Here is a 288,358-nt window from a genome sequence, read left to right on the forward strand (position 1 = left end):
ACTAAATAAATAAATAAATAAACATCACAACGGACTATGTTTTACCTTTTACTGGTGAATATTTAGCATTTATATTGTAGCTACAATTATAGTCCTATTGATAAATCTGCCCTAAGTCTTAAGATGAAGAGGAGGGGGTTACTTAAGTTACAGGACAACTCCTGCTGCGTGTCTCTGCTTGGAGGAGCCGTCGTACGTTCATCATACACGATTATTGAGCTGCACTTTGCAAACGCAATTACGCAATTTCTATTTCTTCACCCACTTTTACCAACACAAATGACATCCATTTGCACCAATTGTAACTTAATTAACGTGTAACTCCAACTTTAAGCATTACTTTGTTTTTAAGTCCATAATTTTGTGCTGGTTCATTTTGTAATTTATCTTTAGAAGGGTCGGGGCCCCATATTTTGTATACCTAAATTACATGATAACATTTCTGATCGCCAGCCACCACTAGAGGGAGCTACCCGAAGACCCTTTTTTAAAGCTCCCTTTGAGCTCACTACTAAATCTGTATTGAGTAAGCACCTAAGCTCCCGCTAGTGGTGGCTGCAGGCAGCCACAATTTCATCATGTAACTCTATGACTATACATGGGAAATGAACCAACATCCTTAAAGATGTATTATAAAATTAGGTATGTATACAAGATCTCTATTATCCAATTATGTATGTTTTCAGTTTTGTGCTTTATTTCAGCCCGTTCCAGTGTGGACCACTTTCCGTGTTGGGATGTTCTCAGGACTTATTATTGCCTTTTGTTTGCTAATCATCATTGCAGGTATAGAACTCAAGGCTAGATTATAGGGAAGGAACAAGAAGCAATTGTCCACCTCCCAGTTTCTTCAAGACGTAAGAGTTGCAATTTATTGCCTGAGGAAGATAAGAGGCTGCTATACACTTCCGGCTCTGTCACCAGATTATAAGTGCCCTATTTCTTGCGAGATCACGCTGTGCTGTGTAAGTCACACAAAAACTTTACTGAAGTGTCGGGAGTGTGAATAGACATTGCGTCCTGGCTCGAGGTGATGTCTATTCACTCTCAAGACACTTCAGTATGTGGGAATGTGACAGCACAGCGTGATCACACTGTGCTGAGCACAAATGGACATGAATGTGGAGAAGTGTATGGTGCTGATTGGTCACTGATTGGTCAGCGTCATACACTCCTCTGTACAACGCCCACTTGGTCTAAAGTTTAAAAAAACACCCAGTTGGGCATTAAGAAACTAATTAGCATAAGTCTAAAATTGCTCATAACTTGCTAAAAAAATTATTGTTTTTCAAATTAAAAACCACTGTTATCTACATTACAGCGCCGATCAGATTATGTAGGAGATAGGCACTTATCTGATGACAGAGCCTCTTTAAGCTTCGTTGACATCTGCGTCAGGGTCCCATTCTGATGTTCCGTTGGAGCTTCCAGTCAGAAGGGGACCCTGACTGAAACCATAGGTTTCCATTTGCATCACCATTGATTTCAACGGTGACGGATCCGGTGCAAATGGTTTCCGTTTGTCTCAGTTGTGCAAGGGTTCCGTCATTTTGACAGAATGAATAGCATAGTAAACTACGGTATTAATTTAGTCAAAACAACAGAACCCTTGCACAACTGAGACAAACTAAGCCATTGGCACCGGATCCGTCACCATTGAAATCAATCGTGATGCAAACAGAAACCTATGGTTTCCGTTTGTCTCAGTCAGAATTCCGTTCTGACGGGAAACTCTGACGGAACGTTAGAATGGAACCCTGATGCAGATGTGAATGAAGCCTAATATCCAGGGGAACAAAGGATCAGGCATGTTAAAGGAGTTGTATGAGATAGGAAAAACTTGACTGCTTGCTTCCAGAAATGGCGCCAATCTTGTCCATGGGCAGTGTGTGGTACTGCAGTACTAGATACAGCCTATGGACAAAAATGGTGTTGGAGTGGGAGAGTTGGATTGACAGATTCTGTTGCCACATGTTATGACACTACTACAGGGGATGGAGCCCCACCAATTTTTTTGTCATGGGGCATCCACTTATTTTGAGCTGGCCCTGACATGACTCGATCGATCTATCTAAATGTATTGTTCTGTATTTTAGTCTTTCATTCACCCAGGGTAATCACTATTTGGCCACTACTACGGTTCTACAGAGGAGGATTTTTGATTGTTGAATTTTTCTTGTTTTTGGGGATAAATAACTATGGCTGGAGAAAAGCTGGAGTGAACCATATCCTAATATTTGAGCTGGACCCAAGAGACAATCTCTCCTTCCTTCAGTTATTTGAGGTAAAAGCCCCTATATAATTGTTTGTATGGATGACAGTTTTATCATCTACTACTAAGTTAGATAGGGCCTCCTTATGTGAACACCTATAACGGTCACCTATAACTACGGCACACTGGGACACAGGGCTTCAGGATAATTAATTGAAGGCAATACTGAGGGTACTATGGTATCTAAAAGTGATCGGTCACAGAGCATTGGCATACTGAAACTTGGGAGTCCTAGAACAAAAAGACACACCAAAAACAAGTAGAAGTCCCATGAGGGTATGTTCACACACGGAGTCAAAAACATCTGAAAATACGGAGCGGTTTTCAAGGGAAAACAGCTCCTGATTTTCAGATGTTTTTGAAGACACTCGCGATTTTCGCTGCGTTTTTCACGGACGTTTTTGGAGCTGTTTTCTATAGAGTCAATGAAAAACAGCTCCAAAAACGTCCCAAGAAGTGACCTGCACTTCTTTTTCACGGCCGTTTTTTTACGCAGCCGTTTTGAAAAACAGCCGCGGAAAAAAAAACGGCCCGTCGGAACAGAATGCCGTTTTTCTCATTGTTTACACTTTACTGATCCGAGACAATTCTAGTACTACTGAGAGTCCAATGGCATCTAAAAACACTGGGTCACAGACCAATGGCATACTGATACTTGGGAGTCCTAGAACAATGACACACCGACAACATGTAGAAGTCCCATAACAATGGTGCACTCATTCTAGAACAATTGGTGAATTGAGGGATCCTAGAACAACTCTGACAATTAAGTCCTGCAACAATGGCACCATAACAATTGGCAGATCTAGAACAATCAGTAAGGCCTCATTTACACGAGCGTAATATACGCGCGTGCTTTTCACGCGTGTCGTACGCACCTATATTAGTCTATGGGGCAGTGTAGACGATGCGTGAATTTTGCGCAGCGCAAGTGTGTTGCGTAAAACTCACGACATGTTCTATAATCGTGCTTTTTTCGCGCATCACGCACCCATTGAAGTCAATGGGTGCGTGAAAGCCACGCATGCCGCACGGAAGCACTTCCGTGCGAACTGCGTGATTCGCACAAGAGCTGTCAAAAGGATGAATGTAAACAGAAAAGCACCACGTGCTTTTCTGTTTACAAACATCCAAACGGAGTGTCAAATTAGAGATGAGCGCACCGAACTTCACCGGGTTCGGCCGAACTCGTTTTGACCGAACCCGGCAAAAAATGTTCGGGTACGCGACGGCAGGAGACAGTCACTGTCCACGGTGCTGAAAGAGTTAAACTGGTTCAGCACCATGGACAGTGACTTCCGATCACAATATACATATACGTGTAAAAAAAACAAGAGGTTCTGACTTACCGATAACTCCCGGGTTCTTCCTCCAGTCCAACCTCCCGGGATGACAATTCAGTCCAAGTGACAGCTGCAGCCAATCACAGGCCAAGCACAGCCTGCAGCCAATCACAGGCTGCAGCGGTCTCATGGACTGCCGCGTCATCCTGGGAGGTGGGGCCGGATGACAAGAGAGGGACGCGTCACCAAGGCAACGGCCGGGAGACCGGACTGGAGGAAGCAGGAAGTATGAACGTCTTTTTTTGATTCACAGGTTGGTGTATATTGTGCTCGGAACTCACTGTCGAGGGTGCTGAAAGAGTTACTGCCGATCAGTTAGCTCTTTCAGCACCTTGGACAGTGACGGGCGTCGACTAGCCTCATCTCTATGATGGCGGCTGCGCGAAAATCACGCAGCCACGCATCATACACGGATGACACACGGAGCTGTCAAATGCCTTTTGCGCGCGCAAAACGCAGCGTTTTTTGCGCGCGCAAAACGCACACGTTCGTGTAAATCAGGCCTAACTGTTAGAGGTGGAAGTCCCAGCACAATGATAATTATACTTGAGAGCTCTAGAACAATGGTAAACTAAGACAACTGGGATTCTTCAAACAAAGATACACTTTAGAGACCTAGAATAATAAGGAACTCATGCTTGGCACTCTAGAACAGTTAACACTTTACTGCCCCTAGACAATTTATTGAAAGGTACTACTCAGCTTCCTATGGTATCTAAAAACCATGGGTCACAGAAAAACAGCATACGGAAACTTGGTAGTCCTTGAACAATGATACATCGATAACAACTAGAAGTCCTGTCACAATGGGGAACTGATATTTAGCATTCTAGAACAATTGGTCAATTGAGAAGTCCTAGAACAATGGTAAAATTAGGCCTTGAGACTGACACTTTGGAGTAATAGAACAATGACACCATGACAATTGAGAGATCTAGAACAATCAGTAACTGGTAGAGGTGGAAGTCCCAACACAATAATAATTATACTTGAAAGCTCTAGAACAATGGTAAACTAAGACACTTGGGATTCTTCGAACAAAGATACACTTTAGAGACCTAGAACAATAAGGAACTCATGCTTGGCACTCTAGAACAGTTAACACTTTACTTTTGTAATTTTGTTTAGGCATCATTTACACGAGCGTAATATACGCGCGTGCATTTCACGCGTGTCGTACGCACCTATATTACTCTATGGGGCAGTGCAGACAGTCCGTGGGTTTTGCGCAGCGTGAGTCCGCTGCGTAAAACTGACGACATGTTCTATATTTCTGCGTTTCTCCACGCATCACGCACCCATTGAAGTCAATGGGTGCGTGAAAAGCACACAGGTCGCACGGAAGCACTTCCGTGCGAACTGCGTGGTTCGCGCAACAGCTGTCAAACTCTGAATGTAAACAGAAAAGCACCACGTGCTTTTCTGTTTACAAACATCCAAAACGGAGTGTCATAATGATGGCGGCTGCGCGAAAAGCACGCAGCCGCGCATCATACACGGATGACACACGCAGCTGTTAAGTGCATTTTGCGCGCGCAATACGCCGCGTTTTTTGCATGCGCAAAACGCACACGCTCGTGTAAATCAGGCCTTAGTGCTATTTTTGGAGTGGCACCATATTTAGATTCATGATCTCCTGTAGCTTATTTTGTTCTTCCACTCTTCATTGTCTTGGTTTAGATTGCAGGAGTTCTTGGAGTAACCTGGTGTGTAAGTGTCTTGAGCTGCCTATACAGCCAGCCATTCCCAATTCCTCTCCAGATCAATCCACTGGCTTTCTACAGCTTTCTCCTCTTTCTTCTTCTCAATCCCACCAAAACCTTCTACTACAAATCCAGGATGTGGCTGCTGAAATTAATGGTGAGGCCTAATCTGGAAGCTTGTCCAGTCTTAATAGTACAATGCAAATGAATGCTTCACCCTGTTGCCTCTGATTTCCTAAATGGCTTTGCTAATTATATTATAAGAACGCAAGGCCTAATGCCTAATTACAGAATTAATGGAGCATGTTAGATACAAAGTACATAGTTTAGAAAGAACTTTTACCTTTCCGGCTATCTTTATTGGCTCTTCCTTTGCAGTCACCAACTGAGGAAAAAGACAAAGTTAAATCGCACATTTCCAAAGTTCTCCTGTATTTCCGTTCCTATAATTAACCCAACACCCAGTCATGGAGAATATCATTGGCAGCCTAATGAGTTGTGCCAAAATTCTCATGTCATTTGGGCCATCTTGATAAATTTGGGGCAAATTGTGCCATTTATGTTGACTGTTTCCGTATTTGACGGCAACAGGATGCAAGATGGCAATGTAAAGTGATAAGGTTCGTTTAGCCCAGCGCAGGACAATCTATATATCTTTATTGTCGCTCCAATCAATCATCGTCCCTAAATAAATTTTAATAGGGATAATCTAAAATTTAGAGAATCCAGAGATGGAACCAGGCCAAGTAAAGCAGCAGGAAGCTATAAATGAATGTGGATCTGTCAGGGAGAGGGGCTGAGCTCGGGGATATATAGTCTTCTATGATTTTATTTTAGCGGTTTCATGTAAAAAGCTTTTTAACTGCTGTCAGGACTAGTAGAGAAAGCCTGTGAGCCTCACAGGCTTTCTCAAGTAGTCCTGGCAGTAGTTAAACACCTTTTTATATGAAAATTCAAAATCCTATAATAAAAAACGATATCTCCCCAAGCTCAGGGTCTCCCCCTCTATCATATGCTGCCCTCAGATAGCAGACAAACAGATCCACTTTAAGGGCTGTCAGGAAGGAGTGAGTAAACATACTGGCTCCATATAAGTTCACTTGGGCTAGACTCCTAGATTTGGTGATAGTACTGTGGGTTACAATCCCAGAAAAAATAATAATTATATATATGAATGAATATATATATATATATATATATATATATATATATATATACACACACACACACACACACACACACACACACACACATACATACATACACATATATTATTTATTATGCATTATGCATGATGCGGACAGGAATGATAATTAGTTAATATTAAATTAAAGGGGGTGTCTGGTTTAGTCCTGTTCTAACTGTACTCTGATGACATCTGGTCATTAAACTGGCTACTCTCCTTTGTTGAACAGTATAAAGTAGCCACAGCTCCTCTGCATAAGGTGGGCTTTGCAGATTTCTGGCTGGCGGACCAGTTGAACAGTCTAACCCCGGTATTTGTGGACTTCTGGGCATTGTGCTGCTTTTATATATTTGATGTGAACTGGAAGAGCCCAAATACAATGACTCTGAACCATACAGGTAACAACATTAAAAAAAAAATATTACCATCTTTTTGGAGTTTGTAGGTTCTCCTTGGGTTCACACTGAATGAGCATCTTATAACTTCATTTACGGACACCAAATACGTGACATCAACGTACCTTCTCCTGATGGTGCAGACAATCCCCCAGAGCAGGAGCCTCTCTCTAGTGGTTCTCCCTTCATCAAAGAAAACTGATCAAACTAAAATAAATTTATCAACTTTTCATGAATCCAGTGTATTCAGTTATCACATAACATTCATATTGCAATTTGTTTTTGGCTGCTTTCACACAGCAGTATTTTGGTCAGTATTTTGTATCAGTATTTGGAAGCCAAAACCAGAAATGGGTCCAAATAACGGAAAAGGTGCAAATCTTTTCATTATACATTTACTATGGGTAGGTTCCATTCCTAGTTTTGGCTTCCAAATACTGAGGCAAAATACTGATCGAAACACTTGCCATGTGAAAGACACCTAAATCACAGATAAGTTGAGAAGTTACTTGGAAATAGAAAATATTGACCGTCCAGGATTCTCACTGTGAATAAGCAACTTTTTGACCATCCAAAAAATCTAGACCAGCATGGAAACCAATGGATACCGATGACAACAAAGATACAAATGAAACTTAAATTTAATTTTTTAATTTTAATAATTTTTAAATCATTTAGAAAATATTTTGTTTAGCTAAAGAAGAAAAAAAAAATTCTGAATGAAAACATAAAATAAAATAAATGAAACCGGTTAGAAACGTTTTTACAAGTTAAAAAATATTTTTCGAAATTAAATTTGATTTCTAATTTAAAAAAATAAATAGAATTAAAAAAACAAAAACGTACCCATTCTAAACAAGCCCTAAGTTGAATTAAAGTTTACTTTACTCCATCCAGTCCGTACAAAATATTTCATTTCTAATCCAATGTGGACTGGATAAGAATTAGGGTATGTGCACACACACTAATTACGTCCGTAATTGACGGACGTATTTCAGCCGCAAGTCCCGGACCGAACACAGTGCAGGGAGCCGGGCTCCTAGCATCATACTTATGTACGATGCTAGGAGAACCTGCCTCGCTGCAGGACAACTGTCCCGTACTGTAATCGTGTTTTCAGTACGGGACAGTAGTTCCACGGAGAGGCAGGGACTCCTAGCATCGTACATAAGTATGATGCTAGGAGCCCGGCTCCCTGCACTGAGTTCGGTCCACTACTTGCGGCCAAAATACGTCCCTCAATTACGGACGTAATTAGCGTGTGTGCACATACCCTTATATATATATATTGCAGCGAGGGGGTCGGAAAATGGATGATCGTAATTACTCTCCCCTGTATTTTAGATTTTTTTTACATGTTGCAGATTATCTAGTTTTTCTTTGTAGGCTTCCAGTGCACTAACAATTCTTCAGGAGTGAGAAGATTCATTCAGTGCTTTCCTACCTGGATCCGATTTGCACAATGTCTTAGACGCTATTGGGACAGCAACTCTCTATTCCCTCACATGCTGAATGCTGGGAAATACTCAACCGTTTTTATTATGGTGACATTTGCTGCCATGTTCTCCACTGAAAAAGGTACGAATAAAAGGGGGTAGAAAAAAAGTTTAAAAAAAAATCTTATTTTCTGCTTGGGAGCATCGAGCCGTCTTGGAACGCGTATGAATTATGTATGAAATTGTCAGTTAATTCTGTCTTATTGGTGGCTTTCAAAACACACGTTAATTAGAGAACTAAACACACTTGTCAGGATGTTGTCTTAAAGATATTTTAATTTTCACGGAAGAGAAAACATAATTTCAATTTGCAAATTTTTTTTTTTACAAATGTTTCGGTCTTCCTGATATCTACTGCTGTGTGCATTACACTTTTCGGAGAGTATTTCATTAACAATAGAGATTTCCTTATTGTAAATGGAGATGATCTCAAATTTGGGGCAGATTTATTAATACGGTCTTAAATTCAGACAGCTTAGAATTAGACCAGAGGCGCCAAATTTATCACAGTGACTCATGCTGGGTGATAAGTTTGGCGCATCTTCAGACACTGCTGTCTAACTTTATACCACCTCAGGTTACGTTTAGACCTCTTTTTTCCACCAAAATCCGAATCTTAAGCGAGGCCCCTTTTTATACAACCACGCCCCTTTTCCACTAAACCACGCCCGCTTGTCGCAAAAAGTGTCGAACACTTTAGAAATGTAAAGCATGGCATGTGTTCAATTTCAGACAGAATTCTGGCCCATTGTATTTGCAGATAGAACAAGCTTAATTCATTATAAGCATCAATTTCGGTGACAAGAAAACAAAATCCAAACACATTTATTTACCTTAAAAATAATCCTGTGGGATATTGATACTGCCTAAAATTATACTAAAGAAAACCTCTCCCGGTTCAACCACTGCTCCGATCTTCACCTCCTAGCCCGACGACATAATGATGTGACGTGACCATGGTGGCTATAGTAGCAGCGAACGTCTGCTGGGGTCAAGTGATGTGTTCACCATTGTGCCAGGAAGTGGAATTTGGAGAGTAGAGACCAGTGGAGGCCAGCAGCGGGGGACTAGAGCAGAATTTTTAAATCATAATAATTTTTTATTTTGGGGATCTTAGGCTATGTTCACACGGAGTATTTTGGGGGAGGAATATCTGCCTCAAAGCTCCAAACTGAATTTTGAGGCAGATATTCCTCCCCCAAAATACTCCGTGTGAATAGCAATTATCGCGCCGTTTTTCGCCCGCGGCCATTGAGCGCCGCGGGCATAAAACACGCTTTCTCCTGCCTCCCATTGAAGTCAATGGGAGGTCGGAGGCGGAAGCGCCCGAAGATAGGGCATGTCGCTTCTTTTTCCCGCGAGGCAGTTTTACTGCTCGCGGGAAAAAGACGCCGACGCCTCCCATTGAAATCAATGGGAGGCGTTCTCGGGCCGTTTCTGCCGAGTTTTGCGACGTGGTTTCCGCGTAAAAAAACTCGGCAAAAGACCCCGTGTGAACATAGCCTAAGGCTATGTTCACACGGAGTATTTTGGGGGAGGAATATCTGCCTCAAAGCTCCAAACGGAATTTTGAGGCAGATATTCCTCCCCCAAAATACTCCGTGTGAATAGCAATTATCGCGCCGTTTTTCGCCCGCGGCCATTGAGCGCCGCGGGCATAAAACACGCTTTCTCCTGCCTCCCATTGAAGTCAATGGGAGGTCGGAGGCGGAAGCGCCCGAAGATAGGGCATGTCGCTTCTTTTTCCCGCGAGGCAGTTTTACTGCTCGCGGGAAAAAGACGCCGACGCCTCCCATTGTTATCAATGGGAGGCGTTCTCGGGCCGTTTCTGCCGAGTTTTGCGACGCGGTTTCCGCGTCAAAAAACTCGGCAAAAGACCCCGTGTGAACATAGCCTTAAAGAGATTTGCAGTCTGTGGGAAACCCCATTAAAAGATTAGAAGGATCCCTGACAAACTAATCCCAGAATGTCGTGTCGCTGGGATCCACAACAATCAAGTCTAATCTGTAGGGGAATGCGGCAGTAAGTGTTCAGTTTCCCTTCAGCACGACTACAGGGCAAATAAAGTATTACACAGTTCTAATTGAAGTCAATTAACTGCCTGTGTAATGCATAGACATACGGGGTCCTCAAAAGAGAGACAGCTTTTTAGCTACTATATGCTCGGGGAAAATAGATGTGTCCTGAATGGGGGACGCCCTTTCCTTATTATCTCAGAGTACTCTAATGGATTTTCTAAACCAGACAGCCCCCTTATCTTTTAATCATCTTTTGTATTGTTGGTAAAAAGTTTTGTTTGTTATATCTGTTTCTGGGAAAGCTGGGTGACCACAAAATAAAACCATTTCCCATAGGGGCTGCAGCGGGCACCACTGTCCTATGTATATATGTTGCAGGTGACGTAGAGCCCTGGTCTAGCTCTTGCACAGGGCCCAGGAGCTTGACTGTGTCTTTGTATCAGGTATGCACACAACGAAACTTGCACAAATACATAAATATACTTAATAATATATTACATTGTTCTCCACGTCTGGCTCTTGCAGCAAAATAGGTTCCTAGCAATATGTGGAAATAAATAAAAAGATTCATGAAGTGTATTTGCCTCAGGAATAATCAATAGCGCCAACGTCTGATTTACTCCGCAGTCCCATAAATCTAACACTGAGCTGGTCTTGGCGTGAAGGGAAATGCAACACATCAAACTCTCTGGTTGTATGTTGCAGTGTGGCCCCGGGTGAGTTCCGGAGAGAGGTTTTATTTCTATGGGTGGCTGGTGGCAGCCTGCGTGGGCACTGTATTCACCACGGTGTGGGACCTCAAGATGGACTGGGGTTTCCTGGAAGCTAATGCACAGAACAAGTTCCTCCGAGATGAGATGGTCTATATGAAAAAAGTAAGAGTCTATGCATAAATATTACAGATACTAATGATGATGTTTGTAGTGCATCAATGAAATTAAAGAGTATTTCCCTTTTAAGTGAACGTCCACCATTCTATTTTTTTTACTCTACTTTGGTCTAATGTTCTGTGCTGAATAATTTCATAATATAGCTTTATTATGGTTAGGGCTTTGTTCTTCTAAAACAGAGCTCCAAATCCCCTGCATAGGTCATAGAGTTAAAAGATAACATTCTGGCTGCCTGTAGTCACCACTAGGGGAGCTTAAGAGTTTACTGAATACTGTCTATACACTGAACTAAATAATAAAAAAAAACAACTATGCAGTAAGCTCCCCCTAGTGGCTGCTTCCAGCAGCCAAGATTAGATCATTTAACTTTCTCTCTATACAGGGGCTCTGTACTAGAACATTTTAGATCAACCACTAGTAAGATATATTAATAAATTAGTCAACCCAGAAATGTAGACCTAAGAACAACATAGTGTTAAAAGGCAGAAATGTATTTTAAACTAAAACAAAAATCCCCATTAAATCGAAGTCCTAGTCTGTAAATTTGGTAAATATTTTATTGAGCCATATTAAGTTATAGGTGTTCCTGGAAAAGCTGGATGACAATTAACCATTACAACGTGCACAAAGGTTGTCACTCTGCTGTCACAGATTCCTGAATGGCAGATCTGCCTAGTTAAGCGGTGATATTTTGCCCACACCTGTGACAGTCTATATTGTATTGTGTTTCAGGTCTACTACTACTGTGCTATCATTGGTGATGTCATCCTGAGGATATCATGGGCAGTCAATATCTTTTATGGACAAGACAGATACTCGGAGGAGTCGGAGTTCGTGACTTGCGTTCTGGGTCCTCTCGAGGTGTTTAGGTATATGGGGCAGTGTTTTCTTATATTGGTGGAAATACTGAGCAATACTCTAAAAGCTCCTCATGTACTCTAGATGCCCAGCAGCAGATCCTGCCACGCTTAAGCAGCCCCACTTTAGGGGCCCATAGCCCACCCAACTGCATAAGAACAGGATTATCAGAGTGTGATGTAGTGATGCAACAGAGATCTTTCTATACAAAAGAGTAGATTTTATAATGTATATAGTCCTATATAACTTGGCATTATTGAATGCGATCGTATGTGAAGTAGTCTCATTTTTTGCACTGGGGCATCCGGTTTCTTGTGGGGGGGGTTTAAACAGAGGCCTGAGCTATTCAATGACTCTTTCCATCAATTCAGTCCATCATGGCCCATGCATTGACATAAGATACCTATAGCATGACCACAATGTCATAGCTGGGACAACCCAAATCTACAGGTGACCCATGTGGTAAATCCAACTACCATTGTTAATGTAGTAGGGCTCCTGCCTCCTGTGTGATCGGCCTTAGTGGCCAAACACTAGATAAAGTTAAGGATAGTGGGTGCCCGAACATGGACTGTCAAGAATACTTTTTTTCTGTGCAGTGACCAATAGTCTGGAAATACCTCTGGTTTTATAAAACTTCACTTAGACACGACAAAAGTGTTAATTGGTGGAAATCTATGAACTGTACCCCCACAATCACTAGAACAATGCTTTCCTAATGTTTTTCTGAGATCTGGGAACCTTTGAAGATCTTCAAGCTCAAGGACTATGGCTTTCCGATAGACTTGAAGATGGTTGCATTGCACATGGGATTGGCAAATGGGAGGGTCATGTGGAGTCTCGTTCTTCTAGTGATTGGTGATGGGCCCAGTTTATGGATCTCCACTGATGATAAAAACCTTCTGACCTTTACAGTGTTAAAATCTGCAAGACACAATGATATGGAGTAATGTGAAAATATCTTTGTCTTTCTAGGCGTCTTATATGGAATTTCTTCCGGCTAGAGAATGAACATTTAAATAACTGCGGCCAATTCCGGGCAGTCAGGGACATCTCTATAGCCCCCGTTCATGTCTACAGTCAGGCTGCCCTGGAGCATTTAATGGATCAAGAGAATGGAAGCAAACACCCCAGGAGAGTGAGAGGTGGCGGGAGGAAAAATAAGATTTTTCTAAGAAGAGCCAAGTGTGCATTGAATCCTTATTAACCTGCTCAGGGACTGGAAAGTGATACCAGGGAATGTGCCAGGGAAGGGAGATGTCAAACAAGATTATAGGAGAGTGAGATCATTGTTACTTACCAAAGTGCGACAAACCTCCTGTAACTGAACCCCAAATAAATGCACTTTATGGCTGAGGGATAAAAAAATAAATACAAAACTAGTATTTTCAAAAGGCAATGAAAGGCATACATGGCACTCCAAAATGCAATCCTGGTGTTTAAGATACCACCCCCTCATCACAGGAGAGGGTTGCCCAGTACTTATTCCCAATGCCAGCCCCACCAGCCCCATTCTTTGTAGGAAAAGAGGCTGGCATGACACTTGACGCTGTTGCCATCACCAATGAGGAAGGTTTATTGGGCCAACATGAGCTAGGAGTGCCCCAAAGTCCATAGGGTTATAATAGGACAGGCTGTATAGGTTTCAGATATGTTTGCAGAATTCTCCTGAACCCTTCAAAGTCTTTATAATTTTGTAGACTGAGAACAAAGTGTGTTCTGACAACTTTTTTCCCCACAATTGTTCTGCTTGAGAGCGCAGAACAAAAAAGCTTGCTGTAATTCCAGATGGAAAATTGTCATGGTTAGGAAAGTCCGCTATCAGAACGGTGTCCAATTTTATTGAAGAAAATTGTTTATTTTTGTTGGTTTTTTTTAAAATTAATTTTAGAAAATAGAGTGTGAAATATCTTATCTTACTTATAGTTAAGCTTTGGACAGTTGTCAATCTCTTGAAAGAACTTCCAAGCTACTTCCATACCACCTCCGTAAATTCCCTTCAGGCTACTTACTGAATGTGATTATTGCTCTTTTAGCATTTTAGAAGTACAGTATAACTCTTTCATAATTGTTTATATATAAAGCCAATGAAATGTGAAACGGAAAAATGTGATTACCATATTGGGGCCAGCAGCCATTGTCCTGTCTTTGGTGCCGAGTCCAGAAGTGCATATTATACACAGGGCTGGATCTATATCTGTAAAGCCCCTTGGCCAAAAGAAAATTGTACTGGGCCCCCCTCACAATAGTATTTGAAAAAATGCCATACAATGCTAAAATAATTACCATAAATCTATTCATTGTCAAAATAATACCACCATACATTGCTCAAATACCACCATACATTGCTCAAATAATACCATCATACAGTGCTCAAATAATAACACCGTACAGCGCTCAAATAATACCATCATACAGTGCTCAAATAATATAAATAATACCATTATACAGTGCTTAAATAACATTACCATATAGTGCTGAAATACAACCATACAGTGCTCAAATAATATCAATACCATTATACAGTGCTCAAATAATACAACCATAAATAATACCACCATACAGAGCACAAATATTATCATAAAGTGCTCAAATACCATCATACAGAGCACAAATAATACTATACAGTGCTCAAATAATAATTGTCCTGAGGAGGATGAAGGCCCAAGGGAATTTGGTCCTTTTTTTCTCCCTATAATCCAGTCCTGCTTATATGGCACTAGTCCCACTTGTGAGTGGCCATTCTCAACAGGATGGTCTATGTTCCTAAAGGCCCTTTTACACCTGCCGGTGCAGCGAGCGCCGATCAACGAGACATCGTTGATTGGCGCTCTTATGCCCCTGTCAGGCGGAGCTATGGATGAGGACGAGTGGTCGTTACTCCGATCGCTCGTCCCCAACCATTATCATGTCTGCAGTGCGTCTCCCTGTTTACACAGCGTGATGTGCTGCCGACAACGATAATATTTCACTTTTTTAAAACGATACAAATCAGCAGATGATCGAGTTTGCTCGTTCATCTGCTGATCGTTCCCCTGTTTACACAGGACAATTATCGGCAACAAGCGTTATATGAACGCTTGTCTGCCCGATAATCGTCCTCTGTAAAACCCTCTTAAGGAACAGCCCTTATTTTGACATTGGCATTTCAAATGGCACCCTCAAACATGTATTCATTTGGCAGTCTGAAGAACATTCCTATATCTTGGAGAAGGGATAAAGGGACAGTATTATGCGCTGTGGTGAATTTAAGATACACAGTACCCCCATATCCGCGCCGGCCAGTGTCCCTATTAGACAGGTGGCATAAACCAGGACTAGCAAAACTGGAAGCACAGTTTAGGGAAGCGATCTCTTACTTTTTCAGATTATGTGCAGAGCATAAACATTCCGGAATAGAAGATTTTACTCACTTATAACGAGAAGCAGGAACATTCTGACGGCAATGTAAGAATGTACCGCGCTGAACATGACTTAATGCCTACACTAAAACAGCACAATCACTTCTAATATGTGGGCAATGGGATTTACATTTGTGTAATCCGTCAGGTTTACTCTGTGCCAGGAAAGCGACAAGGTTCTAATTTAGATTTTACCAGTAGAAACATGGATTCTTTTTTCTTGCAAAAATGTAATATCTGCTCCCTGCGGGTGTAAATCATCGGTCCCCCATCTACAGCCAAGCCTCCACGCCGAAGTCATTTACAGTGACAGGTACTACAGGCCGTGATTCAGTATAAAACCAGAAGTACATAGAAAAGGTAGGACGGGGAGCACAGCGGCCTAGCACCAAAATAGCAAACATGGAGGAGCTGTCATTCTACATCTCAGGAAAATAAGGTGTAAGGGGGTAACTAGCATGTTCCCTCCCTCTGTGTAACATTATGTCCATATGCCTTTAAATCTGTGTATATTGCTTTTAGTGTTTTAAGTTGCTATGTCATGTACATAATGTAATGTTAGAGTATATACTGCGCACCGTGTTTGCCATTACTGCAGAAAGAGGGGCTGGGAGTCAGTGCAGACCCATGCGGAATCGGACACTGACGTAATGGCAAGCGTTTGTGCACCAGGATGCTAGTTAGGAGGGGCCAGTGGGAGATAGCAAATATATATAAGGGGGAGTGTTGGCACCACTTCGAGAGTGTGCGGCTATACCGCGTATAGTGCAATGGGAAAGGGTAGCGATGGGAAGCGGAGAGGTGCAGAGTGGATCTGAGGATCCAGAGTATTGGAAATCGGCAGCAGAGACCCAAAGTCGTGTTGTGTAAGAAAGAACTGCAATTGTTTCATCTACTGCGATCATCTCAACCCCCATTACAAAGGACATATAGAAGGCTCAGGGTACACAATTGTGCTCTTCTGGAAAGTTGGGTGACCAACCACCATAATGGCTGCTATTACAGCGAACAGAGTGTTATTTCTACCTTCATTGGTGACATTGCTTGAACACCGCGTTATATACACAGTGACACAGAAACAAGCCTAGGATGGACCCCTCTGGACTCCGGAGGGCCCTTAGACAGTGCCAGATAGTGTCATACAAGACCCACACAGTACCATATTTATGTAGATTCCTGCATAGAATCAGATTGTGCCCGCATAGTAGCAATCAGTGTCCAGAGAGTGTCATACTTTACCCATACAGTGATCACAATGTACCAAAGAGTGCTGAGCCAAACAGTACCCAGTGAATGCCAACTAAGTTGAGTGTCAAGCTTTGTCTACATCGTGCCATATTGCCATATTGTGCCCACAGAGTAAAATAATACTCAATGAGTGTCATACTTTGCCCTGATAAATAGTACATCTTAGTGCTTGTTAATGGGTATATCCAGTTTTTAAAACCCATATTCATATTCCTAGTAGGGAATTCTGAGTAAAAAAAAAAAAAGGGGGTTACTCATCTCTTGGTCAGAGTGGAGAGAGATTACAAAGAGTGTCTCCCGCAGTGGAGGACCCGTTCTATACTGTTTTATACAGATGACCCATTGATATGAATGGGCACTGTGTAATGCTCCATTTCCCCTTTGGTGGCACTGCAGGGAAATTAAAACAGTTGTAATCTGGTTTCCCCACAGATTACAACTGAACTCTGGCGGTCCCAGCAGGGGGACACTTCGTGATCAGTTTATGGTCAATGGACCCTTCTAACAAGCAGGGATTGTCCAAAAGTAGACATCCATTTTAGGGTTTCTTCAGTACCCAAATAGCGATTATGCTCCTCCCAGATGTCAGGACCACTTGGGACTCAAGGGAAAGAGGGAAGGGTATCGAAACACAATAAATCTAACTCCAGGTTACTTAGAAGGGATATAGCGCCAGTGAGTAAAGAAGGATGAGGTCAACCTGGTTTAGTGCCACAATGTCCCAGGGATATACATACAGTATATCAGTACAAAATCTGTTTCCAGGCTTGCAAGACGAGGTATGACTTACGATCGAAAACCTTAACTTTTTGACACATCTATTTCATCAAGACATTTCATCTGGAAAGTTTGAGGATTTCAGCCATCTCGGTTTCATCTCCGTCACTTTCCCATTGTAAATCTTCTCAGGGCTATAATGAGGAGCTCATGTGAAATCTACTTTCTTATTCGGATTTGAGAAGTCTTTGTTCTCACACAAACATCTTCAAAATGTCACGTTTCCATCTCCCAATCTCCGGGCTCAAGATTTTACTCAATTACACAAATCTCTGGGGACGGCTGGGTGGAAATGAAACCTCATCTTGATACAACCTCATCATCTATCTGATCCTGTCATCTGAGTAGGAAAGGTCCGTCCATGATCGTATGTTATGTGTTCAAAAGTGACGGTACAGAGAATATATAATCATCGGAGAAATAATAGATTATAGCAAATTTATGTTCACGTGTTGCCCATGGAAAATCCGACATGTATTTACTAGAGGCAGAAATCAGATGCGGACACTCAGATGTCTGCCGTTAATGTACAGTTTGATGTGCCACGGATCCGCATTCATGCATTGGATCCGGAATGTTAGCAGACTTAACGCAGATTTCGGCATAGATCTATGACAAAATCTGTGTCCAAGTCTGGAGGTGTGAACAGGGCCTGAGAGTGGCTCTTACCTAAATAAAGGTGTAAACAGAATGATTATGGATTCCGCCCCTCAGTGGATGAACTGGCCACAGGAATTCACTTTCGTACCACAAGCTGGAACAGAGCACTACATATCTCCCAACTGTCCCATTTCTTGCAGGTCTGTACCGAAAACAGGACCACAAAGGGGTGGGGCTTATGCAGTTCATGGACAGAATATGAGTGGGCTTAAATTTCCAGCAATTTGGGATTTAAATATTTGAAGTTTTGGCAGCGAAATAGAAAATATTACAGACTTAAGTATTTATTCAATAGGCATATGAAACAGTCCCTCTCCATGTACCCTATTAGGGCATATAGATTTAGTAAAGGGCTCGGGCGATGCCAGATGTCCCCAGCTCGGGACCCTCTATAAGCCAAAATGGAGAACTGCTTTATAAGAAGAGCTACTGCTCTGGTGGAATATTTCTGAATGGCTGCCATGTAATTCTACGTTACAAATGTCTGGCTGGTCGCGGCTCCCCTCAGCAAAACCGCGGGTGCCGGACCGAATCTGAAAGGGGTTGTTTCTGATGAAGAAATGCCTTTAAAAAGGCATATAATAAGTTTAGCTTATCAATTCTACTGAGCCATATCCTACTTTATATCTGTTTATAGGAAAGTGGGGTGACAACCAATATGGCTGCTATTACAACTCCCATCGGACTTGTCAGACAGCATCCCAGACTCGTCAATGACAAATTTTCTGGTTAAGGGCGAGGGGTCGACGCTAATGTTGCACAAGGGCCCTTTACGGTCTATGTCTGCTCCTGATGAAGACAACCCCTTCTCTATAAACAGCGGCCGCTGCAGGGGAAATTTAGTATTATACTGGCTATTCAAAGGAGTGGTCAACCATGTAATACATGGACAAGTTGGGTCTGCCAGAGCAGGAGCTGCTGTTACTTACTGGTTTTCATCACTTTAGTGGGGGACCTACCTCAGATAGAGTGAAGTAAACGCTATAGCAAAGTCTTTGTCTTGGAAAGATGGATGAGAAGCAATTTGGACGCCATGACAGGTCCCACATGGATTGCGACTCCGCTTTACAGAGTTCCTAAACTACAACAAAAGAAACAACAACAATAACTAGATATTGAACGGCCAAAAAAGTTGAAACAAAAAGTTGTTGTAGTACCGCTTACATCCAGTGGGTGACTTAATCTCCTCCCAGTATTTATTTATTATTACTCTTTATGGATCTCAAAGATTTGCAAAAAAATGATGGTTTAGATAAAGGGGAATTTCTGCCATTCATATGTTTATAGTATGTTTGGTGCATGGTAAACAAAATCTACTACCCGGGTTCAATCCCATAAAAGGAAGAACTGGTGGTGACCGGAGGGCAGGGCTGTGTTTACTATATACAAAAAGGCGAATGCTTAGAATTTATAAAAACGCACATTTCTTGTTTCCTTATTAGAGAAGGATAGTCAAGCGACCCTTGATACACTTACAACTACTGGGCGGCACTTAAACGACATAAAGATATTAAAATTCACATGTTTTCACATGTTTAAACGGACGTGACTGCTATTTCAGTTCAAGCTCCATGTTGACAACACCACTAGGGGCACCGTTACGTTGAGACCTTTACTAAACTGGGCGGATTGACCCACAAATTTTACTATTATTCTAGAAAATACACTTCCAATAAAAGGTTAAACTTCCTACCACCATTAAATTGTACGATTATGAGTGGTTTTCTCCTACAGTTACTTATGCACAGTTAGTAAGTACATGTAAGCATCTATGATAAATTCCATTAGATATGGAAATTCTCTTACCTGTATAATTCCAGATTCTTCTTCATAGGGGGCAGTATTGTAGTGAGTAGTGATCGGGTAAAGAAGATGGTAGGCCAACGACTGAATAGGCTTGAAATGGGATGACCTCTTCTCTCTGCCACCAATATGGTCACAGTCCACTTCCCTCCACTCCTGGCATATAATACAAAGTGCATCCCTTAGACAATGGGGCCAGCCTTAGGGTTGCAGAGTGCCCATCACCAGTCACTATTGAAGGGATGCCACTGACCATAATTACCTCGGCCCCTGGAAATTGCACCCCAAATCCCACACTGTGCTGAAGCAATGAAAATAAAGCTATGTTCACTAGTTTATTGGTTGGACGGTGTTACTTTGGTAACTATCTGGCAATGTTATTTGGGTAATGTAGGATTGTATTATTTGGGGATTGATATGGGCATGGACAATGACATTACTGCCAGCTACGAAATGTATTGGAAGTAAATGGATATAGAATATACGGTGCTTTTTATATATTTAGAAAGTGGCCTCCTAATTTTGCTCTGTAAGGGCATATTCCACTCTAGTGCCCCATCTTTGGACAGACTATTAATTACAGCCCAGCTGGAGGGCTGATGCGCCAACTTCTTCCACATTGTTGTGCCAGATGGCTGTGTACAGTAACGATCAGTGCTCTCCAGGGAAGAGTTCAGATGGTCTTGCCCCTATAAAGCACAGACCCAGCTACCAGTAAACCAGCCATAGCTACACAGATTTCTCGGGTGATGGCAAGTGCTGATAATTTACCCATCTACGGTGACAAAATTATTGCGGCTGGTAGCATTTAAAGGGGTATTCCCACCAGTAAGTGATTGCATACTGTATAGCTAGGATAGGCCAAAAAATGGCTTACAAAAAGTGGGGGGGGGGCCGCATATCAAAGATTAGAGTCGGTCCCCATTATGGTGCCAGGATTTGCCACCCACCCAGGACAGAAGTACCTGGTATTTGTTTCCCCTCCACACCAATTACATGAACGGGGGGCCTACTCCCCAATATTTGTGCACATTTGTAGATTAGCCATACGAGGGGGCCCCATGAACCCCAGTCACAGATGCAACCCGACTTACTAATTATAATCATGTTTTAAAATAATTGTTTTAAGTTCTACCACAAGAGGGAATTCTACCAGTGTTCATCCAGGGCTTCCTGGTTCATAAATAAAATGTAAAAAATATAGTGCAGACTGATACAGTCAGAGCAGAATGGTTGCTGATGGAGCTCTCGATAACAATCATCAACTTAAAAAGAAAGGTATTTAAAGAGGACATTTGAGCTCTCCTGACATGTCTGCCTGTCTTACAACTTTGCATTGTGCCGTTGCTCTGTTATTACTCCTGGAAATATATGACACATTGACAACAAGGTGTTACCATTCCCCAAGAGGGTGTGTCCCCACACATCCTGACACTTTCTGCAGGGATTGGACAGTGACAGACTGTTTAGGGACACGCCCCTTTGACATGAGGAATACTAACACCCAGTTGTCAATTTATTCATTAATTTCCAGGAGGAATAACAAAAGGGGCGGTCCTCTTTAAAGAAGAAATGTATTAATAATAGCCAAATCTTTACATCTAGGGCCAACGTAAGAAGTCGTGCAGAGCATCAGGCACAGCTCAGACGCATAACAGTTAAAATCTCCTTTTTCGGTTGGAGTAACAAGGCTTAGTAATGTGCAGGTCTGCGAGAGATAACAACTCAGTTCAGACAGCCAGTGAAAAGGAACACCGAGGACATTTGGAGTTTTCTGCTGATTCAATTACTTCTATGTGCAAGAAGGCAAACAAAAGACTGCAGAATGCAAATGCCAGGAAGTCCACAATTGATGTTGACAGGCCGCGCGGCTCTGAAAGCTGCAAACGTTTCATGATTTACTTCTCTTGCTTAAAAACCCATTGGGTCTGAGCTCCATCCGTTTTCCTGATGGCAAAAAAAAAAGACCTCGTATAAAAGCCACCAGGCTTCCTATAGGAGCCGAGCGCTCGTCCAGGGCTCCGCTAACAAATCTATGCAGCAAAATAAATGTGTAAAAATCCTAATAGCTTTACATTATAATGAAACATAATACAGCTATTAAAAGGAGGTTGTTTTCACCCGCCGCATTATAGCGCAATAGCTCTACCTCCTTAAATAAGCCATTTATCTTCCCACTCCACTCCACGGCTCGTAATACCCCCACACGTACAACAAAGCACTAATTTTGGAAATGCTGTTTATAAGTAATCATGTTGAAATAGTGAAAAGCTTTAGCGTCGTTTGCAAGAAAATACTGAGTCTGCAAGAAACGCGTCGCTACGGCGGCAAAGTCTGATTATTATAACAAGCCATTTAGTATAAATCAGACCGGAATATTCGCCATAGTTGTATACGTTGGCATTTTGCATTCAGTCCTGGCTTTTATTGAGTCGAGAGTAAATGAGGCCCGGAATGATTTTAGTAATGCGAAGGAAGAAACGCCACGCATTTTATGGAAAGTCAAAGAAAGCAACAGATTAAGAAAGAGAAGAAATGTGGAAATGACATGCTTCCCTCAGAATTATCACCGCTTCCTCTCACCCTGCCAGGCCTAGAAATAGAGCGTTTAGCTAAGAAAAGACAAATTCAGACGCAGAGCAGATAAATTATACTATGGCCATATATAAAGCACTGAACAAATGTAATGACGTGCCGAGTACAGGCGACGTGACGCCGCTGGCACCAGATGTGGTTATTAATGAATAAGAGTTAATGGGATAAAATTGTCCGCGGCAAAAGGAGCTGCGAACAGGTGAAGAATAAAATCTGTAGGAGCAGATGAGGGACAGCGAGTATTGATTCCCAATATTGTATTTGAGAATTCTGAGTAAATTGGGGGGTTGGGGTTGCCTATTCAGGACCTTCATCTTAACCAAGCAGAAAGTGGCTACAAAGAGAGTCTCTCACTCTGGAGGTCCTGATATGTCCAGGCAATTGACTTCAATGGGCATAGTGTAATGCTTTGTTTTGCCTGTGGTGGTGCTGTAGGAAATATAACACCTGCAACCAATTCCCCCACAGATTACAGATGAACACCCAGTGATCAGTTTATATTCAGGACCCTTTTAACAAACAGGGATTGTTGAAAGGAGACAACCCCTTTAAACATGTAAAATATGAAGCCTTCAGATAATTGCGTGGAGACTGAAGATCTTCTAACAGTGGACCTATAGTTATTCATAACCTGGAAGTGGAACAAGACAGAGGAACATATACCAGAAAAAAATAATTCAGTAATGCAGACTATTCACCAAGGTTACGACACCAAGAGCTAGGAACTTTCCTTATTGTAAGAACACTGAAGATCTATCAGCAAGAACCACCGCTGAGCATCCTATCCTCCAAGATGCCCTCTAGATCTAGGTCTGGTATATCTGGCTAGTCAAGTCCCAACACTATTGGTCTCACCAATGCCAATCTACTCATCAGGATCAGCCAATTCCACTCATTCTACCTGCACGGTTACAAACCCCTCAATCATTTAGGTGGCTTCAGGTCTTGTATTGATGTTCTTCTCGAGGGATGACCAGGTAAGGACGCACATTCCTTCCTCTGTATCTTCCAGTTTTTCTTTGCTGTTGGCATCTCTCAAATCCCACCATAATGGGCGATCAACAACATCCCTGAAACCTCCACTACTACAGCAATAAGTTATTTTGAAAAGAGCAGGAAAACTTGAGAACACTCCTAGATCGTATAGAGGACACCAAAAACAAGCTCCTTAATCTGCCCACTTTGATGGTATGTCTTTTTTTTGGCAAGGGAAAATTGGTTACAGTTCTTCCTTCTCTTCTACCCCGGCCACCTGCTTGGTTGGCGCATGAAGCAGATGCCCCACTGCTATGCCCTCTGTATTCATAATGTGGGTGGTCGGCTGCTACCACTACACTTTACACATGCATTCCTGTACACATGCCAAGCTGTGCCCTCTGCAGACAAAACTACAGGAACCAGATAAGGCTAGGCAGGTTTATAAACTACCTTGCCCACAAAATCATGATTTTAAAAGGTCACCTACATCTTTTACATAGTCATCGATCAGTGACTCACACACTGTATATCTTTCTTTCAGGAAACAGTAGCTTGCAATGAAAAACACGGCAGCACTGTATACCAACAGTGTGCTGTATATGCCAGCAGTGGGTACAGCTGAATAGTCAAAATGATTCATGGAAACGCTTGAAGCTGCTGACAGAATAAAATGGAACTTTGGTAAGAGAAGCCAACTTGGCGCCCGTAATACGCTTATCCCACACATCTATATTACTTTCATGTCACAAACCAGACGCAACACAACACTTTGCCAGGTACGTATCAAGTGTTGCTAATGGCCAGTATGCTATTAGGTTAATTAAGATTTAGTTTCATGCTGAGCCTCTTTGTACTGGCAACTGATGTGGAGACAAGGAAATGAGAGGAACCCGTGAGTGCACAAAAATATTATCCTCCTGACTACAGAATCCTGCCGGGGAAAAACATCTAATAGAGAATCTATATAAAGACGACTATATACGAACAATGGTATGGGCAATGCCAACCAATCTGGCGGCAAAACAGAAGATCAGATCTGATTGGATGCTTTGGGAAATACCATCGATCTTACCCGCACTACTTACACCTACAATTGTATTTTAGGACATATCATGTAAGATCTGATAAGTCCTTTCCTAAGGGAAAGGAAGCCACAAGGAATTTAATTTCCCTGGCACTGCCCTCCACTGCTTAGTCCAATAATAGAGCCAATCCAATAAAAGAAGGGTATGAGGAAATTCAACTGTACGTTTAAGGTCAACCTTCACTTCAACCTGAACCACTTTTCAGCGATGTACAAGAAGGAATAAGGACGCCATGGCAACATTAAAACATGATATCCCCAACATAGTTGATCATCCACCCATATCCACCTCACCCCTACCTCCTACATTGGCAGTGCTCTGCAGTGGGCAGTGTTGGACAATGCCTCAATTGTTGCAGGTCCAGCACCGTTTCTGAAATCAGCTCTCAGAAAGTATTGGTGTTGCCCCCCCTCCATCCTCTCTCATTGCTCCATAGCATGGACCGGTGGGCATGTCCAGAGGTGTAGCTAGGCTCGGGCCAAGCAGGGCGGCTTGTTGGCACCCCATCATCTCAGGCACCTGTCACTTTCCTAGTTATGCCAAAGGGCATGCTACTTAGGGTCTTTTACTTTGGTCTATTTTTCTGCCATGTCATACAATCATGTTTAGTCACCTAAGCAAACAAAACCATAAACTGTGACTGTATTTAAAGAATGTCGTTTTACGTGAGGTCCTACCACGATACGAGTTTTATCACTGTGTGAAATCCAGCTCGTGTGAGTTTCAGTGACACATTAACTAGAGCAGAAGGTTGTTTTTTTTACCATACATTTGATAGCACAAGCATATAATACAACCCATAACAGAGAGTGAAATACACAGGAGGCCTCTCGTTATTGGTGGGAATTGGTCTATACCAGAAATGATCAGGAACTGGAGTAGATGAACCTCATGCCCTGGTATGCTCTGTAAGCCGCTGATTCCATGTTATATCCATATTTCATGGAGAATGAGAAGCTTTTCAGTAGGAGAAAGTGAATATAGGTTGGAGCTTTTACGATAAAGAGGAGAGAACCAAGAGGACCACATGGTGAAAAATAAGACCCCAGGCTTGGTGCTGGTGTGTGCACTTGGGACGTTCTCCTTGGTGGGGCTTGGCCTTGCTGGGGGGGGGGGTGGTTTTGTATTATTGCTACTAATTCAGTATCTCCGTGAGAGTGGGAGGAGAGGAGGACAAGATGTAGGGACTTGACATAGGACAAAAGATAGAAGAGACTCAAAAAATGGTGAAGCAGCAGAGTTTTTTTGGATTGGATTCTCTCTCTAGGAAAAGACTCCATGGCATGGTGGGCCTCCTCCATGGTAGCCATAGCTACCAACATATGAATCCCAAATCACGGGACATTTTTATATGCAAATTTGCACAAGTGAAAGGTCTCTTTGTGGTCCCGTTCACTGGACAGTCCCATTTTGGGACTGTTGAGAGACATGATAGTAGATCACTATTGACTATAATCATCGAGTTACTGGTGTAGCTCGTGCCAGATCTCTATCAGGAAATTAAGTTGATGAGCATCTTTGCAGAACTGTAAGGCCAATGACTTGTGTGGTGTAATGCCTGGAGGAAGATGCTCAACTCCAGTGACACAAAGTGAGTTTTGCATGATTTGTGTCACACTACTTTTTCCCTACAAATCAATGTAAAGATGCAAAAAAGTTGCAGTCAAGAGTAACCTTTGGCAGCAGTCACATCTCAGTTGTATTTAGTTGAACAGAAGACTCAATGTAATCCTATGCACTGCAATTTACTAATGCACACCCTAACATTCAATCCCCAAAATGCTGTTCTCGGGATCACAACTGTATGGGGGCGCTTTTGCTTTACATCCACGCTCTATAGAACTGATTAGCCATGTCTCCTCTGTATGGATGGAACAGGTCCATAGATACTCCTATAGGTGTCCAGTGCATATACAGAAGTGTATGTAAAGCAATAAGGCCTCCCTGCAGCCATGACTCCCAAGGACCGCAGTTAGGGACCGAAATGTAATGGGGTCATATATTAGTTGATCGTATCTTAAGAGTTTATACCTGTATTTGAACATCATTGTAGAATATATAGAATTCAACTACATTCGAGTCACTTTGTAAATACATTACGTTACTTATTTTGTACTGAGTTACTTCCTGTATTCCAGAGCTGCATTCACAATTCTGCACGCTTCAGAGATTAGATCTCCCAGCATTCCCTGTTGGCTCAATGTTGTACAGAATGGACTAGAGATTTGCTTTCTGGGAAGTGTTATCTTTACACCAGGCTCTGTACGGTCATCTGTCTTCCGTTACATTATAGGAGCTCAGCTAAACTATTAGGGGAGTGTCGGTCAACAAACTTGTCGACCGTTTCTAATGACAACCAGCAGAAATGTAAATGCAGCTCCAATATAGTCTGTAATTTAGTAATAAAAGTTACTCCACTTTTTATGTGAATTATATCTATACATAAATTGAAAAACAGTGTACAATGAAGAACATTCACCAGAACGTGTCTTTGGGCATTTATGGATATGGGAATGATTTTATCCCAAGCATTGTTATTTTGTCAAACCATCGTAGTTAAAAGAGGTTCTGCACCTTTATCTGCTTCGCACATTGCTGAAGGTAGACTACCTCGTGCAGCATCCAGATATATGCAGCTGCACAGAAGAAAATAATGGGGAAGTAAAACAATTCTATGTTCTGTCTGCAGGTGCTGCATCTGGATGTTGCTATCAGAGAGCAGGCAGTTTACTTTCAGGTGAAGGTAGAGATCGCCTTTAAAGAAATAATCCTGGCAAAACATATACACAGTGTCATGCCTAGTGCTAAGTCTGAAGGTGCGGGGCATGATAGAGATTCTCTCTAGTGTTCTTGTGTCATGCCCCACCCCTATAGGCCCTGCACCAGGCATAATACTGTGCATCAGTTTTGCCTAAAGTGTTCCTTGAACTTTAGTATAAAAATGTACCTGGTCTATACAGCGGCAGCCATTTGTATGCTACACTTTGCGAGTAACTGCATTGAACTGTGAGGTACTTGGCAGCTTAGAACTTTGATATCGCTAAATTAAGGCGTTTTACACAGGCAGATATTGAACCCTTTTTTCCACCTGTTAAGTGTTAATTGACATTACAGCTCGTCGATCGTTCGATCCCATACATAAAAGATCCGATCAGTCGATTAACAAATGTATGCTCATTCGTCGACTGATCGCTGCCATATTTACACAGGGCAAAGATCGGGAACGAGTTTTTGTCCGATCATTGGCCCACGTAAAAGGGCCTTTAAAAACTCAACTTAAAAAAAAACACCTTCTTAGTCAGAAACACCAGTAAGAACCAGCCAGAAATTTAATTTTAATCGATTTTATTATTTTGTAAATGTGAATTTTACAAAGCATCTTACAATGAATGGTCATGTTTGATGAAGCAGTTTTTTTTTTTAAAATCTCTCGTCCTTGATATGAAAACCATTATGACCACTTTTTTTCGTTTTCTTTTTTGGAAATGTTGGACTTTTTCCCCTCATTTTGATATATTAGGAAAACCATGGTTACAAAATAACAGTCTTAACTATACATAGTAACAGCACATACGTACCAGTGGATGGAACACAAACATAAAAAAAAAAAAAGAAATCCAGACTGGATAATAATAACTCAGCAGTGGTTCTCTGAAGTCCTTGACAGCACAGACAAAAAAAATCGTCATAGCCTAACAGTCATGAAATACAGTACTAGGCCGAACCTAAACAAACGCTAAAAAAAACACAATGTACTCTGTCTTTCCTCCCTAAACATCATGTCTCGGGGATTAATGTTTTATTTGAATCTGATGCCATCCAAGTGTTGAAGTCAAAATATTTAGACGTCTTTGCGCCATTATTCGCTAAAAATAGTGTAGTGTTAACGTTTAATCGCCCATCGTGTGCAAAACGCTTTGAATTTAACAGATTTATTAAAACGGGAACCAAGAGATCTTCCATCTGTGGCCCTCTAGGCATGCTGGGAGTTGCAGTTTCCCAACAAAGCTGGAGGGCCACAGGTTAAAGCCCATGTAGGTTTTAGGCAACGGACATTGAGATCAGTTAGCTCGAAGGAGTCAAATGATGTCCAAATTAGGGTATTTCCTCATCTGTCCAGTTATTTAAAATTCTGTTTAGCCATTTCTTCAGGGGGTTGTCTCCTATAGACAGCCCGTTTTTAAGTTGAAGACGGCCATACATTTGGACAGGCCAGGTCTGCTAGAGTGAGAACCGTTTTTTGTTAACAGCTTTTCACCCCGGGTAAAAGAAGGGTATCCTACCTGGGACCCTCCTTTATAACGTCCAAACACTCTAATAGGACATATGGAAAGAGGTTGTCTTCATGAGACAGGAGTTGTTTTTTTTAGTAAAGTTGGGTGTCGATCAATATGGCCGCCATTCAGGGTGCGATCACCCTATGTATGCAGTAATCCTAGGCAGATTTGCTATTTAGGATTTGGGAAAAGCGTTGTGACAACCCATGGTCGGAGCTGTAATAGCCACCATATTGGTACAGGCTCAATAAAATGTTTTAATCATTTGACAGTAGGGGGCGCTCAACGGCTTATATTTACAAGTGATTAGGTTTAGGGGAAGGTTAAATTAAGGGGATATTCCCCCCATTATACGGCTAATATTATTTGGCCTGTACATGTCCTTCCGAGCTACATCTTAGGTCTATATTTTCAAGCCAAAACTATTTATTTGGTAACTCAGGGTACACTACGACCCCAGTGGAAAAAATAGAGTTGTCTATAGCAACCAATCAGATTCTATCTTGTAGTGCAGGTGAGAAAAAGAAAGCAGCGACATGATTGGTTGCTGTGGGCAACAGCTCAATTAGTAAATGCTGTAGTGTGGTACAAGCAAACCAATAAATGATAATGAATTATTATTCAAATAGTTACCAAGAGACTGAGAAGGTCACTCACCCTAAAAACACATCACCCTATTAAAGATATAGTGGGAGTGAGGAATTAAAAACCAGACCTAGGGGAAACTGCAGCAGTTGCCCATAGCAACCAATAGGGTTGCTGCGTTCATTAATCAATGTGCTTTAGAAAAAGGAAACCAGTAATCTCATTGTTACCGTGTGGCCTTGTTGCCAATAGCAACCAATCAAAAGTCTGGCCACCTTTATGCAGGCAAGTTTTGGTCTCATCCGCAGTTATAAAACTATGACTCCCATCATGCTATCACTGCCACAGGCTGGCAGGCTATGGTAGGAGTGGTTGTATCACAGCCTATATGTCAGCCTACCAAGCAACATCTCATGCCGAATCAATACCCCTTGTTCTTGATAAACTGTTAAAAGGCGTCAGCATATAAAATGGCAGCAGTCATCCAGTTGTAAACCGTAATATTTCTAAGCAATGATTAACACGAGCCGTGCGGCCATTATATTGTACAGTTTTATTACCTTATTGATCTGATGCTTGACACATTAGCTAAAAAAATAAACCCTCAATAGGAGAGAAGGGCTGTCTCATGAAGATCACCCCTGTCCATATGTCCTATTAGGGCATATGGACGTCATGGAGGGGCCATAGAGAATGCGCTGTCCGGTATACATCCATGTATTACATGCACAACCTTCATCTGAATAGCCGCCATGCAGTACAACACCACCCTTGCTGGCCGCAGCTTAAAAGGGGTTGTCCGGGATTTAACGACTTTGTTTTAATGCTTGTAATTCATAAATGTAAATATATTTGTAATATACTTACATTTTTCCAAAGTGGCCCCGTTTCCAGATCCTGCCGTGGGGAACTTGACAGGTGACGTCACTCTCTACTCTGGCTCTGCCGCTTTGTTGATCTTGAATTCTTTTCCGGGTATACGACACTTCACTTGTGACGTGGAGTATATCAGCTTGTTCTGTTGTAACGCGCATGCGCAGTCCCTGCTGTTATCTCGAGAACAACAGGGACCGCAAGAACAGAAGTAAAAAGCGCATGCGCGTTACGGGCTCTGAAGCAGAACAGGCCATACACGGCACGTCAAAAGTGACGTGTCGTATACCCGGCAAAGAATTCAATATCAACAAAGCGCCCAGAGCCAGTGCAGAGAGTGACGTCACCCGTCAAGTACCCCACGGCAGGATCTGGAAATGGGGCCACTTTGGAAAACCTAAGTATATTACAAATGTATTTACATTTATAAATTGCAAGCATTATCTCGGACAACCCCTTTAAATCAGATGTTTGCCGAGGGTGCCAGAGCCGGGAGCCTCGATCGCCACCGTGGCTTCATAGCGAAAGGGCTCGTCTTTAACAGGGCCATGACTAGCATGACGGATCAGTTTTCAAATGAATCCGAACAATCCTGACCAGAGGTTTAACTTAAAGCTCCTGGGCCCTCATGCAAAATCTGTAACAAGTCCCCCACCTACCATGTACCATTTATAATACCGGTGTCTTCTTTTGTGGCCTTCGGCCCCCCTCAAGCACCAGGGTCCAGGTGCGGTTGCAATCTCTGTACCCCTTTGGCTATGCCCCTGATCCCGGTAGACTTTGGCCAAATTGAAAAATACATTGCAAAATTATGTCTTCCTGGCCATGACCAACGAAAAAAAAACAACTGACAAGGTGGTCAGTCAATGGGGGGGGGAAGAGATAAAAAGCACAATGTGCTCATAAACATCACTTACATTTAGGGTGTCGTATTTTCTATTATACTTAGTCGAAGACCGAAAACTTGCCTGACATACATGAGCCCCATGGTTTTTAAAGGTTGCATACAATTCAATAAAACTGATCAATACAAGTTACTCTATTTTGTCTAGAATTTTTCGTGTTTTTCTTGCATTAATCCACTTTAAAAAAAATGGGATAGTCTTTTGGTCACCGTCTAACATTCTTCACAGACAGTGACCCCTATAGTTTAGAAGGAGAATTACTCTCCGATAAAGAAAACATATAAACTGCGTATTAACAAACTGTTCTGTGATCAAAGCATTCATTTCAGAAATCGGAATAAAATGTCACTTGTGAGAAGTAGCCATACCCGGTCTTGGCACACTGTATTTTGCCTTCTGTAAAGTACAATGGGATCATTGATCCCTTCTGGAGAGAAAGCAATAATAACAATAAAAAAAAAAAGAATAAAACAAGTTTTCCCTGCCTGATCTACAGGATTTAAAATATATAAATTTTGAAAACCATTCATGGCATGAACATCATTTTTTTCAAATACAAAGTAACTGCTGGACAATGAAACACGTTGAAGTGAGACTGGAGGTCACTGTGCCCTTTAATAATGCAGTGTAACCATAAAACAAAAAATAAAGTACAGTGTCATTACATGTGTGTGGAATTCAGAGGAAGAAGACACAGCAAGAATTTCAGGTTCTGCTTCATCCATCAATGTTCGACATTAAAAGGGGAATGAGACCTATTATATAGAGTTCCCCTTTAAAGGGGTTTTCAACCTTCAGATTAGTTTTGGCTTGCACAGACCCTCCTTAAAAAAAAACAAAAAACTTTCAAGGGACTATGTTACCAAAAGCAGGCCCGTTTAAATTAGGTTATCTGTGCCACATATGCTTATGAAGCCCATCCCCTGTGAACCCTCTCAGCCAATCATTAAGGCCAAGGTGGTACTCGCGTAGACTCATTGGATGCATGATGTTTCTAATGAGTCTAAGGGGAGGAAGAGGAAGCCTTCTTAGTGCTTCTGACAAGCAGGCCTCACCGAAGGGTAGATAGCTCCATAAACATTCGTGGTGCAGTTTATTTCAACTCCCTGACCCTTCCTTAGATCAGTACTGCCATAATTTAAAGGGGTCTGTCTTTTGATAGGTTCCCTAGATTAATATTGTTTGGCTATTTTTTTACAGCACCAATGCGATACAACTAAACTATATCTGCTCCAGAGAATTCATATGTCAGGCCAATACAAATCCACAGTTCTAAGGAAATACCAGCTGCATACATAGTAAAAGTTGCAGGAGGCCGCCATGTACAAGTTAAAGTTATCTGAAGGCAACCAACCCCTTTAAGATCCTAAATCTTTATAAGACCTAGGAACAAAAGGTGCTTTATATCATGCAAATACTTTTAATATTGCTAACAAATAAACCCAAAGTAAAACATGCATTGCAATGATAATAAACGTCATTTTAGGCAGACCTTTCTTTGAACACTAGACAGCCCACATCCGGCTATTCGAACAAACTGTTGTAAACAGGAGGGATTTAATACAGTTTATTTAATCCCATTAGGAAGAATTATTTGACCTTCCACCCACAGACATAGAGGAACTCATTTTTTTATTTTTCACATATTTTTAGCAAAAAGAATCCTCTAAGGCACTCAGGAAAGCCTGTACAATCACAATTCTTTGTACATTCGATAACCACTTTTTGTGAAATCTCATCCACTCCGCTTTTCCAATCATTATTAACCCTTGACACACAGAAAACGTTAGTGCAAATTTCTTACGCACGCCGTAGGACGTCCGCAAGTCCTATACCATTCACATTTTTTTTTTTTACATTTTGTTATCCTACATATTCTGCTTTCCTAAAACTAAAAATATATACAGGAAGAAATGAGCTAAATAAAAAAAATATATATACTCTTTTTCTCTCCCATTGTGCAAGGTGCCTGTCAATACCCAATATAAGGTTCTCCTCTCTCTACCTTTTCAGAGTCTGTGCAATAAGTGAACTTTATTCTACATTAGCCCCTAAGGGCCTGAACACTTCTTTATTGTAATAATGAAATCGGGGGTTGAAAGAACATACATAAAACTCAGGTGTTTTACATTCAAGGCCATTCCGTAGAATTCCCATTAATTCACGGATCACGCTCAGTCTGAACACACACGCGTTTCACTCCCAATATAATAAGTGCTTTCTTATTCTTTAGATACTACAGATTAATACCGCTTTGGTTTAACCTTTTTGATCTTTAAAATATACTAATACCTGCACTGCAGATACCACTGCCAAGGTACACCGTGCAAGAAGGTACCTTGTTTCTCATTTTCCCATATACGTATATTAAGATCTGGTTATTTGTGCCTACAATAATCTTAACACTATGCTGCTAGAAGTACCTGTAATAATTGGAAATAACGAGAGAGAGACTCTTATTGGTTTCAGCTTAAAGAACATAACGCGTCTCTCTTTATAACGCCACAGGAGGCGCTTTCTTTCATGACATCTGGTCTGTCTTGGATACATGAAACATTTTGGTCCTTTCTAATTTGTGCACATTTTGTAACAGGGTAGGAAAGATCTTTATAGATAAATATAACAGATCACGGAGTCAAGAAACAGACATCCACAATTTAAGGCTTTATTCACAAGGGTCTATTATGATTTCTTGTGTGAGACGTATATTTAGGGTCAAAAATGGTATCGGAAAACCAGACGTATTTGTCCCTAATTATACATGTAGCTCAGGGTGCCGGATGTAAACCCATGTAAATAAGGCCCAAGACTGTTTGTTGAGTCCTAATCATCTGAAAAGTGTAGGGTTATGGGTCTAGCAAACTTCAGGAACACCATGCAAATACTTTAACAATAACAGTCATCCTGTCTTCTCTTAACTAAGAAAAATAAAAATGCATGTTAGAAATGGACTGGTACAAGTGCTATTATAATACAATAAAATATCTCCAAACCCAGTCCCATATAGTCACCATCATCACTCAATAACCAGTAGGACCCAATGGGCCCTACGCAGTTTGTTAGTGGTGTCAACAAACCATTCTGGTATCATAAATGATGTCATAAGTGCTATCTTGTAAATGTTAACAACATGGTTGACTATGCAAACGTGTCCCTAAGTCTTAAAGTCCTACAAACCCTCATCTCCAATGAATGACATTTGTGTTATGGTCCCTTTCAAAAAACGTCTGTCTCACCTTGAATATGACTAAGAAACCAGATCAGATCAATACGTGAACTTCCCAAAAAATTGTCTTTCCACCTCATCAGCTAGAAGATCCTTAGAGGAATGCATCATCATCATCTCAAGCAAAAACACCCCATTATGTGAGGATCCCGTCATTCTTCTATAATAGTGTTCTAGGGGCAAGAAGCCATACAGACACTATACTTTAAGGATATTTCTATTAAAGTTTTTTTCCGGCAATAAAGTGCTTTACAGTCATTTGCATCTAACTGAAAACAAACCAATACATGTTGCCGAGAGGAAAGCTTGATGGTGTGACCTGATACTACCTCATCTGAAGGGCCCCCATAGGATTCTGGAAAATGCATGCATCAAAAGCAGACTCCATTAATTTGTCGAGGTTTGGGAGGTATCCAAAGGCAGAAAGGAAGGGGGGGTTTTTCTAAAATATACATTAAGACTGATATCAAATCAATAAACTGCTTTTACATGGCAAATTAATGTACTCTTAATCCATTTTGAGGATATCGGGATTTCCCGGCGCGGTGTTAGCAAGGTACAAATGTTAGAACCACTGTAGATTGACACTCTAGGGTAAGATGTAAGATTACCCTATGCAAGACAGAGTAACAAAAAAGGCCATATGTACTAACAGGGTGCAAAGATTAATGATGTAGAATAGTCCAGATCTACCTCTAGTGTAGTCTAATAGACACATTGTTGGGAATCACGGCATGTAAGTCTTATTAAAAATGACCCCAAATTTGATAATACTATCGATATATTACTCAGGATCATTCAAAGGGTTAAATTAAGTAATCGCTAAGCCTGAATTCCTCCAATGCCAAAACCATTGAACCTGTAAGTTCAGGTTATAGTTGATAAATCCAAACCAGCAAGTCCAACGTTCTAAAGAAGTCAACCTAGTGTCGCGCCCTACAACAGTCAAGCCAAGACTTAACTAGAAGTCCAAGGTTATGGGCCTAGAACAATCAAACCACAGTGGGATTCTAGAACCTTCAGCCAAGCCACTAAAACATTGGAACCACCAAATCTGGGGAAACCAAGAATCAAGCCTACAAGACTAGTGGAACCTTTAAGATAAGACCTAGAATTCTCAAACCACTGATGAGCCAAATAATCCAATTGTGCCCTTGGTCTTCTTTCACAGTTATCTTTCCATTTACTACTTTATATTCCAAATATCCTAAGCAGCTTTTTTTCAAAAGAACATTCGAGCCACGTATTAGATATTTTAGTCCTGTGGAAAAAAAAAACATTTAACATTAAAGTTAAAAGTTCTATTACAATATTTCCGAAAAGGCAAATCCAGACCGTCTGTGGCCTATCCTGGTTCTTGAGCAATAGCACCAGCCCAATGCAAGACAAACCACAATTGGTATTTTATCTGGTTTATGACAGCCGTCAGATCTTTATGGTTACTATGGTAACACGTAAGGCCAAAGTTGGGTGGCATCACATGGATTTCAGCCCTATTTTTTGGCTGTCTACCTAGCTTAAAAACAGATTTCAATCCACTGGGACGTGAACATGGCCTGCTGATGCTAGCAATCTATTAAAAGTGCATATTTTATAGAAAAGTTTTCCGGCAATAATTCTCAAACCGCTATGCAATTGATGCATGGATCATCTGCTCCTTCTATGTGCCGGTAACATGGTGTTCTCCTATTTGCTGTAATTGCCCTCCTGACATTGTGATAACCCTCTTATATGCTGCCCTGTTTTCACGAACACCAGTACATTAGTTGTGTCACTGCCTCCTGCAAGATCAACAAACTCTTCTTCTTCTGCTGCTGTCATCACTCCCATCATCTGCCATTTTCTTAGATAGTCTATCCTTGCCCTCTTTAGGGCAGTACTCCGGTTTCATTTAGCCCTGTCCTCCCTAAACAATCATAGGAATGACTGGTCGCTGCCTCTCACAAGATCAACTCACTCATCTCCTGCTGTTTTCATCATTCCCATAATCTGGCCTGGATATATTCTTCTATCCTTCCCCACTTCATGATACCTGCCTTGTCCTCACTTTAGTAAATAATGGGAATGACAGGTCACTGCCTCCCACAAAATGAACACATTCTTCACCTGCTGCCAACATTGTTTACATCATCCAATTGGCTACTGAAGTAAAATGCACCATAAAACAAGCCATATTACATCACCAGTTGTCATAACCACATTAGTCTTAATGCAAAAGAAAAAGTAAACTGAGAAATTAGAAAAACCCAATAATCTCCGTTATGGCACCTAGACTTCTTTTGTAGATTCCAATTCCCATTAGGTCCTCTACCTTGAATGACTGATGTAAGTGACGGTGACATCTGTTTTACCCACGAACAGATGAATGGCGCGGATTATATATATATTTTTTTTACGTGCGTTTGAATGATAGATCGTTCAACCTGGTTGGAAGAGGAAAAAACTAATGTATGCATTCATTTTGTTTAAGTTCTGTTATTTTTAAAAAGGAGCCCGTTTTGTTTTCTTATCTAAGGAGGCCACATTTGACCCGATAATTTACAGTATAACGAATGCGATAATTTTTTCCTTCATATTTTTTTTTTTTGTTTTTTTTTTCGTTTTTGTTTTTTAATACAAGCAGAATAAAAATCACATTTTAGTCAGGCAAAAGTAGCAGTTCTGAGGGTAAGTGGCTGATCACATTTGTTTTGTATTAGTAATTCATGCAAGCAGTGCTAATATTACACATCCCTTATAGGTCACTGTCTGGACACTCAGTCGTCTTCTCTCTTCCATTTTATAAAGTCCCACTGTAAGCAGTTTCTGGTCTTCTCGCCGGGGTTTCCGGTCTGCTAGTAGAGCCGGTGGTTTGTTCAAACGGTGGCGGTGGTGTGCTCTGGTTATCTGATGCCAATGGATCGGTGCCACCTACCTCCTGGATGACGGAGCCGACTGCCCCCTCTGCTTCCTGGGTCTGTTCGAACGGAGGGCTGGAGTTGTTGGTGAGGTCAATGTTTGCGGTGTTAGTTCTCAAAGATACTATGGTGCCAGAATCGCTTCTCCGCTCTGAATAGATTCTTTGCTCAAACGCCTGGGCTGAATTTGGCTGGAAATCAGACTCTAGTGGGACCCCAGCTGCGGTGGCACCCATGACAGAGCGATACATCTCCACGCCCTCTGGCAACATAGATTTTATTTTTGGGAGCCAACGCTTGCGCACTCTGCGGGCGTTGGTGCACATATCAGCGGCTATGACATTCATCTCACTCTCCTTAAAGTTTGGTGCAAAATTCTGACAATATACTAGAGAAACAATACAAAAAAATAAAATAGAGCGTTACAATAGTAAAAAAAAAAAAAAGACAGTAAAACAAAAAAAAAAAAAAAAGGACAAGAAATTAGGAGATCACAAGAATCGGAATCCCTATTAGGGGTAGAAGTTTTAAGGGTGGCCAGGGCAGCCCACAGTCCAAGGATGAGGTCTGCAGAATTGTGCGCTTTTCCCACCTCCTTAAATCCCACTTTGTGCCATCTGGGTTGATTTTAAAGTGAACCAGTGATTTGGCACCTTTCTCCTTGGCACTCCGATACTTCCATTGTCATGCACTGCCCAAACGCCATGAATAAAATATATGCCCCCTGCATTGAGAGGAGTTTAAATCCATGTAAAAGGCTGCGCCATTAACGTTAGGATGTTTTATATCTAAAAGTACAGTACAACATTATCACATCACGTCAGCTTTTCACCTGCAGCAATAAGCAAACTGCGTGTCACTTTTATAGACTTCCAAGAGGTCGGTTCAGGACACCTGTGCAAAAACTAGTAATCTTAAGTGGCTAAGCAAAAAAAATAAAAAATCTACTATACACACAAACACCTAAAGATGACTATACAAAATAAGGGCAGATTCACACGAACGTTGCGTTTTTGCGCGCGCAAACAACGCGGCGTTTTGCACGCGCAAAAAACATTTGACAGCTGAGTGTGTCATCCGTGTATGATGCGCGGCTGCGTGATTTTCGCGCAGCCGCCATCATAGAGATGAGGCTAGTCGACGGCCGTCACTGTCCAAGGTGCTGAAAGAGCTAACTGATCGGCAGTAACTCTTTCAGCACCCTCGACAGTGAATGCCGAACACAATATCGAGAAACCTGTTCAAAAAAAAGAAAAAGTTCGTACTTACCGAGAACTTCCCGGCCGTGTCCTTGGTGACGCGTCCTTGGTGACGCGCCTCTCTTGACATCGGGCCCCACCTCCCTGGATGACGCGGCAGTCCATGTGACCGCTGCAGCCTGTGCTTGGCCTGTGATTGGCTGGAGCTGTCACTTGGACTGAAATGTCATCCCGGGAGGTCAGACTGGAGGAAGAAGCCGGGAGTTATCGGTAAGTCAGAACTTCGTTTTTTTTTACAGGTTCATGTTTTTTGGGATCGGTAGTCACTGTCCATGGTGCTGAAACAGTTTAACTCTTTCAGCACCCTGGACAGTGACTATCTCCTGACGTCGCGTACCGGACATTTTTTTGCCGGGTTCGGCCAAAACGAGTTCGGCCGAACCCGGTGAAGTTCGGTTCGCTTGTCCGGGTTCGCTCATCTCAAAGACACTCCGTTTGGATGTTCGGAAACAGAAAAGCACGTGGTGCTTTTCTGTTTACATTCATCCTTTTGACAGCTGGTGCGCTGTTTGTCGGTTCGCATGGAAGTGCTTCCGTGCAACCTGCGTGGTTTTCACGCACCCATTGACTTCAATGGGTGCGTGATGCGCGAAATACGCAGAGTTATTGAACCTGTCGCGTTTTGTACGCAGCGAACAAACGCTGCGCAAAAAGCACGGACTGTCTGTACTGCCCCATAGACTTGTATTGGTCTATGCGTGGCGCGTGAAAAACACGCGGCCCGCACGGACCGAATACACGCTCGTGTGAATCCCCCCTAAGTCAAGTGTCCCTTTAAATTTGCATACGTTATTTATGGAGGTTTTGGGTCGATCTTTACAACACAATCTCTAGGTGATGTCTATAATGTCAAATATAGGTTTACACCCAGGCTTTAAATTTTGCTATGTGACAGGACGCGTCTTGGTCACAACATGTTCCACTATGGTCTATGGTGAATGATTTGTTGCAATGGCGTCAACTAATCAAATTCTAATTGGCCGCCATTCGGCATCTGCGTCATACATGCGGCTCATTCAGTCAATGCTAAGTTACATTCTCTTGAGGTTTATCCCACAATATTAGTCTTCAATGCAGGAGACCGGACTGAACGCTACCTCTACCCAACAACAAATGCAGCAACTATAATGTATTCTTACACTTAACAGCATTGAGAACCCTGGAGTCCAGAGGTTTCCTGCTCGGGTCGCTGGTCGAGGAGCGTATTCCTGTCCCACAGCTATTAGCGAGGGTATTCCTGAAATGAGAAAATATCGGCAAGTCACAAAACTGTAATAGAAGGCAAAGAATATTTTCTTCGAAAGCACAAATACTGAAAGTTACCTTCATTACCCTTCTGTTTTCACGTTTATTTCTGTTAATTTTTACGAATGACCAGCTTAGAAAAAAACCCAAAAACAATGTTGCTACCTGGAAACCATCAACAAGTAGGCTAGCTTATTATGGTTTGTACAAATACTAAGAGAAGATCAGCTCATTATTATATAAATAGGTCATTATGAACACACGACCATCCAAATAGTCTGATTAACGTGGGAATCAATCAGCCTTGAATTCATATCAAGCACCGAGTAGCTCGGTCAACAGCAGCTTCTTGATGGTTTCCAGGTAGCAAACAGAGTTGAAAACAACAAAGAAAGTAATGAGGATATATTTGTAAGTAGATTTAGCAGTAATGTATATTTATTTATATTTAGTGGTTTAGGTTACATTGGTGCTCGCAGTGTGCTGTCGCCATTCTTTGTCTGCGATAGATTTGATACTAGAATTTATTTCTGGACTATTTAGCGAATGTTTCACCTAAAAGAGGACCTTTCACCTCTCCTGACATGTCTGTTGTAGTAAATACATGTATTCGCCATAAAACAAAAATTCATCAGCACTTTTTCTTAAAGCTCCCTGTTGTGCCGTTCCGCTGTTATTCCTCTTGGAAAAGTAGGATTTAATTGACAACTTACCATTCCCCTTGTCAATGGGATGTGTCTCTACACACTGTAAGCACTGATGGGACAGGGTCAGACTGTATAGGGACATCCAGTTGACGAGGGAAATAGTAACAGCCAGTTGTCAATTTAGTCATACTTTTCCAGGAGGAATAACAGAGGAACAGCACAAAACAGAGTGGCAAGAAAAGGTGCTGCTGAACTGTTATTTCATGGGGAACGCAAAGTTTTACTAAAATAGACATTTCAAGAGAGCGGACCGGTCCTCTTTAATGTAGTAAATCATTCGTCAAAAAAAATAAAAAAATGTTTGGTCTACGCATATTTTTCCTTTTCTCATACTCTTGGTAATTTGCAGAGGTTTCCATTTTATCTCCACCCCTATGCAGTGAAATAGTTTGGTCCACATCTTGAATCAATTACTAGAAGAGTCCAGCTTAGATTATTGCTAATTGTACCGGCAGAGGTTTTCTTCCACAAATATTTAATCATATTGGACACCGTATGAGGCAGCCAGCGGCTCCTAGGGTTTCAGATCATATTAAAGCGCTGCAGCGGAGAGCGGTGTTGTGGGCAGATACAATTAAACCCTTATTCCCGACTGCAAGATAAATAGAATAAAACCACATTTGACGGATTGTCGCCTTTAATTGACCCTATGCTTAAAATTTTTGTTCATGAAAATCTAGACTATAACATTCATTCTGGAGTTAAGAAGTTTGACCAAACATGGATATATACGCTGAATGAGGATTTGTACATGATTATAAAAAATATGGCTGCTTCCTTCCAGAAACAGCACCACACCTGTCAACAGGTTGTGTCTGGTATTGCAGCTCAGCTCCAATGAAACGAATGAGCCTGAGCTGTAGAACCACACACAACCTGCGTACAGGTGTGGCACGGTTTCTGGAAGAAAGCAGCCATTGCTTTTCGAATACTGGATAACCCCTTTAAGGCGAGTGTACATGTTCAGATTCACTTATGGGAGGCTGTGGTTCCTAAGGGCATGTTTCTAGCATTGGGATCTTAAAGATTTCGCCTTAAGGCCAGGTTCCCACGGGAGGGCTATGCTGCATAAAAATCATGCAGCGTGTCTGACCTGGAACCCGCAGGATTTCCGCTGCGTAATTAAGCGCACATACTTACTCACTCCCGCCTCTGATGTCCGCTACGGCCTCCCTGGATGACATTCCAGGCCATGTGACGCTGCAGCCTGTGATTGGCTGCAGCGGTAACATGGGATGCAACTTCATCCCAGGAGGCTGGACAACAGAAAGAAGGGAGGGCGATCTGGGCAATTGTTTTTTTGTTTGTTTTCCTGCATTGCAATTTTTGCAGCGTAAACGCTGCGAATACACAGCAAAAGTAGCAACACTTGGCTTTCTGTTGCCTGTTTTGCATCCCCATTGAAATCAATTTTGGAAAACCCGCATCACAAAAATCTATGAAAACGCAGCACTAAATTCCGCACCGCAGGTCAATTTATTAACGTCTACGCTGCGGTTTTTTTCCGGCAGCGAGGGCATGAGATTTACTAAATCTCATCCACTTTACTGCTACAATAAATCCTGCAGAATTTCCGCACAGAATTCCCTTGCGGAAATTCTGCAGCGTTTAGGCTACGTGGGAACCCGGCCTAAATGTCTGATAGGTGGGGTCCCATCTCCGGGATCCCCATGTAACAGGAGGAGGTGGTTGCATCTAGGAGAAGACTGACTGGAGAGGTGGCACAGATGAGTCGAGTCTAGAGTAAAAAAAAAAAAATCCTGCTCATGGACAGAGTTTCGTTGGCGATCAGGCGGTCTAGGGGGCTACCAGCCATTGCTACGACATCTAATTTTGGGTAACTTCGATCAGTCATGCCTACTTATCAGGGTTGTTCTGTTTTACACATGGTTGTACGATATATTACAATGGGCATGAAACCAATATTCGAGAACCTACCGGTCGAAAAATGTGGCAAGAAGTCTTCTTAATAGGACCTTATGTTTCACTCCTGCACAAAGGTGGCAGTTCATGAGTTGTCCTCGGGTGATATAAACTCCAGACCCTATGGAAACATATGAGTTGTTAAAGATTATTTCCCCTGAAAATAAAAAGAAAGACCATGAGTTGTCCTCTTGTATGAAGTTTCTTCATAGGCTCATCAACTTTTTTTTGAGTTGTCGAATACATGGAGGATTTCTGATACAACCACAGCCAATACTGTGCCCATAAGGGTTGTCAACCAACAACCCGCCACCCACCCCATCTTCTCTTACTACTCTGTCTATGTAGAGTCACAGTATTTATATCCGTTCTATAGTTGCTCTTGCATTAGGTAGAGGAACCAGGAGCCCCGGATGAACTTGTAATCCCACCTAGACCGTTGAATAGAATTAAATATACGATGGTTCGCCAATATGGATATATAATAAATGATATGAGGATTATCATCATTATACAATGGTTGCACCCATGGTTGACATCTCAAGGTGGTTATTGCTCTTCTGAATCCATTGCCATAGACTTCAGTGCATTTTCCTGCCTTTTCACGCTTGCGCAGTACTGAATCCCTGAATGGAACTGAACTGGTTAACCTCATCGTCATGTGAAACTAAGGATGAAAATGATAATTTCTCACTCCATTAAGGAGGAAAAAAAACCAAAAAAGATGCTTCACGACTATGAAGAGGCAGCCGTTAAACCTTTTTACAAATCACAGTCACCGATAAATCGATGGAATCAGAAGAGCAGCGATGGGCTATGGTGAAAGCTCTTTGCCTCCCCCCACCCAGTTCTCATCTTCTTTACCTTGAATGAACTCCCACACATAGACCGGCAGCGCAGAGATCTGCGGGTATTGATTCTAATTATATACTGCTGACTGCAGAGGAGCGGAACTCCATCCCCTCTAGTCAAGTCAATATGCACACTGCGAGATAGGGAGGGTGTCTGCATTATAACACAAGCAGCAAGCCCTACTCTTCACCCTACTCTATAGGCAGGCACAACAGCTGTCTAAATGGCATTCCTGAGCACGGAAAAGGCGGCTTTGGCAAAATGAAACATTTTTATTACCCTTTTCTATGTTAAACCGGAATCTCATAATACCCCGTAGACCTGACCGGTAGGCAAAATGGACTGAATGCACAAGAAATGGAGAAAACACACGCCATGGTCTGTGGGATCACATGCACTGAACCTTTTGTCGGCCATATAGGCGGTCAGTGGTTTTACTGCTCCACTGTGCCTCGTCACTATGCCCCAAAAATGTATATATTCCAATGAATATACCCCAAAGGTTTAAGGATTTGACTCTCTAAACAACAGTACTCTATTTCATAAAGAAAACATTTAGATATACACCATAGTCTGCGTTACTGCTTGACAGGACTAGATCGACTTTATACAGCTGTTGCAGAGCTGAATTTGTCATTAATATGGGTCTTGGGGGGACGACGACGACGATGACATCACTTGTGTATTGTAAAGGTGAATTTCCAGTAATTCATTTTAAAACAGAAGTAAGGAGAGAACAGAGACTCTGCATTTGTATGAAGCCTGGGTGACTATGTGATTAAATCTATAGCTGTTAAATATGGTGCTGTAAGTTCGCTACTTCCTGTACCCATCTTTAAGCGGACGAAGCACAACTGGCTGATACAAGAAGAAAGCACAACACACAGTGATAGAACAAGAGAAGGTTTGATTAATGAACAAGAAGATGGAGGTTTAGTAGAGTTATCTCCGGTCCCATGTAAAGTCACAGATTGTTTCTGGGCACCCTGTCATTCATCCGCTACTGTCAACTTCCCCCGACCATGAAATAGCGGATAGTGAACAAAAGATTATCTGAAACCGCCGGGGAAGGTGTCGTGTTCCTTTAAGTAATGTGTAGAATGGGGCGAAAAACCTTAACACCATGCTATAAGCCATAATATAGGCTTTAGAGGCTCGTGTCCTGTGCCGTTCGCCCTAGCCCAACTTTTTGGATATAGCAGCCAAACGCAAGAGGGTTTTTATAGACCTGGACCGACAATGGTGACAACTCTTGGTGAAGGCCACTGTCTTTCCTTACGGATACGAGAAAAGTAGTAGTTAATATGGCATAATGAAGTCTTACTCTTAAAGTGCGATTATCAGGCACCTCAAAGGTTAATGCGACGGTTCGGAAAGCAAAAAATATGTTGGCTTCTCCAAGAAAGGAGGGGGAATAAAAAGCCCCTAACACCTGCCAATGGTGATATTAATGCAGGGGAGAGGAAATAAAACAGGCGCTACGTGTATTATGAGCTGGAGATATTAATCTGCCTTCCGCAGATTGAAAAATGCAAATTGTCCTCATCCACAGGTGTGCCGAGACACGATTTACAGTTGTGTCTCACTGTGAAAATAACCCATGTCATATTTAATGGCAGAACATAAAACGTAAACTGCAACAAAATGAATATTCTAGCAGTATAACGAGTGTTGGTATTCTGTATGCTAACAACCATTTACAGTGCCCGGGCTATTGTGCTCTGCAAGTAAATTGATTTTGTTGGAAACGTACACAGTGCTTTGGATGTCAGGCTTGCTTAGTGGATGTGACCGTTCAGGAGAGGCCACTTAAAAGGATAAACCTAAAGTCCCCGGATAACGTCTGTGTTTGGAGGCTTCTGCCAAGACCACCCATGGCCATTGTTAAAAACACGTCCTATCTAATTGCTGCTGGCTACCATTATTGCCTGCAGATACCAGGTACACGATGTACCCGGAATAGATGGCATCTGGCACAAAAACAACAATAGACTTAGAATTCTATGTATATCCACGTTAGATTTCTATTGTAGGGGGGCTGTGATGTTCCCTTGAGGGTCTCCTCTAGGTTCTGATTCCCTTCATCCACAACCTCCCCCATCCTCCAAAGAAGTTTGTGCACTCTAATGGAAGAGATTGGGTGGTAAAAAAGGTAACTTTTTCGTGTAGTCCAGTCTGACGAAGAGGCCTATTTGGTCTTGAGACCTGTGGCTACTCAATCAATGGACTTCCAAGTTGGACTCCACTGGCATCAACACCCAGCACCCAACATCGAATTTGTTAGTTCTCCTATTGTTAGAAAATATGGATGGCCATATACAAATTTTTCTAGGGTCAATCGGTGACACAGTCTATTCAGTTTGATGGTTCGAATTGCTTTACACTACTCCAAACATTTTCCTTCGAGGTTTATAGATGGGGAAATATGGCCCTAATACAACCGGCATTCCAATATAGGAAAGTTGTGAGTAAAGGGGTATTTATAGGGTTGTGAGTGAAAATACATCTATTTAGACAGGCCTATAACATTCCCTAATCTGACTCCTTTCCATGGCCCTCCTTTTAGATTAGTCATCAGAATAAGATTCCCTCACACTCCTTCTCTTCATGTCCGTCATACACGGATACTGGCTGGTGACCGGCTCATGCAGCTTTATGTCACCACCGCAGGTGTATAAAAATGGCCGGACCATTGTACAGAACAAACACTGTTACACTTTGTGTCTCCCTTATGTCCTCATAGATTGTAAGCTCTTGCGAGCAAGGTCCTCACTCCCCAGATTTGAATTGTAAATTAACTTTGTCACTATGTAATGTCTGATATTGTTTGTTTCATGTCCCCTCTAAATTGTAAAGTGTTGCGTAATATGTTGGCGCTATATAAATATTATTATTATTATTATTATCTTCCATGTGGGATCGTTCCCACGGTGGTAAATATGCTTTTGGGTACATTGCTCCACATGTAGGTCCTCAATTAGGCTACAATAGTAAAGTTGATCAGCGAGTTGAGGCAAGTCCAGCTGAAGGAATGAGATTTCATCCTTCAAAACCAGTTTATCTAATAGACCATCCAAATGATTTTCAGAAAGTCTATTTATCTAGTCTTTGGTCAAAAATGGTTGTTTTCAACGTATAAAATTCTGACTATAGTTAATCAACATCATGGGCAGTCTGAGACCACCCTAAGCCCCCAGGTCGAGACTTACGATGTCACTGAACCCAACACGTTGATATACTGGTTGAGCAGCAAAAGCCATCAGTGAAATGTAATGTAATGAGCTTCAGGATGGTCTTATGTAGGGCTTGGTCTTCTTCATGGAAAGAAAGGATAGAGGCCTCCGTTACTAGTCAGATTCTTGTACGATGTTCAATTGCCGAACTGTTCAATCAGCCCCCAACCTTTCCATATCAACCTCCTGTCAATATCGAGGTTTTGTGGTTTCCCGAGAAAAACTCTGGAAATCAGGATTGAACTTTTTTTTTTTAACCTAATATAGTACGTTTCTATTATTACAGAAGAGACGATGGAACTCTTCTTCCCCAGAAGGACTACATTGGTCTACCTGCTGTACATAATCTACCGGTAACTCACTGTATATAAAAACACATGTATATCTGAAGGCAGCACATATATACAACTGAAACAGTATCCTGCACATTTAGCACAAATAGAAAAGCTTTTAATATTCTGACACAAACGTAGGAGAAAAATCAATACACAGAAGTGCGGCCGTGAGATCAGCCATTATAATTCAGACCAATAACGACGTTGTGTCCACTGCAGAATACTGGAGTAGAACAGAAGTATTACCTGCAACTAGTTCCAACTTTTCTCCAGGGTCTCCTTCTGAGTAGAGCTTAGGGTGGCAGCGGTATCCGATCTGACTTATCAGGCTGGCAGGAAGTGCCACTAAGTCTCGGCGGATTAGGACGCAGGAGCGGTTCTCTATAGAGTTCTGGATCTGATCAGCTTTCTCCTGTCCCACTGATTGGAAAAGAAGAATGGCTGATAAGAAACATATCAAAGTCATATGTTGCAATTTCAAGTCATACACGTGTGCAATAACATTATATTATAAATATATTAGGTTATACTCATAAAACGCATTATACAATTTCTTTTGCACCAACATATTTTTCTTAGGCACCATGCACACGACCGTAAAAATTTTACGTAATTATGGACCCATTCATTTCTATGGCCGACGGACACCCTTTTTATTTTACGGACCGTGCTCCCATACTTTGTAATGGAAGCACGGCCCGCAAATGCGGACGGCTGTCCGCGGCCGGCCGTGCCCAAAATGATGGACCGTGATTACGGGCACGGTCACGTGCATGGAGCCTTAGCCAGGGCTGGACTGACCATTCTGGCATTCGAATAGTGCCTGAAAGCCCATGGGCATGGGAGCTCACAGCTCCGAGGTCATTAACAAACAATAGACATTTATGGCATATCATTAGCCCAGCAGAAAGGTGGGTGTGGATTGTCAGGGCACGTGTGTGGCACTCTCCATTATCATTTGTGTTGGTAATAGGCCCATGTCCTCTAATGCTGGGGTCTCCGACCACTTTCCGTCCGCCCCAGTCCTTATAATCATAGCAGTAATGTGCATAAAACTTTGTTAAAGTAATATGGACTAAAACATTACTGAATGACAGTGGGAACTGCCTACATAACAAGGTTACAAAGAGAGCTTTCGTTACTGTACAACAATCCCTTGGACAGGTCACCCCCTTCAACAAAATCAACACATTCATATCCTGGAATACTCTGTGCTGCTTGAGCCTTGCTTCTTCTACTAATTATCTATGGTCTCCACTTCTTCTCAACACACCAAGACACTTGCAGCCCTTAACACACTAGTATTATCAACTGAGTGGACAAGTCACTGCCTCCCAAAAGATCAACACTCATCTGCTGCTGTTGTGATCATTCCTAAGGTCTGATTGGTCACAGAGATCCCCAAATGCAGGTCTAAAGGAGCGGCAACAAAGAGCTACAACTAGAGAATGATCGTCCATGTAAAGGCCCTATTACACCGGCTGATTTTGAGGGACCGCTCGTTGATCGGCGCTCATTTGGAGCTATGTATGGGGACGAGCGGTCGTTACTCCGATTACTCGTCCCCATATGTTATGTCGGCAGCGCGTCTCCCTGTTTATAGGGAGATGCGCTGCCAACAAAGATAATATTTTACTTTTTTAAAACGATACGACCAGCAATGATCGAGCGTTTGCAATTAGGGCAGTTATCGGCAACAAGCGATTTATGAACACTTGTCTGTCAGATAATCGACCACTGTAAAACCCCCTTTACTCACCCTGTAAAATCCTTCTGCTCTGGGCAAATTTTAAGATTAGATTATAATCTAGTTTGGCTTTATATATGTGAGTGGATGAGATCTGGCTCTTCATCCGAGCCTCGCCACACGTTATACGATACGGTTATAGCAGCATGACCTCACATAGTGGACACGTAGAAGACATCTGTGAGTATCCTTACATCATCAAGTATCCAGCATGCGATCTACAGGTGAATATGGCTCAAATAAATTCCGTAGGAGTTTCCTTGGAAAGCCAATTTGGACTCCGTAACCAAAAGGAACATAAACTGGACAAGTGGGATCCCTTTCCTGAGAGTTGAGCCCACCAACACATCAGATCCATATCTATTCACACCCCAACGTTTTGCCTCCACTCCCCCCCTTATTAACGATGTGTGCGGAAGAGATTGGAGGAGATCATTCGTGCTTCATTATGGCCAATGGGAAGAAGAATTACAAACAGTAGGAATCTTGCCCCATTAAAACAGCGTATGTGGATGTAGCCAAACCACCTATAGTATACGGAGCTGTTCAGGCCATGGCTTACACAAGGAAGGGGGGGGGGGAGTTTGTCTAATTTCACAGCCTTGGACCCCCTAACCAAAGATCTGAATTGCTGCCGGTGGCTGTGTATTGTTACTGGAATAAGGAGGTGGTATTTGGGCGAAAGGCGCCAGGTCTTCCCTTCTTGGGCCCCATAGCAACAGCATGGCCCGTCTCCATGGCAAGTATACAAAGCGTCCAGGCTAGGAACCAAGACACTTGAAGGTCACAGCTAAGGACCCCAGTCACAATGTGGTTACTGCTGTGGCCCAAATACCTCAATTTTAATAGGTCTACAAAAAACAACCAGAAAGCCTTGAAATAAGGACCATATCAGCTGGTCAGGGACCACAGGCAAATTATTACAGGTCAAAGGAATTTTACATGTGCAAGAAGGCAAACAATTGGGCAGTGCTCTGTGTAAACAGCCCCCGGGGGTCACTCTGCTCAGAACATGCTGAGCGCTTCATTCATCTTAATAAAGACCATGAAAGGGACACACCAATAGCCAGGAACTGCACAAGACGAGTGGAATACTAAAAACGACACCAACAATGACGCTTTCTTCTTTAAACGTCACATAAAAGACAGATCATGTATGCTTCAGCCATTCTTATTGTTCAATCAGAATAGTCTTTAGATTGTCAGCTCTTCAGCCTTGGTGATGTGCATTCAGATCTGTATATACTATACGTTCAACATCTTGAGGTGCTAAAGTAAGTAAAAGGTTTTGACAGAGATTGATGCGATCAAGCAGCTACTTCTCTACTAACACCGTGCTTCTAAGTTTTATAGTAATCTAACCACTAGGTGGCGCTCAATGCATTTAAATATTAATATTTTGTTTATAGTGCTTTCTCCATTAATTGAGCTGTATACGGCCAGGTTCACACAGAGCAGCTGCAGTGCATTTGCCTTATCACAACTAATGCAATATATACTGACAATTTTTTAATTTGCTGTCGCCTTATATAATGGGAAATTAATTCCACCAATTCTTTAATGGGCAGCCGAATTGGGTGGATTGATTTGTCAATTTTTGAAGGTCTAGTGACCTTTCTAAACAGTGATGTACATAGAAGAGGGACCACCATAACAAAGATCAAAATGGGCCCACCATTACGATGCTAGGTTTTCCCACTAGGACCTGGTGCTGGTTTCCCCCTTCAAACGCTTTCCATGACCCTTGGGACAATTCACCACCCTCTTGTTTGCTACCAATGCAGTGCCTCTGGGGAGGGGAGTCCTGCACAGGTTCTTGCCACCCAATAGAAAAGAGGATGGGACCAACAAGGACTGGGTCCCCTCTCTCCAAGGGCCCCATAGTAGCCACATGGGATACCTCTAAGAATGTGAGTCTCCAAACTTTTCTTCTGCACACATTTGTATTTAGTGGACAGGTCCACTTTAAGACCAAGAGGCTGCCCTTGAAACAGGGTATTTATGGGCCAGGCACCACTGCCAATGTTTGCACATATTATACACACATAAACCATCCCAAAGTAAGCACGGGTGATGGTAACTATTGAGCCGGACGCGGCATAAGAGTCTATGAGATGCATTGTTTTACTAAGTGCCAGGGTCTACATTAACAAACATCAATTATATCTGAGAGGATTGTCACACGAGACAGTACAAAGGAAAACTGACCCGTATTCCTGGTAGGAGGTTGGTATCCTTAACAAATCATAGGTCTTCCCAAAGTGACTCACTCTCCTTCAAGAGCAAACTGTTCTTGCCTTTGTTTGGGATAGCGTTGTGTGACATTTAGACCAAGGAACCCACCAACTATATCAGTGACCATGCCGCACTGACATCGAGAGGGCACTGGTATTGCCTTGTGTAACAGCGAGCGAAAATTGGAACAGTGAGGTTGCCCATTGCTAACTTTGTTTTAAATACCTCACGTAGCACACCCACCCATACTGAGCTGCCCAGCAGTGTAAACAATGGGGAAAATATAGAAGTTGGTAAGTATTTATAGAAGTATTTGTTATACGTCAAATAAACAGTTATCTGCAACATTATTTAACGCAGCTTTTCAATCTACTTTGTAAATAGCTTCCAAAGTTTTTGTTTTTTTTTATTATTTTTAATTTACATTGTGGTCGCCTGAACAATATCCGCTCACAGTACGAGCAGCAGGAACCCTAGAGATCATCTTGTTTTTGAGGAACCCCCATTTTAAAAAGGGACCTACTCCATGGGCTGTGTCTCGTATTGCAACTCATTTGTATGAGTCTGAGCTGCAATACCAGAAACCGTCAACGTACAAGAGCGGCGCTGTTTCTAATCTCATACAACTCAACCAGACTGTTAAAGGAGTATGAGTAATCTTGTGAGGAAATTAAAAAAAAATATAATAATTTATTTCTTTTTACGACCACATGTTTGACTACTACACAATACTTAAAAGTGGTTGCAACTTTCTTTGGCCCACAGGACGTAGAAGGGAAGCAAACTTTGAATTTAGCACTTTGCTGCAAAGCATCATCAACTGTAATTTTGGAACCATGAGGCTTTGCAACAAGACATTTGAGGGTTACACCAAATAGAATTACATACATTTCATGAATATCTTAATATATAACATATCAGTAGAGGAACTGCTATAGGAACCGACACGGATACAGGGCCAGGGAGGTAAGATGGTGCCAAACCTCACCCAAGTCACAATGCCCGCAGCCCCAACAGCACCGCTGATCCATGTATGGGGTCAAAAAAGGAGACGATAACATACTCTCAGGGCAGAGCGGTTCCAAAAGCTGCCAAGGACCATTTACCAGGGCCCGCCCGAGGACAATAAATCCAGGAGCAAATTTACACCACCCAGTATTATTTAGCAGTGTATGGCGGTATTATTAGGCAAGTGAATTGCAGTATTATGTAGGAACTATATGGCGGGATTATGTGGGCTCTTTATGGGGGTATTATTTGAATACGACTTATTATTTTGGCACTATATGGTGATATTATATAAACTGTATATGGCAGTATCATCCTGGCACTACAGGACAGTATTGGTGAGTGAAAAAGAGAAAATGGCAAACAGGTGGCCCTACTTTGCTTGTTGCCCAAGGGCCTATTTTCTATAAAACTGGCCCTGTCTAGAAGTTTTTTGGAATGGGGTGCAGACCAAGGACTGTTGCTGCTAAGGGTCGGTCAGTGGTGTTGCAGCCATATATTGATTTTGTTATAGGGTCCTCCCTCCTAAATGTATACCGATGGCATTGGGGACTAACCCTTTCCTCTTAAATAACTACCCGTCCCCCACACGCCTAATAAAACAATATATTCCCCCAAATGGAAGACGTTGTCCAGACTGTACACGACAGGTTGAAAGGAGTTAATCCCTGCGGCATATAACGGATTACAGAACAGGTTACATGATGTTCTCCCAGATGGCAGCTCCTCCCTGGATTATTCATTCCTATAAATTCCAAGAAGGGAGAACTTCTTATTACTGTCTTGTAACCGGCCTGATCTGGCCTTTTTTAGACCTCGCTTCTTGTCACAACTTTCATGGTTTATAAATACTCGTATTTCAGCAGCACTTCAGATCTTGTGGAAAAGTCAAACCATCTGCCAGGCTGCATGTGCAATTAAACATCATCTCTGGAGTTTACCCGTTGTCAGCCAGAGAGGACCACAAAGCGTGTTGGGGTTATGTTAGGATACGCTGGTGGTTTAAATTAACTCTTCCCTTCCTGTATACCTTCAAATAGATAGTTCAACACGTCCACCAGGATATGCGTTTCTTTGAGTGATTATTGCCGCAGGACCAGATGGGTTCAGCCCCGCCAACACATGCCGCGGCACTGTACAAAGATTGTCACCATTCACATCACTCCCTGTCCCCAATGGAGCTCACAATCAGATTTCCGTATCTTGGACATACGGAAATTGGCGCCAATTTCATAGTACATACCTAAAAACAACAAAAGATTATATACACTATTTCAAACTCTCCCCGCCGGCACAATTATACTCCATCTTGGACCTGTGGCCCTGGCAACCAATTTCTTCACATATTGGCATCACCACTGAGGCCATAGATTGGCTGCCGCAGTAACAAGTCCAGGATAGGACACGGTTCAAAGAGACTCGACACGGGAGAGCGGCACCGGAGGAGCGGTGAGGGTTTATCTTTATATGATCTCCTTTATTTTTAGGCGTAACCAGCTGATAGACCGCTATTGTAAAGACTCACAAAACCCCCTTTAAAAATGTATAAATAAATATATTCTAATTTAATTCTATTTTTTCCAAAGCTTCACTGTTGAAACCTACAAAAATATCTTGCTTTTCTGATTTTGGACTAAATTTTAGTTATTTCGTGTTCTTTTCTTCATCCAAAGTTCTGCTTGGTTGCCCTTGGAAACAGACAGAGATTTGTCTCCACCCCATTGTCAGACATGTGACCTAACGTTTTAGTTTGTATTGGTTATCGGAGATCCCACATGCCCTCGGGACATAGAAAACCAGCAGAATTATGAAATTAACTTTAGACATGAATGGAGAAGAAACCAAATAACCCAAAATCAGTACAATGGGCACCAAATTCAACAAGAAGTAAAGGAATGACGTACACGAAGACGGAGGAGCCGCTGCCGCACACAATACCATCAACAAAGAGGTGATCACCCACATCTCTGTGCCTGAAGGGCAGTGCCATGCTAGGACAGGGCACAAATAATGAAAATCAGTCATACAACACCCATATTTGTCTCATCAATGTAAATTTAAAGAGATTGTCAACCCTAAACATGGGGGCAGAGGCATAGCTATAAAGGGCACAGAGGAACAAGTCCCATCATGGTCCTGATGCCTGAGGGGGCCCAAAAGGACCTTCTGCCACATAAAAAGGCACATGGTAGTTAAGGGGCCTGCTACACATTTTATATTGGGTCCTAGGAGCTTACAAGTTACGCCTCTGCATAGAGGGCAGCTTTTTGCAGCGGGACCACCCATTTACGACCTATTTGCTTGGCATAAAAAGTTAAATGTTCCAATTGATAATATATAAAGAACACTGCTATTTTAATAGTGGACCTCCACCCAGCCAATAAGATTACAGCAAAGTGGTAACAACAGTACAGGGGTACAGACTGAAGCTCCTCCCATCACCCCCCACCCCAACAGTTCCATTCAAGCCGTTGGACCCCCTAAGACACCAGGGCCAGAATAGGACTGCAAACCCCCCCCCCCCCCCTTATAGCGAATGAATAGAAGGACTGTATTCTCTATAATATACTCAGCTTAAAATTTCTAGCAGGGTTTGCTAAGAGATGTAGCAGAGCTGAATTTGCCTCCCGAATGGAGATAATGTAGTAGTCGATGTATGTTGCCATACTGCAAACTCAGCTCTGCTATATCTGTAAATTCTGGCAAACACAGTCCAGATAGATTCATCATTAAGCTACAGAATAATTAGGATAGGAACAAAGCTGAAGCATGTAAACAGTGAGCAATAACGGATGTCGCTGGTCCCAGACCATAATTAGAGCCCTTTGCTGCCTGTCTAGACACACACAGAGCCGTTGCTGGTGTTGAATACGGTTGTGTAAAAGCCAGGCCGACTCCAGAGTAAATAGTACCAGTAGCAGGAGGGAAAGCTTAGTGTTTATTGTATAGCAAAGGCGCAGAGATTAAAACCTGCTACTGCGACGTATCACAGCAAACACGCGAGTATTACAGGCAAATCAGCACAATCCCTACCTGTGTTATGTACAAACAACAAACGCTGCTTAGCACTAGGAACAGCAAACACACAAACTCAACAAGTCCGAGGACAACCCACTCATTTACAATAACCGCTTCACTATTCATTTCCCAGACACATATTAAGGACCTGCAAAAACGTGGAAACTTCTGAAGGTAAAATTGACACCATAGACGCCAGAAGAAATTCTTCCGGATCATGGACAACCCTTAGATACCCCCTAGAATTCATAAGCCTTAGGTAGCAACCTACATGGACCAGTTCTCCCGAAAAGCATTGGCCAAATATCAGATGAAAGCCCAAGAACAGATGCTCTCCACCCAAGCCAGTTTTATAGAAAATAGGGCCGTGGGGAGCAGATACGATAAATTAGACACCCATTCACTTGCCACTTCAGTTTTTCTAAAAATTTTAGCCCATATAATAGTCATATAGTGCCAAGACAATACTCCCATACACAACCTCGATAATACCACCATATAGTGCCCAAATAACATGCAGCATTCAATTAATACCCCCTTAAAGAGCCCGCGTTATACTGCCACACAGAGCCTGCATTATACTGCCACACAAAGCCCCCATAACACTGCCACACAAAGCCCCCATAACACTGCCACACAAAGCCCCCATAACACTGCCACACAAAGCCCCCATAACACTGCCACACAAAGCCCCCATAACACTGCCACACAGAGCCTGCATTATACTGCCACACAAAGCCCCCATAACACTGCCACACAAAGCCCCCATAACACTGCCACACAAAGCCCCCATAACACTGCCACACAAAGCCCCCATAACACTGCCACACAAAGCCCCCATAACACTGCCACACAAAGCCCCCATAACACTGCCACACAAAGCCCCCATAACACTGCCACACAGAGCCCATTAAAGCTACCATACATTTTAAAATGATACTGGTGCTTTTTATATTGCTCCTGGTGTCCCTGCCCTTGTGGGACCCCGTAGAAAACAAGAACCTCTGGCTATTGCCCAGTTTGCCACCCCCTAAAACCAGCCCTACTGATGAGTCCTTTTGTGTCAGCTGTTGAGAACAATTGTTTGGACTAGTCTGAGCTGGTGAGACATCTACAGGTTCTCTCTCCCCGCTGGAGAAGAATCACATTTTTGCAAGGAGACTCGCCAACATGGTGGAATATTTTCTTATGTAATATCGAGAGCTTACAACAGTTTTTTCCAACTAGGGTTCACGTGAAACCTGGTCATGTGTTCCCAAAAATACAGCGACCGGAAGTCACCCCCGGGAGTGACATATGTTTAGTGGTTCCCCCACCTTAATAAAGGTTGGAAAGGACTTACTTAGAATCACTTCATAGCAGGCCATGTAGAACTATTCTCAGAATTCTGCTTGCTGTCAGTGAATGGGAGGATTGGGAACTTAATTATATCCAGAAGCTTAAAAATAGTCTAGTTCAGAAGACTGGACAGACCTATTTATGGCAAGTTTAAAGGAAATACCATGTAAAAAAAAAAAAAACACATGCAATTTCATAAAAAGTTGTGAAGATTAGCACCATATCCACCATAAACAAAGTTATTGCTAATGAATCAATAAGGGAATAAAACTCACAATAAGACTGCTGTATCTGCAATTCCACGCTTCTAACCAAATAGGCCCCTAGGTCCTAATACAAGCAACCCAAGAAAAGACAGATGCAGGTATGCTGCCTTCCCTCCTCATGGCGTTCATCAATAATGGATATGGATAGAAGTGATGACATCATTGTGAGAAAAGCCGATATACTGTTATTAGGATGGCAGAATTGAATTGTATTAAACAACACAGCAAATAGATCTAGAAATTAGGGTTACTGTTCCTTTAAAAAAAAAAAAAAAATGTTAAAACTCATTGGAACACTAAGAAGTCCCAAACATTCCTGTGATCAAAAGGTCTCCAGGATCAGAACCGCAACTCGGTGTCGATTTAGCAACATCCACCTGACATTCACTGGTGAGAACATCTGTTTAATGTTATAAAATTGCATTATCATAGGAAGGAAGGAAATGAAAGTCTTACTAATCCCACAGCACAGTCTAATCAGCGGGCAGTGTACTGGGTGTGGGTGAGGGCCACACACCCTCTATTAACCCTTTAAAATCACAAGTACATCTGGGGGCTGTCCCCAGGACCTCAAGGCAAAGCATAATGATTGTTCTTCTCCAGGAGGATCAGTTCTTGCTCCTGTACTCGTCTGCGGAGGTATCAGTGCAGCAGATCTAGGCCTCCTAACATCCCCCATACTTCTCCCTGGTCTGATCATCTACTGCATAAACAAAACGTTCCTGTCCGATAGGTCCTCTTGCCTAGACTTAAACCTAGGAGTAATTTGTTCTACCAAGGAGGAGTGTGAGGAAGCATCTGAGGGTCTGTTGACCACTTTCTTCACGTCAACTTAATAATGGCACTGGCACCTCAGTGATCCTACTCTGTACATCTATCCACCCAGGAGTTCATTAGATAGTAATGGTCCATATAAAAGTCCATCCCGCAAGCTACTCATGGACGTGCTACAAGAATAAGCAAAGGAAATACATCTGGGAGCCCTTTAGACCCAAACGTACGTTGACTCACCATGACCCACTCAATGCACTAACCACTCTTTTTAAAGTGAGTAGCTCAGTCTACTATCCGACTTGGCAGGTGGTAGAGGTAGCCCTACAATGCCATGATCTGAAACCTTTCAGTTCTCAATGTCCAATGCTTCACCTACCACCATGTATCCCTTACATTACTCTCGAAGAGGTCATTCCAGATGTCTCCATCAACAAAGACTTGTGTGACCCTTTAAAACACTACAGCTCCTTCCTTTGATCCACCGTCCAGAGGTTCTAGGTATTGCTGGTGGTCCAACATCCAACAAACATAGCCCTAAATTTTAAGACCGGAGCTGCCCAATGGTTTGCGATTTTTAGGGTCCATATGCAAATTTAAAAGGAACTAAATGCTACTAAGTCGCATCAACTTGAGACCCTCAAAGTAAAATTTTCCAGATTCGTGGTTTTTCATCCCACGGATGCTGCAGATGGCAGAATAATTATTGTAAAACAGTATTTTTATGCATTTGGCCAACAGTGCTTTGGACATTACCATACACCGATATCGGATAAGTTGTGGATATTTGTCCCAGGAAATGTCCCTGTTGCCCTGCAAGCTTCTGTATCTCCCTAAATCATGATGAAAATAGAGTTGTCATAGGGCAAATAGCATGACAGACTGAAAGTTATTTACTTGTACCCAATGAGTACATCATAACCGGAGCTGAGCGCCTATATCCCACTTGCTTAATAGTAGCCAAGTAAAACTTTGCTGTCAAGTACAAAGCTTGTGTATACTCAAATGATCTTAACTAAAAAAAAATGGACTATGCCTATTAAACGTGGCATCGCCATTTCACATCTCGTTGTTTATAGGTTATATTTTATCACTCGGATACAGTGCTGGTCTTTATTATAGACAATATAATCAGTCACACCAAAGATATAATATACGAGTCAGTAAACAGATTTCAGCATCCTTCTCATTCTAACTGGTCACCTGGGACCTTTCAGGCCTTATGGAAAGGACCAGCAGAGAGGGTACCCCTTTAGGGTATGTTCACACGGCCAAATTTCAGACGTATACGAGGCGTATTATGCCTCGTTTTACGTCTGAAAATACGGCTCCAATACGTCGGCAAACATCTGCCCATTCATTTGAATGGGTTTGCCGACGTACTGTGCCGACGACCTGTTATTTACGCGTCGTCGTTTGACAGCTGTCAAAAGACGACGCGTAAAAATACAGCCTCGTCAAAAGAAGTGCAGGACACTTCTTTGGACGTTTTTGGAGCTGTTTTCTCATAGACTCAAATGAAAACAGCTCCAAAAACGGACGTAAAAAACGCCGCGAAAAATGCGAGTTGGTAAAAAAACGTCTGAAAAGCAGGGTCTGTTTTCCCTTGAAAACAGCTCTGGATTTTCAGACGTTTTTGTTGACTACGTGTGAACATACCCTTATTTAGAACAAAAAGTTCTGGAAATCAGTTGTAAGGGCTCTTGCACACAACCGAGTGTCACTCGGGCCATTTTTCCCAGCATCCGAAATGCACCCGATAGTTTTCATCAACCCATTCACTTCAGTGGTTGAATCGGGTCTGTGAAAATGAACCCGACTCTCCGATCCATGGAAAGATAGATCTCCTATCTTTCCACGGATCTCGGACGGGACTCGGGTGGCACACATGGTCGTGTGCAAGAGCCCAAAAAACACCAAAACTTTACAACTCCGTAAGAGAAGAGGGATTGGTCAATTACATGGAGCGAGGAGAAGGAATGGCAATTTATCAGGACAGCTGGGCATTAAACCCACCGCCGTGGATTATATCTCATTTTAAGGCCTCCTGCTTGCAGCCATTCCTTATTCTGTCACATGGAGTTCTACTCTCACTAACAATCTCTAAACAGGTCAATGCCTCCCACAAAATCAACACAGTCCTCTTCTGAAATACACTGCGGTTCTGCGAGACCCTGTTACCTCCAATACAAGTCGTTAATCTCCCATATGCCTCCGCTGCGGTCTTCATACCTTGACACTATCCCTGTTCCCTAACATCACATAAGTGGACAGGTCACTGCCTGCCACAAGATCAGAACACTCCTCTTCTGCTGTTACCATCATTGCCAAGATTTAATACATAACCCACATATGTTCACTATTATTTGAATATTTTGAACTATTCCCACGTGGTCCCCTTTATTTTATATGTTATGGTATTGTTATTCTTGGTCTCATTTTACTTTCTCAGAACTTCAAAGAAAAGTCGATTTTGTAGGAACCCGTCTCATGCCCAATTGATACCACTGGACCCTAGTGGATTAATAGGCTTATTTCTCATGGTTACTGGCAAGCCCAAAACTTGATTGTCCTGTGACTCGTCAATGGAACTCATAGGAGGTTGCCCAACAAGCAGATATTCATGGTAAGTGACCACAATGGTAAACTCTAAGCCAATATAAAATTGCTGTTTTAAGACATCATATAAACACACAAATAGAATTAGATACCAAAAATAAGGGAAATTAAGAAAACTCAAGTACCTGTGTAGCCACCAGTAGATTTAATGTACATCTGTCCATAATGCTCCTCCACCATGGTGTCATAGGCCTCATCATCCTCTTCATCTTCTTCATTGTGGTAGGACGTAGGGCTGTCAGTGGTAGGAATACTGCTTGCACTAGGGCTTGTGCGCTCCCCTTGAGAGTATGGTACTTGCTGTACATTGGGAAAGAGTGCTGCTAAGCTAGACATACCATAGTATGATACTCGGGATAGTTTTGGCTGAGCAGCTGTCATAACGCCCCCACCAGAATGGTCTCTATTTTGGGTCTCTGACGGCCTTTTGCCCGGCAAGTTGGGCATGGCAATTGGTTGAACCTCCAAACTTTCATTTTTCACTCGGGTTAAAAGAGGGATGGGCATGGAAGGTGACATGACGTAGGGCACCGTAGCAGCCTGGGTCTGGTTACAGGGGCTTTGTGGTTCTGAACTGGCATCTTCGATCATAGTAGTCTGAGAGTCACAATGGGGTGAGCTCACCTTGAACATCAAGTCCGTACCTCGCTCTACAATGTGCTGGATCTGAAGAAACCCTGCTGTGTACATGACCACAAGCTGCTCGCTGGCAGCCATAGTTAGCTTTCCAGTGTAGCAAAAAGAGAGGATCTGTTGAAAACATGCCGGGGGCACAGTGGCTGGCAACTCGAAAGCACTTTTGCTGTTCCCGCTGAATAAATCTCGAAAGTACAGACTGCTTGCTGCCAGCACGGCGCGGTGTGCCTTGAACGCTTGACCTTTCACGACTATGGAGACATCGCAGTACAGTCCCATGAGCCTCTGCTCATTCAGGCAACCCAAGACAGTGTTCCCGAAATTGGGTATTTCAATGTGTAACATCTGTGACATGGCTGGGATCTTGCTTACAGAGACATTCAACAAAATCGTGTCTGAGACAGTTCACATCTGTAAAACAAAAATACACAAAAAAAAGTTAGTTATTAAATAAAAAGGAGCAACAAAAATCTATATTAAAGCCTAACTCCACCCAAAACCTTAACCGCAAGAGCAAGCATCAGAACTGGGTACCTTCAGACCACCAGGGAAAATAGTGAGGGCTTTTCCTGCTGGACCCCATGGGTAATTTTGTGACTGTGTCCCATTCTTGGGCGAGAACCTGGCACGCTGGATAGTCCAATTTCTTCCGGTTATACTTACACGGGTACAGGAAGCCGAGATATGAGTTGCTGTTTGACAGGGCTAGAGAATTAGTGGTCACTAGCGATTTTTCTTTTCCTCGGAGGCGCCAATTTAGTAAGGGAAATAACCAGGGACCACCATCTCCAAACGTCAGCTTCTTGGACTACGTGAGTGACATAAAAATGGATTGGTGAATTGCTATACTTTTAGGTTTTGAGTAGAGCTCAGATTTAATCCACAACATATAAAACAGTAGATCGGAAGTAACCAACATTAAAGCTCCTTCCACTGTCGCATTACCACACGCGAATACATTTCTGAGCAGGAGCTGCACGCTCATAGACGTAGAGTTATCAGAGGTGTCAGTACCGCAGTATATATATATATTCCCATGTTCTATTGGTCTCTCTGAATGAATGCCAAAAGATGTTCTGCTCCTGTTCTTCTACAAGACTAGACAGCTTTGCTGTTCAGGACTCTAGAAAAGGTGGGTGGCGGTGAAATTGGTCACGGGAACAGATAAAACTAAGAAACAGTTGTCAATTTGTTAAAAACTACAGTAGAGGATGAACCGTGACTGGTGAACTAACAAGCATTTCCCCTACAATAATAATTGTAAAAAAAAATCATGAAAAACAAAAAATTTATATCTGAATTGAATAGTAAAATAAAAAAATAAAAAATCTATAATTAAATTTAAGAGAAGTCAATCTACACATGAATTTATTTACGACATCCCAGAATCCGAGTGATTACCATCTAATTAAGCAATTAATTTGCTTTAGTAACAGAGTGTTCGGAGATCTACAGAAGTCAGACGACACTACAGATCAAATGGGGACTCTTAACATGAGTGTCAACAGATGCAGTACTACTATAGATCCAACTAGACGCATGCACAGCATCTATACAGATATAGCAGAGCAGAGTTTGTCATTTGGCTCAGAAGAGAATTTGGAAGGTAACCATAAAAAGTAGTCATCTTACGGCTGTCCAACCCTCGTGGATCTACAAGTCTTATCACGTTCCATCTCTTACGGACTCGATATGCTGGGGCTTGTGGTTTTACATCTGGAAAACCATAAATCTCAGCATGCCACACAAGTCTTAAGTATAGTTCCACAACAATTGGACAGCCATACCTATCTTTTCAGTATGCTGGGAGTTGTGGCACTTCATAGACGTTTAAGCCTACCCCGCCAGACTCATGGATATGTTGGGATTAGTAGTTCGACAGCAAAACTGATTGTCTATAAATTCTATAATTGCCCATCAGTCCTGCTGAAAATATATTTTGTGACTTGTAACTCCAAAGAAGAGCATACTCATAGTCTTACCATAGATAAGGCTGTGACTTGTAGTCCTACAGCAGCTAAAGCTAAATTATATGATCAGATATAGCAACAAAAAAAGCATGCACTAATATACGGCCTATGGCAAGGAAAAAGGGCCATGACAAAGCCAAAAAGCCCTGGAAGGGTCAAGGACCCCCCCGCTGAAGTGCATGGAGACCCATCTATTGCCTGGTGTCTTAAACATCTTCCATTGCTCATAAGTCTCGGTTTGGAAGGGGAATCGGAGGGCTGAGAATCTGATGGCCACATTTACCCCGCCAAAAAAAAACAAAAACATCAAGAGAAGCATCCCATAAGAGCACTGCACCCTGAAAAGTCCACATGCAAAGGGAACACACAAGTGACATAAAATAAAAGATCACAGTGGCGTGAAGTGCGACCCGGCCGTCTAACCACAGTTACAAACATTTTGGGATATTCTGCCAAGTTAGAACACCATAGACGGACTTAAGCGTAACTAGTCAGGAGCGCTTTGAAGATGAACTTTTCCCAGTGTCCCCAACTAGAATCTTAAATCCCCAAACTTACGGAGAGCAGATGGAGAATTATTATGTGTGCTGGCATGGAACACAGTCGAAAGCCCAAGTTCACACAAAAAGCCTCTAAATCGTTCCGTCTCGTTATTACGCCTCACACATGCAATATGTTGTGGATTTGCAACTTATGTTAACACTCATCGACTCAGCACTGACTCATTTCATCTTGCCAGCGACGACTAAAAAGGGAGCATGATGGAAAGATCATCTGAAAAAAACATCACCACAACTAATCCCAACGCAGACAGGGAAGTGCCATGCATCACGCTGGCAAAGGGGGTGGCAGACAGTTCTTAAAGAGACAAATATACCTTTAACAATGGCGATTTGACTTTTTGTGTTATATACACCTAAAAGAAGTCCGGTAACCATGGTGATAAAACTTTACCGGTGTTTCTTTTGTAGTTCTTAAAAGGCCAATCAATCCAAAAAAAATAACAGTGAAGCATCAGAAAAGACCATCTAACATCACTCACACATCTGTATGTAGGTTCTGAACAGCGATATAATGTAGTGATCGGGGGGGGGGGGGGGGAGGAGATTTCTGGACTTTGTCATCTTAAGAACACTAACTACGGTCAGCTTCCTCCAATTGAAATGGCTGATAACAGGGAACAATAGAATGCATTCACCTGCACAGCAAATGGAGATTAAACATGTTTAGCGTCCCTTTATGGATTGTCCGAATAGCTTCCCTGCTTGGTATCTCCTCCCAGAACCCTTATAAAAGATTATGTAATTCTCATTTTACAATATATATATATATATATATATATATATATATATGCCCCTGAGCTAAAGAACATAAGATTGTCCACTAGGAGCAGGAACAGATGACCGCACATCTTAGTTTTTGCCGGCAGATCCAAAAATTGTTGCTGCAATAATCTAATGGGTACTAGTAGACCCCACTTGTGTTTATACCTTGGGTCACATCTTCCCAGCCGATCCTATAGAAAGAACATACAAGACAATATAGGATCGGGTGTAATACTTAAACAATATTCGGATAGAAGATGTCTTGTCTACGGCATCTTATTCCATAGGGACCCAGGTAAAGAAACTTAACCCAACTGCCTTCTAAGGCCATCGCCAACATTCATCAGAACTTCAATAAAAAAAAACAATGGACGGCCATATTTGTATAGTCTACTATAAAGAACAATAAACAGAGCCACGGTTTCGTTTTTTTTCACCCCACCGTAAATAGGTGACGTATCCTCGTCTGCAGCAGTTAAAAAGTTAAATTCTGCCGATTCTCCGTCCTGCCTTGACTCCGGTTACGTGAGGGGTCAGCTTGGTGAAGAGACGTAATACCAGCGATACGAACTTATTTCATTGAAATAATACATCCCTTACGTCAGTCGTCATTGGAAAACCCATACATATTCCTGAGCCTTGGGGACAATCGGAAATGTATTCTTGCCTACTGAAAATCGACACCACATCGGGAGGCTCTAATCTGATGCCAGGGCAAACAGACTGGTTAATGTGCCCAATAATTTTGGGTATCAAAGCTGCGGTACAACTTCAATATTCCTATAAAAAACATTGGTCCCTGCAGCACTGGAGTCGAATCTGACCATGGGCAACATCTGCATGAAGTTTGTATGTTCTCCCCATGTTTGTGTGGGTTTCATTCGGGGGCTCTGGTTTCTTCCCACACTCCAAAAACTTCCTATGAATTTGACCTAAGGGTGTTTGAGTTTGTGCTTCAGATAGGAAAATTAGATTATGAGGAACAGAACGGATGTGGTTGCCGTGCGCAGCGCTACCGAATATATCGGTGCTATACTATTAACGGGAAACACAATAATACACGATGTATATACACTGGATATCATATGTAAGAGTGAAGATTGGCAGTAATGAGAATACATTGCAGCCCTAGACATGTATATAACCTACGTGCATTATATATTTATCTATATATACACACCTACAGAATCACACATACACTATACACACACACACTATATATATATTATATTATATATATATATATATATATATATATATATATATAACCCATGTACACACACGCAACCTACATATTTCATACATACCACAGGGACGTAGGTTTGGGACGACTGGCGGGCACTTACGAGCTACTTTGCCATGGGCAGGGTAATGTTAGGCACAGGGCTAGAGCAGTGAACAGAACCCTTGCACCAGGTGAATCGAAGTTTATATAGGACGGCATACATGTTAAAGCCACGTATGTTTAACATATGAACCCATACATAAAGGACAGCGTATACTGGTCACCAGGGCTCTTATGTCAGAATATCGTGATCTCCATCAGAAATGAGGTGTCAAAATCTTACATTCCTCTGGCTGGCATCGCTATAAAACATTTGCATAATGAGTAAACTTTTGATTTATAGACCAGTGCTAGAATGTGCATCCAGCCACTGCAAGCCAGCAGAGATTTTATCCTCTCAAAAGCCATGGAGGAGATGGGAGTTATTCGGTTGTCTGGGTGGAGAAGGGGTTAATGATCTCAAGTAACGTGGAGGAATAAAATGAACAATGGAGATGTCACAGAGAGACAGACACAGGTCTGACGGTTGGCTGTGTTTGCATGCGGTGGTCTTTTACTTACACGCTGCAGATCGTCCCTTGTTAGACCCCCGTCCGGTACGATTTCAGCCCATGGAAGGGATCTCGGAGGTATCCGACAACAGCAAATCAGACCTGATTTTAAGTGTTTGGGATGTAAACATGTCCGGTCTGAGCTTGCAATGACATCCGGAGACGTGCCAGGACAGAGAGGGGTAAACGCCGACAGCCAACCACGCTTCCGTTGAATGTGTCGTGTGGCACTGCTGCCTCCGAAATGATCTGAGTGGGCATTACATCCTATAGAACATGCTGCAGTGCGAACAGAGGAGTCTAAATTTTTAATACCCACTGGGTGGTGGTGGTGGGGGTATAAAATAGGGGGGGGGGTGGAGGCGTGGAGCAACGAGCACCTCTGTACTTCTATCTGGAGACTCGTATGATCTCCGCTCCGTGACGAAGATTTAAAAAAGGAGAGTTGACAAAAGTGCAAGGATGCTTTTTCAAGTCAGACATGAGCCCATTAATGCATCCCCCCCCTTTCTTCTCCTGCCCGCCAGTGTCTGGATCTAAGGCAATGCAGCTCACATCGAGCCTTTAATATCTTACACGGAAAACAACTCCAGCATCCCCAGACTGTGTTATGGTATTGCATCAAATTACCTCACAGCAGGCTAAATCAGGACAATAGCCCGACCACTTGTGCTGTAATAAGATTTGCCGTTTGCTGCATTAAAGAGCAAGAGTGAGCGGTACCCCCACTAATCCCAAAGACTTAGCCAGACTAAAAAAATTCAATGCGAAAAAAGAAAAACCCTTCCTCGTCAAGGGTTGCCGGGCACCTGCATGGGCACCAGTTTCGCCCCTCTTCTCAGAATGAGTGATGAAACGCTGATATATCCATGAAATAGCTCAACATACTCTTTCCAGTGGGGGCAAGAATCAAACTATTGTGTCCGTGAGTAGATGAGCAGCAAATAGACAGTGAGAGAGAATAGAGACACTAGACAGACAGGCGAGAGGAGGAGGTGGTGGTGGGGTATGTCCCATTTTCTTGTGTCTGCAATATAACACATACACCGACACAAAGAACAAACCTTGGGGTAGAACCGGGAACTTCTAGGTGTCCACCAGCCTGAGAACGTACCTTAAATTTCCAAAACTGGTCCCAAGTATTCCGACGTCAGGGGGATGAGAGGTCTTTGCTTGTGTGTCCCGCTTTCAGCCTGTAACTATAAAAGAAAAAAAGCGTCCAGGGAGGGAAAAAAAAAAAAATCAGCTTAAAAAGAAGAAAAAAAAAAAAGAAAAAACACTTTTTTTTTTGTGTGTATCTCAAGGTTTGAGCAAGTCAAAATGTCCACAGCAGTACATAGCATGTAAATGAATTGGCCGGATGCAGATTAACATTCAGCTTGCTCTTTGCAATGAATAGACTCCTTTGATTAGAGACTTCTGGGCTGAAGCTTTAAAAAACAGAGGAAGATCAGTGGCAGAATAATGCTTTCAGTGTTGGTACAAGACAGACTTCTGATGAGTCACTGCAATGCAAACAAAGATGGCAGGATTACTGTACTGTACGCTGATGGAGTGCTTAGTGGTGCCACAGCAACACAGACAGGTTGGAAATTTATAGTGCAGTTTTGCATATGAATTACACTGTAAACTGCCTCTCCTGCCATCCAGTCCAGAGTGTCAAAGCATCTCAACTATTCCAAACAGTCTGCAGAGCTGGCAGCCACCACATTTAACTCCTGCAGGCGCAGGGCGAGGGAGAAGCTGGCTGATCCTGGAGAGAGTCCAGGACTTTATATATTATTACAGGGTGCAGTTGCCATCCCCTGCTCTTCTGGCTACTTTCAGGAGTGGGAGTTTGTGTTAGGAGGTGTCGTCCCTACAGCCTGACATCTGGTCTGCAGCAGGATTCCAGACACAAGGGGAAAGCTGGGAGGTTTATCTGCAATAACAATTTAAGGGAGGGAGGGGAGGCATCAATCCTCACTGTTATTCTTCACATCAGGTCATTACCGTCCAGGTCAGGGAAATACTCCTGGAAGGGGCTGTAGGATACCATTTCTATGGTCATGGTGCTTTCGATTATAAATAGGCAAAGATTTGTTTTGTGTCTGGAGTTTGGAAAATTGCTACAATGTGTTTTTGCCTCTTTTCTTTAAAGATCACGGTTGGGCTTGGCATTTCTGTAGAATTTGCCAACCACCGTCAAAAGTTAGAGAAGGGGATGAAAATGATAGTTACGTTTGGGTTTGTGCTATAAGGTGGTTTCGATAGAACTACAGGGTCACCGATGTCCCTGCGGCAGCCTGCAACCTTGCCACCCTCCTGCAATTTGGGTTGTGCCAACTATGAAGTTGTGATTTAATGCACATGGGACTTTAAGCACCTCTGAAGTTGTCATTTAGTCCTAGACTTAAAGGGGTGTCCGATATAGAAAACCCACTTTTAAATACCCAATTCTGAGCTAGTAGAGTGGGTTACCCATTTACAACCCATATTAGTCGGGGCCGCTACAGAAAGCCCTCTGGAGGACCCTGCTTGTCCGTGGATTGAACAGAAAGCCTATTGATTTCAATGGTAACTGTGTAATGCTTAATTTCCCCTGTGGTGGCGCTGCAGGGAAATTGAACACTTGTTACCGGATTCCTCCACAAATTACAGCTGATCACTAAGGGGTCTAAGAAGCAGGACAGTCTAGGATCATCTTATCATGGGGTAACCTTCTAACAAAAAGGGATTGACCAAGTAAAAAGACTATCTGCCTATACAGAAACGATTTCCCAGCAGGCTGTAGAGGCAGCCCTATTACCTAACAACTACAGGCTGCCATAAACTGCAGCTGGCAGCCTTATATTTGTCAAAATCATAAAAGTGCAACCCTCTACACGGTTATGGCATGGGCATACGTCAATTCTAATTGGCAGAACCATTGAAACTTATTTGGCGCCAAAAGTTGACTAGGTGCCCTCCCTGCAGAGAAGGGATTTGCCCACTTAGGATTCTTCATCTAAATACGATGGTTTGTCATGTCTATGGCCAGGTTATTACCAGCACATGACCAGTCTACCCATAGGTTTTGTGGCACAGTAATGCCTAGGGAATGGTGTGGTGGGTACTTTAGGTGACCAGGGATTACTTAGGTTGTGTTTAGTGAGAGATTGGAGCCTTTTGTTGGAATTTGCCCACCTCTTGCCACCAATATCAATCCCTACCAGAGTCGTCATGGTGGTCATGTTGGCGTTCTCACATAAAATAGATGTAAACGAGAAACAGCGTGAAGGGGTAGTCCCATCAAGACAACCTCTTCCATAAGCTCTTATCCAGGTATACGGACATTATAGAGGTTGAGACCCCCCTCCTAACAAGCAACGGGTCTCATTAATTGCCGCATGTAATACTACATTACCCCTAATGGTCGCTGCAGGGAAAACAAGCAGCCGGCCACATCTTCCTTAGGAAAAATTAGCTGATTGGCGGGCAGCGGATGGCCATGGCAGCTCTCATATTAAGGGGGTTGCCTGTGGTGAGACCACTCATTTTATTAAATTATTAAAAGTTAGGCAGGAGAGGACTATAGGCTTATATAGTAGTAGTAATGCTCTTAAAAAAGGAATGTCCCCTCTCCTGACAGACACGTCTATTTTAGTAAATACTTGTATTCCCCATTGCAATAACAATTCGGAATCTCTACGTGGTGTCGTTCCTCGGTTATTCCTCCTAGAAACGTATTAATTTAATGGTCAACTGGGTGTTACCATTCCGCCTTGTCAAAGGGGCGTGTCCCTACACTCTGAGCTTCTGATTGGACATGGTCAGTCTGCGTCGGGTCACACCCCTAACTGTTAACACCCAGTTGTCAATTCTTTAATTTCTAGGAGGAATAACAGAGGAACGGCACAAGTTCTAAAAAATGATGCTCCAGAATTTTTAATTTAATGGGAAACACAATTATTTATTAAAAAGAGACATGTCAGGAGAGGTGGCAGGTCTTCTCTAACCAAGATATATAATCCTCTATGATTGGCATTCATTACATTGACCTGTGATCCCAACAGTTTTCAGGGGTGACGTTCCATATTAAACCCATTCCATATTCACACTGCATTTAGTAAATGTTACAAATCTTCTATTAGGTACTCAACCGCTGCCTAATCTGTAATCCTCTCATCATCATTCACACAAAGCACAGCTTCACAGGGCAAAGATTATCCCAATAACGTACAAAATGCCCAGTGGCATCCGTGCTTGCAGGCAGGTGGCACATAATCGGTCATTACAAAATACATGGGCATGGCTACAGGTTAACAGCGAATTATATACAATATGCCAGAGCCAATAACAGGCCTATGACTGCCAAGAATATTACAAAAATCTCTGGTAAATACAGTTCCTTGAGTCGTCGTCTTCTGTCAAGATATTACAAATTCTATTCCTTAGATTTCTAAGAAAGGACGATAACCAATATAGCTGCCATTACACCACCATGATCACCCAGCTTTCCCAGGCTCCTAAATGGCAACTGTAGACATAAGCAGAATTGTATTAAATCTAGGAATAGCAGCCATGTTGGTTTTCACCCAGCTTTCCTAGATTGAGATAGAACTGAAAAACATCTGAATCTAATTTTTATCAACTTGACAGTAGAGGATGACGCAAGGATGTACAGGCAATTTAAACTAGCAATGCATAAAGTGTAGCAGAGCTGAGTTTGTCGTTTAGCTCTTTGCACACGGTCATAACTGCGTTCAGCGACTCAGAAGATTAACCACTTTACGAGCTGTATACCGAATAACATTAACCCCGACATGTATACATACACGTACCCCTTCTGTATATATTGCCCTTTTTGTTCTTCCCCACTAGGCCACCAGAGGGCGCTGACCGTAAGGTTGGATCCAGTAGTTATAGCGACCACAACACGATAATCAAGGCAGTCATGAATTATTAACCTGTTATGACCCCCGGGGGTGTAATAAGGGTAGGACTCTTCCTCCTAAAAATAGAAAACTACCAGTAAATATAATGCCAGGACCCTAGGAAAGCTTTGTGGGAGACATATTGGTTGTCACCCAGCTTTCCCGGACACAGATGTAATAAAAAGACTGAATTTTTTTTTTCTAAAAACATGATGGCCGGCCCAATAAAAAAACAAAAAAAACACTACTGTGATCACCTCATAAGGACCACAAGAGCTGACGCTTCATTAGTAGTGTTGGATATCGCAGCAATGTGTCGGCTCCGCCGTGACTGGCACTCTGTGGTCCATTTAGAAAGCGAATAAAAATAAAAATTCAAAATACGTGACAAATAAATTGTGAGGACGACAGGAGTAGGAGATGGTCATAGTATCTGGGATGATGGGATGCAAGGACGTAGAGACAAAACTTAATGGCCACAAAATAATCCGCCTGCCACGGAGACTCTTAACCGGTTACGTCCCCAGCAGTTGGTTTATAGCTTGGGTTACAGTGAAGGACAGAGGACTGATAATAAAGCTAGGGGCAAATAAGCAGCAGACGGGATGGTGGGGGTTGTAGTAACCAAGTGGCTGTGAAATTTTCATGGGCTGGAGCTGGTGATATCACTGAGCCCAGCATGATGACATCACTCAACGCGAGAAGGATAGACGATCAACCAGTTCAGCATCAAAAGTTAGAGCGCCCCCCTCAGTTTTATGGCTTTGGGACATAGTAGTCTGCCCACCTTTGGGGCAAAACCGCACAGGAAAGGGGGGGGGGGGCGATTTGTGCCCTGTGCCTTCGGTCCTCCTCATACATGACTTGTGTGCAAGGACAGGTTATTCTTCAGTTAATCTAATTTATTGTAAATGTTATTTCTTATGCCGGAGCATTGATTTCTACAGCGAGGTTGGTCAGAATTGACGTCAAACTGCACTTTATTTTTCTGCCCCAGTATTTGCTGTAGTGTCGCTATACGTTCGTACAGTAAAGCAGATATGCTGTGAATAGCAGCCAGTGATCCAGAGCAGAAGCCGTGCACGGCACTCGCCCGTATGGTAAATAGCAGACTTTATTAAAGTGCTAACAGCGGGATATTAACACACAAGGATCGGCCATCAATTACACAGACACACAATTTAGTGATTCATAATGAACGGATATGCTGACACTATATGGGGCTCTCTGGCTTGTACGGTGTTATGGGGGCACTGTGGTTTGCACAGATATATGGGCTTTGTTATGAAGGAAGGTTACGGCAGCTAGCCATTTTATGGTGGTTGGTTATGGGGGCGCAGACCATGGCTGCCAATATTATGGTGCCACAGTTTATGGCTGGCAAGGCTATAGGAGGAACAGACCATGGCTGGCAAGGTTATGGGGGCACAGACCATGGCTGGCAAGGTTATGGGGGCACAGACCATGGCTGGCAAGGTTAGGGGGGCACAGACCATGGCTGGCAAGGTTAGGGGGGCACAGACCATGGCTGGCAAGGTTAGGGGGGCACAGACCATGGCTGGCAAGGTTAGGGGGGCACAGACCATGGCTGGCAAGGTTAGGGGGGCACAGACCATGGCTGGCAAGGTTAGGGGGGCACAGACCATGGCTGGCAAGGTTAGGGGGGCACAGACCATGGCTGGCAAGGTTAGGGGGGCACAGACCATGGCTGGCAAGGTTAGGGGGGCACAGACCATGGCTGGCAAGGTTAGGGGGGCACAGACCATGGCTGGCAAGGTTAGGGGGGCACAGACCATGGCTGGCAAGGTTAGGGGGGCACAGACCATGGCTGGCAAGGTTAGGGGGGCACAGACCATGGCTGGCAAGGTTAGGGGGGCACAGACCATGGCTGGCAAGGTTAGGGGGGCACAGACCATGGATGGCAAGGTTAGGGGGCCACAGACCATGGCTGGCAAGGTTAGGGGGGCACAGACCATGGCTGGCAAGGTTAGGGGGGCACAGACCATGGCTGGCAAGGTTATGGGGGCACAGACCATGGCTGGCAAGGTTATGGGGGCACAGACCATAGCTGGCAAGGTTATGGGGGCACAGACCATGGCTGGCAAGGTTATGGGGGCACAGACCATGGCTGGCAAGGTTATGGGGGCACAGACCATGGCTGGCAATGTTAGGGGGGCACAGACCATGGCTGGCAATGTTAGGGGGGCACAGACTATGGCTGGCAATGTTATGGGGGCACAGACCATGGCTGGCAATGTTAGGGGGGCACAGAGTCATAATGCAATTACTTAATACAATTTGATTGCCTTCACTACTATTCACAGTTGTGAAGAGCTCTGGATAAATGTTTTACAAGCCATTATTTGTACTGCAGCACGTTGAGAAGTTTCCAAGTAACCAACACTGCAGTATATAGCAGGGAGATTTAATAGGTGCAGACAGGTACAAAGAGTGCGCCAACCTACACGTCTATAATACACACTTCTTTATGTACCACAAAATGCATTTGGTAAAAACAAAATATATGTAAAGAACAAATGTCTGTCACAAAACGATCACAACAATCCATTCATGTATCATACGAGGTGGTATAAAAGTTTGTTTGTGCCCCAGGATCATGTCCTCTCCTGCAGCAGTCTATTCTGTCTCACAAATGAGGATTCTCATGGTAATTAACTCTAAAAGATGAAGCCTATACATTACATGGACCGCCAGGTTAGTACAGGTAGTAGTGTGTAATATACGGACAGCGCAGGACAGAGCGACACTATATATTATATGCACACATGCTATATATAATGCCACAGTAAAAGAGCACAGTAATATATACAGGAATACATGTAGTACATGGGGTGTCGCAGATATTCACATTTTAATATAGGGTGGCATAAAATAGCATAGTGGCATACACAGAGGCAATGTATCACTGCAGTACATATGGGCACCAGTTTGTATACAAGAATGTAAAGATAATATACCAAAGCATGGCATAGTATAGCACATATATGTGTTCACACTACAATATATGGTGGCTTAGTATATGGGGACAGTATACAGTACATATAGATGTTCACGCTACAGTATATGGTGGTATTGTAAAGTATATGGGGACAGTATATAGTACATATATATGTTGACACTATAGTATATGGTAGTATAGTATAGATGTTCACACTACAGCATATGGTGGTATAGTATCATGTTCGTATATTGGCACACTATATAGCACATATATGTTTACACTACAGTATGTACATTATATGGTAGTATAGTATAATGTTCGTGTATGGGGACACTATAGTACATACATATTTTCACACTATAATATATGGTGGTATAGTATAGCATATGGGGACAATATATAAGAAGTGTGTGTGTGTGTTCGCACTACAGTATATGGTGGCATAGTAGAATGTTAATATATGGGGACAGTATATAGTACATATATATTCACACTATAGCATATGGGGACACTATATAGTACATATATGTATGTTCACACTTCAGTGATACATAATCTGTTTATATGCCAGTATACCATGCCACCATATATTGTAGTGTGAACAGGCTGTGTCATCATATACTGTATATTTTACCAGGACACTATATACAATAGCATACAGGCATATACACTGGCTGGGTGACACCACAGCATATGGCGTCATATCATGGCACACAGACATCTTCACGCTGCAGTATGTGCTGACATAGTAGAACACGTTGGCATCCACACAGACTATGTATCACTGCAGTACATGGGGGACGCTGCAGTCTATACAGAATAGTAGTAATAATGGAGCACATGGCGTATACTAATATGTACCAGACTATGTGACACTGCAGGGATGAGACCGCTTTCCATTCAGACAGCGAGCTGCACCGAGCTCTGTCACACTAACAAGTTCTCGCCCCCTCTCACCCATCTTATCAAACACGGGGGGTGCTGTTTTCACCTAAACTCCAAACGTGCCAGGATCAGCAAGAACAGTGGCAGACTTGCAGTGACTTGGCTGGGAGGCCAATTAATTAGACATCCGGCTATCATTTTCCCTCACGCTTATAGAAAAAGACACTGCCATGCTCCAGTCAGGTCCCAGCTGCTGCAGAACTCTTGGTAAAGTGCAAGTGTCAATCAAAGTTGCCGATTGACAAGTCAGCTCCAGCAGCGCTTGTGTCCTGCGGTACTGATCTCAGCACCAGAAAAGCCTCTTGTCCCTGCTTACAACTCTCACAAGAGCCTCATTATCCACAGTCACCCCCCGTCTACACAGCAGCTGGGTACACAACATGCAGATACCAAACAGACAGCATCAGGCTGGTACAGACACTGGCAGTCAATATACAGAGCCCAACGCCATATTGTAACACTTACAAAAATCATATTGCTGGGTTATTAGGGCCAGTTTAGAATAAAGCTACATGGCACCATATATAAATTGGATGTAAATGGGATATAAATTTGACCATGCCAACCGCCCTGTCCTGCAAAGTGCACGTCTAGGCACCCAAAGAAATTAGTGTTTCTGTAAGACTTTGGCAACACGCAGGTTAACTGCCCATCAATCCAAATAGGAAGCGACTACAGAGTGTTAAAATTCCATCAAAACGGAGCCTGGCATCTAACCGGTTAAACCTCAGTCATTGCCTCAATCAGACGTAAGCAAAGCGGCACAAAAGTATGCCCAACTGCAATAGAATGGCATAGCCTGCCCAACAGCAGAGCTCCCTGCCATGCTGAGCGTTAGAGACTCTGCCTCGACCCAGCAGCAAGAGAAGGCCGGCAGCCAGTCCGAAGACCCCAGAAATCAGCGACCCCCCAATAAAAGTACAAAGGAATAGAGGATCTTATAAGACATGCGGCGCAGTCATTACCTAGTATGGAGGAACAGTCTGCGTGTGTGTTTTCTCCCTCTGTCTTGTGCAAGTTAGTCTGTGAGTCAGCATTAACACACATGAGGAGATCAGGAGCCCTGCCGAGCTTGATGCAACCAACGTAGACTGAGGGAAAAAAAAAAAAGAAAGTGAATTTTGTTGGACTCCAGCCCTGTACTGTAATTCAATTACTGCATAGACTACTGGTAGCCGGAGGCAGGGAATGTGTGAGCATTGCTTACTGCTCCATCACAAGATTATACAGACATGGGGGCCTGGGGTTTATAGGGATCACATCTGGACCATGTCCGAGGGGTGAGGAGATCCCTGCTGGAGGCCTTTATCAAGACACATGTTCTGAAGCAGTGATGAAAATCGGACCCTGAAGCTGCCCCGGGGCTGTCGGAGCGGAGAACAATCAGCACAATGGTTTTTGCTTGGCCAGGCATTGGATAAAATCGATGGCCGCTGTGATCTGTGTAGACTAGACATGTCCAAAATCCTTAATCTGTGTCCATGGGCTCTAAGTGGACCACAATCTCCTGAGCGGTCCTACAGCCTTTTCTTAAAAGTGGTCTTCCAGCTTCTTACATTAGGATCAATCTGAGATCGATGGTGGTCCCAGGTACTGCCCGTGACGGAGCTGTGGTACTCCTACGAGCACGCCCGGGGGGTCCCCAGGGAGGGCAAGACATTAATGCAAGATCCTGGAAACCCCTTTCTGTGAAATTATGTGACTTTCCAAAAAACTGTTTCTATTCCTTGTCATTTTCTAGATCGCTGCTTGCTGTCAGTAAAACAGAAATATTCTTGAGGCAAATTCCATACCCAAAATCCGCTACAATTTACAATCCAATACTTGAGGACGGGGCACTGCAGATTTCATCCTTTGCAATGCAACACATATAGATTTTGTTGCGGATTCATGACGAAATCTGTGCTACATGTGGCCTTATTCACATGAACGTGTTAAACGTCCGTGTGACGGCCGTTGAAACAACGGCCGTCACACGGACATATATAATTAAATGTGGCCGTCCACACGGCCGTTGTTTTAACGGACAGTGTGAAGGGTCCGTGAGAAAATAGAACAAGTCCAATTTTTTCACACTTCACGCATCCCTCCATAGACTCTAGTCTATAAGGGATGCGTGCTATCAAATCACGCAGCGCAGAGCACAGATGCGCAGCGCCTGTGTGATTTAGGGTTTACCCCAACACACACACAACTGAGGGTTTGTTACAATTGCTAAACACATCAACCGCACAAATTTCTCCTGTCCCGATAGTTTGCTACAGTGTATCAGAATGTATAAAATGTATCAACCTGAAGTCCAAATGGTTAAAGGGGTTGCCTGGTGGATAGGTCATCGGTTGTCCGGTAGTGGACAACCCCTTTAAGCTTACTAGAGTGGACTCAACTCCCAGATATGAGAAGAAAAAGGTCTGTAGGGGTTTTCAGGCTTTGCATATAAGCAGGAACATTTCCATTCACTGACATTAAGCAATGGGTTTGAACATTGGAATGAACATAAGAGCAACATATTAAAAATGTGTAGCTTCTGGACATTGTTTTTCTCTTGTTTTTTTCCTCTATTGTTTTTCTGTTCCGTTGTGAAAATATTTGCAATAAACCCATATTGGTGAAAAAAAAATATTGTATTCTTCTCAAGGTAAATGTTTAATCTTTACATAAAACTGGAAAACACCTTTAAAGAAATACTAAACCTAATGTCTATCCCACCTTCACCTTGCAGTTTTATGCTATCTAGTGTTCCCTGTTATCAGCCAATTCAGATTGGGAACAGGTGGACCAGAGTGTTCTACAATGGGATGACAGGAAAAAAAATCTAGACCAGTCGTCTGCAACCAGAGGTTCTCCAGTTGTTGTGAAACTATAACCCGCAGCATGCTTTGACCGTCAAAGGCTGTCAGTGCTTGTTTGGAGTTGTAGTTTTACAACAGCTAGAGAGCTACAGGTTGTAGATCATTGTTCTAGACAGCGATTGAAGAGTTTGAATATGGTTAATATTCGTATCATTATAAGATTATTTCGATTTATACATTGTATAACACAGAGGACACATTGATACAGGTATAGATGTTATATAAAGTACTGATGGGGCTCCTTGCTCCCTTCATGGTTTTTACACATTGCAAAGAATTTAGAAATACATTTACAAAAAAAATGAATCTTTCCCTTAAAAAAAATAGCTGAAATACTCTGTAATGCTGTGAACCCCCCATTAACCTGATGTTCTCTCATGTTACTTTAAAACGAGCGATATAATGGATAATCAGCAGATACAGATTAACCCCAATCCAAATCCCCTCATGAGATTCCCTTGCTGATCTCTGATCCGTATCACGTAGATCCTTCCCCGTAATTATGGAGATTATAAAAAAAAGTTGCAGTTTTTCGCTGCATAACAATAAATACAGATATTTTGATGGCCCTTAACTAAATACAAAGCCAATATAATTTTTTCCTATATACAGATGCAACAGAGATGAGTTTGTCCGATGTACAGTGTCGAGTTTGTCATTTGGCACAGCTCATTGGCCAAGTGTCACAGTCTTATCGATCTTATTTTCCAAAAACAGCGCCACTCTTGTTCGTGTGCTGTCCGGTACTGCAGGTCAATCTCACTCACTTCACTGGGAAATGGGCTGCAATACTAGACATAGCCCATGGACAAGAGTGTTTCTGGAAAATAGCAGACCGGTCTTCTAATCTCATGCAATCCCTTTAAATGACAAAGGCAGCTCTGCTACATGTGTATACAAGCGACAGAGCACATATAGGAGTCGACCTTGGGGCAATATTAATTTTGTGAATAGAAGCAAGGAAGGGATTACGTTTATGCCACCTGTAGCTCAGCTAGTTTAGTGAAAACCCACGCATTATATTCATAATAGGGCATGTGATACATAGAAGGATCACCTAGCATTTCTAGTAAAAGCGTTGGTTAAGTTATCCTATATACCCATAGGGGGTCCACTCGGCCACCAAGTGCTACGCTTCCATCATGGCCCTCCTGGAGCGGAATCCCCGGCCAGAGCATTGCCGAAGCAGTAGTTGGGGATTCCGCTCCTGGAGAAGCCCCTGATGTCATTATCCATATATGGACATTGACGTCAGGGTCTCCTCCAGGACAGGAATTCCCAAATAGAGTCACCAACGTTCTGGCTGGGGATTCCACTCCTACAGGTAGTCCAAATTGTGCCATCTACAGGGATGGGGGTGTGTGTGGCACTATCTACAAAGAGTACTATGGCATGATCTACAGGGTGTGTGTGTGTGTGGCACTATCCACAGAGGGCACTGTGGCATTATCTACAGAGAGCTCCGTATATATGGGGGCACAAACTGGGGGCCTAACTTCTATATGGGATCATAAACAGGGCCTAACTTCTATATGGAGGCACAAGCTGGGGGCCTCAATTCTAAATGAGGGCATAAACTGGGCCTAAATTCTATATGGGGCACAAACTGCCGTTTTACTGCCGCCATCAGTTTCCCTATAAAGGGGCCCACTAAGTCTGTGTTTCCCAAAAGCCCACATAAACCTGGAGCCGGCCCTGAACCCCAGCGTCCCATTTGTCATGCTTCTCCATGTTCTTCAGAAGACCATCAACAATGTTGGGAGGTGTAGTTCCATAGGATATGCATATAAAAACAGCGGTCTTATGCTCCTCTTCCTTCTTGCAGCCACTGCTGGCAAGCCTGTACGGATAAGTGGCCCACAGGACCCCATCTTCCTGATGTGGCCACAGGTGGGACCCTCACTGCTTATACATTTCCAGCAAATCCTATGGATAGGCCATAAATAAGTCTCATTGAAATGGTGACGTCATTAGCCCGTTTGAGAGCCATCTCAGTCCACCACTGCACCATCATACAAATAATAGAAACGTCACCGGAAACTAGCATTGAACATTCAGAATGGGGCTTCAGTTTTTTGCAATTCCTAAATTGATAACGCAGAATCTCATGTCCGTCAGTGTCATGGATGGGGTTAAAGGGCAAACCCAAAAACAAGTTATACAATCCTGAGTTTGAATCGCAGCTTGGCCCTGTGTCACGTAATTCCCATGCCCTAATAATTGGATTATACATTTACCAGGAAGAACTTTCTGTGCTGAGCTAAATATAATTTCACTATTATGACATGTGAGTGCTCAATTATGCAATGAGGAATAAATAAACTATTATTAGAATTTACTCGGAAACGGGGCAGTTATCCTAAATAGTATATTTAGCGGTTTTTTTTCTCCCCAAAACAGAAATGCTCATTGACTGTTGTATGCAGGGTTGAATTCTACGGCGGGCCAAGGCTTTGACACAAAAATGAGCCCATAGTGACTCAAGGCCCCAAAAGGTCTAGCAGAAGACAACCCTATTTGGAGCCAATTTCTTGCCACTGACGGTGTCACACTTAAGGCCCTTTTGCACGGGCCAATGATCTGGCAAATGAGCATTAATATGAACACTCGTTCCTGACCATTGCCCTGTGCAAACAGGGCAACAATCAGCCGGTGAACAAGCAATCATGGGCTGATTGTATAGTTTATGCGGCCAATAAAATGACCGCTAGTTGACAGTACATCCTGCGTAATCAGGGAGCCGCGTTGCCGACATGATGGAAATGTATGGGGACGAGTGATCGTACTAACAAATCGCTCGCCCCATACATAACCGATCCTTGTGACAGGGGCAAACGAATGCCGATCAACAAGCTGACTTGCACTTCAGTGCTTGTTTTCACGGCCGTGTAAGTGGACTTTTAGGTCAGCTCGAAATGGGGGGGGGGGGGTCCTCTGCTGCTCTTTTGGGTTCAAGGGTTATGTCAAAGCCTAGGCTAATGAGGGATACTCTGGTGCGCCACAAATCACCTGCATAGATGAAGGTGGGCCTTCAGAATAGTTTCCTCTGGTGGGCCCCCCAGTCTGATGCTTAGTGTCTGTTGAGAATTCTATGTACATTTTGCGTGGTATCCTATAGATTCCAGAAGTAATGAAAAGGGATATTATGCTATATGTAAACTGGCAATGACATAACTTACAGTCATATAAAACATGGCACAATAGAGATGTAACTTAACCAATGTTCTCAGAGCTGAGGACACCAATGCATCCATGTGTTGTAGATCTGAAGGTCATGGTCGCTGGCCATCACAATGAAAAGACCCTTCATAGACAACAAGTCGGTAGAACTCAATGAGTCATCTGCTTGACGGAATCCATTTTCAAAGATAACGCTTTAGAGTTATCGGAGACAATAGAAAAGTTTCCTCACTATTGTCCATGGAGTGAGTTCATGCTGCCACACACAAAGTGAAGCCTTCAATACAAAAAAAATTACATTTTACTTGTGCAGCCACGAAGGTTTATATTGAGAAATGAAGCAGAGAAATGCCTTTCCATTGCAAAGAAGGGTCAGGGAGAGATGGCAGTGTGTAAAGCATTTTATCGGTGCGAAGACCCGACTGTTCCCGGCACCTCCATACAGTGACAGTTTGGGTTATGACCGCATTGTGTTGTCAACACATCTCCAAGGTAGCAGGGATTGCGGGACCTTGTCTGCCTATCTCCGGCTTTTGTAAGCTACAAGGAACTGTTTGTGATATATTGTACATTAGACTTGTCGAACGCCTCAGCTCTGCTTTGTCCTGGACAAGATTTGTTTCCAAGTCTGTCCTGGCATGTCCCCAAATTACATTTGTGTGTTCATGTCAACAAGATGCCAATCTACAAGTGTGGGATCACAAAGTCGTGTAGGCCAAGATAGCTGGTGAACACAGAGGGGGAAATCATGGTGTAGTATATTTATATATCTTTTATTTATCCGAATCACTGGTGGTGGCTTCAAATATTTCCAACAATTTTTATTTTGCATGAGAACAAAGAATTTGTCACAGCAGCCACATGTAAAATACAGTTCTCATGTGGTCCAATTGGAAACTCAGATCCCAGACACTAGTGATCAATTGTAACATACAACCAGTCAGTGGTGGCAGTACAGTGAAAACGCAAGTTCCTGAAAGCCCAATTGAAATATTGTTACCGTAGCTGTTGGGCCAACGTCCCAGTAGTTGCCCAGTAGGACTGTAGTGCCCAGTCCCTGTTGAGCCAGTATTGAATTTAGTGAGCATTCCCAGTCAGATTAGTGTGACATCTAGCGATTATTCCGCCAGACTTGTGTGATCTAGAGATTATCCCCTGTGGGATCTAGTGATTATCCCCTGTGGGATTAGTGTGGGATCTAGTGATTATCCCCTGTGGGATCTAGTGATTGTCCCCTGTGGGATCTGTGTGAGATCTAGTGATTATCCCCTGTGAGATCTAGCGATTATCCCCTGTGGAATCTAGTGATTATCCCCTGTGGGATCAGTGTGGGGTCTAGTGATTGTCCCCTGTGGGATCTAGTGATTATCCCCTGTGGGATCTAGTGATTATCCCCTGTGGGATCAGTGTGGGATCTAGTGATTATCCCCTGTGGGATTAGTGTGGGATCTAGTGATTATCCCCTGTGGGATCTAGTGATTGTCCCCTGTGGGATCTGTGTGAGATCTAGTGATTATCCCCTGTGGGATCTAGTGATTATCCCCTGTGGGATCAGTGTGGGGTCTAGTGATTGTCCCCTGTGGGATCTAGTGATTATCCCCTGTGGGATCAGTGTGGGATCTAGTGATTGTCCCCTGTGGGATCTAGTGATAATCCCCTGTGGGATCTGTGTGAGATCTAGTGATTATCCCCTGTGGGATCAGTGTGAGATCTAGTGATTATCCCCTGTGGGATCTGTGAAAGATCTAGTGATTAACCCTGTAGGATAAGTTTGAGATCTAGTGATTGTGATGTAGGAGTGGCAGTGTAAAACTACATGACCTGGTGGACCGGTCATTCAAGATTAAACATTTTTTTTTAAAAACTCAGAGAAAAACTTAAAATCTAAAAGTTGTAGTTCCACGACAGTTGGAGAACCGGAGATTGGAGACCCTTGCTTTAAGGAATGGTCAACAAACAGTTAACCAGACTTCTGTTTTTTTTTTATAACCAACTATTACAGGGATTCAGCGACATCTTACAACACATTCTACCGGGTGGGGCCAAAATTCCAAAACTCTCAATCACTTATTCTAAGAGGTGATGGGCACAATGCAAAACATTATCCCACAAATCAGTCACATCTGATCACATGATAGGAAGCGGGAAGGAGCATGACCCACACAATGTGTATTATACATGTCCGTGCCCACACAGTCTTCTGGTTTATTTAGTCTTTTCTGCATTCGTGTAGGTTTCTGATCTCCGGTAACATATGTAGAGCAGAGATAACAATGACCGTATTGTTTAAGCAATGAATATCTACAGTGGATACAAAGGCAGGTCACATGGAACAAAGCGCCTGTCATACAGATTTCCACATAACCACACACTTGTTTAGGGAACAGCACATAAAACAAATGCCACTTTATAATTTTGGTTACTTGCAATGTATAAAAGGAAGTGGGTAACGTAAACTCAGAAAAATGTGGCACCACCATTGCCATGGGTGTTCCAAATTGAGGCAGCCCGTCACATATACCAGGATGTGGACCGTTCATGTCCCAAGTCTGGCGCTGGCTAAACCAGGGAGTGGAGTCAAAAGTTGCCCCGACAAATGTGCGATTTGCCGACAATCCCTATGTGGTCTGGCAGATAGGTTAAAGAGGTTTCACCCTGACTAGCCAAAACTGCAGTCTTCTAGAGGGGTGTACCTTTCAAAAAAAGAGGGCCAATAATGTAATTGAATATCTAGACAGGTTGCCTGGCCTGCCACTCTTCTCTAAGTTGAATTTTGTAGTTATTGGAATACTAGGTCCATGGAGACCTATAGCAAAACTTAGCATGAAGCTCCAATTTGCCACGATCACTATAAGCAAGTTCAGGAAATTACTCAAGAGATTTAGAGATGGTCACCCCCAAATACTGGGCACCATGCTATCCTTGTAAATAATTCAGCTGATATTCTCTCTTATTCGTATGGCCGACTTAAAATAACCACTTGTACTTCTCTATGGATTTTCCCAGATTACAGACCCCACCGCTGTCAAATAAATGTATGAGGAGAAGTACTAAGTTGCTCGAAAAGCTTGGTTGTAGAAGTAGTTGGAACAGGCCAAGAATGTGCGGGTCAATAAACATGCTGGGGTCAGGGATGGTCGATTTAGTAGAGATCGGAAGGAGCAAGGAGCTGGCAGATAATGATACACATGTGCCATCCTACCACTCAGGTCTGGTAGAACTATTCACCCCGCACCACTTGGTTATGGTTGGAGAAGTTCTTTGCCAAGAGATTCCAAATTTTGGGATAAAAATTTGAAGAGCCAGGATATTGTGGAAAATATCTTACGTGATATTGTGAAATACTTTGAGCTCACAGCTCCTACAGGAACATGCCACAATTGACTGCTCTATAATGAAACACTGATGTGGTCACTATAGACGGAGGATAAAGGAAGATGGGAACAGATATTCTTAGGTTTGGGAAAACACAAAAGCTATTGACTGCCTATACACAAATGATTCCATGGTGTCAGAAAGGCATGTTACAGGGCAAACATCAGGCCCAAAGATTACAATAGTAAAGTATGTCACAACTCCTTTAACAACCTCCCTTGTTGTCCCACGGCCAAAAATGACACCATTTATGGGCAATTGTTCCATTTTGCTCACTAGCAATGGTCTCCAAGAAGAACTAACCTTTGCTAGAGATCTATTCCAGGAGGCCGCCATAGTCTGCAGACACAGATGCAGCATTGCTTACTAAGATATGAGTGTTAGCCATCAATGAAAGTAGAATGTTTATGGTTATTAAAGTGACACTATATATTGGTTAACTGGAAGGTTGATTGTCCGAGCTTTCCAAATAAATTAGGTTTCTTGGCCCGGCATGTGAGTTACAATGAAACCTGCTGCATGCTCAACCTTCCCAGTTGGCACTGTAGCATAGTTTCACGCAGTACCCTAACTAGGCATCATCCTGATCATCTTGGTCCAGTGTTTATAAAAACATTCTTTGGAAAGCTTAGCCCTGCGTGCACTGTATTGGCTGCCACCTCAAAACTCAGGAAAGGCTTAATAAAATAAAATTAAAAAAAGGGGTTGTCCACTTTGGATAATCCTTTTCAGGGTTTCCCACTGCTGCGACCCCAAGTGATCAGCTAAAATCAGTAGAGAAACCCAGCAGCAAGTATTCAATTTCCATGCAGCGCCACCACTGGAGAAATAAAGCATTACACAGTGCTCATGAAAATCAATGGTCTGTCCGTGTAACGCTGGGTCCCCCAGTGCAAGAGATCCTCTTTGTACCATTTGTGTGCGCTTTGAATTATAGATGAGGGTCCAGAATGGGGGATCGACCTCCATCAAATAAGTATTTCCTCAAGGGAATTTGACAACTTTATTATAATTATTATTTTTTTTTTAACAACTCAAGGAGTTAGATTTCCTGTTCCTATAGGTTGAATGCATTCATCAACCTCTACTAGATTGAAGGTTTACCGTCGATCATCGGATATCACCAGAGGAACGACATGGTAAAAATCCCTTGACTTTCAGTGACGTTGCAAGATTGCAAATGGTTCACCAGATGGAGAGATGATCAGGGGATCTCCACTACTACATAAAGCAGACAAATCCCTTTACCACAGTATCTCCTAGTCAGGGGTGTAACTCTAGGGGGTGCAGAGGTGGTTTTGTACTTGGGCCCTGGTGCCACATAAGAGGACACCAGTACTAGAGCTGATGTGATCATTGGGGGAGGAGGGGGGGGGGGTCCTGTTACAGATTTTGCCTCTACTCCTAGTGTTTGAAGTTCCCCCTGCATTATTCAGCAGGAACTGTTCTACTAAAGCGGAGGCTCCGTTTTGCCATTATATATTAATGAAATTTATGAAAAGACCCAAGTGAGAGATATCCAATCTGTTTTCACACTGTGCGCAGAAGCCTAAACAGCATTCAGCAGTAATTGGGTTAAGTCCTTGTCCACCCATCCTTGTTAAATCTGTATAAATCAGTAAAATAGGAACGAGCTAATCACCTCTGCTCAGCACAACCCTGAACAAACCCTCAAAATCTACTAACTAATGCACTGTGACGCTTCTCAGGATCAATGAGAGATTTCATGGCTGATCTGTCTCATTCTAGAATCAAAGGGAGATTATGAGTATGTTATCCAAAAATGGCAGATCTCTGGAAATCGTCCAATAATACAAAAAGTTTTTGTCTGTATAGCAGGAAAAACATTATGCAGAAGTTTACTTAGGAGATCTACTCCCGGATTTAGATCCACTGTAAATAATATATTACGGAATTGCACTACAAGCATTTTCCAAGATACAATGAGGATAAGATCACAGGGGACCAAAAATGTCAGGTGCTGCCCTCAGGTATTAGCAGAATACAGGCACGGTTTACGGAATTAGAATAGATGGAAAAGAAAGGGATTCTGTTAATAAGCTATTCGACAATTGCTCGTAACACAATTTCCTAAAATTATATCTAAAGTGGCATCAAGCTAGAGCTTAGAGTCTAGACTTCTACAATCCCATACACATAATAGAAGAAAAATAAAAAGTTTGCAAATAGTCTGGATTAAGGAAATTCTCCTGTTATGAGTATTTAGCTCCAATGCAGACATATGTGTATCCATGGTTACAGACTACAAACAACCTATGTAGTCTGATCCTGTAGTTATATATATATATATATATATATATATATATATTCCCTTCCCCCTACCCCAATCTTGATAATTTATAGACAGTAGAAAAGGGGGTAGATGAAAAATTAATCTAGATGAAGAATCTACTGTTCTAAACCTCCCCCCTTTTCAAAGACCCGATTAGACATTTCTGAGTTAATAGTAGGAGTCCTTTGTTTGGAACCACCATCAATTATCCAGAGTGGAGAGAGCAGTTACAAAGAACCTATCCCTCTTGGAAGACCCAGCGCTTGCATGCATTACATGATTTTAATGGACACCATGTAATGCTGAATTTCCCCAGTGGTAGCACTGCAGGAAAGTTTAATAACTGTGTGATCTGCTTATTTTCAGTGGACAATTCTCACCACAAGGGGCTGTAAAAAGAGGAAAATCCCTTTAAATTATTTCTAACTGTCTGAGATCTTGTCAGACATGCTTGAACTGTATTCTCTGCTATCAACTGTAAAGTCGAAAAATTTTACCAATTCTAGATGTTTCCTAATCATTGAGAATATCGACCCAATTGTTTTAACTGGAAGAATAGGTCTTTGTCTAAGGACATAATTAGACATAAGATGCATACTCTCAAATGACAATGGCATATTTATTATGTTAGTCCACCATGATCACAACAATGCTCTTCTACTCAGGGGCGTGTTCAGAGAAGAGAGGGGCGGGATGTCACTGCCCATGAGGAAGCAGCATAGAACCAACCTGATTTGCAGATCTCCTTGCCAAGAGACTGGGGCTACCTCCATGTGGCTTCTACCAGAAATACCATTTAGGATTCTGATGAACACAAACTTTACAAAGAATAGCAGGTGTGTGCAGCACAGTAACGTACAACTACATTGATTCCTGTTAATACAATCTCAGCATAATGAGAAGTGAAAGTCGATGTTTGTGTATGTTCACATACAGTGTACTCTGGCTTAAAGCCTGGCTCTATTTTTAATAATGTTTACTTGAAATCCTGTGAATTAAAAGGAAATACAGATAAATGTTGTAAGAATCCTGGGAGGCCGCACAGAAGCTTTAGCGTTGCTTTCCTTCTGCATTAGAGGAAGATTACTTAACCACAAACACCAGATCCCCTTGCAGCTTTACGCAGCAGTGATAAAGGGCCGTCTTCATCTCACCATCAAAACGAAGTTCCCAAGACAGACTTTAAAGGACAAATACGACGTTTTATCAATAAGCACCCTCCATCCAACTTACAGAATTACGAAGTGCAACAGGAGAATGAAAAAGTCTGCTGAGGAGAGGCTGCCAGTATATCTGATTAGTTGACTCAACATGAGGGACATAATGAGAAATGACATAGCCACAAAGAGGGGAAAAAAATCCAAGGTCCCCTGTTCTAAAATGTTCCAAAAACAACATCTCATCACAATATTGTAATGACATGTATTGCAGCCATCTTGACTACATACAAACTCAAGACAACACAATTGAAGGGGCTTTTAAAATGTGTTTATCTTTTTGATGGGCCACTGATTCCCCTGGGTGCCATAGCAGTGATCTGCAAATACACCATTGGCACAGTCCCCACGGTTATTGCATATGGGGATCAAATGATTTGTTACGGTCACAGGGTAGCGGAGTCGCAGCTGACCACGTCTCAGTCTATATGAAAGTCTACAGCAATTCGTAACACTCGGGTACCTGAACTAGTCCAGACTGTTGCTGTGGCTTCAGCACGGATGGAGGTCGAAGCAGCAGGTTGCTCCAGACGTGACGGAAGACACTGGACGTGGCAGAAGACACTGGACGTGACAAAAGACAGCAGGTGCAGTGGGACACAACTCCAACACTAGTAGGCACAGGAACAAGAACACAGCACGGGATACAGGAACAGGTAACGGGGCACGGGTAATAACTGGAACGGGAAACACTAAGGGACCATTTTCAAGACAGACTTGGGATAAACTAACAACGCTCAGGCAAGGATCAGAAGGGCTGGGGCCTTCTAATAGACCAGGAAATCATGTGGGTAGGTGACGATGATTATGATTATTTTCATGTGCACGCGCTGGCCCTTTGAGAGCGGGCACGAGCGAGTGTGCGCGCACCATAAGGGACACAGCGGGAGTGAGTGCTGGTGTCTCCTAGGAAGGAGATGGGAACCAGCGCTCACAGATCCATAGCTGCGGGCGTCGGGAGATGAGTGAACCCGACGGCCCGCAGCCATGGACACTACACGATTCTTCTAGGGAAAGCCAAAGACAAGCAGGTGTCTCATCGACAACAAAAGACCCACCTATCCCCTTGGAAACCATCCAACCCTTTTTATAAATGGGTCTGTACAGGCCTTGTTTTATGGTAAGAATGTAGAATTTGTTTCTTGTAAGGCCAGTCAAAGGCCTTGTTCACACGGCCATACTTACTTTTTGGAATTGGATCCCAACAGAGGGAAGAAGGAAAACCTGGGTATTGAGCAATCCCAAAGGAAAGGTTCTCCATGTTTCCTCTGTGTTCCTTCTTCTCTCTGTGATAGGATCAAACTCATTTGTGGAAACACAAATTGTCCCATTCAATACTGAGGAAATATATTTATTTGCACAAGTGAGATGTACATTGGAGCCTTAGTAAACGGTTAGAGGCGTGTCTGTCAGCATGGGGTTGACAGATTCCAACTAGCATGGGGGTAACTATCAGGGTAGCAGGCAAAGTAACTGCTATGGAGCAAAGCACCTGAAGAGGCCCAACACAAATCTTAAAGGAGCCCCTGAAGTAAATTAACTAGAAAGATGAAAGGAAGACCGTATATAGTGGAACGATGAGCACCGAAAGACCAAGGAAGAAAAGAAAAAGGACAGCGCAATGACCATGAAAATCATATCTCTTCCATTTTGTGAACACACTGACTTCTGATGGTGGTCATAGCAGAGTGGAGTCTAATTACAAGTTTTACTATTGGTCACCATTGTGCTTACGTGTCCTTCCCCTATACTAACTAATGGCAATACAAAATGTGTAATCATGGTTTTTCTACATCACGGCTACGGGTCCCTCTACCCAAGAAGGTGAACGCAGGGAGTCTGGCTGCTGACAACACACCAGTCAGCGGTATACAACAGCTGTCCATTGAACTTATTGGATGTTCATGAGGTCTCCCGGTTTGGCACCAGGTTTCAGTAGTAGAGAGGAGCCATGAGTAGGAACCCATCCCTCTAAATCAGTCCCTTGAAGGCCAGCTTAACCCTTTTTCTGCATTAGCTTAAGGCAGCGAGAAAAAAAACAAGCTCCATCCATATAGAAATTTTGTTTGAAAATAATCAGCAACTGCTGCAACAAAACATATACCAAGTGATAATATGTAATCACATACTTATTTCTAGTTCATTACGATTTTATTACACTGGAAAATGGAACTGCTGCCTTTGGGATTTAAATTAAGGGTTTGGTCATGCAATTGATTTCAAACTATTGGCTGAGACGATGATGAAACCTTAACGTTTGGTATAGTGAAAGGGAAAACTAACAATAGCGATAGGATGACGGGGACTTTTTTTTAGGATGGAGAGGTATTAGCTGTGGCGGGACCACTAAATAGAAACGTCACTGTAGTTAGCTCTGATTTATTTAGTACTGTAAGGCCACATCAGGCTCTAGGCCAGGGCAGGCCAAATCTCAAGAGCTTCTAGTACCGAACCCATAAATTTGCCTCTGGTGGCCAACTTTTCGGGTTATTTTCGATTGAGGCTTCTTACTGTTGGGTCACAAAAAGTTGGTTTCTGGAATGGTCTAACAGGCTCCTAGATTCCATGATACTTTATCCATCAATGCAGTGTTTTTGTTTTTCCCCCATTGCAATAGCGTGCATGAAATTCCAGTGGCCATCTCTAGGGACATCCAGCTTTTACGGCAACAGTGATAGAGTTAAGACTGTTCCTTTACGGATTGTTTTGCTTCAAGGCAAGCTGACGCAATGAATATGCAGTCCTATCTGCGGGCAGCATTTTATAGAGCAGGAGGAGCCGAGCAGATTCATATATAGTTTTGTGAGAAAAGATTCAATAGAACTTGTATTTTATTTCTTTGCTTGAAATGGTCGTAGGAGTCCAGTAGGTGGTCTCACTCAATGACGGACAGTAGTCTCTGTATACAGACTTATACAGGAAAGACGGTTAATCATTTAGGGCCGCCCACTGGACTCCTGAGCCCAAAAAAGCTGGGCTATCAATAAATGAAAGGTTATACGGAATCTTCTCCCACTAACCTATATATGAATCTGCTCAGCTCCTCCTGCTCGATAACATGCTGCTTGCAGATTTGACTCTGACATGACAGGTTCCTGTTAAATGTATTTTCTGGGATTTAATATATTTCTGCATTTGAACTCGAAATGGGAAAATAAAAACTTTGCGATATTCTTAACATGCCGAATCCTTACTTGTCCCCCTGTCGTTCCAGCACGTATTCCAATGGGACGTCCATATTGATGAAATTTCAGATGACAAAGGAGGCAAATCAGTCTCATCATTGACTGTACATAGATTTATAAAACCCAGAAAACTATTTTGACAACATTTTTTTTCAAATTGAGCTCCCATCGTGTCTCGGCTCTATTATCCAACTGCCTTTTCTCTGGTGTGATCCCATAAAGACACGCTGCCGAGCCACAGATTTGTAACCCCTAATGTTTTTTTTACTGAAGCCCAAGAAACCATTGCCTCCTTACGTTATTCCAAGACGCAGTAGTGTAAATCAGGACAGGATGCCGGGAGCTGTAGCTCTGCTTGTTCTAGATAGCGAGAACTTCAGACCTCAAGAAAGCAGTGGCGTCTGAAAGACAAGCTGGCAGAGACCATCGCTGCCAATTCCAATGTCCTTGTTGTGTATCGTCTAAGAAATATGCTACCACTGCAATAGTGGATTTCTCTTGTGTGTTCATCCCCTTGTGGAGTGTTCTTACCCTCAGAATCTGCTTTCCCAGTAAAGGTCTCCAAGGTGAGAGAAATATTCTATTGGAAGGTGACCAATACCTTTCCAGAATAAAAACAGACATGGGAATGTGACCTATGAAGTTTGAAAGATAAAACTTAAGATTAAATAAAAAAAATAAAAAAATGGAATAAAAAGATTAAAACGCAGAATAGAACGCAAATAGTGGCTGAGTTTGAGATGCCCATGAAAGCTAGAAATGATTTATGGCGCTATACAGGGCTGGTGTGAACGGTAGGCAAACTTGGGCAGATGCCAGGACCTATTGGGAACCCGTGGCGATTTTGGTGAAGCTGCCCTACACTTGTCAAGCGGACGTTGGAATACACAGTGGTCTCTTTGGGACTCAGTCATACAAAGGCCAGTATATATTTGTAGCCAGACCTGTCCCTATGTTTACTCTACAGTGTATGAAACAAGGAGTTCTGTATCTCCTTCTCTCTGCCTTGGACAATTCAGATTTACTACCAATGTCATGTTACATTTCCAGTCATAAAATATCTGATCATTGGTCATGGATCTGGTGGATCCCAAGACCAGGATTAGGTTTAGAGAAACACTTTGGGCAGGTTTATCATCAAACACGTTGGCACAATAATGTCACAAGATTCGAGGCTATTACTTTAAAATAAGGGTTGGGGCTGTGAAAATATATTGGCCTTTCTTTATGAGAATGGCAGTGCTTGCCACTCTTAAAAGAAATTATACAGAATAATTGGTCGGGAACTTTATGGACTTTATGATCCCATGGTCACAATGTAAAATGATACACGGTTATCCAATAATAAAATTAAAAAAAGATAAGCAGTAAAAGAAAGAACGAATAAGGGACAGAGGCAAAGCAATTAACTTCTAGTTAACTGTAGATTTTTAAACTTTAACTCTGCTTTAAAACACTTTAGTTTTTAATGTAATTTTCTACATTCATATACCGGTACATAGCTGCTTTCAAAATTCCGCTGGTCACCCTTGGAAACAGACAACAGTCTAGCTCCACCCCTGCTGTCAGATATGTAAACCAAAACCTTAGCTTTAACTGTGTAGTTATCGGAGTTCCTACAGTGCACTGCACCCTGGTAGCCAAAAAACTAGAATCCTTTGCTTCTGCTTGGGACCTGATAATTCTATCCATCAATAATTTAATGCGACCCATCCCAAAGTCCTTAAAGCATAGCCCCCCAACAACTTAGTACAATTTCTATTCTACTCAAGTAAGTTTCTTCTGTGCTCCTACATCAATTTTTTTCCCTAAGGCCTCATGCACACGACCGTAGTGGTGTGCACGGGCCGTGACTTGCGGCTCAGACGGCCGCGGAGTGTCACCCGCGGCCGCCCGCAAATCACGGGTCGTGCACAATGCCGTGTGAATTAATTTCAACGAGCTCCTTTGCAATGCACGGACCGTGGAAACCACGGTCGTGCGCATGGGCCCATTAAAATGAATTGCGACCGAAAAAATACGTTCATGTGCATGGGGCCTAACACTGGAAGGAAATCGGCATATACTGACCCTAGATGATAATGTGTGGCTAATCAATGCATAAGTGATACATCTAGGTCCATGTACAAAATTTTTGGGTTGGTTTCTGTTAAAATGCCCCCATAAAAACATACAGCTCAGATATTGGCAGATCATAAACTGTCCCAGGAAATAAAGCCACATGGAAAAGGGCCTTAGAAACAGAAAACACGAAACAATAAATGCGGCTTTTTTGTATAATAAGTCGTCAATTATACCTGATCAGAGCTTTGTAGGTTCAAGAAATACCAGCTGAGAATCAGAGAGGGGCAGAAGAGTTTATATTTAATACTAAGCTATAAAACACGCATGGCTTCATAAACTATTATGGTATTACGACCGACAATAACAGAAGCAATTGAGGGAACTCTCTTTAAGAGAAATGGAGCTTTTCAAATCCTTTGCAAACCATATTAGTTCCAGAAATTGTATCTTGAGCTAGAACTTGTTGCACTAACAAAGTGCTTCTTATTCTCCCATATATTGGTATACAGCTGGTAGCTGTGTGAGAAAGATTGCAGTGTTATCACTTTTAGGCTACCTAAACACGAATACATTTTCAGGACCCTCAAAATACTTGCAAAATCTGTACCACCTTTGATTTAGTAGGAGCATTGGCAAAAGGTGGTGAATTTCTATGCATCAACAGTGATTGGGTTTAGAAGGGCATCCATATGATAATCTTGAATACACGTCACCTTGAAAATGACGTTCAAGGGCACAATAGGGTTAAGCATACTCGCTTACTCTCCCGGATTGTCAGAGAGTCTTCTAAAATAGGGCGGATCGGTTTTGGTCCAAGTTTGGATAGTTTTACAGTGTCTTAAATCAGCAGTCTCTAAATATTTGACAAAGAGTTGTCCACTTTGGACAATCGCTTTTTGTAAGTTCTCCGAAAATAAGCTGATCACAGGATGTCCTGCTGTGGCAACAGGGTAAATGAAACATGACACAATTCCTATTAAAGGGGTTGTCCAGGCATGGGACAGTTTTTCATACAGGTGACCTATCCACAGAATAGGTTATCAGTGTATGATCGGTGGGGGTCCGACACCCGGATCACCACAAATAAGCTGTTCCGGCTGCCTGCGTGCACCGGATGTAATGCAGTGGTCATTGCCAGTAGCAAAAGGCTCCGTTCACAGTATAGTGACCGTGCTGCAGTACTGCACCTCTGGTCCGATTTAAGTAAATAGGAGCTGAGATGCAGTAATCCAGCAGGGCCGCTGCATAACTTCCAATGACCGGAGGCAGCCAGAACAGCTGATCGTTGTGGGGTCCGGGTGTCGGACCCCCACTGACCATATAGTGATGACCTATCCTCTGGATAGGTCATCAGTATAAAAAAAAGCCCCATTTAAGGTCAATTGGCTGTCTGCGTAATGAACAGACGCTTTGGGAGACGCCCCTCGTAGCTGATCTCCACTATGGCTATTAGAGGAGTATCCTTAACCGGGGACCCCCTTCTCTCTATTAACTCAATTTAAAAACAAGGAGATATATATATATATATATATATATACACACACACACACACACACACACACATACACACACACACACACACACACACACACACACACCCCTTAAAGACTGCCCCTACAGTTCTTCCACTCCATGAGCGCTGCAACTTTAGAAAGCAAGCCAGGGGAACAGAAGGGAAGGGTTGGTGAACAAGTGATAGGCCCGACATTCCCAGGATGAGGTATATGTATAAACCAGCACTAGGAAAGCAGTCCTATTTTGTGTCTTTTTGTCTACGTCCCTTATGACAGATGCACTCTGCAACATATAATATCCCCATTCTGCTAGTACAGACCAAACACAAATAAAGATCTTCATTTTCTGCATTTTCAGTCACTAGAGTAGTTCTCCAAGGCACTAAAGGGGTTGTCTGGTTTCGCATTCTGTAGTTAAACAGAGGGGCGTCCCTATTTCAGGATCAACTAGTTGGAGCAGATAGCGTATCTCTTGCCCTGGAGGACCCGACATCTGTGCACTAGATGGATTGCCAATTAAAGGGGTATTCTCATGAAGACTTCGCCTGTCCATAATCCCCCATTAGAGCATATGGACATAATTATGCCCGCTCGAGACCCCCTCTATGAGCCAGAACGAAGAGCTGCTCTGTAATACTGAATGGCCACCATGTAATGCTATCTAATGCTAATGTGGCCGTTGCAGGGGAGATGCCTGGCTGACACCATTTTTCCCTACCAAAATCAGTTATGAAAGCCGGCTCCCATATTAAAAAGGGAGGTCTCTAATGAAAATATCCCTTTAATTTCAATGGGTACCATGTAATAGTTAATTTCCCCTGTGGTGGCGCTGCATGAGAAATGAACACATGCTGCCTTGTTCCTCTACAGAGTACAGCTGGTCACTGGGGGATCCCTGAAGTACAACAACCTGCGATCAGCTTATATTTAGGGATCTCTTCTAACAAAAATAAATTGCAAAAAGTGGGCCACGCCTTTAAATGCTAGGACATAGGAAGCCTATATGTAGTCCATGGGTGGGGTATGTGGAAAAAAAAAAATCACCCATCTGAAACGGAAAATCAAAACAGATCTACAAATTGTTCACCCATGTATACAAATAACTAGCCCTCTCCATTCCAATAAAAATAAAAAAGTTCTAAATGGGAAAATCAGATTGTTCAGACGGTGTTAACAAGTGAACAGTCTAGTATGGCCACCTTCATTAAATACAGAACATCTGTCACTTATTTCATTACAACAGACGTTTCTGCATCTAAATCTTTCCATGGAATGAAAATATGTAATGGCCAAATGATAATGAGATCATCTCTAGGCTCATCATTGGCCCATCTGTCAGGTTAATCTGACCCCTTGTACGGTAGCCAGTCTTCAGATATCAAGACACAATGGGATAACGTCAGAAAAAGATAGAAACTAGAAAATTATCGAAAAAGAATTGTTATTTGATTGCAGGCAGATGTTGCCTTATAGCATTGGATCAGTCATGAGTAAAAACACACACGAAATACAACTACCAATCATAGTCTTCTACAAAATGCAGAAGAGTGATTTCTTGTGGTTTACCCTACGTTAAATGTTAACAGAAGGTTGTGAAAGACAGGAAATCCAGTGGTCCATCCACTGAGAACAAACATAATCATTGGGTTCCTTTCCTAAAACACGAATTCCATGATGAAGCTTCGGGAGTTTGGAAATAGTGCCCGCTGCCCAGCATCATTTGGAGGCAGATGGTCCTAGATGATCATGGGTGACATGTATTCCGCATGGATCGTAGACCAGACGCTTACTCACATGGCACTAAGTCACTCTCAAACTGTACGCTGTAATGCATCATAAAAAATATATCACAGTGGTTGGCAGAGAATAGAATCAGAATTTGCTCAATAAACTATTCAGGTATGTGCGCACACAAAATCTAAAACGACTGAAAATACGGAGCGGTTTTAAAGGGAAAACAGCTCCTGATTTTCAGACTATTTTTTTTAAGCCACTAGTGTTTTTCGCTGCGTTTTCTTACGGCCGTTTTTAGAGCTGTTTTTCTATAGAGTCAATGAAAAACGGCTCCAAAAACGGCTCAAAAAGTGACATGCACTTCTTTTTCGCGGGTGTTTTTTTAACGCGTCCGTTTTTCAAAACGGTCGCGTAAAAAAACACCCCGTTGGAACAGAATGCCGTTTTTCCCATTGAAATCAATGGGCAGATGTTTGGAGGCGTTCTGCTCCCAATCTTTCAGCCGTTTGCGGCGTGAACTTACCCTTAGAACACAAAAATAGGTGAAGCGGACCTGTTATATGTATCTTTATGGGCTATCCTAGTGCTGGATCCCCATCCCATGACATGACATTTCCCTCTTTTCATTTGTTGTAAGAGAAAGGCAGTGTAACCCTTGGTCCAACCCCTGGTATGCTATAGTTCTTGTGCTTGTGGAGAGGCGAAGCGCTTTCTTTGCAAGTTCAAAGTACTCATATGGAATAGGGTGGTGGCGCAACCTTATCTGGCCCCTCATCCTATATGGGTCCCATAGCAGCGCCATGGGCTGTCTCACTGGCCACACACACAGGATGAAATTTGTCCTAAATGGCCTATTTCGGTTTTAAAATAAGATTTGGCAATGGACATCGACCGGTGTCTGCTGAAAAAATTAGCAGTCAATCCATTGGCCAACCAATCAGCTAAAAATATGCATGTATGGCACGATTGGCTAATGGTCAGTCGTTTACCACTTTGTGCAAGCGCATAGGTTTTTTTTTTGTTTTTTTTTAAAAACCTACAAAAAAAAAACAAAAAAAAAAACCACAAAAAAAACTTTGGATTTACCAGTTCTGTCTGGCATGATGATCCTAGTAAAAATTACTTAAGTTCTCCTGACTGGCCCCTTGTAGTACGTACTTGTTTTCCCAGTCAAGTGAATTAATCTCTTTTTCTGTTCATTGCCCTTGTCCAAGGGACGTCTTTCGGACAGTGTCAGACGGTGTAGGGGCACGCCCAACTGGAAACACCTAGTTGTCAATTTATTCATACATTTCTTAGAGAAATAACAGCAGAACGGAACAACACAGAGTTGTTAATTAATGGGGACTACATGTATGTACTAAAATAGACATGTCAGGAGAGGGGACAGGTCCTCTTTAGGTGTATGGCGCATGCCCATGATCCTTCAGAGGTATTGTGGCTCATGAAGAAGATCATCCTCCTGTTAGAAAAGAAAGGATGGATATCATTTACTAAAAATGGATTGTCCAGGATTAGAAAAAAACCAAAACGTGTCCGCTTTCTTCCAGAGACCTGCCCATGGGTTGTGCCTGGCATTGCAGTTTAGCTTCATTGAAATGAATGGGGCAGATCTGCAATACCATACACAACCTGTGGAAAGGTGCAGCGCTGTTTTTTACTTTATAGAGGCTCTGTCACCAGATTATAAGTGCCCTCTCTCCTACATAATGTGATAGGCGCTGTAATTTAGGTGACAGCAGTGTTTTTTATTTAGAAAAATCTATTTTTACCAAGTTATGACCTATCTTAGCTTTATGCTAATGACTTTCTTAATTCCCAACTGGGCGTGTTTTACTTTTAGTAAAGTAAAATAACAGTAGCCGAAAACAAAGTACGGCTCACCTTGCCGACTTTACATAAATAAAACGACATAATTGAATTATTACATCGGTGGTCCCACAATCTATGCTTAATTCGTTAAAGTATCAACCATGCACCACTATGGTCACCACTGGGACCACCGATGTAATGATTCAATTATGTAGTTTTATTTATGTAAAGTCGGCAAGGTGAGCCGTACTTTGTTTTTCGGCTACTGTCATTTTACTTAGCTTTTATTAATATGTGAATCATTATGTCTAATGTGGTGTTAGAACACCATTTTTTCAGCTAGTTTTATTGGTTTTTTTTCTGCTTTGTCATATGCAAATTTTACATTGTGCTTGACCTCTGACCTTTGACCTGCTGTTTTTGGCGGTTTTTCTTTCCTTCCTTGTATGTATATAAATGCATGTTGTATTGCACAGTCTATACTGGCCTGATGAAGACACCAGTACGGTGTTGAAACGCGTAGCCCTTTCCATTAAAACTTTGCCATGATGGTTATCTAAATCTTCCATCTTTTTGTTCATCCGTGCAGCGCCGATGGTCCTATTTTTTATGTTTTCAAATTATTTACTCTCAAGGCACTTCAGTAACGTTGATGTGGGTGTAAGTGATTACATGAATGGAGAGAAGTGTATGACTCGGATTTGTCACTGATTGGTCAGCGTCATACACTTCTCTCCACAACGCCCACTTGGTCAAAAAGTAAAAACACGCCAAGTTGGGCATTAAGAAAGTCATTAGCATAAATCTAAAATAGGTCATAACTTGGTGAAAATTTATCGTTTTTCTAAATAAAAACCACTGCTGTTACCTACGTTACAGCGCCGATCACATTATGTAGGAGATAGGGCACTTATAATGTGGTGACAGAGCCTCTTTAAGAAAGCAGCCATGTTTTTCTAATCCCGTTTAATGAGGAGCTCTTGAAACTAGTCTAACCACTCAATCTACTCACTGCAGTAGCAAATAGTTGGACTGGGACACAAAAGTGGACTATATATGACCTCAGACAATGGCTACATATCGTCCCCTTAAAGGGCATTTTAATAAAGACTGCTTCCATCTACCACTAGATACCTGGGGAAGATCCCTCTATACACAAAACTCTGGAAGCCAACATTGGGCATTGAATGATCACAAGCTACCTAGAGAAATAGAAAGCATACTTTGGAGTAGAAAACTGCTAAAGGTAAAATCCTCAAAAGTGGATCTGAAAATGCAACCAAGCAACCGTAGGCAGGAGATTAGATTATCAATCATAATCTCCATCCATGACCAATTAACATGATAGCAAATGGCTCAACACCCGCAGAGTGTGAAGAAATTCTTCTGTCAATAGCCAATAAAATGTAAGAACGTGAACCTGGTTTTTGAAAATGGTTCTAAACACAGCCGCAAGCCATGTTACATCTTCATAGCGACTGGACTGCTTGAATGACGTCATGGAGCGGCATTTGTAAAACGGAGAATTCGGCTGCTGGACCTTGCCGGTGTATCAAGGTACTTTCTTCCCTATTATGTTGTCCCTGACTGACATTTGCCTTGTAACTGGATTCTGCTGGTCTTGCTCCTTTGGATTTGTCGCCTGGTATCTGTAGGTTTATTCTTAGTTTTGGCCCCAGGCTATATGTAGGAGATAGGGCACTTAAAATGTGGTGACAGAGCCTCTCTAATTCAAAATGTAGTCATATAGTTTAGGGCTCATGCACATGGTCGTATGTATATATCAGAACTCTTGCACCCATACTGTACCTCGTTGTGCTTCTGATATCATAAGCAGGAATAGGGAGGTAACGAACACGTTCCACCACATGCTGCATGACGGAGATATTCCCCCCCCCGATGCATTGCTTGTCAATGAGAACGTGGTTGACGTTCACAGGTACCATATGGTGGCACACACAAGGTCTACATCTCCGTAGTATGGAGTCGTAAGGACTTCATTTGCTGCAGTACAGGCTCCTTCCATGAATGGGCTCCAGATTTAATCCCTTCCCGTCCTGAACCTAAATTCAGGAAATGCAAAGTGTAAGGGCTCTTTTGCACGGGCCAATGATCGGGCAAATGAGCGTTCATATAAAACACTCGTTCCCGATCAGGGCAACAATCAGCAGATGAACGATCAAATGCCGATCATCGGCTGACTATCGTTTATACTGCAAAAAATATTATCGTTGTCGGCAGCATATATACCTGTGTAAACAGGGAGACGTGCTGCCGACATAATAGAAATGTATCGGGACGAGTGATTGTAGTATCAATTGCTCGTCCGCATACATAACCGATCCTTACTCCTTGTGAAAGGTGCGAACGAGCGACGATCAAAGAGCGGTCTCATTGATCGGCACTCGTTTTCACGGCCCATGTCGGGCTGTGTAAGAGGACCTTTAGATGATGGTTTTCCGTAATTTAACCAGATGATTATTTTGATACTTGAAAACCAGATCTAAGACCTCCGATATCAATACGTTGGCCGCTGACTTTCTCCTACCACTGTGTCACCATCAAGATTATCCAAAACCATCATCTGGTACTGGACTGAGAGCTTCAGTACATTAGATAAGCAGAAGCTGTTGCTATTATAGTGGTGTCCTCAAGACACATTAAGTTACTTTCTATTAGTGAGAATGCAGCTTCTATGCAAATCAGTCCTCAGAAGACATCGCAGGAAAATGTGTAATGAGAGGCGGTGTATGAAGACATTTCTGTCTACCCTGTAAACCGCACACACGCCATGCATTTATAAATCAAGTATATATACTCCAAAGTCAGTCCTGTGCAGTCTCTCTATGGTCTCCTGATTGCTGTACTAATTAAATCGGGTTATTTTACCCAGGGAGAATTAAAAAAGATTTTAAAAAAAAAAGAAGATAGAAAATAGACGTTCAGACGGGGAAGGAGCAGAATGTAAAGCCTGGATTCAGCATATGCATGTTTGTCGAGATAAAATATGAAATATCAAAATATAATAGCGTACAGCCAGAATCTCTCAGCTGGGCTCCAGCTTCAATCCCTTCCGTCCTGAACCTAAAGGCGAGAAATGCAAAGTGTAAAATGCTAATCTTCCGTAATTCAAGAAGGAGGAGAGCTGTAGTTTGGGTAAAAATTACATGAAAAAAACATTTCAGCCAACCTTCCGATGGATATAATTTTGCACGGCATTACCTTTCTAATGAGGCCGTACACAGCAATGATCGTACTTCGTATGAAAAGGACCCATGTAAAATAATTATTTTTTTGTTTGCAATTTCATGATATGTTCCCGTTAAATGGTAACTAAGCGTTCGACAAACTTCTGATATGTGGTAGTGACATGTCACATGATGGGTGGTGATCCGAGCACGGGGACCCCCATCAATCGCTAAAACGAAGCGGCAGAAGTGCTCGTGTGAGCCGCTTCGTTTCTGTTCGGCTTTTTCTGGAAAAAAATGTAGCGGAGTACGGGCTCAATAGAAAGTCTATGAGCCCGTACTCCGATACATCAGCTTCCGGAAAAAGCCGGAAAGAAACTAAGCACTTCGTTTTAGAGATAGGTGGGGGGGGGGGTGTCTCAGTACTGGGACCCCCACCAATTAAAACTTGTGACATATCACTAGGACATGTCAGAAGTTTGTTGAACGTTTAGTTATCCTTTAAGCATATCTTGCCGTGAACCGCACAGTATGAACTGTTACTCGAATGCTGCAAGTTCTTAGAAGGGTTAACCGGGGCTTAAACATTGATGGCCTATGCTTTGGATCGGTGAGATTCTGACCACCAGGACCCCTGCTGATCAGCCCAATGAAGGGGGTTTTAGTGAGCGCTGCAGCCACTTCATGGCTTGTATGAGAATGGCTGTGTCTGGTACCGCAATTCAATCTCATTTACTCTGCCTGTATAAATAATGAAGGAACTCATTGGAGCACAACGGCCCCTTCATTATCGTGATCCTAGGGATTGGCCATCATTAAGTCCCGGAAAACCCCTTTAAGAAATCTGCCCCTAATTGGCCAAATTTATCTATTAAAAAATGTTAGGAGGCCATCAAGTACTCAAGGGCTTTTGGGTGCTCATAGAAAGCAATAGACACCATGGCTGCACTAGGTTTCATCCCCACCAAACAGTCAATAGTAGGGGTGCTCCCTAAGGGACTCCCCGCAAAATAGAATAGCCATAAATGACCCGATCCTGATATTTCATCTAAAAGGTGGAGTAACAAGATAAAATGTTTAATCCGGCTATTTACTTGAATTCAAGAACATAAGCCCAAGAGGCAGCCAATGTAACGGCTATGGGACCCATGAGACAAGAGGGTCCTATCAGGGTGGCCCCAGACAAGATCTCGGCCCTCCCTAGAGGCCGGAGACGGTATGAACTACCAACTGGACGGGTCCCATTTGCAACATCCTTTGTTTTATACATGCACCTACTGGGATTCCAAGGACACAAATAAAAAATTTAATCTAGATGCGTAATCCAAGATATAGTAAAGAATGCAGGTAGAAATCTACGGGAAGGAGAAAATATGAAGAGATATTCCAGTGAGAAGAATAGGGATTATTTTTTTGAGAGAGTCCTTTGAATGTGATGTGTCCATATGGTATGATAATCTCCATCTAAATTGCATGTCCCATTCGTAGGACTGTTTTATTGTGAGACTCAATTTCCATGGTGACCACAGGTGCCACTCTTGTCCATGGGCCATGTCTGATATTGCATATCATCTCCATTCAGGTACATTGGGCTGTGCGATACCAGACACAGCCAGTGGACAAGGGTGGTGCTGTTTCTGGGGGGAAAAAAACCCAGAAACCTTTTCCTAATCATGGACAACCCCTTTAATCTGGCACCCGCCTGGTCCCATAGATGCTGGATTATCAGACATTTGTTGTACATATTTTTGCTGATCACTAGTTGATCTTCTATATAACACAACTGTTTTGCTAGATTTAATGGCCCATTACAGAAAACAGAGAATATTATTTTACAGGACATTAAAAAAGTAGTCTCGTAAATTAGATGATAATCCATTAATTTAACGCAACCACTGTGTTTGGCGCGAGGGTACCAGGCCGGGGATTTCCCTCCCGAGCACATGACCTAAACTAATACACATAAATCGCCATAAAGAGACTTCCACGAGGGGTCGATTTCATTAGCTAATTTTATCTTCACTTATGCTGGCGTTTACGACTTGTGAGGTTAAGTCCCGACTTTATAAATCCCGTCAAATTTAAGAGATGCAGAGAGGGAAAAATCTCTGTGTATATTTTATGATCCCTAATAAATTCTGCCGGCTCAGGCGGGTGCTTTGACATACAGCCGTCTCATTGATCCCGTCACCTCAAAACAAAGGAAATTTTACATGAAGAACAACAGAAATGTTTTTTTCCCTTTCCTGGCATGAATAGAAAAGCCGCAGGAGATTTCCATTCATCCAGGAAATAGAGTCATTACCACAATTCTCGGCTAAGAAATGGAAGCCCTCAAATATTCTTCTATTGATTGAGGCAAGCTTCATGGCTTCGGTTGCATTACTTGGGACAGTTTCGTACATGGAGCTAAAAGGGAATACCAGCTTTCCTTGTAACGTCGGTAGGAAAGAGGATGGGGGATTTCTAGTAGAGCCATTATGGCTCCGTGGTCTGGGTGCGACTGCAACCTCCGCGCCCCCTATAGTAATGACCTGGTGACAGCTACAATAACCCCTGTCGATCAGAAGAAGTAGAATGGATACGTGATTCACGCACCAGTTGCTAAAGAAATGCAAACCAAAAAAAATAAAAAATGGCCACCAACACGGACATCAAAAACTAATGCCACACGGAACAGAGACAGAACTGTAACGCAGGAAAAACGCTGCGTTTTCTGCAGACGTAAAACGGACACGTTCGTGTGAATCTAGCCAAACTTTGTATATATATTGCATTACCCATCTTGTATTGATCCGGAGTCACAGCATGTATTGTACTCCAGATCTTCATCCACAATTCTGCTGGTTGCTAATGGAACCGCTCGACAAGCTTGTTGTCAGACACACCCCTTTACAGCTTTAATACAGTGGGACAGTCATTTTTTTTTTCTACAACGCTTCATATTACTGTACAGTGCCTGGTGCAAAAATTCTACTTCCCATAATGCTAACCACCAAGTGCATTGCCCACACTGAGCATGCATGGAATGCTGGGAACTAAATCTGCAAGTCTTTTATTGCGATAAAAGGTTGTTCTTTAACATAGAAATCAGAAACTCTCTTCCCTTTCTCTGGTGCTCTTTTCTGGTCATTTAAAGGGGTTGCTCAACAGGACAACCCATGCTCTTCTACCCTATTAAAGCATACGGACATCGTAGAAGGAAGGCTGGCTATGTACGAAGTGGGCACCCTGGGGGCTATGTAACACTACCTTTTCATGCCCACTATAGGAAATATAGGAGAAAAATGTTGCCAGCTACAACTTCCTACAACATTATGAGCTGATCACCAGGAGGTTTTAGAAGTTGGACCTGCGTCCATCGTGTTGAGACAACCCGTACATGACTCAATAGGGGGCAATAACTAGCACAAAATCTACGTTGGCTACTGGGGTAACTCTCGGGAGAAATCTGGCTTTACCTATGATGTTGCAACGTTTCCACATTTCCTCCTTGGCGCGCCAGTCACATTACTTAATCTGTATACCAAATACTGAGTGCATGGCTGTAAAAAAACAATTTTGTCTGGGTGGTCCGTTGTTCTTATAAGGAATTCAATTTTTCCTTCAAGTGTATTTGTTGCAGAGTTTTTCTGAGCCTCTTCACATTTCATGCATCATCAAAACGGCATTTTTATAAGCCCCCCCAACAAAGCCTGGTGCCTGCCCTCCGCTGCCTGCCATTGTGCCGTGCACAGTTATGCGGAATACACATGAAGCCGGTCCGTGGCTATGAATCACATATTAACAATGCCTTAGAAGGTGCTACATGGGGTAAGCGCTTTCGTTTTATTGCGGCTCCCGTATATCTTGCTAAGTGGCTGTAGCAATTTAGCATTATCGTTTTAGCGTTGCAGCTGAAAACCAGATGCTAATGGCACCGTCCCTGTGACTTCGGAAAAACCCTTGGGCAAAACTGAATTTTAATAGCCATAAAAAGAATTCAATCAGTATATAATTTTACATTTGCACAGAGAGAAAGAGAAATATTTTATCTGTGATGGGTCAGGCTGACTTAAATGTACATATTAGCGCTCCTCTTCTCTATCCCATTTTGTCTCCATCTGACAAGGTTAAAAAGCTAATGTACTTTCAGGCTTCCGCGGAACTGTGTCAATGTCACTAACAGCCACCGATATTAACTCTTTACACCCCCCGTTGCTCCGTACATTTCAGGTCAGGACACCCTACTGACCTCTGCTTGTTATGGCTAGTATGGCACTTACTCATACTTGGCATGTAAAAAAGGCAACTTTTGAAAAATAAGGAAATATTGAAATTACCAAAGACTATTCGAATTGAGGAATTAACGTTATAGTAAAATAAGCCAAGGTCAATAAATAGCAAGAATTCCACCCATATCTTGCCATGTATAACTTGTATCAGAGAAGGCATGATGCCATTCTAGATTTCACACTGCGGTGGCAAGCCTTTCCACTTTCTTCATAGAATACAGATCATCTATAGATCATGATCATCCTCGGCACATTCAAGGACAGGTGGATGCTTCACTATAGTTCTCAATGAGGTCCTGCCCAGGAGGCCATCCGTCCCACAAAAAACAAGCCCTCCTACAGCTCTGTCGAAGGAATGATGGGCCACCAGGGATGGTGACAATGATTTCTGGTCTTCATATGGGAGGGAAGAAGAACCTGAAGATCATGCTAGGCCCCGGCACATTCAAGAATAGGTGGCTACTTCACCATCTATTTTTCTCAGTAAGGTCCTGTCCATGTATGGCCACTCATGATGGTGACAATCCATCAAAAATTAGGGAATAATCATATGAGGATCATGTGAGGCAAATAGAACAATGAAGGAGAGGTAGATGCTTCACCTGAGGATTATGCTAGGCCCAAACATGTTCATGGATATGTGGATGCTTCACCATACATTGTTCTTAGTCATCCACTTCTTAAAGGAGACCGGTCACCCACAAGTGACCAAAAAAAAAAAGTATATAGTCCAAGTGAAAAAAATCACGTACCTCCGATCCCAAATCGTGTATAAAAGAGCACTTGTACATCTCCAATCTGTTCCCAAACTTTTCCTGCACTGTATGTTAATGAGCAGAGATGAGACTGCTGGTTGTTTTCGCAAGTCCATTGCGCTTATGGGGGTCACGGTAAACAGCACCTTTTCTCATTTCATCAAGAGCCGGACAGTCGACCGATGTACAGACAAAATCTTGTGCCTGCACATTCATTGTAATACTGTGAACAGCCGCAGCCCCTTCAAAATAACTGATCGGCGGGATGCCAAGAGTCAGACCCCCACCGATCAAATCTTGTTGAATTATCCTGAGGATAGGACATAAATTTCTTCTCACTGGAAAGCCCCTTAAGCTTAGTTTACATGGGCAGATTTCGGCCTATAACGAGCGTTGTTCGCCGATATAATAAATGAATTGGCACTTGTTTACAGACCCTTTTACCGATGCAAACCGTATGGGGACGAATGATCGTTAGTAGGGCAGATATTAAGAAACTATTAGGCAACATTTATGAATGAAAACAATTACTACAGAAAAATACTACAAAGTAATAAACTGTATATTATTTATCACCATGCTCCTTTAATTGTACTGAAAGGCATCTATAATGCCTATCAGTTTTTGTACAGTCCTCCCCCACATCTCATGAAATCAAACAGAAAGTGCTGACCTGGTTTTTCCCAGTTTTGGCTCGAGCCCCTCAGCTGCCTCGGTTTAACTCACTGCTGTCCTTCTGTAGGGAACGTCACTTGTTTTACTATAAATGAACATGCTTGTACTTGAGGGAAGCAAATTTCCTCTACTCCCCTCACTTCCTGGAGACTTGTCATCTCTTTTCCAGAACATTTTCAAACAATCATGTACCTAGCATTATATGGGCCTATATACTCATCTTAACAGCATTTCCCTAAGGCCTGATTCACACAAGCGCTGCGCATCTCGGACGTGAAAAACTGCAATTTTTCACATCTGAGTTGCATCCGTGCTCAGCGCTGAGGGACGCGATGTCACGCATCCACCATAGTTAAGAGTCTATGGAGGGATGCGTGAAAAGATAGGACATGTCCTATTTTTGCAAGGACCCCTCACACGGTCCGTTGAAACAACGGCTGTGTGAACGGCCACATTGAATTACATAGGTCCGTGGGACGGCTCTCTCTTGGCTTTCCTCCTATCTCTCTGACCGCTCATTCAGTGTGTCATTTGCTGGTTCCACTTCTTCTCCTCTTCCCCTTGATATCGGGGTTCCTCAGGGATCAGTCCTAGGTCCGCTGCTCTTTTCTCTCTACACAGCTTCTATTGGACAAACCATCAGCAGATTTGGCTTCCAGTACCATCTCTACACCCAATTATATACCTCTTCCCGTGACATCACCCCTGCTCTAATACAGAACACCAGTTATTGTCTGTCCGCTGTCTCTAACATCATGTCCTCTCTCTATCTGAAACTGAATCTTTCTAAAACTGAGCTCCTTGTGTTCCCACCATCTACTAACCTCCCTAAACCTGATGTCTCCATCTCTGTGTGTGGCACTATCATAACTCCTAAGCAGAACGCCCGCTGTCTCGGGGTTATTTTTGACTCAGATCTTTCCTTTACTCCTCACATACAATCACTTTCACGCTCCTGTCATTTTCACCTCAAAAACATCTCCAGAATCCGCTCTTTTCTTACGGAGGAAACTGCCAAAACTCTCATTGTTGCTCTGATTCACTCTCGTCTTGACTACTGTAACTCATTACTAGTCGGTCTTCCCCTCACTAAACTCTCCCCGCTCCAATCTATCCTCAATGCAGCAGCCAGGCTCATCTTTATGACCAACCGCTACACCAACGCCTCTAATCTGTGCCAGTCACTGCACTGGTTGCCCATCCCCTTCCGAATAAAATTCAAACTTATTACTCTCACCCACAAAGCTCTCCACAGTGCTGCACCTCCTTACATCTCCTCCCTCATCTCTGTCTACCACCCTACTCGGGCTCTACGTTCTGCCAACGACCTTAGATTAAAATCCTCCATAATCCGAACCTCCCACTACCGTCTCCAGGATTTTTCTCGTGCTGCACCAGTCCTCTGGAATGTGCTACCCCAGACAAATCAGATTAATTCCCAATATCCACAGTTTTAAACGTGCCCTGAAAACACATCTATTTAGACAGGCCTATAACATTCCCTAATCTGACTCCTTTCCATGGCCCTCCATTTAGATTAGTCATCAGAATAAGATTCCCTCACACTCCTTCTCTTCATGTCCGTCATACACGGATACTGGCTGGTGACCGGCTCATGCAGCTTTATGTTACCACCGCATGTGTATAAAAATGGCCGGACCATTGTACAGAACAAACACTGTTACACTTTGTGTCTCCTTTACTTCCTCATAGATTGTAAGCTCTTGCGAGCAGGGTCCTCACTCCCCAGATTTGAATTGTAAATGAACTTTGTCACTATGTAATGTCTGATATTGTTTGTTTCATGTTCCCTCTAAATTGTTAAGTGCTGCGTAATATGTTGGCGCTATATAAATAAAGATTATTATTATTATTATTACATGGGAAACAGGTGCTGTGTGACCACCGATAATGGTGGCCATTACTTCAGCCCTCGAGGTTGTCACCCAACCTTCCACGGACCATATATACATTCCTCCAGATCCTTGTGCCCTACTCCGACATGTGGTTCTAGCAGTGGTGTACATAGAGGACGGGGGAACTGTAGCAAAAATAAAAATTAGGTTCTGTGTGACATTATTACATTCCTAACCACCTTGAACAGGAGGTCCTGGTGCCACCATATCTTTTTTATAACTTGGGTACATTTTTCATTTTCTCGTTTGAGAACATTGTCAAGAGACCACATCACTGTGCAGGTTTTTACCACCCTTAAGCAAGGGACAAGACGAAACTAGAATGGGCCCCTATCTCCAGGGGCCCTATAGCAACCACATGTGCTGCCTCTATGTTACATCCTCGAGTTCTAGCATTCTATTCATGAACCATTTATCAAGAACCTAGCTATAGGGGGTGCTGAGGGGAAGTCGCACCCGGGCAGCTCAGCCATCTCAAGGATTGACATTGCGCTCATTTGATTAACAATGATAGGTGTAGATAAAATACGGTCAAAGCAAATATTGTAAGATATGGCTATTCTGTACCATGTCTTGCAAAACAGAACTAGTGGGCCCAATTGTACCCACTTAATGCCCCCAGGGGGTAATCGGTGGGGCTGAAGAAGCCAGTCATGCCCCCTCAGGTCTTAAGAAATGTGACTTTAGAAGTTGCACAGGATTAGAAAAACTTTCAGCCAGAAACAGTGCCACACCTGCCCATGGGTTGTGTCTGGTATTGCAGTTCAGCTCCATTGAAGTGAGTAGGGCGGATCTGCAATACCACACACAACCTATAGACAGGTGTGGTGCTGTTTTTGGAAGAAAGCAGCCAGGTTTTTTTAATCCTGCACAAGCCTTTTAACTCTGATATATTTGTCCTGTGCAGAATGCCTTCCTGCTATTGCAGGATAAACCATCAATAGAAATTTATAAATCTAAAAATTGTCAAAGTGCGAACGTATTATACAAAGTTTGGGCACCTCCTTTAGTATAGTCATAAAATGTTTGTACTGTTCCCTATCTAATTTTAGGTGTAATAAACTCCCTTTATTTATCGATAAAAATAAAATAGTGCTCTGTAAAAATGAGGCATCTGCATATTCATGGACACAGAGCTTGTGTAACCAATCAATGTCAATTATAACCCTGCCAGATGGAAGAAATTTGCATAAGTAAATGTCCTGTTTAAACCTGTAGACATATCTTAAACTTTCTGAAAGCTGGGAATAAGGTTATATCACTGACAAAATGCTGTAAAAGACTGAAAGGAGTAGTACGAGATTAGAAAAACATTACTTTTTTTTCCGGAAACCGCGCCACTCTGGTCTATGGGCTGGATACGGTATTGCAGCTCAGCCTATTTCACTTAAATGGGACTGTACTGAAATACAAGACACATATCTTTAAGCATGATGGATTACTGACCCAGTTCAAGAATAGACAAACGCCTAACTGATCCCACAGATTTACACTGGAACACCAGAAAACTGGATTATAGTGTGTACCTATATCTTAAAGGGGTTGCCCACTATTTGTTAGAAGGATTCCACAACCATAAGGTGTTCATTACTGGGACCCCCAGTTAAGAGATATAATCTGTAGGGGAACCTAGCAGCAAGTGTTCAGTTTCTCTGCAGTGCCTCCACAGGAGAAATGAAGCATTACACAGTTCCCATTGAAAGCAATAGGCTGTCCATGTAATGCACAGACATGTCAGGTCCTCCAATACTGCAGATGTTTTTTGTAAACATTCCCTACTCTGACTAATAATTTAAGAACCTAAACAGGGACCTCTCCTATTCATGCAGAATTCCCTAGTAGGCTTTATGACCATTTGTTTTTTGTAACCAGACATCTCCTAAAGCCTTTCCCCCATAGCATTAGCTTAATCTTTCTCATTCCTATATCCGTTATACTTGTTGATTATGTATATTTTTATCTTAAATAAACATGATTCCATGGGGCAGAGCTAAATCAAGCCGATGGGGCATCCCATTGTGTAGCAGACGGAACTTCATGAAACTACTTTATTAAATGTAGCTGCATGTACTCAAATGGTGGTCACCCATGCGAAGTCAAGTGGCTGCTAGGCAACAGGAGGTACCACCTTGTATTTGCATGCTCAATAACGTACCATTGAAATTATTTCCATTGAAGTCAGATATTTCAGAAACCTCAGACCAGTACCAAATGAGGTCCAATTTATTTTTTCTTCCCTTATTGTATTTTTTTCCCCATTTACGGAAATTACTCAATAATCTGACTTCTCAGCAGTTTTGTAACTTTTATGATTTATATTGAACTATTGAGTAATTTCTGCTGATTTCTCAATGCGTCCTATTTACAGTTTAAGAGTATATATGTTACATAAATATAAAATCAGACAACGCCCTGTTATATTCCCTATACGTAGAATATGTAGCTAATAGTGTAGCGCCCATCAAGACCCTCTTCTATCTGCTGTGTTCACTTCAAATCTTACAACACTGGAATGGTGCGGTCACCCATTAAAATTATTGGACACCCATTGAAAAAACAACAATTCAGGTGGCACCTTCCTGGCAAATAATAGCGGAAAAGAGCCTTAAAAGGAACACTCCAGGCACAGCGGATACACTATGTGATGCCTAGTGCGGGGCCTGAGGGGGTGGAGCATGACACAGGACTCCTCTCTTTGGGGTTCTTTGATTCATTTCATGCTCCGCCCCCACAGACTCTGCACTAGGAATAAAAGTATATAAGTATTCCCCAGAGTGTCCCTTTAAAAAACAAAAAAAAAAAACACCACCACCTTACACATGTACGTAATTACCCGATAGAAGGAGGAGCCGCAATGTAATTAGGGGTTCTAAAGACCAGACAACCCCTGTAAGATCCCTACTCAGAGGTAGGTTGTCACTGTAAAGTACCATATAAAACATGCTAATGACTATTCGAGTGAAATACTCCTCACAGTATCAGTATAGTAGGCAAAATCCTAACAACGCAGATGGTGCCCTCGTCAGAATGTAACATATGGCCTCACAACCACAAGGCGGACAATACTAACCACTATGCCACCCACCGTGCTGCGTATCTGTCACACATAATTAGTTATCCTCTCTCAGAAGCGTTTTAGCATCTTTGCTTGTAATTTGCCTAAAATGTGAAAAATGACCACTTTTTAGTATGAAAAGGACTCAAGGCTCAACCTATATCTAATTATTGCATGATATTGCCAATTATACCCCTGCCCTGCATTAGACAATCCCTTTACATATACCATGTTGGGCATATTGATGTACTATTGATGTCCCTCAACACTGGACCCCCTGCCCCCATTTGTCAGAGTGGAGAGAAACCGCAGAGGATCCCTCCTTCTGAAGCACCTGTCTTTTTCTTGCACAGTCGGATACCATCAGCACTAATTGAACATTTTCAGACTGTGTAGGGAGAAGTCCCATTAAAAAGGGGAATGGTAACGCCCAGTTGTCTATTTATTCAATCAATCACTACCAGGAGGAATAACAGGAACGACACATTGCAGAGTTCTTAGAAAAGATGGACCAAAATTTTTATTTCATGAGTAAAGTTAACAAACATTAAAAGGGGGCGTTCCCCCAATATAGTAAATGGCATATCGCTATGCCATCATTTCCTAGTCAGTTGGGGTCCAACTGTAAGGACCCCCACCGATCCTCACAATGAAGAAGCAGCAGCGCTACTTAAGTGCTGCGGTTGCTTCGCCGATTTCTCTTACACACCATCGCACCTGGCCACCCATTTAATTGAGTGGAGCGGTGTTGCAGTTTCCTGCACTGTGGGTGGACTGGAGCGCTGCTGTGCAGGAGAACTGCCGAAGGGATATTTTCGTGATTCAAGGAGTCCCCGCAGGTTGGACTGCCATAGATCGTGTAAATAATGGTATTCTATTCATGATCCAGGACAATCAGGATGAAGAGGGTTATAGGTTATTCCTAAAAATCAGAGAGTGCTGCGGTGTAGGGCATTTTGGAAAAGTGCTTTAAATCCACTAAACGATTAACAAGAATAAATAGACAAAAAAAGGGGGTCAAGAAACTAAGGATCAGTTCACACAGCGTTTTTGGTGCTAATTTTGACGCGGAAACAGTGTCGGAATCACTGCCAAAAAAACTACAGAAATTGCCCCTCATTGATTTCAATAGGAGGAAGAGGGCTTTTTCTTTCCCGGGCGGCTTTTGATCACTTGCGGGGGGAAAAAAGCGGCATGTAAAACCGTTTTAGATTAAGAAATGAAATTTTAAGGCCATGTATGAGAATAACGGGTGGCTCACGTCATTCTTGGCAGGTCACGGGGAATGTTATAGGCTAGTAAAACTATTTGAGAAAACTATTTGTATCACATGTCATTCTTGACAGGTCTAGGAGAAGGTTATATGGTAATAGAGAGTTACGTGGTTTAAGTCCATGAGATCATCTCATGTCCTTCTTACCAGATCTTTCATACCATATTAGTACATTGAAAGTTAAAATTGGGACTCACTGTATTCCTATGGACTTCTTTAATATATAAACAGTTCAAAAGCTATGGTGGGGAGAGACGTTGGGAGAAGCTAACAGCTGGTCACTCTCACGGATGACACCTTGGACCGCTATACAGTGTACGGAGCCTTCTGCTTCCGGCACGACCACTGCATAGCTTTCGGCGCTCGGAGGCAACTGATCGGTGCGGGGATCGAGTGTCGGACTCCCACCGATCATATACTGATGACCTATACTTTGGCAAAAAGGTAAAAAAAAAACAAAAAAACGCAGCGAAAAAAAATAATAAAATGGCGCAAAGAAAAGCTTCAAAAAAAATGCTGGCATTTCCAAATCTGCCTGACAAAAGCCTCCGTGTGAACTGATCCAAACGAAACCATGTGAAATAAGGAAAATACAGTAATTCCCTCTTAGCCTCGTCTTCTATGGCTCCATACAGAGACCCCATTGTTTCATTCTCCCGGACTGTTTCTCAGATTAGAACATAGGCTCCGCAAACCTTTACATCAATCTATTTATAATCAACCTAAAAAAAGATTTCTGTGCAGAAGGAGCAGGATTTAGTCGTGTGAAGCGTTCAGGTCAGGAGACTCGTCTCATTCCAATTCACCAGGTAAACACATATGGTACAAGATCACAAGCAGTAGATCAACGTAGAGCACGGAAACATTAGAACTGGGGTAATGCACCCAAATGAGTCAATTATTAAAATATCGTAAGTCACCGAGTTATTCCGGGACTAAAGTCAAAGGACTTCAACAGAGATCTCAAGTTACAGCTACTTTTATTTATTGCTTATATAGAAATTCCCCAATACGTATCTACTACTGGAATGGTTCTCTATGAGGAGAAGCAAACCGAGACAAAGCAGGGACAAAGCAGGGACAAAGCAGGGACAAAGCTGGCAATGGAAATTCTTGGTGTCCCAGTCAGAGAAATAATGGCACCTTTACTTTGCTGATAGATGCGCAGGGTAATAGATGGGAGTTGGATTGCCCTGTTTCCCTGAAAGCTTATTATTGGTCTCCATTATTTATGTACAGGTGCACACTTGTGTAGATGTTAAAATTCCATTAACCCGTGCGTGACTGCCAGTACACCTTTAACGGCGGTCACTAACGGGCGTTAGTCTGATGCAGTAGCCTTTTTACGGCACTGCATCAGAATAATGCAGAGCCGCCGGGAGCAGTTAAAGCCCCCTGCTCTTAGCTACCAGATGCCACCCATTTAACCCCTCAGATGCAGTGGTCAATAGAGACTGCCGCATCTCAGAGGTTTTAGAGGGAGGGGGCTTCCTCTCTCACCCCATTGGCACACCCGCGATGCGATTGTGGGGTGCTGATGTTTTCTATGGCAGCCGGAGGCCTAACAAAGGTTTGCCCCTTAGTGAATGCCTGTTAGTTTTACAGAAGTATTGCAGTGTATTATAAAAGCGATCAAATGTCCCCTAATTAAAAACAAAAAAAAAAAATGTAAAAAACAAAATGAAAAACAACTTTTCCCCATCTAAAATGCCTTATGAAATTTTTTTTTGAAATTACACATATTTGGTATTGCCCCGTCTGTAATATACCCAAACTATAAAATTACTACATTATTTAAGCCGCATGGCGAACACCGTAAAAATTAAAAAGTTTAAAAAAAATTGACAGAAATTGCTGTTTTCTGTTCCTCCTTCCTTCAAAAAAAGTTTGATAAAAAAAAAATAGTGATCAAAAAGTCACATGTACTCCAAATATGGTACCAATAAAAACTACGTCATCCCACAAAAAATAAAACCCTCATACAGCTGCATCGTCAGAAAAATATAAAAGTGATGGTTCTTAAAATATGGCGACAAAAACTTACTGTTTAAAAGTAGTAAAGCATAAGAAAAAGATATATATTTGGTATCTACGCGATCGCAACGACCTGCTGAAGAAAGTTATGTTATTTATACCACATGGTAAACTGCGTAAATTTCAGAAAAACAGTGGTGAGATTGCGGGGTTGTTTTTTTATTTCCCCACAAAAAAGATAAATTATACGCACCCCAAAATGGTGCTATTACAACTTGTCCCAAAAAACAAGTCCTTATACAGCGATGTCAACACAAAAATAAAAAGTTATAGCTCTTTAAATGAGACGATAGAAAAACTTAAAAAATAGCCTGGTCATTAAGGCCTAAAATAGGCTGGTCACTAAGGGGTTAAATTGAAGAGGTTGTCCAGGTTGGGGGCCGTTTTTCATACTGATGACCTATCCACAGGAGTCAGCCGGAGCAGCTGATCAGTGCGGGGTCTGGATGTCAGACCCCCATCGATCATATACTGTTGACCTATCCTATGGATAGGTTATCAGTATGAAAAACGACCCCCATGCATGGACAACCCCTTCAAGTACTGATGGCCTATTATTAGGATAGACCATAAGTGTTTGGTCGGTGGGGGTCTGATCCCCAGTTCCCCTGCCAAACAGCAGAATGAAGGGGCAAGAGCGCCACTTCCCTTTATACGGACACAGCCCCATACTCGCGAATGTGGCTGTGCCGGGTACTGCAGTTTAATCCCGTGTGGTGGTGGTAGGGTCAGTTATATAAACCGATAGCTATGAGACAGAAAGACAGACCGATAGAAAGACTGATCGATATCAGTGTTGTTGCGTCCAGTTGTGTCCCAAAGTTGAGAGGGCTGTTATCGTAACTCTCATAAAGCTTGTATGAGGTGGCATAGTACATGCTCGAATACCGCCCAAAACAATCTCTTCCTTACCAGAGTTGCAGACGTGAGGAAGAACGGGGCACTCAGGACCCCTGTACTAGTGATTGGTAGGGGTCCCAGTGATCGAACAATTATTACCCATCCTGTGGGAAGGTGATAAATGTTAAAGAGGATTTGTCAGTAGTTTATCAATGCCCTATCTCCATATGCCACCAAAACCGCTGTTCTAGGTGGTCCACAGCCGGACGTGTGGATATTTAAAGTGATCCCCCGTCCCTCCAGCCTCAGTCTCTCACACTGTGTGAAGCAGCTTCATGCGGATAGGATGGTGTCAGAGGAGGTGAGGTGGTGCCACCTCAGGAGAATCACTGGTGTTACAACCCACTTCACTAGTATAGCCTCGTTTGCATAATTAGAAAGCTTATAACTTTTAAAATAATAAACGTATTGGGACACCATTTTCACTAGTATCAGAGGGGGCAGGGCATTGCTAAATTAGTGACAGATCCTCTAATTATAAAAAAAAACAAACCCCTCTAATATCTAATTTACAAGCAGAATATTTATAAAATTAATATTTTGGACAAAAAAACAACAACTATCCAAAAGAATAACATATTTCCTAGCTATCCGATCATCTTTCGCTCCTACAGAAGATAATCTTTCAGCTCCATACTGGAAACAAAAGCCGGACTATCAGAATTTCTAAACGCATTCAGACATTGACTCAAGGGGTTAAATAGCAAAAATGTTAGGGACAGACTCCCTGGATCCTCTTTAAACAGTTGAGAGCAGAAGACTGTCCCTTCATTTAATGTGGATTTTCAGGTCATGGTGCCCTGAACCTGATGTACTGTGGATAATTCACCCGCGTTCTCTGCAGATTATCTAGTCACAAGCACTGCAAGTATAATGTCTGCAATGACAATCATATGGAAAGTGCCACACATGCATATATGACGTCTATGCTGCAAAGAAACATTGACAGGCATCGGTGCCAATATGGACCCTTTAGGGTCAAGTTCATACGACGGACTTTGCTTGGCTGGTCCCACCGCAAAACCCCAGCGGAATTATTCCAGGCTGTATCACAGCGCACATTCACTTATTTAATTTTGGTTTTTCATTGTGTGTTTGTCACGTATGTCACCGGATTTTTGGATGCGGTGCCCTTTTGGGACCCTTCCAAGGTCTAGGGGGAAAATGTGTGGCCTTCTGGTTCCTTTTCCCCCTGCAACCCGGCCTTCCTTCTTCGGAAGGGAGGCGCAACCAGATACAGGCTCCAAGGTAGACACTGGGGTGGCAGCCCAGGTAGAAGCCTTGGAGTGTTGTTGGGTCTTCCTGAGCTTCGGCAAGGGGGGGGGGTATCATTGATTCTCTTGGCCTATGGTTTGGAGGGTCGGGGAAGGGTTATGCGGGGCCCCTCTCCTTTAGGAGTAGGGCTGCGATAGACCGCATCCTTTGTACACTTTTTTTGCACTTGGGGTGACAGAAAGCACAACTCGGACTTTCAAGAAAAAAAAATATATAAAAAAAATTCCTGAAATCGGCAGGAAAATTCCTGCTCCCATTCACTACAATGGGAGGTTCTGGCAGGACGCTGCTTTTTCCCGCTAGCTGAAAAAAAAAAACAGCTAGCGGGAAACCGAAGCATCTGGCTCCCATTGAAATGAATAGGAGGCGGGTTCTGACGCAAAAATTCTGCCGTGTGAAGTGGCCCTTACTCTCCAAGCGAATATTTAGCTCAAAAATGGTTTATGGAATAGATGTATCGTTGCAATTCCTGTGCCGCTGCTCTCCAGGTCCCTAAACAGTCCATTTACTGCTGTACACAACGACGTGTCATCCATATTAATCCATATAAAAATCACAGGATGTCAGCCGCTGGGACCAATCGGCTGGATGTGTAATGCATGAACAAGCTGGGTCCTCCAGAGTGAGAGACGCTCTTGCCACTCTGGCAAACGGATGAAGCTCCTGAACAGGCGCCGCCCTCTACTAACTCCCTGACATCCCTTTAATTCTGTTATTGTAGACGGCATCTGGATACTGTATTCTGCCAACAACACGCACAGGACGGCGCTCCTGTAGAAAGTGCAAACAGTTCTACAAATAACATTATACTGGGAAGTGTTAGTCATGCAATTGTCCAATGTACTTATTAAAGTGGCTCCAATCCCAACATTTTGGGATTAATGCGCATTTATAGATTATAATCCATAGCCATATAATTTCGCATTAAGGCCCAGTTCACACAGAGGTTTTTTTTTCACATATTTTTTGACGCGGAAAACACGCCAAAAAATGTCCGAATATGCCTCCCATTGATTTTAATGGGAGGCGGAGGCGTTTTTTTCCCGCGTGCAGAAAAAACGTTTAGCGGGAAAAAGAAGCGACATGCCCTATCTTTGGCCGTTTACGTCTCCAACCTCCCATTGACATCAATGGGAGGCAGAGAAAGCGTATTTCAATGCATTTTTGCCCACCGTCGCTCAATGGCCGCGGGCGAAAAACGCGGCAATCGGCGTGCAGGCAGATCAAAATCGGCCTACAAAAAAACTCAGTGTGAACATACCCTTAGAGTCAAGTCAGTTATGGGTCTGTTCACACCTGTGTACGTGTCGCCTGACGGAACCTATTGACTTTAAAACGGTTGTTAGGTTTCAGTCAGGCTGTCCGTGGTTTTACCTGAAAGAATAGGGCAACATGCTGCGCTATTGTTTCCAGTATTTTCGGCAGGATCTGTGATGGAGGCTCCGAACGCAAATGTGAACAGGCCCTATCAGAGTGCAGAGATGATGTAGGAAAACAAAGCTGCTTCAGGTTACTGAAGGACTATGGAACGAGAGGGATGAATAAGGAGGTGGATTGGATTTCACTGGTCTTTTATCTCGCTGTGAAGGCTGCTTATTTCATGACGAGGGGCGATCTAGAGATCACAGGAAAAAATACACATTGTTCTGGGAAGACGTCTTCACCTCTCACTAGATTTAAGATTCCTGTACAGCAAAGCACTGAGCCAAGGCTGAATCACAGAGGACAGGCCAGCCATTACTACAACCTTCACTGACCAAGCATGCAAAAGCCGAACATCCCAACACAAAGACACAGCCGGCAGGAGGGCATATTAATTCCTTCCACACAATCTGAGCGATCTTGGTCCTCTTCACAAGTTGGCAGTTATCACAGTGCCCATAGGGGATGCCATCCAAATTCCCACAGACCCCCCCCCCTCCTCTTCGGTATTTATTTCTCTCCTACACAGTGATAGAATTCATTGTAACTATGGAATTCTATTTATGAACCGGGAAGATCAGGATGGACACCAACAACCGTTTTGGTCCAGACTACTTAACAGCAACTGTGACCATACCTCCCAACTTTCAAGTAATGCAAAGAGGGAATACCCCATAGCTGCCACCATACAGTATAATGTCCCCACAGCTGCCCATACAGCATAATGCCCTCACAGCTGCCACCATACAGTATAAAGCCCATTTAGCTGCCACTATATAGTATAATGCCCCCTCAGCTGCCCCCATACAGTATAATGTCCCCTTAGTTGCCACCATACACTAATGACCCTATAGCTTCCCCATACAGTATAATGCCCCCCATACAGTATGCCGCCTTAGCTGCCTCTAGTGCCAGAAGCATTGGCAACGCTCTGGCAGGGGATTCCGCTCCAGGAGGAGCTACTGAAGTCACTGTCCATATATGGAAAGTGACATCAAGAGCTTCCCCGGGCTCAGCGCTTAAAGTAGTGATATGCCCAGGGAGTCCTCTGTACTAATGCTGAAGCAGGGAGCAGATGATTCCTTGCTTCAGCATTGGGTTCAACTGTATCTGCGTCCTAAGGAAATCCGGGATTTGTCCTGATGAATCCGGGACGATTGGGATTCATGTGAATTTAACAGGTCTCTTTTCACAGGTGCCCAGAGACAGGCAGAGGCGTAACTTGAAGTGACTGGGCCCCAAGGCAAAACCTGTAATAGGCCCCCCAACTAGCACACATTTATAATCTATATTGTTACCCTTAGTTGCACATTCCACTTACACCCCAATTCTTATTGCTCCGTCAGTGCGAATGTTCCTGTACGTCTGGTTTTCAGTTCTGTGGTTCTCAGATTCTACTCATGAACCAGGAAGCTCAGGATGAACAGTAATTTTAGAATTTGGTGAATTTTTAGTAAGCAACGCTACATCTATGACTGCAGTCATTAACTCTGAGTTGTACAAGCCAATACAAGGTAAGCCTATGGCGCCCATACGATATCATACATTATTATAGATAACTCGTACTCGAAGATTTTAATATGGTAAAAAAAAACGTAATTATTCTTCAACTTAGTCATTTTTTATTTTAAAGTGAAGCACAGAATTGACCGGAAGCCTGAATAATTGTACTTAAGTACATTGTAATAATCTCTAGAGATCTTGTTAATGCTGAAATATTAATTCAGCTTCCAGACCCCTGGGAGTAGTGATAATACTATTTAGGACTTGGGTGCTGGTGCTATTTTATTAGACGAATACAATGAAGTCCTTAGATCTGAAGAGTTCAAGACACAGGAGAAATATTCCTTAAAGGGTAACGCCAACTCGAAGACTGCAGATACCATACAGATTATTACACAGGCATTATACGACATCGCAAGGTTTACCACACACTGCCCATGCAGGAAAAACACATACTATCCCGACAATAACACCATAGTTGAGAAGGAGCATTATATATTAATTAAAAACTCCCCAGTCACTGATTCACCCATGTTTATGTATGCAGCTCCTATGAAGACCTATGTGTACCAAGTTGATGCAGATGCCGTGTCATTACAGACTACAAGTAAATCCTGCGTGAAGTCTCGTCCTGCAGTCATATTTCACCTCGACCCTCTGCTTCTTGTAGTTTCCTCATGAGCACTTTAAAGGTATCTTTGGTCAGTATTATCTATACACAGCATGTTATATATATACATACACACACACACACACAGGCTAGAGGATCGAGAGAAGGGAGGGGAGGGAAAGCAGCTTCATAGGGAACACCCACTGAGCTCTGAACTTGAAGCTCGACAAGCAGGCATTGAAAACTATGTAAAATTTCTAAGAAGCAATGCAACCAAAAACATAGCTCAACATGAACCACTCTAGCTACACAGACACAAAACCATTTTTGTCAATAACAATATAGACTTGAAGTATCACTTTTCACCAGTGGGTGGAAAGCCCACAAGGTTTATAAAGGAGCGCACATGCTACCTCTCCTAGCCCTTTGACCAACCCCCCCCAACAGTAAACACACAACTCATCATTTTTGGCAAAAAAAACAAACATTTTATTAACAACGTACAGTGATAAGGGGAGCCCGACCAATCACAAGACCACTCTCTATGAGTCGGGACATGCCTGCCCCTAGCCCTCCTACTGTAAGACTGACCGCACCCACCTGCCCTCGGTCAGTCCTCCGGGCAGCCGTCAACAGTCCCAGCTACCCAGGCAGTGATCTTACATGGGAACCTGCTTTACGGCTCGTGTTCCCCCACTAGCAAAGTCGCCCTGCCGTATGGCTCATGGCTTGCTCGCTGTGGCCAACCAAACCAATCCGCCCTTCCCAGAGGGTAGTGTCGTGATCCGCCTTACAAAGCATTTCAACAAATAACATAACATTCAACAGGGAGGGAGGGTGGGTATCATTGCTCTCCAACCAAGAACTGACCAGCCACTTACCTGGCCGCCCCTTATATACCCCTACCCCCCTGCCCACTTTACCTGACTAGCTAAACGTTCGGTGGGCTTTTCCTGCCGAAACGCCCCATTTTCACCCCAGTGCGGACGCCGCCATTTTAATCCCTTAAGGATAGCTAAGGGACACGCATACCGTCCCTTATACCTCCTTGCTCGGACTTTGCCCCGAGCTCGTCGCTCTTTAACGCCAATGCAGTAATGTTGTAATGTAAAGTTATCAATGCATAACTTTAAAAGGATATACCTATATTCCAAAACGTCATAACAACCCCTTTACTTTTTCCCTATTTACTATGGCGACTGTGCAGCAGGTATAGACAGAGCGTTTTCACTAAAAAGCAGCGTCCAGGGACTGCAGAGCTGTGAAGGGCATTGTCCGCTCATGAATCACATTTGCCTCTGCCTGAACTATTGTTGCACTTGATATAATGTACAGACCAAGGAGATAAATGGAGGAAATTTTTTACCAATAGAGTCACCGTAGGGCAGTCAATTTACTTTTGTACACACAGCCAGTCAAATATATTATTCAGCGCTGGCCAAAACAAACAGGACTTCTCGTAACATGACAGTCTTACCATACCGAGCCTCAGCCCCGCTCTGAAATATCTCCTTTTGTCTAAGACAATACTGTGCCTTACCCAACACGTTACAGTCAGTTGATGCAATTGAATGAGAATTGAAGTCAGTCAAGATTTTACAACTACATTTTTAGAAAAATCTGATCAAGAGTGCAGGTAGAGATGGGCAATTGCATAGGTTGACTGCTGCCAAGCGGTGTTTGTCCAAACCTTTGACAGGTTGGAGAGGCTCTTTGGTATTCCCATCTTAGACATTTAGGGCATATAATTATCATCCTCATCATTACCACTACCACCATGAATACCAGGGCGCTGTACATATGAAAAAGGGTTCAATGAATGACAGACTGAGACAAAAAGAGAAAGGACCCTTCTCACGAGGGATTACAAAATCGGTGTCTAAAAGGTGGAGAACACAATGGTCACGGAGACCAGAGAAGGGGCAAAAAGACTTGTCAGCTCAAACCATGGTTTACTCAAATGGCCTTATCAGATTTTTTTATTGAAATCTATTTATACAGAGAACCTCTTTATAAGAAAAAATTAACAAAACCATCAGGAGCCGCTTTCATTTTTCTATAAAAGTTCAGAACTCACTATACACAAAGTCCTTTTTTCCTTGCCACCTTCTAACGTGCGGAAGCTAGTGGTTTTGCTGAGCAGTAAAATTACCATAAATAAATGGCAGACTATGTGCCTGGCATTATCAAGCAGTCGATACAGAACATAACACCCCTAGGATGTTAAGAGACGTATATCTTAAATCAGCAGAAAAAGCAGCACAGATTTTTTGATTTCTAAAATATTAGGAGTGCTTTTTTAATTTACATAATTTTTATGTAATCTTTTTATTTCTTAACCAGCTGGCATACAATCTATTATGGGCCCATGTGGTATTTAAAGTTTTTGTTTAGCAAATCGTAGACAGTCTTGAGACAGCGAAGTCCTACATGTTTAGGACCTTTTTCTCGAATACAAACTTACCCTTTAAAAAATTTTTGTTATTTGTATTACAAGAGGCCCATGACAATAAGCTGACCACAGGGGAACCACCAGCTGTTATCGGTGGGGGAACCCGGCATCCAGGGTTAATTTTCCATTTGCAACAGTGAAAATAACTTAGTGGGGACCCATGTTAAGCACAAGCATACCAGGTCTCCCAGAGTGGTTGACAGAGGTGGGTCCAAAACTCTTGACAACCCCTCTAATTTCTATTATGGAAAGTAGCACACCAAATTTGAATGCCATCATGGGACCACCCCATGTAGACCATTAAAGTCTAAACTAAAAGTGGAGTTACTCTTTAATAAATATTAAAGTTTCTCAGAGACCCTAAGGAAAAGGGGCTAAAAATAAATAAATATATGAAGCAAGTCCACATTTAAATTATTCCAGTGCTTCACTCCCAGTACATAACATTTTGTTCTTGCTCAGTTTTCTTGCCTGGGTTAAGCCTGAAGGAGCTTGAGACAGATCTAAAAAGATAATTCATGCAATTTATTGTAATAACAATAGAGCTTCCATATAGTATAGGCAGCGGCATGTAGCAAAATGGTGGGCATCCAGAGAGGAACACAAGTAGTTGCTGGGCAACAAAGTATTAAACCCCTGCTTAATCAACTAAATAAGCATTTAAAGGGGCTTTTTCGAGAGTTTAATATCCTAGATTAGGCCAAAGCTTGATTAGTGGGGGGTCCGCTCTCCCTGCCATTCAGGAGAATGAAGATAATGCACTCGTATGGACCTCCTGGAGCTCCATGGCCGCTTCATCCTAATGGTCAGCAGGAGTCCTCCACCAATCAATGATGGTCAATCCTAAACCTACTTAATCGAACCACTTCTCAACCTCCCTGATGTCATTGCTTAAAAGTAAGACTTCAGGCCCTTTTACACTGGGCAATTATCGGGCAGACAAGCGTTCATAGAACCCTCGTTGCCGATAATTGCCCTGAGTTAACAGGGCAGCGATCAGCAGATGAATGAGCCAACGCTTGTTCATCTGCTGATCGTATAGTTTTAAAAAAAAATTAAATATTTTCGTTGTCGGCAGCACATCCTGGTATATAAAGAGGGATGTGCTCTGGGGACATAACGTATGAGGACGAGCAATCGGACCGCTTGTCCCCATACTAGCTCCTTGTGACTGGAGCAAACGAGCGTGGATCAACGACCAAAATTGGCCAATGCAAAAGGGCCTTTATGACATCAGTGTGTGACATCGATCACAGTACTTAACCCCTTAACGACACAGCCCATTTTTTTCAAATCTGACATGTTTCACTTTATGTGGTAATAACTTCGGAATGCTTTTACCTATCCAAGCGATTCTGAGATTGTTTTCTCGTGACGCATTGGACTTTGTTACTGGCAAAATTTTCTCGATACATTAAGTATTTAATTGTGAAAAACACCAAAATTTAGCAAAAAATTGCAAAAATTAGCATTTTTCTCAATTTATATGTATCGGCTTGTAAGACAGGTAGTAATACCACACAAAATTGTTGCTAATTAACATCACCCATATGTCTACTTTAGATTGGCATCGTTTTTTGAACATCCTGTTATTTTTCTATGACATCACAAGGCTTAGAACTTTAGCAGCACTGTCTCACATTTTCAAGAAAATTTCAAAAGGCTATTTTTACAGGGGCCAGTTCAGTTGTGAAGTGGATTTTAGGGCCTTATATATTAGAAACCCTCGATAAGTCACCCCATTTTAAAAACTTCACCCCTCAAAGTATTCAAAACAGCATTTAGAAAGTTTCTTAACCCTTTAGATGTTTCACAGGAATTAAGGCAACGTAGAAGTGTAATTTTAAAATTTCTTTTTTTTTTTTGTTGCAGAAATTCATTTTTCATCAATTTTTTTTGTAACACAGAGAGTTTTACCAGAGAAACGCAACTCAATATCTATTGCCCAGATTCTGCACTTTTTAGAAATACCCCACATGTGGCCCTAATGCACTTATTGACTGAAGCACAGGCCTCAGAAGCAAAGGAGCACCTAGTGGATTTTGGGGCCTCCTTTTTATTAGAAAATATTTTAGGCTCCATGTCGGGTCTGAAAGGCTCTTGCGGCACCAAAACAGTGGAAATCCCCCAAAAGTGACCCCGTTTTGTAAACTATACCCCTTGAGGAAATTATCTAGGGGTATAGTGAGCATTTTGACCCCGCAGGTTTTTTGCAGAAATTATTGGAAGTAGGCCGTGAAAATGAAAATCTACATTCTTTCAAAGAAAATGTAGGTTTAGCTATTTTTTTCTAATTTCCACAAGGACTAAAAGGAGAAAATGCACCCCTACTTTTGTAAAGCAATTTCTGCCGAGTAAAACAATACCCCGCATGTGGTCATAAACGGCTGTTTGGACACATGGCAGGGCTTAGAAGGGAAAGAGCGCCATTTGGAGCTCAAATTTAGCAGGAACGGTTTGCGGAGACCACGTCGCATTTGCAAAGCCCCTAAGGGACCAAAACAGTGAAAACACCAAAAAAGTGACTCCATTTAGGAAACTACACCCCTTGAAGAATCCATCTAGGGGTGTAGTGAGCATTTTGAATCCACAGGGGTTTCATAGATTTTATTAGAATTGGGCAGTGAAGATAAAAAAAATCTTTTTTCCCAATAAGACGTAGCTTTAGCTCAAAATTTTTCATTTTCTCAACAAATAAAGGAATAAAAGAACCCCAACATTTGTAAAGCAACTCTGGAGTACGGCAATACCCCATTTGTGGTCATAAACTGCTGTTTGGGCATACGGCAAAGATCAGAAGAGAAGGAGCGCCATTTGGCTTTTGGAGCACAGATTTGGCTGGATTGGTTTCTTGACACCATGTCACTTTTGCAAAGCTCCTAAGGTACCAGTACAATGGAAACTCCCAAAAGTGACTCGATTCACAAAATTACACCCCTTGAGGAATTCATCTAGGGGTGTAGTGAGCATTTTGACCCCACAGGTGTTTCATAGATTTTATTAGAATTGGGCAGTGGAAATTTTAAAAAAAAATCCTTTTTCTTCAATAAGATGTAGTTTTAGCTGAAAAGGTTTCATATTCTCAACAAATAAATGAAAAAAAAGCACCCCAACATTTGTAAAGCAACTTCTCCTGTGTACGGCAATACCACATATGTGGTCATAAACTGCTGTTTGGGCACAGAGTAGGGCTCAGAAGGGAAGGAGCGCCATTTGGCTTTTGGAGTACAGATTTTGCTGGATTGGTTTCTGGTCGCTATGTCGCATTTGCAAAGTCCCTGTGGGACCAAAACAGTGGAAACCCCCCAGGAAGTGACCCCATTTTGGAAACTACACCCCTCATAGATATGCCAATATGTGGTGCCCAGCTTGTGCCACTGGAGACACACACCCCAAAAATTGTTAAAAGGGTTCTCCGGGGTATGCCGATGCCATATATGTGGAAGTAAACTGCTGTTTGGGCACACTGTAGGGTTCAGAAGGGAGGTAGCGCCATTTGGCTTTTGGAGCGTGGATTTTGCTTGTAGTAGTTTTGTTTTGAGTCTTACTGTTGTTTCAGTTAATAACGTGGGGGTACATGTAAGGCGGGCGGAGTATATAAGGGGCATAGTCAGGTGGTATAGTGGGGTAAAAAAATAAAATATATAATTCATAGATGTGTGTTATGCTGTGACACAATCCTTTCTGCACAGGCAGGTGTCGCACTAATAAATGGTCTTCACTTATTCCCCTTTTGGTCCACACTCGGCACCTTTGACGTTTGGGGAATTTTGCTGGGAAAGTGTTGTCCTGGTATAATACGGGCGCCCTCACTTCCAGCAGATATGTTTGGGCCCTCCCCTTCCTGGTTGCCTAATTTTAGGGGCCTTGATAATTCGCCACTTGAAAACAGAAGAAACGTTCCCCTCGGGCCGGCACAACTGCATATTTTTATTTCCTGGCTTATTGGTGCCTGGACTAATTTTATTTTTTCATAGACGTAGTGGTATGAGGGCTGTTTTTTTTTGTGGGACGAGCTGTAGTTTTTATTGGTACCATTTTGGGGTACATGCGACTTTTTGATCACTTGTTATCCTTTTTTTTTGGGGAGGCAAGGTGACCAAAAAACAGCAATTCTGAATTTTTTTTAGTTCTTTTTATACAGCGTTCACCACGCATTATAAATTACATGTTAACTTTATTCTGCGGGTCAGTCCGATTCCGGTAATACCTCATTTATAGCACTTTATGTTTTACAACTTTTTGCACAATAAAATAACTTTTGTAAAGAGAATGGATTTTTTCTGTCGCCAAGTTGTGAGAGCCATAACTGTTTTAAATTTTTCGTCGACGGAGCTGTATGAGGGCTTGTTTTTAGCGAGACGAGTTATAGTTTTTATAGGTACCATTTTTAGGTACATGCGACTTTTTGATCACTTTTTATTTCAATTTTTGGAAGACAAAGTGACCAAAAAATAGCAATTATGTCAGTATTTTTTAGATTTTTTTTTTTACGGCGTTCACTGTGCGGAATAAATAACATAATATTTTTATAGTTAAGGTCATTACGGTCGCAGCGATACCAAATATGTATGGCTTTATTATTTTTTTCAATAATAAATTACTTGATAAGGGAAAAAGGGCGATTGTGTTTTGTGTTATTATTTGAAACTTTTATTGTATTTTTTACAACTTTTATTTTTACACTTTTCTTTAGTCCCACTAGGGGACTTGAAGGTCCAACTGTTTGTTTGATGTTATAATACATTGCACTACCTATATTAAAGACAAAAGAAGAGAGTTTGCAGCCAAAGGTATATTAAACATACAAAATTTTATTGGTAACATATAAAAATACATTTAAGTACAAAATATATGTATACAAAAACATATATTGAAGGACAAGACTCTAGACAGAAAGTTTCAGGGAGCAGGTATCGCTGGTAACAGTATGCAAATTTGGGACAGCTGAGTTGTTGTACAGACAACGTCTCTCAAATGTAGTGGGACAAGGTCCCTCTTAATGGGTATAGTCACATTTATAGACAGCTCGGTCAGGATTAAACCAAGCCCAATATTACATGGAGCCCAATACAGGGAGACAAATTTTATAAAGGTCTAAGAGCCATTTATAGCGTCTAGATCAGATGACTTCCTAGATTGGGAAATAAATGAGAGAGTGTTTTGAACAGAGCTTACCCATATTGCCGTGATGGTCCGATAGTGCTCCTAGCACAAAAAACCCCAACGCGCGTTTCGCTCGAATGTTGCTTCCTCAGGGGGAGATGTGTGTCCTATGTAGTGCAATGTATTAGAACTGTCAGTTGTTCACTGACAGCAAGCCCATCAGGCTCTGCCTCCGGGCGGGGTCTAATCGGATAACGCCATTGTTAGGCATCCTGTTGCCATAGTAACAGTCGCCAGCCTTGCCATCGTATGGCAGGGCTGCCGATTGCATACAAACCACTTTGATGCAGCGATTGCATTGAATCACTGCATTGAAGGGGTTAATGGCAGGAATCGGAGCTAGCTCCGGTTCCTGCTGATAGATCGGGGTGTCCGCTGTAACATACAGCGGACACCCACTGCTGATGACGCCGGCTCAGCTTCTGAGCCGGAAGCGGAGCCGGCGCCATCTTGCCGATGGTACCGGAAGCCTCCTGGGCCCCGACGACGGGGCATAGGAGGATTCCGTTACTGGCGTAATTATTAGCCCTCCGATCGCCTTTGCAGCCACCGGCAACCCAGCGATCACGTTGCTGGGGCGCCGGTGGCTATAAACTCCTCACATGCTGCGATCTCTATTGAACGCAGCATGTGAGGGGTTAATCGGTCGGATCGGAGGCTAGCTCCGGTCCTGGCCGATACCTCAGGGTGCCAGCTGTAACATACAGCTGTCACCCGGCGGTGATGTCGCTGGCTCAGCTCCTGAGCCAGCTCCATCTCCTTCACGTACAGTTACGTGGAGATGCGGGAAAAGGCCATCTCCCATGACGTAACTGTACGTGAAATGGCCCGAAGAGGAGTCTCATAATGTCATTACCACAATATCTGTGTCTCTCCAAATCCGATAATGGACAGCCTGACGTTTTAGCTAGAAATAAAAAGGAGTCTACAAATAGGAGAAAGGTGTCAAGTTTATTTTAAGATGTTAAAGTGGGAAAACAGCTACAGTAACACGCTCCTCTAGACTTCTTACTTGCTTACCCATTTTTATTTTAATCACTTAAGATGGGTATTGCAATGTTAACTCTTCAAAGTTCAATTTGTTTCGTTAAATATTGAATCATTTTTGGAGGACCCGATTCTCAAAAGGGCTTGTACTCTGTTTATAGGGTATGTGCACACACAAAATCAAACACGTCTGAAAATACGGAGCGGTTTTCAAGGGAAAACCACTCCTGATTTTCAGAAGTTTTTGTAAGCCACTCGCGATTTGTGAGCGGTTTTTCTATAGAGTCAATGAAAAACGGCTCCAAAAACGTCCAAAGAAGTGACAGGCACTTCTTTTTCGTGGGCGTCTTTTTATGTGCCGTTTTTTGAAAACTAGGCGTAAACAGAACGCCGTATTTCCCATTTAAATCAATGGGCAGATGTTTGGAGACGTTCTGCTTCCGTTTTTTCAGACATTTTTCGAGGCGTAAATACGCATGAAAACACTCCGTGTGAACATACCCTAAGAAGTGTATGTACTGGTTATAGTCCATCAATACACAGTCTATGAAGGTATATTTCGTACAATGCATGGACTCTCGTCGGTCTTAGCTAGGGTAAGAAGTATAATGTCACTGTTGGTTTCAGATAAATGGGACACCCTTCTATGACACAAGCAGTGAACCCCTACTATTAGCTAAGCAAGGCCCTTTTTCAACCAACCTCTTTGAGCACGTGTTACCCAATGGCCTCCTGTAACCCTACTAATAGCTAAAACCTAGAGCCCCATAGTATCACAGTACCCACGTGAAGCAGATTTTGGAGCAAACAACTTGCCACTAGGGTTTATCAATATTTTAGGTTAAAGGGGGTCGTCTCATAAAAACAACGTTTTCTCTACAGTCACCTTTCATTTGGCCATGTATTATTACATGCCAGACATTAAAATGAATGGCCGGCTACGCAATACATGGATGGGCCAGGTCTTTCAGATTGGGAGTCGCTCTTCCTTAGCTCTTAGCAGTGGACCCTAATCTGTGATGGTCCAAATGCCCTCAGAATATTGCTTTAATTCTACTGCTGAATTTCCCATTAGGCACAAAAGGTCGATGTCCAGGAGCAGGCCTTCAGCGAAGAGCCCCATGCACACGACCGCAGTTTTAATCTGTAATTACGGAATATACATTTACGGATGAAGACGTTGCGGACCCATTCATTTCTATAGGCCACGGACACTTTTCCATATATTTACGGATGTGTCTAGGCCGTAGAAATGATCCGCAAAATAAAGAACATGTCCTATTCTTATCCGCAATATCATCACGGACTCGCCCATAGAAGTTTATGGGTGCTATCGCAATAGCGGACGGCTACGCAAGTGCATCCATATTTGCGGACAGTAAAAACCCTTACAGTCGTGTACATGAGGCCTTATTCTATAGTTTAGGACTAGAGTATAGTTTAAGCAGCCCCGAGCTGTGATGCTGATACAGACAGCAAAGTAATCACGTGACTCAGCTTCAGGACAGCCGGCATAGGCACATTGTAATTCTTATCGGTCTTATCAGTAACAATGGTTTATAGTTATGGAAAATTTGCAGCATCCGGCTGCACGGCCACAATACGTACAACTTCACTCTGCATCTAATCCTGAAACTCAGACTATAACATTCTCAGTGGGTTTTCGGTATAAACTGAGCCCCTGCCGTTGTGCTCGGCAGGATAATGATTACAGCTCCTGGAATATGATGCTGAAAAGCAGAACATTGTTCAGTCCTAATTTCTGGATTGTTTCAGTAATGTGTTTTTCCGTTCACCAGAGCAAAATTCTCTACACATAATGATTGTATTTGGCAGAGCAGAGGATGGATTTCTAAAGGACAACTGGCCATGAATGTAAGAAAGTTTTTTTTTTAATTTTATTTTTTAAGGTTGCACCAAAAGGGCGACTATTTTTCTAGTTAAAGAAAGAAATTCACTGGAGACCAACATAAACCTCATTGGCAGCGGCATAGACACAGTGACTGCTAAATCACCTCTCCGGTGTGAGGAACCATCAGAAGAGCACTTTGTAGTTAGACATGGTTCATTTTTTATAAAAATAATGAATCCTCTCTACTCATATTCACAGGGTCCTGAGTCCCACGGTACCAGGTGACGAGCAGTAAGAACTACCCACCTGACCAACCAAAGATCACCGTCGTCTACATAGGTCTTTCGTAGTACCAGTTCTAGAAAGTTTTTACTATTTCTACTTCCCAGTAGCTTGCTCCTGGTTTGTGACTTTTTGAATTCCGATTCTGACCCTGCCTGTAATGACTACTCCTCTGACCATTTATTGCGGACCCTTCCTCTAGATCTCCCTATACCTGTGCTTGATGATTTAGAGCCTTGCTATCCATTGGTGGGGAACCACCACATACCCAAATTCTACAGGTCAGCAGTCAAACCTCTATAATTGTTAAGTAGCATCCAGAATCACTTTTTTTTTTAGCCCCTTAGACAAATACCCCATGGGCACAACTTTACAGTAATTTCCATTTACCTTACGCCTCATGCACACGCCCATTGTGGCACTCGGGCAGGTTTTTGACGGCATCCGATAGTCTTCACGGACCCATTAACTTTAGCGGGTGAATGATAAACATGTCCTATCTTTCCTCGGATCACTGACGGAACTCGGACGGCACACACGGTCGTGTGCATGAGGCATTAGAGTTTTCAGATCCTCCTTGGCCTTTTACATTTTTTGATAACAACCAAAGTTAGACTAATTGGCTGGTGAATTTTAGCATCCACACCTGCAGGTAAACATTTTTGTTACATATCTTCTCTTTCATGTCTGTCAACCGTATTGGCCACTGACCTATGGCCAATGTGTACTCTCCAATCATAATCTCTTGCTTCAGCCTAGTACTTCTCCCGTGCTGCACCTAAAATCTGGAATGCTTGGCCTCAAGCTTTCACGGTAACGTCTAACATGCCCTGGAAATGTAGCTTTTTAAGAATATTTATCATGCCTTCCAGTAACACTGCCTTTCAGCGAGTAGCACAGCCCATGTACATCCTACACTCCTCACGTCATAAGGCACTTAATATTTGCATTGGCACCAAGTTTGGTGGAAGCACCAGATTGAAACTTAAAATGGGAGGTCCCTTTTTATTTTTGAGAAGGAGGAAATTATGACTTTTCCAGCCGTAATACTTTCCAAATAATCGTAGTGTACACTGCCGAAATAAGACCACCAGCCAAAAGAAGTGTAATAAATACAGCGCCATATTACGTCTACATAATAGTGCCATACATCAACCAAGTAATAGTACCCAAATAATGCCACAACTCTTTTCTTCAATTATTTGTTAGATGACCTAGAAGGAGGAACTTAAGAGTAGACTGCATGAGGTGGAGGCCGCAGGGCATTTGCCCCTTTTGCCCACACTTTAATCTAGCCCTTAAACTAAGGAATACGTTGATACTGCTATAGGATTAAAGGCTATTATTATTCTATGAATAGGTTGTTTGCCATTTTCAATATTCATGCATGTTTTTCCTGTGTACTATTTTTATGTATGACCCCCCTCCAAATAATCCAAAATGTTGGCATCACAAAAAGAGTGAGAGAGGCACCAACGTTTATTGACTGAGAAGGCATAAAAGTTGCAACTCAAGTTTCTACCTAACAAGACTTTCTTATTTAGTTTGGTTTACGGATGCTAACTTTCACTGCTGTTTAATATTTTAGCTTTCAAATAGATAAAACAATGTGATAGATCATCAATTACTCAATACACAAGATACCCGCTTGGCAAGCAAACGGGCACATCGCTGCCCACAATACAACATAAATGCCTTTTAAAAGGAAGGAACACACCAGCAGTATGCAGATTAATGAGTCAGCATGTAATGGAGTCTCCATTTAAAGTAATCCGAAGGAGAGCATTTTACACAGAGAACATAAAGTACTTGTCTGAAGACTTTTTTTTTTCCAGGGATAAGCAGGTTTGAATAATGTATATTAAAGAACAGCAAATATGATTTAAAGATGACATGTTGTACTCGGATGTTATCCAGCACGGGCGGCTGGGCCAGGTACTGAATATCCAATCATTTATTTTAAACAGAGGCAGAAAATATAAAGAAATATTGCTTCTTTTTTTTGATGGGAGGGGAGGGGGTTATTAGTCAGTCCTAATAAAGCACCAGCAGTTCATTTCGGAGAACAGTTGCCAGTGGTGGTTAAGATGACCATTAGCCTATGTTCACACTGCGACTCGGACCGGCCCGCAGCAGATATCGGAGGCCGACCCGTTGATTTCTGACGTAACTTTGCAGTAAAAACAGTCGCATTTCTCCACGCAGGTTAGCCCCATTGAATATAATGGGAGGCTTCTTACAAACGTTTATCACGCGGCTATCGAGCCCAAAAAAATAAAATTTTAAAAAAGTGTCGGAATCGGCGTGAAAATTCCGCCTTGTGAACAGGGCCTAAGATTGCAAATCCACAGCATAGACAGGGAGTTAAATGATAAAATTCTGGCTGCCTGCATCAACCATTAGATGGAGCCAAGGTTCTGTTCACATCACGTCTGAGCTTTCAGTCAGACGTATACATATGTTGGGAGTATTGCCTGACGTATACCACTATATAAGCACACGTTGCCCATAGGCTCCCATGTTATTTAAATAAAAATAAATTAAATAATGGGCAGACAGGTGTCTAGAGAACACTCTTTGAGCCTCCATCATGTGAATGGAGCCCTATGGATACATTTGGCATATACGTGATGTGAACAGAGCGATACTGCATACCGTTATATTTTCTAGGTTAAAGTGTATGTCATAGCGACATGTCAGAAGTTCTGATCGGTGGGGGTTCGAGCACCGAGACCCCCACCGATAGCTAAAACTAAGCTGTAGAAGCGCTTGGGCGAGAGTTGTGCCGCTTAGTTTCTGATCGGCTTTCCACAACTTTCCTTGGAGCATTGTACGGTCGCAATAGAAAGTCTATGAGTCCGTACCAAGGAAAGCCAATCAGAAATAAAATAAAAAACAGCACAGCGTTCATTTGAGCGCTTCTGCCGCTTCGTATTAGCAATCGGTGGGGGTCTCAATGCTCAGACCCCCACCGATCAAAACTTCTGACATGTCAAAAGTTTTTTTTAAACTTGAGTTACCTTTTAACGCATATGCTGTAAGCTTCTCCGTTCCCCCTAGTGGTGGCTGAAAACAGAATTTTATCATTTATCTCTATGTCTATGCAGGAGATTTGTATCAGAAAAATGGAGCTCTGACTGCTATAAAGATATATTAATCAGTGAAGAATTTTGGAAAGATTTAGAGTAAAAAGACAAAATGGTTTTCAATAGGTGGACATACACCGGCTCAAGAGTTGGGCAATGGAGTACACAGATAACATCTAATAGAAAAAAAGTGGGGCCCTCATTCGGGTGCGGAGACGAGAGCCCAGAGTGCTTGTATGCCACCTTCCCTTGAATATAAAAAGAGGCATTTTGACCCTTTGCTGCTTCCATTCATCTTTTGCAGTGCTTGTAAAGAGAGGGAGCCCCGCGTAGATCCACACAATTCATGAGGGCATGTATTGGGGGTCCCTCTGTCCATGTGCGCTCCGCTGAACTCCTGGATAGGACTTTCAGCCTCATACCAAAATATAAACCCCAACTTCATTTTTTGCATATTCCCTCCAAAACCGTGGGTGTATATTCTTTTCTTTTACAGCAGAAAGTAAAATCCTTTGTCAGTTTTTTTTGTTTAACCAAGGAAACCACAAACCACCCAAGCATGATTTGGTGTTGCAACCATGAATGCAAAACTCTCCCTGTGGTCAGACTCTCACCTATTTTTTCCTGTATGATTCCTCTCTCAAATATGTAAGTGCCAGCATACAAAAAAAAAGGACATTATGTTCAGCAGCACCAAAGTGTGTATGCTGCCCTGTATGCACCCGCGCAGGGCACCCCATGAACATACCCTACCAGACCCCCCCCCCCAGCTATGACTTTGGGCGTGTGTGACATGTGGAATCTTTCAATAGTGATCTGACTAAGGAAGAAGTCACAGTAAGTCTACTTTAAGGGGTTTTCCAACTAACGTCATTTACAGCATTATCATCTGGGTCGGATATTTATGGCCTAGACATCTCTAGAGAAAAAAAACTGGTCTGCACGCTGCCCAATCTAGGGGTTTTGGTAGGATCAGGCCACAAGATGGGTACACGTTCTTTCAAGTTAGTTAGCAGGTCACTAAAGCTGGCCATGCATATTAGAGAATTGTTTACGGACAATGTAATATGTATAGTAGCAGCCCGATTGTCCCTCAACCTCTGCCGTTGGGTGGAACAAAGATCAGGCGTGTTGGATTCCAACGTTTCCTGAAAGAGAAGCGTCATCATATGTGTCTGCAAGCTAGTCTAAACATGCAGGTTCAGGATCCAAACCTTGTTTCCTCAACTCTACGATCTCTAATAGAAAATGAATTTTTACATTTAGTTTTCTTAACAGGAGTCGTGGTTAAAAATACTAAATACTAAAAGGGGTAGAGGGGATTTTGTTTCTCTGCTCTGGAGTACTTTCTGCCTCCAGTTATATCAATGGATGCTTGCGGATTTTAATGGGTGCAGTTTAAGGCTGCAATACGACTGTATTCTATCATCTATATTATTGCCTCAAGGCCCTGACTCTCTCCCCCCCCCCCCCCCCCCACGGTTATTCTGAATGAAACTTAGTTAATCAGAGAACCCTATGGTGATCTAAGTTCTGCCGAAATGTGAAGGTTCAGGTCTTGTAGGCTGGAATACGGAAACTAAAACGCAGCTGTTTTACGGATACTAAGCAGTGTCCAAGTGTTCCCAGCCAATTAATGGGAGTTTCTTCTCCAGGTATTCCCTATGATCAGCCTTAAAGAGGCTCTGTCACCACATTATAAGTGGCCTATCTTGTAAATGATGTGATCGGCGCTGTAATGTAAAGAATAACAGTGTTATTGATTTAGAAAAACAATTTTTGACGAAGTTATGACCTATATTAGCTTTATGCTAATGACTTTCTTAATGCCCAACTGGGCGTGTTTTATTTTTTGACCAAGTGGGCGTTGTGGAGAGAAGTGTATGACGCTGACCAATCAGTGACCAATCAGCATCATACACTTCTCCCCATTCATTTAGACAGCACATAGTGATCTTATTAGATCACTATGTGCAGCCACATACACACACATTAACGTTACTGAAGTTTCCTGAGAGTTAATAGACATCACTACCAGCCAGGATGTGATGTCTATTCAGAATTCTGACACATCGCTAACGTTTGTGTGAGATTTACAGCAAGGCAAGGGTAATCTCGCGAGATTACGCTGTAAATGACAGCCCAGCGTGATCTCGATATGCTGTGCTGTAAATCCCACACAAACGTTAGCGAAGTGTCAGGATTCTGAATAGACATCACGTCCTGGCTGGTAGTGAGGTCTATTAACTCTAAGGACACTTGAGTAACGTTAATGTGTGTGTATGTGGCTGCACACAGTGATCTAGTTAAGATCACTATCTGCTGTGTAAATGAATGGGGAGAAGTGTATGACGCTGATTGGTCACTGATAGGTCAGCGTCATACACTTCTCTCCACGACGCCCACTTGGTCAAAAAGTAAAACACGCCCAGTTGTCCATTAGCATAAAGCTAAAATAGGTCATAACTGTCAAAAATAATTGTTTTTCTAAATAAAAAACACGGTTGTTATCTACATTACAGCGCCGATCACATTATGGACAAGACATTGCTCATGTCCTTTCATCCAACACAATGACTGCCGACAGTCATGTTTGCATGTGACAGTCCTATAGGTTTGCATGGCTATTGGCCAAGTGCTGGTTTCCATATTATGTCTATGGTCAGCTGTAGGGTCTGAGCACACTACCGTATTACTTATATGGGCACCGTATTACGGCTTTATACAACTCCGAGGTTCTGTGGAACCGTAATATGGTTCCCATAGTAGTCTATGGGGCTCTACTGTACCACTATATGTGTTCAATTTCAATCATGGCATGCTTCATCGGGCGCTGTATTACAGAGGTATTCTCCGCTAGATGCTTTACATCTGGCGGTGGAGGGATATCTCCTAAATTCGGCACCATACGTCAACACACGTAGTGCCTACAGCTGTGTAGTACAGGACCGCAGGGACTCCATGTGCCCCTCTACAGTCTCCACGTACACGGACGACCAACAGTCTGAAAAGGGGTTATCCAAACCAACGATCAGTATTATTACTCCTGCATAAAATAAATCATCTATTCAAATGCTATGAGATTTGGGTTTCATGCAAACCAATTAGCCGCCTCGCGCCCTTATGAGATTCTCCAAGTCCATACATGAGCAAGCCCATCACTATTAAGGCCGTCTCCCTAACCCCTTCACTGCCAATAGAGATAAAAAAAAATAGCGGTCGCTTCTGAACGGACAGATTATTAGCAAACTCTGCCCTGAGACAGAAGGGGTTAATCTGTCTTGCAGTAAGTAGCAGTTCACTCCATGTAACAAGCGACACTGGTGACTGCGCTACAGAATGACAGCTGGCACCTGATGAAACGAGACATTACTGACATACACAGTTATATCCATTGGCCATATACGGGGCAATTTTTGGGCACGTGACAATTGCTCCATATGTTACACGATTAGCGAGCCCGTCTCTAGCGATTGGCTATTTGTTCCAATTGTATAAGCACTGACAGCGTCTGATATTTAATACAACAGATAGCTGCTACTTTTTGTAAGATTTGTCATTAGGAAAGGTGATTAAAGTTTGAATCGGGTTTAAAGGTATTGCAAAAACAAATAGAAAAGTGGACGGATTTAGATTGCAAGCTCTGCAGCACAGTGAGAAACTATCACAACAACTTCACACATTCTTTTAGCAAACTCTTGCAGACTACAGGAAGTCATCTGAGAAAGTGCGGGACTAATAAAGACAGGGACGTACCTGCCAGCATGCCCATTTAGGAGGATCGCAGCCAGGCTTTGGATGGGCAGGGATGGCCAGGCCTCTGCTAGGCACCCAGACAAGCTCTGTCTCACTCCCTGATCTTCAGACTCACAGCTACAGACAGCGGCCGCAGGAAGTGATTCCAACTCACATGGACTTTCTCTGACCTCACCCTCCATGGCAACAGGGAATTTAAAGGGACAGCTTTCCGCGTCCTGTAACGGGACAAGACAAAATGTTATCAACTTTATTTATAATGTTAAAAAAAAAACAACAACATACGTGAATTAATGCATAATACAACATAATATAATACAGTCACAGGAAACGGAAAAGCATTTTATCTCAAATGAAAAATAAATAATAATATGTTCAGTTATTTCTAAGTAATATCTGTTCCTGGGTGATGATAATCAATATGCCCACCATTACCACTCTGGCAAGTTCGCACTCAGCTTTCCCGAAATCCTGAAAAGCAAGTTTGCCAAGCTATGCAGTAACATAGAAGCCAAGGGTTGAGCTGTCTCCCAGCGTTATATTAAAAATCTTAAAGGGGTTCTCCGTTTTGAACAATCTATTTTTCTATTACAAAGGTGTGAAAAGCGTTGAATTTTCCTACAGCGCCACCACAGGCCAAATTAAGAATGACATAGAATTACAATGTGTTTTACAGAGTGAGAGATGCTTTTTGTAGCTTTCTGACTAATGAAGAAGTATCCTGATCTATTAATTTAGAATTTCCTTTTAAAAAAATAATAATAATTTTCCGATTGATGATTGGCTGTTCAGTTCTCTATTCTATGTAATCTATTATTTAAGAGAAAAATAAATCAGATAAATTGTTTGTGTGTAAAGATTATTTTTCGTTTTTCTCAGTCATAGAGATTAAAAATAGAAAGCCATACAGATATATGAATTTTTTTGTACACTACCCATAGTCCTTTGCTGCAAGCTCTACTCCAGGGGTCTGTATGGTGGAGCAATGCTTCTATGGGAGATAATTATAATACAGCATGCAACGGAACATGGCAGAATATTTTCTCACTAATTCATAAAGAGTCATGTAAAAAGACCTCAGTGTACCTCCATATAAAAACAGAGGCACATGAAGGTATAGTATGCAGAGGCGTAACTAGGAAAGACTAGGCCCCATAGCAAACTTTTGACTGGAACTCCCCTCTCCTGGCTGCCACACACTGCCCCCTCCCGTAGATTGTACCATACAGCCCCCCTGTAGATTGTGCCATACAGCCCCCCATAGATAGTCACCCCTTTCCCCTGTAAATAGTGCCCCCTCCCCTCTTGTAGACAGTGCTTATACAGCACCCCCTGCAGATAGTGCCCCCTACCTCCCCCTTGTGGATAGTGCCATACAGCCCCCCTATAGATATTGCCCCCACCTCCCCCTGTGGATAGTGCCATACAGGCCCCCTGTAGATAGTGCTCCCCATCTTTCTCATGTAGCTAGTGCCATACAGCATCCCCTGTAGATAGTGCCATACAGCCCCCTGTAGATAGCGCCTCCACCTTCTTCTTGTAGCTAGTGTCATACAGCCCCCCTGAAGATAGTGCCCCCCACCTTTCCCTTGTAGAGTGCCATACAGCATCCCCTGTAGATAGTGCCATACAGCCCCCCATAGATCGTGACATACACCCCCCCTGTAGATAGCACCCCATCTCCTCCTTGTAGATCGTGCCATACAGCCCCTCTTGTAGATAGCACCCCCACCTCCCCCTTGTAAATATCTCCATACAGCCCCAACCTCCCCCTTGTAGTTAGTGCCATACAGAACCTGAGGTTTGGTTGCCTAGTAACAGACTACGCAGTCATTCAATGACTATAATGAATCTTCATGCTCCTGTGGAGACAAGAGTGGTCATCCACACTACTCCGGAAAAATGCTGGGAGTCCGTAACATCACCAGCACTTTAAAAACTGGGTAAAATACCTTCATACCCATTAGGATTTACAGGAAAGTAATTTGCTTGAATTCTACAGCAAAATGTGACACGAAAAAAGGAAATGTAATGCGAAATGATATTCCCCTCCTATGGTTCTGGGCATTAGGACAGACCATGCTAGGAGGGTACGGCATCCACATCTATGGACTGGTAATAGTACCATCATCCAGTTTGGTATGTGCTATATTTGACAGCAGTGTCAGATGTGTTCTGCTCTAATAGACCAGCTCCCTGCGTCACATGAACACATCATGCATATCATATATCATACAGGCATGTTACAATGACCACACCGCAGAGAAATGTGCTGTCCTAATACAATGGTGGGTTGGGGGGGGGGGGGGGGGGAGTAGGGTGTTCTAGATAGCAGGTTCCAGATTAATGCCTAGATGCCAACAGGGCTTTCTTTATAGAAATAAATGCAATGGAAAGGGTAGATGCTGCTAAAAAAAAAATATATATATATATATATATATATATATACATATACACACACATATACACATACACACACACACACACACACACACACACACACACACAGTGAAGGAAATAAGTATTTGATCCCTTGCTGATTTTGTAAGTTTGCCCACTGTCAAAGACATGAACAGTCTCGAATTTTTAGGCTAGGTTAATTTTACCAGTGAGAGATAGATTATATAAAAAAAAACAACAGAAAATCACATTGTCAAAATGATATATATTTATTTGCATTGTGCACAGAGAAATAAGTATTTGATCCCTTTGGCAAACAAGACTTAATACTTGGTGGCAAAACCCTTGTTGGCAAGCACAGCAGTCAGACATTTTTTGTAGTTGATGATGAGGTTTGCACACATGTTAGATGGAATTTTGGCCCACTCCTCTTTGCAGATCATCTGTAAATCATTAAGATTTCGAGGCTGTCGCTTGGCAACTCGGATCCTCAGCTCCCTCCATAAGTTTTCGATGGGATTAAGGTCTGGAGACTGGCTAGGCCACTGCATGACCTTAATGTGCTTCTTTTTGAGCCACTCCTTTGTTGCCTTTTCTGTATATTTCGGATCATTGTCGTGCTGGAAGACCCAGCCACGAGCCATTTTTAATGCCTTGGTGGAGGGAAGGAGGTTGTCACTGAGGATTTGACGGTACATGGCTCCATCCATTCTCCCATTGATGCAGTGTAGTAGTCCTGTGCCCTTAGCAGAGAAACACCCCCAAAACATAATGTTTCCACCTCCATGCTTGACAGTGGGGACGGTGTTCTTTGGGTCATAGGCAGCATTTCTCTTCCTCCAAACACGGCGAGTTGAGTTAATGCCAAAGAGCTCAATTTTAGTCTCATCTGACCACAGCACCTTCTCCCAATCACTCTCAGAATCATCCAGATGTTCATTTGCAAACTTCAGACGGGCCTGTACATGGACACAGGACACAGGACACTCCCGGCAACAGGACACTGATGGGCGTAGAACATCATTACCGGGCCCCCAGGTCACCGTCGACCCGCCAGAGGGCCAATCGAACTCCCTGTGGATTTAAGAAGGGGGAGGTATGTGGTGGAACGGGAGTGGTGTTCTGGCACCAAGTGTCAGATAATGCCAGTCCTTCCCATCCTAACCGCCTTTAGACAGTTGTTCTTAAATGAAGCCCGGTGATCGGCCCCTGTATCGTCCCTTTATTTCCCCTCCTGGACTCTCCCATTATTCCCCTCTATCTCCCCTCATAGAATTTCCCCTTTTGGACTGTTCCGTGCGCAGGAGGCGGGGCTGGTGTTGCATGACAGTTGGTAAGAAAAAGCAGTTGGAGGGAGCCATTTACAGATGGGGGTCCAGAGTAAAGAAAGCAAGCAGAGTATTTACCATCAACCAATAGACTTTATCACAGCGAGTGGTATGTGTACTCTGCCCCCCTGTGTCTCCCTCAAATAAACACGCTGTTTTAACGGTTAAACTATTTTCTGTGTCCGCCTGGATTATTTCACCCACAACGGCGATACCAAACACCCAGTATCACCACATTTGGTGGCAGCGGTAAGATCTCTGGAAGGTCCCATCCCCTTGGAGGGACTACGGCTGGCTTGGGCCTGAACGAGGGACGATACAGGGGCCGATTACCGGGCTTCATTTAAGAACAACTGTATAAAGGCGGTTAGGGTGGGAAAAAAGGACATGATCTGACACTTGGTGCCAGAACACCACTCCCGTTCCGCAACAGGGGGTTTTCACCGCTGCTTTCTGCAGCGGAAATTCCCTTCCGAAAAACACAGCGTGGTGCGACTTTACAGCCAGAATGTGCTGCGGGTTCCATGTTGGATACGCTGCGTAGTTTTTACGCAGCGTATACAACCAGTGGGAACCCGGCCTTACAAACATTTGATAAAATAAAAAAAAATTAAAAAACGGGACTGGCTGTGTTCACACGGTGTGGTGAAAACACCACAGTCTTGCGGTCGCGGCAAAAAAACAAAAACATTTTGCCACACCGTGTGAACTCAGCCTAAGGCTCGGTTCCCCCCACCATGTTACGTCCGTAATGGACGGAACGTATTTCGGATGCAAGTCCCGGACCGAACATACTCACACTGCACGGAGCCGGGCTCCTAGCATCATAGTTATGTACGATGCTAGGAGTCCCTGCCTCGCTGCAGGACATCTGTCCTGTACTGTAATCATGTTTTCAGTACGGGACAGTAGTTCCACGGAGAGGCAGGGACTCCTAGCGTCGTACATAACTATGATGCTAGGAGCCCGGCTCCCTGCAGTGTATTCGGTCCGGGACTTGCGGCCGAAATACGTTCCGTCCATTACGGACGTAACATGGTCGTGTGAACCCAGCCTAATTCTAAAAAGCTCACTCAATTGGGTGTGCTACTGTAATAGGACGCTACTGTTGCAATAAGACATTTCGTGAAATTTCTTTCCTCTTCCCTCCATGATCAACTAGGAGTGGTATTATTGTAAAGTGGAAGGGAAGGGGGCAGTTACATGAGACGTTTTTTGACCACGCATCAACCACACACTATTTTACCGAGGTTTTCGATGCAGTTTTTGCCTGTGCGGTTTGTACAGGTGAAACTTGTAAAATAAATGTGCTCCACCTGTAAAAACCACACAGGGAAAAACCACATCGCAAACTGCGACAACTTGCGGTAAACCCACAAGCATTTTTAACTGCATGACCAACTAATCTAAATGCACACAAAGAGGGGGGGGGGGGGGGTGACCAACTTTATTTTAATACCTATGGATTTAGAATGGGATGTCAGAAAAGCTGCTATAGGTGTAATGTGTAAGTGCCCCAATACTTTTGTTCAGCGTGTGTGTGTGCGTGTGTGTGTGGATATAGAAGATGATAGAGAAGATAGAAATTTGTAGTTGTGGTAAAATCACGGGTAACAATTTTGGCTGCATCATAGCCCAACAGCGGCCGTTGTGTGTACAGACCTATGGGTAAGGCTACACGCTACGTGTTAGACCATGATGTCTCTCATACGGACCACACAACAGCGGCCATTACATGTGGCATAACCCCAATACTACTCACAACTGATGTTTTCACCCACTGACAGCAAACATAGAGCTTGAGAAATTGAAACACAAAAGTATATTAGAAAGTTACAGAACTTTTCATTGTATATAGTTTCTTCATTTACATAAAACAATATGCACTTATAGGGTTTCTATATATACAATGCTCCTCCATTATTAGAACAGGCAGAGCGGTACTCATAGCAACCAATTAGTTCACTGCTTTCATCTTCTAACCTTCACAGGAAAAACAAAAGCTGGATTGTGATTGGTTGCTATGGGCAACTGCTCTTCGTTGTCTGGATTTGTTGTTTTACATGGGGCCCAACTGGGTCTGTGGGGATTTCGGCCTTGTCCTGGTTCTGTCAGATTCATCCCCTGGACATTGTTGAATATAAATTCAAGGGTGCGGCATACTTCAGTACACCCACGGAAAACACTTCAAAACTCTCTCTAAGGCTATGTTCACAAATGAAATTTTGAGCAAAGTTTTTTGTGGCAAAAATCTTTGGTCAGATGTTAGCTGAAAGTCAAAAGGGATTATTAACCCCTTTACGATGAAGGACGGATATAACCGTGCCATGCAGGAGCTAGTTTCCGCTTAAGGACGGATATATACGTCCTCTGATTGCGTGGGTACTGTCAGTGAACCCATGCGATAAGCGACAGGAGCACGGCTGTTATACACAGCCTGGCTCCTGCCCCAGCTGCCGGAATCGAAGCCAATCGAGTCAATAACTATAATTTATAACGAGAAAATCCATGCCGGAATAGCTGCTTATTTTCAATTCTCTCCTAAAATCGATATATTATATGCATCCAAAAATAGTGCAGTTGAAAAATACAACTCGTCCCACAAAAAAGAAGAGCTTATACGCCCATGAAATAAATAAAAAAAGTTACTACTCTTGGAACGTGCAAATTGGCGTGATCATTGAGGGATTAAAACGCACTATAGTGGGGGTTGTGTTTGTGGTGTTGTTTTTTCCTTTATTCTTGCGTTTTTTGTTTTTGTTTTGTTTTTTATATAGCAAGGGGCTGACGCATAAAAAAAACACAAGCAAAAAAACGCTTGTTAGGGTGCATTTAGATGAGATGTTTCTGGCCATAAGTTAAAAAAAAAACGCATCAGAAATCGTGGCAAAAACACAAAAGGTAGAAAAAAAAACTAAAAATTTGCCATGAAACCGCATGTAGCCAAAAACGTTTCATCTAAATGTACTTTAAAAAAAAAGGTACGGAGAAATTCATGGCCCCACAAGGGTATGTTCACACGCAGTGCTTTCAGATGTAATTCGGGTGGTTTACACCTCGAATTACACCTGTAAAAACGCCTACAAACATCCGCCCAATGAATTCAATGGGAGAAACAGCATTTAGTTCATGCGGGGCGTCTTTTTGCCCCTCGGTTTCAAAAAATGTAGCGTAAAAAGAAGTAACATGTCACTTCTTGAGGCGTTTTTTGGAGCCGATTTTCCATTGAACATTATGAAAAATGCCTCAAAAGCTCCAAATTTCATTTTCAGCTTAGAAAACGCCTGAAAATCAGAGGCTGTTTTCTCTGAAATCAGCTCCGTAATTTCAGACGTATTTTGCCAAGCCATGCAAACATACCCCAAGTGTGTGCAAAGGAAGCTTAATTCACATGTTGAGATTAAGCGCTTTAAAAAAAAAAAAAAAAAAAAAAAAAAAAAAAAAAAGCAGAAAACCGCATGTGTTTTTACCACAATTTGAGGTGTTTCTGCTAAAAAAAAACTCAACTGCATCGAAAAACGCACCAAATGGCAAGATATGGGAGTTCATTTACCAAAGCAAAAAACGCAACAAAAACGCACCATGTGAACCTAGCTTTAAAGCCGGGCAGCTTGACAGACAAAGGCACACCACTTCACCTCACCTCCTGCACTAAAGGGCCCAATACTCAAAAAAAAAATTAATTTTATCTAACTTACCTCATCCTGCAGGCACGATACAAAAAGTTCCTGAGATTTTGGTGTCCACCCAAAATGTAGGTCTTTTGCCCGAACGGTTGGTTGGTGTCTCAACAGACTAAGGTCAATGTTATCAGTTGTAACCAACCACATGTAGCTTCAGTGCCAGTGTACAGACCCAAACATGGAGGTACATCAAGTTTTCCTGTCAGAGGTTTGGGAAACATGGAGTAAAGAGCTTCCCTCCTTCCAGGCCTCCAGCCCCAGCCCCTGCACCTGGTCACACCTGTGGAGGCTTCTCATTAACATTCACCCATGCAGCTGAGATGACATTGAGCAGCTCCTCTACATTCATTAGTAAACTGAATACTGGACGTTAGATCATCTGGGACCCACCAAAGGGCGACTGTTTACAACTAGGAGCTCTCACACCTGGCAGCCTGGCCACCATCTTGGATGGCCAGTATGCGCCAATGAACTGTCTTCAAAAATAGATTTTTCTCTGGTCCTGATACCTTGCTGTATGGAAACGTGGAGCTTCACGGCTGACTGTAGGGTAAGGGTTCCTCAATAGGTTTTTTTTTTTTTGTGCTCCATGTGCTAAAATGGTATGAGAACCGCTGTCGTGTATTCTCTATGTTCCAGACCCAGTAGTGTTATAGTTACTAATATTGAAGTTGCTTCAGCTGTGCTTTGGGCTGTCTGCTTAAGGCTGAGTTCACACTGTGTTTTTATTGCGGTTTTAACATGCGTTGTTTGTTTTGTTTTTAGGTGTGTGTTTTGTTTTTTTTTTAAAGTATACGCATGCAATGTCACGCGACCCTATAGACTTGCATTGCAATTTAGCAGGCTTGTGTAATAATTGACGCATAGGCCTGATTTAGACACACTCCAATGAAAACAGCTCCAAAAACAGCCGTGAAAAACACGAGTTGCTAAAAAAAGTCTGAAAATCAGGGGCTGTTTTCCATTGAAAACAGCTCCGTATTTTCAGACGTTTTTGGTCACTAAGTGTGAACATGCCCTCATTGTCACGTCACTTGCTGATGCGGTTTAGGGCATCGTGCTGTGCAGCGTTTATTATTCTGTATGGTATCGTAGTTTGTACACTATATAGGGAGGGGCGTCCACAGAAAGTACCGCACAGGTCTCCACACAACGTCACGATAGCCCTATATCTGTATCACGATATCCCGTAAAATCACAATCTCATAATATTGCACGCATTTTAATAAAACCCTTTGGGCCAATACTGCAATCTAACAAACACTTCTTTTTTTTTTTTTTTTTTTTGTGATCGCAATGATCGATTGCATTAAATGTACACATGGGATTTTATTTGACACCATAGTAATGTGATAATCGGAACCGTGGCATCGCGCGGAGCCCTGACCTTGTTGATGATCTCATATGTTTTAAGTTTATGGGACCCATGTTCCAACTCACTAATGTATTCACACGGTGTGTTTTTTGCCAAACGGCCGAAAACCCCCCTGCAAAACTGCATGTCTTTTTTTTTTTTTTACCGCAGTTTCTGTGCTAAGCGCACAACCGCGGCAATTCGGAGTTAAAAACTTTAACTAGATTTGCAGGTCGGGTTTTTCGGCTGTGCGGCAAAAAAAACAAAAAAAAACAGCAAAAATGCACAGTGTGAATAGATCCTAAAATTATCTATTATAATAAAACATTTTCAATATTCGGCAGCACGTTTTCCCATGAAAACGGGATGCGTTGCCGACATGATGCAAATGTATGGGGACGAATGTTCTTTTTTTTTAAACTTTTTTTTTTATTGAGTTTTACATATATCTTTAACATACATATAATATAATATTATAGCAGAAATGTACAATACATCACATTATTTATACCCTGAAACTGGTACAGCTATGGTACATAGTCTTTCTTCCGCTGGTAAGTCCAAACTTTTCTAATTTATAGAGCTATTGCAGCTTTGGCAACAGATTACACATACAAAACCAAAAACATTTAACACATTAACTATGGTAGCCTAACCAATAATTCCTCATTTGTCTCTTCTCTTGCTCCTTTTATGTCTTGCTTTCAATGTGTTCCTATCTGACTGTTTGATTCTGCTGTTTTTAGTTTCCCTAATGTCCCTTTAATATCTTCGATGAGATACCATTTAGTTTGTCTAAAACCTTCCATCGTTTTTGCTATATCGGATTCTGTCATTTGTTCTAAAAATGGCCTCCATTTTCTAAAAAATTTCACCGTCCCCCGCTCTTTGTGCCTTAGTGCTTCCATTCTGTCCGAATGTAAATATCCATGTAGTTGCTGGACTAATTGTTCCATCTTTGGGGTGTTAGTTTCCAACCAATTTTTCAGGATGCACCTCTTGGCTATAAGTATTATTATGTGTGCTAACGGCGGTATGCGTTGCAATATTCCCTCTTCTGCAGTGTCCACTAACGCTATTGAATGAAATAATAACAGCGTCGGGCTCAATGGAATAGTTTTACCCCATAGCTTCTTGATATATGTTAATACTTCCGTCCAATATCCCTGAGTAGCCGAACACAACCAGATACCATGATATAAGTCTGTGTGCGGCTGAGCACACTTTGGGCAGGAATGTATCCTATTTGGATTTTCAGCTGTGGGTGGTATATTAAAAGCATAAATGGCTGCATGTATCAGTCTAAATTGTGTCTCCCTCCACACTTCATTAATCACATGCTTTCTCACTGTTTGCCATCCCTCCAGTAATTGTTCATTTATATCTGGGGTTTTGAAAATACGTCTCCAATATGGAAATTGATTTTTATTTTCTAGTTTTACATAAATACCTTTCATTGCCCGGTATAATTCCGACAGGGACTTCCTATGGGAATCTTCTCCCACTAGTGTATCAAAGGGATTGTCTATTATTTCTTTTTCTAAATTCCCCACCAGCTTCGTACAAAAAGCTCTAATTTGCATATATTGTAAAAAATGAGTTTGCTGAATTCCATATTCACTCCCCAGTTCTGTTAGCGTCTTTAACCTTGGTTCCGTCCCATGCAATACATGTTCTACTGTGTCTATCCCTTTGTTTTTCCATGCCTTAAATAGACTGCTAGACTGCCCCGCCGGAAACCGGGCATCATTCCAAAGGGGCAAATACTTAGATAACTGGAAGGAAAGGCCCTGTTTTTTCCTCACTTCCTTCCAACACATTATTGTGTCACGTAATATGACTGAGGACTTGACCTTTTGAGGTAGGTGTCCTAGCTTAGTGTGTAACAAAGCCCGGAGATCATATTCTCCCGCCAGAGCCGACTCCAAGTTTCTATTCGAATAGTGGCTAGTTTTATGTATCCAGTCCAGGACATGGCGGAAAAGGCTAGCTATATTATAACCTCTCAAGTGTGGTATGTTCACCCCCCCTTGCCAATGATATCCCTGTAATTTTAGCAATGACACTCTAGGGCGCTTATTCATCCATATGAATTTCGTTATGGCCGAATTGAAGGCATTTACATCTTTATGTTTTAGCAACAGAGGCAGTGTTTGCAGTGGATATAGTAATCTCGCAAAGGAAATCATTTTGACCAAATGGCATCTCCCAAACATGGACAATGGTAAAGCCATCCATCTTTGTAGTTCCACTTTTATTTTGCTGAAAATGGGTTCGTAATTTAGTTGGTATAGCGTTCCTGTGCTCCGCCCTATATGTATTCCCAGATATTTTATTCGTGTTTTTGCTATTTTAATTCCCAGTCGCTGAAGGTTCTCGTCTGCTGTGTGATTATGATGTGTTAAACCTAAAAGTTCACACTTGCTTGTGTTAATTTTCAGTCCCGCATGTTTTCCATATTCCTGAATCACTTCAAATACTCTAGGCAAGTGCCTGGACGGTTGGGAAAGAAACAACAGAATGTCATCTGCAAAGACCGCTGTCTTAACTTCCATTTCGCCTACTTGGATCCCTGAGTATATCTGCCCTCGCTCCAGAACCCGTATCAGAGGCTCCAAAGCAAGGTCAAATAAAAGTGGTGACAAGGGACACCCCTGCCGTGTGCCTTTTGACAACTTAAACATTTTTGATCTAATGCCCGGAGTGCAAACTGCTGCTGTTGGATTATTGTATAGCGTTTTCAAATATACTCTGAATGCTCCTTGTATATTGAATTTATCCATGACCATATCTAACCACCTCCACTCAACATTGTCAAATGCTTTTTCAGCATCCAATAACACTATCGCTGCCTGGTTGTGTGACTTTACCTCGGCCCTTATCCCGTCCATGACTCCCAGTACCTTTCTTATGTTTGTCACTGCCGACCTGCCTTTTATAAATCCCACTTGTGAAGGACCCACCAATAATGGCATTATCTGAGCCAGTCTGGTCGCCATGATTTTCGAGATTAGCTTAAGATCCTGGTTAATTAACGATATTGGTCTATAGGAGCCCGGCAGTAACAAATCTTTCCCCTCTTTGGGCAACACTTTTATATACGCCATGTTTGCTGCTATAGGAATGCCTTCTCCCATTAACAATGAATTAAAGTATGTTAGTAACGGAGGAGTTACCTGGTCTTGCAATATTTTGTAGAATTCCGCCGGGTAACCATCAGGTCCCGGCGCCTTTCCATTTGCCAATGTCTTAATCGTCTGCTGTAGTTCTTCCTGCGTGATAGATGCATTCAGTTCCCCTAATTGTTCCTGGGTGAGTGTGGGCATGGGGAGATTAGCCAAAAACTGGCTTCCTTGTAAATCCCCAGGTCCCGCTGTGGAAGTATATAGCTGCTGGTAGAATTCCTCTAGTACAGCATTTATTTTCTTAGGGTCCGAATGAATCTGGCCTTCCTTATCCTTCATTTTAGTGATGTGTGTCTGCGGTCGGAACCCTCTAGATAACCCTGCTAGCATCTTTCCAGCTTTGTTACCATACCTAAAAAGCTTGGCTTCATAAAGTGATCTCCCAAACCTTTCTTTGTTTTCCAACCATGTCTCAAAATGTCTTCTGGCCTCTATCCATTTTAGCTTTTTTCCTGTTATAGGGTCAGCCAGAAAGGCAGAGTATGCAGCTCTAAGCTCGTCACCGCATTCTCTAAATTTCTGCTGTGTTTGTTTTTTCCTAAACGCTGCATATGATATGAGCCTCCCTCTTAATACCGCTTTCGCTGTTTCCCAATAAAGTGCCTGGTCAGTGACATGCTCTGCATTATCTATCGAATACTCCATCCACCATCCTTTTAACTTCTGTTGGAAATCTTCCTCCTCCGCCAGATGAGTTGGGAATCTCCACTGCGTGAAATCCCCCCTGGGATGTTTATCTATCAGTACCAGTCTCACTGGCGCGTGGTCCGAAATGATCATGTCAGTGATGTCTATTTGATCCAAGTACTGTAATAGTTGTTGACTCAGATATATGTAATCTATCCTAGACCAGGATTTATGGTATGGTGAATAATAGGTGTATTCCCTATCATCTGGATGACTATATCTCCACCCATCCGTTACTTGTGTAATTTGCGCAAACTTCTCTAGAATACCATCTGTGCCTAATGCCGATGTCTGACTACTTCTCTTCCTATCTTCAGCCACACATTGTACTGAGTTGAAATCCCCTCCCACTAACTTCATTGCACACGTGTCCGCTAGTAATGTCGTCTGCAGGGTTTGGAAATAGGTGCGGTTATTTGTGTTGGGTGCATATATATTATAGACACTGATCTCTCCCAATTGCGTGTCTAATAATAATCTCATCATGCGTCCCTCCGAATCTACCTCCTGTGAGCACATCGTTGCGGCAAGATTTTTATTTATTAAAATCAGGACCCCGTTTTTTTTTTTTATCGCCGGTGAGCCGTATACCTGTCCCACCCAAAATTTTCGCATCCTGAAGAAATCCTTTTCCTCCAGGTGCGTTTCCTGGAGTAAGGCCAAATCTACCTTCATTTTACCGAGATGTCTCAGAACCATTGACCTTTTGTGTGGGGACAAGAGCCCCTTAACGTTCCATGTTACTACTTTCATATAGGATTCTTATGATATGTGCCTGTGTTATCATTTGATGTATCCCCATCCCCTAGGAGGAACCACTTCACAATCTTCCCTTCAATATGGCTACCATTCCACCTTAAACTCCAATTATAAACCAACAATTTAACTTTTTTTGTTGTCTTCTGACAACCTCCCTTCCCCCTGTTTTTATTCCTTTTGACTTCACTTTTTTCTGCCATGTGTTCTTCTTTCACCTACTTTTAAATCTGTCCTATGCAGCTTGACTTTCTTTGTCACATACTACATTAACATTTGTAACATAACATATCTCCCGGATTCACAGATATATATCTATACATCCCACTTTGTCGTCCTTTTTTACCACTTCCCTCCTTAATTATCCCAGAGGTAGATCTCGTCAACAAAATATATCTGGAGCTAAACATCTGTATTACTCACTACTCCCATAAATCGGACAGTCCACCATTTTCTGGCTGTGTGCCCAGGTTATCAGTGCCTCGGCGTCTGCGTCAGCCTTTTTTCTTTTGGCGGTTGTCCTTTCTGGTGCGACGTCTCTTGTTGCGTTCCACTTCTTGCGGGGTTGTTTTCTGCCGCGGTAGATCCCGGACCTTTGAGTATGTCCTTGTATACTGCTTCCGCTTCCCTATGATCCGTATAGACTTGCAATGTGCCACTTGGTGTTGTTACTTTTAAAATCGCCGGGTACTGGAGCTGAAACTTCATGCCTCGATGATGAAATGCTGTGCAGATTTTACTAAACAATTTTCTTTTCTTCGAGACTTCCGCTGAGTAGTCTCCAAATAACAGGACTGTGACCCCGTTTAATTTTACCGGCCCTCTTCTGGTCTTGTACTGACGTAACAGCGCTTCCTTGTCAGAGTAATCCAAGTAACGAACTATGACTTGTCTTGCCCTCTGCATCTGACCTTGCGGCTGCGTCAGCTTTTGTTTGTCTGGGCCCACCCTGTGCGCTCTTTCCACCTTGCACGGTCCATCCATGTTCAGCATCTTCGGGAGGTCATATTCACAAATGTTTTTTAAATGCGTTGCCGGCACTGTTTCTGGTATTCCCACCACCCGGACGTTATTTCGCCTTGATCTGTTCTCCAGATCATCTATTTTGGCCAGCATTTTTTCCTTCTCTGCTACCAGCTCCTGCAGTGTGCCATGAGTCTCTGCTGCCTCATCTTCCAGCATCGAGATTCGCTGCTCCACCTCATCTAGTCGTGTACCATGTTGCACAAGGTCCGCCTGTATCTCCTTCAAAGAGGCTGATATAGTACTGGCTAGAGTGTCCTGTATATCAGGCGTAATTCGTTTAGCCACTTCCATGGCCAGTCTTTTATAATCAATCTTCATCGAGGTCGAGGTCGAGGGCTCCCCTCCCCCTTCCCCCTCCGACATTTCATCCTCTTGTTCTGACGATGGGTGACTCACCGTCTGCTTATCTTTTCTGGTGACCGGTGGCATCGCTATGAGTTCTTCACAATAAATGTTTCTGTGTCAGATTCTATTTTTATTCCAGGTATATGAGTGCGTTTCTTGCCGTCTTATCTGCGCGCTAGTATCTCCTTCCGCCCAACCTGCAAGATGGCGTGGCCTCTCTCCTCTATGCTGCTTCGGCAATTTTGGCGCCAAATCGCGTACCTCTTGTCCGTTGCACCCCGCGCCGTGTCCCTCTGCCTTCCGTGCCCCTCTGCCTCCTCTCCTCAGTCAGCACTGCTCGGTGTATGAGTTTTTCCTTTTTTTTTTTTTTTTTTTTTTTTTGTGTTTGCTCTTTTAATGGCGTCTATGCCGTCTCACACCGAAGGTACCTTGAGGGTTGCTATGGCCGCCGCGCTTATGTCGGGACTCTTCCTCCACACTCCACGCAATCTGCCGGTGAGATGTGTGTCTTTCCCCGGTCAATACCGTAAGTTTGCTGGCTATGTCAGTCGGTTTGGATAATGTAGGGCTGGAGAGCTCCTTTTCACTCTCCTCGCATGGCAGCGCCGGAACCGGAAGTCGGGACGAATGTTCTTAATAACAATCGTACGTCCCCATACTCCCGATCGTTGCTCTGTTTGAAAGGCGCAGACGAGCGCAGATCGACATGCTGTATTGCAGATCAGCGCTAGTTTAAGGCTTATAAACATGGGTGATATCTGCCCGTGTAAAAACCACCTTACCATAGGAATGGCAACTACCATAACGGACAGCACACGGACGTAAAATACATTAGTCTGAATAAGACCTTAGGCTAGGACTACACGGCGATGTACTAATGTTGCCTTATTTATTTATTTCAGTTACTTATATAGCGCCAACATATTACGCAGCGCTGTACAGAGGTCCTCTTTTACTGTCCCCATTGGGGCTCACAATCTAAATAAAATCCCACAGATTTTTTTGTCAGTGATTTTTTTGGTGAGTCGCATGCGTCTCGCAAATTTTTTTTGTCATGACCTTATAAAGGACCCGTCACGTGTGAGTCACAGTCGCACGCGATTTACATTGCGGTTTATGAAAAGCCATGTAAAAATTCAGCAAGTTTGGATTTTTTTGTTTGACGGTCGCGCGTCGCAATGTGACTACATGAACTATCATAAGCAGCAATGTCGCAAGAGACATATCGATTTTCATGTCGCCATGTTGCCCTAGCCTTATAGAAGCTATTTTGACGTCTATGTTAAGGCTGGGTTCACACGAGCAAGTTACGTCCGTAATGGACGGAACGTATTTCGGCCGCTAGTCTCGGACCGAACACACTGCAGGGAGCCGGGCTCCTAGCATCATAATTATGTACGACGCTAGGAGTCCCTGCCTCTCCGTGGAACTACTGTCCCATACTGAAAACATGATTGCAGTACGGGACAGTTGTCCCGCTGCGAGGCAGGGACTCCTAGCGTCGGACATAACTATGATGCTAGGAGCCCGGCTCCCTGCACTGTGTTCGGTCCGGGACTTGCGGCTGGAATACGTTCCGTCCATTACGGACGTAATGACCTCGTGTGAACTCAGCCTTAGATCTCACCAAGCTTTCCCAGTAAAGGCGACATTTTTGGAACGACCCTTATTAAATGTGTTCTCGACCAAACTGGTGACCAGACCTATTACCATGGCATTTGCCCCCGATAAGGGCAGGTTTAGTCTTCTTGATTGTCTGCTAATGAGTTTCCGAGCTGTTGTCTTAACCCGCTATACAGTTTTTGCAAGACATCAGCATTGTACAACGCCTTAAAGAAAGTTGTTGAAAAATAGATAAAATGCTGAGGGCTAGGATCCTGGTATTATAGGAGTTAAACATTAATGCGCTACCTGTGGTCGTCTACCGGATAATGCCGTGTTTTTACCCTTGTTAAATTTGGAGCACTGGGAGGAAAAGCTTGTAGCTAGGAGGCATTGTTCCTTAAATCATTAGTTCCTCTGTAGCCTGCAGCAGAATTGGATCTCGACTTCGCACTATCCACAGAGATGGTTGTGTTTTGCTTGGCCTGCAATATCTTGACAGATTTGACTCCATCCCGTAGCTGCATCTTGAGACCGGTGTTTAGGAACAGAAGCTGAAGGTCTTAAAACAGACATTGGAATTTCTGACACTGCAGTGAGTCAGGTCACTGATACAGAGTCACGCAAAGTGCTGTATGCATTGAAATAGGAGCCCCGCTTTTGCTTCTAGCTCCGATCCATCTGCTGCAATAATAGGAATCAAGATGGTGTTTGTTGCTTAGTAAAATCAGACATCTGCTGTACCAAAGATCATTTGCTGCCAGGGTGTTGCATTGAAAAAAACAAAACTATAGGATCGCGCCATCTGCAACTTGAAGAGTTAAATGTGTCCTCATTGGTGGTCCCCGGTGTCTCCATTGTTTTGTCATGATATTAGATAGTGATAACTGTGTAAAATATGATCAGTTTGGATCACCTTCCAACCGTCTTAATATTTTCACGATCTGAAGGCGGGGGGACGACGACGACGACTTTCTAAATAGTGATTAGGGCATAATTGGGGTGATCATAGTATCGTCAATGCTTATCTCCAGGGGAAGAAAGAATCCAACATGCCCATTACTTGGTTCTTCCTGAAAGCAGACCTTGGTGGTAGAGTCGGGCTGCCCTTAGATTGTTGGATCCTGGAGACCATTTGTACCCAGACTATGGGCCCATACTGTACCTCCATGTGCCTCAGATTTTAGGACATATATTCCAGCTGAAAAATACAACGTCCTAAATCCAGGTGTTTTTGGGGCTGATTTTCAAAGCGTTTATTTTTTTTAAGTGTTTAAAGGTGTGTTTTATGAAGTGTCTATGAGAAATGGGGAAAAAACAGCTTGTAAAAAGTTTCAAGAAGAAACCTGTTGCTGCTTTTTTTTAAGTTCTGCAGCTTTTAAATACACCTCATATAAACTACGCTGCGTAGTACCCATTGAAGTCAATCAGATGTGTGCAAGCATATCTCAAGTGGATTTCGGACCATAATACGAGCGTTAGTCCTGCGTAAGGCACCGCATTGCTTCTAGGAGAGAGTATAGTATCTTATAAAGGCACAATAGGTCTGTAATACTGACCTATCAGTACTCTTTGTGCCACAGTAACATTTTACTGTTACAAATGGAGCCTCCTGGTGGTTATCACAATTGTCTTGCAGCACTGGGATCTTGAGCTTAAAGAGGATCTGTCACTAGGTCATATAAGTTAAACTTGTTAATTGAACAGTGCTGTCTCCCTGATTCCGGTGCTGTTTTTCTTTCTCTCCTGGACCTCCCCGTTCCTGAGATATGGCCCACTGTTGTGTTGGCTCCCTATATGCTAATTTCCTGCAGTTAGCCAATGGGGAGGAGCTAGGTTCCCTGCCTCTGATGCTGACTAATCCGCTTGAGGGTAGCTCATGCCCTGTTGGCTAACTACATCAGATTTCGTATAGAGGGAGCCAACGCAACAGTGGGCAATATCTCTGGAATGGGGGGGGGTCTAGGAGAAAAAAAAGGGCACTGGAATCAGGGAGACTGCGCTATTCAGATCAGTAAACCAGTTCTACTTATATGACCTAGTGACAGGTCCTCTTTAAACATCTACAGGGGGCTCGTATGTTCTCCTGGTCTTTGTGTGAATTTCCTCCTCGTTAGACCCCCTACCCAAGTTCCAAAAACGGGGAATTTGACTGAGATTCCCAATGGGCATATAAACTGATAAGAGTGATTGTATCTGTGTACAGGTGCTTGGATAGAGTAAGAGACTACTCCCAAAAATGGTTGTATTTCCCTGGGTAGAGATGGCCTTTCCTTAATAGATAACATTTTTGAGACTGTCCTTTAAATTTGGTGGTGACCGACACAACCTGTGACATCGTATTCACCAACTCCTGGTATCGAAATATAGTTACAAGGAAGGTTAAAGCCCCATTTACACCTTCCATGTAGACTCCTAAATATTTAATCTCCTGTGTCTAATTCTGCATAGTCACTGCTATCCGTACAATTAGAGGGATCAATATGATTCGGGAACGTTATGAACAGCACTGAAGACGCTCCAGTGGTGAGATGGCAATAGACTGAAAAATAATGCAGTGTTTAACATCATGCTTTCTACTTTGATTACCAGAGAAAATGTTATAAAACTTTACGAGGGACTATTTGTCACCAGTGGAGGAATATTACGAAGCTGCTCAAATGCCCCCAAGGAAATGAAATGGGAAATATAAGGACAGGCTGTGAATCTCAGTGCGGCAATTTCTTCTAACATTTTAAGAGGTTCCCATTAACATTACAGGGCGCTGCTAAATATTCATGCAATTTCAATATTCTCTGATGTGCCAAACGAGGAAGGAGGAATTAGAAGCTATATATAATGGGATATGTAAATATGACTAGGACAGGGTATTTGCAGTTCTCTATCCATCTTTAGGGAGCCGCAGGTGTGCTGGAAGAATATGGGATCTATGGGTCTTATCTATGCCCTAAACTCTTAACAGAATTAACCCGATCAGTACTTGGGAACCATTAACATAATAAAATGTACCAACTTTTCAGAAGGAACGATGTATAATTAGTGAGTAAGCAGTAAAGGGGTTTGTCTTAGAGGGGCATATGGACGTCATTGAGGGGCACCCCCTGGCTCTGGAGGACACATCATGACTAAGTATTCGGGTAATTTTAGACAGGGCGGGTGACTATGACAGAACTGGTGCAAATATTTAGTGATATTTCAGCAATAAATCACGACTTGACCGCCGTCTAAATATGGTTGCCCATTTGTTTGAAAGGGAAACATGTAATACCACATGTCTCCTGCAGTGGCCACCCACAGCTTCCTCCAGCGATAAGAGTTGATCACTGTTCAGGGGTTTTGGCTGCAGGACCCACTGCAATCTGATGATTGCTAGTAGGTTCTCACTTAAGGTCCTTTTTCACGGCCCAATATGGACCGTGAAAACGAGCGCCGATCAATGAGACAGCCGTTGATTGGCACTCATTTGCTTCTTCTACAATGAGAAATGATTAAGTATGGGGACAAACGATCATTTGTCCCCATACATTTCCATCGTGTTGGCAGCACATCTCTCTATTTGCATCGGATGTACTGCCGACTAGCGACCATTTTATTGGGTGCATAAACTAGCTGATCAGCCGATGAACAAGCATTTGCTGATCGTTGCCTGGTTTACACAGGTCAATGATAAGGAAGGGGCGCCCATATGAAGGCTCGTTTGTCTGATCATTGGCCCGTGTAAAAGGGATTTTAGAGAAATGATTGTCCACCACACGAGACGACCCCATCAATACATGACAAATAATACATTGATGGAGTGTACAAATAATCGTACCAGTTTCCCTAAATAACACTGCCCAAAAATAAACTAGGAAGGGAAGCTGCATCCCAGGATTGAGCACCAAGTGCAAGCTTTGGGTGCCCACGCTATGAGATCCAGTGGTGCCCCCTTTAGCAGTGACAAGTGATGCGACCTGAGGCTGGCCCTGATAAAAATTACCTAGTAACAAGTTTGAACCCTATTAATGTTCTGAACGGCCCCACCACTTGGCTGTAACAGGATGATGTACCATGCTCTAACAATGGTATAGCTGGGCACCTGCAGATTTAATGATGGTACAGCTATACTGGATGTTGCTCATCCCAAATATGATCAGGGAGGGTTTCTCGGGACCGTGAAATCTACTGAATAAAACGAAACTAGCCATGATGTTCCTGGATCTTTTCCTGATGATCCTCATGATATATTGTACTACAAAAACCATCAAATGGAGCCATAAGGAGAGAAAAAAAAATGTGGTGCTTTTCGGAGGTGCCCAAAGTGTTGTCAAGGAACCTAACCAGCACCGAGAGAATATTCCACACAAGGTTACACACGCTTCAAATCTGGACACCACCAGAACTTTGGTGTATACTTTCCATGTTCAAACGAATGAACGGTGAAGGTTGAGATGACATTCAGCACATTACTGCTGTTTTCAGCTATTATTTTATGGGCGATGGATATTTTGGGTGGAGGGCCCTAAGAAACAGTTTGTGGCAATTTGTGCAAAACCCTATCGTTCATGCCATGTGCATGTTCATTTGACCCTGTCTACTGTGTGTCTTCCCAGCTAATATAGGGACAATGCACCGTATTGCGATTATCCACTGAAATTCACAGCGTAACTACCGGTGACCACTAGTTATGTCTATTACATGTACAGATAGTGTGGTCACCGAAACAGGAAGTCACTGACCGATTGCAAAAAGTTACCATCCAAACATGGAAAAGGCCGTGGAAAATACACAGGAGGATGCTACAAAGTATTGTATTGTTATTAGATTATAGAAATATCATATATATAATGGCACAGATCATGGCCTTAAAGGGGGATGTCCTATTCATTGCATATAGATGTCTAGAGGCGGGATTCCGATTGAATACATTTTTTTTTAATACCGAACTCCCCAGTTTGCCCCCCACTCGCTATAGACCTTTTGGTGCCACCTCTTACTTGCTTTCCTGCTTACTCAACAAGCCCTATGAATCCTCATAAGTCTTTTTTTGTAGTGGTTTAAGTATCCGAATCAATGTAGATAATTTTTTTTCCCCTTCAGCAATGTAAATACTTTAAGCGGGAAGCACAGAAGGGCCCATTTTCAGTAAATCAGCCCGTTAAGTGTTAGTGAGAAGTGATTTCCGCTACAACCTGATGTGGCTGCGAGTTTAACATATGGCGACTGTAGAGATACATGCTTATAATCAGGCAGGAATGAGCGCAGATATACAATTAGTTTTGGCTCACAGACTATCTCGGATAAAAATACCGAGCACTTCTTCAGCCACAGTGAGCTCAATAGTACGGAGGTCTGATGGCATCCATTGTGTTCTCTACAGGAAACTTTCTGCTCAATGACATCATCCCTGGCACGTAGGTTTATTTTTTTTAATGAATATTCCCCTAGCATTTCAGTCAAATGCAGCCATTAATATTCCAATAGAGAACAATGCACATCCTAATATAATGAACGGTTTCAGAAATGTATTTCGGAGCTAATATTACTGTCGGCTTGTGCAAATATATTCAGATTAAACCAGATAAAGAACAAAGAAAGGACGGGAGGAAACAAAAAAGAATATTCATTCAATACAGATATTTATAATTGAGCTATTCAGCCGTTATATATGTAGAGGCGAGACGTAGTTTGGTATAAATTATAGTAAAAAAGGGGAAATTTAGGGTTTTGGGGAGCAGCTATTTCTGTTGAGGGACCAATTCCACTTCAGATACTTTATTAAAAGAAAACCTTCTCTAAGGCTGGGTTCACACGACCATGTTACGTCCGTAATGTACGGAACGTATTTCGGCCAGAAGACCCGGACCGAACACAGTGCAGGGAGCCGGGCTCCTAGCATCATAGTTATGTACGATGCTAGGAGTCCCTGCCTCGCTGCAGGACAACTGTCCCGTACTGTAATCATGTTTTCAGTACGGGACAGTAGTTCCACGCAGAGGCAGGGACACCTAGCGTCGTACATCACTATGATGCTAGGAGCCTGGCTCCCTGCACTGTGTTCAGTCCAGGTCTTCCGACCGAAATACGTTCCGTACATTACGGACGTAACATGGTCGTGTGAACCCAGCCTAAATCTTAATATTTAAAGGAACACTTCAGGTAAAACTGATACACTGTGGTACGCTGAGCACAGGCTCTGAGGGGGAGGAGCATGACACAGGAAGCACTAAGTAGAGAAGTCCTACACGACTCTTTACTAGGCATACCAAAGTTATCAGCTTTGCTTGTAGTGTTCCTTAAAAACAAAAGTAGTCTCTAACCTGTGTCAGGGCATGCTGGGAGATGTAGTTTTGCTACAACTGCAGAGCCATAGGTTGGAGACCACTTCTTTAGGCTGGGTTCACACGACCTATTTTCAGACGTAAACGAGGCGTATTATGCCTCGTTTTACGTCTGAAAATAGGGCTACAATACGTCGGCAAACATCTGCCCATTCATTTGAATGGGTTTGCCGACGTACTGTGCCGACAACTTGTCATTTACGCGTCGTCGTTTGACAGCTGTCAAACAACGACGCGTAAAATGACTGCCTCGGCAAAGAAGTGCAGGACTCTTCTTTGCAACGTAATTTGAGCCGTTCTTCATTGAAGTCAATGAAGAGCAGCTCAAGATTTACGAGCGTCAAAGACGCCTCGCGTAATGCGGGGAGGAGCTTTTACGTCTGAAACTACGCAGCTGTTTTCTCCTGAAAACTGTCTGTCTTTTCAGACGTAAAAGACAGTTCTCGTGTGCACATACCCTTAAAGAGGACCTGTCGCCTCTTCTGATATGTCTATTTTTAGTAACTACTTTGATTCTCAAAGCAATAACAATTCTGGAACATATTTTCTTAGAACTCTGCGTTATGCCTTTCCTCTGTTATTCCTTCTAGAAAATTGTCTAAATTGAGAACTACGTGTTTTTACGGCAATAGTCCCTACACATTGTCAGCACTGATTGGACATTGTCTGTCTGTGACACACCCCAACCGATAACACCCAGTTGTCAATTTATTCATGCATTTCTAGGAGGAATAACAGAGGCACGGAACAACGTAGAGTTCTAACAAAATATGTCCCAGAATTCTTTATTCATGGGGAATACAATTAGTTAATAAAACAAACATGTCAAGTGAGGAGACAGGTCCTCTGTAAAGTCTCTCCAGTTTTGTGCAACTTTTTTTAAAGAAACTGCAGGCAGAATTTACAATTTGTAAGTTTCTAATATGTTCTCGTATTATGTAGAGCTCTGTTTAATCAACTGATGGTCAGGAGTTAACATAGGGGGAAGAGGGCCCCAAAATTAAAGGGTAACTAAACATTCAACAAACTTCTGACATGTCAGAAGTATTGATCGGTGGGGATCCGAGCACTAAGACCCCCACCGATCGCTAAAACGGATCTTCGTTTCTGATCGGCTTTTCTCAGGGAAGCCGAGCAGTTGGTGTACGGTCTCCTAGACTTTCTATCCAGCCCGTAAACCAACTGCTCGGCTTTCCTGATTTGTTTTAGCAATCGGTGGGGGTCTCAATGCTCAGACCCCCACTGATCAAAACATCTGACGTCACTATTACATGTAAAAAAAATTTTGAAAGTTGAATTACCCTTTAACATGGGGGCCCCCTTCTAGTGCAGTCACCACCCTAACCACCTGAGACGAGGGCTTGATGCTTTTTTAATTTTTTTTTATTCTTCCCATCTTATTTCCATGATTCCTCGGTTTATTCCCAACACTCTCTTGTTTAACCCTGTATTGCCTGTCGTGAGCAGATTCCTGTACAATACACCGAAGAATATAAGGATATGAGATTTTTGCATAGTTGGCCCTAATTTCCAGTTAAAGCTACTTTGCAAATAGTCTTTGCAAATAGATTAAAAATCTCCTACCGTTTTGGTGTCTACAGCTCCTATGCAGACCTATGTGTCTCCATGGTTACAGACTACAAACAAACTCGGTGTAGTCTGATCCTGCAGTCATGTGTTGCTCCAGATAGCAGAAGAGGGGCAGATGGTAGCGTATCTCAGGTCTGTGTAGGAGCTGTATACACCAGATGGTAGTATTTTTTTTATTTTTTATCCGGTTTTAGGCTCTGCGCCAAAAATTAGACTATGAAAAGGGAAAAATTTAGAATGTGTCGGGGACACTAAAGTTTATTCTTGGCTAAATTTACTACAGGTTAAAGTCTCATTTAAATACGTAAATATTATTTAATAGTCCATCAGATGTCGGGAAGAGGAGATTATGGCATTTCTCCGGAATTAATCTCCCTAATTGTCAGGCAAAGCGAGTTCCCATTGCTTAGATTTCTTTGGGAAGGGGAATGAATACAAACAATGTCTTGTCCCTGAAATAGGTGGGGAGTCGCACCACGTTGCTATGTCAACAGTCCAAAACTAATCGGACGGGCGCTGGCACATTGTAGATGTGTCCTTCTTGCTGTGAGATTAGTCTTCTCACCTTCTGGTCCATGTCCTGCGGTGTCTGACCTCTGCCTCCATGTTCTGAGTCCGCTTCATCCCAGCTTCATTCTGATTCATTATCAGTGAGGGCCATTGGGACTGTGCGCCAGGTTCTGTGTAATGATCGTTTGTGATAATAGGTCCCAGTTGCCGCTTTCCCTCCATCTTTCATTCTGAAAGTGGCGAGATCGCAACTGCTGACAGTAAACATCCACGCAGATGTCATCGAAACGCAATATATGTCATAACGAGCGATTAGTGGGGGAGAATCCAGATCCCCCAATATCTCTGGGGTACATTTTTGTCAACTCTGAATGAATTTGTCTTCTCTATTATAACCAAGCCATGCAAAAGATAACGGGGCAGATTTATTGTTTGTTGCGACAAAATTCACGCCTAAGTTGCGCCTTTTTTTGGCCCAAATCAACTAATACAAATGTTGTATCTATTTGCGCCAAAGAGAACAGTTGTTTATGCCTCACTAGACCCTTTTCAATGTTTCTAGAAAATAAGGGCGTGGCTTAGTGGAAAGGGGCAAGGCTTTAAATGTGCCGATGTGCGCCAGAGTTTTGTCGCAAATTGTTTTAACAAGTTTTTTTTATTTTATAAAAGTTGTAAAACATAAAAAAAAATATCAATTTGATATTGCCGGGATGGTACTGACCCACAGAATAAAGTTGTCATTTTATTTTTACCGCTTGGTGAACGCCATAAAAATGATACCCAAAAAACAATTGAGGCATTGCTGGGGGGTTTTCTACTCCACCCCACAAAATAAGTTTTTTTTAAGTTTTTATAGTACATTAAATGGTGCCATTAAAAACTACAACTCGTTATGTAGAAAATGCCCTCATATGTCTGTCGACGGAAAAATAAAGTTATGGCTTTTGGAAGGCGCGGAGAAAAGATGAAAAATGGCTGCGGAGGGAAGGGGGTTAAATGTGGGAGGCGATACGATGCAGTCACCTCCTTACCTGACCCTGATTGTGACGCGTGTATGTGATCTGCTAGTACATCCATCAACCCTGAAAATTAGGGGGTCCGGTACTCGTCATTGGTGGAGAGATGGTCAGGCATGAGTGGTCACGTCCCCGCTGAGGTGAACCCACGGCAAAGCCAACATATTATGACAATCCCTGATATTCAGATTGAAGAGGCTGCAGCAGCTATTGCTCTTATATACATATAATATATATATATATATATATATATATACATATATACACACAATGTCCACAAATAAATCGTGTTCATTACTTGATTTTCTAACATACTTAGTGTATTCCTTACAGTTTGTAATATCTCTGCTTGTAGTCATTGAATAGGAACGTTCATTGTTTACTTTCAGAAAATTAAATACTGCCCTGTTCATGTGAGAACCACACTGGGGCAGGGCTTGTTACAGTGTATCTGTGGTCGCGTTATAACAAATTGTGGACCTGTTTGATCATCACGTGAACAGGACAGATTGCCATCCTCTAGTAAGTAATTAAGTTTCCCATTGAATTACAGCAAGCAGAGATCTTGAAAACCATTAGGAATTGATACAAAGTATATTAGAAATCCTTATTTGCTGAAACCGGAATACCCCTTTAGGGCAAATTTGTCTACTTATATAGCATTACGGCTTTTTACACACACTTTTTTTTGTGGAGCATTTTTTTGTTTCTTGTTTTTTATGGTACATGCATTTTTTGATGTTTTTCCATCGTGTTTGCTAGATTCGCACAAGCATGTTCGGTCTGTAATGGACGGAACGTATTTCGGCTGCAAGTCCCGGACTGAACACACTGCAGGGAGCTGGGCTCCTAGCATCATAGTTACGTACGACGCTAGGAGTCCCTGCCTCTCCGTGGAACTACTGTCCCCTACTGAAAACATGATTACAGTAGGGGACAGTTGTCCTGCAGCGAGGCAGGGACTCCTAGCGTCGTACATAACTATGATGCTAGGAGCCCGGCTCCCTGCAGTGTGTTCGGTCCGGGACTCGCGGCCGAAATACGTTCCGTCCTTTACGGACCGAACATGCTCGTGTGAATCCAGCCTTATTGTGTCTTCGTTTTTACATGCGTTTTTTTTTTATGTGCCGCTTTTTACACTGAGAATTATGTGATTCAAAGATTCCTGTTTTGCAACTCTATTTATTTTGAAAAAATGCCACAAAAAAATGGCATAATGAGTTTTGGAATCAGGCAAAAAATAAATAAATGTATGCAGGTCTAGGAGAAAAACACCAACAAAAACATGGCAAAAAAAACAACTAAAAAAAAAAGTGGGTTTTTTCCCCCCCTAAAAGTGCTGTGTGTGTGACGCCGCCATTATTGCTGTACAACGTAGATCATTTGCTGCTAAGGACGCTAAACTGGGTAACAACACCCTGTGGAGTTTCTCCTGGCCATCACATTGGTTTCCAAGAAACCGATATCCGGTGACTATGAAATGTCTAAATGTAATTTTGAACAACTTGACATTATATTTTTTGGCTTTTTTTTTTTTTTTTTTCGGTTCTTCGATGCGGCATCATGATGTCCAGTTATCTGTATTTTATTAGTAGCCCCCCCCCCCCCCTATCTGTAGCAATGAATGGTTAATCTCCTCCTCGTTCTGTGTTCACAGTACACTGCAGTTTCTCCTCTCCTAGAACACGGTTTGAATTTATGATTTGCCGCTGATAAATTTGCATTGCAGTTAATGCGTGTGTCTAGACAGACAGCAAACTGAAGTCCTTTGTTCTAGCATGTAACACGCGTAGCTTAGCGGGATCAGCCACATTGTATAGAGTGCTTTAAACTTCATTCTCACAGCCAAGGTTAAACTTCACTGCGGGCTTGTCCTATGGATAAGGAGGAAAGGGACCTCGGAGTTGTTAGAACCTCTCAACAACTTCTGGGCACGCACAGATATTAATATATAGTCTGGCGACTCTGCCGCTTCAATGCTCTCGATATCTGGTATGTTATTGGTTAATACTTGCAAGAACTATTCCTCGGAGGCCTCCACAGACACCGCGTTTCTGTGCTACTATAAAAACATAATTCACTTTTCTTCAGGGCATGTTACGCTGATAAAGGGGGTTTCCGGCTGTAGCTGGGCTTTCTGTGTTGGGGTCAGGGCTGGCTACAGGTCTTGCCTCTCCAGCTTGTTTGCCCAGTGGTCCCTGGCGTGTGCCCAGGTTTGCCTGATGTTGGAGTAGAGCTAGGCACCATGCAATGCTGCAGTTAACGTGCTTACTCAGTGGGACATCTGAAAATATCCACTGGTATCCAAACCAGGGGCCACTGGTGTCTACGAAAAAAATGGACGTCATGCATGGCTTTATTAGGGGTTATCAGATGATGAAAACGGCTTTTCGGACATAAGACAGTCCAGCTGATCGCCGCAGGTCCAGCTTCAGAAACCACCTGTGATCTGTTCTCTTCAACAGCCATACATTGGCCGACCATGTGACAAAAGGATGGGCTGGGTCCGCCAGGGTGTGTCAGTCTAGACGGATGTACTGAGCAGGATACTTCCGCTCTATAACGTCCATATGCCCTAATAGCATGCGTGCACCCACTGCAGTGCAAGAACGAATGCCAGTCTCTGCTGCTATCACTAAATTACCAATGCCACCACTGAGGTCCAGGAGAAAAGTCTTCTCTTCCAAGTGCATGAGGGATTTCCCCTTCCATGTCGTCATACAAGCTCCCTCTACGTATAGTAGTAATGTAATATAAATTAGCAGCGTCCCTTAACCTTCTATGAAGAGCAGCAAATCCGCACCTCAAGACCCAGTACACAAGTCCCACTGTCCCCTATATCCCGTCTGGAAGCCGCGTGCGGAGAAATCGCGACCTCCACGTAGACGTTGTGGACCTCACCGTATTATACTTTGTGGTTGTCGCTTTACACTTGTCATGTCACCTGCCATTAAATAATCCGAGAGATCCTCAGTCACAAAATCTTCAGGAAATGTTGTAAGCGCGAGAAGCTGCAGTAAGACGAATAATTTCTAAGACCCAGAAAGCTTGTTAAACAGTCGCTGGACACTCTGTAAAAAATTATTGTCAGTTAAAGTTCAGTGTGATTAAAATGCAATTCCTGCTCCATATATCAAGTGATCTCTCCGCGCAGAAACACATCCTAGCCTCAACACACAGGGACGCAGAGGAAAACGGAAAAAACAAAGAACTGGTTCAGTGGGTAAGAGCACCCCCTCAGAAATGTTAGAATTGTAATCTTCCGCACCCCCCTCATTAGCCAAGGCTAATGATTGTGGTAGGCATGGGTCCCAGTTCTGGGGGAGGACTACTACTGTCTAGTTCAACAAATTCCATCAATTATCCACAGAAAATTAACGGCTTAGAAAAATAAGTTTCTACATATTCATTTAGGGAATTCTGAATTATTGGAGGACGGAGCCTCCCAATCAGGACCCTCCATCTTTTAGCCCGATTGGCCGCAAAGAGCATATCTCTCACAAAAGAGGACCCAGCACATCTATGTATTACACCAGTAATCTTCAGAATTCCATCTGTCGTGAAACCATAACTCTCATCATGGCATGACAGGCGTAGGCTGCCAGGGCATGCTGGAAGTTGGTAGTTACACAACAGCTGGAGTGATGAAGGTTGCTGACTCCTGAATTACACGGACTGCCCATAGATTTCAACAGGAACTGTGTAATACTTCATTTTCCCTGTGGAGGTGCTGCAGGGGAGTTGAACACTTGCTGTCTGGTACCCCAACAGATTACAGCTGATCGATGAGGGTCCTAGCAGCGTTATACTTTGTGATCAGCTTTTTGTCGGTGGACCTTTTTCACTAAAAGGGAATGTCTCTGAGGAAAACCCTTTTAATTTGTGGTTGGTTTGTACATACCAGTGGTTTATCGAGGGGGGGTTTCTGTCTTTTACTGGGGGACAATGTTCAAAGGGGTTGTGTAAACCGGACAATTGTATAAACTATGGTCTATATCATCACTTGTTTCTACATCATCACTCTCCTAGCGTGCGCTTGTGGCCATATTTGCGATTCTTGTTCCCTAAATATGTTTTTCTAGGTTCTCCTTCCTCCATATGCTGGGATCTACTCCTGTTATAATATATTATTAAAAAAATCACTGCATCAAAATGATCATCGTGTATAAGCATTGACTCCTGGTTGTCTCAGGACTACGGTCCCAGCTTGTCCATGTATTACATGATGGAGCAGTCATTAAAAGGCGGAGTGTATCGCCATCCACCGGTTTTGCCCTTGGACCCCCAGGATGCTGTAGTAGAATATCGCTATATACCAATGTTCCGCCCAGGATTGACTGCTGCAGATGGTCCAGGCTCTGCAGATTCCCCGCTGTTAACCTGTACACTATCTTGGTTTGTACTGAACGTTTAATTTGCTAGTGCTGACCTGCAGTATGGATTTTTCATAAAATTTCATTAAGCCTTTTATTTCCATAAGTCAGATGGTACACAGGGTGTGGAAAGATTTATGATTTTCCCAGTAACCCCTGGCATACCTGCAATCTTTTTTTTTTCTTGCCTTACAGCACCATCTGTCTTATAGAGCATTCAAGTTGTAGAGATGCAATAAAAGGCTTCTAGAAAACCGATTCAGGGGTGATCAAAAGGAAATAAATTGACCCAAAATGCTGCGGTCCATCTACCAGATCTGATCCAGGATGATGATTTTGTTAAGGAACGGGTCAAAGGCAACCGGCTTTGGTGGCCCCTGTAGGTCAGATCTTCATTCCCATATGTAAAGTTGGCCAATAGCGAACAGGTCTTCACGACTTTGACTGACTTTATTGGAAATCTTGTGTATGCATTGTGGTCAACACCTCTCATTGGAGGAAGCAAGGGTTGGATTTTACCCCGTTCGGCCCTTTGGATTCCCCCTATTGAAATAATAAGATGAAAAGCAATGTTTGTGGGGAACGCCGCATGGATTGTTTACCAAATGATTGTCTGTAATCGAATGTCTATGTCCTTATAGGAAAGAAAGTGACAATCACTAAGAGCATTTCAAAATGGCACCCGTTGGTTTTCATCTCGGATGCCCTCTGCAGTTGATGGGGTAATTCGATCTCAGACATTTATAGCATATGCCAAAAATGTCTGATATGGGCAGTGTACAGCATGCTCGTCTGTGTCCGGAATTCCCAAAGAAGTGAATGGAGAGGGCCGAGGACATGTGTTCTGCATTCACTCTCTGCCTGGTTGAGGTGGCCAGCGGCTGCCTCACCATGTTGGACCAAACACATACTGTGGATATGCCAGAAATATCGGCGATGGTAAAACCTTTATAAGACTCCGTTCACACTAATATCTTGATTTCTGTTCAAAATTAAGCTATGGTGGATCCATTTCCAAATGGATCCTAACAGATCCCACAGACTTATAACGGTCAGCTTTCCAGTATTTTTGAATGGCAAGAACAAACTACACTATTCTTGCTGTCAAAAAGCAAGGGGAACCTTGCTGGGAGGGTGAAGATGTCAATGTGAACAGAACCTAAGAAACTATAGAGTTGATAACTTTGAGGCTTCACAATCTGCATCTACTAGTGGTGGAGATCATGAAGTATGAAAAGCAAGTCCAGCGAGAATAACAATCCTTGGTGTTGACAGAAGTCTGGGCAAACCCAGCCGAAGATGCAAATGTCACAGTAGACCTACTATATATTATTTCTTCTGACCTGGCTAGCTACTGTCTTATCAAATGTGGTTTGTACCATAGGGAGAGGTGAGATCCGGGTCTATTCAAGAACCTGTGATAGACTGTTAGAGTCCCTTTACACCGGCCAATTTGGGACGTAAAAACGAGCGCTCGTTTTCTCCTTTTACAAGGAGTTGGGTATGGGGACGAGCGCTCAGTACCACGATCTGGTACCTCGTCCCCATACATTTCTATCATGTTGGCAGCACGTCTCCGTTTACACAGGGAGATGTGCTGCCGAGAACGATGATAGTGTGCGGTTTCTCGTTCATCGTCTGATCGTTGCCGTTTGGGTAATGATCGGGAATGAGCGATCACGTGAATGCTCATTTGCCCGTGTAAAAGGGCCTTTAGAGACATGTCTATGAACAAGTTTGTCAAATGTTTACAGCAGCAGAATTGTGAGTGCAGCTCCGGATGATATAACCAATGATTGGTAGAAGTAATGTGATGTACAGTATTGACAAAGTGACAACGTTTTATGTTGGTTCTTTCTAAACTGTATAAAGGTAAAACTTCCATTTTAAGGCGAGGTCTACATGGGGAACGTTGTGGCTCCGTTCATTCCAGTAACATTCTAAGCTGTCAATGAAGCCTGATCAATATAAGGCATTTTGGGTCAACCGTCCATCGAGCCCTATCTGGAGAAACGAATCCAGAGCAGACAAATAACCAACTCCACTGGTTGCAAATAGGTTTGAATTTGGTTTTTAACCTTTTACATACCAGGAAATGTCCTATTACTCATCATACGAAGAGGAGAAGGCCCATCTTGGGATTAATGCTCTTTATGGCTGTTAATATTTCCAGAGTAGCTTGACCCTATTGGAAATTCTCCCTTTAAATCCGGACTGGACGAGAGCGCCTTCTGTAAAAGTCTTGCCGGAATGAATACTTGGGATGTGAACGGGAGATATGTGATAAGATGTTAATAAGGAATATTAAGATCTACAATTTGCTTGATTGACGTTGCTTGCTCCACACACTGCCGGGCAACTTGACGTGTATTTACATGCCTTTATTAAAAAAAAAAAAAGACTACCGTTGCATTGATAAAAGGAAAAACAAGACCGGCTCGTACTTAAACTGCCAAGAAACATCGTTTTCCATCCGCATGCATCTATTTACATATCTATAAACACCATAAAACACCACCCCAGTCCACCGACAAGCAGCATGGTTACGTGAATCCCATAAATAAGCAGTTCGTTCATGAGGCTAAAGTCGACCCGCCTCCGCCCTAGCAGCAGCAGGATGATGGACAGTTTGTATTGGAGGCGCAGGAATACTCGGATGCCCAGATACTGAAGGCAAAACAGGATAGAGAGTGCCACCCAGAGGATGGAAGTAAAAAGGCTGCAGCTGAAGTACAGCAGGAAGCGGATAAACCCATACATCCATCTGGACTTTAAGTAGATGTCAAAGTTGTTGTACTTGGTGCGCACCAAATGTGTAGTCCGTACCGGTCCGCAGGCAGAATGCAAGCAGGTGGTATGAGGGCCGTGGAATGACCGAACGCGACGGGGAATGGGGATTACAGGCATTGGGGACTCCACCTCTTGTAGAGTCTCATGGGAGGTTGTGGCCGGGTCATATCCTCAGGTTGGAAGATTGGAATGAATCCAGAAGGAATACCGGGTGGAAGGCCAGGGATCCAGACTTGTATATACCTGCAAACAAAACAAGCAGTGTCAATGACTGCAGGCATCCTTAGTGAAGTATATAGATACATATATATACAGTAAAAGGGACGACCCCTGTCCATAAGGTTTATTCTAGTTTCAGCATCTGCATTCAACACCCAGACCCCGTGTGGGTAAACTTCGATCGCCATAGAACAAAAGGGGTTTCGGGTGCTGGGTCCATAATACAGAATGTAAAATAACAGCTGATTTTGAGAGTCCTTAGGGACCTGCTTTGTGACTAGAGGTGGTCCTATAGTCCGTTACAGGAACTTTACATAAAGTTTGTGTCGGCAAGAGCATTTCAAACCAGAGTTTACTTTGCTGTAAGGACCCAAAAGCAACAAAGGCATTTAGATAATGCACACATTATAAAATATCTTGTTTGCTAACTGGTCGACAAAAGTTGACTCAAAAGTACAGCTTTTCTTTAAAGGGTAACTAGATTATTTAAAAAAACTTTTGACGTGTCAGAAGTTTTGATCGGTGGGGGTCCGAGCACTGAGACCCCCACTGATTGCTAAAACGAGGTGTTCTGCTTAGTTTCTGATTGGCTTTCCTTGTAAAGCTGAGCGAGTGGTGTACGAATTCATAGACTTTCCATTGAGCCTGTACACCACGCCGAGGAAAGCCGATCAGAAATGAAGCAGCACAGCGCTCACCTGAGCACTTATGCAGCTTTGTTTTAGCGATCGGTGGGGGTCTCAGCACTCGAATCCCCGCCGATCAAAACTTCTGACATGTCAAAAGTTTTTGAAAGTTTAGTTGCACTTTAAAGTTTTGGCTCCACTTTTGGCTGGGGCTACACGGTGGCTAAAAACTGCTCATGGATCTCCATATCAATGCAAAAAAGTTGCAAGAGACCATGGGACTAATGCAAAATTTTCCTCACGTGTAGCCCACCGTGCTGGTTCTCTCTGTCATGCGGAAACCTGGCATCAAGTCTGTATTAAGAGCCAGAGCTGCATTCACAATTCTTTATGGTTGTCCTTAAATGGTTAGATCCTTAGAAGCTACTCCTCTGATGCAGTGGGACAGTACATTTCCCTACATCAGATTATTGTTCCTGGTATAAGGATTGCATTTCCAGAATACAAAACGCCAGAACAAATTCACCAGATGGGAATGTTGGTTGATTACAGCTCTGAAGCCTGCAGAATTGTGAATGCAGCTCTGGACTAAAATATAGGATGAGCAAAAGAGAAGTTTGCAAAGTTAACCAACTTTTTATGTACATTAACTCTATATGTGACCAGTAAAATAGTGACCGATATTAATAGATTTTCACATCTTTACATAAATTTGTAGTCTGTCTTTGGGCTAGATCTTCCGCCTAAAACGATAAGTCTTGTTCGTGGCCTGTTACACTAGTGCAGCAAGGGTTATTGCCTTGGCTCTGACCTATTCTCTAGACCGGGCTGGACAATTATGGTGCCGGAAACATTCAGTCATTGAGTTCTATGGGTAGGAGAAGTCTGGTGCACAGCGAACATCCAAAGTCTTCTGTATGATGACCCCACAATCCGTCCAATGTCTTCCTGGAAGGGGGCGTTTCTAGCTCAATGGTCGTCTGCCTGGAAAACCGTGAGGAGGTGACAACACGGGACTATAGTCTGGAGAGGAAAATCGCACAACTTCACTTCAGCCTGCCACAGAAATAATCTCATTAATACAGGGATGAGCTGGCAGCGGGCACTGCCATGTCCATTACTGGCTGCACTGTGAAACAATCTGTTCTCTAAGTGCATTTATTTTTACAATCAATCTCATTATGTATTAATATCACAGTGAGGCGGAAAACGAGGATTTCCACCACTTGTAAATTTCAGGAATCCAGTATGGCGGCCAGTGCAGGTTTTATGGGGTGGCAAACTAGGCAATTGCTTAGGGGGTCCCAGGAATAACCGGAGTGTGGCGTAGAAAACACTGGTAGTCCGGTAGAGTATATAGCTTTATATAGTAGTATTATTTAGGCTTTGTATGGCAGTATCATGTTGGCATTGTATGTCGATATCCAGGTAAAAAGTGCATATGTATCCATGTTTTATTATAGTGATCTTTCTTGATCTAGCTTAGGAAGTTATGAGAAAAACTGTAAGTACAGTGTGTATGGGGCCCTACTTTGCTCGTTACCCAGGGCCCCATTTTATATAAAACCATCCCGTATCCCTGCATTCACATAATTGTATTTGTGACCTATTTTAAGCCCAAATTAGACAATTTCCTTTAATATCCAATCCTTTCCAGTCATTTGTGCCAGTTACTGCACCCTTTATTACTGGTTTAGTTACTAGGACGGCACCGTGTGGCCCTTCAACCACAATATTCTGGATATCCTTTTCTATTTTTTGTTACCCTTTATTACTGCTCTGTTCATCCTGATCCTCCTGGTTCATCTGGATAAAACCTAACATTGAAGATCTCTATGATAATCACACTCTGGAACGCTGGGTAACAAACCTTGTAGGGTATCGAAAGACTTTGCACAAGGGCAAAGCTGAAGAACAAGGATTTTCCATGTCATTTTAGAAGGATATATGTCAGCTGTGCGGACCTCATGGAGGAATAGTACAGATAATCACAGCGGTACTTGGTCCCCGTGACGGCAGCCTGTCCTCAATTACACCTTGCTGGGTAAAATCATCATGAATTAGGATTTCCGCTGCTGCTGCTTCTGGTTTTCTACTTGTGCTGTGTAATCTTCCAACCAAAGGTCTAGGACACGATTCTGTAAAGAGACCACGATCTCCGTAGAGTTGAAAATAAATATTATCTGAAGCAGAAGTGTCGCTGTCCCAATTTGGCTGTTTTTGGATTGCTTCACCCAAACCAAGGGAATATTCTGTTTGGCCACTTGGACTGTAAGCTCCAGCAGTTTCAGCTCATGGTCTATATCTGGGGTGTAATTTTTGGTCTTAGGCCCACCTTGTCCCTTCCTACCTCTAATTACTTATTCGGTATATGGACATCAAAGAGGTCCTACACTTGGGTCTCCCCTCTTTGAGCCAGAAGAGCAAGAGCTCTGATTCGGCAGACCTGAGCCATAAATGCATTACATGGAGGCCATTCCTTTGACCGGCCGCCACGTAACGATACATTTCCTCTGGTGCGCCGCTGTTTTTCAGGAGTGCCGCACCTGCGGCGATATAGTGATTGCCGGGTCAACTTCCATACGGAAGGGGTTGTCTCACTTTTTATAGAAGGGGGGGGTCCCATATTCTGCACCCTCATCTGCCAGCAGCTATAAAGAACGTCTCCGGCTGTGAAGGACAAAGCACATCCGGGCATTAGATGGACCGCTAATTAATTTCAATGAGAATGATGTAAAATTCTATTTCTCGTGTGAGACGAAAATGTATCCTTGCTGATGAAGAAACGCTTGAGGGATCCAACATGACGAACTTCTCATTTTTGGCCGTTCGTATTAGATGTGCCACAAGGAGCCAACATGAGCGTACTAAAGGGAAGAGCGAAGGTCTGATCCAGCGATAAGCCACAGGCGGGAAAACCGTGTCAATCGGTCAGAGATGAGACGCTACGGACAGATAGAAGTCTTACTGACAGGTGTCACTGAGACGTCTGCCTGTATATAGCCGCTCTATCCTCCAGCATTGTAAGGGTTCCTCCACACATGACCGCTCTACACCCAACTCTAGACATCTGTCAGGTTACCCCCAAAGCCTGAGTACCCCGACTAGAAGAGCACTCATGTTATGTTATCAGTCGCCCCCCCCTTAACTGCCACTGGACTTTACATACTATCATACAGCGCCCCCTGCAGGTTGCTACGCTCTAAATCCATGGAACTGAACCTCTCATACAGCGCCCCCTGCAGGTGACCCCACTCTACAGCTTCAGGTGTTCCATGTTTCACACTCCCGTGTCACACAGCGCCCCCTGCAGGTGACACCTACTCTACAACCCGAGGCTGGATCCTCTACACTCCCGTCATATAGTGCCCTCTGCAGGTGACCCCGCAGTCTACACTCTAGTCCTTACGGAAAATCCTCAGCCGGTGAGCCCTAATTACACAGCGCCCCCAGCAGGCGGTCCTCTCATGCATTTATTCACTTACAGCGGGTGTCCGCACCGCTCCCAGTCAGCCGGAACCACCCCGCCGCCTCCATCCTCCACACTTCAGGCTCCGGCAGCCGGTATCACGCCCCCCTGCATGAGCCAGACAACCCACCACCACGCTCACTTCCTGCTTCCGGGTAACAAATATCGCGTGAGTTAGAGACCGGGTACCGTTTCCCTGGTTACTAGGGAAGAGATCCCGTTACTATGGCAACCTAGGCAGAAGCATTGGTCATATGTCTGCTGGAGCCCAGTGTCGTGTCTGCATTGTGTGGCTTATAGGGAAATAATTTTCTTGGGGTTTCATGGAGTAAACATTCCTCAGACAAAACGTCCGTGTTACCCACACCGCCCAACGTTCAAGTATCACAAAGGGGGACAGTCGAAGCCACGCCTCTAATCTCACCCAATCCCCGCCCATACACACCCGGATCAGCCCACACAGTATAATGCCAAATAGCTGCCACCACACCGTATAATGCCCTCATTGCTGCCCCCATACAGTATACGTCCCCCATAGCTGCCACCAAACAGTATAATGCCCTCATTGCTGCCCCCATACAGTATAATACCCACACAGATTCTCCCATGCAGTATACTGCCCCAATACAGTATAAAGCTCACATAGATGCACCCATGCAGCATAATACCCCATAGCTGCCCCATACAGCATAATTCCCCCATAGCTGCCCCATACAGTATAATGCTCACTCAGATGCCCCATACTGTATAATGCCCCCAAAGCTGCCCCTATACAGCATAATGCCCAGATAGCTACTCCATACAGTATAATGCCCCCTAGCTGCCCTTCTATAGTATGCCACCTTAGCTGCCCCTAGTGGCAGTGCCCTTGTAGATAGTACCAGTGTCCCCTGTAGATAGTCCCCCTATATAGTGCCACAGTGTCCATGTAGATAGTGCCATGCACCACTTGAAGATGGCGCCACCCCGCCGTGTAGATAGCGCCATTGGGACTCCCTCTAGGAGCGGAATCCCCAGCCAGAGCATAGGCCGGGGATTCCGCTCCTAGACGGAAGCCCTGATTACACTCTCTATATATGGACAGTGACGTCAGTGGCTACTTCTTGAGCAGAATCCCTGATGCCGACTCTGGTCGGGGATTCGGCTCCAGGAGGAGCCCTTGATGTCAATGTCCATATATGGACAGTGACCGCAGGTGTTTCTTCTAGGAGCGGAATCCCCGGCCAGATCATCGGCAACGGGGATTCTGCTCAAGGAGTAGCCACTGACGTCACTGTCCATATATAGACCGTAACGTCAAGGGCATCCCCGAGCACAGCGCTTAAAGTAGCGCTGTGCCCGTGGAGTCCTCGGCGAGCGGAGGAGCTCCCTCTGCTCCTCCGCTCTGAACGAATTCTGAAGTGGGGAGCTGACGGTTCCCTGCTTCAGAATTGGGTTCAACTGTATTTGCGTCCTGAGGACGCAGATACAGTTGACAGCGGCACATACCCCCGACCGCCTGGGACATCTGGGGACCGCCCAGACTCTGGGACTGTCCCGCTGAATTCGGGATGGTTGGGAGGTATGATGTTACCCATAGCAACCAGAGTTCAACTCTTCGATACTAAACACCACAAAAACTAAACGTGGGCTCTGCTTGCTATAGGTAACAAGGTCGCTTTTTCTATGAGACAATTTTGCAACAAGGCTCGGGCTACATGACGACTAAGATGCAAGTGATCAGTCATGTGACAAATAAGTTGCATAATGTAACGGCCACTGTTACTGGCCATCGGGCTAAGCTCGCGTGCATCGGTTGTAGTGCAGGGAAAAAACGTGTGTAAATGCTGCTGCATTTTGCCGCGACTAGGTCGATAATATTCCCAGAACTAGTTCTATGGAAAATGCGTCTTTTACATGCGATTAGAGACAAGCAAGTCTGTCAAAATTCAGTACGCCAATTAATTTCCCATTCCAGAGCGGGTAAAATGACCTAGGCGCCCAGGAGGTCTCCTCTTTTTGTGGGTGAATAGGCAAAACTGGCCTAAGGATGTTTATAGACGTATAGAAAATATTGGCGTCATTGTTGGTTGTATCGGCCATTTCTCTCTATGTTGGAACATTTACCAGTAAGAAGCATACCCTCCAACGTACTGGAAAAAAAAAATGGGTACAAAGCACCTGCCGTAGGGCAAGTATGCGCCAGTTACTTGATTCTGCCGTCCAGCTACTACATTTTTATGGGGTCATTTTTTATTGGGGAATTACCCCCCCCCCCCCAAACTTCCTCTGTTCAAGACCACATCTCTTGGCCAAATTGGAGAGCGGTTACAAATAGCGTCTCTTGCTCCGGAGGACCTGTCCTGTCCGGCATTACACAGACTGTACATTGATATGAAAGGGCATTGTGTAATACCTAATTTCTCCTGTGGTTGCGCTGCAGGAAAATTGAACACTGCCAAGTTCCCAACAGATTACAATTGAGCGTTGGGGGTCCCAGGAGCGGGGGATACTGTGATCCGTTTACGGTCAAGGGTCCCTTCTGTTACATGCACCAAGACGGGTCACGTATCCGAGTCGAGCAGTTTAGTTTAGCTGAATAAAGCCGAGCTGGGTATTAACACTGGTAACTGGTCTAATGCCAGCGTGCAAGGGATTTAAATGGAGCAATCGGCACTGACAGGTCGGTAGGTTGTGCGCTCTGAGAATGTGCTGCCCGGCATCCCTACTAGCCCTTGAGAGAGGGCTGCATTCACAAATCTGCAGGCTTCAGAGCTGAAATATCCCAGCAAAATTTGGAGGCCAGATAGCTTGCCATACTGCAATACAGACCGTCTGCGGCCTTCTCCATCGGATGCCATATAATTTTTTTTGTGTGTATTCGCACCATGGAAAAAAACATAAATTGTATTCCTTGAAAACAAACTCTGTGTTTGGAAATGAAGATCTGCAGATCGTTTTTACTGTCTAATCACCGTTCTTCTACCAGGACAGGACGACACAGAATTTCTACATCTGTCATATGGCATTTGTCTCAAACTCATTAATATCTCTGTCACATTGTGTCTGATCTAAATTATTCATTCCTTCTAGAGACTTCAGCAGTCGTGTAGAATTACTAGTGTAATACCAGATGAGGCAGCGTCTTAAAGATATGGGATCTGCGGTGGTCTGACCATTCTATGACTGCCCAGGAGACCTCATTCCACATACTGAGGAGGAACACATCATTAAATAACTTTTGTCCCAAATATATTTAGACTTACAATGAAAATGGCCGATCAAGTGTGTCAATTCCATGAAGCTGAGGGGCGAGAAGTGTCCACCAGACACAAGTGATAAGTGTGAACTGAAGGACCCCGCAGCTATGACTGGCATAATGGGGGCTCTCAGTCTGGACAATGACTCTCTTTCTTTTGAGGAGTCCCGTAATGACTAGTTGATTGCATGGAGGGGGAGGGGTACAAAGTCCTTGCGACAACCGTAACGTGTAAGCCCCTGATTTCTGTTGGAGTAATATGGCCGGTTCCTGTAGCTGGATGTCGGAATTGCCATGCCCCAAGAGGTCAGATTTTCAGTATTGGGTCAAAATGTCTACCTTCTGACTTATTAGTAAATTAAATAGCAATACCTGGTAGCAGATTTGGGCACAGAGACCCTGCCAGAGCCTTGACTTTCTCCTATACATAAATCTTGACCTTCAATCATTTCCAATTTGGCCAGATCTTCCATGTTGTTGGGTGGTAGTCTAGTTTTTTTCCCTCTTGTGTGTTGAGTTTTCTTGCAGTTTCTATTAATGTATTAGTAATGTTCTCAGTAAGTTGGTGGAATTTATTTTTCTTTACATTTCTTGGGATATCAGAAATTTTTGGAATTTAACATTCTTGGACAAAAAGAATAACAAGTGAATTACTAAGTTTGTGTTTTTTTGATTGTTGGCCGGGTTAGGCCTCTACTTCCTGTGGCCTCTACTTCCTGTGGCCTCTTTTTCTCGTGGACATTTCCTTATGTGTTGCTTGATGCCGTGGGATAGCATAATTTTAAGTTTGGTCTATTCTTCTCTGCTGCAGGGTATGTGGATAGACTTTTTGCTGTGCTCAAATTAGTGAATCCAACAGGTTCTGGAGCTTTTGTCGAAGTTCTTCCAGGAGTTGTGTAAAGGATCTGCCAGGCACTGCGGGGTTAACTCCCAGAACTAATCAGTCAGCACCTGAGAATACATCCCTGAGACTGACTCCTGCTTCCACCATTCAGGCTGGCAGGCTTAGGAGTGGGAGAGCCTATCGTAACCTGGCCAGACTCCGCTAGCTCCCGCCCTCGGTCTATTTAAGCCTGCACTTCCTGTCCCTCGGTGCTTGTTATTGCTTTGGTTTCCTTCCTTGTGGTTCCTGGCCCAGCTACAGCTCCTGCTATTTTTGATCCTGCTCCATACAGACCCTGGCTTACCGACTACTCTTCTGCTTTTCGTTTTGTACCTCGCACACTCCTGGCTTGACTCGGCTCGTTCACTACTCTGGTTGCTCACGGTGTTGCCGTGGGCAACGGCCCCTTTTCCTTGCTTGTGTTCCTTGTATGTTTGTCGTGTTTGTCGTGCACTTACTGAGCGCAGGGACCGCCGCCAAGTTGTACCCCGTCGCCTAGGGCGGGTCGTTGCAAGTAGGCAGGGACAGAGTGGCGGGTAGATTAGGGCTCACTTGTCCGTCTCCCTACCCCCTGCCGCTACATAATAACAAGCCCATACCTAGTCTACCCCTGGTCCCTGACACCACTATGGATCCCCGTGAGACCCTGGCTCAGCAAATGCAGGGTCTCTCCCTACAGGTCCAGGCCCTGGCTCAGAGGGTCAACCAGCCTGATGCTACCCTGGTAGTTCCCCGCACCGCACCTCTTGAACCCCACCTCAAGTTGCCCGACCGGTTCTCAGGGGACCGGAGGACTTTTCTCTCCTTTCGGGAGAGTTGTAGGCTTTACTTTCGTTTAAAGCCTCATTCCTCAGGTTCTGAGAGCCAGCGGGTGGGTATAATTATGTCCCGGCTCCAGGAAGGGCCCCAAGAGTGAGCCTTCTCCTTGGCTCCTGACGCCCCTGAACTTTCCTCCGTTGATTGTTTCTTTTCTGCTCTCGGACTTATTTATGACGAGACTGACAGGACTGCCTTTGCCGAGAGTCAGCTGGTGACCTTAAGTCAGGGTAAGAGACCTGTTGAGGAGTATTGCTCTGACTTTCGGAAGTGGTGCGTAGCTTCTCGGTGGAATGACCCTGCCTTAAGGTGCCAGTTTAGGTTGGGTCTGTCGAATGCCCTGAAAGACCTGCTAGTTAGCTATCCCTCTTGTGACTCCCTAGACCAGGTTATGGCTTTAGCGATACGACTTGACCGACGTCTCAGGGAACGACAACGTGAACGTTTATGTGTTTTCTCCTCCGACTCCCCCATGATGCCTCCCGAAGCTCCGTTGCTTCGTTCCTCCCCGAAAGATTCAGAGATACCTATGCAACTCGGGGCCTCCGTGTCCCCCCAACAACGTAGAGAATTCCGCAGGAAGAATGGTCTCTGCTTCTACTGTGGGGACGACAAGCATCAAGTGAACAACTGTCCTAAGCGTAAGGTTGCAGCCAGAGAACTTCCGCATCTAAGTGATCATCGGGGAGGTCACTTGGGCGCACAGGTATTTCCCGTAAATATGAAACGTACTAAGATCTTGCTTCCCTTTCAGGTCTCTTTTGGTGGTAGGTCTGCTACCGGCAGTGCTTTCGTGGATTCAGGGTCCTCTACTAATATCATGTCTGTGGAATTTGCTATGTCCCTTGCTTTGCCTCTTATTGATTTGCCTAAACCTGTCCCGGTAGTGGGTATCGACGCCACTCCTCTTGCTAATGGTTATTTTACACAGCATACCCCTGTTTTTGAACTCCTTGTTGGCTCCATGCATTTGGAGCAATGCTCTGTACTGTTGATGCAGGGATTATCGTACGATTTGGTGCTAGGTCTTCCCTGGTTGCAGTTGCATAATCCTACGTTTGACTGGAATACTGGGGAGCTAACCAAATGGGGTAATGAATGTTGTACGTCATGTTTTTCTGTTAATTCTATTTCTCCCCCTAAGGAGGCGAATACGCTACCCGAGTTTGTTCAGGACTTCGCTGATGTTTTCTCTAGGGAGGCCTCCGAAGTGTTACCTCCTCATAGAGAATACGATTGCGCTATCGAATTGGTACCAGGAGCTAAGCTTCCTAAGGGTAGGATATTTAATCTTTCTTGTCCCGAACGTGAAGCTATGAGAGTGTATATCCAGGAATCCCTGGCCAAGGGTTACATTCGTCCCTCTTCTTCTCCGGTAGGTGCTGGCTTCTTCTTCGTGGGGAAGAAGGATGGTGGTCTTAGGCCATGCATTGACTACCGTAGCCTGAATAAGGTCACGGTAAGGAACCAGTATCCCCTTCCTTTGATTCCTGATCTCTTTAATCAGGTTCAGGGGGCCCAATGGTTTTCTAAATTGGATCTACGGGGGGCGTATAACCTTATTCGCATCAAAGAGGGGGATGAGTGGAAGACTGCGTTTAACACGCCCGAAGGCCATTTCGAATACCTCGTCATGCCCTTTGGGTTGTGTAATGCCCCTGCGGTCTTCCAGAATTTCATAAATGAGATTTTGAGAAATTACCTGGGGATTTTTCTGGTAGTGTACCTTGATGACATACTGGTGTTTTCCAAGGACTGGTCCTCCCACGTGGAGCATGTCAGGAAGGTGCTCCAGGTCCTTCGGGAAAATAAACTGTTTGCCAAAACCGAAAAATGTGTGTTTGGGGTACAGGAGATTCCATTTTTGGGTCAAATCCTCACTCCTCATGAATTCCGCATGGACCCCGCCAAGGTTCAGGCTGTGGCGGAATGGGTCCAACCTGCCTCCCTGAAGGCGTTACAGTGTTTTTTGGGATTTGCTAATTATTACAGGAGATTTATTGCTAACTTCTCGGTCATCGCTAAGCCCCTTACGGACCTCACTCGCAAAGGTGCTGATCTCCTCCACTGGCCTCCTGAGGCTGTCCAGGCTTTTGAGGTCCTTAAGAAGTGCTTTGTCTCGGCCCCAGTGCTGGTTCAGCCCAACCAAATGGAGCCATTTATCGTGGAAGTTGACGCATCTGAGGTGGGAGTGGGGGCTGTCTTGTCCCAGGGTACCAGGTCCCTCACCCATCTCCGCCCCTGTGCCTACTTCTCCAGGAAGTTTTCGCCAACTGAAAGTAACTATGATATTGGCAACCGCGAACTCTTAGCCATTAAATGGGCATTTGAAGAGTGGCGCCACTTCCTGGAGGGGGCTAGGCACCAGGTAACGGTCCTTACCGACCACAAGAATCTGGTGTTCCTAGAATCTGCCCGGAGGCTAAACCCGAGACAAGCTCGATGGGCGTTATTTTTTACCAGATTCAATTTTTTGGTTACCTATAGGGCTGGGTCTAAAAATATTAAGGCTGATGCACTGTCGCGTAGCTTCATGGCCAGCCCTCCTTCGGAGGAAGATCCTGCTTGTATTTTGCCTCCAGGTATAATCATTTCCTCGATCGATTCTGATTTAGTCTCTGAAATTGCTGCTGATCAAGGTGCAGCTCCCGGGAACCTTCCTGAGAACAAGCTGTTTGTTCCCCTGCAATTCCGGCTAAGGGTACTTAGGGAAAATCATGACTCCGCACTATCTGGCCATCCAGGCATCCTGGGTACCAAACACCTCATTACCAGAAATTATTGGTGGCCTGGGTTGCCTAAAGACGTTAAGGCCTACGTCGCCGCTTGTGAGGTTTGTGCTAGGTCCAAGACTCCCAGGTCCCGACCAGCGGGCTTACTGCGTTCGTTGCCCATTCCCCAGAGACCTTGGACACATATCTCCATGGATTTTATCACCGATTTGCCTCCATCCCAAGGCAAGTCGGTGGTGTGGGTGGTGGTGGACCGCTTCAGTAAGATGTGCCACTTTGTGCCCCTCAAGAAACTACCCAACGCCAAAACGTTGGCTACCTTGTTTGTCAAACACATCCTGCGTCTCCATGGGGTCCCTGTCAATATTGTTTCGGACAGAGGGGTACAATTTGTTTCATTGTTTTGGAGAGCCTTCTGTATGAAGTTGGGGATTGATCTGTCCTTCTCCTCTGCCTTCCATCCTGAAACCAATGGCCAAACGGAGAGGACTAATCAGTCCCTAGAACAATACTTAAGGTGTTTTGTCTCTGACTGTCAATTTGATTGGGTCTCTTTCATTCCCCTCGCCGAATTTTCCCTTAATAACCGGGTCAGTAACTCGTCTGGGGTCTCTCCTTTTTTTTGTAATTTTGGGTTTAATCCACGGTTCTCCTCCGTTTCACCTGGTAGTTCCAACAATCCTGAGGTAGAGGTCGTTCATCGGGAACTGTGCACAGTCTGGGCCCAGGTTCAGAAAAACCTAGAGGTGTCCCAGAGCGTACAAAAAACTCAGGCTGATAAAAAACGTTCTGCTAACCCCCTGTTTATGGTCGGGGATCTGGTGTGGTTGTCGTCTAGGAACTTGCGTCTCAAGGTTCCGTCCAAGAAGTTTGCTCCCCGGTTTATTGGGCCGTATAAGGTCATTGAGGTCCTCAATCCTGTCTCCTTCCGGCTGGAGTTACCCCCCTCTTTTCGGATACACGACGTGTTTCATGCCTCCCTCCTCAAACGCTGCTCCCCGTCCTTGGCTCCCTCGAGGAGACCTCCTGTTCCCATCCTCACCCCTGAGGGGGTGGAATTCGAGGTGGCCAGGATTGTGGACAGCAAGATGGTCCAAGGCTCCCTCCAGTACCTGGTCCATTGGAGAGGATACGGGCCCGAGGAGAGGACTTGGGTACCCGCCCGGGATGTTCACGCTGGGGTATTGGTCAGGAGGTTCCACCTGCGTTTCCCCAGTAAGCCAGGTCCACTTAGAAAGGGTCCGGTGGCCCCTCATAAAAGGGGGGGTACTGTAAAGGATCTGCCAGGCACTGCGGGGTTAACTCCCAGAACTAATCAGTCAGCACCTGAGAATACATCCCTGAGACTGACTCCTGCTTCCACCATTCAGGCTGGCAGGCTTAGGAGTGGGAGAGCCTATCGTAACCTGGCCAGACTCAGCTAGCTCCCGCCCTCGGTCTATTTAAGCCTGCACTTCCTGTCCCTCGGTGCTTGTTATTGCTTTGGTTTCCTTCCTTGTGGTTCCTGGCCCAGCTACAGCTCCTGCTATTTTTGATCCTGCTCCATACAGACCCTGGCTTACCGACTACTCTTCTGCTTTTCGTTTTGTACCTCGCACACTCCTGGCTTGACTCGGCTCGTTCACTACTCTGGTTGCTCACGGTGTTGCCGTGGGCAACGGCCCCTTTTCCTTGCTTGTGTTCCTTGTATGTTTGTCGTGTTTGTCGTGCACTTACTGAGCGCAGGGACCGCCGCCCAGTTGTACCCCGTCGCCTAGGGCGGGTCGTTGCAAGTAGGCAGGGACAGAGTGGCAGGTAGATTAGGGCTCACTTGTCCGTCTCCCTACCCCCTGCCGCTACAAGTTGTGCCGCTAGTATTTGAGCCACGTTTTCACACCGGTGTTCCCCATCTTTGGATATAGGGATCTCCCAGTTGGATCCTTTTGCAGACCACGTGGATGCACTCCGTCTTTGGGTTGTACTCAAGTCAAAAAGTTTTTATCTGAAGACCGGTGATCGCATTTGGTGGCCAAGGCAGTAGGCATTCTGGTCAAAACCCTAATGCACAGGGATGTTGAATCTGAGACCTAGTACATTGCAATGACAAAGTACCTTTCTTTCGACATGGCTGAAATATAGATCACGTGATGGGGGTGAGATCTGTTCTCTGACTCCCCTGCTGGGTGTAGTTGTCCCTTGTGATATAACTAATCAAAAAAAGCTGAAGAGAATTTTTATCTTTTATATTTTTGGGTATTTTATCTGCTTTTTAAGTCAATATTCTAAATATTTTTTTCTACTGACTATTTGCACATTATTTTTTCGTTGTTATGTAGAAACGTGCCTACAGACCTGGTTGTCAAAATTTGTTTTAAATGGCTTGCCATCCCATAATTTCCCCTTCTAAGAGACACCATGGCATATCATGCACAATTCTTAGGATAATGCACTGTTGACCCTATGGGACAGAGTCCGCTTTCTGTTGTCATAGTCGGCAGACGTTTATTAGTCACAGGGATGAGACGTTGAATGTGGGAAAAATGTGTTACATTTTGGCACAGTTAATTTTAAACTAATTTAGGAATAGATGTATGTGCCTTACTAGACACTTTATTCTTTAAATGTGTCTCTACAAGATGGTGGCTTATCGGGGACGGGGAGAGGCTTAAAATGTAGCAAAGTGCGCCAAGCGAAAACTAAGTCAACTAAGATTTAACGAAAATTTATCATACAGTGCGCCAGTGTGATGAACTTAACGCATCTTCAATCTGCTTGGTCTAAGTTTATTCTGTCTAAATCCTAGTTTAGCAAATCTGCCCCAGTCACTCCCACTGTGGAGGACTTGGCATGACCATATATTATATAGTTACCCATTTATTTGAACAGCATGGGAAACGTAAACGTGCCCCCACCTGCAGCTTCCTCCGGTGATAACAGAACCACTCTGGTAGACATATGTGCAGCTGTCCATGAGCCCTGTGGGGAAAAAAGGGCCCACCATCTAAAAAAGAAAATATTTCCGTGGCTTACTTATGGTTTCCAGTCCACCAAAGAAGGATTTTGGTGACCACATGCAGTTCTTCTCTGAGGTGATCCTGCCTGAAGATGTCCGTGGTTCTAGAGGTGGACATAAACCGCACTTCTGCAAAGGGGCCCTCTCCGTGGCCAGGCCCATTGGCACTGCCTTTGTAGCCGATCCAGCAATAAGTAACCTAAAGTGGGTATTAAAGTATAGGGCTGCATTGGAGGACTAGGCATAAAAAGTGGGGGCCACGGCTTCAGCGCAATCACAGGTTTATGTTTATTGTACTTCCCAACTTTTCATATACTCTGTTCACATCACGTTGGGGGCTATATAACGGAGGTATATGTCAGAAGTATTCCCTGACATGTACCCTCGACATATGCCACTGTAACACCGTGCAGTGCCATACACTGAGGAAAACGTATACCAAGCCGTATTGCCTTTCTTGCAATGGCCCACTATTAAAGGCTAACTAAACTTTGTAAATAGTGACATGTCAGAAGGTTTGATGGGTGGGGGTTCTAACACTTAGACCCCCATCGATCGCTAAAACGAAGTGGCAGAAGTGCCTGGGTGAGCGATGTGCCGCTGTGTTTCTGACCAGCTTTCCTCGGAGCGGTGTACCTACTCCCATTTGCCCGGTTTTCTGAGGCAAACCGATCAGCAACGAAGCGGCACATCGTTTACCAGAGCACATATGCTTCTTCGTTTTAGCGATCGGTGGGGGTCTTGGAACCCCACTGATCATAACTTCTGAAAAAGTTTTGTTGCCCTTTAAGGAAAGTGCAGTCTTCTGTGGTTTCCTATAGAGTGTAAAAAAAAAAAAAGAGTATGCTGTCGGGTGAATGGGGGCTTATGGCTACGGCCGGCATATGCACCACGAGGCTTCCTGCCCAAATGTGTTTACTAAACATAATGTGAACACAGCCTTCCCCTGAAGGTAACACTCCACAGAACAATGCGTTGTAAGCGTCGTCTAGTTAGGAGTCTCTGACAAGTCCATTTCGACTCTGATGAATCACGTCCCATACATTTTAATGGCACACTAAATGAAAGCCATAGAAACATTTACATCTTGTTGCTACCTAAGTAACTAAGTAATAGATATTTCAGAAGTTTGAATGAATTATCCGCGCACCTTTTAAGATTTATAGGAAAAATCCGGGTATTCAACAGATTGTTCTAAACAGATCCGTCACCCTGACAGCCGTGCAACAAACAGCGGCAGATCCAGCATGGGGAGATAAATCACAAATACATACATCTCGAGAAGCTCTGGTGTGATTGTCAGCGACTGATGGAAGCCCCCAGCTCCAAGCTTCACATTAAATTATGCAAAATAAAAAACAAACCTCATAATGCTTCATCAAAGATGCATAAAACTGTCAGGACCAAATAAATCATCCCAATTAACTTGCTTTAGATTGGGATTGCATTTATTAATTTAATCAACCGCGGTTTCATTTGAAGACTCCGAGGTGATGAATGGCAAGACTAAGTAGACATTAAGGCAGCTTAACCCTACTTGTGCTGATAAATGGCATGACGCTGGAGGTAAATTGACAAATCTGATCGCCATGTTTACAGGGAGTGTTATCCGAAGCATCTGAGCAGCTGCCCACAGGGGTATATGTAAAGCTAAGGTATATACACTAGTAAATTGCATTATAAGCGACTGGCAATAGGACCGAGCAGATGTGAGTGACGGATGTGACATTTTATTTTTTAGGGAATTTAAAAAAAGTTCCTAAGAAATTCCCATCAAAGGATCCAGTGGAGTAGAAAGCCACATCCTCCAATGCTTTGTCCCGTTCTCTGTGGAGCAGAAGGGGTAAGCTCTACAGGCCCCCACAGCTCCTGAATCCTAAGGCATGGCCCAATAATTTGAAGTTTTGATCTCCTCCAATTATAGCAAATGACAACCGTTCAGTATAAATCTGCATTAAAAGTTAGAGTGCGTACACTTTTACAAAACTTTAGATTTTTCATAGAGACATATCAAAAGTTTTGATCAGTGTGGGTCCGGGTGCTGAGACCCCCATCATTGCTGAAATGAAGATGCGGAAGTGCCCAGCCGAGTTCTCTGCACCTTCTGCTGTGATCGACGCTCCCTGTCCGGTTGAACTCCGGCTTATAGACGTTCTATGTGCGCTGTCTTCAGCCTGACAAGGAGCGATCACAGCAGAAGGTGCCGGGCTCGTAGCTGAGCGTTTCTGCATATTTGTTTTAAGCCATGGTTGGGGGTCTCCGCACATGGACCCTACCGGTCAAAATTTCTAAACCTTTAAAATATTTAGTCCTTTTTTTCGTCACAAATACTTTTAACATTTCTGCTTGTTACCTGGGAAACAGACAGCAGTTAAGATTCACCTGCTGTCTTATAGGTGTACAATGTGTACAAGGTGTACCTTTAACCCCTTCCCGCTGCCGCCCTTTTTCAGATTTTCTAATTCGTTTTTTCCTCCCCAACTTCCAAAAGCCATAACGTCTTTATTTTTCCGTCGATATAGTCCTATGAGGGCTTGATTTTTGTGGGACGAGTTCTATTTTTTCACAGCACCATTTATTTTGCCATATAATGTACTAGGAAACGGGAAAAAAATTATTTGTGGGGTAGAAAATGAAAAAAACTGCGATTACTTGTAATGACGGGGTAGGGAGACAGACAGGTGAGCCCTAATGTATCCGCCACTCAGTCCCTGCCTACTTGCAACGACCCGTCCTAGGCGACGGGGTACAACTGGGCGACGGTCCCTACGCTCAGTAAGTGCAAGGCAGACAAACAGGCAAGGGTACACAGAAGCTAGGGAAACGGGGCAGCTGCCCACGGGGACACCGTGAGCAACAAGAGTATTGAACGAGCCGAGTCAAACCTGGAGTGAACGAGGTACAAAACGCTGAGCAGGAGAGTGGTCAGAAAGCCAAGGTCTATAACAAGCAGAGGATGAGTAGTACAAGCAGTAGCAGCAGAGCCAGGAAACAAGCAGAGCAGAATCACAGGCAAAGGAGGAACAGGAAAGGCAGGTATAGACAGTGGGCGGGAGCTAGCTCCGTCTGGCCAGGCTGCGATAGGCTCTCCCACTCCTAAGCCTGCCATCCTGAGTGGTGGAAGATGGAGTCAGTCTCACAGACATAGGTGCAGACTGATTGCCCACGGGCGTCGACACAGAAGCTGTGTCTGGCAAATCCTTTACATTAGTCCTTTTTTTTTTGCGCGCCATTTTTACGTAATTCACTGACATCGACTTACCTGCAAACGCTGATGCTGCTGCAGAATCAACTGTAGCCTCTGGTGCCGATGTGTCCTCGCTCGTCTGACACGATGCAGGACCTGGGGAAGTGACGTCACAGCGTGATCTGCCAGAAGCTGGGCGTTCTGAAGAGAAGTGAATGATACTTCTCGTCAGAACGCCCAGCTAGTAAAAGTAGTAAAAACGCCCCGATGTACGCACATAATACACGCCCAGTTGTACTTTTACTTTAAACACGCCCAGTTGTACTTTTGCAAGCCTCATTTGCATAAATACAAAAATGGTCATAACTTGGCCAAAAATGCTCGTTTTTTAAAAATAAAAACGTTACTGTAATCTACATTGCAGCGCCGATCTGCTGCAATAGCAGATAGGGGTTGCAAAATCTGGTGACAGAGCCTCTTTAAATAATGATACATTGTAATAGTTCAGACTTTTACGGACGTGGCGATACCAATTTTTGTTTATTTTTTTTACTATGCTCTAGGGGGAAAATTGGAAAAGGGTTTTCTTTTTAAACTCATTTTTACTTTTTTTTATTAGTCCCCCCAGGGGACTTCAACCAGCCATTGTTAGATCGCTTGCACGATATACTGCAATACTAATGTATTGCAGTATATCGTGATTCTGACAGGCATCTATTAAGCTTAATAGGTGCACAAAGATGGCAGACCTGGGGGCCTTCATTAGACCCCCAGGCACCCACCCCCCTCCCCCGCGCGATTGCGTTGCGGGGGGCGCGATGAGCGTCGCCCCATCTTTCTAAGGATTTATTGACCGCAGCATTTAATGAGTTAAACAAGCGGGATCACACTCGAGCGCGATGCCGCTAGTTACTCTGAAGTGTAGGCTGTAACAAACAGCCGACACCGGCATCGTATGGAGCGGGTTCACTCCGTGAGCCCGTTCCATACTTCCCCTACCCGACTATGGATACATCAAATGTCGGTAAGGGGTTAAAGGGGTTGTCCAGTTTATGGGCGGTTTTTCATACTGATCTGTCCACAGGATAGGTTATCCGTATATAATCGGTGGAGGTCCGACACCCGTACTCCGCACCGTTCAGCTGGTCGGCTTCCTCTGGGCAGCAGACGACCGTGCCGGAAGCAGATGGCTCCAATCACAGTATAGCGGCTTTGATGCAGTACTGCACCTATTCTATTCAAGTGAATAGGTCGCTATACAGTGTACAGAGCCATCTGATACACTGCATAACAATTTGTGCACGGAGGCATCCGGAACAGCTGATCAGTGCAGGGGCCGGGTGTCAGACCCCCACTGATCATAAACTGATGACCTATCCTGTGGATAGGTCGTCCGTATGAAAAACTGTCAGGTGCCCGGACAACCCCTTTTAATCACCTAGGCCCCAATGCAAAATTTGCAACAGGGCCCTCACCTACCACGTGTCTTTTATATTCTTGGTGACTCGTGTGGCAGAGGGGCCTTTGGGACCCCTCAGGCACCAAGGACAGGGTGCGACGGCTGCCTCAGCACCCCTTGAGCAGTGGTCTCCAACCTGTGGTCTCCAGCTGATACAAATGCTATAGAGCCAAGGGTTAAAGACGACTGCCTTACAGATAAACCATTTCCTACAGTCGTAATGCAGCTGAATTGAAATGTCTGTATTATGGCCACAATACACGGACTACCCGCTATTCTACTGAACAGAACTTCGATCCCTATTAAGTTAATAGGCGGCTGTATTACGGCCACCTGAAGCCGGCCTAACTGTGTATAGGTTATAGTGGCTCCCACTAACTAACGGTTCAAAAACTTATCGAACATTTTATGTAAATTTAACATGTACAATGATACAAAAAGTAACTCAAAGTGGAGTTTTCCTTTAAATGCAAAAGTTCTTCATTGGTTCAGTGAACAATTTTTGCCTTTTATGTGAAGCCTAGATCCACTTTCTGTAGGCAGCGACCTAGCTGAGTAATGCAGTTAGTATGTATGTATGTATGTATGTATGTATGTGTGTGTTTCGTATTGGACGCAAACAACAAGACGGTGCAGGCATTGCAGGGCCTCCCTGCTCAGTTTATGACTTGATTTATAAGTGACATTTTATTGCTCTTGATATAGTTTGTTGTTGTGAAAAGCAATGAAATGGTGATGGGGAACTATATTAAAGTTTAGTTTCCTGCTGTTGAAATGTGTTTAGTGTATTTTTACTTGCAGACTCATTTATCCATATTATATCCGTGTTCAGTTTCCAGTACAGATCTGCTATTTACTGTATGCTATGAGGGAACTGAAGTTACTTAGAGCAGATTTATCCGGCAGCATATGATTTGTTTGTTTTTTAATATATGTAAATAATATTTAACCCTATTTTACTGTTTTTATAAGTCCCCAAGGGAATTTGAACCAGCGATCGTTGGATCGCTTGCACGATATACTGCAATACTAATGTATTGCAGTATATCGCGATTTTTACAGGCTCCTATTCACCACTACCTCCAGCAGGGTTTATTAGGAACACAAAAATAGCACATCTGGGGGCGTTTATTAGGCCCCCAGACTTCCGTAACAACTATTGGCACCCCACGGAGAGGGCCGCCCCCTCTTTCTAACTTAGGGGTCAAATCTGAGGGGTTAAATGAGGGGGATGCTGCTCGTTGCAGTGAAGTGTCGGCTGTAACATACAAGCTCAAGGTTAAACAGCTTTGTACATGAAAATACTGAATCAAATCATAGAAAACGTTATATCCCTAAGCTCAGGGTCTCCCCTCTATCCTATGCTGCCCTCCGATAGGAGACCTGACCGCGCTGCTTTAAGTTAAATCTCCACGCTCCTCCCCCTAATTGCCACTCATTTACTTGATAAACTTTTTCTCACTGAAGGTTTATCTGCTTGTAGCCTTGCTGTCATGGACATCAGCCCTTCCTGCACCGACTTACCGGTGAGAAATCAATCTGAACAAGTATAGCTGCAGTATAAAACATGAGGGATGGACAGAGCAGCAGCCTGAACCTATGAAGAGACAGGAGATGGGTTTCAGACTACCATAGACACTCTGTAGACACTGTAACTAATTTGTAGTCAAAGATCACAGCTCAATGCCCAATGAAGTCATGCCAGGTATTAATTTGCATATAATGTTTACGCCCACAAATGGTCATCTTCTCCAAACTTATTCAGAAGTTACAATATTTTCTGACATATCAGAAGATTACATTGTCTGTGAACTGGGACCCCACAAATACCCTGAATGTAGTGATCTCCAATGAGGAATGAAAATTAATTGATTTTAATAGAGCACTGGTTGACCGTCTAGAAGGGGCTGTAAATTAAATTTGTCCAAAACGATTGTCACATCCTTACACAATGCCCTTTAAAACCAATCCATGTAGTACATGAACATCAGCAGTCCTTCAAAATCAGATACACGATTTTTCTGCTCTTCCTTCCCTTCATTACCATATTATGACCTATCAGGACATATGAGCAGGGCCGGTCTTTGGGGTGAGCGACCTGTGCCATCGCACAGGGCGCATCACTCCATCAGGTGGAAGGGGGCGCTGCGTTGGCTCCCTTCCCCTGCTTTTGTTTCTAAAGCGCCCAGCGACTCTGCAGCTGCCTTTCCGCCCGGTTGCTCCTTCTCTGCTCAGTGGCGTAACTACCATTGTAGCAGCCATAGCGGCTGCTAGCGGCGCCACCAGGCATGATGGCGCCCCTGCCACCAGTCGGGACTGCCTCCCCAATGCCCGGTGGCGCCGCTTGATGCCACTATGGCTGCTACAGTGGTAGTGACACCACATTCAATAGTATCTGCGTCCTTAGGGCGCAGATACCATTCAATCCTATGGCAGAGCAGTGAGGTATCTCCCTGCTCTGTCATTTACTAGGCTACAGGCCGTTCGTCCTGCAGCCTATCAGGTGCAGGGACAGGTTCCCTGCACAGGCCAGCTTGATGACGTCACTGTATCACACGGAAGGATCTGTCTACAAGGGGGAGTAGGGTGGCTGTATGGTACTTTCTACAAGGGGGCGGTGGGGGGCTGTACGGCACTGTCTACAAGTTGGAGGGGGTGGGCTGTATGGCAGAATCTACAGGGCCATGTATGGCACAATCTACAGGGGGCACTATCTACAAGGGGGGACTGTGTGTGGCACCAAGGTGAGGGGGGACATTATACTGTGGGGAGCCCACCAAGAGGGCATCATACTGTGTGGAGGCCACTCAGTGGACATTGTACTGTGTGGGGGCCCTAAAGGGAGTATTATGCTGTGTGGGTGCACTATAAAGGGCATTATACTGGGGGGTGGCCTTATACTTTTTTTATGGGGCATTTTTTTTAATGATGGGGCGGTGCGGGGCGTGGAAAGAAAGTTTTGCATGGGGCGCAATCTATTCTAAGGCTGGCCCTGCATATATGAAGCGGCCATCCCCTTTAAATGGGTTGTCTGGTTTGAAAAACTAATTTTTTTAATTGGGGAATTCTCTGTTAATAGAGCGAGTTGAGAGGGCGTGCCAATTTTATGCACTCCTCTCTCGGCCAGAGTGGAGAGTATCTACAAGAGTGTCTCTAACTCTGGGCGACCAAGCATGTGCAAGTATTACACGGAGAGCCCACTGATTTTAATGGACGCCATGTAATGCTTCATTTCTCCTGTGGCGGTGCTGCAGGGAATTTGAGGCACTTCTGTCAGGTTCCCCTACAAATTACAGCTGATCATTGGGGATAAAATATCATAGGGGGACCCTTATAGCAAAAAGATGGTCTAAAGTCGGCAACCCCTTAAAGGATCTATATGGCCATACCCCTTATCGGTCATCCCACCCTCCTCCACTAATCCGCCGATTCTTTTCTAGTAGTAAAATTAGGGCTAAGAAGAGAATCGTCTATAACTACCAGATGAGTGAACCCAGAAGTACATTTTATAACCCTCCAGTTGTACTTTCCTGTTACCCATTTTGTGGAGCAGCAAGTGTATTATTGCCCGGAGTTGGCACATTTCTGTGGGTTTTGTCTGCCAGTAAAAGTTGTCTTGTAAAATGTGTGGGATGCCTGGCCCATAAACTTTATTTAATGTTTTGCACCGTCACTGTTTTCATGTGTCATAGGATTGTCTGGTGCCGTTTTATGACTTGATTGCCGGCAATTACCGATTTTTGCCCTGTCATTTTTTAAGCATTTTTTTTTTTAGCTTGTATTTAGTAGTGTTCTGCTGTGTCATACAATTCTATCTGTGTTTATTCATGGAGTGTAAAAATTTCATGACTAAGTGACAAAGGGCATTTCATTCATGATCGATGCAGTGGTGGAGGGAACCGGTGGAGGTTATTACAGTTTGAGTGAGAAATGTTTAGTGCTTTGGTAAGGCTCATGTCTTCTGTAGGCCAGGTGGCCACCGCACACAAGCAAGCTATGCCAACTCACTTGTTGATCTAAGTTGTCCGAGTCAAGGTACAGTGGCCATTCCAGTATGGCTTTTAATGTGCCACACCATTTTAGAGAATGGTTTAAAGGGGTTGTCAAGTTTAGAAAACCCGTTTTCATACAACCTATTAGGTGACCCTGAGTTGATAGAGCGCTATCCCCTGTTCAGGATTCTTATCTCTTGACCAGAGTGTAGAGTAATTATAAAGAGCGTCTCTCGTTTTGGAGGACCTGACCTGTCCTGTATTACATAGACAACCCATTGGTTTTAATAGGCAATTTGTAAGTATTAATTTTCCCTGTGGTGGCGCTGCAGGGAAAACGTTAACTCTTACTGCCAGAGTTCCCTATACAGAACAGCTGATCACTAGGGGTCCAAGCAGGGGAACACTGTGTGATCTGACTGTCAATACTGTAGAACCCCTTTAAGGTTTGCATTCAATATCGCCCACTTTAACCCGTTAGTGACCGCCCATAGGAGTTTTTACAGCGGCCACTAGCGGGCTTTATTCCGATGCAATTGCCTTTTTACTGCCGAGGGCTGGGAGAAGACCTGCTTGAACGGGCGAGATTTAAATACGTATCGATCTCGCCCGTTTATCCCCTCAGATGCGGCGCTCAATTCGGCGCTCTGAGTGTTTTTGGAGGGAGGGGGCTCCCTCTGTCACCCCACCGGCACCCTACAACTAGATCGCAGGGTGCCGTGTCTTCTATAGCAGCTGGGCGCCTAATAAAGGCCCCCAGATCTGCCTCTAGTTAATGCCTGCTAGCCATGGCCTAGCAGATGCCTGTCCGTTTTACACAGAAGTGTTGCAGTGTATTATAAAAGCGATCGGATGATCGCATCGTGACGTCCCCTAGTGGGACTAATAAAAAAGATTAATAAAGTTAATAATAAATAATAATTCAATGTGACATTTTTAAAAAAAAAGTTACACATATTTGGTATCGTTGCGTCCGTAACCTTAACGTTAAAGTTATTACATTATTTAACCCGTTCAGTGAACACCATAAAAAACAATGCAAGAATTGCTGTTTTCTTTTGAATCTTGCTTTAAAAAGTAAGTGATAAAAAGTTATCAAAAAGTCGCATCTACTCCAAAATGGTACCAATAAGAACTACAAGTCATCCCGCAAAAAAAAGCCCTTGTACAGCTGCATCTACAGAAAAATAAATAAAGCTATGGCTCTTCAAATATGGAGATACAAAAACAAATAATTTTGAAAAAAAAAAGTGTTTTTTCTGTGTAAAAGTAGTAAAACATAAAAAAACCTATAAATTTGGTATAGTTGCAACCATAACAACCCGCTGAATAAAGTTATTGTGTTCTTCATACCACACCGTAAACGGCGTAAATTTAGGACACAAAGTGTGGTGAAATTGCGGGGTTTTTTTCTATTCCCCCCCCCCCCCAATTTTTTTTTTTATATGTACCCAAAAATGGTGCTATTAAAAAATACTTGTCCAGCAAAAAACAAGATGCTATACAGCTATGTCGACGCAAAAATAAAAAATGTATAGCTCTTTTCAATGAGACGATGGAAAAACTTAAAAATTAGCTTGGTCATTAAGGCCTAAAATAGGCTGGTCTCTAAGGGGTTAAATCCCAAGGTTTCTTATGTGTCCTTGTAGCTCGGACATAAAGCACTCACGAGCTGCAGCTTGTAACAACCTTGACTTTGCAATATAGGTATAGTGAGTGTACATCGACGATATTGTTGGACATTTTGGTGGGATACTGGAAAGATGGGTGTATTACAAGTGGCACACACTGAGAAGGGAGGACCTATGGCAAATGAGGGCACACTTTCTGCCCTTGATCTGCTGTACCACTACTTCGGTAAAAACTTCTCCAAGATTGGCAGCAAAATGATGACACGTCTACCATCAATCTTGCAGTTCGAGGCGATGTTTGGCTCCTGCACTTTCTCGGTACCATAGTAGAACATACCTCTGCTTAAGGGGTAACTGTCACTGGCCTCTATAAGATGGCTTAATACAACGGATGCACCCTCGCCCAATAAACTGCATCCTTATCCTCTGTTTGGAAGAGGGGGATATACTACATCATGTGAATTATAGCAGCTGAGCCCTCTCAGCCAATCAGAAGTGCACATTCCAGACCCAAAGTTGGCAGTAAGGTCATGTGCACATGCAATGTATATAGTCCGCTGCGGAGCTGGCCTTGTAATCCGAATGTGTTAAAAGCAAATTTTGTACTGCACCATCGTTTTTTTTTCAAGTATTTTCCCAAGCTAATCCACTGCATGTGAACATGGCCCAAAGCTAGTTATAAAACCAATTATTTATTTCTGAAACATTGGAAGAATTAAGGGGGTGTTTAAAGAGTCTCTCTGCTCCCCTCATTGTTATGTCAAAGGGCCCAGTGTTACGGTCTTTGTTTCCTCTTCCGAATGCAAATCTTCGTATGTTCTACTCCGCACCAGACCCTTGACCACTTGACCAGCCATTGACTAGTATGTCAACTGTAAAGGAGTCCAGCTTGTGAAATAATATCTTAGACTCTCCTTCTCTCTAGCGGTGGAACGATAAAGTGTACAGTGTATCAGCTCTTTACTATTGGTTTGTATATTCTATTTTTTTGCTTTGTCAGTTTTCTTCTAGCGTTTACTATCGTACTTTTATGACCTGTTTTATAACCCGTCATGCTGACTTTTGCAGAGTAATCTTTACTGCTTTACCTTGACCGGGTTGCTTATCTTTACATTCTATCTTGGATCACATTCTGCCTGGTCACGCTTTCCTCCCTTTTTAGATCAACATTCAGTGCCGGAGCCATTCTATTACAACATAAATATCGCATTAGGAGAACTTGTATTTGTTAAATTTTATATAAATAGGTTATACATAGCCATCATGATTTGAAATATTGATTTTTGGGAGGGGAATCCTCATGCAGTGACCTTGCGGGTGCTGTGGGCCTGTGAAAAGGAGTCTCTCTAGCTCAGGTAGCCCTCTTCCCCATGGCCAGTGTGAACCTTTTATTGACCACCCTCCACTAGCTCAGAAATGTAAGTGAAGGGTAAGCGGTCTGAGGGTCATGCTACCCATCTTTTCTACAATGTATAGGAAGGGCAAATAAGTGTTGTGCCCTTCTGCAGGTTCAGGGTAAGGGGTTGGCAGAGTAGGCAGCTGTGTAGGGAGTCCAGTGAGATGGGAAACCCAATTTATTGATGATAAAAAAAATGCTCTGCCTTTAAACTACTTTTTGTACAGCCAGTTGGACACTCACCAAGCTGTTGTTGGTGCTGGGGTCTGATGAGCACTTTCCTTTAGAGCACCAGGGGCAATATAAGGCCTTGTTCCCACAGTTAGGATTTTGCATGTAATTTTCAAGCCAAAACCAGGAACGGAAGTTAGACAGAATAAATATATAAAGGAACGACTTAGTGTCTCCTCTCCTTGGTCCAATTCTAGTTATGGCTTAAAAAGTGCATGAAAAATTTGCAGCAAATTTACGTTTGCAGTATACGCCGGGAAAAGCTCCTAACAATGACATCCATCACCCGTGGACTATAATGGTATCTCGTAAACAGATAATTCATGAACTGGGGTCATGAACGTTTATGATGTATACGTTAAATGGATACCATTATAGTCTGTGTGTGACGGATGCCACTATTAGACATCAGTCACCCATAGACTAATATGGTATCCATTTAACGCATACGTCATGAAAAGCTATTAAAAAGCCTGTGATGTATATGTTAAACCTGTTTGTGACATATGCCATACAGTGCAATACGTAACCCATACGCTCCCATGTTAAAAAGTTGTATACCACAGACTACACTTTTTTCTGCAATAGCATAGTAAAAAAAAAAAAATTTAATGACGTCTGTGTTGTGGAAGTCAATGGCTCAAAATATATTAGATTGTTGGAACACTCGTCTAAATTTCAGACACTCACGCCAGGAACTTTATCCAGCACCCTAATCAGGAGATTTCATACCGATTTATGTATCGATAGAGGAGAAGAAAACACAGACGCCTCTGGTATATACTCCTCCGGGGGTTTATTGCCAAACTCAATTACAACAATATCCTTCAAAAGCGGTGTAGGCTTGAGGTTAACCAATCAGAGGCAATGTGACAACACTTATTCAGCCAATTGCAGACCATAAGAATATTTCAAATACATAATTATAATTCTTCATTAAAATGCTGACATCCGGTAACACCTGGAAACAAGCGTACAATAGAGTGGTGGTAGATGTTCTTTCCCATGAGGGAGTTTGTTGCGATAACGACAAATATTTGCACTTTATGTCTGGCCATTCAGCCAACCCGTTAGCCATGGATGCATGAAGACCTCACGATGAACACACATAGATAACACATTTCTTTGAGACTTGAGCAGAACTATATAGAGGAAAGGTCAATAAAATAATGGAGAATAAATAATTTCGTAATTCGGCATCCTGCTTGATAATTCATAATGTAATTTAATACAGAGAATATAAGCAAATAGACCATCCTTCACATATACCAGCCCGACAGAGGCCAAAAGGACACACTTTTGGCCTCTGTCGGGCTAATGGAGCCCTATAGACTTTGTTTAGCGTGTATGCTGGGAACTTTCCTAACGTACACTCTAAACGTTGGGAATTTACATGGTGTGAAAGGGGCTTATAAATGACTATCCAACTCCAAACCTGCAAAGCTTACACTGCTGACCTGCAACTATATATTAGAAAGTGTAGAGACGAGCTGATGATCGCCTCTCTGACCAGTGGATTGTGAGGTAAACACTTCACTAATAAAATGGGCATCTCTAAAAGATATTTGCCAATCTTTGAGAAGGACATCGGGAAGGTTCTGAAAAATGTCATAAAGCGGTGTGCTATGTAACGTTTTTGGCCTTACAGCATTTGAAATACAAATGATGCCCCAGGCCCCCTAAAGAAATGCAGACCCAGACCAGACTCCCCATGAATACAGATCCCAGATTAGAGCCCTAATAAATACAGACCCCAGACTAGACCCCTAAAGAAATACAAACCCCGGACTAGACACCTTGAAGAAATTTAGACCCCAGAGTAGCCCCCTGAAGAAATACAGATCCCAGACTAGACCCCCTAAAGAAATGCAGACCCCAGACTAGAACCCCCCCCAAGAAATGCAGACCCCAGACTAGACCCCCTAAAGAAATGCAGACCCCAGACTAGACCCCCTAAAGAAATGCAGAGCCCAGACTGGACCCCTAAAGAAATGCAGAGCCCAGACTGGACCCCTAAAGAAATGCAGAGCCCACACTGGACCCCTAAAGAAATGCAGAGCCCACACTGGACCCCTAAAGAAATGCAGAGCCCACACTGGACCCCTAAAGAAATGCAGAGCCCACACTGGACCCCTAAAGAAATGCAGAGCCCACACTGGACCCCTAAAGAAATGCAGAGCCCACACTGGACCCCTAAAGAAATGCAGAGCCCACACTGGACCCCTAAAGAAATGCAGAGCCCACACTGGACCCCTAAAGAAATGCAGAGCCCACACTGGACCCCTAAAGAAATGCAGAGCCCACACTGGACCCCTAAAGAAATGCAGAGCCCACACTGGACCCCTAAAGAAATGCAGAGCCCACACTGGACCCCTAAAGAAATGCAGAGCCCACACTGGACCCCTAAAGAAATGCAGAGCCCACACTGGACCCCTAAAGAAATGCAGAGCCCACACTGGACCCCTAAAGAAATGCAGAGCCCACACTGGACCCCTAAAGAAATGCAGAGCCCACACTGGACCCCTAAAGAAATGCAGAGCCCACACTGGACCCCTAAAGAAATGCAGAGCCCACACTGGACCCCTAAAGAAATGCAGAGCCCACACTGGACCCCTAAAGAAATGCAGAGCCCACACTGGACCCCTAAAGAAATGCAGAGCCCACACTGGACCCCTAAAGAAATGCAGAGCCCACACTGGACCCCTAAAGAAATGCAGAGCCCACACTGGACCCCTAAAGAAATGCAGAGCCCACACTGGACCCCTAAAGAAATGCAGAGCCCACACTGGACCCCTAAAGAAATGCAGAGCCCACACTGGACCCCTAAAGAAATGCAGAGCCCACACTGGACCCCTAAAGAAATGCAGAGCCCACACTGGACCCCTAAAGAAATGCAGAGCCCACACTGGACCCCTAAAGAAATGCAGAGCCCACACTGGACCCCTAAAGAAATGCAGAGCCCACACTGGACCCCTAAAGAAATGCAGAGCCCACACTGGACCCCTAAAGAAATGCAGAGCCCACACTGGACCCCTAAAGAAATGCAGAGCCCACACTGGACCCCTAAAGAAATGCAGAGCCCACACTGGACCCCTAAAGAAATGCAGAGCCCACACTGGACCCCTAAAGAAATGCAGAGCCCACACTGGACCCCTAAAGAAATGCAGAGCCCACACTGGACCCCTAAAGAAATGCAGAGCCCACACTGGACCCCTAAAGAAATGCAGAGCCCACACTGGACCCCTAAAGAAATGCAGAGCCCACACTGGACCCCTAAAGAAATGCAGAGCCCACACTGGACCCCTAAAGAAATGCAGAGCCCACACTGGACCCCTAAAGAAATGCAGAGCCCACACTGGACCCCTAAAGAAATGCAGAGCCCACACTGGACCCCTAAAGAAATGCAGAGCCCACACTGGACCCCTAAAGAAATGCAGAGCCCACACTGGACCCCTAAAGAAATGCAGAGCCCACACTGGACCCCTAAAGAAATGCAGAGCCCACACTGGACCCCTAAAGAAATGCAGAGCCCACACTGGACCCCTAAAGAAATGCAGAGCCCACACTGGACCCCTAAAGAAATGCAGAGCCCACACTGGACCCCTAAAGAAATGCAGAGCCCACACTGGACCCCTAAAGAAATGCAGAGCCCACACTGGACCCCTAAAGAAATGCAGAGCCCACACTGGACCCCTAAAGAAATGCAGAGCCCACACTGGACCCCTAAAGAAATGCAGAGCCCACACTGGACCCCTAAAGAAATGCAGAGCCCACACTGGACCCCTAAAGAAATGCAGAGCCCACACTGGACCCCTAAAGAAATGCAGAGCCCACACTGGACCCCTAAAGAAATGCAGAGCCCACACTGGACCCCTAAAGAAATGCAGAGCCCACACTGGACCCCCCCCCCCCAAGAAATGCAGAGCCCACACTGGACCCCCCCCCCCCAAGAAATGCAGAGCCCACACTGGACCCCCCCCCCCCAAGAAATGCAGAGCCCAGACTAGACCCCCCCCCCCCAAGAAATGCAGAGCCCAGACTAGACCCCCCCCCCCAAGAAATGCAGAGCCCACACTAGACCCCCTAAAGAAATGCAGAGCCCACACTAGACCCCCTAAAGAAATGCAGAGCCCACACTAGACCCCTAGAGACATAGACCCCCGACTAGACCGCCCTAAAGAAATACAGACCCTAGACTAGACGTGCTGCAGTCCTCTCCACTCCCATGTGCCGCTGCAGACAGTCTTGACTCCGGCTGCCCTCGAGTGTTTACAGAACTTCAGGAACGGGGAGAGGTGACTTTATATTTTTAAAAAGACTCGGCGCCCAGGAAATTTTACTGCTTGTTGATCTCCCCTTTTCAGTCTTCTCTATTTCTGGGAATCTTGCAGACATTATGGGAGAGTTGGCAGGTATGCTCTAAAAGTGCAACACCAAAAAAATGATGTCTACCTAATCTGTCTGTATATATGGGATGGTACGAGATGTATAGATATAAAGGATGCAGAGGTAGCATTCGCACGTGGGCCCTGGTGCCTTAGAGGGAGCTCAAAGCCTCCTCTCCCATATAAGAAGACACCAATATTATCAATGGCACATGGTAGGTTGGGGGCCTGTTACAGGGTTTGCCTCAGGGCCCAGTAGCTTCAGGTTACACCATTGGATGGTACCACTGAATACTTCTGTATCGTGGTAATACTTAGTGTCGTTATCGCGACTCAAGACGCAACTTCAATGTTTCCCTTTTTTGAGCAGCCGTGCAACCATTGCAAAACTTCCTGTAATGAGGTGGACCCTGTATTGCCATAACCGTACCCGACCTGAAAGAGAAGCAAACAAAAAGAACATCCAGTATGTTTCTCTCTGTAAGTGAAATTTCCACATGTCACCAGTAGAGGGAGATAAAGGCAAATGTATAGTGTAAATCTCCTACACACATAGTCATAGCTGTGTAGTATGGTAAGGAATATCTAGAAAGAGCAATGGAAATGATAGATGGCGATATGTTCTGGAAAAATAAAAGGAGGAGAAATATCGATAGACCTGCAACAGCATTGTAGGAAATGGAAACACTAGCTGAAAATTCAGCCTGCTGTGAAGTCTCGCTGTCAAGTTTATCCAAAGATCACAGCTAATTGCTTAGGATTCCAGCAGGGACATCCTGGGATCGACTTAAATTATTTTTTAATATTCCGAATAAAAATGGACTGCCTATAGCAGACAACCAGCATGTAAACCTTCCCTTGATCGCTAATGCAGAGATGAGTCGTACAGCTATATTAATCTGATATGGATAGGCTGTTATACTCTGTTTTCCCTGGAGATGGAGCTGTAGGGATTCCAAACATAAACAATGTGGCTTAAGAGTGTCAAATAGCTAAGCGGAGGCGGGATCTCCACAGCTCAGAAGACGGTAACACCCTAAGAAGATTCTCCCTATGGGTCCTCCCATTCTGCCCTGGGTGATTTTAATTCGTTTAATGCTGGTTCCTACCATCCCAAAAAATATGTAGGCTTAGTCCCAGTTCTGGGTGTATATGCAGCGTAGGTTCCCACCTCATAGAAGTTGCCTTGTCGTGGCGGGTGGGCTCACACAATTTGATCAAAATGTGCGCTAAGAACCTCCCTATTGTAAGTAGATTTAGCAGTAATGCATATTTATTTATATTTAGTGGCTTAGGTGACATTAGTGTTCGCAGTGTGCTGTCGCTATTTACTTGTGTGTGTGTGTATGTATATATATATATCCCCAACTCTGCCATAAAACTTTACTAAGGCCTAACGGGAGTTCCTAGATCCTGCAGCCCACAGCCCAACCCCCACTTTTGAGGCAAAATGATAGAAAGGTAAAAGTGAGTGGACCTTTAAAACAAATAATCTTCAGTCCAAACCTTTCTGTAACCGAGACAGTCATCAATCATAGCTGTAAGAGACCATTATCGGGTAGTGGGATCAGCAGACACTTGTAGTACAGGACAAATATCTACCTGCTTAATATTAATATACTGTGCAGGGAAGAGTGGAAACTTGAATTGTATTTGCATTGCATTAGTTTTCTATGACTTTTCATTCCAGAGCGCGATTTATGTATGAATTCATTTATTACCAAGGACACCGATACTGCTGCAGGTTGCTAAGAAACGGTTACCACCTCCTCTACGGATGACATTTGCATAATATCATTCCTCTGCAGATACGCGATTGCACAGATTGGGCATTGGTCTTGTCTGCATGTCGAGTTTTTAAAGAACAGTTCGCAGCACGCCCTTCCAGGTCTTCCAATGACCTCACTCATACATAAAAGAACCTGATCTCCCAATCTAATTGTCCAACCAGATTGGTCAGAACCATTCTAGGTAAAATCTGTACGAATTAGACCTATTGAAATTAAAGACCGACATGGCGAAATTATGTACTAACTAGATGTCCCTCTAGTACAATCCCAGTGACTCTAATCTGTTTAATTCCTAACCTAAAGCAATAAGCACGCAAAGACGGTGCATGACAAATCTATGAATCTTTATTGATAAAAAATGACTGGAACAAGACATCATCAATAACCAAGTGAAGTCCTTTAAGGGAAAAGACTGTGCATGTCCCTGGTCACCATTATCATGCCAGAAACTTGACCTTCCAGAAGATCTTATGGTGGGCCGGTCTGACCCCAGGAAGGGACCACATCTTCAAGCAATTCATTTGATGGTATGGCAAGTTCTTGCTATATATCGGTTCACCAATTACTTTATAAACCTTTTATTATCATAGTTTCTACCCTTTTGAGAGCATGAGTAAACCAAGGAATCTAATTCTTTGCAGCCGTCCTATGAATGCGTCAGCAGAATTCAGGCTGCTCAGTCCACTCATATCTGCCAACTGTCCTTCTTTTTTTTTTTTGTGGGACTAACCAACAAAAGGGGCGGGTTTATACAGATTTGCATTAAAAGGGGCATTTCTGGCAGCTTTGGGGGTGTTCCAAATAAGAATCGGTCATGGCAAAAAGTTCTCCAGTACTCCTTAGTACACCCACAACTTTGTCCAGTTGTCTACCTTCAGCCATGACCCTCTCTGCTTTTTCTGAGGTTTCCTTCGGAAATAAAAAAAACCCTTATTGTCCTTGATTCGTTCGCTTCTGTCAAATTCCATTCCTGGTTTCTCAGTTAGATTTACTTCAAAAGTTGGGTGACAACCAATATGGCTTCCATAATAGCTCCGGCAGAAGTTGTCACCCAGACTTCTCAAAGTCTCTAGAAACAGATGAATAGAATTCTTTAAACAATTCATCAACATATATTTTTGGGGTTTTACCATCTTCAGCCCATTGTAATTGATGGACTCGATTCCTTATTACATGCATGCAGTTTTACAGGCACAAGTCCAGAACTTCTGTATGGTTTTTTTTTTCCTCTGGAAGCCTAATGAAATCAATTACTGTGACTAATAAAGACCCTGAAGACCTTTAATTAAACCAGGTTTTAATTAAAGCTTTGAGAGCTCATGATGTTCTACATCGGGCCCAAGAGACCGGTGACTCGTCTTGGTAATTTACAAGGAACTGATCAATCTGGAGAGGCAGAAAAAGTGAGGACTTTGTCAATTTTACTGGGAGAAATACTATGATACGTCTGTCCGACTGCGGGGGTCTAACTATCCAATACTGCGAGTGACGTATGAAGGATCTGACCTCTACTGACCTCTGCAGAACATAATCACATGTAGACACAAACGTGCATGTCCTGGGCCTGAATAAAAAACGATATCTGGACCCAACATGTAACCCCAATGTAATTGTATCCAATGAGACCTGCTGATTTTTGTGCAATTCGAAATCATTACATCAACTTCTTAAGATCTTGCTTAGAATGGAAGTACTTTAAGTGGGCAAAAGTATTGGGACACCTACACACTACGTTTACAGGAGCTTTTATGACAACCCATTCTAAAACCATAGGTATTAATATGGAGTTGGTTCCCCACTTTTCAGCTAAAACAGTTTACAAGATTTTGGAGTTTGTCTGTGGGAATTTTTTCCCATTCATCCAGAAGAACATTTGTGAGATCAGACACTGATGTTGGGGGCGGGGGCCCGATTCGTAATCTCTGTTCTAGTTCACCCCAAAGGTGTTGGATGGGGATGAGGTCAGGGCTCTGTGCGGTCAGTCAAGTTCTTCCCAACCAAACTCCCCCAACCAACCAACCAACCAACCAACAAGCCATGTCTTTATGGACCTTGTGCATTGGGGCACAGTCATGAGGAAATGAAAAGGGCCGAACCCCAAACTGTTCCCACAAAGTTGGAAGCTACAACTGTCTAATATGTCTCTTGTGCTGAAGTATTAAGATTTCCCTTCACTGGAACTGAGGGGCCGACACCTGAAAGACAGCCCCATAGCATTACCCCCCTCCACCAAACTTTACAGCTGGCACAATGCAGTCAGGCAGGTAACGTTCTCCTGGCATTCACCAGACTCGTCCATCAGACCGCCAGGTAGAGAGGCGTGATTCATCCCCCCACAGAACACGTTTCTACTGCTCCAGAGTCCAGCGGCGGCGGCTTTACACCCCTCATCCGATGCCTGGCATTGAGCTCGGTGATGTAAGGCTGGTATGCAGCTGCTCGGCCCCATGCCATGAAGCTCCTGGCGCGCAGTTTTTGTGTTGATGTTAATACCAGAGGAGGTTTGTACTCTGCAGTTATTGAGTCAGCAGAGCGTTGGTGACTTTTTATACTACGCTCTTCAGAACTCGGTGGCCCCTCTCTGTAACTTTACGTGGTCTGCACTTCGTGGCTGAGTAGTTGTGGTTCCTAAACACTTCCACTTTATAATAATATCACTCACAGGTGATGGTGAAAGATCTAGAAGGAAAGAAATTTCCAGAACTGACTCGTTACACCGGTGACGTCCTATTACAGGACCGCGCTGGAGGTCAGTGATCTCTTTACAACGACCCATTTTATCACAAATGTTTATAAAGGCGACTACATGGTTAGGCGCTGGATTTTATACACCTGTGGCAACGGGAATGAATAAAACACCTCAACCTTTCTTACTGGTGATCTCGGTCAAATCAGCTCAGTTGGACTTTTGGGATGCTTGGTGTCAGCATTGGTCCTGCCTTTATTGTTTTTTATATGTTCACATGTTAAAATTGTATGTCATCAAGTCATGACATGTTGTATGCTTCTACTACAAACTTGTGATGAATTAAACACCTCAATTCAATGATTTAAGAGATTTGTCCCAATACTTTTGTCAATATAGTGTGTGTGTGTGTGTGTGTGGCTCCCCGTAGCTAGCAGGGGGGTGGTGGCAGCTGTGGGCGCATTATGATGGCTGTGGGGGTATAATACTGTCTGTGGAGGCATTGTACTGAATATGGGGGCATTATACTGTCTGTGGGGCAGCTATGGGCGCATTATACTCTGTAGGGAGGCACTATAGGAGCATTATACTGTGTGGGGAGGCACTATAGGGGCATTATACTGTGGGGGGCCACTATAGGGGCATTATACTTTGTGGGGGGCCACTATAGGGGCATTATACTGTGTGGGGAGGCACTGTAGGGGCATTGTACTGTGTGGGGAGGCACTGTAAGGGCATTATACTGTGTGGGGAGACACTATAGGGGCATTATACTGTGTGGGGATGCACTATAGGGGCATTATACTGTCTGGGGAGGCACTATAGGGGCATTATACTGTGTGGGGAGACACTATAGGGCCATTATACTGTGTGTGGAGACACTATAGGGACATTATACTGTGTGGGGAGGCACTATAGGGGCATTATACTGTGTGGGGAGGCACTATAGGGGCATTATACTGTGTGGGGAGGCACTATAGGGATAGGAGCATTATACTGTGTGGGGATGCACTATAGGGGCATTATACTGTCTGGGGAGGCACTATAGGGGCATTATACTGTGTGTGGAGACACTATAGGGACATTATACTGTGTGGGGAGGCACTATAGGGGCATTATACTGTGTGGGGAGGCACTATAGGGGCATTATACTGTGTGGAGATACTATAGGGGCATTATACTGCGTGTGGAGACACTAAAGGGGCATTATACTGTGTGTGGAGACACTATAGGGGCATTATACTGTGTGTGGAGGCACTATAGGGGCGTTATACTGTGTGTGGAGGCACTATAGGGGCGTTATACTGTGTGTGGAGGCACTATAGGGGCGTTATACTGTGTGTGGAGGCACTATAGGGGCGTTATACTGTGTGTGGAGGCACTATAGGGGCATTATACTGTGTGTGGAGGCACTATAGGGGCATTATACTGTGTGGAGATACTATAGGGGCATTATACTGTGTGTGGAGGCACTATAGGGGCATTATACTGTGTGGAGGCACTATAGGGGCATTATACTGCGTGTGGAGACACTAAAGGGGCATTATACTGTGTGTGGAGGCACTATAGGGGCGTTATACTGTGTGTGGAGGCACTATAGGGGCGTTATACTGTGTGTGGAGGCACTATAGGGGCATTATACTGTGTGGAGATACTATAGGGGCATTATACTGTGTGTGGAGGCATTATAGGGGCATACAATGCTATGATTTTCCATAACACCCTTTCACTTCTATGCAAGTACACAGAAACAGAGTAGCACAGCAAACTATGCTGTTAACACATGTAAGCCAGTGGCAAACCTACGTTAGGGAAGCCCACTGGGTTGGATCCCACTCAGATATTTTTTGCTCCCCCTGGCTACGCCTCTGGTGCATTTGTTTTCTATCTTATACATTTGTGTTGCTTAATTCATTACATTTAGAAGATGTGACGTCCCACAATCCAAATACCACTATCGGTGTTCCTATAAAGATATTGAATATATTTGATATATCTATAGGACTATTTTTTCGAGAACGCCAATCCATTACCTGTAGAGATTATATATCCGCATCCATCAAAAGGCAAAACTTTCCAGGGAGTGTGTTTCATATCTGAGAGTTCTATATGTAGTTACTGGAAAGTTCTGAAGCCTAGAAGTAATATATAGCATAGAAAAAAAATGTTGCTGTAATAAACACACAATGCCGGGGTTATGAGGCGGCGGGAGCACAGATCCGAGTGGAGAAGGCTGCCGCAACAGAAACTGAGAAAATAGGCCGTAATATGAAGAGACACCTGGTGTTTAGCCGCGAACAAGAGGAAAATCAAATACCTGTTCTTAGAAGGTAGAAGAGGGACAGATGTCCGAGGATCACCCAGCCAGAAGAGAAGATTCAGAATGACCATTTCACATCCTTTACAATGAATTCGTATAATTTATATGAATGTAACGGACACTGTCTGATACCTATAATAATTTATACACATTCAATCATTTATATTTGCTTGCTCCAACATGACACAGAAAAATTGGGGTGGACTTAGAAAAAGTTCTCAACAGGATTTAACTTGAGTTATTTAAAGGGTATGTTTATCTTCACGCACCTTAATACATATAGTGTACAGTTGAGTGACTTTGTACATACATTAGATTACTTATCTTGTAATGATCTTGACTTACAGACTTTGTTTGTTTGTTTGTTTGTTTGTTTGTTTTATTCTCCAGAGCTGCATTCACAGTTCTACTAGTAGTCATTGGAAATAGTCAATGAGCTTATTGGCAGGTAAATCCTTGTACAGAATTAGAAAAAAAATGACTGCTTTATTCCAAAAACAGCGCAGCTCTTGTCCGTAGGTTGTGTGCGGTATTGCACCTCCGCTCCATTCACTTCATTGGAACTAAACTCGAATACTAGACACAACCTTTGGACAGGTGTGTCGGGTAGAAAGTAGCCAAATTCTATTAATCCTTGACAACCCCTTTAATCCCTTCTCCAGATGAGAAAACCCCTTCCTTAAGGGTAGTTGCCCCAACGATCAGCTGTGATCACCAGGGTCATCTACAGAAAGCCAGACATTTTCCCTGCAGTGGCCACTGGTGGGGAAATGTAGCACTACACAATATCACAACATTCAGGTGGACTTCGCAACAAATTCTCTGAGGCACCCACTGACAAAATACAGGCTGTAATAAACATCTGTAGTCTGTAGACCGTGCCTGCGGGGTACCGGTGGGCAATATGAAATTATTACAGTCCTGTAGGACTGTCATTGGAGTAATTTCTTCTTGCAAAGTAATTCTGATATTATTTATGGGAATTTCTGATCATTTGGTTCTCTAATACAGTGTCTCCAAACCAAATCTACAAGATGTTTGTTTGGGATTATCAACCCCTTTTAAGGCTCCAGAGCCAAGGTTACCGACTTCAACCTCTGCACCATCTATGATGAATCCCATTACCATATGGGCACCAAAGTCAATGTAAACAAGTAGTATGGACAAGAGTGTGTAAATAAAGACTCCCCTCCATACAGTACAGTAGGAGTAAAAGAACAGCCATAGAGAAAACATATTGTCCTATTTCATGGGTTGTGCCCAATGACAAACTCCGCTCTGCTACATCTCTATGAAGGTGTATATATAATGTTTGATGTATGACTTTGTCTGCGAGTGAGTTCAGCCTTGTAATAAGAAGGACCAGAGTTGTAAGATCCAGTATATCATGTATAATCAGCTCCAAGTTACACGGCGCTGACAAATATTAAATGACTTTTGTGAAGGACAAATGCTCGCCTGCAGCATCCATCTACTGATCACGGTGGCTGTTCATTTCTTAAATAACAGATCCATCCTTTCTATGAAGTGTCTCGTCTTTCCTTGTGACCGCTGATTTCTCAGGCTCTTCATCAGTCCTGGTGTAACTGCTTTAAGAAGCAATGTATAACGCTGATAGACAGCAGCAACTTAATTTAAATTTATTCAATACTGCTTAAGTCAGTCCTTTGTATTAAGCCGGTTGAGTGACAGGCGGATTCCACACAAAGCAGGTTGCTGTAAATTACACAGCCTGGAGACCTTGCTTTCCCTCGACTTGCCTGGGGCTAACATAACCATTCCTTGTAGGCGTAGGGTTTACACGTAACCCAATACCTGCAATACATACCTGTCCATGTCCACGTGACGCGCAGACCAGACTCTGCTTCTGGGAATGTAAAGCAGAAGAGTCTTTTATGTGCATAACCCCTGGCCTAATGGGCTATTCTCATCTTACACATTTATGGCATATCCACTTGGAGCACCCCCAGCTATTAGGCCACATCCATGTGGCCACGTACGCGTCATCTTTTCCATAGCTCCTCTAGACTTGAATGGAGGGAAACATGGATGCACTGTCCAACTGGATGCATCCACCCCTGACCACCTCGACTTCAGAAAAGAGACTAGACCCCTGCTTTTCCGATAGATTGGGGTCCCGGATCTTGTGGATATGCCATAAATGTCTAAAATAGGAAAAGAATTACAAAAAATAATCTACTATTTCCTCCCAGAAACAGCACCATTCTTGTCTTTAGGCTATGGGTGGTATTGCAGTCTTTTGTCATGAAAGTGAATGTGGCTGAGCTGCAAAACCAGACACCGATGGACAGGAGTAGCGCTGTTTCTGGGAAAAAGTTGACTCTTTTTTTTTAAGTGTAGACAACCCCTCTAAGGGAGCACATGTCAGTAGGTTTGGAGCCACTAAACCACCAGCATGTTTTTATTCTGCTGGAGTGGGATGTTCTAAACCTGCCTACCTCAAAAATGGACATTTAGGAAATAGTAAAGTAAATTACAACTTACTGAAAGGAGTCTGGGTAAGGAGTCCAGCAGCATCATGAAGCTGAGCACAGTACACCTCGTTTCACTGCACATGCGCAGTGTGCTGTCCTTATGCGCATGCGACTAATTCTGCTCCTGGGCTCATCTCGGTAAGGTGTAATGTGCTTTACTATCTATTGCCTAAATATCAGTTTTTTGGGGTAAGCGAGTTTGAAATACTTGTGGCTTAGTAACTCCAAACCTACTGACCGGTTCCTTTTTAGGGGAAGGTGTAAATGGCCCTCTACCATATAAAAAAGTGGTTCTTGACAGCATATTCTGTAATTTTTCATTTTTTTATATAAATAAATCCCAAATGATTTATATAATGAAAAGTTCTTCAACTTTCCAATATACTTTGTGCTTAAATTCCCTACCATCTCCAATATGTTCTCTTGCTTTTGATGAATGGAAACGTTGTTTACATCCAGACCTACTGTAATACAGCTGAAGGTTTGCAACAATTGTACCCAGTATAGACAATTGTGTGTCAGCAGCACAAATCTTTTTCTTTTTTTTTTTCTGTCCTGATAGTTTGTTACAATGTTTCAGTGCAGGTAAAATGTGTAAGTCGAGCCTATTCAACTCACAGAGAATTGTCCAACTGAAGAGAATACTTAACTATAAAAATTACCCAGGTACTATATGGACGCATAAGCGATTGGTGAAATGGTTCTGGCGAGAGCACTATACGGGCCGGAGAGGGGTGTGATTAATGACAGAAGGAGACACACTTCTTGTTTCAGGGGCCACCGGGGTGCCCTGGTGGGTCAGTCCGAGCCTGGTGAAGAATAAGGACAGGTGTTCAGCCTTTAGATATAAACAAGAATGTTCCCACTCACTGATAGCAAGCAGAGTTCTTGTGAGGAATTATAAATGACGTTTTACTTACATAAAACACACTGCCGTTATTGGTCGATGTCTTCCTGTGCTTTGTGGGCTTGGATCCAATATAGGAGATACTTAAAGGAGTTGTCAACATTTGGCCATAAGCGGGTGGGGAAAAATCCGGGGTCCCTGAGGATGAGGATGTGGCAAGCAATATAATGTATATGATGTGAAAATGGAAGTTCTTCTGAAACAAAAAGGTTCAGGGCGTCTACCTTTTTACTCTGCACCCTCCTATGGTCGCCTATATCCCTAAAGGCTTGCCTGACCTTTCCAGCATGGCCAGACCCCTGTCTGGAGCCGGCTCCTTACATCTACTCTTAAACAATTTCTTTAATGTAAGACGCTGGAGCAGGATTTACATCAGCCGAGGCCGGAGCTGTCATCCAAGCCCTCCTACTTGTATCCTCTGTGCCAGGGAATAAACCTCTTTTATGGACATTGAATAATCCAACTTCATTAGTTAAAGCTCGAGGAATCCGTCCTTTGCTTAGAGCAATTTTGCAATCCATCTCTTCTGGGGGGAATATTGGAGAAGCATTTACAAGAAGGAGCATGGCGCCAGGGGCGGAGCTGGGCAGCTTTATACTTTGCCAACATCACTGGGACCTTTTAGTGCAGAGATTAAATGATTGTTGGGAAACTTGTAGACGCAGAGGATAGATCCATAGAATTGTTAGGCCTTGTGTACAAAACCCTACATACAAGCATACGGTGTCGGACGGAGGAATAGAGGCTTCAATAGGATAACATTGCAGGTATATGGCAGCTCTGTACAACTTGTACAAAATCATAACATGATGATGTGAATGAGACCTTACGAAGACAGGTTGTCCTTTAGGTTAGGGGTAATGTAAGGGTATGTTTATATTTTGCAGTGTGGATAAAATCTGCACCACTTCCGGGGGTTAAAAAAAATAAATTGGGATTTACCTGTGAGAACCGCAGTCGGTTCTCAGGGAATAATAACTTGCCTGACCCGGGCACCGAGTCCAGGATATACAGTATCTTTCCTTGTATAGATAGATATATACAGACCCTGTACTACCTGAAGCATACCTCCCAACCGTCCCGGATCCGGTGGGACAGTCCCGGTTTCTCACCGGGGTCCCGCCGTCCCGGGCGGTCTGCAAAATGTCCTGGTGGGCGCTGCAGCTGTATCAAAACAGCTGATCGCTGCTGACAGGCGCCCTGCATGCCAGACGACTGCAGCAGCGATCAGAAGAAGGCAGGAGTCTTGCGGTGGTGTTCTCACTGGGATCGATGACGGCACGGGAGTGGTGAGGTCAGGTGACTGGACTGGTCCACTCCTGGGCCGGCATCGACACCAGTGAGAACGCCGCTGCAAAACTCCTGCCGCCTTCTGACGGTGAGTGACGTCAAAGCAGAGCGGAGAGTGGCAGCAGTAGGCTACCTCTGCTGCTCTCCGCTCTGGCGGCATTGTGGCACAAAGTATAAGGGGGTTGTGTCTGGCGCTATGTACAGGGGGGCTGTGTGTGGAGCTATGTACATGGAGGCTGTGTGGCGCTATCTACAGGGGGGCTGTGTGTGGTGCTATCTACAGGGGGGCTGTGTCAGGCGCTATCTACATGGGGGCTGTGTCAGGCGCTATCTACATGGGGGCTGTGTCAGGCGCTATCTACATGGGGGCTGTGTCAGGCGCTTTCTACAGGGGGGGGCTGTGTCTGGCGTTTTCTACACGGGAGGCTGTGTGTGGAGCTATCTACAGGGGGGCTGTGTGTGGAGCAATCTACTGGGGGGCTGTGTGTGGAGCAATCTACAGGGGGGCTGTGTGTGGAGCTATCTACAGGGGGGCTGTGTGGAGCAATCTACAGGGGGCTGTGTGTGGAGCAATCTACAGGGGGGCTGTGTGTGGAGCTATCTACTGGGGGCTGTGTGTGGAGCTATCTACAGGGGGCTGTGTGGGGAGCAATCTACAGGGGGGCTGTGTGTGGAGCAATCTACAGGGGGGCTGTGTGTGGAGCAATCTACAGGGGGGCTGTGTGTGGAGCTATCTACAGGGGGGCTGTGTGGAGCAATCTACAGGGGGGCTGTGTGTTGAGCAACCTACAGGGGGGGGGCCTGTATCTGGAGCTATGTACAGGGGGGCTGTGTCTGGCGCTATGTACAGGGGGGCTGTGTGTGGAGCGATCTACAGGGGAGCTCTGGTGGATGATTTTTCCATTGACCGGTAGCAGAGTTACACAACTGGGAAAAAAAAATCCCCATCATGTAACTCTGCTACCTGTCAATTGAAAAGTCATCCACCACAGGGTCTCCCTCTTGACTTTCATTGTTCTCAGCCTTTTGGTTTGTCCTGCAGCTGCTGCCGCCGTGATGAGCAAATGTTCTACCCAAGATAGGAAAAGTAACACAAAGACGATATAACCGGATTCATAATATCTGTGATATCCAGACAGTCTAGGGATCCGCAGTGACAATGTGCGCGTGTTATTTGCAGAAGGATCTGGCCGTGATTTGATGTGTTTATGCGGGATATTGGGCGTGGTTAGGGGCGTGGCTTAAAAATGTCCCTCTTTTCCGAATTCAAAAGTTGGGAGGTATGCATGAAGTTATGCTTCATCTTTCATCCAAAAATACTTCCCGCTTCATATTGGATATATATAAAATTTTAGAGGCAGCACATGTTACTTCCATGGGGCCCCTGGAGAGAGGGGCCCATCCCTGGTTGACTTATCCATACAATGTTCGCAAACAAGGGTGTGGGCAATTAACCCAAAGATCATAGAAGGGAAATGGCAAGCAAACACCAAACGTGTGGTCATGTTGGGGTCAGTTCACACAGCATTTTTTGGCGCTGATTTTGATGCAGAATCAAGAAATCAAAGTCACAACACAAAAACACAAGTCAAGAAATGCTCCAAATCGCCCCCCATTGATTTCAATCTGCCTCCCAGAGGCATTTTTTTCCCGGGGCGGCTTCTGGCTGCTTGCGGAAAAAAAAGTGGCATGCTCTTTCTTCAAGCGGTTTACACCTCTTACCTCCCATTGAAATCAATGGGAGGCAGCAAAAGATCCGCAGCGCTCATTTGGAGCATTTTTGCGTCAGTGTTTTCCCGTGTTTTTTGCATTCGATTCAACGGACGCAGGCAAAAAATACTCCCAAAAAAATGCTTGTAGATGGCATCACACAGACCCCTCTTATAGATGGCGCCACACAGCCTCCCCTTGTAGATGTTGCCACCCCCAATGTAGATGGTGCTAAAATTGAATGCGGCAGTCGCTAGCATCGGCCCCCCGAGTGCTAGCGATGTCGACGCTTGAGGGGGCCTGTGCCACTCGGCCCATAAATGTAATGTGCCGGGCTGCATGGGCCCTGTAGCAACAGGGGGCCCTGAGAGTATGGAACCACCGCAGAGCAGCCATGCCAAAACAGCTGATCGCTGCTGATAGGTGCCCTGTATGCTGGACTGCTGCAGAAGCGATCAGCTTTAGTGTTAAGTGACAGCTGTACCAGTAGCGCCCCCTCCTTCCTTACATCCTAGTTGCGCCTGGGGCATATGCCCCACCTGCCCCCCCCTAGCTACGCCCTGAGTGGCCGTGTTGGATACAGATGGCTCCAAAAACTGTATAGCAGTCGTGCTGCAGTCCTGCAGCTCTGGTCCTATTCACTTGAATAGGAGCAGTACTGCAGCACGGCCGTTATACTGTGACCGGAGCCATCTGTTTCCGGCACAGACATCCGATGTCCGGAGGCAGACGGAAGAGCTGATGGGTTCGGGGTCCAGGTGTCGGATCCCCACCGATCATATACTGATGCCCTATCCTGTGGATGGTGCCCGGACTACCCTTTTAAGGTTTGTGGCGTAAATCTACTGTAAGGCCTTGTTCACACTGAGTTTATTTACGGGTTTTTTTTCGTGTTTTTTGCCCACGGCCGTGGAATATAATGCAAAAGCCACTGCAAAAAAGCTCTCCAAATGAGCCCCGTGCCCGGACAACCTGTTTGACTGCAATGAATTTGCTACAAAATCTGCATGTCTTACATTTGGATTTTGATGCGAATTTGCCAAGGAGATCTGCAGCACTATGTACCAAATCCGCATGTAAAACATGCTTTTTTTGTGGCGGAGTCGCTGCGGCCAAATCAGTGGCGGAAAAATACCCCACTTGTGAATCCAGCCTTAACCAGCACCTGTGAGGGGCTAATTTTAAGCTTTGCTATGGGGCCCTCTCACCTACCGTCCACTGCATGCCAATCCCTGCCAGCTCTCCGCTCTGAGACTATAGGAGCCGCTTGGGGAGCGCACACCATGATAACACAATTGTAGGTTACATATCAGCCCCACTATTTTATAACGGTTTTTATTACTTTTCGTTAACTATTGAGTTATTTCACGTAAATTCAGATCCGCAAATGAGATGGCAATGAACCTCAGATGATTCAACCGTACAGCTGCTGTGGTTCCATCCCATAGACGCTGCCTTGTTAGAGCGCTACAGTATAGAGTATCTCTCTAAGAAAGTCTAGAAGATCAAAACCTGTAAAACGTCGTCCCCCCCCCAACCCCAAGAAAAGCTCAACTCCCCACCAAACACAGGCTATTAGTGTGATTACTGGAGGTCGGAAAGTTCAAATGAAAATGTCAATTTTCATTTGGTAGAATGGGCCATTTCGAAGAGCCAAGCTGTCTGATAAGGACCCACCTCGAGACCCCCCCACCTGTGAAATCATTGCTCCCTAAAGGCCTGCAAATCTCATTCAGTCGAGAGGTGCCAATACAGACTCATGCCAATAAAAAGATTAATGGGGAGGGTCAGTGTTGCTTGGCTCCTGCTTTGTACTCCAAGACTTTGCGGCCTATTTTCAGGATATTAACAAATCCACCCCCCCCCCCTTAGACATAGACACGTGCCGGTGAACGCTCGCTGTTGGCTTTTAGATCTCCATAGATTTATTGGCTGAATCTATGCCATTAATCTTTCCAGTTAAATACCTACGCACACGTCTGACATCGCCACGGCTGCAAGTTAATAAAATATGTACTATTATGTGTTCAAATGTCACCAGATAGTTTCTGGAAATCCAGGGGCGGACATACCGCATGTGCAGCCGGTGCAGCTGCACAAGGGCCCCGCGTGGGAAGGGGGCCCGTTCCTCTGCTGGCCGACTCAGTTCTCAGCTGCGCGATGCTGAGGACTGAGACAGAGGCCCGTGGACCACTGGCGTAGCTATAGGGGTCGCAGCGGTCGCAATTGCGACCGGGCCCCGAAGCCAGGGGGGCCCACGGCCCCCCGCACCACATCAATAAAAAGTTACTATAGTAACTCGGGCCGCGGGCCCCTGTTACTATAGTAACATACTTTACTTACCTTCCTGGTTCCGGATCGCAGCGGAGGTCCTGACGTCAGGCGCTGTGCGCAGCGCATGACGTCACAGCGCTATGCCGCCGCGCACAGCATCGAGACTACAGAACTCCCGCCGCGGCCGAAGAGGAAGGTAAGATAGCCCTGACTGGCGGGGTCCGACTCCTGGGACCCGCCAATCAGCTGTTTTGAAGGGGCCGCAGCACTCGTACGAGAGCTGCTCCCCTTCATTCCTGTCACTTCATTCCGGTCACACTGTGAATCGGTTTCGGCGATTCACAGTGTGGGCGAGTAGTGAAATGAAGGGGAAGCAGCTCTCGTACGAGTGCTGCGGCCCCTTCAAAACAGCTGATTTGCGGGTCCCGGGCGACACATCAGCTATTGATGGCCTATCCTGAGGATAGGCCATCAATGTTTAGGGACTGCACAACCCCTAAGCCTACGATGTAGCAGGCTTAGGGGGCCCATGAGACAGGATCACAGATTGTGTGATGCTGTCTGCTGGGCCCTGTATCTAAGCCAATCACATGGTAGGCTTAGATACATGGCCCATGCGTGATCCTGTCTGCTGGGCCCTGTATCTAAGCCTACCACACTGTAGGTTTAGATACAGGGCCCCAGCACACAGTAATCTTATACTGTATAAGATTACTGTCTGCTGGACCCTGTATCTAAGCCTACCTTGTGGTAGGCTTAGATACAGGGTCCCACAGACAGTATCACACATGGGCCCTGTATCTAAGCCTTAGGGTATGTGCACAGACACTAATTACGTCCGTAAGTGACGGATGTATGTCGGCCGCAAGTACCGGACCGAACACACTGCAGGGAGCCGGGCTCCTAGCGTCGTACTTATGTACGACGCTAGGAGTCCCTGCCTCGCTGTGGGACAACTGTCCTGTACTGTAATCATGTTTTCAGTACCGGACAGTTGTCCGGCAGCGAGGCAGGGACTCCTAGCGTCGTACATAACTATGATGCTAGGAGCCCGGCTCCCTGCAGTGTGTTCGGTCCGGTACTTGCGGCCGAAATACGTCCGTCAATTCCGGACGTAATTCGTGTGTGTGCACATACCCTAACACATGTGTTACTAATCATTTTTTGTGTGTTTTCTTACAGGTTCGGTCGTTGGACTACGGCGGATTCCAGGACTACTTCGATGACAGCTTTTTTTTTTATTAATAAAATGGTTAATGAGGGTTGTGTTTTTTTTTTTTATTTCAATAAAATATTTTTTCTATGTCTTTGTGGTTTTTTTTAAACTATATTACTACCGCCTTAGTAATGGCCGCCGGCTGATTGACAGCATCCATTGCTAAGGCATGGCTTAGTGTTAGCCGGTGCAGAGGCTAACACTAACCCCCTTTATTACCCCGGTACCCACCGCCACCAGGGGTGCTGGGAAGAGCCGGGTACGATCCAGTACCTGACCATCTGTAGTGATGGTCGGCCACTGGGGTGGCCGCAGGCTGGTATTATCAGGAGGGGAAAGGCCAGATACAGTGGCCCTTCCTACCCTGGTGATGCTAGGCTGCTGCTGCTTTATTGTATCTGGCTGGTTATGAAAATGGGGGGGACGCCACGTCATTTAAAAAATAATTGGAAAGAACGATGTCGGGTCCCCCCCAATTTTCATAACCAGCCAGATACAACACAGCAGCAGCAGGCAGCATTACAAGGGTGGGAAGGGCCACTGTTTTTGGCCTTCCCCAGCCTAATACTACCAGCCTGCGGCCACCCCGGTGCCTGCCCGTCACTACAGCTGGTCGGGTACTGGTTTGTACCCGGCTCTTCCCAGTACCCCTGGTGGCGGTGGGTACCGGGGTAATAATGGGGGTTAGTGTAGACTCTGCACCGGCTAACATTAAGCCTCGCCTTAGTAATGGAGGTTGTCAATCAGCCAGCGGCCATTACTAAGGCGGTGATAATAAAGTTTAAAAAGATACAAGCACATAGAAATTTTTTTTATTGAAATAAAAACACAACCCTCATTAACCATTTTATTGAGAATAAAAAAAACGCCGTCATTGAAGTCCTCGTATCCGAAGTCCAACAACCGAACCTGTAAAAAAAACACAAACACACAAAAATAATCAGTAACACATAAAGAAGCAAAATTATTATTCTTACCTTTCCTGGGTCCAGCGCTGGAGCCGCAATGTCAGCGAGCTGGGCCCTGTATCTAATCCTATCATGTGTGATACAGTCTGCTGAGCTGTGTATCTAATCCAATCATGTATGATACTGTGCTGGGCCCTATATCTAATCCGATCATGTGTGATACTGTCTGCTGAGCCACTGTATCTAATCCTATCATGTGTGATACTGTCTGCTGAGCCACTGTATCTAATCCTATAATGTGTGGTACTGTCTGCTGAGCCACTGTATCTAATCCTATCATGTGTGATACTGTCTGCTGAGCCACTGTATCTAATCCTATCATGTGTGGTACTGTCTGCTGAGCCACTGTATCTAATCCTATCATGTGTGGTACTGTCTGCTGAGCCACTGTATCTAATCCTATCATGTGTGATACTGTCTGCTGGGCCACTGTATCTAATCCTATCATGTGTGATACTGTCTGCTGAGCTGTGTATCTAATCCTATCATGTGTGATACTGCCTTCTGAGCCACTGTATCTAATCCTATCATGTGTGATACTGTCTGCTCAGCCACTGTATCTAATCCTATCCATAGTTTATAGGGTCGTAGTGCTATAGATATGCTATGCTGTCTCCTATACACACACTTTTTTTTGGGGCGGACACATATGTATTGGGGCTATTTCCCGGACATTTTAAGCCCTGAGGGTATGTTCACACGGCAGCGTCTGTTACGGCTGAAATTACTGTGCTGTTTTCAGGAGAAAACAGCACCGTAATTTCAGCCGTAATGGCATGTGCAGGCGTCTTTTGCTGCGTCCACTACGGAAGTAATTGAAGCTGGTTTTCCATGGAGTCCATGGAAAACGGCTCCATTTACATCTGAAGAAGTGACAGGCAGTTTTTTACGCGCCGCCTTTCGACAGCGGCGCGTAAAAAAAAATGACCATCGGCACAGAACATCGTAAGACCCATTCAAATGAATGGGCAGATGTTTTCCGACGCTTTTGAGCCGCATTTTCGGATGTAATTCAATGCTAAAACGCCCAAATTACGTCCGTAAATAGTGTGTGTGTGAACCCAGCCTTAGTGACGCCCCGGCTGCTAGTGCTGCATTGTTGGGTCACTTAGGAGACCCAGCGATGCAGCTGAAAGCGGACCGTCGGCCATGAGAAGTTTGCGGGGTGGGGGGGGGGGGGGCCCTGGCACATTATCTGCACAGGGGCCTTTTGCAGTCTGTGTCCGCCACTGTGGAAATCACTTGCTATTTTTTTAATGTGATGTTAGATTTATTACAGTTTAATATTTCTTATACGTGATGTCTATCGCTATAGAAAGTTCTATTCACTGACATGTCAGTCCGGGTGCTAAAAAATACGATCAGTCTATGACCCTTCTCTTAATGGTATACACATTTATTTGCCGTTTTTGGATCATTTTTGCATTGTGCTAGAGCAGCCTTTTTCTTTTTTTTTTTTTTTTTATTAAAAGCGGTTGTCCAGAATTAGAAAAAAAATGTAGTTTTTTTTTTTTTTACAGAAGTAGCGCTGCTCTTCTATGGGCTGTGCCTGGTATTGCAGCATTCACTGGTAATAAGTATGAGCTGCAATACCAGGCACAGCCAATGACAAAAGGTGGCGCAGTTTCTGGGGAAAAAAAAAAAATCAGACCCTTTTTTGTAATCCTAGACAGCCCCCTTGACATTTGGTGCTGCAGGCTTAGGCCAGGGCTACACCTAGACTTTTTGTAGAGCTATGGATTTATTTTAACTATTGAGCTACAGCTGCAGTCCAAACGAATACATTGAGCTGCATGCGACCTTGTGGACTGCAAATGTCACTCAAGAGTTAAAAATCAATCGGTAGCGCTACAAAAAGTCTAGGTGTAGCCCTGACCTTAAAGATGTCCAGAACTAGACAAACATGGCTGCCTTCTAAATAGCGCCACATTTTTCCCACAAGTTCTATGTGGCACAGCATCCCAGCCCCATTCACTTCCATGAAGCTGTACTGCAATACCACACATAGCCTGTGGACAGGTGTGGCGCTGTTTCTGAAAGATAGCAGCCATATTTTTCTAATCCTGGACAACCCATTTTAAAGCTGCAGCTCTGGTTGGTATTATCCCATTTTCACTTTTGGTGTGTGGATCTCTGTAAGACAAGTAGAGATGAACTGTTCTAAGAGTTAGGTCCCAATTCTCAATTACAAGTGTAAATGGGGAGTAAACAAGCGCCAGGCCCTCCTGTCCCGTTAGTATAGGTATGACGGTGTGAACAGACCTATATGTATCCCTGTGCTCCGCAGGATCTGTAGAACTATCGATTTTATATTCGCGTGCTTTACTAAGTTGGAAAGTTTTAGATATATAGTTGTGCCTTTATTTTAATCCTCTAACAATGTCAAAAATGGGAACGGATCCCAGTAGAGAAGAGCGTGAAAATCAGAGGTTTTCTACTTTTTGGATTGCTACATGCCTATGGACATCATAGAGGGGGGGACCTCCACGCAAGGTTCCTTCTTTGGTGGACTCTGACCGTGGGCCGCTGCTGCAGGGGAGATGTGTGGCTGCCCACGGTTTCCCCCACTGCCCTTTCCATTGACAGAATAAAGACTCCATATGCAGTGCTTGTATTCTGCTAAGATCACCCGTAAGGGGCTTTAATTTGTCCTCTGCTGTTCTCCCCGATTCTCTCCCGCTCCCTGCAAGTATGAGATGTATATTAAGGAATTTCTTATACTGCAATTGCCTAATATATTACAGTGGCACTAAAATTGGGTCTTAAACTGCTGTGATACGTTTGTTCTCTATGGTAAGATAACGTTTAACCCCCTTATTTCCACAGTTTGGGCATTCTTCAAACCACCCTCTATCTTTATGGCTCAAATCTGCCTCTATTTCCTTGTATCCAAAAGGGCAAAAGGACAACACCATAGCAGTCTCCGTAAAGAGTGTCAGATGACAAGTCACCTTATCCAGGCTTTAGAGGTAAGTTTTTCATGAATATCCTACAAGTACTGCTGAGAGCTTGTACATGTAAAGCTAGTAAATTATGCACGGCCGCTGCGAGCCGTGAGCAGATGGTGCTTCGAATGTTGTAACATAAGAAGGTTGTTTAAATGAAACCGTTATATACAAAAAAAATAGACTGCTAAACTTTTTAAAGATCTAATAGAGAGTCCTTTAAAAGAAGATTCTCTAGAGATAAAGCTTTATTAATGCAGGTACCATAATGATGACCAACAATTGGGGGATGAAGGGGGCATCGTAACAACGAATATGGGAAGAACAGTCGGGGGGGGGGGGGGGATCTGTTAAGCAGATCTTACCCAGGGCTATTCCAATTATATGCACTGGTCACCACTTAGTGAGGACGTTTATATTAAAATAGGGACGTCCTATGACCTCACAGGGGATTGGTGACATCACTACTAGCTCCAAAAGAGTAGCTTGAAGTTTCTGAGCTTGGTTAAAAAAAAAAAAAAAAAAAACACTGGTGATGTCATGCTTTTTGTATCTATAAACAATGTAAACAAAGTGAGATTGTGTTATGTAGCCTGGATTACACCAGTGTAGCTGCCATTCATGTCATTGAGACTTCTTCTGCCTACTTAGAGCTTCTACTCTGTTAAGATGTGGAGGGGAGCAGCGGACATGGGGGCTTGGGTACAGCTTCAATCTCTGAAACGACTATTTTCCTACCAATTGGTCTGTCCATTGACTAGGAATTAATGACATTACTAGTGATACCACTGAGCAAATCTAAAATACTAATTTACACAAAAAAATCGGTAATAATGTGGCGCATCTATATCCAGTAAGAACCAGGGAATTTACTCACCAGAATGGCACCTTATAGCATTAAGGCCTGTTCACATAAGCGTTGACTTTCCATTGAGGGGTTCCGTCGGAGGTTTCCGTTGGTTAACCCCTCAATGGAGAGGCAAACGGAAACCCAAGCAAATGAGCATAGAAGGAGCCAACACAACGGGGGGTCATATTTCTGGAATGGGGGTCCAGGACAAAAAAAGGAAACTGCACTGGAATCGAGGATGAACAAACAGGATATTTTATCATTTTTATTGGACTAAAGGGATTTTCTGGACTTTTATATTAACGACCTATTCTTAGCTGTGAAAGCTAGATATCAAAATTACTATTGATATCACCATAGTCAGCTGTTCTTTTTAGACCTTCAGATTGGTTCAGGGTACCTCATGATACGATGTACTATCATTTTTGTTCTGTATTAGCTGTTGTATCCACTGCAAAAATGTTGACCTCGTGGTCTTCGAGGTGCAAATTATTTTGGTTCTTGGACATCAAAGGCTACCAATTCCCTCCTTTTTGAAGGAAAAAAACAAGAGTTGATCTAAGACCTTCTTGGGTTTTTCAAAGCTTAACATGTCATACAGTCCCTATACAACAACTGATGAATGTAACTTGTAAGCAGTGATTTTCCCAGAGGAGGTTAAAGGGGTTGTCCAGTTTAGAAAATCCATTTTCATATACCCTATTAGGGAATTCTGAGATAAAAGAGGGGATCCTCTGTTCAGGACCCTCATATCTTGGCCAGCGTAGAGAGCATTAAAGAAGATGGTCTCTCGCTCTGGAGGACCTGTCCCATCCTGCATTACACAGACGACTTAAATGGTTATTGTGTAATGCTTAATTTGCCCTGTGGTGGCACTGCAGCGAAATTGAACACTTACTGACAGGGTTCTCTTACATTATAGCTGACTGCTGGGGGTCCCAGTGGGACAGAGGACACTGTGAGCTGCTTTTTGCAAGCTGGAATTGTCCAAAGCAGATAACCCCTTTAAATTAAATGGTTGTCCTTTTCCTGAAAAGCCATGTGTAGCCCAATGGTTTGGATGTTAAGTGACCTCCTAGTGACAAGAGTCTGAGTGAGATGCTCAATATTAATGCTGCTTGACCTGTCTGCAGCATTTGATACGGAGCATCATGCATGTTTAATAGGCTGAAATACTACGGCGGATTTGATAGCACAGTCCTCTGCTGGTCTCGGTCCTCTTTTGCTGACAGGTCCCTGAGCCTTTCCCTTAGATTTTACCCCGTGCAGTTCATTTCCCTTCAGCATGGAGACTTTTCTTCCTTTTCAGGCTTTTGTCAGCTCTTATAATAATAAAATGTAGTAAAGGAAGCCAAACAGAAGTCTAATTCTATTGTTCAGTGCAAAAACGAAGTAAAAGTGACAATCGGTGTTACAGAGAATTATACCTGAAGCTAAACAGCAAGCCACTTTAGGTGTCATTGAGGCCTATTGCTCTAGTTTGAGTAGGATTGGACCAGTGCGGATCATCTATAGTCATGTGAATATTGTGATGTTTTCAGGTAAATCTGAACTTATACAAATTACATATCTGGTATGACTCCTGTCTGGTAAGTTTGTCTCTCACAGTGTTGGACTGGGGTTTCTTGGGTCCTCCGGAGGCAATGATCCTGAGGGCCATCCGCTATCTACACAGAACATGTGAGTATCTACTTTTGATTGCATTGTAATCTTTGTCATTATTATTGCACACACAGGACTTATCATCTTATAGGTTATTTGTAAATAAGGAATTGCGCTGCTTCTGCTGGATCTTTGGGGCCCATTCTTGGGTTGGAGCATGGGCCCACCAGACGATCCTCTGGTAATCTGGTGGGCCACTCTGACCCTGCTCTCTCAAGTCTCAATATGTGGTTCAGAGATGAGCAGGAGAAACTCGGCAATCACATAGGACCAACGTTATTCTGGTGGGTAAAAATATCCTTACTTACGCCTAAAAAGTATTTAGAGCTGAATACATTCTGAAGAATTACACGTCGCTCAATGGGGCAGATTCATGCATGTTCTATACACCAGTCTTTGCTATCTGCTCTGCTAGAGTAAGTTGCGACAGATTTATCAAGAGGCGCACACTATTTGCTCCCTAGGTCACCAGTGACCGAATCCAAAATGAATGGTTCACTGCCACTGTTCTCCACAGGTTACTAAATATTTTCTCCCTGGGTGACTATAGACATGGATTGCCCACTTGGTCCCCAGAGACAGCATCCTTTCCAACTGACTACCCTAAAGCTGGACACTTTCCCACAGTTTTTTTTTTTTTAAAGGTGTATTACACAACTTCAAAACAAGAAATCGACTTTTAGGCCCTCTTCACATATGTCCATTGATCTGGTCTTGTTTCCCTCCAGCATGGTACAGAAACACATGAGGGAAATGGACGCCAGAACTGAGCGCATGCAACACTATGGGAGCAGTTTTGGCATGATGCGTTAGATGATACCGGACGTCTCCCTGCATACTATGGACGCTGGATCGGGCATAACTTTGTCATCAGTTGTGTCCGGCTCAGGTATAAAACCACTGGCCGGACACAACTGATCTATGTGAACAGCCTAATAGAGGCGCTATGACAAGTAAGTCTAATGCAAAGACACTGTCCCGGTCGCCTGACAAACGTCCTTCGCCGCATTTATCTTCACGTATAAATAAAGCTATTATTTTAATTACACTTCCTAATGCGGGACATAATTATGCTGATACATTCAGAAGAATGAAATATAAAGTGTTTAATATATTTAATCAACAAAGTGTTCTACATACGCTGCAAAGTGCATTACTAGGGCGCTCTCCGTATAATACGCCTAGCGTGTGACTAATGTACAATGTCTCGCTGGTCAACATATACATGACAAACGAGGATGTCTCTCTGCCACTGCTCACACACTTGATGTAGATTCATCACAGCTGGTTAAACTTTTTCACACAGAGGGGTCTCTCACTAATGCAAAAAGACGTATCAGCCAGTCAAGTATTTATTTTTACTGTCTAAACTTCCCAAAAAGTTGCCATGTTGTATAAGTGGGGTTTATGAGTTGGGACCACCATTGATTGCCCTTTACTTAAGCCCCTTTAATTACTACTAAAAAAAATCCATCATGCAAAATTTCTAGCATAAACCACATAATTAATCACGATGGTAATCAAGAGCGCTTTATGGTGATAGAACAGGGTTTGGGACCGCCTTCGGCAAATTTTTGGTGGCCTTGGCTTGGAACCCAGAGGGTGAAGGCAAAGTTTGGTGGTGTTCCCTATTAAATATCAATTACCCAATAATACATTATAGCTCTTATTTAATATGAATCGCTATAGTCTTCAGATTTATATTTCTGCAAATAGATTAATAAAATTTATGGAGCCCTCATGAGGTAATAATATAATAGAGTTATTGGATACTAGTGTTGTAGTGGCTAAATGTTCAGTAGTATAGTACCTCTTCACTTGTCTCATAACATGTATCTGAATAGGAGAGCCAAAAAACGGATTGCGTAGATTGATTAAGAATCAATGATTGTTCACTTATATGATATATTCTATTTTGGCGCTACTTGACCATCCAGGCGAATGTTGCAAGGCATCCACTATGTACACATGTCCTGGTTTATCTGTGGCCATGATAGCCTTAAGAGCCTGCGCTATATAGTGTCTACGTGATCTCCTCTTTTGGGATACTGATGATCTGTACTGTGCTCCATCACCTGCGCACTAGGTCTACTGCACCTGCATAGTCTCCTGGATACTCTTGCGCCTGCGTAGTCTGTTGCCTGGGATGCCGAGATTGTCTGTCCCTTCTTCACCTGCGTGTTAAGTCCTCTGCAGCAACTAAAGGCAGCATCGGGTTTGGCTGATTTACAACATCTGTAATAATAAAGGGGTTGTTTCGCGAAGACAAACCCATTTTTAAAATGAAGCTGGCTTGATGATCAGCTGACGGCCGCAGATCTGGCTTCCCTTACCCCCAGCGATCAAGTGTTATTACTATCCTCATCTACGCAAATCCTTAGCATTACATATTGGCAACTCTTACAGAGTGGCTCTTTGTTCTTGTTCAAAGAGGGTGTCCTGAGCGGGGAACCCCATCTATAAAGTCCATATGCCTTTTTATATCCTATATGAACAGTGGTTGTCGTCCTAAGACAACCCCATTTAAGCTTGTTCATTTGCCCAAAAACTCCAACTAATATATTTCCATGAAGTCGCGTCTCTGGGCACTCCTTAGCTACTTCCTTAGTAGCATAAGACCGCGATATAAGTCTATATTAATGAGTATTTTAGGCTTGACCTATGAAGTACATCATGGTCTTCGTAAAACAGAAGAAAATGCGGTACACATAGGGTAGGATAGTATTGTACGAAAGTGAGTCGAGGGCTTTATGGCTCTACCACAACATTACATTGGTTGCCCAGTAAAGTGCCATGTTAACAATAGGCATTAGATTGTTCTGGGGGGGGGGGGGTCTGGCATTAATTTGATGCGTATGAGAGCAGACTGAAACCCTCAAGTGTTAATTCTTGGGAGATGAAGGAATAGATCAGACAGGTTTCATTTACCCGTTGAGTCCTTCTGGTTTTCCCCACCAATATTAACATCTCCATAGTTGTCTAGAGTTAATCAGGGGGGTGGTCCTTTCTCTTGAAGACCATAGATGTCTATTAAAAACAATGGATGCCCTGCAATGCCTTGTTGCAGGTCATGATTTTTGTTGCAGCCAGCCATGAGTGACCCATCGAAGAAAACCTGCCGCCACGCAAAGAGATTCTTCAATACAGCCCTGATCTGGAACCATAAAAAATTATTTAAGGACCTTTTGAAACTGTATTTATACATAAAACTCTCTTTATCTTTATTGGAAAAGTTGTGTGGATTTTTTTTATGTTTTTGGGGGAAGGGGTGGATTTTTAGCTACTATTCGTAAAGACTGCATTTCATTACTCCCATCATTCACAGACCTGAGAACAGCCATCTTTTGTTTAACAGAAACACATGACACTTGGGCATGTCTTGAAGTGATCCCTTCCCTTAATGATGAGGTGGATAACCTCTTCACTGGAGGATATTACATTTCTTTGCTAGTCTCCGTGTATGACTTGCTCATTTTGCTTGCAGTTATGCATATTCAGCTATTTAATTTGCTCTGTGCTTATGTAGGTGGCGAGACGTCATTTGTCAAACCAGACGGATGGTTCCAGAATGCATTAAACGCCTCCAGTTAATTAGAATATGGACATCTTAAAGAAATATGTCACCAGGCCAATGATGGTTCTTAGACCAGGATTACATTTTGAGATGTCTCCTTTGTCTAGTTAAGAACACCTGGTGGTTGATAAATAATAAAGCTCAACATTATGGGAGAAGTTAGACTGTAGCTTATCAGTAAAGGTGGCCGGAGACATTCGTTATTTTGGCGGTAGATGCCAACAATCTAATGCAGTGTCAAATGGTAGATCACAAACTAATAGTAGACCTCAAAGTGGATATAAGTATATCTTGACATTAGGCCTCATATTGGCTTCAACACCTGATCTCCTTGTATATCAACAAGCTCCACAATCCACAAAAGTAGATCCCATATTGAAAAAGTTTGACTACTCCTGATCGAATGTTTTGGTCCTCAGTAGACCTTAGATCTCCCAACAAATATCTGTCTACGTTCACCTTTACGAAGAAGGTGCCGTCTAAACTTTCGGCCAACGCTTATGTCCTTGTATGCCCATGTTATTTCTTGGACCAGGGGGCCAGCTGACTAACAACTCCAGTGGAAACGAAAGGATCGAAACGTGAAATTTACATTGTTGGATGCTTGTTTCTTCTAACGATAGACCATGGATTAGGGTCCAACAGGTTCCTTAGAATAAGATCCCCTCCTAGGTAAGATCAGTCAACAAATTTCTGTTATCTATGGCCTCTATATATAATAATGTTCTAAATGGCAGCCTATGTGTTATACTGACCTGTAGGAGTACCTATAAGGGGAACCTGTTGTCAGATCAAAACTCAATTTTGATCTACTGAGGACACATCCTTAGGAAATTCCTCTGAAATTTAGGAAAATAATTTGTACCCTTATAAGTGAGCTTTACACGCTTTTCTATGACCAGTCAATAATATGGCATATATCAAGTCCCATTACGGCCGGATTAAAAGAAGGTTGCTGGGCATTGCCAATTCTTTAGCAAGTCGAACAGATTTCCCAGTGCAGGAAGATATAGCACAGAAATTTAGCTTGGCTATCCCTCACCCAGGGTAAAGATTCGGCTTGCTGTCCTAGCCCATTATCTAAATTCCAAGGCAGAGTGGCTTTCTGGTTCCCCTCTTGGCACCCAGCACCTGCTGTACCAGCCCCGCCAGCCTCTCCTTAGCTACACCTCTGTAATAGCATATTGCTAGGCTATGGCATCACTTCCTCATCGGTGGGGGTCCCCCACCGATTCTCCTAACAAAGAGGCAACACATTTTCCCTACACAGGAATCCTCCCAGCTACCTGCTGTGCAGGGGAACAAAACACAACCCCATTCATTTAAAATCCATCAGGATCTGCTGGGGCCCCAGAGGTCAGACCCCAGCTTTTCAGTACGTTATGGCATATCCAACTGGGAATACCCCTTTCGAAGTTAAAAAAAAAATCATCCTAGTTTATTGAACCCCCTTAGCACCAGTTGTGTTTGCCAAGGAAAGTTTCGTCTAGCCATACATTTATGCGGCGGAAATGTAGTATTACATGACACCCATTCAAATCAATGGACAGTTGCATAATACATGGCTAGGTCCAAGACAGCCAGATTAGGAACTATTAGCTGATGTTCATTTGCCCTAATAATTTTATATGGACATGGATTCTCCTCGTGAACTAGCCCCTTCAACCACTAGAAGAGCAGCAATAACCAGCAGCCATTGAGATTCATTCTTCAGGACGTCTGATATATTATTTGTCGGGAACGGTCATTGAACAACTTTAGATCCACAGATAATCAAAGAGAACATATACATTTTCTGTGCACACTTTAACCGTACGTGGTGGTTTATAAGGTCTAAAATAATAAAATTATTGAATCAGTCAGTGAATATTGATATGGAAAAAAAATGGCAATTGACACACACAAAGCAATAAAATGCGTGAACCGTAAAACCGCCATCCACCTCACATCCCCTCCCCGCGGATTGTCGCCAACTAGTTTGTGTTACAATAATTGCATTGCAACCAGCAAGAACATTGCACTTAACACACAGCTTTACAAGCAGCATCCAATCTGCATGGCTTTATCTCAGCCCAATACATTTACTACAGCCGCCATGTGCCCAGCTGTTAGATATACCCATTATCTTGGCAGAGGAGACCACAAATCATAGTGACAGACCAATCAACAGCCCTGGAGATCTGATCCCCCACCTCACCCTCCGCCACCCACATAAAGAATGTATTTTATCAAGATAAATCTCTACCAATTTTTTTCTGATTTTTGTTGCTTTGTTTAAATAATTTTGCTTGAAATATAAATGGATGATGGGGGTTGTTATTAAGCTGAATTTCTCTGGTATCCTTCACCTGCATACATATGTGTTTTTTAGTTGTTCGCCTTTGTTCTTTGCTGGAACAGGCAGCCACATCCTAATAGTCCCTTTAAGGGGGATGATGAATGCATAAAGTGTATATTGATCACCGCAGTGATTGATTACAGGACCCTTTTGACAGATGAGTACAACACAACAACTGCCAATATGGGGGCACGCGCGTTAAGCCTCTCTCGCTCCGCAGCCTAATACTATCTGACCCACCGGGCCGTAGGGTAACTCCCTCATCTCGGCACCTAAGAAGAACCCACTCCGCTCTCTGTAGAATAATTCATCGCTAACTTAAGATGCTCCGACACCGAAAAATTGGAGATGGGGAAATATGATGGATTATAGCTTGAAAGGAGCCGACTTTTGGAGGTGAAATTGATCCCCAGGAAAATGGTTTTGTCTTCTGTGAGAAATGGTCAGAAATGTCACAGGATTTCTTTTTTTTGTTAGTTGAAATCTTGGAAATAATACTTTTCTTTTTTTTTTTTAACCCATACCCCTCTTCTGGGTGTTTTTTTTTTTGTTTTTTTTAAAGCCGTCATCTTGTTTTAGAATGGAAAATTTAACAATGGATGTAGCAGACTTGTATATAACATATTAAAGGGGCTATATATCAGTGGGGCTATATATGTCAGTGGGGCAAAATAAAATATATATAGTAGCACAATATATGTAAAGTATCAAATACTAAAAATAGAAGAAATGATCCAGCGCTGAGTCGTACTTTGAGTTCAAAAAGGAAGCAGTATTCCCACCTTTATTGGGGTATTGAGATTAAAATTGAAGGGAGACGCAGTCCCAAGACATGTGTAGATAGTAGGCGGTTTGCCCTGGCCTACGCGTTTCGAGCACGTACTGTGCTCTTACTCATGGCAAAGAGTAAGAGCTCTTACTTTGCCATGAGTAAGAGCACAGTACGTGCTCGAAACGCGTAGGCCAGGGCAAACCGCCTACTATCTACACATGTCTTGGGACTGCGTCTCCCTTCAATTTTAATCTCAATACCCCAATAAAGGTGGGAATACTGCTTCCTTTTTAAACTCAAAGTACGACTCAGCGCTGGATCATTTCTTCTATTTTTTCTATTGCATACCGCCAGCCGTAGCGGGGATCCGAGCGGAGAGTCTGGAGACGCATCAAACTGGTGAGCTGGAGGTTTCCTCCCTTCTTTACTGCTATCAAATACTAAGTCTAGTTGTCAATACTAGACACGATAATTATGATAGATTAAGAGTGTTCTACCTTTTTCGCCCACTAGGACTGCTATTGCAAAAAGATCTTTGTCAGAGCCATGTGCACAGAGTCCGTAAGGAGGCACACTGAGTCCCTGCAGCTCTGTACTAATGGCTAGTTTGTGTGATGCTGTATCGGGCCTCTATATGGCACCGTGTAACGGAGATATTTTTTCCTAGTTGGAACATGCCATAATTTATTTATGCGCTATGTTCCTCCTATAAAATAGTCAATATCATAGCTTACTTGTGTTTCAAATAATCCCGCCACACCCATAAGATTTCTCCGCTTTTTATCTACACTCTGACTAATTGTGTGACAAATCGCTCTAACTGGATATTCCATACTTTTGAGAAGGAGTAGCAGGTACCCGTTGGTGCACTTGGGGCACAATACTACTGTAACTGCTGTGCCTAGACTAGCACAACTGCAAATTGTTAGTTCAGATTTGGCTAAATGCTGAGAAGTCTGTTTCTCGTTCCAGATCATTTTTTATTTTAACAATTAATTTATTCTATAATTAATAAACAACACACAACTTAATCATTAATGTTTAGGAATATCAAATGCATCAAGTTGTGCACTCAATGTCAGACAGCTGCAGCATAAGCTAATCTAACTATGAGGGATATTTGTTCATTGGTACTATACAGTAAGAAAATGAAAAAATGGGTAGACTAAAACATAAAAGCCAATCATAAGGGAGTGAAGATTGCAAAATTAGGTCTCCTACATACTGTAAAGACACAGAAACTTAGGTCAGTACAACCTTTCTAACTAGTTTTGGTGGAGTCTTGCTAAAGCAATGATTCTGAATACTTTGGATAGAACAGAAAGATCATCTCCTTAAACATGTTATTTTTTTTAAACCAGATGAAGAAGATGACACAGATGGAATATATATTTCTCCAGTACTGACGTTTCAAAAATAAAGGATTCCCTAACTAATCTTCACATTCTGCCTGTTATTAAAATAGGGCGACGGGGATAAACAGCAGCCAGATCAATAATTGCCTGTCAGCGGCAATCAGTGAGGAGGAAAGGCTCCGATACAAGGGACACCTTTTGGTTTTCTTATTTGCAGCCATGAACGGTAAGGCTGTATTCACATGACCATGTTACATCCGTAATGGACGGAACGTATTTTGGCCGCTAATCCCGGACCGAACACAGTGCAGGGAGCCGGGCTCCTAGCATCATAGTTATGTACGATGCTAGGAGTCCCTGCCTCGCTGCAGGACAACTGTCCCTTACTGTAATCATGTTTTCAGTACGGGACAGTTGTCCTGCAGCGAGGCAGGGACTCCTAGCGTCGTACATAATTATGATGCTAGGAGCCCGGCTCCCTGCAGTGTGTTCGGTCCGGGACTTCCGGCCGAAATACGTTCCGTCCATTACGGACGTAACATGGTCGTGTGAATCCAGCCTAAGAAGGTGGATGTCAACTGCTGCTTGTACATACCCAAAACAACCACTGATGTCGATTTACTTTTGATCACATGAGATTGGTATGTTCAATTGAGAACAGCGCAGTCTGCTCGCTATAAAGGTGCCCATACATTTTATATTGTTGACGGTTGAATATTCGTTCGGCTGACATCTATTCCTCCCGACTCCCCTATTAACATGCATGTGCAGCTCGGCTGAGCATGCGTGTTTATTTCAATAGGGACAGGGTACTAAGCCGCTGCCAAACTCTTTGGAAGCTGCTTATTTCATGCAGTAGCAAAGGTTTAGGCAGAGGTGTAGCTAGGTTCTCTAGCACCCGGAGCAAAAATTCAGTTTGGCGCCCCCCCCAACCTCTTTCTTGCCATATCCTTCCCCCTCACCATGTATGTTTTCTCTTCCAATCAATGACGTGTCATTTCTTTTCCACATTTTTTTAATGTGACTCGAGCATAAAAACATTTGTACATTTTACAAGCAATATAGATATATACACAACACCAAAACCAAGCTCATTACATATATACAGCACTAGAACCCAGCTCATTACATATATACAGTACTGGAACCAAGCTCAGTACATAAATACAGCTCCAGTACCAAGCTCTGTACATATATACAGCACCAGAACCCAGCTCATTACATATATACTGTACCAGAACAAAGCTCCGTATATAAATACAGCTCCAGAACAAGATCATTACATAAATACAGCACCAGAACCAAGCTCAGTACATATATATATATATATATATATATATAGTACCAGAAACAAGCTCAGTACATATATATAGTACCAGAAACAAGCTCAGTACATATATACAACACCAGCACAAATACAGCTCAATTTAGTGCAACCCTTGCCGTATAGGTTTGCACTAAATTGTTTCCAGCTCCGAGCATGGCCCAAACAATGGTAAGGTTTATGCTGGGAGTTGCTGTCTCATAAAAAAGAAATATCACAATCATACCACCCATCATCTCACTGCAGATCATACAGTGACTACAGTGCTGATTAGAGGCAGAATAAACATTTACATTAAGTAACTCACCCGTGACGTCTCAGATTCTAGTTATTTTTCTCCATCCGGTCCAGACCTCTATGATGACTTCTCCCGGTCACAGCCCATTTCTGCAGTTTGCTGCTCAGATGTCTTCAGCTTCTCACTTTTCAAACATTTCTACACTTATAAACAAAGAAAGTTCTCATTATACCACACACGAAGCCCCTAAATATAATGGCCCCCTGTAGATAGTGCCTGCCATGGAGCCCCCTGTAGATAGTGCCCTACGTATATTTCCCACTATAAATAGTGCTCCACATATAGCCCATCCCTGTATATAGTGGCTCACATATAGCTCCCCCTATTGTGCTCCACAGATAGCCCTCCCCTGGATATAGCCCACCCCTGTATATAGTGCTCCACATATAGCCCACCCCTGTATATTGTGCTCCACATATAGGCCACCCCAGTATATAGCCCCCTGTAGATAGAGCCCACCCCTGTAGATAGAGCCCACCCCTGTAGATAGAGCCCACCCCTGTAGATAGAGCCCACCCCTGTAGATAGAGCCACCCCTGTAGATAGAGCCACCCCTGTAGATAGAGCCACCCCTGTAGATAGAGCCACCCCTGTAGATAGCCACCCCTGTAGATAGAGCCACCCCTGTAGATAGAGCCACCCCTGTAGATAGAGCCACCCCTGTAGATAGAGCCCCCCCTGTAGATAAAGCCACCCCCTGTAGATAAAGCCACACACTTTTTTATTGGGATACAAAAAAAAACTATACAAACTCACCTTAATCCCGTTCCCACGCCGTCCGGCGGCAATGGAGACCTGCTGTCTTCTGCGCAGGTCTCCTGGGGTTCAACGACGCAAGCAGTGTGATGACGTGATCGCGCGGCTTGCGTCTATGAAAGGTGCTGATTGGCAGGGCAAAATGACTTTCCCTGTCAATCAGCGCCTTTCAACGACGTAAGCGGCGCAAAGTATCACGCCGCTTCACTCGTAGAAAGGCGCTCAATGGCCGGCCATTCATCACTTCTAATTGTACCTGTGTCCTATAGATGCAGGTACAATTATAGTGCAGGAGGGGGTGGCGGCCCCTCAGAGAGGCAGCTGGCCGCGGTCATGGACGGTGCGGCCTTGGCGCCCCCTCTAAGTTGCGCCCAGGGCACATGCCCCGCATGCTGAAATCCAACATTTCCGATTTCCCCCCCCCATACACATTAGACAGTTTGTCCCGCGGAAATTGACGGGTTCAGCCGAATTTCTTTTAATTTGTATGGACAGATAGCTATGGCTGTATTTAAATGCCTTTATTACGGCCACAAGACCTGGACCTCCTATAGTTCTACTGAACCAAACTTGGGCCAATCTAGTCAGTCAGGAAAGATGTAATATTGGCAAAATCCACTATGGATATCATAAAGCTAGCTGCAGACATAATATAGATGCCAGTTAGAAGGACGACCCATTAGATGTGTGAAAGTACCTTTTAACTAATAGCATTACAAACCTCTACGACCATATACAATGATCAACAGACGCAAAAGTGAAACATCTTAGGGCTGGCCTAAGAGATGTGCCACTACAGGGCACATCAGCTACCCATGCACAGATGGCCACCAATAATTGTATTATTTGTATAGCAGTATTATTTAGATATTGTATAGCACGGTTATTAAATTTCTTTATATACGGAAATGTTATTTAGGCACTGTATGTATGTTGGTATTATTTGAGCACTGTATGGTGGTATTTACTTAGGCTTTGTTTGGCACTGCTACTAAGGGACTCTACAGTATATTTTATATATAGTTTAGTGTATGGTGATTGCAATACTGTATAGCATTGTTATTTAGGCAACAATTTGACCTATGTATGGCACTGTTATTTGGGCACCATACAGTCTGGCACTTACAATTAGGCACTTTATGGTAATTTGTATACTATATGAGGCGGCCCCAACAGAACGTACCACACCGGGCATCATGCAACCTATAGACCGGTTTACACTGGATGTGGGCATTATCAGTGAGCCTGAATCATTCATAGGATGCAACTGGGGAGTCTGCACTCTATAAAATATATCGACCTTCCTCACAATCACGATTGCAGCAATGACTGATTTTAGAATGGTCTTCTTACCCTAAATAGGCAGAAAGTCACTGATCGCCCTGGCAAACTTGTCTTGCCACGTATACATTATTGTTGATACCACCTGAACAGGTGCCCAGTAGTAAAAAGTGCTTCATCATCAGCCACAGGTCGCCATTTTAATTCTAGTCCGGTCACCTGTGAGAGTGGTGGTGGGGGGGGGGGTCTAGCTTCCGGGTCCCATAACAGCTGCTATGGCTGCTTCTCCAATACTTCTGTCACTTGCATGTTCTTATTACATTTGGAAGGCTTACATATAGAACAGAGGGCCCAAAACCCAAAATTAAATATGGGTGCTTTTGCTTATTCATGCCACCACCAACCCGCTCCATCCCGGGACAGCTTGTTCATCCGGACTCTGTTACCTCCTGTAGGCGAGAATTGAGACCCTCAAAGCAGAAGTCCCCCCCACATTGATTATTATGGTGCTGGCGGAGAGGGGTTGGAAAGTCGGTTTGGACCAACTTGAGATACGGTAAGTGCCCATCTGCTACATGAGCGCCCCCTATGGTACATATGCATAGCTTCTGCGACTGTGCTTTATTCTACCGGCAGTGGGTTAAATGTCCACATGGCAGTGAGCAGATAATGTATAGTGTGCTCCTGTATACTCACAAAGGACCTGACACCGTGATTGGCAGGGGAATTAGACATTGTCATGTTTCGCTCACACCCCAGATCATCTATTCTATTATACTGATTCAGCCGCCCTGAAGGGCTATTTATCTGTCCATCCACTTGAAGAACCGACCGGAAATTAAAGAAAATAATAAATACTTCTAGGCAGAGTCTTTTGCATATAAACCAAGATGAACGTTGCCACTGCCCTGACGTCTTCTCATTTATCTGGAGAAAATAAAATCTCGCCTCACAAACCATATACAGAGCAGTATTCTGATGTGAAGGAGTAAAAGGAGAAGAAACACCAGTAAATAGACGTCCTTGAGTCGTCCGCTTCTGTCACGTTCTGTTACTTATTGTATTTGGCCATTTGTTAGTTATATCTGTATCTGGGAAAGTTGGATGGCAACCAATCTGACCACCCAGCATTCCTAGACTGGTCAGGAATAAACAGGGAGACGTGCTGCTGACACGATAGAACTGTATGGGGACGAGCATTTGTCCCCATACATAGCTCTTTGTGAAAGGAGCAAACGAGTGCTGATCAACGAGCTGTCTCGTTGATCGGCGCTCGTTTAGACGGCCCACGTCGGACCTTGTAATACTACCTTAAGACATGGCTGAAGGTGATCAAGCTTGTATGAGGGGGTTTCAACTGGTGGGGAATGATACAGGGGTTCCCGGTCTTAGTGATCGGTGGGGGTCCCAGAAGTAGGACTCTTACTGTTCTAGCATTTCTCATGGTTAGGTTAGAATGTAAAGGCCCTTTACACGGGCCAATGATCGGTTGAACGAGCGCTCGTACAGATGCTTATTCCTGATCGTTTCCCTGTGTAAACAGGGCAAAAACCACCCAATGAGCTCGTTAATCGGCGATCACATCTTTTATGTAAACCAAAAAATGGTCGCTAGTCGGCAGCACATCTCTCTGTGTAAACCGTGAGAAGTGCCACTGACGATGCAAATTTATGGGGACGGACAATCGCAGTGACGTGCTGTATGGTCGATCGGCGCTCATTTTCACAGCCGTCTAAAAGAACCTTAACCTATGACTATGCCGTCAATCTTGAAATGTATGGGACCCTTTTTTCCAAAATACCGTTAAGATTCATAGACGGCCGATACTGGCCGGTAAAGCGAGCTCTGATTGACAATACAGCTCAGTTCATAATGTATGGGGATAAACGATCATTTATCTTTACTGCGATACGTTGTCCCCATGCATTTGCTTCATGTCAGTACTACATCTCTGTTTACACATTTGCTGCCAACTAGCGACCACTTTTTGGTTCGCATAAAAGATGCGATCAGCCGATAAACGAGCCTTTGCTTTTACGCAGGGCAATGATCGGGAACAAGCTTTCTTCCGAGCGTCCCTTCAACGATCATTGACAATGTAAAAGGGCTTTTATTCCATCAATACGTGATCTGTGCAAGTCCGACTGGTGGGACCCCCTCCGATCACAAGAATAAAGGGTCTACATCAGTCAGACCTGCACCGTACCTGTATTGATCAATTTTGAAAAGTATGGAAACCTATAATCAAGAGGTCATAAGGACCCCTGAACCCGTGGCTGGACAACAATTGAATTGCAGTCTGTGTGCTGTATCTACCAATCACAGCCAATGAGGGGTCAGACTATGAAGACCCCCTTCGGAAAAAAACGTGCCATAAAAGGCATTTAAAGGGGCTGCCCAGGGTCTGCTTTTATTTTCCATAAACGGCACCACTCTCGCCCGTAAACGAGAGTTATTTCAGCTTACCTCCAATCATTTGAATGCGGATTAGCTGCAATACCAGACACAGCCTGTGGAGAAGAGTGGCGCTGTTTTAGGAAAACAAATTACTAATTTTTAACTACTTCTCAGAAGAGGACTCCTCAAGTACTTATATTTACTGGTTGTTTTTTTTTTTTTTTATATTTTAGGGGGAACTGCTCTTTTAATGAATTTGTTCAGTTGCCATATTGTCAAAAATTTGGATACGCTTTTTAACCCGACCATTTTTCCCCTGAGGAAAAACCCTGTACCAGTCCACATCCTTGTAAACTAGGGTACTGTACTGGAGAATCCGGGATTAATAAATTAAAGATCAGCTAAATTCTTCTGAAATACTTAAGATGTGAACCATCTGTATGAGGATCTAGGACAGATTACACTTAACCTTATTCTGGAATCTGAGATTACGATGAGAACAGCGATTGTAATTAAGATGGGGCAGATGTTCTTGTTCTTGTTAGTGTTCTGCAGTCAGTAAAGCCATACAGCAAATCTGTCCTGGAAAACATAAGGAACTTCTCCTGCTCCAGTAAATATAAGTTCTTGCGTCGTCCACGTCTATCAATTCTATTGTTTATGGTTGTTTCTTGGGTAATTCTGTTTATGGGAAAGCTGGGATTGTCCGAGGTGGTCACCCAGCTTGCCCATACACCTGTACGGCTAATCTATCTGCCTATTTTGAATGAAATTGGGGAACACTTGGACAGATTTTACATTCAGGTGTCTATATAAACTCTGTGAGAGCTATAACTATGGCCATGTTGATGAGCACCCAGCTTTCCCATATCCAGAATGGCTTAACGGCCTATATATACAGTATTCTGTGATATTGGTTGGCACTCCGCTTTCCCAGAAATGGATCAAACATAGAAACTTCTGGATTTAACATTTAAAGGGTAAATATCATTAAAAAGAACTTTTGACGTCATAGTGACATGTCAGAAGTTTTGATCAGTGGGGGTCTGAGGACTAAAACGAAGCGGCAGAAGTGCTCGGGTGAGCGTTGTGCCGCTTAGTTTCTAAACGGCTTTCTTTAGAAAGACGAGCGAGCGGTGTAAGGGCTCAATCGAGAAGTTATGATTCTGTACACCGCTCGCTTGGCTTTCTGATGAAAGCCAATCAGAAACAGATCGGCACAGCGCTCGATGGGGGTCTCCGTGTACGAAGAAGAAAATAATTGGGATATTCCAGTTTCAGCAAATAAAGTTTGTTGTATAATTGAAAAATTCACACAATTTTCTAATATATTTTGTGTATCAATTATTTTCAACATCTCCGCTTGTTGTCAGTAAATGACAACCTTCATTGTTTACTTCCAGAGGATGAAAATGTGTCCTGGTCATGTGATGATCACACTGTCCATGCACACAACCATCCATAATTTTGATCCATAATTACGGATCCATAATTGCGGATAAAAATACAGATATAGTAATTTCTATGGCACACAGACATCTTCCCGTAGATCTACGATCTACGGGAAGGTGTCCGGGCCGTAGAAAGGATTCCCCAAAAAATAGGACATGTCCTATTTTCTTAATTTACGGACCGTGCTCCCATACTTCAGAATGGGTCAGTGGCCGTCCGTGTCCGTGATCACGGACCCTGATTACGGCCGTGTGCAGGGGGCCTGATACATGGCTCGTTATAAGAGAGGCCTCGGATTACTTCAATGAGCCGTGCACTTGTATGATCATCACCAAGTCCGAGTCAATGAGCAGCGGAGATCTTGAAGATCGCGATAAATTAATACTCAAAGTATCGTTTTAGAAAATGTTTATAACTTGTCACTATACAATGAAGAATCTTTTATCTGCTGAAATCGGAATACCCCTTTAAGTAACTTTAAAGATTGCAGTAGAGAATGTCCAAGCTAATAAATTCACGTTTTCATCCTTGTGCTGCTATCGTCGGTCAGATTTGTTTGGTTGCGTTTCCCTTGGATATGACACATAGCTGATCTGAGAAGGTCATTTATGCCGGGCACAGGAGAAGAACAACAAATCACTTGTCTGCCCTCCCAGCGTCTTGCAAGGTGTAATCCGATTTTATGATCTTTAAGTCATCCGCAAATTAAAATCTCTCACCAAAACGTCACAAATAATTTTTCGGCAGAAAACAAAGAAAAGAATATTTTGCGTTGTATACTACTGCATGTAAAGTTTAGTATTATTACCCTTATTAATATTATTATAAATTAATGTTACTTACAGGAACACCCTGTGCAAAACATATACACCTGAGGGGGAGGGGCATGACACAGGGATTTTCTCTTGGGTATTTTTTGAATCCCGGTGTCATGCAGCACACCCTTATATTCTGTATTATGCCTGGTACAGGGCCTTAGTTTTCTCCGGAGTGTACCTTTAAAAGGGAGGGGCTGTGACAATCTATCCCTGTCTTCATTAAAGAGACAGTTGTGGTCAATTTTAAAGGAGACATTGTATTATTGGTGAGTGAACATAGCGAATTTCCTAATACCTGCTCAAAAGGGAAAAAAATGCAAGCAATAAAGCAATTATGTATTGTGTTGAAAGGAGTTACTATCTTAGCACCTGACAACCTGTCACCAGAATAGATCCCTTTAAGTGAGAGAATCTTTACGACTCCCTAATAACATTAAAGTAGTAGGTGCAATATCATTCATTATATGGCCCCTTGAAAGGCGGATCTGGGGGGTGAAATAAAGCAAGTCCCATATGCTAATGAGCATATGTCACGACTTCCCTCCCCAGAATGGCCCTTGGCGAGCCAGCGGTGTTGGATCATGTGACGTGCCATCCTTTCAAACTCGATATTGCAAAGGTCAATGTCCTATACCTCCAATTAAAGGGGGTTCTTAGACAACAACCCTATTTTAAATTTTTTATAATAATTGGATAGGTAAAAAAAAACTGTCGGCCCGAAATATGCAGGATCGTCTCACCAACGGGAAAGTACATGTTGGATTTCAACATGCCCCATCTTATTCTCCTGCAGGAGGGAAGTTGCTGCCTGAGGGGTCTGGCTGAGGCTTATTGTCCTCTCCCCATTGAGAACACATGCAGGAGCCGAGCATGCATGTCTATGGGGGGGGGGGGGGGGGATCAGAAGGAATAGCTGTCGTCCAAATGGGCATTCGGCCAAAATCTATCTAAGGTGTAAGGGTCATCATACTTGGCCAAAAATCTTGGCCAAAAATTGTGTGCTGACAGTCCTATTCCTTTCTATGGATCTCTGGCTGAGAAAGGAGACTAGGTAACAGTGGGGGTCCCAGGGATTAGACCCCAACCTATCATACATTTATGGCCCATCTAATTGACAGGTCATAAAAAGTTTAATTCAAAAATATTTAATACGACATTTTTTTAAGTTTTTTTTGCAGATATAGAACACAAGAAATCACAAAGACCACAATATAAGACAGAAAACAGTCCATCAACCATAACAACTGTTTTTATTAATGTGCCTCTTGCTTTTTTTCCAACTGTGATGTGAGATACCGCTTCGGTTACTGATCCTAAATAATCAATTACTGGGAGGGAGGAGCAGAACTTAAACAATTTCTCTTAACCTTCCTTGACCCCTGTTATCATCTAGAGGAACATCCACTTATTCAAACAAAAGGCTTAACATTTGTCGGAGTCTTTTGGAACGGTCAGGACTATAGCGATGAACTCCGCAGTCTATATGATAGCAAAAAGGACTGTTTATAGGATGGGCTCAATAAGATCGCAGCGCTTTACCCTGTTTTTGCCCTAAGTGAGTTTTACACTGGGTGATTATCGGGCAGACCAACGTTCATATAACGCTCGTTGCCGATAATTGCCCTGTGTAAACAGGGGAACGATCAGCAGATGAATGAGCAAACACTCAATCATCTGCTGGTGGCATCGTTTTAAAAAAGTAAAATATTATCGTTGTTGGCAGCGCATCCCCCTGTGTAAAAAGGGAGACGCGCTGCAGACATGATAATAATGGATGGGGACGAGCGATCAGAGTAATCGGAGTGTCTCGTTGATCGGCGCTCGCTGCACCGGCCGATTATCGGCCGGAGTAATAGGGCCTTAAAAGAGGATTTTTTTTTTAAAAAAGTAAAAAGTCTACGTTAGAGGTTCTGCACCTAAAAAATGACGCCGTATTATAGAGGCATATGTCCCCGTAAGGCTGTGCAAAAATGGAGGCGCAGTGCCTATGGCGTTATAGGGACCCCATGGGCCGTTAGAAAGCTTCGCTCACACCGTTCTGCCACGCGCATGAGACCTAACAACCACCGTCTTGACCGAAAGCTCATACCTGTCAACCAGTCTGTCTCGGATTACTTAACCCAAGAATAAATTTGCACTGAAATTAGGACAAGAAAAGACTAAGGGTGCTGGGCTGTAGTCCAATGATATTTTCCTCCATCTCTTACTGCCTTATTAATCAGATTTTTGTAATATATTACAAATGAGAATCTATTTAAAGGAACACTGCAGGCAAAATTGATACACGGTGTTATGCCTTGGGCAAAACTTGGTGAGAAAGAGGGGTGCATGTTTTAAATCCTGGAGTCATACACCGCCCCCTCTTGTCCTGTATTATGGTTTATTCTGTTTCAATCTGAATAAACCTACACATGCCTCCCGTATGGGCCCCATTGACTTCATGCGGTGAGCAGGAGGCCTGAAGAGAATAGACGTCTCTATCGGTTTCCCTTCATACTGATACATTGGTGCGGAATAGTTTTTCTCGTGTGATGTCATATTTAAATCTCCAGTAATTGATATTTATTGCATCTAGAATCAAAGAATAGGGAATTTTCAGATTTCTCTGACCCGGTCGACATTCGTATTGATAAACTCTCCAAAGTCTTGGGTTTTTATTTTATGGGATTTTTTTTTCCCCCTTAGAACTTTATTACTCTCTCAATGTGACAATCGGCAACCAGAGAATTTTCTCAAAGATTATAAATTTCTACTGCCCTGATACCGCAGATGTTGACCCCGTTCTTCTCTTCGATTGGTCCCTGGTGACAGAAAGCTATTGATTTTTGAAGCGGTCTCTTTGGTAGGATTAACAAGGTGATAAATGGCTTGCCATTGATTTTCTCTTAATTGACAATTTGGTGAACCTGTTTTAAAATCCCAAGGTTTGTTCTGGGGACTGAGTATTTGTAAGTAATTTATAGCCGACCCGGCCTAACGTCTCTTTAGATCCAGCAGTCATGACATTTACACTATAGCCGGCTCCGATAGGGATTTGTTTGCAACACAGACAACGCTCTAAGCCAGCCAATAGATGGCAGTGCAAGCATTATTATAGCGGAGGCCCGGGCTGTGTATTTATTTTCGGAAAATTCCATACGGAAACCTCATTGGAATTCTAAAATAAACCCTTCCTTCAAGTTTTAATAGTATTATTACTACGTTTTTATAGCGCTCCAGCGTATTCCATGCATCCGTTCCTGTCCCCACAATCTAGTCTCCCTTTCTCCAACATGCACATTTAATGCACTAAAGAGCCATCAAGGAGTTACATTAGGGTTGCCACCAGGCCAGTATTTACACTGGGAGGCCAGCACTAGTAAAGAAAAACGGCAACAGTAAGTGCCGGTAATTTTGCACGTTATGTCCTATTTTGATTGAATACTTCTCCTATGCAAGGCCCATCAGCAGCGTCAGGACTAGCTGGTGTGCCATTGCTTGGCACCAGCGGGAGATTGCAGTGGGCAAGGCCGTAGAGAGCCTGAGAATCTGTGACTTTTTTTTACTTTTCTTGCCCCTTTCCAAAAGTGGTGAGAAAAGAGGGTGGGCCTCTGCCGAAACAACAGATTTACCATAATCTGCACTAGAAATTTACATATATGATGGCGCTAATCTACATCTGCTCATAGCAGGTGTAGATTTGCATTTCTGCACCTCTTAATAAATCTGGTGCGTTTTCTGCCAACATAAATAAGTTTGGAACGCCAGTCTTACTTTATACCCTCATTGTCTGAGTTTCAAATCACATTCCCCACACCAACTTTTTGCCAGTACGTGTAAATACACCCTAAACCTGGGCGGTGTTTTTGGATGAAAGAAGGTGGCAAGTGGCAACCCTAAGTTACATGGACTTAAAGCCTTAATGTCACGGTCCATCACTGATTGACATAAAGGTCCACTTTCTATTCTCGAAGAGTTCCTGCAGCAGCGTGGGGTGTGTATTACAGTGTACATTGCCCCTGCTGCTAGAGAACCTCTTTAAAATGATGGAGAAGCGTCCTGTCTATTATTATGGGCTGTCATGAAGTTCTCACACTGAAGCGTGGTCTACACCAACAAGGAGGAGAACCCGGTCGTATGAGGGGAATACTGAGGATGAGGAGAAGGTGTGGATGTAATCCTCCCCACTGTACTGTCAGACATTGCTATGGGACAGGTTCTGTACAATCTGCATATTCTGATATTATTATCCTGGGACGTGATATTTCCATACGCCCCAATGGAAGATCACTTAGAACTTTCCATCCAATTTCATATGGTTTCCAGCGGTGGCATACACAGAGAAGAGGGCCACATATCAAAAAATAGAGCCCCTCTCCTACTGCAGAACACCACACTTACAGTAGGGACCAACGGTGATCGCCTTTCCCATGCCATGCAGGTGAAAATAATTATATGACCCTCCTGGTTATACTTCTAACCATTATTTCCTCTAGCTATGGTTCCTGTGTAGGGGGAAAAAGGACTTAACTGATTCACGCTGCTTACGGGGAAGAGGGTTGGGGCCAATCTGAAATGGGGTAACCCTAGTCCATAAGTACCATAAATTGGTATTGTAATGATGGGGGTAGGGAAACGGACAAGTGAGCCCTAATCTACCCGCCACTCTGTCCCTGCCTACTTGCAACGACCCGCCCTAGGCGACGGGGTACAACTGGGCGGCGGTCCCTACGCTCAGTAAGTGCACGAGACAGACAAGGGTACACAAAGCTAAGGGAAAAGGGGCAGTTGCCCACGGCAACACCGTGAGCAACAAGAGTGGTGAACGAGCCAAGTCAAACCAGGGGAGAACGAGGAACCAAACGCAGAGCAGGAGAGTAGTCAGAAAGCCAGGGTCAGTATGGAGCAGGATCAAATAGTTAGAAGCTGTAGCAGGGCCAGGAAACCACACGAGAAGAATCACAAGCAAAGGAGGAACAGGAAAGGCAGGTATAAATAGACAGAGGGTGGGAGCTAGCTCCGTCTGGCCAGGCTGCGATAGGCTCTCCCACTCCTAAGCCTGCCATCCTGAGTGGTGGAAGATGGAGTCAGTCACAGAGACATAGACTCTGGTGCAGACTGATTACCTATGGGCGTATACACAGAAGTTGTGCCTGGCAGATCCTTTACAGGTATGCTGTTGGCTTCCAGTAGTGAAAAGACACAGCAGAATATGTCCCCCTAAGGTGGCTGACATAACTTTTCGATTTGGCCATCAACAATCCATTGAATGGTTTCTTGACCGTATCTACCGCAATTTTTTGTGTGATCCCGGATGGCATGCCCCCTTGCGAATCGGGAATTTGAAGGGCCATTCAGTGCGTGCAATACTGCCCACTTGTTTACGATCATTAGGGCATGGTTGCATTTTATAAGACCTATACCATTATTCGTTGTAATTATTATTATTATTGTTCATTTTTTTTCTTCATTTTGGCCGGTGTATGTAGGATATGGATAAATAAGTCTGCGGTCTAAAGCCTAGGTATCACGGCACTCCCAGTATCAAATGAATTTTGAAAGCATTTGACCTCCAGCACACAACAGTCTTGCCCATGAAATGATTCCCATTTACCAGCTGTAGATCTGACCTCAAGTCACATCCATATCATGAAGCCGTATCATAGCTTTGAAGGGCCCTGATATATAGAGGCATCTAATCTCGTGTTCATGACCTCTCCCGGAGACTTATAAAGGCAAATAAATAGAGGAGGGGGTCACAGGGCTGACAAATCATCTTTAAATCCTGGAGTTTCTCTACTGCGGATCGATTCAGATCACCGCTTACTTTAATAATCCCCCGATGGCTACTGTGCGGGTACCCATCGGGGGATTATTATTGCATAAAAACCCCTCTACATGGCATTTTATGTGGTGCATTACATTCTAAAAATTATATAAAGTAATTGCCCCGGCTCCGTTTTGCAGGGCAGTATGATATGCTCTGCATAGACGCAGAATTCATGGGCTACCATATATTTATAGTATGTCACTATGGTCCCCCTACCTACAGTCAGAAGTTTATAATGTATTTACTGGTCATCTTAAGCCTACGTATCAGCAGGTTCGGAAGGGTCAATTCACCTTTGATTCTGCCCTGCATTAAGGAATTGCATATAGTCTGAGTATGAAGGATCTATTAAGACCGTAAGAGGGCTGCAGTTATAATGGGCACTGATCACTGCTTAGCACCTGTAATTTCTCACCTATGGTGGCCATACACGTTCGATGAATGTTGGCCGAACCCACCGTTTTTTTTGCGGAACTGGCCGACCACCTTATGTGTATGAGGGTCTCCCGAAATATCAGGCAGTTGGATTATAGCATGCCCTATCCTTTTGTTCTCAGGGGAGATTTGACGCTGACAGAGGTGCCTGGCAGCGGCCTATTCCCCTCACCCTATCCAGAATGCATGCATGCTCGGCCAAGCGTTCCTATGTATGGGGGGATCGGGAGGAATAGCTGTCGGTTCAACGCTATCTGTGTATGACCAGCCCTATACCCATAATCTGCTTATCTAGGCCCATGTACCACCCATAAGGGCTAGCGCATAGGAAATCCTGATCACTGGCTGATGATGCCGCTTAGGACATGTATCCAATTCCGGAGCACCAGGATTCTAGGGACTATACAACAGTGTGTGCCTGATCACTTCTCACGTCCTGACCCTTACTCTGACCAGTGACTGCTGCCTGCCGTCTGCCTGCAATCCTGCCTGAAGACTGCACATTCCTAGTTGATGCTATTGAAGACCTCCCAGTGACCTGAAGATTTCCTTGGTAAAAGACAAAACCTCATAGCACGGGGTTAAGGTTGAAGGATGGATAATCCTCTCGACTCCGTAATCCAGTCTAGCTCTAAATCAAATCTAATAGTAACCCAGTGGGTCCATGTTCATTCCCTAACATGGCATATGATAAAATGCTTATCGCTGTGTAACACAAATGTCTGCATCTTTCTGATATACTTTATATTTAAATTCTTCAGATGTTTAAGATCTCTGCTTGCTGTCAGAGAATGGAAACACTGTTTCTGTTTAGAGCCGGAAATCTTGCCCTGACCTAGTGCTCCTCACAGCTGATAATTTATTAGACTAGTATAATCTAACGTTTGATGTTTGTTTACCCAAAAACTCTCTCTTATATGTGTTTTCTCTTTGAAGAAACCCTCCAGCAGAGACGCATCTTTTCCCCTATCATCCACCCAGCCTCAATACTTATTACATGCCTTATAAGCCACACACCAATAACACCTGCCACCATCTTATAATGTTATAGATGAGAGTGTGGGAATTTGGGACCCCTATCTTCTTAACATTGCAAAGAACAGCCTTCTGTCTGGGGACTCGCACTCACTCCAACGATCATAGATTTAGTTATTCTGTACCTAGGTGACAACCAATTTGGCTGTTTTTTGTTGAGCGGTTGGGAGGTTGAGACCGTGGTAAGGCAAGGGGTTTGGTGGTAACCGCTCCGCACAGGAATGGCGCAGCAATTAAAAGAGTCGACATCCAGTGGTAACGAAAGAACCAACTTTTACTCTCTTGTGACCCAACGCTTTCTGGTTTGCGAATGGGTACAACGCTTACGCCTCACGCACACGACCGTGTGTGCTGTCCAAGTCCCGTCAGTGATCCGAGAAAAGATAGGACGTTCTATCTTTCCTCGGATCAGAGACTCGGACCATTTCTCACAGACCCGTTTCACCCGCTAAAGTGAATGGGTCCGTGAAGACTATCGGGTGCCACTCGGATGCCATCAAAAACGGCCCGAGTGGCACAACGGTCGTGTGCATGAAGCATTAGTGGGTACAGTCTTTTAGCGGTTATTCTCACAAAGAGAAAAAAATTCTTGACAGTTTTAGTGTAACAAAAGGGCGGACACCATAATAGGGCCTTGTCCAGCAGCTCCTCCGCCCGTGGTCAGTATAATGGTTTTTGTCACCGTGACTCACGCAGTATTTTTTGCTTTCCTCCTTTTCTGGTGTTCCTTCTCGCTAGGCCTTCCATACCTCCCAATATTCATCGCGTGCCTACCTGTTTTGCCCCTGCAACAGCCAGCAACCTTTCCAACCGCTGCCTGGCATCTTTAGCCCTGCTCAGCTATCTGACAGTTTCCGCCCTGTCTGGCTTTCTCCAGTTCCAGTACCGCCAATTAAACAGACTCGTATCTCACCCTCAGACCCGCTAGTCCGGTAACCTGTGTCACACTTCTTCCTGTGTCATGCCAAAACCTAAGCTCTTTCTCGCAGGAAAGTTGCGATGCTCAAACAAAGTGCCCGCACATACCCTGAGGACTTAATGACCGCCATCACAAGGGCCCAAATTTTAAAGAAACATACACATATGATATTTACAATACACTAAGTTACGGCCACAATCATCACTCTAGTTACCCATGATGCTCCAGCTTCACTATACCGGCGGCCATTAGGTGTATTTCTTTTTCTTGGCTCTTATTGAGGTCTTTATTTACTATGGAGCAGGTAAATGATTCCTCTATGTTCACTTACCGTCCAGTCTGCCATTTTTCTGCTGTATTACGAGCAAATTCTGAAAAATTAATTCTCATTTACAGAACTCTCTTCATTTCCCTGTGTTTCTGTCGTAGATTTGAGGCTTTGAGGACTAATCCTCTTGAGGAGTAATAAAAAAAAATTTAATCCTGTGTTTAAAATATGAGATTTACTTGTCAAAATCTGGGTCTGCAAAAAGTATTATAATATCAGCGGAGATGTGGGCGAGTTCTGCGCTGCCTAGGCCAGGGCTCTGAGGGAGTTTTGTAAGCGCTTAGTGCTAATACGCCTGTCGTACAGAGATGTCTGTGCAGAATTCAGAGGAGCTTACTATAAAAACTGCCCTCAATCATCTTTCTGCTCGGATGTCCAGCAATTAATAGAAGTATTTTGTTGGGTTTACTACCTAAGAACCTGCTATATGTAATATTTCTTCATTCATTTCTCCCACTTGGATTGTTATAACCGTATTATGTCTCTGTGTACATCTGCTATTTCATCCTTAACCTGGATGACCAGGGGTTGACATAATATATTGGCTACCGAAGCATCTGTACAGGGGCCCAGTAGGTACGGTGCCCCACTGCCACCTTACAGGTGTTGTGCAGTTTAGATAACCCATTTTCAAATATACCATTAGAGAATTCTCAATATATCGATGAGGGTCTCCTGTTTAGGATCTTCACCTATTAGCCAGTACAGACAGGGGCTACAAAGAGTGTTACTGGGAATGGAGGACCCAGCATGTCCATGCATTGCACGGACAGCCCTTTGATTTCAATTCTTCAATTCTCCTGTGGTAGCGCTGCAGGGAAAACGAACACTTGCTGCTGGGTTCCCCCACGGATTATAGCTAAATGTGGGGGGACCCAGCAGCTCGTCTCCGATGGACCAGTCTAACACTTTGCAAAGTGGACAACCCCTTTAATATCATGCAGCTGCTTCCAACTGTATATTAGATTGCATGTCAGGGACTGAGCTAATACAATTTATACTTCACAATTACTGGTGGATTGTAAAAAAGACCAGACATTTTGCTCTATGATAAGCTATTAAGAAGCAATGGGCCCACATACTGTTCTTGCACAGGGCCACTACTATCTACATCTGTCCCTGTCCCTATAAGCAGTAATGTATCTGCGTATACATTAATAATGGTAAATACTACTATATAAAATCACATAAAACAGTGCCACCTAATGGTCAAAATAATGTGCATTAAGCAGATCTATTGAAAAGTGTACCTCCAGCTTTTAGATGTTCGTGAAATGCTCATATGGTAACGCCGTAATAAAATACAATGAACACAACTGCTCCTGCAACTGAATGATGTCATTAGTCTATTATGGAATTGTCCCATAAGCAATTCCCTAATGTGTTCTTTTAAAGCACCTGCAAACCAGAGGAAACAATTGTTGTATCATCCGCAAAATCTTAAATCTGTATGATCTAGTCAAACTCCGATAATCTACTGTTAAATTCACTGACCAGCTAGATTATTGGCTTTTCTGGAATATTGTAATTTTTTTTTATTATTATTATTATTGTCCCTTTTTTATTCTAGCACACTTTACAATCCAATTATGAGATTTGCCAAGTAAGTGACCCCATTCCATACTAGATTTTTTTTCAATGTGGCACCTTGCTGCCATGTATCATGACCATGAAAAAGGTCTTAAAGGAGTTATCCACTTTTAACAATACCTTTTTGTTAGAAGTGTCCCCCAGAAAATCAGCTGATCAGAGTGTACCAACTGTGGGACCCCCAGGTTTCAGCTGTAACTTTCAGGAGAACCTGTCACAAGTGTTCAATTCCCCTGCAGCACCACCACAGGGGAAATTAAGCATTGCACAGTGCTCATTTAAAGCATTGGGCCATCCATGTAATTGGCGAACATGCGGAGTCCGAAATCTAGGAGACTACTAATATGGCTGCCATTAAAGGTCCCATAAGGGTATCTAAAATTCAGTGACTAATTTCTCATTCTCATATTACTGCTCACATATTGTTGTCACTCAACTTTCTTCGCGGCAGCCAAGAAAAAGCTGAACATAATTTTATAACCTCTTGACAAAAGAGGACAACTCAAGGACTGGTGATTTTTTTTATTTTTTTTTATTGATATATTTTATTCCGTTTCTTTTATTTTTTTAAGGTGGAAATGTGTTTTGGTTTTTTCTTTTTTTATGTGCCACATTACGACCATATCTGTGTATATTAAATTTGACTGTATTTTGTGAATCATAGGTTCACCATAACTATAAACCTGTAATACAAAAGGACAATCTTCAGGTAGTCAACAGAAGCTGCAATATTTAATTGGTTTTCCTATTTACATGGCAATTTATGCATGTTGGGGATATATAAGTGAGAAAACTGCATGTAGGCATGTAAATTTATTTAATGTGATCACCCAGAGCAGGATGATAGGAGGCAGGATTTATGGCCGTTCACTGCTCCCACGTTCAGTCGTCATTTGTTTAATAAAATAAAATATTCCGGGTCCGCCCTCTCCAGCCGCATCCCATGTTAATGGCCTCAATAAGACATTACTGATTTTAATTATATAAAAAGGCAGAGCTGAAATATATAAAATGATCTTGCTGTGAAATGTAAACCATCTTCTATCTTTATAGCTATCGGTAATTCTGTCTTTGTCATTGCATAAACGGATGCTATTGTCTTTATATTAGTGAACGAACTGCTTAAACTTAATATCCACCCTTGAACATCATTATATAGGTCCAAAATTCTGTGCTGATCAATTTTCTGATATATCTTTATAGAAGTCAGAGCTCCGTTTTTGTCTAATACAGAGCTCAAAATCCATTGCATAGAGATAAAGGATGCAATTCTGGCTTCCTGTAGCCACCACTAGGGGGAGCTTACTGCATACTGTCTATACATTGAACTCAATAATAAAATTGTCTGCGGTAAGAACCTAAGCTTCCCCTAGTGGTGGGTGCTGGTAGCTGGCATGTTATCTTTCAAATCTTTGGCTATGTAGGGGATTTGGATCTCTGTACCAGAAAATCAATCCACAAAAATTTCTAGACCTAGAGGAGGACATTTGCTTTTGAGGTAGATTTCAGAGGCCAACAAAGTTTTATTAGAACCTCTGTGTCACGATCGCTATAATTCCTGGACCCACCACCCTTTGGTAATCTAAGTTTAGTTCAGTAGAACCATGGAGGGTTCAGCAGTTTCAGCCTTAATACAGACATGTGAAACCGGCCTTTGCCAAAATATGGGGTCCTGTTTGGTATTGGAATTATAGGCTACAAATAGACAAGCCCTTTTTAGATAGTGACCCAACGTCTGGAGAGAAGTTAATTACAGAGGTAAGGGGAGAGTCACGTTCTTGGGAGACCCTAAAAACACCTGCTCTACCCAGAAAAAAAACAAAAACATTGCGGGACAACCAATGGGTCTACACTGTTTCCTATGGACTTCTGTAGTCCTCCAAAACAAATAGTTGTTCTTGACGTAGTTCTTGACTCTAGCTGATATCGGGGCCCAGAGCAAAAAGATCCACGTCTGTTTGCTTAACCGTCCTTCTTGGACAAATCGCTAAAGGTGGACCGAGGTAATGATATGGTTTTTTTGATCCACACACAATCTATGGTTAAGATACAACCGGGTGGAGAGCCTTTTCCCTTCATCCCGTAACACAATAACCTTACTGGTTATCCTTTCCAAGTGGAAGCGATGGTAAAAAATGATCCCCGTTAACATGTCTTGTTGGAAATTAGAATAAAATAGGCCACATTATCTATAGAAATTGTACTCCATGGTTCTAGTAAGGGAGATGCAAAGTAAATATGAGTCATGGTTCTGGTTACCCCCACCACGTCCCCATCGAGGAGATTAGAACCAAGTGCTTTACTTGTCTTCCCTTTTTACCATCCCTTGGAGACGAGAGTCCAATTTTCAGCCAGGGAAATGGCTACAGTATAGGTGGTACAGACGTAGCAATCGCATCTGCTGCCTAAAGGGGCCCAAAAGCCGTTCTGCCACATCAGAAGACACCAAAATTATAAATGACACATGGTAAGTGGCGGGACCTGTTACAGATTTTGCATTTGGCCCCTGAAGATTCTAGTTATGCCTCTGTCTGCAGCCCTGTTATCCTTTTCTTTATTTTCTAAGATTGAGGTGCTTTTGAAGATCAGCCCTGCTCCGCTTCACATGTGAAATTGGGAAGGGGCATAACATAAGGGTAACTCTTGTGGGCCCAGGCTCTGATATGATAACAGGGCCCAGGCTCTAATATGATATCAGTGCCCAGCCACAACTGGGTCCAGAAGGTCCATCCTAGGATAACCTCATCTACAGCTGACCCTTGCTGCTATTAATTTCACATGCAGATTCATCGTATAGTTGTAAGATAGGCCCTCAGAATCATCTCCTCTCGTGGGCCCAAGGTACCTTCGCCTGACACTGCTAAATATTTTATCCCTCATATAGTTTCACCATGTGAATCCTGGTCTAGTTGTTCCGACAAGTCGTGCTCCATTTCGAAAGGTCCATGAGCTCAACAGCTTCTTGTTTTTTATAGTATTTACGACCACTTAATCTTTTTGGACGGCCAAAACCAAATTTATCTTCAAGTATTGATCAGCTCCAGGCTGATAGAAGTTCATGCTCAGGAGGTCCCGGTCTTTGACCCTGAAATAGGAAATGAATCTCAATTCAATAGAGTGATATTTAGGCCCTGTGCTCGGCCGCGGCTGCAGACACTGCTTGGAGGTAAAAATCAATAGGGTGTGCTAATGATTCACAATTTATAGGCCAGCTGCCATTTTAATATTAGAAGAAGTGTTATATTGCAAACGGATTGGAACATAGGTGGTGGCATGTAAAATATTTCTTAAAGCGCTTTTTTTCTCAGCAGAAAAATGACGAGCGGAGTGGCTGATTATTACTACATGTAATTTATTGGTTTCATCTAAACCACTAATTTAGAAATCCTTATGAGCAACGTATTAACTAGAAGGTTAATGGCTGCACTCAGAGCTTTTATATCGCTGCCATATCTTCTATGTATGTAGAGACGAGCGGAGATTTATTTGAAAATGAAAGGAAATTAGCAGTAATTCGAATCAAAGGATCATGTTCATCTTGATAAGACTAGCTAAGCGTTTCCAAATGGGCTTCGTAATACTTATAGATTAATATTAAAAACTCATAAAATATGTAGTCTATACCTACGAGATTTCAAAGTAAATTTTAGGGTTTTAGGGCACACAAACCATATAGCGGTGAGAGGGCTCATGAGAAGAGGGGGCCCAGCTATGCGTTTTGTGACCCTACAAAGGGGTCAACAGTACGCAATTGCAGATAATCAACCATGCAAGTAAGGGAGCAACAGTCGTACCAAAAATAGCCTCCTGCAATAGACGGGACAATTGGGGTGGCATCAAGCTCTGTGCCATTATGTCCCTGGATAATTGGGTGTGATAGCATGAACCCGCACAAGAAGGGGCCTCTTTTTTTTGTTTGTTTTTTTGGTTATGGGGCCACTTCAGGCCGTGGCTAAAATGATCACATCATGTGTTAAAAAATATTGTTATTAACTTTTATGTGCACAGAGCCTTGAGAGCAAGTTCTATAGAAGTAGCTTGGCGGCTACTATGGGGCTATTTCAAGGGGTTATTTGAGCCAAATTTGAATGGAGCCGAGCTGTAATGCCAGACAAAAGAAAAGAAAAGCAGACCCTTTACTCAAAGTGGTTATCCGAGATTAGAATAACCTGCCCAGTTTAATCTTACAGGGGTTTTCCCATAATAAATATTTATCAATATCCACAGGATATGTGATAAATATCTGATCTGTGGGAGTCCGACCGCTGGGACTCCACCGATCACGAGAATGGGCTTACTTTGCCATTCCTGGGAGCCCCATAGGAATAGAGCGGTAATGCGCATGCTCGACCACTGCTTCATTAATTTCCATGGGACTGCCGTAGATATCATACGGCAGTCCCATGGAAATGTATGGAGCACTGGCCGAGCTTGTGCACTACCACTCCATTCGTATGTGGCTCCCAGGAACGGCAAGGTAAGCCCGTTCTTGTGCTCAGTGGGGGTCCCAGTGATCGGACCCACACCGAATAGAGATTTATCACCTATCCTGTGGATAGGTGATAAATAATGATTATGGAAAAACCCCTTTAACCCTCTTAGCCATGGGAAATGTGAAGCTTTGCATGGCTCCCCCTCTCCAAAGCCATCGCAATGTTGGCAAAGTGGAAACCAGTACAATAGTGACACCTTTCTTCTCTTCTAAAAATAGGAGGAGGGTGAGAGAGCATTAAATCGGGCCCTTCTTTCCCAGGAAGGGGGGTTGGGTGTGTTTTAAATGGATTGCACAGGATTAGAGAAACATGGCTGCATTTTACCAGAAACAGCGCCCCAACTGTCTATGGGTTGTGTCTAATATTGCAGCTCGGCTCCTTTAATAGAAAATGGGGTGGAGTTGCACTACCATACACAACCTGTGGACAGGTATGATGCTGTTTTTGGGAGAATGCAGTCATGTTTTTCTAATTCTGTACAAGCCCTTTGACTAGCACCAGTAGGGAGGCCCCATTTTGATATTTGCCCCCTCTTCTCTATATACACAGAGCTGACATACCTCACAGTTCTGTTTTAGAGAACAATCATAGGAATGACCAATGTCATAGGAAACCAGTGAACATGATAGTATGTTTCCAGAATGAAGAGTGAATCCAGTTCATTGGGATATAAAAACTCCATTTAGATGGGACTTGGGTTGGACTGGAACTTATAACCCCAATACTAGGGGCAGTTGCACTAACCATTGTCCTTCCCTACGAATACAGGCAATGGGTCTAAATAAGGTTGGAAGATGACATCAGATGACCTCCTAAGCCTTTTTGCCAATTGGTGAATCATCTTGTTGATAGACCAAAATCCATCTGATGTGGTATTACGTGTCTATGGTCATGATAAGCATATAGTAAGGTATAATTTGGAATATGGGTGTATTAGTCTATGGACAAATTTTGGACACTGAAGAATGCCTCAGAAGGAAACTGTACCCTTGTTACTATGTATCATAGATGTACTGCCACAGTGGGGCTTAAGACCATCCATCACTTTTGTCGGTCCAAACTTACTGCTGTCCATTGGGGGAAAAATTGGGAACGTGCTACATTAACTCAATGTATACCCAGGATATATAATTGGACATATAGAGTTTAATGTTCCTTTTAATTTGGCCATTGTGATTTGGTCACACAGTTTTGTGTTGTTCATGAAGGTCTGAAGACCATTTCTGAGCCCCATGATGACTATCTGTCGATGAAGATCAGATTCCATACCATTTTATTGAATGGAACAGAAAATCACATTAAACATACTTTCTGAACCATTAATCATCTACACTTCTCAGTACATGGCTTGCCCAAATGCTCATTTGTAATTTGCCCCATTGTCTCAACCCCAACTTGAGTGTAAGCTCTACAAGATCAGTGACTACTTGGGAAAATGTCAAATACTTCATTTAGCTGAGAGCTCATAGTTTCATGGATCTCTTATGAAGGGCACTTATTGATAAATTAGTATTGAGGTCAAAATTGTATTGATTTGTAATAACCTAGAGGACAGAACTGTAATTACTCCATGTGATATTGTTATAGGAGGATTGCTCTGGGGTCACGTCACTTCATCTACAAGGACACATTTGACAAGACATTATCTTCAGGCATCAAGTCCCCATACCTTCAGAGATGATAGGAGGAATAACTGCAGGTTGGGATAAGCCAACATCAAAACTTGTGTTATATTCTCAGACTTGACCCCTTGTTTGCCAGGCTATAATGAGTCAACAGTAGGTTGATAGTGTTAGATTGCTAGTTGTAGATGGTTTTCTATGACTCGCTTTTCATCAGATGTGGTTCCTAGTCCGAAATAAGAATTAGCCCCATTATAAAAAAGAACACCCCACATGCACATGAATGATCAAACCGCAACGGGGTAATGTTAAAGGGCTAGTCAGGTTTAGAAACGCCATTTTTAAAAACCCTATTCGGAAAAACAGTTAAAGGTGGGGCATTCAAGACCCTCCACTATTATGCAGAGTGGAGAGGGGCCAAGAAAAAGTGTCTCCACCACTGGAGGTCCCAGTGCCTTTAGGTTATTGTCAGATCTTATTTGAAAGGAGAACCTCTGGGAGTTCTGACACAAAGGATGTCCGGTACTGAATAAAAGGCGAGCGCTAAACGTTCCTTTCTATGCATCATAAATGGAATGGAGAATGGAAGAATGTATGAATAAGATATGGGCTAGTCGACCAACAGAGGACCGGCACCTCTGGGTCCATAGGACAAGCAGAATTAAATTGTCTATAGTATTATAGGACTGGCTAGACATATAAACTATTAGAAGGGATCTGGGAATAATTGGACTAATAGACTAAAAGGGAATTTCAACCCTTCAACACCTTTTTTCTATTTAAATAGCCAACGTTCTGTGTTGATTAAATTCTCAATATATCCTTACAGTTGTTGGAGCTCCAAATTCCCTGTACAATATTTTGGCTACCTGTTGCTGCCACTAGAGGGAGCTTATGCGCTTATTGTATACTGTTTATACATTGAACTTGATAGTAAGATAGTATGCAGAAAGCTCCTTACCTCCCCCTAGTGGTGGTTGAAGACAGAATTTTAACATTTAACTCTATGAATGCAGTCTCAGTCCTTATCCTCTTATGTGAAATTAAGAGGGTCCTTGGGTAATGTTCCTCCTGCCTCCGATTGATAGTGAAATCTTTATTTAGCTTGCACCATATGTGATTATAATCAGATGCACTAGGCCTGAATCTGTGTCATTGGACATTATTTTAATATTTTAAATATGTATTAGAAGTTAAAATTATTACGTACGATTTTGACTTCTTAAGCTCTAACTATTTCGCTTGACAATATATTTTATATCATTCATTATAAATTATAAAACATAAAGGTTATGTTATTGATGGTTTCTAATACAGGGACGAAATAAACAAAAATAACCCAAATGTTAATCAGACTATTTGCTTAGAAAATGTCCTTGTTATTTCCTTGAAGGTCATTCATTATCATAAAAAATGCCTTATTCCTTCCATCCATTCTTGCCTATTATAGACTCATATATTCTGAGATCCACACCAATCCTATTTTTTTTTATTTTTATTATATATATCAAGGTTACTGACAAGTAATATATTCACTCTATTATGTTATTACAGAGATAAATAATTTGGATTCGCATTGAACTCTGACCCGTTACCTTTTCCCCCGTTAGACACATCATTTGGCTACATTTACTAGTCCGGACTTTCACTGGCATAATTCCATTAGGACCATGGCTGGTACTTGGCGTCAGGCAATTTATTTATGGAGATGGGCAGGTGGAATATTAAAATTTAAGACCACAAAGGGAGGCAAATTAATGGTGCGTTATTTATTAGCAACAGGGACAAAAACAGTAAAGGCGATGACTAAATAAAATTGAGAAGACGTAAAGACTCAATAAATAGTCCATAAGTAGAATTAAGATTTTATCATTTGTATCCTTGGACTGGATTGGATATGGAATTTCTAGTCCTATCTGAGGTGTGGCTGGCTCTGACCAACTCTGTCTCATTTTGTAGGCACCCCATCCTAAGCTGAGTACACTTGCCCAGTCACAGGAAAGGGAGCCACTGTCATCTGACAGCCTCAGTGTTCCTCCCTCTCCCTTTATTTATCTGTAGTCTGATTTTTCTCATGCCGAAATCCGGTACGTAAACAGTGGGTTACTAGAGATGGCCAGTTAGACACTAGATAAGCAGGCATCTGCGTCGGAGGCTCCGCTAGTTTTGGTAAAAAATGTCAGAAGAAATAGCGCATCAGGCTGCACTATTAGTCCACTATTACGACTGACACCCTCACAGAAACCCGATGGAACCAGGTGTCATTGGTGTCCGGGATCAATGGCACTTCCGTTATTTTTTAATTTTTCTGTTCCTATGGCAGAACAGAAATATTTAGTGAAGATGTGAACGAACATTAAGCCATGGGCAACATAAAGCCACTTTGATACCAGGAAGGGGCACTGTACCCCAGGAAACTAGGAACTAGACAAAATGCTTTTGGGCCACCATGGTTGAACAATGTGAGTCACTACAGATTGAAATCTGAGATTTTGGGGTTCTGGGAAGCTGTGCTGGACAAAGGTTTTTGTTTTACCAGAGAATCTACATAGCTTTACCACTGTGTCACAAGGAACTGGACACAAGCTATACCTGTGGGTCACCTAAGGACTGTATACTAGACCACTTGGTGAGTCACTATTCACCAGGCACTGGGGCACTAAATCATTGGACTCCAAGCAACCTGTATCTATCTGGACCACTAAACTACTGGACATGAGACTGGGGCACCTCACTATAGGACATTAAATCATTCAATACTAGGTACTTAAAGGAGTATTAGGCTGGATTCACGTGACCATGTTACGTCCGTAATGGACGGAACGTATTTTGTCCGCTAATCCCGGACCGAACACAGTGCAGGGAACCGGGCTCCTAGCATCATAGTTATGTACGATGCTAGGAGTCCCTGCCTCTGTAATCATGTTTTCAGTACGGGACAGTTGTCCTGCAGCGAGGCGAAATACGTTCCGTCCATTATGGATGTAACTTGGTCGTGTGAATCCAGCCCTACAGTCATCCACAAGGTAGGCTATATGTTTGATCGATGGGAATCCAACTACTTAGACCTCCACCGATTGCTAGAATGTATTCCAACCCTCTCCCCAGGGCGCTACATGGGGAAGGACTATTATGAGTTCTAGTGATGGGATAGGCTTTAAATTTTGATGGCTGGAATACCCCATTTTTAAGCTGAAAACAACAGGGCACACCTGTTAGGTCTTCTATCAACACTCTAGGAAAATTTTCTCGAGTGGGGTGCATTATACCAGTATTGCCTTGGTTCCAAAAGTGCTTGTCCCACCAGTCAATGTCACAAATGACGACCTCAACCTGCTCATTGACCACATACTGAGGTCACTGCTTTTAAAATGCTGGAAATATAAATACGTCGTTATATAGAACCATCTTTAATATACGTTTTGAAGTAAAAAAAAAAAAAAGGAAAGAACTTGATTAACGAAGAAGTACGTAAATTGTCCAATGTCTTGGAACTGATGAGAAACTCTTAATATCCATAATTTCATAATGCAAAACTGCTGATCTATGGAAGTGATCAACTTATTTATGAGGGAGGCTCCAGGGGTAGACGGTAATAAAACATCCATATGACTGTTATTATTTTAATGTGATTTCCAATGTATTCAGTTATTTAGATAAGAGGACACTTAGTCAAATTAAAAAAGATGCGTAATATGGCTACACAGCTTCATTAAACAGTGCATTAATGGATGCCTACATCTCATAGACATCGGTTGTCTGATGGGCGACCAGTAAGAACTCCATAAATCTGTATCATATTCTGTATTTAATAGTAAAATGCAATCAAAATTATTATTTTCCAGAATTCATTACAAGAAATATGGAAGAGGGGCACATACACATATTAATTTATTAAAACTGGCTATTTTTTTATTAATTTTATTAATTAAATATTCGATAGAAATTAGATTCAAATAAAACTTTCACACTAACAAATGATCTGCAAAGATGTCCTAGAGCAGCAGAACATCAATGAAGTTAAATCATAAGAGTTCATGTGTCTCCTTAAAAGCAGGCCTGACCCCCCCCCCTCCCCTCCCCGCATGTGTCACTACTGAGGTCGTCACAGATTTTACCCTTTTTAATTGAACAGGAAAATTATCATATAAACCTGCATTCAAATCCATTTTTAAAAACTCATGTGGATGTCATATGGATGTTTGGGGACTTTTTCTGCAGATATCGGAACTGTCTGAACATAGCCTAAGAATCATGTATGTTCAGCTTTAGAGCCCATGCATGGCAAAGGCGTGTGTACGGCAGCACATTGTATCTTTATGGTAGGGTTGGACTGGCCCACCAGAGGATTCTTAGCTGGGCCTCGGCTCAGACACAAAAGTGGTCCCTTAATACAACAGGGCTCCAAAGTCCAAAAGAACACAACACCATTTGGAGCCAATTACTTTCCGCTAAATTCTAGTTTCAAGTTGATTCCCAAATTATCTTAACTGATGATATGTCCTTTGTGCGCAATGATGAATAATACGATGAGTTTAAAAGTATGTGTACGTTTTCTGTAGCTAGCGATGGGGGGGGGGGTCCGACACTGCCCTATAGTTCCATATTATGGACCCATATGCACCATATACTTCTAGTGAAGAATACCTCTGTAATACAACATGCATTGGAACATGCCACCAAATAAAATCAAAGGCATGCAGTCTATCGGTGATGTATTACGGATCCGTACAACACAGATTTGTAATACGGCTGTGTGCACGAGTCCTTACTGTGTGCATACATGTAATAGTAATCATTAATGATTATCGCTACGTGCATGATACCAAAACAATCACTTCTAAAATAACAGATTGAGGCTTTGCCATTATAGTAGTTGACATTCATTTACTATCATGATAGTAGACAAATAGTGTATGACAAATTACATTAGCATGGGGAAAATTAAAGATTTCTTACAATGTGTTCCCCTTTAGGAACCAACATTGAGAAAAATAATGCCGGTCAGATTACAAAAAAAAAAAAAAAAGATTACCTATTAATTTAGCTGAGCAATTGTGTCCAACTTTGTGAGTGTAGACTTGTGGATATTTGGTTGCCGTTACTTTGATAAGAGAGAACTGGGCTTCGAAATATTGAGGAACACTGATCTAGTCCATCACTATAAACATTTGGTCTGTAGAGTCAACGTTCGATAATCGAGAAGTGGAATTATCCAAATATCCGTCGTTCCTTCTCCTTTTTCCTCTGAATTGTTGAGCACCAGATATTTTTAGGACTACTTGGGTCTTCAAGATTTCACAAAGATGCAGAAAGAGCCCATCACCAATCCTAAAGACGACATTGCTTGATTGATAGGTTCTCTTATGTGCCCTGCTGTCGCGCTTCATTTTCTTTGTCACTAAACTACAAATAGAGTCTTTGTGAAATTAACATCCATAATGACTGCTCCTAATTCTGCCTTTTGTTCATATAATGAGCCCCTATAGGTGGACAGGCTTTTTACTACTCCCGAGACCTCCAGAGTGGAATGTTACAGTATTGTATTTAAAGTGACGGTACAACACAGGAGCATTGACTGATGCAAGACCGTCTCTCGTGTCATCCTCACCTTTTTGAGATCACAAAAATCTCTCTTCCTTGAATTTATGGCACAAGTTGTGTCATGGTTAGGATAATGCACTGCACATCTTGTAGACCAGATGCATTATCATAGCATGGAACTACGTCTGTGTGATTCGGAAGAGATTCCCGCTTGTCTGAATGAGCCCTTGGATACATAAGGCCAGCGGATCTCATATAATATTTGGTCATGTAATTTTTGAATAGCATCAAAAAGAACTATGAATAAGAAATCTTACACAATAAGTTCAAAATTTACTGAGGCCTTTGTAAGAGCGTTGCACACGCCGCCACCATTGCAGCCAATAATCTCCATTATCGCCTACATCTTGAGGCGTCCATTCTCCATCCCTCATTTATCTCCTGGTAACCTCTTTGCCGTCTGAGTGTCACTTTGTAGCTTGAAGCACAGCAGGGTAAAAGGGATCATGACAAGTTCCTCTTAAAGTAGACCCCAAACATTTGTAGGTCACCACCCTCTGTCTACTGTGTCCATTCTTCATAGTGGGAGGTCTGCGCTGTCTCTCGCTGTTCAGGGAGCTGTGAGTGGGCAATTCATTGTCTGAATGTAAATCGCCTCGCGACACAAGAGCATCTTATTAGACATAAGTGTTGTTGAGACTTGAATAACACTGGAGAGATTACCCATGCTGCACATTGTGTGCGGTACAAAAACACGGACACTACAATTTATTGCAATCTGAGAAGCTGAGCCGTGCAATGAATGCCTGAAAGACTGAGCTCTAGGTTCTAATTCTTGAGGTATAAGACCTACTCATGATTTCTTCTGCACTAGAAAATGGAGAATTGTACTCATTGGGGTAGATTTACTAATACTGGCTCAAATTTAGACAACTTAGAACTACATAGACTACATGCACCAACTTTATCACAGTGACTCGTGCTGGATGATAAATTTGGCATATTTAGATATTACTGCCTAACTTACTTTTAGACCACTTTTTTTTTGTGACCACAGATATGCCATAAATCTCAGATACCTGCTGGCTGTCCATTCCAAGCAGGGGCAAGTGGAGAGGTGGCCGTGCATATTATATTCTATGAAAGTTACGGAAACATCCAAGCAGTGCTTGCTAAGCTGTTTTCGTATCTCCCATAGACCAGAAGGGAGAGAGCCATGCGCATGCGTGGCCCCCATTCCACTTAGACCCAGCCTTGATCGTGCAGTGTGGAGCAACGGGGTTGGGACCTACGTTCAGGAGATCAGTGGGGGTACCAGTGGTGGGGCACTCACCAATCATACATTTATCACCTATTCTGTGCAGAGGTGATAAATGTTAATTGTGAGAGAACCACTTTAAATACTGCCCCTTTCCCGCTAAGCCATGACCTCTTTGCTGGGTGAGAAGCAAAGTGTCTAATACATTCTACAAATGTGGCGCACGTTTTATGCACCAGAATTCTGGCTCTATTTATTATATCATCAATGTCTGCAGGTAGCAGCATAACTCCATCAGTGTTAATGGGTAGCAACATACTCCAAAATATATTTATTTGTAGCAGCATACACCATTAACATGTAAAGGCAGTAGTATGCCCCCATCAATGTCTATCGGTAGCAGCATGGCCCCCATCAATGTCTATGGGTAGCAGCATGGCCCCCATCAATGTCTATGGGTAGCAGCATGGCCCCCATCAATGTCTATGGGTAGCAGCATGGCCCCCATCAATGTCTATGGGTATCAGCATGGCCCCCATCAATGTCTATGGGTAGCAGCATTGCCCCCATCAATGTCTATGGGTAGCAGCATGGCCCCCATCAATGTCTATGGGTAGCAGCATGGCCCCCATCAATGTCTATGGGTATCAGCATGGCCCCCATCAATCTCTATGGGTAGCAGCATTGCCCCCATCAATGTCTATGGGTAGCAGCATGGCCCCCATCAATGGGTAGCAGCATGGCCCCTATCAATGTATATGAGTAACCGCACATCCCTTATCAATGTCTATGGGTAACAGCATGGCCCCATCAATGTCTATGGGTAACAGCATGGCCCCATCAATGTCTATGGGTAACAGCATGGCCCCATCAATGTCTATGGGTAACAGCATGGCCCCATAAATGTCTATGGGTAACAGCATGGCCCCATCAATGTCTATGGGTAGCAGCATGGCCCCCATCAATGGCTATGGGAAGCAGCATGGCCCTTATCAATGGGTAGCAGCATGGCCCCTATCAATGTATATGGGTAACCGCACATCCCTTATCAATGTCTATGGGTAACAGCACACCCCATATCAATGTCTATGGGTAGCAGCATGGCCCCTATAAATGTCTATGGGTAACAGCATGGCCCCATCAATGTCTATGGGTAACAGCATGGCCCCATCAATGTCTATGGGTAGCAGCATGGCCCCCATCAATGGCTATGGGTAGCAGCATGGCCCTTATCAATGGGTAGCAGCATGGCCCCTATCAATTTATATTGGTAACAGCACATCCCTTATCAATGTCTATGGGTAACAGCACACCCCATATCAATGTCTATGGGTAGCAGCATGGCCCCTATAAATGTTTATCGGTAGAAGCACACCCCTTATCAATGTCTATGGATAGCCGCATGGCCCTTTTAAATGCCAATGTAGAAACGCGCCCTGGAGTAGCAGAGCCTCCTCAGTTTCTATGGGTAGAAGCACACCCCCGTAAATGTCTAAGGGTAGAAACACCCCCCCCCCCCCCCATCGTTTATGGGTAGCAGCACAGCCTCACCAATGTCTACGAATAGCAGCATGGCCCCCATCTATGAGTAGCGGCAGCAGCATAACGCCATCAATGTCTACGTGGAGCAGCATTCCCATTGTTCTTAGGACAGAAAAGATTATTTGCTAAATTAAGATTGTTTTTTGGACTATTCTCTGTTATTTCCCTGATAAGCTGAGAGTCCATGTTACCTGAGATATTGACTGTGATAAGGTATATAGCTAGTCTCTGGTATATAGCAAATTACTAAGAAATCTGTGCCATGAGCCATGTATTTATGTCTTTTATGTTCCTCTGACATTTTCTTTATATTGCAAGAGGGGATTTGGACACGAGGTGATCAGTATTAGGTATATGTATCTCTAAGAGGAGATGACCTTTATCAACTGTCACCTGCATATTGCTTTTTTCTTTTTTCCTTGTTTTTAATTCATCTTTGAGTAAGGTGAAACCTGTCCGATGCTGCAAAAATGCTTCAGAATGAAATTGATTCTAGTGATATTTTTGGATACATAATTTTTCTCTTTTAGCAAAGACGAACAGTTGCAATATTTATTTTAATTTTTAGCGGCCTCAATGAGGGTCCCAAAGGTCTAACACCGACCAATCACACGTTGATAGCAGATCTGATTGATATACCATCAATGTTACTGGTTGCAAAATCCTCTTTATGGGTTTACCAATAGCCTTACCCGTTATACAGGCAATGCAGCAGTGGAAATTGTGTACTCATATGTTCACCCTAATTTGGGGCAATTGCTAATTTTGGGTATATCTGTAAAAAAAACTGTAAAACTGTCCCAGACAATTAGTGTCACTGAACCACCAATCAAAGTTCATTCTTTAAATACTGAACTGCATTGCGTAGAAGCATATAGGCTTCCCTGCTAATACCTTTGCACATTGGTTGATGACTCTAGCCTAGATTGGTCTCCTCGAGGCTTGGGCATTAGGCTTTCCACACAATTTGTTTTTGGAGGCACTTAAGGCAAACATTTTGTTAGGGGCCCCATCACATTTCTGAAACCTATACATCAGACTCCATCTGACCCCCTATCGTAGCTACATATAGAAAAGGTGGCCACACGTGGACATAGCCCACTCCACTGAAGTCTATGGGAGACGGCAAAGTCAGTGACTCTCTTAGACTTCAAAAGAGAGTGTAACACGTATGTGTGGCCATTAGGGAGGATGGGTGGTAGAGGCCTAGGTCCCTAAGGTGGTGGAAGTCCCCAGGGCTTTAATCGGGCTCTAATTGAGAGCCATGGACAGGATCAAATCCCATCCTGTCCGATCAGGAGAGTCCTTCTCAAAACTTGCCTTTAGTAAAAGCTATCCTGATTTTATAGTGCATTGATTTGTGCATGAAGCCTAATACCTCAGCTTCGAGGAGACCAGTCTAAACAAGACTAGACTAAAGTCATCAACCTACATGCAAACGTATAAGTAGGAGAGCCCTTATGCCTCCATGCCACATTGTTCAGTATAATGACATTTCTTCTCTGGGACAGTTTTGATATATTAGACCCTATGTGTGACTATGACCATTGTGCATGGAGCTCAACCTTCACGGAGACGAATCTAGAAAAAATATTTCTTCTGTTGCTGTAATCATGAATTCCTGAGAATTAATGGTATCTGACATTATTCAGGTACGATTAGATAAGATCAACATTAGACAATATTCATGTAGACAAGTCTTCTGTGTAGATCGCAGCAATCTGTTAGGGCAGTAGGATGACCTGCCGGCGAACTAGATGATTTAGATGTCCGTGGTGTTTTTATGTCCGATCTCCGCATTTAACATTGAACTCTTAACACTGCCCAACCCATATGGCCCATACTTAAGTATGTACTTACAAAATAATTACAATCTCTGCCTTGCATCATGATCCTGGGATACAAGTCAATGACATTTGTCTTGGTCCATGTGCGTTAATATTATTCCTGATTTGCAGTGACCAGCCAACCCTGAACGCTTTAATAAGGGGGAATAATAATAACAACCATTTTCCGCAGACCACTGGCACAGTTGATAAATCACATCTGGATGGCTGTTTATTCAAAGGCATTGACAGTCTACGATTGACGACATTCAGGGCAGTGTAATGTCAAGCTTGTCTAATGAAAACCATCCCATCTAACACTCTGCTTCCAGCTGCCACCAGACATAATCTAGTGGCATATGGAAAAGACCATGCTAATCTCTACAAGGTCATTAACAAGGGGGGCAATATTACATGCAGCCAGCAGATGTGATACCCCCCTCAACTCCGCTCATCGATTGTGGAGCTTCTTTCTTTTTCTGCTGGTCCAAAAATCGCAATAATTGATTATTTTATATAAAAGTTGTAGGATACTTCTACTTTCTAGCAACTTTATCCATCAGCAATATGCCAATGCTTGTTAAATTTGTTTAAATACCCTGGTTTCTACATTGGTGAAAATACAAGGTTCTTTCTTCATCAAATAGCCCATATTGAACCTGCTTCTTAATGGTAATGGTAATGTCATGTTGAATTTTATACCATCTTAAAGGAACACTCCAAGCAAAACTGATACACTGTCTTATGCCTTGTGCAGGGCATCAGTGGGTGGAGCATGACACAGGGATTCTTTTTTCACAGGGTCATGCACCACCCCCTCAGACCCTCAACAAGATGTATTAGTAATGCCTGGAGCATTCCTTTAAACCTGTACATCTGTTCCAACTTGTCGCTGCTTGTTCCATGCAATGCAACAATACTAAAACCCATCTTCTTGGCAACATACTCTCACCATCCCATTCTTTTGCAATCTATACTACTTTAGTCCAATTCATCATCTTCAATACTATTTAACCATCGGATCACCCATCAAATTACTTTTATGGTAGACCACCCTAGGCAAACCCATCAACTTCTCTACTATGTTATATTATCCTACTGTAACTAGTCATATGCAACATCTGAAAAACGCCACCTGTTATCAGTCAGTACCTTCTTTTCATTGTCTGCTCCAACCCATCATTGTCTGTTGCTAAGTAACCCGTCTGAAAGCCCATGATGTTTCATCTGTCGACAGCCATCACCTTCTCTTCCATGTTACTCCTTAATAGAACATCGCCTTCTCTTATAACGTGCACCACTATAAACCTTATACCATCCTGATCCACCTTATTACACCTTATTATTCTTTACTCTAACCGATCCATATCTCCCGACCCTATCCCATCAAATTGTTCTCTTTTCTATGTCATCCTTCTTAGCGCCATCACATGTTCCCAGTTAATACATTTTTAAAATATTTTATGTATTCTAAATATTTTAATATATTTATTCATATGTTTGTGCTTGTATAGTGTAGCAATGGCGGCTGCCGCTATCCAGCTCCCCATGGTGACAAACAGCTTAATTTACCTCTATGCCGGCATTCTACTCCCCGTCGCGGGAGACACTGGCAAGTACTGCTTCTCTCTGCTGCTCGTTCCCATAGTGGTGCACGCCCTAATCTCCTATTAAAGGGCCTATCCCTGTCCACCCTGCCCTACTTTAATACGCCCTGACCACCTTCCTGTGGCTGAGCGTTGTTGTTGTATTCCAATGTTAGTCTAAGAAAAAGGTCCCTTCGTTGTATCCTGCTCTTAGTGTTCCCGTACCCTGCTTCCCGTATCCTGTTGCTGTGTTTGTTCCTGAGCCAAAGGATCATCTGTACCAAGTGTGTGCTATACCACGTGTTTGCTGCTCCGAGTATCGCCATTCACATGAGTACCTGTTCCCAATGGGGCTCACTATCTAATTTCTCTATTTTAGACAAACACATCAGGGTCAATCTTGTTAGAAGTATGTTTTTAAAGTGTAAAAGGAAACTAAAGTAACCAGAGTAAACCCACATAAACACAGGGAGAAGATACAAACTTCATGCATATGTTGCCCTTAGTTGCATTCGAACCCTGGACTCTATCACTCTCCGGGGTGTAATAAACCCCTCCCCCCACCTAGAACAGACGCAAAAAAAAAAAGTAATAACCGCTTCTCATCGGGGTCTGTCTTGGATCCCCTCAGGCTGCCACATCAAGCCATGGAGCATACAAGGTCCTGATGCTGGACAGTGCGAGGATGTTATATGCGACGCAACACATGTCCTCGTTGTGTACTGCATTGCAAAGTCCTGATGATTCCGTCGTCCAGACCTTGCATGCGCCACACCGCAGACCTTAGCTAAGGACTAATGTGGCGACCTGAGGCCCCTTTCTCTTTGGTCCTGTTCGCACCCCATGTGACCGTGATTGTTACGCCACCGAGCGCTAGTGTTAACAACTGAGCCACTGTGCTGACCACCATGTAAATGTTTTTGGAGGCTCTTGGAACTGAAGATGTGGGGCATAAAGTAATGATGATGGGACAGACCATTCTTTTTTTCTGTACTTCTTGTCACAAATCCCATTGAACACTATATTCAGCCGCTTCCCAGTCCAAAAGGAATGCTCCCAGGCACCAGTTAATAACATTTAACCGCCCATGAAATAAAGGGAAAGGTCTAGCGTCCATTTAAGACTTCTCATCTACTCCAATCTACCACTGTCCATTATATACAATTCATCCTCTAGAACAGGGGTCCCAAGCACGCGGCCCGCGGGCTGCATGCGGCCCCTGGGGCTGTCATCTGCGGCCCGCGGGACACAGAGCCGCTAATATCGGCTCTGCTCCGAGACTCTGGAATTCTCTGACATCGCTGTCCACATATGAACAGCGATGTCTAGGGCTTCCCCAGAGCCAGAGTCCCGGGCAGAGCGCTAGTACAGGCTCTGCTCCGGGACTCTGTGGAATTCCCTGACATCGCTGCCCATATATGGACAGTGTGTCAGGGTCTTGCCCAGAGTGGAGCAGAGCACTGGTGTCGGCTCTGCTCCTGGACTCTGTGGAATTTCCTGACATCGCTGTCCACATATGAACAGCGATGTCTGGGGCTTCCCCAGAGCCGGTGTCCCGAGCAGAGCGCTGGTGTTGGCTCTGCTCCGGGACTCTGTGGAATTCCCTGATATCGCTGTCCACATATGAACAGCGATGTCTGGGGCTTCCCCAGAGCCGGAGTCCCGGGCAGAGCGCTAGTACAGGCTCTTCTTCGGGACGCTGCGGAATTCCCTGACATCGCTGCCCATATATGGACAGTGTGTCAGGGTCTTGCCCAGAGTGGAGCAGAGCGCTGGTGTCGGCTCTGCTCCTGGACTCTGTGGAATTTCCTGACATCGCTGTCCACATATGAACAGCGATGTCTGGGGCTTCCCCAGAGCCGGTGTCCCGAGCAGAGCGCTGGTGTTGGCTCTGCTCCGGGACTCTGTGGAATTCCCTGATATCGCTGTCCACATATGAACAGCGATGTCTGGGGCTTCCCCAGAGCCGGAGTCCCGGGCAGAGCGCTAGTACAGGCTCTTCTTCGGGACACTGCGGAATTCCCTGACATATCTGCCCATATATGGACAGTGTGTCAGGGTCTTCCCCAGAGCGGAGTCGAGGGCAGAGCGCTAGTATCGGCTCTACTCCGGGACTGTGGAATGCCCTGACATCGCTGCCCATATATGGACAGTGTGTCCGGGTCTTCCCCAGAGTGGAGTCCTGGGCAGAGCGCTATTATCGGCTCTGCTCCGGGACTCTGTGGAATTTCCTGACATCGCTGCCCATATATGGACAGTGTGTCAGGGTGTTCCCCAGAGCGGAGTCCCGGGCAGAGCGCTATTATCGGCTCTGCTCCGGGACTCTGGGGAAGCCCCTGACATCGCTGTCCATACATCAACAATGATGTCAGGGGCTTCCCCAGAGCAGGAGTCCCAGTGATGTCAGGAGCACAGCTGGAGTCCCAGGAAGAGCCTACTAGCATATATGGACAGTGATGTCAGGAGCAGAGCTGGAATCCCAGGCAGAGTGCCAGAAGCCGCTCTGCTCTGGGACTCCAGCTCTGGGCAAGCCCCTGACATCACTGTGGCAGCATCTGCAGAGTGCACTGTGGCAGCATCTACAGAGGGCACTGTGGCAGAATGTACAGAGGGCACTGGCAGCATCTACAGAGGGCACTGTCGCAGAATGTACAGAGGGCACTGTCGCAGAATGTACAGAGGGCACTGTGGCAGAATGTACAGAGGGCACTGTGGCAGAATGTACAGAGGGCACTGTGGCACCCTCTACAGAGGGCACTGTGGCACCCTCTACAGAGGGCACTGTGGCACCCTCTACAGAGGGCACTGTGGCACCCTCTACAGAGGGCACTGTGGCAGCCTCTACAGAGGGCACTATGGCAGCCTCTACAGAGGGCACTGTGGCATTATCTACAAGTGGGTGTGTGGAGGTATCTGAAGAGGACACTGGCATTATCTAGGAGTGTGTTGCATTATCTACAGAGGGCACTGTGGCCTTATCTACAGAGGGCACTGTGGCCTTATCTACAGAGGGCACTGTGGCCTTATCTAGGGGTGTGTTGCATTATCTACAGAGGGCACTGCGGCAGCATCCACAGAGGGCACTGCGGCACTATCTAAAAAGGGGCTGCCCAATCTTGACATGTGTGCTAACTGAGCCGCCGGACTGCATTTAGCGACACTTAAACTGGAAAGCTGGATTGTTGAAATAAGCACGTAGAGAAATATCTCACATTTTAAACCTAGCGCTATTATTATAGTAATATAGTGTTATAGTAGTTCAAATAACTAATTGATTAACAATAATTTTGTATTGTATCAAATTTGAAAGTAATGCGGCCCGTCAACTTCCCATTTTTTCTATATGCGGCCCACTTACCCGCACGAGTTTGAGACCCCTGCTCTAGAAGGTCTTAATTGTCTACTTGTCTTGCGCCCCTCATCTTCTCCCCGGTGCCATGTTCCTTTCTGCCAGGTCCATCATCTACTTTTTCCTGCTCCACTCGGTAAATGGATGTGCAATTCGAAAAAATATCTGCGGTAACCTAATTGCTCTGGTAGTAATTGAATACAGTGAATGACAATACAGACAATGTCTAATTCTTGTATATTCCTATTCAAACCTATTATTATTATTTTTTATACTCCAAAATACCTGCACGCGCCAAGCCCATCGGCTGTAGTGACCAATCTCCATCAGCTCTAATTGTTAAAAATTACTGTGTTCAACGCAAAAACATTAATTTTTGGAACTGTTAAGAGAAAAAACGAAAGCTCTTAAATCGCATCAGGAGATAAATGAGGCTCACTAACAATACGACCTTTTACCGTGCCACCCTGACATTGAATAATTTTTAAATTATTTACATTTTAATTCCAATCTCGAAAGAGATGCTGGCAGCATTTTCATCCGGCTTGATGGATTCCCTGGAACACATATGGAGAATGAGTTGGTTCGGCCTGTTAACCGCCCCGGTCCAATTCTTCTTTGTTCTCTCTCCTCTACATAAATAAGTGGCATTAAAATTAATGTGGTACTGGTGACTTCATAAAGAAAATGTCCATTAGTTTGGGGGGGACTTGGCTCTCCCTCTTCCCCCTGGAAAGAATCTAATGTAATGAACCGTTATTTGTTATCATAAACATATCGTTCCTTGACTAATCGGTGTCTGGGCTTTTGCCTTTATTGCCGAAGGTACCCTTAATGTTGTCTCTGCCTGCCGTGCCTTAAAACGTCCAGAAAATATGTTAGGAGATACAATATTAATTGATGAAATAAGTCACCGTCCCAGACCATAAAACAATTCATTATTGGCCCATAACTATCCACTTTTTACAGCAGTGATCCTACCATGCTTAAGAGATATATATATATATATATATATATATATATATATATATATATATATAATTTGCTCACTTGTGATATCCTCTAGATGACCCTAAGATGATATTTTTCATGTGAATGTGTTTTGCAACGGAAAGGATGGATTCTGGTATAAATAAATAGATGCGTACTTAAAGGGGTTCTCCAGGTTTTATACATACATTTAATTGAGAATTAAGATCAAACTAAAAATATTAAAGAAGCACTCCTGCAATTTTTTTTCTTTACACATATGGTGCTAACTCACCAGCAATATTCTAGCAATGTCACTGTAATGACGGGGTAGGGAGACAGTCAGGTGAGCCCTAATCTACCCACCACTCCATCCCTGCCTACTTGCACGACCCGTCCTAGGCGACGGCGTACAACTGGGCGACGGGCCCTACGCTCAATACGTGCACAACAGACAAGGGTACACAGAAGCTAAGGGAAATGGGGCAGTTGCCCACGGCAACACCGTGAGCAACAAGAGTAGAGAACGAGCCGAGTCAAACCAGTAGTTTACGATGTAGCAAACGCAGAGCAGGAGCGTAGTCAGTAAAGCCAGGTTCAATTTGAGGTCAATAGTACTAGCAGGAACAGCAGAGCCAGGAAACAAGACAGAATCACAGGCAAAGGAAGAGCAGGAAATGAAGGTATAAATAGACCGAGGGCGGGAGCTAGCTCCGTCTGGCCAGGCTGTGATAGGTTCTCCCACTCCTCAGCCTCCCAGCTTGAGTGGTAGCAGATCGAGTCACTCTATCAGACCTAGGAGCAGATGCAGACTGATTAACCACGGTCGTCGACACAGAAGCTGTGTCTGGCAAATCCTTTACAATCACTTGTTTCTTCCCAGCTCAGTTCCATCTGTACATTTTGAGCCCTTTCATTATGGGCAGCTGTGTCGTGATCTCAGTCTGACCACCGGGATACACCATGCTCTCATGTGTAGACAGGAGGTCACTCTCCGCTGTGTAGATGACTTCCTGTGAACTACAGGATTACATCATCGCCAATCAAATCCCTCCTGGCAGCTCTGAGACGCCTCCCCTCCCAGCTCCACACTCTTTGTCGCTCTGTATGTCCCTCCATGCATATAGTGCTGCTGAAGAGATTATTTCTGCCCTATCTAAGGGAGCAGGAGTGCAGTGATATAATAGGGGAGTAAATACAACAATTAGCTGCAGTGTTCTAAAACTCTCTATACGATCTGTGACTGCTGTGTGCAGAGTCCAGTGTATTTATATGAGATGCTTCTCACTGTCTCTTGTGGAAAAACTGACATGGAGAAACCAATCACAAGCAGAAGACAGGGAGACAGACTGAAGTTGCATCACATAGGATACACTGAGACTGCAGTGCGAGGATAGAAGTTCTATCACTAATCTAGCACTTTTAATAGGACTCAGAGCAGAGCAAGTGCAGGGTGATGAGACTTCGCCCCCTCTGCCTCTGCAAAGCCAGAAGCATCATGGGAAATGTAGGCTGCATTAGGGTAACCATATCAAATGGGAAGGAGGAACCAAGATGGCAGACAACCCATAAATTACACATCAACTAAAACCGGTATACACAGGAGTCTTTACATTATTCTTTAATAATAGCCTATGCTGTACTATATTGGCAAAGAAATGGCTGAAGTGCGTCTTGAATATGATTTGATTCTATGTTTGTTAGAAGAGGAGTATGCCTTAAGGAGGTTCTCTGGATTCTATAAATAAAGTTGGACATGGGTACTTTATGGAATTTCACTTTTTCATATGTGTTTAGCAAAGATGTAGGCCCCTAGAGCAGATTGTTTGAATTATGGTTAAAGAAATAGTTTTATTTAATCCAGTTGGCCATAGCCAATGTATGTGCCCATAGAGCTATATCTTGGTAGCCACAACAGTTGCTCTAGGCAGGGTATGGAATTACATTCGCCATACAGTGGCATTTAGTGTGTCCCAAGTGCCAGCACAATGCCCCTCTCCTGGCATTAGTTACAGCACCCGACACTGCCACTTGATAAACTTCGCTCCTTCTTGTTCCCTCAGCACTGTAGTCCTCCATTCCCCTCCTATGTTACATGTAAGTTTCCCTTCCATGGCAACTCACATGTAATTTCCTCTTCCTGTGTCCGTGGTCAACAGAGGAGGAAAAACTCCCAGCAGTCGGAAACTGTGGCAGATTACTTCTGCCATGAAGGTGACAGCATCTATGTAGCACCGCTTATCACTGTATAATCAGCACGTTCTGACAACAAAACACATGATCATACTATTATTAAATCCACATTGCGCCATAACCTCCATTGGTTTTCTTTGCAGCCTATTGGGTGCCTATACCTGGTCTCCATCGTGCCAGGCTTGATGTTTGCCACTTAATTTCCCAAAAATCATGGGCAGGGATCAGTTTCCAGTAATCTGTGGACTGTTAAAGTGCCAGTTTAGGGCATGGCAAAACGATAAGCTATCAGTTCCACTTAATCAGTATGCCCCCTTAAGAGAGTTCCTGACATGGAATATGCCCTCCCTAATCTTCTTAGTGGAGGACTCCTGGCGAGCGCCACTTTTTGGGGACAGGAGGAGAATGCATGGGTGACATTTGGTTCCTTGAGAAAAGTAACAGACACGTCTATGTATTAGCCAAAGTTACAACGTTGTGAAAAGTACAGATTGGCGAGATCCAAGATGGGGATTAGTAACAACAGAACAACTAGGTTCAGATGTTGGATGAAATTCACAAATACACTCGTCCATAGTAATAGACATATAAATAATATATAACCAAATTATTCTAGTCAACATGGTAAACACAAAACAGGGATTTCCTTCTCCAGCTGGTGGGTAACTTGATGCATTGTGGACTGTAGATGACACAACAAGAGGAAATTAATGAGTAATGTGTCAAAAACGTAGTTAATCCCTCCAGGCTCACACAATCAATTTCTAGGACAAAACCACACAAGGTGTCCACATCTACTAGGGTTAAGGATTTTCTATAGCAAGTCCTAACAAACAGAGAACACAAATCCCCCTTCTAGACCCACCAAGGTCAACATTTTGGAGTCGGCTCTTCATTTACAAATATCACCATTGTCTCCACTGAAACCTGACCAGCTCCTCAACTAGTCCTGAATGCTTCATGGCTGTGGATAATTTGATTAGTCTTGAACTAAAAAAGGTTCTAAATAAAATTATTTGGAGTTGAAGAATTCTTTAGGCTTCGAGTCATCAAGTTACCATTTTCATCATGAAAAATACTTTGTATTAAAGAGAAAATCTGGCAGGGGAATAGTATACCTTGTATTAGTCCCTCCCTCTACCCTATCTCTGAACCACTGAAAAAATAAAAATAAGGACTGGCTGTCCTCTTCCCCTAAAAAACATAGGATGGGGGGTAGAAGTGCTGGGTTCAGGTAAGCAATTTACATTATCGGCACCCAGGAACAGTAGTAGGCAGAATAGGCAGCTGCCTAGGGTAGCATTGAGGAGTGGGGTCACAATTTACGGCTTTAAAAATGAACCAACGCTCTGCCTGCTGTAGGGCAGGGTATGATGAGCACTTGCTTATTGTGATTTGTTAGAGGAATTGAAGAGTATATATTGTAAAGAAGAACGCTAGTGGTTGAGGGGGGTGGGGACAGGAGACGATTAAATAAATTATTGTCTATCTGACAGTTATCCTGCTCAACTTCAGGAACCAAGGGTGGTGGGGCGCATTCTGAAACCTCTGTAACATAGAAGGTGATTATAGTGACCACCACAAGAGTATGAAGAACCAGTGTTGTCACATCTAGTGGGTGGTGCATAGCAATCGCTGTGCTATTTATTCGACTGCTTGGAGGACTCGTACCAAAAAATAAAAAATCTCCCTATATCTTATTTCCAAATTCATTCATATATAAATGTGATATGGGCAGAACTACCCTGTTATGTAAATATGGCCATAGTCTCTGCTATAAGGAGCTGTGAGTAACAATGACGCATACTCTTCTGCTGCCATTGTCCTGACTGAGACCACCTGTACACGCAACCGGTTTGTACTGCTGGGACTCAAATTTACTTTTACTAGGAGGCTCGTCAATGCCCCGGTCAGCGGCAATGGACTAAATTATGTGTGACAGCTACATCTCTGAAGAGCAGTTAGGATTAATGTAACCATTTAGTACTTAATGAAGCGACAACGTGTAGGACCCCCAGGGGGGATGCAGTGATGCCAGTTATGCCCCCAGGGGGCTTTGTAGAGTTAACATCAGCTGGTGTCTTGAATAATTCTGGGGAGAATTACCATTTGGATACAGAACATCCCATTAGCTGTATATAAACATCCCCGCCTATTATAATGACTCATTCAGAGGATAGAGGGTCTGTTTAGTTTTGTTTTTTTCTTTAACAAAATGTTATGCAGTAAGGCCCTATGCAGTGCTTTTACGAAATAAATAACTAAAAATTAAATATATCTAGAAATTTTTATGTTGGTTTTTTTTTCTATTTTTTTATTTTACAGAATTTATTTTTTTATTTTCATCAGTACGATCCTTGTACATAAGCTGCCATTTTATCGTAGCGCCATATGCATCATAAATTTTGGACGTTTACTGCTAATTTTTATGTAGGCACAATCCATTTTATTCTACGATAATTGATGACGTTTTTGTTGTTGTTTTGTGCATTTAGACTGGACAGAAATTTTTACAATTACCTAGAAACTAGTATTGTTTACTAAATTTACACCACTTTTTTACATTCCCCAGTTGATGGTTTCATCCTGCTGAAGGTTAAATGCCACAACATAAGGCCTAAGCTACATGGCATAGTGATCAGTCACCTGTTTTGGACATACTAAGCAAATTGTTCTCTTTGTAGTCGATTTTGCAGATAGTTTTTGTTATTTTGTCCCCGTTTTGCCTATGCTACATAATAGGAAACACTATGTATTATGGCTCTGCACAATCTCTCGCTGTACAAAGCCATAATACAACCCCCGTAGAAGTCTATGGGGCCCTACTGCATCTCAGAATACCTCCGATTTCACACAGAGGCACATGGATGTTTTTGTTTTGTTTTTGTCAGTACTACGGAATTACAGGGATCCGCGTTCGGCTGTAATAACTCCGGAAAACGACTTTGAACATTTAGACTTCCCATCACGATATAGCGACCGGTACCCTGATTACACTTTTCTCTAAGTGCCGGGCTTGGGGAGAAGTGTCCACTGAGGGTCTTCCCTTTAGCTTCTAACCACCTGGCTCAACTTGATTGACCGGTCTGTCCCTATTTGTGTATAATAGCAAGTGAACTGTAGTTTTGAGAGCACAACCCAGCTGGGTGACCACAGATCAAAAAAGAGCAACAGGTTCTCAACGGCAGCCCAAAACCAATGGTCTAACTATAGGATGTAGCTAGCACCTTTCTATTTATACTCCTGGGAATCAAAATATGATGGTGTTCTTTAGGGATAAGGTAGTGGACCCATTTTTCAGTGGCGCTACCAAGACTTTAATATTAACTCTGCATGTACCCGTCACTTATCTCTCAAAGGACTGTATGTGATTTATTATAGACTTATGGTAAGAAAAAAAATATATATTTATACATCTTTTTCCAAAACCAGGGTGAAAAGTGAGTACTTTGCAGAACGAGACTATAATTTTCCTGATAACTCAGGATATTCCAGGAGAGAGATGACTATGAGTAAAACTGCTTATGGCCCATACTCTAAAGAAGTCCCTAGGGCCCAACAGTGGAGCGTGCCATCCATAAGAGCTTTCATGCTAGGACAGGATTATAAAGTGTTAAGAGTCCCTTGGGGGCCCTAAGTATGTGGCGATAAGATCAAGCTTTCCGTCTTTCCAGGTGGCTTTTGAGCCACCAGAATATCTCAATTAATTTGGTAATCAGTCTTGTATGAGCCCCAGTGGAAAGTAACATATCAGGAGTATATGGGTAATGAGTAGTTTTATAATACAAGCTATTAAATTGTGTTCAAGTGGTGTCTGGGGAGGGTGGATTTTATCTATGATTCTGGATGGATTTAATTAATATCATGGTTTTGTAGTGGGCAGCACAGCCGTGTAAAAGGAGCAAGACTCCCAGGTCACAAAACCATACAAAAATATTCATTATTATTATTTTAATATTATGTTAAATGGAGTTTATCTTTTTATTTTGATATTTTATGTTTGTATTTGGTTATATTCACACACCGTAACATTACCTTAAAATAGTCCCCATCATGCACATGTTATGGACATTGACTCTTCACGACTTCCTCCTTCAAATCTCCTTCCCTTGGGTTTGTGTATTAATTACGTTGTTGCAGTGCCCGCTTTTTAATATGCCAGGGGGAGGCCTGCAAAGCCGACATAACAGGTACCCTGGTGGCTGACCATGAAAACCTACTGAAATAAACATGTACGCTCAGCTTGGTTCACGATGGACTTGGAAAAAATAGCTGTCCAGCTATCACGTTTAGGCCCAGCTTAAAATTGAAAGACCAAGACAGCCACTCCGTTCTCTTTTATAACAGGTTCTTTGACAAGTACGACTTTGAAAATGCCACATTGGCTATGTGGCATTTTTGCCCTGCTGCAGACTGTGAACCCGTATAACACTTAGAACCCAATTCTTTCCATTATTGTTTATTGACACAGGACTATAGATGTGCTTATACTGCGTCCGGCTTTACAAATTAGTTTTTTTTGGGGTCATTTTTTTCAATCTGCACATTTTTCAATTGTTTTATTGTTATATTTTCTTTTTATTTATTTCACATTGTATTTACATTGTCTATACAGTGTTCTGAACTGTAAAAACGTGTACAGGATTTGTGCTGATGACTGTTTGGCATCGATTACTGTATTAAAAAAATGTCATCTTGGCATAGATTTCTTGATTGTATGTGATTTCTTTTTTTATTAAAAAATTTTCAAAACACAGCTATTTTTTTTTTAATGTAATAAAAAAAATAAATAATAATAATTATATAATCTATATATCGCCACGTGTAAACTTTTATATGCTATGTCGTTGCCAAAAAAAATAATGGGTTGTGTACAGGGCTGGCTTTAGAGATGAGGGACGTATGCGGTTGAACAGGCACATTACCTGTCACTACCAAAATGGCACGCCACTGTCCTGGGCACCCAAATCTTGCACCCCTGATTTCACACTTGGTATATTTAGTCAACTGTCAGGCAGAGTTGTTTGTGTACCTCACGGCAATGTTATTTGGGCACTGTATGACTGTATTATTTGGACACCTTATGGTTCCCCTTAAGTGGGTTCCAATAAAAGGTATAGCGCAGGGCACCAACCAAGATAAGGCCACGTGCTACATGCTGTGAGATTAACTATTCTGATCCCCTTCCAGACTCCTGTGGAGATCACCACAATAGGAATTATCTGAAGAGAACGTTTTTTAACACCTCATAATAATTTCAATTAAGAATGTCCAGAATGAATCAAATTGACTTTAAAAATATAACATGGTAATGACCACCTTACAGAGGGGGATTTCACAATTATTGATTATTATTAGGACACATGGTAATGCACCCCACATTCCTAATCCTAGACAAGCATTTCGTTTTAATATCCAAACCAGCTATAGTGTACTTAAAAATGTAATTATTTTCTATTTAAGACATTTATTATACGACGCAGATTTTTTTCCACATGTTCTGAATTCAACACCTGTTTTTCCACTTAAAATTTTTTTAAAACTATGTTGATAAGTAATTACATATAGAGGCCCTGTTTCCTTGATGTTTGTTTTGATATAATAAAACATTTAACAGTTTTAAGAAAAACATTTAATAAAAAAAAAAAAATTAAAAAGGTTCTTTACGGGCTGCAAATTGTATTTTATAAATAGCCATGAAACAATTTCTGCTCAGTAAATTTAGTCAGACAGAATTAGCATTTTTGCTGACAAATTTATTCAATGTCTTGAAATGTTTGATCATTTAAGGAGCAAATAAATATTACACATTGACATACACGTATTCCACAGCATTCAGCGTACCAGGAACAATTTACATACTGAATTTTTTTATTTATTTTTTCCAATAAACCAAATTGCTTTATTTTCTGTATTTAAAGAGCGACATTAAATGATACAACGGAACCAATATAATAAAAATAAGAGTATAAAGTCCATAATAAAAAAAATAATCATTGGATGTTGATTTGGGAATATAATGATTTAGAATAATTTTTTTTTAAGATTGTTTTTTTATTTGGCAACAGATTTTAAGTGCAATTGTATAATGCTTCTATAGTCAGATCCTGTCATATTTTACAATGTATATGTTATATCCATGGCCATCTATACAAGACAGTGCAGTATCTGCATTGACAAAAGGACAGTAATACCATATGAGAAATTTGAAGATTTCCACTGTGTTTTTGCATATTCCACAACTGATAATATTTACGTAATTTTATTAATTTATTTTTTACCCCCTTCTAAAAAATTTAGTCTTCGGCTACAGAGTGTTTTCTCAGTAGGATATAGCTGACAACACGTTTTATAGGAATGCATTCATGTCCGAAGGCGAGAACTCTATTTTTAGGTTGGCTTAGAGCAGAGACGTAACTTGAAGCTATTGGGCATCAATGCAAAATTTGTAACAGGGCCCTCCCACCTGCCATGTACCATTTCTAATACTGGCATCTCATGTGGTAGAATGGCCTTTGGACACACTCAAGCATCAGAACTGAGGTGCGATTGCTACCTCTGCACCCCATATAGCTTGCTTCTGGCCTTGAGGATCCTTGCCACCTAGGTCCATTGCACCAGTGGTGGGGTATCCTGTATATATGGCATAGGGGTGTTAGTACATTAACACTGGATTCTGCTGAAGTTGTCACATAGACTTCCAGTAGAAGCCACAGACATTAGTATGGGAGCCTGATCTTTTTGGTGGGATTCCCATGCAATCTAATGTCTACTAGGCTGTGACGTTCTTCTAGGTATGTTGGATTTTGTATTGTCCAATTCTATTGTTTCCTAAATAATTGGTGGCCGAAATGTCTGAATGTCTCATCTCAACCCCACATTCAGCTTGGTTTCTTTTAATGGGATAATTGATCATCTTAAATATTAGCAGAGGTCCATGGCCAGCATTACAGCGAGAGCCCATAAAAATGCAAGAAATGTATATATAAAAAAAACAATAAAAAACACATTCTCCAGTGGCCATTATCAGGTGGGTGAAGCAAATTTGATAAAAATGACTTGCTTTTTAAATTCAACGGCAAATAAGTACAGTCAAGCCAAATTAGACAGAGCAGCCGCCTCTTTCTTTGTTTTGGGTGTTGAAAAGTCTCTAGAAATACATATAAATAAGACAAAAAGTGGGTATTCCGATAGAGTGCAGAAGATGGTGTAGTAGATGATTGGTACCATATAGCACAAGGATAAAGGTGCAGAAGAAAGTCACTGAGATTTGTAATGGATACATAGAAGTCTCTCTTAGTCCAATATGTATACCTTATTATGACAACACAAATTGGACAATGAAGTCCTCAATGAATATGTCCAATGTTCTTCAAAATCCTTGCAGTCAAAGTTATTCATCTATAGATTCCCAGCCAGGCTTAACGATTGCATTATGCTCTACTTTTCATCTCTTTCCAGTGTAAAGTTTTAACCCCCAAGCTTAACTGACAAATGGGAGCTTGGATCAGGCCTCATGTCAAAACTGAGCATGGTCAACTTCATCTAACCAAGAAGCAGGACTGGTGGGAAAATCTGGGTATCCACCACTACTGCCAGTAGAGAGATCAGAACTTGGTCCATTAGCTCCTAATACTCTCATGGAAGGTGGCACTCCTTGCCCACCTTGAGCCATTATACTCAATCCAGCATCTGGGAATCCCAAGCTTGAAATCAACGGCTGGTGGCCTGGCATTGGCTGTAATGATGCTGGAGACTGAGGTATTCCATAGGGGCTGTTGGATCTTAGGTCATGATATTGGTCTGCAGCTGGGATGCCACCATGTTCCAATGAGAAGGGACCATTGCTTCCAGCCTGTCTACCCAAAACTGGAGACGTTTCATTTAAACTGTTATAAATCCCATTGGAATGGTTCATTTCTGAGATGGTGGGCTCATCTGAAATGACAAAAATACAACAGAATATCAAGAGCATGTTTAATATTTTAGCTCAGTGTGACTGGCGATTGTAAGGATATATATTGAGGATATTTTATAATAGCATCAACAGTAAAAATATGAGCTGGGAATCAGAGTTCGAGGATGACCCAAGACCCATGGTACTTAACGCTAACCCACTACCTTACCATTGTATGATCAGAAATATCTACATTTCTTCAACTCCCAAAGACATGTCTACAGGGGGGTGAAGAGGTAGCAATCACACCCAGGTGATTGTGCCTGAGGGTGCCCCCCACATAAGAAACAATAATGATAACTGGCACATGGTGTGTGGGTGGCCCTATTACAGATCTTGCATTGGTGCCAGGAGCTTTACGCTACGGCTTTGCCAAACTCTCACTTGATTGAGCAACATAAGCTTTTCTTATATATTTGGATATGGCTACCACAGCTGGTGGACTATATTGACTATTACCTATCTATGCTTCAACAAGTTATTTTATTTTTTTCTACCTGTAAAAGGTACTTACCTGTAAAAGAAACTTCTGCGTCGCTGTCCGGACCTTCTTCCTGAATACTATCCTTATCAGATTTAGAATTTCCTCTCGACCGTTTCATGTTTCTGAAATACTGCCCCCATCTTTGTCTCCCAGCATCCTTTTTTAACCTTTTCTCTTTCGCTCTTCTATTTTGGAACCAGACCTTTCAATAAAGTAGAAGTTGTTGTTGTTGTTGTTGTTGTTGTTATTATTATTAAAAGCAAGTCGTATTATTATTAATATATATACTATAATTAAAATATATAAATATTAAAGTAATAAAATACAAAATAAATGAATTGGCAAAATATTAAAATAGACCGAAATTAATTATATCAAACAGGTGTTTTAAGCTCAGTATTATATTTCTCTTTTTATTGTCATTTATAGCTTTTGGCCTGTGCATTGAATCTGAGTTATATTGATTATATCGTTGTGTCATGCAGTCTCATATAATTTAATCTGATTAAAGGATAACAAATTGATAGAAATGGAAAATGTTTACCGATAAAATTTTACTAACTGTCCCATCAAATTATTATGACATGATTAAAATATTATCATTCAAGTATAGAATGACTATATATATATATATGCACAGTTAATATATTACCAATGTAACTTCATAATAACATTCAATAGTCTATTTTTTTAAATATAAAAATAAAATGAAAATAAAGGAAAAATTAATAATTTTACAAAAAAAAAATATTCTGAAATTTCTGCTTACTATAACTATCATTCTAGTTAAATTTAAATTTAAAGAAAAAGAAAAAAAATATGACTAATGTAATTTTAGGTTTGACTATTAGAAGTAGAATGATTAGAAATGTGATATAAATAATTGCACCCCTGCAGAAATATGTGGATAGTGCCCCCCCCCCCTATAATTAATATACATTTTCCTATTAACATGCAGGTCGTTCCTTACCTGCACCACTCTCATATCCAGGCCTGTCTCAGATGACAGCTGTTCTCTGACGTGTCTGGCAGGTTTTGGGGAGTTGTTATAGGCATTTTTCAGCGTCTCCAGCTGCTTCGCAGTAATGGTCGTCCTTGGCCTTTTGGCTGTTGATTCTGCTTCTGAAATAATATTTGGGGGGGGGGGGGTTTAGTCAGTAATAATCAGTCTCATGTTTGTAATCTTAAAGTGAAATACATAATAAGTTTTATCAATTAAGAATCTATTTTATGTTTATCCGACAAACCATGCCTTAAAATTGAATTGCAGTGCTTGGGTTGTTTTAGTTTTTTTTTTTTATGTAAAAATACTAGTAAAATAGGCCATGTTATCATGAATCTTGCTTACTTTTATTTTAATATGCTAAATAAATTGCTAAATGTGGATTTTTTTTTATTGTTTGTTTCTAAATCCACCCCAACTTATATAAGGCCTTATTCACACGAACGTGTCCGTTTCACACGCGTAAAAAAATGCAGTGTTTTTCTTGCATTGCAGTTCTGTGACATCCGTGTACGGTGCGTGTCTGCGTTTTTTATGCGCGTTTGTCATCCATATGTCTTGCGTTTTTTACGTCCGAAAAAATAAACGTCTCATAATTTCTTTAGCAACTGTTGCGTAAATCACGCACAGCACACGTATGACCGTGTTCTGTCCGTGATTTTCACGCACCCATTGATTTCAATGGGTGCGTGATGCGCAAAAAACGCACAAGTATAGGACATGCAGTGAGTTTCAAGCAGCGGAACACGCTACGTGAAAAACACTGTCTGAATGGCCCCATTGAATTGCATAGGTCCGTGTGACGTCCGTTATTTTAACACGCGTAACACGGACGTGAAATAGGCTCGTGTGAATAAGGCTTAAATAAACAATTAAACATGCTATATATATATATATATATATATATATATATATCGGTATATTAATAAATCATGGGATTAGATATTATAAATAGGTCTGTTTTGATGATATAAAATATAGGTTTTTTTTAACACCTCCAACTGTTACATTTGTTTTTTTTTAAAGCAATAAAATTAAAAAATATACATTTGGTATAGATTAATTATTATATTTAATTCAATTACTCAATTTACTATTATGAGTCTCTTTTTTCCTTCTAATTACAGAACTGTGTGTGTGTGTGTGTGTGTGTGTGTGTGTGTGTGTGTGTGTGTGTGTGTGTGTGTGTGTGTGTGTGTGTGTGTGTGTGTGTGTGTGTGTGTGTGTGTGTGTGTGTGTGTGCGCGTGTGCGTATTCTAATATAATATAAATTTTTTATTTATATATTTACCAAGATTTGTTAAGTGTTGTAAAGTTGCACCACATTTCTCTTTTAATAATTATTAATGAATATATATAATGGCAGTCATTTAAGTGGAACGCCAATAGAAAGCAATTGCTGGGGATAGCTGAGGTGCTATATAGCAATAAACATAATAAGATCTAGATCTAGTGATAGATTAGATAGACATTTTGTAACAGACACATGGAACTCCAAACAAAACATTTTTCAAAATTGTATTTGAGTTTTTTTAGAGTCTAAGAAAAAAAAAACAAAGAATGGCTTTTATTATATTACGAGAAACAAACTCCTATTGTAATGCAAGTGTAAACTTAGCCGAACGTGTATATTGTTGGCATCCTAAAAGAAATGCCATAAAATAACTATCTGCTATTGTTCCCTGTTATCAGTCATTTCAAACTGGGCAGAGATTGACTATAGTGCAAGACCATGGGAGGGCATTGCAGCTTGTGGGGCGCACAAGGACCTACCTCTCTGTTTTGCTGTTTCATAGTCGGCCTTGCAGACCAGCCTGCTGTCCTCCATTAGGTAGAACTCATCACCGGTGGCTAGCTGCCTTTTACACACAATACAGGAAAAGCAATGCAGGTGGTATACATATTCTTGGGCGCGCCTCACCACCTGGGTGGGTGGAATTCCTTGTTGGCAAGCTGCACATTTTGTCCCAAACCTCCTAAAGGGAAAATAGAAGTATAGTGTAATGATACAGTATAATAGGTTTAATCCTATGTAGAGATGTCACAATAATGTGAAGACACCAGTAATGTAGGACAGTTTTTGTTCTGGCATGTACATAGAGGAGCTGGAGTCACAACGAAAGAAATTGTAATTGGGGTCCCCTTTACAGAAGCGGATTAATGCTAATCCCCCCCCCCCCCATTTAAACAAATTAAAAAAAAGTTCCAACCCTTCCTATCCCTTTTATGTGAGAAGGGGTTTGGGGCCCTCATTCAGTATTCCACCACTTGTCGATTGTGATGTTCTCCATATTTTATGGAGAGGGGTGACTCTGTGATTGTTCTCACCTCCACTATAGGAAGGGGGGATAGGAGCAACATGAGGTGGGGCCCCTACTCTACTAAGAGTCCCACTCTTACTACCCATAGCAAGAGTCAGACTTGAATTGTCTGG

General features: G+C 43.2%; 4 protein-coding genes across 15 annotated transcripts in view; 1 reads left to right on the forward strand and 3 right to left on the reverse strand.

Moving 5' to 3' along the window:
* Positions 1–14,182, forward strand: part of LOC142659238 (solute carrier family 53 member 1-like) — a 53,322-nt gene extending 39,140 nt beyond the window's left edge. For both annotated transcript variants that reach the window (XM_075835152.1, XM_075835154.1), the window contains 8 exons: positions 705–786; positions 2,097–2,284; positions 5,296–5,475; positions 6,734–6,902; positions 8,286–8,477; positions 11,119–11,288; positions 12,036–12,172; positions 13,137–14,182. In XM_075835152.1, the coding sequence (XP_075691267.1) occupies positions 705–786; positions 2,097–2,284; positions 5,296–5,475; positions 6,734–6,902; positions 8,286–8,477; positions 11,119–11,288; positions 12,036–12,172; positions 13,137–13,368 (1,350 nt within the window). In that variant the 3' untranslated portion in view covers positions 13,369–14,182. The remainder of the gene's footprint in view (positions 1–704; positions 787–2,096; positions 2,285–5,295; positions 5,476–6,733; positions 6,903–8,285; positions 8,478–11,118; positions 11,289–12,035; positions 12,173–13,136) is intronic.
* A 17,746-nt stretch (positions 14,183–31,928) lies between these two features.
* On the reverse strand, positions 31,929–143,809 carry NACC2 (NACC family member 2). Of its 9 annotated transcripts, none has more exons than XM_075835156.1 (9): positions 143,774–143,809; positions 138,284–138,501; positions 75,562–75,687; positions 66,909–66,993; positions 60,153–61,074; positions 47,272–47,445; positions 42,621–42,762; positions 39,870–39,967; positions 31,929–37,859 (listed from the first exon to the last, which is right to left on the reverse strand). In XM_075835156.1, exons 5-9 carry the CDS (start codon positions 61,015–61,017, stop codon positions 37,354–37,356), a joined length of 1,785 nt encoding a protein of 594 aa, XP_075691271.1. In that variant the 5' UTR covers positions 61,018–61,074; positions 66,909–66,993; positions 75,562–75,687; positions 138,284–138,501; positions 143,774–143,809; the 3' UTR covers positions 31,929–37,353. The 9 variants fall into 9 exon arrangements, with proteins under 9 accessions (XP_075691271.1, XP_075691280.1, XP_075691273.1 ...); XM_075835165.1 differs by having other exon boundaries at positions 42,621–42,726; positions 143,774–143,792; XM_075835158.1 differs by lacking the exon at positions 75,562–75,687.
* A 26,704-nt stretch (positions 143,810–170,513) lies between these two features.
* TMEM250 (transmembrane protein 250) lies at positions 170,514–175,917 on the reverse strand. 3 transcript variants are annotated; one of them, XM_075834173.1, is made up of 3 exons: positions 175,579–175,917; positions 173,964–174,763; positions 170,514–171,491 (listed from the first exon to the last, which is right to left on the reverse strand). In XM_075834173.1, the coding sequence occupies exon 3, from the start codon at positions 171,363–171,365 to the stop codon at positions 170,946–170,948; it is 420 nt and encodes a 139-aa protein (XP_075690288.1). In that variant the 5' UTR covers positions 171,366–171,491; positions 173,964–174,763; positions 175,579–175,917; the 3' UTR covers positions 170,514–170,945. The 3 variants fall into 3 exon arrangements, with proteins under 3 accessions (XP_075690288.1, XP_075690286.1, XP_075690289.1); XM_075834171.1 differs by lacking the exon at positions 173,964–174,763; XM_075834174.1 differs by lacking the exons at positions 173,964–174,763; positions 175,579–175,917 and adding an exon at positions 172,905–173,171.
* A 107,955-nt stretch (positions 175,918–283,872) lies between these two features.
* The window catches only part of LHX3 (LIM homeobox 3), a 10,796-nt gene continuing 6,310 nt past the window's right edge, over positions 283,873–288,358 (reverse strand). The window contains exons 3-6 of the mRNA XM_075834175.1: positions 287,698–287,900; positions 285,892–286,043; positions 284,952–285,123; positions 283,873–284,418 (exon numbers count right to left, since the gene is read on the reverse strand). Coding sequence (XP_075690290.1) covers positions 284,000–284,418; positions 284,952–285,123; positions 285,892–286,043; positions 287,698–287,900 — 946 coding nt within the window. The 3' untranslated portion in view covers positions 283,873–283,999. The remainder of the gene's footprint in view (positions 284,419–284,951; positions 285,124–285,891; positions 286,044–287,697; positions 287,901–288,358) is intronic.

The sequence above is a fragment of the Rhinoderma darwinii genome, chromosome 8 (assembly GCF_050947455.1).
Source record: "Rhinoderma darwinii isolate aRhiDar2 chromosome 8, aRhiDar2.hap1, whole genome shotgun sequence".
NCBI classification, from domain to species: Eukaryota; Metazoa; Chordata; class Amphibia; order Anura; family Rhinodermatidae; genus Rhinoderma; species Rhinoderma darwinii.

Excerpts from the sequence above, each read along its gene's own strand:
- NACC2 (XM_075835163.1), bottom strand. The coding sequence starts at position 61,017 with ATGTCACAGATGTTACACATTGAAATACCCAATTTCGGGAACACTGTC. Across the intron at positions 42,763-47,271 it reads AAAGTTGGAACTAGTTGCAG|GGGAAATAATCTTTAACAAC; the intron begins GTAATACTTCTG and ends TTTTATTTTCAG. Across the intron at positions 39,968-42,620 it reads CTTGCCACATTTTTCGACCG|GAATACCCTCGCTAATAGCT; the intron begins GTAGGTTCTCGA and ends TTCTCATTTCAG.
- TMEM250 (XM_075834171.1), bottom strand. The coding sequence starts at position 171,365 with ATGCCTGTAATCCCCATTCCCCGTCGCGTTCGGTCATTCCACGGCCCT.